This window comes from Canis lupus, chromosome 5 (assembly GCF_003254725.2).
Source record: "Canis lupus dingo isolate Sandy chromosome 5, ASM325472v2, whole genome shotgun sequence".
NCBI lineage: Eukaryota > Metazoa > Chordata > Mammalia > Carnivora > Canidae > Canis > Canis lupus.
This window is the reverse complement of record NC_064247.1, coordinates 41,984,331-42,254,800: the sequence shown is the minus strand read 5'-3', so window position 1 is coordinate 42,254,800 and position 270,470 is coordinate 41,984,331. Positions and strand designations below refer to the sequence as shown.

The 270,470-nt window shown below is 49.2% G+C and overlaps 4 protein-coding genes, 2 long non-coding RNA genes and 1 pseudogene across 11 annotated transcripts; 3 read left to right on the top strand and 4 right to left on the bottom strand.

The window, feature by feature from the left end:
* The first annotated feature begins 22,015 nt into the window (after nt 1-22,015).
* Nucleotides 22,016-61,848, top strand: NT5M (5',3'-nucleotidase, mitochondrial). Of its 5 annotated transcripts, none has more exons than XM_025428128.3 (5): nt 22,046-22,422; nt 25,914-26,014; nt 38,347-38,407; nt 56,628-56,760; nt 58,512-59,236. In XM_025428128.3, the coding sequence occupies exons 1-5, from the start codon at nt 22,153-22,155 to the stop codon at nt 58,652-58,654; spliced, it is 708 nt and encodes a 235-aa protein (XP_025283913.1). In that variant the 5' UTR covers nt 22,046-22,152; the 3' UTR covers nt 58,655-59,236. The 5 variants fall into 5 exon arrangements, with proteins under 5 accessions (XP_048965460.1, XP_048965461.1, XP_025283912.1 ...); XM_025428129.3 differs by having other exon boundaries at nt 22,067-22,422; nt 56,628-56,742; XM_049109503.1 differs by lacking the exons at nt 56,628-56,760; nt 58,512-59,236 and adding an exon at nt 41,303-52,116 and having other exon boundaries at nt 22,016-22,422.
* Nucleotides 61,849-128,001: 66,153 nt separating this feature from the next.
* LOC112647623 (60S ribosomal protein L32-like) lies at nt 128,002-128,435 on the top strand (annotated as a pseudogene).
* Nucleotides 128,436-159,623: 31,188 nt separating this feature from the next.
* Nucleotides 159,624-174,043, top strand: MED9 (mediator complex subunit 9). Its single transcript, XM_025428133.3, has 2 exons — nt 159,624-159,930; nt 172,018-174,043. The coding sequence occupies exons 1-2, from the start codon at nt 159,704-159,706 to the stop codon at nt 172,232-172,234; spliced, it is 444 nt and encodes a 147-aa protein (XP_025283918.1). The 5' UTR covers nt 159,624-159,703; the 3' UTR covers nt 172,235-174,043.
* LOC112647241 (uncharacterized) lies at nt 165,385-169,536 on the bottom strand. Its single transcript, XR_003128210.3, has 3 exons — nt 169,399-169,536; nt 168,259-168,322; nt 165,385-167,702 (listed from the first exon to the last, which is right to left on the bottom strand). It is a non-coding gene; the product is annotated as an uncharacterized LOC112647241 (long non-coding RNA).
* Nucleotides 174,044-175,184: 1,141 nt separating the features above from the next.
* RASD1 (ras related dexamethasone induced 1) lies at nt 175,185-176,940 on the bottom strand. 2 transcript variants are annotated; one of them, XM_025428131.3, is made up of 2 exons: nt 176,569-176,931; nt 175,185-176,417 (listed from the first exon to the last, which is right to left on the bottom strand). In XM_025428131.3, exons 1-2 carry the CDS (start codon nt 176,852-176,854, stop codon nt 175,864-175,866), a joined length of 840 nt encoding a protein of 279 aa, XP_025283916.1. In that variant the 5' UTR covers nt 176,855-176,931; the 3' UTR covers nt 175,185-175,863. The 2 variants fall into 2 exon arrangements, with proteins under 2 accessions (XP_025283916.1, XP_025283917.1); XM_025428132.3 differs by having other exon boundaries at nt 176,261-176,343; nt 176,569-176,940.
* A 4,280-nt stretch (nt 176,941-181,220) lies between these two features.
* PEMT (phosphatidylethanolamine N-methyltransferase) lies at nt 181,221-270,133 on the bottom strand. Its single transcript, XM_025428134.3, is given in 8 exon segments — nt 181,221-181,515; nt 181,770-181,844; nt 184,035-184,104; nt 184,107-184,145; nt 186,269-186,414; nt 198,210-198,325; nt 257,487-257,594; nt 269,973-270,133. Coding segments are annotated over 8 exon segments (675 nt in total). The 5' UTR covers nt 270,036-270,133; the 3' UTR covers nt 181,221-181,457.
* Nucleotides 237,578-249,988, bottom strand: LOC112647243 (uncharacterized). Its single transcript, XR_007410477.1, has 2 exons — nt 249,851-249,988; nt 237,578-237,870 (listed from the first exon to the last, which is right to left on the bottom strand). It is a non-coding gene; the product is annotated as an uncharacterized LOC112647243 (long non-coding RNA).
* Nucleotides 270,134-270,470: the final 337 nt, after the last annotated feature.

The window sequence follows — 270,470 nt, the reverse complement described above, 5'->3', positions numbered from 1 at the left end:
GTAGACAGAGACCACATCAAGTCAGCTGTGTTAAAGATACTGAACTTTTGGGACACCTGGGTGGCTCAGCGATTGAGTGTCTGCCTTTGGCTCAGGGTGTAATCCCCGGGTCCTGGGATTGAGTCCCACATCAGGCTCCCTTCAAGGAGCCTGCTTCTCCCTCTGCCTGTGTCTCTGCCTCTCTCTTGGTGTCTTTAATGAATAAATAAATAAAATATTAAAGAAGATACTGGACTTTTCCTTGAAAAGACTGGAAAACTAATGAGAATTTTTATATAAGCAAGTAGCATCATTGGATTTGCATTTAGTAAAGGTTGCCTGGCTTCACATGGATGACCTTAGAGAACCATTTAGGAAGACATTGTAGTAATCTACATGATTGTATCTTAAAAGTATGGATATAAATAAATTGGTGAATTTGGGACATATTTAGATAATTGACTTTAACACTTGTACTCTAAGATGGAAATGCCCCTGAATGTTCTATGGCAGCATTTGGTCCTGAATCTTTGATCTTTTGCAACACACAGATATTTTGACTTAAAGGATACACTTCTACGGATGTACTTGGATTTTAGTGAAAGCTAAAAATGTTGTGGAGGAGTAAAGCATTACAGTAATTCAAAATAGCCACAGGTACTAAATCCTGCTTTAAAATGTGTTGCCTTGGGCAGCCCTGGTGGCTCAGTAGTTTAGTGCAGCCTTCAGCCCAGGGCGTGATCCTGGAGACCCGGGATCGTTCCTTGTCGGGCTCCCTGCATGGAGCCTGCTTTCTCTCTCTCTCTCTCTCTCTCTCTCTCATAAATAAAAAATAAAATAAAATGTGTTGCCTATTTAAATTGTGACAGCTGTCTCCCAAGCAGTTCTACAACCAGTAGCATCAGCACTATCTGGAAAGTTCTTATAAGTGCAAATTCTTGAACCCCCACTCTAGATTTACTGCATCACCAACTCTGAGGTCGTGCTCTGTAATCTGAGATAAATAAGCAGGTAATTCTGATGCACGCTGAATTGGCACAGAGGAGCCATGAGACAAATTACACTCATTTCAAAACAGCTAAGACTCATTTTACCCTTCTCTCTTCCTCTCGAGGATGAAGTGACTGAAAGAGATAAGTTTACATGGATAACATTGAATATATTCTAATTTGTGTCTTTTTTTGCTAGTCATGTGTAAAATCTGAGAATTACTTGAGACACATCTTACAACAAACAATGGCACAGCAGTTGGTGGAGATGCTACATTTAATCATTTGTTCCTTCTCTCTTTGAATACACATCTACTTTGTGGCCAATATGTGTCAAGTCCTGTGCCAGATCCTGGGGATGTGTCTGAGAACAAGACAGAAAGTCCTTGCCTACTCAGAGTTTTCCTTTGAGGAGCAAGACAATAAGCAAGCAAATGAACAAAATCATTTCAGATAGTTAATACATGTTACAAAGGAAGTCACATGGTGATTGGGTACAGGAAGGTCAGGAAGTATTTCTGAGGTCTGAAGGATGAGAGGAGCCAGTTAAAAAGGATCCAGAGGAATAGAATTCAAGAGAGAGTAGTAAACATGGTATAAAAAGACCTTAAGACCCAAACAAACTTGGCATGCTTCTGGAAAAGAAAAAAATGCCAGTGTGGCTAAAATATGGTGAATGAGGAGGATCCTAATGTGTCTCAGTTGAGTACTGCTTGTCTATAACAATAGAAATAATCTCTTAGATTTGTCCAGCTTTTTCAATTTGCAAAGCATTTTCAGATCCAGTAGATATTTGCAAATTCATCACTGAAATAGCTTTTTAAGAAAGAGATTGTGTTTATTAATTTTTGTATTTATTAATTTGAGAGAGAGAGCAGGAGCAGGGGCAGAGGGGGAGGGAGAAGCAGACTCCCACTGAACAGAGAACCTGATGTGGGGGGCTTGATCCCAGGAACCTGAAATTATGACCTGAGCCAAAGGCAGACACTCTACCTATCGAGCCATCCTGGTGCCCCTGAAATAGCTTTTTTATTTTTATTTTTTATTTTTTAAAAAGATTTTATTATTCATGAGACGCAGAGAGAAAGAGAAGCAGAGACATGGGCAGAGGGAGAAGCAGGCTCCCTGTGGGAAACTCGATGTGGGACTCAATATCAGGACCCCAGGATCATGCCCTGAGCCAAAGGCAAACATTCTTCCACTGAGCCACCTAGGCGCCCAAGATTTTATTTTTTTTAAGTAATCCCTACACCCAACAGGGAGCTTGAACCCACAACTTCAAGATCAAGAATTGCACATTCCACCAACTGAGCCAGCTATCTGCCCCTCACTGAAATAGTTTTACCAAGTGAAGTGACTTAAAGGAATAGTAGAAAAATAATAATGGAAAAAAAAAAAGGAAAGGAATAGTAGATAATATTGAGAAAAAACAATGTTGGGCACTTGTGTAGGCATTATCCACACACTCCACTTCTATTTGGAGATCCATGTGGTTCTGGGGAAACTGACTTGGAGATCTGAGCAAGTGACCCAGGGAATGCCATCACTATTCCCTTCTAGACACGTCGGGCATATGACATAGGCTGAGCCAATTAGTGGAAAGCTCAGGACTCCTACTACCACTCTTCCTGCTGCGTTGATCAGGGAAGCTTATAGCTTCTGGGAATCACTATGGAATGCCGAGGGGCGCAAGGTTTAGGATGAAGCTGACATCTCAAAATATGGAGAAGAGAGTCAAAGAAATCAGTCATATGTATCTTTGAATTACTGAATCCAGTCTTACTTGCAATAATCCTGCCTCTAGACGTTTTGCCAAAAAGTATGAGCCAAAAAGTTCCCTTGATTGTTGCAACTTTTGTTTAAGTTCCCACAGTGTTTTCTCTGATATGTAGCTGCAAGCATCTGGATACAGCACTTTAACGGCTCCCACAAAAATCCTTCAAGGCAGATTTTATTGTGGGAAGTATAGGGACTATTCATAAATATCGCATTTATTTCCTTCCATCCTCTTTTGAAGTTAGGTGCGACTATGTGACTTCATTGGCCAATGAAACACAAGTAAAAGTGGCATGTTTTGCTCTTGGGGTGGGGATGTTAAGAGCCATTGTGCAATTCCTCCTCTGGCAGGGTGATCATGGAAGAGGTAATTGAGATGGAGCCTCTATCAGCATGAGTCCCTGACTTGAGTGGGCCAAGCACTCCTCTTGGACATGCAGCTATGTAACAATTGACTGTTTATTACCTCACAATTTCCATGGATCAGGAATTTTGTCGCAGCAGAACTGGGTAGGTCTACCTCAAGTCTTTCCACAAGACTGTAATCAAGATGTTGTACAGAGCTGTGGTCTCCTCTGAAGGCTTGACAGGCAGACAGTTGGCTTCCAAGCTCATTCATGTGGTTTTTGGAAGGATTCAGGACCTACTCATAGGCTTCAGGACCTCAGCACTTGCTGATTATCGGCTAGAGATCTCCCTCAGTTCCTTGCCATTGGGGCCTCTCCATAAGGCCACTGATACCATGCCAAATGGATTGAGAAAGAGAGAGAGAGAGAGAGAGAGAGAAGAAAAAATACTGAAATCCTAGTTTTTTGTAACCTAGGTCCAGCCCATACCCACAAGCAGGGATTTTCAAAAGTATGACTCCCAGAAGGCAGGGCTTGCTGGGAGCCATTTTAGAGGCTGCCTACCACAATAGTGAGAAATAAACTTTCGTTAGGCCACTGAGATTTGGGGGTTGATTATTGCCACAGCTTAACCTAGCCTACCCTTGTTTGACACAATTTTTATTATCCATTGTTCAGAAGAGGAAATTGATGCTCAGAGAGATGTAGGTGCTTGGCCAAAGATACTCAGCTAGTTATTGGCAGAACTAGGATTGAAATCTTTATCTGTTTGATTCCAGAGCCTGAACTTACATTCACTGTGTACACTGGGCAAGTGGGAAATGTGGGGACCAAAAAAGGCCTTCAATTTCCATCAGAAGGACAGTAACAACCCTCCATAGCAGCTGGGGTGTACTGAGCATGTGGGTGAAAGTGTGAGAAGAAAGAATCCAGACAAAATATACCCTACTACCTTGTAATCTGCTTTCCAACAGTTCTTTATTTCCTACAATATAGTGATCTGAGTTACTGGCTCCAATGCACCTTAGATTCCCAGATTTACCATCCTTCTTCCATCACTTTATCAGGCCCAAGTTTCTACCCATAGTGACATGCAGAATTGATTTGTTTGGTTGTTTGTTTGGAAGATGGACAGAATTTAAGATGATTTGTCTGAGACAATTTTGTCAACCCCTTCCTGTTACTGATGAGTCCATGAAGGCCAGAAAGGAGCTGTAACTTGCCCAAGGTCACATAGCACACTAGTGGCAGAGATAGGAATATGATCTCTATTGCCAGAATCCAGTTCAAGCTTCTTTTGATGCTAGTACATGCCAACATCATAAGAGATCCTACAAAGCAGAATGACCTTTATATGTTAACAGTGCAAGCTCATCCCAACAAGCTTCACATTGTATAGAGCTAGGTCAGTCAAGAGCTTTCCTAGCTGTCTTCTGGAGGATCTACTATCCTTTCCTTCCACTTCTACTTTTAAAGTTCCAAAAGGTTAATTGGTCCCTTTAATTCCTTGCACCCATACTCTATTTCCATTCTAGGGTGCATCTAATTCTTTTTTTTTTTTATTTCGGTTAACATACAATGTTTTATTAGTTTCAGGTGTACAATATAGTAATTCAACAGTACCATATATCACCCTGTGTTCATCATGACAAGTGAACTCCTTAATCCTTATCAACTATTTAGCACATCCCCCACCCTACCCCCTCTGGTAACCATTAGATTGTTCTTTTTTTTTTTTAAGATTTTATTTGTTTATTTATTTATGAGAAACATACAGAGAGGCAGAGACACAGGAGGAGGGAGAAGCAGGCTCCCTTCAAGGAGCCCAATGGGGGACTCAGTCCCAGGACCCCAGGATCACGACTGGAGCCAAAGGCAGATGCTCAACCACTGAGCCACCCAGTAGCCCTGATTGTTCTCTATTATTATGTCTATTTCTTACTTTGCCTCTTCCCGCCCCATCTCTCTCTCACTCACTTTTTCCCCTTTGCTTATCTGTTTTGTTTCTTAAATTCCACATGAGTGAAATCATATAGTATTTGTCTTTCTCTGCTGGCTTACTTTGTTTAGCATTATACTCTCTAGCTCCACCCAGGTCGTTGCAAATGGCAAGATTTCAGTCTTTATAATGGCTGAATAGTATTCATTGTTTATCTTCTTTATCCATTCATCAATCGATGGACACCTGGGTTGCTTCCATATCTTGGCTATTATAAATAATGCTGGGATCCCTGGGTGGCGCAGCAGTTTAGCGCCTGCCTTTGGCCCAGGGCGCGATCCTGGGGACCCGGGATCGAATCCCACGTAGGGCTCCCGGTGCATGGAGCCTGCTTCTCCCTCTGCCTATGTCTCTGCCTCTCTCTCTCTCTCTCTGTGACTATCATAAATAAATAAAAATTTAAAAAAATAATGCTGCTATAGACATCTGGGTGCCTGTATCCCTTTTGAATTAGTGTTCTTGTGTTCTTTGGGTAAATATCCAGCAGTGTGATTGCTGGATTGTAAGGTAGTTCTATTTTTAATTTTTTGAGGAACCTCCATACTGTTTTCTACTATGACTGCACCAGTTTGTATTCCAACCAACAGGGCACAGGTTTACTTTTTCTCTGCATCCTTGCCAACACCTGTTGTTTCTTGTGTTGTTGATTTTAGCCTTTCTGATAGGTATGGTGATATCTTGTTGGAGTTTTGATTTGCATTTCCCTGATGATAAATGATGATGAGCATCTTTTCATATGTCTGTTGGCTTTCTGGATGTCTTCTTGGGAGAAAAGTCTGTTCATGTCCTCTGCCCATTTTTAAATTAGATTATTTGTTTGGGTGTTGAGTTGTATCAGTTGTTTTTTGTTGTTATTGTTGTTTTTTAAAGATTGATTTATTTGGTGGGGGTGGGGATAGAAGGAAAGAGAGAGAGAGAAGCCCTAGCAGACTCCTCACTGAGCTTGGAGCCCATCTTTGGGGCCCAGTCCCATGAACCAAGATCACAACCTGAGCAGAAACTGAGAGCCAGATGCCCAAACAACTGTACCACCCAGCAGTCCCAAGTTGTACCAGTTCTTTACATATTTTGTAGCCCTTTATTGGGTATGTCATTTGCAAATATCTTCTCCCATTCAGTAGGTTGTCTTTTAGTTTTGTTGATTGTTTCCTTGCTGTGCAGAGCTTTTTATTTTGGGGTAGTACCAATAATTTATTTTTGTTTTATTTCCCTTGCCTCAGAAGACATATCTTGAAAGAAGTTGCTACAGCTGATGTCAAAGAAGTTGCTGCCTGTATTCCCTTCTAGGATTTTTATGGTTTCAGGTCTTACATTTAGGTCTTTAATCCATGTTGACTTTATTTTTGTGTATGGTGTAAGAAAGTGGTCCAGTTTGATTCCTTTGCATGTTGCTGTCCAGTTTTCCCAACATCATTTGTTGAAGAGTGTGTTTTTCCCATTGGATATTCATTCTCCCTTTGTTGGAGATTAATTGACCATATAGTTGTGAGTTTATTTCTGGATTTTCTATTCTGTTCTGTTGATCTATGTGTCTATTTTTGTGCCAGTACCATGCTTTTTGATGACTATAGCTTTTAAATATAACTTGAAGTCCAGAACTGTGTTGCCTCCAGCTTTGGTTTTCTTTCTCTTTCTTTTAAAAAATATTTTATTTATTTATTCATGACACACACACACACACACAGAGAGAGAGAGAAAGAGAAAGAGAGAGAGAGAGAGAGAGAGAGAGAGACAGGCAGAGGGAGAAGCAGGCTCCCTGTAAGGAGTCCGATGTGGGACTTGATCCTGGATTCCAGGATCACGCCCTGAGCCAACCACCAACCCACCCAGGCGTCCCAAAACTTTTGTTTTTAAATTGAGATATAATCCACAAAAAAATTCCACAAATTTAAAGTTTGATAGAAATTTGGTAAAACATTTTGACTTATGTACCCACCTATGGAATCATCACCTCAATGAAGAGAGAAAATCTATCAATTACCTTTTGTAATCTCTTTCCCCGCCCCACATCTCCCAATTCCCTGGCAACCACTAATTAGCTTCAATCACAATAGATTAGTTTGTATTTCCTAGAATTTTATATGAACATAATCATGCCATACATATTCTTTTTTGTCGAGTTAATTTTATTCACCATAATTACTTTAAGACTTATCCATGTTTTGGGATGCCTGGGTAGCTCAGCAGTTTAGTGCTTGCCTTGGACCCAGAGCATTGGTCCTGGAGTTCCAGGATCAAGTCCCACATCCGGCTCCTTGCATGGAGAAGCAGGCACCCTCTCCCTCTGCCTGTGTCTCTACCTCTCTCTCTGTGTCTCTCATGAATAAATAAATAAAATCTTAAAAAAAAAAGACTTAATCCATGTTTTATATTTGTCATTAGTTTGCTCATTTTTAATTGCTAAGCAATATTCTATTATATGGATGTACCACAATTTAGGTAGTACACAATGTAGTCACATGTTAGTGGATACATTTGGGTTATTTCCACTTTTGAGCTATTACAAATAAAGTTTTTATGAACATCCATGTGCAAATTTTCATATGAACATATTTCTTTCCTCCTGGTTGTGGAATGAATGGATAGTATGATAGTTGTATGTTTAACTTTTTAAGAAACTGCCAGAATATTTTCTAAAGTGTTTGTACAATTTTTCATCTCTACCAGCAGTGTATGAGAATTCCAGTTCCTCTACATCATGTCAACATTTGCTATGGCCAGTCTTCTTAATTTTAGCCAATTTAGTGGTTATAAAGTGATATCTAATTATGGATTTATTTTCCATCTCCCTGATGACTAATGATGTTTAGCATCTTTTCGTGTGCTTATTACCATCTATATATCTTCATGAATGAAATATCTGTTTCAATAATCACCATTGCTTTAATGGCCCCTGCACATTTTGATACGTTGTATTTCAATTTTCATTCATGTCAGAATATTTCTCATTTTTCTCTTGATTTATTCTTTGATCCATGGATTATTTAGAAGTGTTTTTTGGGGCAGCCCCGGTGGCGCAGCGGTTTAGTGCTGCCTGCAGCCTGGGGTGTGATCCTGGGGACCCGGGATCGAGTCCCACATCGGGCTTCCTGCATGGGGCCTGCTTCTCCCTCTGCCTGTGTCTCTGCCTCTCTCTCACTCTCTGAATGAATAAATAATAATATGTATTAATATTTAATATTATAATATTATTATATATAATATATTATATATAATATATTATATAATTATTTAATATTATAATTAATATTAATGTTTAATAATATTATTAATAATTAATAATAAATAAATCTTAAAAAAAAGAAGTGTCTTTTGGTTACAAACACCTGGAGATTTTTCAGAGTTCTTCCAGTCCTTGATTTCTAATTTAACTCCACTATGGTCAAAAACCATACTTTTTTATGACTTGAATTATTTTAAATGTGTTGAAGTTTATTTTATGGCCCAGAATATGGCCTATCTTGATAAATGTTCCAGGTGCACTGGAGAAGAATGCATACATTACTGCTGGTATGTAGAGTGTTATAAAAATATTAATGAGGTCAACTTGGTTGACAGTATTGTTCAAGTCTTTCATATCCTTAGTGGTTTTCTGTCTACTTATTCTATCAGTTTTTGATAGATATTTAAAAATCTCTGACAATGATTGTGAATTTCTCCTTGAAGCTTTATGTATTATAAATCTGTTTTCTTTTATTCTATTTTTTTAAATTTTATTTATTTATTTATTTATTTATTTATTTATTTATGATAGTCACAGAGAGAGAGAGAGAGGCAGAGACACAGGCAGAGGGAGAAGCAGGCTCCATGCACCGGGAGCCTGATGTGGGATTCGATCCCGGGTCTCCAGGATCGCGCCCCGGGCCAAAGGCAGGCGCCAAACCGCTGCGCCACCCAGGGATCCCTCTTTTATTCTATTTTTACAGTCATTTAAAAAAATACATAATTCATTTAGTGAAATTCACCATTTTAAAGTGTATTTAGTGTATTCAGTGGATTTTAGTATGTTCACTGTGTTGCACAACCATCACCCCTATTTAATTCCAGAGTGTTTCTATCATCCCAAAAAGAAACCCCATATGTATTACCAATTGGTCCTAATTCTACCCTCCCCACAACTCCTGGCAGCCAGTAATTTACATTCTGTCTTTATAAGTTTGCCTATTTTCTGGATATTTCATGTAAATGGAATCTTATATTGAGTGACTTTTTGTGATTGGCTTATTTCACTCAGCATAATGTCTTCAAGATTTATCCATGTTGTAGCAAGTGTTAGAATTTCTTCCTTTTTAAAGGCTGAATAATACTCCATTGTCTGAATATACTACCTTTTGCCTATTCATTCATTCATTGAAGGACTTGTGGATTACTTCTACCTTTGGGCTATTATTAGTAATGCTGCTGAACATAGGTGTACAAATATCTGTTCAAGTCCTTGCTTTCAATTCTTTTGGATATATGCCCAGAAGTAGAATTGCTGGATTATATAGTAGTTCTATTTTTTAATTTTTTGAGGTATTTCTATACTATTTTCCCACTAGCAGTACACAGAATTTTTATTTCTTTATATCCTCACCAACATTTGTTATTTTCTTTTTTTTATTCATTTGTTATTTTCTATTTATTTATTTATTTATTTTTTTTTTAATTATTTATTTATTTATGATAGTCACAGAGAGAGAGAGAGAGAGAGAGAGAGGCAGAGACACAGGCAGAGGGAGAAGCAGGCTCCATGCACCGGGAGCCCGATGTGGGATTCGATCCTGGGTCTCCAGAATCGCGCCCTGGGCCAAAGGCAGGCGCCAAACCACTGCGCCACCCAGGGATCCCTGTTATTTTCTATTTAAAAAAAAAATTTTATAATAGCCTTCCCAATGGGTGTCAGATGGTATCTCATTGTGGTTTTGATTTGCATTTATCTAACAATCAGTGATATTGAGCATCCTTTCATATTCTTATTGGCTATCAATATATATTCTTTGGGAAAATCTATTCAAGTCATTTTTCCATTTTTAAATGTCCCTTACATTGTTTCTGACACAAAGTCTGCTGTCATCCTTATCTTTGTTCCTCTGTAGATAACGTGTCTTTATTTTCCTGAAGGCTTTTAAGATTTTTTCTTTTTTATTGTTTTTGAGCAATTTAGTTATGATGTGTCTTTGTTTTTCCAACCATAGGAACTCCAATCATACATAACATAGAGGCAATAATAGAATTTGCAGCATAGCATTGTGGTCAGGAAGCAGAAAAATATTTGAAGAAATAATGGCTGAAAACCTTCTAAATTTAATGAAAGCCATAATCCCACAGATTCAAGAAACTCAACAAACTCCAAACACAAAGAAATATGAAGTGAACTACACCAAGGCATATACCCGAGATTAGAAAGTATTAAGGAAATCATAGACACCAAAAAAGTGATCCCATAAAGTGGTGTATGAATTCATGATCTCATCTCCAAGTAATGAATGTGTGAATTGGACCCTAAACTGTACATCAAAGTCTTTGGAAACTTAACTATGGGGTAGACCACTTCCCAGGTCTGAGACTGACAACTAGGAGGTGCACATACAGGACAGATCTGAATAGCCCTGCAACAGCTTTGAAAATAGAACTAATGAAGTTGTAGTGCACAGAAGGTTGGTAAAAAATGGTGAATTAGAGCTAACATGATCAATGGCCTGCTAAAACAAAGCAAAACAAACAAACAAAAAAATCAACATTTTCCACAGGATTTAAATAAGACCCAGTGTCTTAAAACACAATATTCAAAATGTTCAAGATACAATCCAAAATTGCTTGACATGTTAAGAACCATAAAAATGTCAAATTCCTTTTTAAAAAAAGATTTTATTTATTTATTTGAGAGAGAGAAAAAAGCATTAGTGGTAAGGAGGGGCAGAGGGAGAGGGAGAGGAAGACTCCCTGGGAGCCTGATGCATAGCTTAATCCCAGGACCTGGAGATCATGACCTGAGCAAAGGCAGACAGACGCTTAACCAACTGAACCACCCAGATACCCCAAAAAAGTCAAATTCTAACAGGAGAAGAGGCAGTCATCATGTCAACTCAGAGATGACACAGACGTTGGAATTATTAGACAGATTTTAATTCATTATAACCATGCTCCAAGAAATAAAGATGAGCACACTTGAAACAAATGGAAAGATAGGCAGTTACAGGAGAGAAATTGAAGATTTGAAAAAGAACCAAAAAGAAACTGTAGAATGGAAGAATAAAATAACTAAAAGAAAAAATGCTGCATGGGATGGATAATAGAATGAAGATGGGAGGGGAAAGGGTTTATGAATATGAAGATAGTTTAAGCTGAACAAAGAGAGAGAAAAGCCACCTAAATAAACAGAGCTACAAGGACCTGTAGAACAATCAGGTGTAACATTTATGTCATTAGAATTCCAGAAAAAGAGTAGGAAGAGTACAATGCAGAAAAAGTATTTGAAGAAATAATGGCCTAAAACTTTCCAGATTTGGCAAAAGATTTAAATTGAGAGATTGAAAAAAATTCATCAAAATCCAAACAAGATGAATTCAAACATCTATCCTCAGACCCGTCATAATTAAATAACTGAAAATAAAATACAAAAATAAATATTCTGGGATCCCTGGGTGGCTCAGCGGTTTAGCGCCTGCCTTTGGCCTAGGGCCTGATACTGGAGTTCCTGGATGGAGTCCCGCGTCGGGCTCCCGGCATGGAGCCTGCTTCTCCCTCCTCCTGTGTCTCTGCCTCTCTCTCTCTCTACGTCTATCATGAATAAATAAATAAATAAATAAATAAATAAATAAATAAATAAATCTTTGAAAAATAATAAATATTCTAAGCAGCCAAAGAGTAACAAAGCACAACATATAGGAAAAAAATGATTAGAGTGATTTCAAATTCCTCATCAAAAAACACAGAGGTCAGAAGACAGTGGTACAACATTTTTTAAGTGCTTAAAGAAAAGAACTGCCAGCACCTAATTCTACATCCCACAAAAATACCCTTCAAAAATGAAGCCAGAAAAAAGACATTCTCAGAAGAAAGAAAATGAAGAATTGGTCACATGCAAACCTGATCTAAAAGAAGTCCAAAGATAATTCTTTAGATGAAAGGGAAGGGTTACCAGAGGGAAACTTGTAACTTTAGGAATGAAGGAAGAGTAACAGAAATGGTGACTATCTAGGTAAAGCCAATAGACTAGTTTTTCCTCTTAAATTCTTTAAAGTATATATAATGCTCGAAAGCCAAATTTGTAATATGGTCTGTAAGTAGCCAAAGCAATTTTGAAAAAGAAAAACAACGCTGGAGGTATCACAACTCCAGACTTAGAGGCAGTGGTAATTAAAACAGTATGCTATAGGCATAAAAATAGACATATATGTCAGTGGAATAAAAAGGAAAACTCAGAGATAAATGCACAACTATTTGGTCAATTAATCTTCAACAAAGGGAGAATGAATATCCAATGGGGAAAATACAGACTCTTCAACAAGTAATGTTTGGAAAATTGGACAGCAACATACAAAAGAATGAAACTGGACCACTTTCTTACACCATACACAAAAATAAAATCAAAATAGATTAAAGACCTAAATGTGAGACCTGAAACCATAAAAATCCTAGAAGGGAACACAGGAATTAATTTCTTTGGCATTGGCCCTAGCAACATTTTTTTAGATATGTATACTGAGGCAAGAGAAACAAAAGCAAAAACAAACTATTGGTACTACATTAAAATAAAAAGCTCTGCACAGCAAGGGAACAACCACAAAACTAAAGGACAATTTACTGAATGGGAGATGATATTTGCAAATGACATATCCAATAAAGGGCTAGTATACAAAATATGTAAATAATGGATACAACTCAACATCCAAAAAACAAGTATTCCAATTAAAAAATGGGCAGAAGACATGAACAGACATTTCTCCAAAGAAGACATCTAAATGGCCAACAGACACATGAAAGGTGCTCAACATCACTCATCATCATCATCATCATTTTGAAATGCAAATCAAAACTCCAATGAGATATTACTGCACACCTATCAGCTGGGTTAAAATCCACAACAGAAGAAACAGCAAGTGTTGGTAAGGATGTGGAGAAAAAAGGAACCCTCTTGCACTGTTGGTTGGAATGCAAACTGGTGCAGCAACTGTGGAAAACAGTATGGGCGTTCCTCAAAAAAAATAGATAAAACTACCCTATGATCCAATTATCTCACTACTGGGTATTTACCCCCCAAATGCAAAAACGCTAATTCAAAGGGTTACATGCACCCCTATGCTTATTGAAGCATTATTTACAATAGCCAAACTATGGAAGTGGCCCAAGAATCCACTGAAAGATGAATGGATAAAGAAATATGTTATAGTTATAAAAAAGAATATTACTCATCCATAAAAAGAATGAAATCTTGCCATTTGCAGCAACACGGATAGAGCTAGAGAGTATAATGCTAAGCTAAGTAAGTCAATCGGAGAAAGACAAATACCATATCATCTCAATCATATGTGGAATTTAAGAAACAAATGAGCAGAGGAAAAAGAGAGAGAGATCAAGAAATAGACTCTTAACTGAGGGGAGATTGGTAGGGAGAGAGGGGAAATAGGTGATGGGGATTAAAGAGTGTACTTATGGTGATGTCAAAACATTTATAATAAGGTCTAATGGGGTTTTCAGTGTTTGTAGATGTAAAATGTAACAATTACAACAGAAAAGTGGAGGGTAAATGGACCTAATAGTGGTAAGGCTTGTATATTCTACTTGAAGTGGTAAAATATTTATTCCTAGTAGCATATGAAAAGTTAAATATATATTGTAATCCTTATGTATTGTAATGACTGATAAGTAAATAAAACACTCAATAGAAACATTAAAAATACTAAACAAATTCAAATACTCCAAAAGAGGGCAGGAAATAAAAAGCAGAGGATGGAAAAACAGAGGAAACAAACAAACAAAAAATGGTAGGCCTAAATCCAATCACATGTATAATTATATTAAATATAAATGGTTTAAACATACCGATGACAGAATTGAGATTTTCAGGATGGATCAACAAGTAGATCCAAGTGACAAGAATCTCACCTAAAAGTTAATGCAAAGATAAAAAGTAAAAGGATGGGAAAAGATATGCCTTGAAAGCACTAATCAAAAGAAATTTGGAGGTGGCTGTATTAATATCAAACATAGTAAAATTATGTACAGAGTTGTTCATAGAATTCTCTTACTGTTCTTACAGTGTTTGTAGATTCTGTAGTGATATATCCTACAAGGAAAATTAACAGAAATAAAAAGATAATACTGAAAGAGTCAATTCATCAAGAGGACCTAACAATCTTATGTATGTTTAAACTAAACCTCAAAATATACGAAGCAAAATTGATTTAAAGAGCTGAAATGGACAAATCCATAATTATAGTTGGAGACTTTATTTAATATTGCTCTATAAGTAATTGATAGAACAAGTAGACATAAAATCAGCAAGGAAATGGGAAAATTGAACAACACCATCAACTGTATCTAATTGATATTTAATACAACACTTCACCTGATAACAACACAATACACATTCTTTTCAAGTGCTCATGGGATATTCACCAAGACATGCCATATAGTGGGTCATAATACAGACCCTATCAAATTTAAAAGAATTGGAGTGATATAAAGCATGTTCTCTAAATAACGGAATTAAAGAAGAAATCAAGAGCAAAAAGATAACTGGAAACTTTCTACATACTTGGACATGGAGGAACATGCTTTTAAACAGTTTATGGGGACAGCCCAGGGTCTCAGCGGTTTAGCGCCGCCTCAGCGCAGGGCGTGATCCTGGAGACCCAGGACAGAGTCCCACGTTGGGCTCCCTGCATGGAGCCTGCTTCTCCCTCTGCCTGTGTCTCTGCCTCTCTCTCTCTCCATGTCTCTCATGAATAAATAAATTAATTAAAAAAACAGTTTATGGGTTGAAGTAGAAGTCTCAAGGGAAAATAGAAAACATTTTTAACTGTATGGAAATTAAAACACAGTATGTCAAAATTTATGAGATACAGCTAAAGCAGTGCTTAGAGGAAATAGTATAGCATTACACATTACATTATAAAAGAAGTTCTTAAGTCAACAATTTAAACTTTTGAGAAAATTACAGACTAGTATCCTTCATGAACATAAGCACGTAAAGCCTCCACAGAATATTATGAAACTGAATTCAGCAATAGATAAAAAAGTCATACCATGACTAAGTAGGGTTTATCTCAGGAATGCATGAGTTGTTCATTGTTTGAAAATCAATGTAATCCATCATATTGACAACTTGAAGAAGAGAAACTATATGATCATATAAACTGATGCATGCAGAGAAAGCATTTATCAATATTCAACATGCATTCATTATTTTAAAAAACTCAGTAGACTAGGCATAGAAAAGAACTTCTTAATCAGATTTTAACAAGTGTCTACAAAAAGTTTACAGCTAACATGATTCTTTTAAAAAAGATTTTGTTTGTTTGTTTGTTTATTTATTTATTAATTTATATATGAGAGACACACAGAGAGAGCCAGAGACACAGGCAGAGGGAGAAGCAGGCCCCAACAGGGAGCCTGATGTGGAACTTCATCGTGGAACTCCGGGACCACTCCCTGAGCCGAAGACAGGTGCTCAGTTGCTGAGCCACCCAGGTGTCTCAACTAAAATGATTCTAAATGGTGAAAAATGAATTCTTTCCCCCAAGATGAGGAAAAAGGCAAAAATAACTTTTAAAATCCTAAAACAAAATATAATCTAATCAACACACTCAAATGTCTTAGTATTTAAAATCTTTGAGACTTTAATTTTTATGTAAAAACAGACTGGACTATAAATTTCATGGTATCTTCTATCTACTTTGTTTCTAAGGAAGTTATGAAACATACATACTCAGGGCATAGTATGCTTTTTCTTCTTTTTGACATATAACTCATATGCCATAATCTCTCACCCTTTTACAATTTAGTTGTATAATTCAGCTATTTCTCATATACACAAGATTGTGCATCCATCATCACTACTTAATTCTAGAACATTTTCTTCACACTAAAAAGAAATCACATTACCATTAACAGTCCCTCTTCATTCCTTCCTGCCTCTTTCTATCCCCTGGCAACCATTAATTTACTTTCTATCTCTATGGGTTTACCTAATCTGCACATTGCATATAAATGAAATTATGCAGTATGTGACTTTTTATGTCTGGCTTCTTTAACTTAGCATGTCTTCAGGGTTCATCTGTATTGTAGCATGTGTTATAATTTCCTTCCTTTTCAAGGCTGAATACTATTCTGTTGCATGGATATACCACATTTTGTTATCTGTTCATCAGTTGATAGATATTTGGGTTGTTACCATGTTTTGGTTATTGTGAATAATTCCCTTATGGATATTCCTGTGTAAGTTCTTATGTGGATATAGTTTTTCAATGTTCTTGGGTTTATACCAAGGAGTGGATATTCTGGGTCATATGGTAACTAAGTTTAACTTTTGAGGAGCTGCCAAACTATTTCCCAAAGCTGTTGCATCATTTTATAAGCCTACTAGTAATGTGTGAGATTTATTGTTGTTTTATGTTCTTGCTGCATACAGAATTTTTAGTCTTTTCAATTTTAGCTGTTCTAGTAGGCATGTTGTGGTATCTGGATTGGTATTAGATAGGGAAGCAGTCAGATACTGGCTCTGGCTTCTTCTCATCCTGAATCAGAAGTCCCAAGGGTCAGGTCAGTTGGAAACCACAGCATTCCCAGAGCCCCCTGGCATCAACAGGGAAGAGATTAAGCCTCCTCTGAGACAGATCATCTTCACTCAGTGCGAGGTCAATGCCGCCCCTCACTGGGAGTCCTGCAATATCTGAGGGAGGTAATTAGCATTAAGTGGACCTGAGGTAGATTCTTGCATAGGCTATGCCGTGACTCATGAATCCCCAGTGCTGCAACCAGAGTGGTCAGAACATGGAGGCTGCAGTGTGGAGACTTTGTGAAGAGGCAAAAGGCCAGCACCACAGTCTTCAACAGTTAGGGCAAGCAGGCCACCGAAAAAGGCTAAGGGGGTCACATGTACCTCAGTGTAGACCAGCACAGGGGTCCGGACAAGTACAAGCAGCTATACCCTGTAGAGAGAGCAAGAACACTGAGTGGATCCAACCTTCTGCCCGCCTACCACTATGGAGATGTTGAGCTTTCTTCTTACGAGCACCAGGTTGGCGGAGAGGAATTGCCAGTAAACACTAGTCTGGGCAGTGGAAGAAGACACAGGCCCAAGTGGTAGGAGTGCCAGTCAAGAGATCCTTATCTATTTCATCTAAAGACAATATTTTTGGCATGTGAGGTCCACAACCAGTAGGGCAAAATAATCCTTTCTATCATAAAAATAAACTTTTGTACACTTTGGGCTATTTTTAATTCCACAAGAACTTTTTGTATGCCTTTTGTGTGCCAAGCATAGGGAGGAACCTGGGGAAATATGTAGTGAATCATTGCTTTGGTCTGTAAGTGAATGAGAGAACATATGGAAAGCCTTTGGCACAGTGCCTGGCACACAGTAAGCCCTCAATAAGTGTGAGTTCTTTTTTTCTCTTTAAAGATTTATTTGTTTATTTTAGTGAGAAAGAAGGTAGCGGTGCCGAGGGAGAGTGAGAAAGAGAATCTCAAGTAGACTCCTTGCTGAGCGTGGAGCCCCATGCAGGGTTTGATTCCATGACCCTGAGATCATGCATGATCTGAGCTGAAACCAAGAGTCAGACACTTAACTGTCTGAACCACCCAGGTGACCCTGGCAGTTCTTTGTCTACCCTAACCAATTAGTGGACAATCTAGGTTAATGCAGAGACTGGAAGATCATATGATGGGAAGGGTTGATTTGAAGTCATATGGGCTTGTCACAGGCCATCTGTGTTAGTTACTAGCTTTGTGACCTGGGAAAAGTTACTTCGCCCCTCTGAGGCTATGTACCTTGTAAAATGTTGATGCCTACCTCATAGGGTCATCGTGAAGATACAACAAGATAAAGTGCTTGCATGCTGTGTGTAGGTCACCATGATTGATAGGAAACAACTATCAGGTAACACAGTATCAACAGCTATCAAGGTAATACAACTGATATACATTGAGTGTCTACTATGTGCAAGACCCATTTCCAAACACTGTAAGTGTAAAAAGTCACATAATTCCACAAGAACACTATGAGGTGGGTGCTACTATTATTCCCATTTTGCAAATGAGGAAATCTAACCTAAGTGATATTTAAAGACATATCAGAGTGTCGTAACTGGTAAGTACCAGAGTCAGGATTAAAATCCAGGTGGTGGGGATCCCTGGGTAGCTCAGCGGTTTGGTGCCTGCCTTTGGCCCAGAGCATGATCCTGGAGTCCTGGGATCGAGTCCCATGTCAGGCTCCCCACAGGGAGTCTGCTTCTCCCTCTGCCTCTCTCCATGTCTCTCATGAATAAATAAATAAAATCTAAAAAAAAAAAAAAGCAACCCAGGTGGTTTGGGCCCCTGGGTGGCTCAGTTGGTTAAGTGTCTGCCTTCAGCTCAGGTCATGACCTTGGGGTCCTGGGATTGAGCCCTACGTCGGGCTCCCTACTCAGTGAGGAGTTTGCTTCTCTCTCTCTCTCTCTGTGCTTTCTCTCTCTCTCCTATCTCAAGTAAATACATTTTAAAAAATCCTTAAAAAATAAATAAATGAAATAAATAAAACCCAAGTAGTTGGACTCCAGAGCCCACACCCCCAGTCGCTGCATTACAGTGCAAAGATCAGGCACCAGACTCTAATCAAAGTTACTAATGCATGGAGACCATTTCACAGAGTCTGGAGCGTGAGAGACACTCATTTACAGATAAATATCATTATGCACATTGTTGCAGTTGGAGTCTAACTGGACAAAACTGAATCTCTGTTCTAACGTTTACTAGTGACTTAGTGTATTTGTGATCTATTTTGTGTGAAATTGCTCCCAAAGGGGGCATTTAGAGGCTTGAAATGACAAACGCTTATCTCACAATTTCTGAGTTACAAATCAGAGAGCAGCTGAGGTGCGAGGTTCTGAGCAGAGTCTCTCATGAGACTGTAGTCAAGATATTACTTGAGGCAGCCTCATCTGAAAGCTTGACTAGGGCAGAAGGGTCTGTTTCTAAGATGGCTCACTCACATGACTATGAGGGGTGTGTGGGGGTGTGGGTGTCTTAGTTCTTTTCTGGATGTTGGCAGGAGGCCTGAGTTCCTTAACATGGGGACCTCTCCATGGGGCTACATGAGTGTCCACAGACATAGCAGGGAGAGTAATAGGAGAGAGAGAAGGAGAGAGAGAGAGAGAGAGAAGCTACAATGCCTTTTATGACCTATTCTTGGAAGTCACAAGTCAGCATTTCCACCATGTTATTGATCAGAAATGCATAAGTAAATCCAGCCTACATCCAAGGGCACAGGAATTCAGCTCCATCTCGTGATGGGAGAAGTATCAAAATCATTTGTTTCAAATGACCACACCAAGGGGCAAGTTATTAATCTCTCAGTGCTTCAGTGCTTTTATCCATTAAGATGGCTTAAATTAGTATTCCTCATGGCAACTTTGTGGGGTTAAGTGAGACAATTCCCACAAAGAGCCTAGATAGTGCCTGACACAGAGTACATAGGCATCCATATATGTTAGCTCTGATTACCATTTATTATCAGCTATGTTGAACCTGGCTGTGCTTCTGGTCTCTTGATGCCAGTCTTCTCACCTGTCAAATGGGTTTAGTAATATCTGCTCTGTTCAAGGCACACAAAAACTATTTGTTGAATACATGCACAAATGAATTTATTGAATACATACTATATGCCAGGCCCTGTTCTAAGCACTAGGGACATATAACTAAACACACCAGATAAGGTTTTACCCCTATGCAACATACATTCCAAAGGGGGAAGGCAAAAAATAAAAACCCACAAATAAACAATAAAGTAAATCATTTTAAAGATTAAAAACAAAACATGGCGATGCATGCAAAATAGAATGCAATGGGATACCACCAACACTCCCATCAGAATAGCTAAAAAGACTGACAACATCAAATGTTGGGGAGTATGTGGAGCAAACAGAACTCTTTCTCTCTCTCTCTTTTTAAAGATTTTATTTATTTATTCATGAGAGACACACACACACAGAGGCAGAGACATAGGTAGAGAAAGAAGCAGGCTCCATGCTGGGAGTCCGATGGGAAACTCGATCCCGGGACTCCAGGATCACTCCCTAGGCTGAAGGCAGACACTCAACTGCTGAGCCACCAGGCGTCCCCAAACAGAACTCTCATATATTGCTTGTGGGTGTTTAAAATGGCACAGTTTGAAAAAATTTGGCTTTCTTTTTTTAAGATTTAAAATTTATTTTTATTTTTTAAATTTAAATTCAATTTGCCAACATATAGTATAATATCCAGTGCTCATCTCCTCAAGTGCCCTCCTCAGTGTCTGATAGTTTCTTATAAAACTAAATACATACCTTTTTCTAGAACTCAGTGATCCCACTTCTAGGTGTTTACTCAAGAGAAAAAAAAAATCCACACAAAGACTTGTATGAGTTCATAGTTGCTTTATTCATAATAGCCCCAAACTAGAAACAGCTCAATGTGCATCAATGGGAGAGTGGACAAACTGACATATATTCATGCAATTAAATAGAATTCAGCAATAAAAGAAACTTCTGATACGCAGTGGGAAGTCTTAGCTAAGGGTCAGAGAATAACCAGAAAACGTTCCTGCAGGGATCCCATTCATTCACTCAGGGCGCTGGGATGAATGAGACCTAGTCTGTTCCCTTGAATCCAGGAGGTGCCAGGAGAGTAACCAGTTCTGCGAGGGTGCTGAGGAGCTACTATGTGTTTCAGCTGGAGCGTGGGTCGGTGGGACGCCACAGCCCAAGTACTTTTCAACTGTGCCACACTGCTTCCTTGTGGCCCTATCTCTCTGGTCTAAGAGTGGACTACCCTACCCTTGCTTCACCATAATTTCAGACAGACCCAAAAATGTCCCTTCTACGAGGGTGGGGACTTTGTTCACTGCTTGATATCTGCCACCAAGCACATAGGAGACGTTCAGCAAGTCCGTGCCAAAGAAATATAAGAATGAAAATTTGTGGCTTCATTGGCCTCTCCACTCTCTGAGGCCTTTGAGCTTGCTGCTGGCTGTCTGGCCCATTTGGTGTCTTTTTTTTTTTTTCCATCTGGTGTCTTTGATTTTCGCACACTCTATTCTCATCATTTCCGGTTCTGCTCCAGCATCACCTCCTGCAAGAGGCCTTCCCTGACCACCCTGTCAGTCTCCCCACCTCTCCATCATCACGTCATCCTGCTTTGTTTTTTTTTTTTATTTTTCCTGTTTTTTATTTTTTAAAGCAATACCAGGGTACAAAGCAATATATATATGTATAGATTTATTTGAAAATCGCCAATATTAAGGCTTTCTGATGTTTGCAAGGTACTTATTTGTCCTACTAACATCAGCTTCTTCCCAGATGTTCACTATAAAGCAGGGAGGCTCTCCATCACCCTGTTTTGGTCTCTTCACACGATTGTCATTCTCTGAATTTTTTTTGGGGGGGGAGGGGTGTGCGTGCCGGTTTTGTACGCTTGTTTGCTTTTCGTCAGTCTCCGCTTCTACAAGGTACATTCCAGGACGGCGGGAACCTTGTCAGGTTTGGTAAGCGCCCAGTGACACCGGCTTGCTCCACCTGCGGGGTGCGCGGCCGCTGCGGCCAGAGAGGTCCGGGGAGCCTGGACTGCGGGTTGGCCCCAAGGCCCCGCCCCCGAGCCCCGCCTCCGCCGCGGCGCGTGCCGCAGCCTCGCTCTGGGGCCGGAGCCTGCGCGCTCGCTCCCCGCGCTCCCCGCGCCCCCCGCGCCGCCCGCGCCGCCCGCGCTCCCCGCGCTCCCCGCGCTCCCGCGCACCCCGGCCGGCAGGGGTTTCTTTCCCGCTTCCCGCGGTCATGTCTCCCGGCCCGGCCCCGCGGGGTGGCGCTGCCCAGGCCCCGGCGCCTGCGGCGAGCGAGCGTCAGGGGCCATGATCCGGCTGGGCGGCTGGTGTGCGCGGCGGCCCCGCGGCGCGGCGTTCCCGGCGGGGAGGCGCTGGCGGTCGGGCGGGCCGGCGGGCCGGGGGGCCGGCCGCGCCCTGCGGGTGCTGGTGGACATGGACGGCGTGTTGGCCGACTTCGAGGGCGGCTTCCTCAGGAAGTTCCGCGCGCGCTTCCCCGACCAGCCCTTCATCGCGCTGGAGGACCGGCGCGGCTTCTGGTTGTCGGAGCAGTACGGCCTCCTGCAGCCCGGCCTGAGCGTGAGCATCCCCCGCCCCGGCCCAGCCGCGGGGCCCCGAGCCCGCCCGAGCCCGCCCGAGCCCCCCCGAGCCCGGCGGGACTGCGGCCCTCCTTCCCCAGCCCTGGGCCGGGAGCCCGCGCGACCTTGGGTGGGTCACCTCCGCGAGCCTCGGGGTGGTCCTCTCCCGAAACAGGGGCCCCGGCGCGCACAGGAACGGTTGTTGGCTGTCACCGAGGGCTTCTCAAAAGTCAGGAGGATGTGATGCGCAAGATACGAACTCTCTCTTTGGCTGACTTTTTAGTTTTTGGTGCATTTGGCTGCAAGTCTTTAAGTTCTTTAAATGAAATAAACGTTGCAAGTAAAGTCCTCTTTGATCCCTGCGACAGGCACATGCTCATTTCTTCATCCTCACGAATTTGATGAGGGTCTGTACCATTCTTTGGTGTCCTTTTCCATGAATGCATAGCTCCCGATGATATTTGAGGCCCAGAGAAGTCGAGTGACTTTCTGGACATCACACGATGAGTCGGTGGTCAAGAAGGGGTGGGATCAGCCCCTTGGTTTATCCCCTTGCTTTGGTGGCCCACTGCATCCCCCTGACTCCTGCAGTGTTTTGGTCTCTGAGTCCATGATGCATGGAGGAGAAATATCCAGGCTTGTTTATAGACAGATGGCTTAGTTTGTCAGTTTAAACTATTTCGTGAAAGGAACAGCAGTTTTTTTTTTGCCTTGCACAAACTTTAAAGAGGCTGGATGTGTCCTGGCATCCCTTGATTGGCCACATAATAAGATCACCACCAGAAGTTTGATGATGATGATATTAGAGCTTAGAGCCTATTTTGATAATTTTTTAAAGATTTTTATTTATTTATGATAGTCATCACACACACACACAGAGAGAGAGGCAGAGACACAGGCAGAGGGAGGAGCAGGCTCCATGCACCGGGAGCCCGACGTGGGATTCGATCCCGGGTCTCCAGGATCGCGCCCTGGGCCAAAGACAGGCGCTAAACCGCTGTGCCACCCAGGGATCCCAGCCTATTTTGTATCTATAGGTTGGCTACCTTGTCTCCCACATGAGGTAGACATTATTATCTTCATTGTGCAGGTGAGGAAGTTTATCCCAAGTCCCATAGCTAGTAAGGGGCTCAGCTAGGATTTAAACTCAAGTCTGTCTGCCTTCCAACCATATTTAGCTTTCCCGACTCCAAAGTCCTCTTCTCTGTCCTGCTCTAACAAGTGACATTTCTTTTGACTAAAAAAAGGTAATTTGACAACGATCCATTTTGAGAGGCAGGTATTAAAAAGAAAATGAAGCACCAGTTCTCTTCATTGATACCATGCCCTCCAGAAGATGACTTTCCCAGAGTTCTGTGTGCTCATTTCTCCCAGCTCTAATATCTGATTGCCAATTTCAAATGGGAGAGAATACCCTAGTTATTTTTGCAGCCTCAGTAACAGACTCCGTAACAGACATTGATGTGGGTGTTCATTTATAGACAGTGCACAGTATTGGCAGTCTGGGTGCCTTATTTCCTCCCAGGAGTGTTTTGGGGTAAGGAAATAAAGCCCACCCCAACTCTGAAAAGGACAGTGGTTCTTGCAAGTCCTTTTGTACTGATGTGCAGACTCTAGATCTAAGGAGGTAATTTTACCATTTTCTAAGGATGAGGCAAAGGAACAGAGCTCCTGGGACGCTAAGAAGGCAGTGCTCTGGAAGTGACTGCTGAATTTTGCTTCTGGGAACATTGCAGGAAATGGGATTTTAATAAATGAACACCTGCCTTGTGTCCCCAGCATAGCTCACAGCAGGACATCCCTGGGTCTCCCCTTGGCTGATCTTGCCCAGCACCTACAGTCAGAAAACAAATGATGAACCAACCCACCTTAATTATGTAGGCATTTTTGCTTTACAAAATACCACTCTATGTGTATCCCCTTTGATCTTTGCAGGACTCTGAGAGGTGATCATGGCAGAGGTGGAAGGCAAAGCTCATTTTAACCGATTTAGAATCCTACACTGTTAGGACAGTTGAGGAACTCAGCCCAGAGAGAGGAAGTACCTTGACCAGAGTTTCAGGGCCAACCTTAGTGAAGGAGGGAGGGGATGCTGGGATGCTTATTACTGAGGTAAGGTGCTTAGTCCAATATCACACAGCCAAGGCCAGGACTTCTTACTCTTCCGTTAAGTGTGGTTTCCACCGGTCCATACTGCCTCTGTGATTCAAGTTCTGGCAATATCACCCATAAGTGGCCTTAAAAAAAAATTCTTTGTAAGCCTGTTTCCTTATCAAACTGGGGATAGTAATTCTTACCCTCGTGGGATGATACTAGCAATCAGTACGCATTTGCTTCATCCCACACAGCGCACAAGAACAATGCCAGTGTGATCTCCGGGTATTCCACCTGTGAGTGTGACATGGTAGTGGCACTGGTTCTGGAGTATGCAGCTTCTAACCTGGCAGAGACACTTCTGTAACAGCGCACATAGGATTTAGGTTCTTGTTCCTTGGAGGGCGGAGTTTGTCTTCCCTCCCTTTGTTCTGGGCCTGGAAAAGTGTGGCATTCTGCAAACTTGATTTTAGCCCAGTGACATAAGGTAAAAACATGTAGCCTTGGAGTTAGGAGATGGTGTTTCGCTGTGTGATATTAAGTAAATCCCTTCCCCATTCAGAGCCTTGATCTTCTTATATGAAAAATGAAGGTCTGGATTTTTGGCTTTCAGACTTTAGAAGCAGGAGAATGCTTTTCAAACCAAGTACTTATTGACACACCAATGCATAAAACAGGTAAAAGAGCTGTCCTAGTTGATACAGGTCAGGAACCTGGAGTTCTATTCAATTGACCTTCCATCTGCCCTTCCTGACCCCCTTATCACACATGGCACAGCAGTACTCAATCACTGAGTTTAGGATGTCGGGATGGCTCAGTGGTTGAGCTTTTGGCTCAGGGTGTGATCCCAAGGTCCTGGGATCAAGTACCACTTGGGCTCCCTGCATGGAACCTGCTTCTCCCTCTGCCTGTGTTTCTTCCTCTCTGTGTCTTTCATGAATAAATAAATAAAATCTTAAAAAAAAAATCTCCGAGTTCCTTCAGCTCTTGAATTTAAATACTCTAGTGCCATGATAAAACCTGATCCAACCTCAGAGCCTCTACGATGCCTCTGGCTGTTAGAATCAAGCAAGCGCATGATTCATGATGACTTGCCTTTGGCCCTGATGGCTCTAGCTGGGCCTCAAGCAGAGCAGGCTTCAAAATCCATTGCCCCTCGCCCCTTAGCTGGTCTCTGCTGGATCCTTGCAGAAGTCAGATCTCCAGGAGAGGAGGGGAACACACGCATGCTCTGTGTGATCCTCTGGCTTCCCCAGGGTATGTCTTTGGGTATGTGAGGGGGGAAGGTGGGAAGCTCACATTCTTTTCAACAGCTCTTCCCACCTGCGCCATCATCCCTGTGGTAAGGCAAGGTGCTGAGTATTCTGGAAGTCACCCACTTCTCTCTCATCTTCTTAGGAGAAGGCCATTAGCATATGGGAATCAGAAAATTTCTTTCTTGACCTGGAGCCTCTACCAGGGGCTGTAGAAGCTGTGAAGCAGATGGCCAACCTAGAAAAGTAAGTTTGTCTTCCCACCTGAGCATTTGTCCTTCCTCCTGCCAGTACCTCTGCTACTCTTTTGCTTCTCTTCCTGCCCTCTGCCTCCCTCCCCTCTCCCTCCTCACCCCTGTACAGCCCGGTGCTTATTTCTTTGACATTCAACCTGGTAACACCCTGAGTGAAACAGACTCAGTTTGTAAGCTACTGATGGTGTTTTGATCTGGTAACAGGAGAAAATGTTGAGTCTACTTGGATCTGGTTGACTGGGTGGTAGACATGCACTTTTTTTTTTTTAAGATTTTATTTATTTATTCATGAGAGACACAGAGAGGCAGAGACACCGGCAGAAGGAGAAGCAGGCTCCCTGCGGGGAGCCCGATGTGGGACTCGATCCCAGGACCAGGATCACGACCTGAGCTGAAGGTAGATGCTCAACCACTGAGCCACCCAAGTGCCCTAGACATATATTTCTTCAGCAGATAGTTGAGAACTGACTCTATTAGGTGCTGCTGGACACCAGTAATACAGAGATGAACAAACATGGTCCTGCCCTCATGGAGCTCACAGCCCAGCCAGAGAGTAGACGTTAAAGAATCTCACAAGCAAAGATACCCCAGATTGTGGTAAGTGCTGAAAAGGAAGAGAGGAAGGAGTACAAAGAGGTCTAACAGGAGACCTAACAAGAAGTGCAGGAAGCAGCAGGAGTACTACTATGTGAGATATTTCTGGTTTGTTTGAGTGAAGTGGTTGCATCTGGGAGCTGAACCTCCGTAACTGTTCACTAAAATCCATTAGCAGTTACAGATGATGTGCTTCCCTGAGAACTTGAAAAACAACAGCCATATTGAGATAGAACTCACATACAGTCCACCCATTTAAAGTGTACAATCTGGTGGGTTTCAGTATGTCTGCAGAAGTGTGCATTCCCTACCATGGTCAATTTCTGAACACTTTCATCCTTCCAAACAGAAACCCTATACCGATTAGCAGTCATTACCCCTCCTTCTCCTTCCCCTGCAGCCTTAGGCAAGCACTGTCTACTTTAGGGCTTTGTAGATTTGCCTGTGCTGGACATTTACTGTTTATTTCATGTACATTTCATGTAGTACACTATGTGGTCTTTTGTGATTGGCTTCTTTTATGCAACATTGTGTTTTCAGGCTCATATCCATCCTAGTACCTCATTGCCTTTCATTGTTGAGTAATATTCCCCAGTATGGATATGCCATATTTTCTTTATCTGTTCATCAGTTGTAGACACTTGGGTTGTTTCAGTTTTTTAGGTATTAAGATTAATATTGCTTATGAGCAAATTTTTTTGTGGCTGTATGTTTTCATATGTAGATTGTATATACCTAGGAGCAGAATCGCTGTCATGTGGTAATAAATCCATGTTTAACATTTTGGGGACCGCCAAGCTGTTTTCCAAAGCAACAGTACCATCTGACATTCTCATTAGCAAGGTATGAGGGTTCCAACTTCACACCCTTGCCAACACTTGTGGTCTTTTGTATTCTAGCCGTCCTAGTGGGTATGAAGGGATGTCTCATCATGATTTTGATTTGCATTTCTCTGATGGCTAATGATTTGAGCATCTTCTTGGGTGCTTTTTAGCCATTTGTCATCTTTTTTTGGAGAAATACTTATTTAAATCCTTTGCTAATTTTTTTCAATTTGGTTATCTTTTTATTGCTAATTTTTAAGAGTTCTTAATATATTTTAGATCATAAGTCTCTTATCAGATACATGATTTCCAAATGTGTTTTGTCATCTTCTGGATTATTGTTTTAGTCTCTTGGTGGTGTCCTTTGAAATCCAATGTTTTAATGTGGATATAGTTCAATTTATCTGTTTTTCTTTTGTCATTTGTGTTTTTGGTGTCATGTCTAAGGATCATTTGCCTAATCTGAGGTCACAAAGACTTGCTCCTGTGTCTTCTATGAGTTTTATAGTTTTAACTCTTAAATTTAGGGCTTTGATCCATCTTGAGCTAATTTTTGAATATAGTATGAGGGGAAGGCATCCCACCTCATTCTTTTGCATATGGACATAGACTTCTCAGAACCATTTGTTGAAGAGTCCCCCCACCATTGAATTGTCTTGGCTTCCTTGGCAAACATCAACAGACCATCAATGTTAGTATTTGTTTCCAGGGTTGTAAATGCTTTTATTGGTCACAGTTTTGCTAGAATCTACCAACCTGAAAGACCAATCAAACATACACTGTGAATTGGTCTTTATTGTGCCATATAAATGCCTCCAAAAATAATCAGCGTTCAAAGTTCTGACATGATAAATAGGCATCAGAGGAATGAAAAATGCTTGAGTTTGAGTTGAATTGTAGACAGACTCGTTTGGTAATTTATGTTTAGACTTGAGTCAGGTTGTACAGAGTAGTGTATTTCATTCTGGTTTATGATTTGAACTTGATTTATAGTGGAGTACTGTTGTATAACTCCTTGCATCTGCAAGAAGAGCCTGGAGAGGCAAAGCATATTTGTTTTTGCACTGCAACTTTTCAAAACTCTATTTGTGTCTGGATCAGTGTTTCTTGGACTACATTCCGCCAACTGTATTCTGGAGTGCTAGATCGCATAGTGGTGAAGATTGGGTCCTAACTGGAGTGAGACTGCCCAGGCTCAAACCCGGGCTTTTCTAGAATCTAACTCTCAGACATTGGACAAGTTATTAAGCTTTCTGGGTCTCAGTATCTTCAACTGTAAAATAAGGATAATGAGAAAGTATAGCGTGTGGCACATAGTAGGTACTCAGTAAATGTTAGCTGCTATTGTTATTATTCTGCAAGATTTAATAGGTATGCAACAGAAAAGCGTTCTTTAACCAAAACAGTGTGAGGAACATTGGATTAAGAAGGACTTTGAAGGGCTTCTGTTTTGCTAATATGCGTGGTGACTCTTCACTGGGGTAGCAGAGGATGAAGCTTTTTTTCATATGTATTCTAGTCTGGAACACTTTTTCCCACAGCTTCCCTGTTAATGCTTTTGTGAAAATGCAAGTCTAGACCATACCGTAGGTCTTTTGCCTCCATTTTGGCTCTTAACGGTGTAGATTCCCAAGGTCAGCCAATGCCCCAGTGTGGACAGAGAGAGGGGTCTAGTCAGTAACTAAGTGGATAGCTTTGTGTTTAGTGCTGAAGCAGACAAAGGCCAAGATTTAAAATGTTACTTAAAGAATATTTGTGAGGCACCTGCTACATGCTAGGCCCTGTACCACATGTTGCAGATACAGAAGCAGATGAGAGATAGCTCTTGCCTTCAAGGAGTTCACTAGGAAACAAATGACTACAATGTCATTCTAAAAGTGACACGGTAGATGTTTGAATGGATCCAGGCAGGGCTAATACTCCCCAGGGAGGCAGTGATACTTGAGCTGTCATCCTGAAAATTGAAAAGGGATCTATGTGCCAGGTGGAGAAGGCAGAGGGGTTTCAGGTAGGAGGGGAACAGTGAGCAAACACCTCATCTGCCCTCTGTCCTGAAGCAGCCTCCCTGGCATGCTGTGTCCTGGCTGCAGTAGCACTGAGCAGGAGACTGTGCCTCCCTGGGAATCACATCACATCCTGAAGAGCCTCCTTGGAATATCTTCAGGGGCGACCACCCCTTATCCAGTAATACACAAGTATATTCTTAATGAAAAACTCTAATGGCGTGTGCACGTAAATGAAGAAATGTGAGTTGCCCATTTTGTCCCTTTGTCCCGATGTACGTCTCCCTCAATCCCACTCTTTGTGTACCAGTTAACAACTTGGGATGCAGGCTTCCAGACCTTTTAAAATACATTTACATACTTATTTGTATATAGTTTTGCAAGTTTATATGTTCTACCTGGCAGCCAGACTAATATTCCTTTTTTTAAAAAAAGATTTTATTTATTTATTCATGACAGAGAGAGAGAGAGAGAGAGACAGGCAGAGGGAGAAGCAGGCTCCGTGCAGGGAGCCCGATGTCTCCAGGATCACACCCCGGGCCGAAGGCGGCACTAAACTGCTGGGCCACTGGAGCTGCCCCAGACTAATGTTCATAAAGCAAATTCTGCTAATGTTGGTCCCCTCCTGAAACTCTCTTTCGGCTTTTTATTGCTCAGAAACAAAACCCCAACTCAGCCAGGCCTGTGAGGTGGTCTGTGACCCAGCCGTGCCACCCTCTGATCTCTTTTCCAAGCACACTGACTTGTCTTCTGCCCTGTGGGTGCACCAAGCTTGCTTCTGATCTTATAGCCTTTGTTTCTTTTCTTTTTTTTTTTTTTTTTAAAGATTTATTTATTTATTTATGAGAGAGAGAGAGAGAGAGAGAGAGAGAGAGAGAGAGAGAGGCAGAGACACAGGAGGGGGGAGAATCAGGCTCCATACCGGGAGCCTGACCTGGGACTCGATCCCGGGACTCCACGATCGCGCCCTGGCCCAAAGGCAGGCGCTAAACCGCTGAGCCACCCAGGGATCCCCTAGCCTTTGTTTCTAATATACACTTTGGAAATGTTTCTCTGCTGGTACCTGGCGTGGCTACACTGTTTTGAGTCCTTCAACTCTGAGCACCTTGCATGTCACCTCCTCAGAGAGGCCATACTGCTGTAGCTAAAGAGGCCACTGTCCCCACCTAGTCATTTGGCCACATTCCTCTGGCTACAAGTCAGCTGAAGTCATGTGTCTGTGTTTGTCCCTTTCTCTTTGAAGTGTCAGCTCCCTGAGGTCAGGGATTGTCTGGGTTCCTACAATGCTGCCTGGCACACAGAACATACTCAGGCATCTGCTGAATAAACATTCACATGATAATTGTTATTTATAAAATAGGATTGTGGGGCAGCCCAGGTGGCTTAGTGGTTTAGCGCCATATTCGGCCCAGGGCCTGATCCTGGAGACCCGGGATCGAGTACCATTTTGGGCTCCCTGCATGGAGCCTGCTTCTCCCTCTGCCTGTGTCTCTGCCTCTCTCTCTCTCTCTATGTCTATCATGAATAAATAAATAAAATCTTAAAAAAAAAGGGTTGTGGTCCTCTATATTCTGCTTTCTCTTTTTTACTTAGCAATATAATATACGTTAGCAATATAATATACGATATAATATACGTTTCCATAACAACACCATCAAACTGTCTTTTATTATTTCTTTCAAACTGTCTTACTTTAACTACTGCATGGTATTTTATTGTATACTGTATACCATCATGTGTGTAATGATTTCCACACAGACACACTGGTTCTTATTTCTTCTTGTATATCCCAGCTAGTGAGTGTGGATGTACATGTGCAAATATTTCTGCACAGTAGTGGGCTAGCTGAATCCAAGCCATATGCATTTTAAAACAATTTTTATTAAGGTATAATTATGTAAGTGTTATGTTAGTTTCAAGTGAACCACATAATTATTCAACATTTTTAAAAATTATTCAACATTTGTATACATTATTTAGGGTCATTATGATAAATGTATTCTTTTGTTTTTTGAAGATTTATCTATTTATTTGAGAGAGCAAGAGAGTGCTTAGGCATAAGTGGGGGAAGGGGCAGAGGGAGAGAGACCCCAAGCTGACTCCCTGCAGAGTGCAGAGCCTGATGCAGGGCTTCACCTGACATCCCTGAAGTCATGACCCTGATCATGATCTGATGGGAAACCAAGAGAGTTGGATGTCCCCCCCCCCATAATTGTATTCTTAATCCCCTTTGTCCATTTCATCCATTCCACCCCCCCCCCATCTGCCTCTCCTCTGGCAAACCCCAGTCTGTTCTCTGTATTTAAATTTGATAGATACTTAGTGATGGATACTTAGATAGTATCCTTTTTGCAGATGTTCCCCCCATAACAACTAGCTCAGTATATTTCATTTACAATACTCTCAGTCGACATGACTTATCCTTGAAAGGGGCATTTGACATGTAAAAATAGCCAAAACTGCTTGGAGTCAATGCCAGCAAATAAATGAGTCCTATCAGAATCTCCCTAGTGCTTAGAATATGATGGATTTTAATGTATGTTGAATAAAAGGAACTCATGATGTCTAAAGCAGTGAGTATTTTCTGATGGGACTGTACTTAGCTTCAGAAATCTGTCCCTAAGAGAAAGCAGAAAAATGCTTGCTTAAAAAAAAATAAAGCTCTTGGTTAATTTTGGAAAATTAAAATATAGGTCATTTATAATCTCATCATTGAAACCACCACTTTCTTATATTTTGGTGTCTTTGCTTGAGTTTTCTTTCATACAGATCTTTCCCCCATAGTTGTTATCTTATGTGTAACTCCAAAACGTGTATTAAGAGGTAGTGCTGTTTGCCAAAACAAGTATTCGACATCATAGGGGGATGACTTAACACCGCTCATTTAGAAGGATGAGTTTATATGTGGTTGCACCTGTGTTTACACATGACTTTCAATACCTACTGTTAGAAGGCGAAGGGGGAACAGTACAGCATCCTCCAAACTGAGAAGGTACTTCGAGACCAAGGACCCTGTACTCTTTACTAAGTTTTATTCAGGTGTCAGGCAGATGATGATGCAGAGCTGCACAGCTATTCTTTGCAAAGTCCCAATCCCAAGCCATAGATTTTTTTAGGCAAGGGGATGTACAGAGGGCACTATGGTAAGGTCAAAGGGTCTAACACTTTACAGACCTCATGGTGCCATCTGAGTGCCAGAAGAGGGGAGGAAACTATGTTATCTCTACTAGTTTTCTAAACAACTTTAGGGAAGCTCAGGACAGGCCTTCTCCCACTCTAGTCAGGGCATGTGTTAATCTCCTAGGGGCCTAGGAAGTGTACTCCCAAAGGGAGTCATTGCGTGGGCATGAACAAGATGGAGGGCCAAAGATGGAGTCAGTGTTGGTAGCATGCCTGTAGTTGAGGGGCCTGACATAGGAGGCAGTGTATCCATTCCTTCATTAAACAGATATGTTATGTGTCACTTCATAGATACCTGGCACTGTGCTAGCACTGGGGATAGTTTTGTAAATAACAAATAAGGTCTCCAGTCTCCAAGAGTTTTTATTATGGTGGAGAGGAGGATCAGTAAAAAGAAAAATGATGTTAGCTTGCAGTGAGTTTGGTGAAGGAAATAACAGGCTATGTGTTTGAGACTAAATGGGGAAAGGGCTCCTTCAGGTGGGGTGGAAACCTTTCTCTGAGGAAAGGTTTCTCTGAGGACATTTGACTTCAGAGCTGCATGTGAAAAACAAACTAGTTAGTAAGAAGCCAGGGTGCAAAGGCCCTGAGGTAGGCAAGGATTTCGCTTAGTTAAGTAACATTTTGAAGGAGACCAGTAGGGCTAGAATTCAGAGAGTGTGATGGGGAAGGGAAAGATGATACTCTGGTGGAGGATCAGATTGAACAGAGAATGATATGATTTAACTTAGGTTTTAAAAACATGGGCTTGGGGTGACAAGTTTGGGCAGGCATTTCTCCAAAAAAAGATATGCAAATGGCCAATGAATGCATGAAAATTTGCTCCAATATCATTAGTCTGTGGTGAAATGCAAATCAAAACCACAATGAGGTACCACTTCACATCCACTAGAATGACTATCATAAAGAAAAAGAAAAAAGGACAAATTGTGTTACTGAGGATGTAGAGCATTTGGAACCCTTGTCACTGCTGGTGGGATTGGAAGATGGTGCAGCTGCTGTGGAAAACACTTGAGAAGACATTTCCTCAAAATGGTAAATGTGGAGTTACGGTATGACCCAGCAATTGCATTCCTGGGTATACTTGAGAGAGATGAAAATAGATGTCCACACAAAAACTTGTGCATGAATGTTCCCAGCAGAATGGTTCATGATAGCCAAAAGGTGGAGACAACCCCTATGTCCATCAGCTGCTAACATGGGCAAACAAATGAGGTCCATCCATCAACATCCAATGGAATATTACTCAGCAATTAAAAGGCATGAAGCATGGATACATTCTACAATGTGGGTGACCCTGGGAAACGCTTTGCTAAGTGAAGGAGGCCAGTAACAATAGACCGTGTGTTACAGGATTCCATTTATGTGAGATATCCAGAACAGGCAAATCCACAGATAGGAAGGAGGTTGGTGGCTTCCTAGGGCCACAGGCAGAATATAGAGTAATTATTGCTCATGGACACAAATTTCCTTTCGGGGGCATGAAAATGTTCTGGTGTTTGTTGTCAACCTCTGTAAATATAGTAACATTCAGTGGATTATAAGCTGAAGATGGGCAGCTGTTAATGGTTTAAGGATTCTATCTCAGTGAAGCTGTTTTTTTAAAAAATCAGCCTGCTCTAAAAAAAAAAAAAATAACATGAGTGAGTACCAGAAATAACTTTACTGGATGAAAGAAGCCAGACAAAAAAGAGTACATACTCTGTTTCCATTTACATAAAATTCTGGAAAATACATTCTAATCTGTGATGACAGAAAGCAGATCAGTGGTTGCCTAGGGCCCAGGGGTGGGGTAGGGACAAGGAGAGGCATGTGGAGAGATGATAGGGTACCAGGAAACTTTTTTGGGGGTAGTTATTAATTGTGATGATCTATGTTTCACATGTAATTTATCACATTGTACTTGTGTAGTTTATTACATATCAATTATACCTCAATGAAGCTGTTGAAAAATAATCAGTGCAGGGGTACCAGGTGGCTCAGTCAGTTAAGTGTCTGACTCCTGGTTCTGCTCAGGTCATGATCTCAGGGTCATGAGATCAAGCCCTGTGTCAGACGTGCTCAGTGCTAAGTCTATTTCAGATTCTCTCTCCTCCTCCCTCCCCCTCTGCCCCTTTCCCTGTTTACTCGGTCTTTCTCTCACTCTCAAGGAAATAAATAAAAATAAAATATTAAAAAAATAGTCTGGATGCTGGGTGCAGAAAGGCTTGGCAGTGGCAGAATTGGAAGTTGAGGAACCATCAGAGGTGGTTGTGGTGACACAGTTAAAAAGTGGAAGTGAGGGCAGCCCCGGTGGCCCAGGGGTTTAGCGCCGCCTTTGGCCCAGGATGTGATCCTGGAGGTCTGGGATTGAGTCGTGCATCGGGCTCCCTGGATGGAGCCTGCTTCTCCCTCTGCCTGTGCCTCTGCCTCTCTTTCTCTGTGTCTTTCATGAGTAAATAAATATAATCTTAAAAAAAAAAAAGTGGCAATGCTTGAGACCAGGGTGATGACTGAGGAGGGAAGTTGATGGAATGAGGCACACTTTGGAGGAAGAACCCATAGGCCTGGGGATGAATTTTGGGGTTTAGGGGAAGGGAAGGGAAATGGGTACCTTTCAGGTTTTTGGCTTGAGTGACTAGAGCTATATAGTAGTGCCATCAACGGGGGAAGGAACAGGTTCAGGGAGTGGAGAGAACCACATGTGCCATTGTGAAAAAACGGAGTTTGAGATGCTGGTGAGATGTCCACATGGAGATATTCAGGCCATGAAGGATGTAAGCTGGGCACTCGGGGGAGAGAGCTGGATGGTGGAGGCAAAGTTGGGGGCAACTGCATAAAGGTGGTGCATCAAACCCTGCATGACAGTCATTGAGCAGGGAGTGTAGGTGAAGAGCCTCTGAGGGTCTGGATCACAAGAGAGGCTGGGCGCTTGTGCTGGGTGGCCGATGACTGGCAGGCATGCCAGGACAGGCACTGTCACAGAGGAGGACAGGCCATTCGGGTGCTGGTGAGCAAGAGGAGGAGAGTGGGCGGTACATTGGACACGGTGACATGAGGGTCCTGGTTGATGACAGGCACTTTTTGGGGAGTGGAATGGATGGACTCCAGGTTGGGGTGGATTGAAGCATGCACAGGAGGTAAGGATGTGGGGTCTGTGGGTGCAGGCCACTTGTTAGATGTAGCGGGAGCAGAGAGATGGGAGGTCGTGGGAGTGGGTGTGAGGTCAAGGCCGTGTGTGTGTGTGTGTGTGTGTGTGTGTTTGTGTTTTAAGATGAGATGGAGCAGAACATGTTTGAATGAGGGTATGGAAGAGGAGTCCAGGAAAAGGGAATGTGGCAGGGTGATACCTCCTTGTGAAGATTAGGAGATGGAATCCGAGGAAAAATGCAGGGCTTGCCTGGAGAGGAGGGCAGGATGCCTGTTCCTCCCATGCATTTGAAACGGAGAAGGCAGTTTGAACACAGGCACCCTTCTAGATTCCATGATGAGAAGACGGAATCTCAGAGCGGAGAAGTCTGAGGACATGAGGTAGTGTGTGACCGCTGTCTCGGGGAGCAGTAACATGAGCATACCCAGGGCCCTGGGGAAAGGCTGCCTGGCAACCGCACCAGTGCCTTGGGGTTGTAGTTCTGAATTTAAGATGAAAATGGCCAAACCAATTATTTGAGTTGTGTTTTTTTTCCTCCAGCATTATCTGGTTGCTTGGGTGCTGGTGGAAGAAGCTGGAGATTCAGGTTCTTTCTGGGCCCAGGTGGAGGGAGAGAGAGACTGGCAGGGAAATGGCAGCAGGGCCAGAGGGGCCTCAGGGAGGAAGGTGGCCAGGGGTGACAAAAGCGTGTGGAGCATGAGGGGGGTAGCTGTCTTGCTGAGGCTGAAGGATTGAGCAAAGGGATGACACACTCCAAGGGTGTTGGAGGTGGGATGGAGGTGAGCTGGTTATAACTGGGACGGTGGGTCTGGGTCCGTATGTGTGTGTGTCTGTGTGTGTGTGTATGTGTTGTGGTCACTGAAGTTGATGATGGGGTGGGATGGAGGCCTGGTGGTGAGCCCTTGGGCTGGGGAGGGCATGAGGGACAGCACCTGGGCAGGCAGAAGGTGACAGCAGCAGAGCAGGACAGTAGGCGGGTGGCTGTCAGCCCCAGCTTCACTGAGTCACAGATTTTGAAGGAGTCGCTGGGTGGACTGGGGAGACCTTGGGCCCTGAGGCCTCCACCTAGCCCGTCCAAATGATCTCTTGGTCTCCTTGAGGAGGAATTCAAGGACAGACACAACACAGCGCATGAGCAGTACACAGGCAGGAAAATTTGTTGAGGTGAAAGTGGACTCGGGAGATGTGAGAGCAGGCGAGCTTGAGGGAGATCTGTGCCCGGTGGGCTGTGGGTTCTGTCCTTTGTTGACAGTTGTTAACAAGGGGGTGGAATATTCACTACTTGAGGAGGGGATTTCTTGGAAGCAGTGTGGTCTCCCCTAGGAATGCGGGTTACGTGCTTTCTCTTCCTCATGTGGTTGGGGGTCTCCTGTCAGTATGGGGATGCGGCACGATGAAGGAGCAGTGCTCTGTCAGCCATCTTGGGCCTGTCTGGATTGATCGGCTTCTGGTGGTTTTGTTGTGGAGTGATGCCCGGACGGCCCTTCTTTCCTCCTAGTTGACCATGACTTCCTCTCTGCCAGCCTCAAGGCATCCTGCTAGGGTCTAACTAACTGCCCCCTGTAACGGAGGAAAGGTCTGGAAGTGACAGTGGAGGGTGAGGAAGACCCTCCTCACCTTTTGTCTCTGTAGCAGGTGGGGTGTGAGGAAAAAACAGCTTTCACTCCCAGGCACACAGGGGAGGTGGAGTTCCCCTGTGAGGCCCTCTGGTGCAGGCAGGAGGCCAGAGGACACGGAGGAGAGGCTGAGGACCTTGGGGACTGACCCTGCACATGGGTGGGAGGGGTGAGGCTGGTGAGGCTGGCAGAGGCCGCGCCCAGAGGGCTGAGACCCGGGGTCACTAGAAGGCATGTGCTTTCTTCCCAGGGACCTGGCAGGTAGGTAGGTAGGACTCTCGGGACTAGTTTGCCAAAGAGCCAAGGAGCCAGGGAGATCTGATCCTCCACAGACTCGGGTTGATGAGGCTCAGAGGGCGGCCCTCTGTGGATGTTTGGGACCAGATAGATGGCTCTGTTGGTGAGGGTCTGGGGCCCCAGACTCTGGGAGGGAGTGGTCCTTGGCCGTTCTGAAGGGCCTCCCTCCCATGGTCAGGGAGCTCAGCCTGGCTGAGAGAACGGGGCTCCCCTCTCCCCCCTCTGCCAGAGGGCTTGGCAGGCTCACTTTACAGAAGGCTTCTCCCTCTGGGGTTCTTTACTTTGCATTGCATGAGGCCCTGATTTTCCCTCAAGTAACTTGCTCTGCACGTTTGAATGCCTCTCTCATTGCCAGTACTTCTTTTTCTCAGTATTTCTGTGTTCAAATTCCGGAGAGGACGAGTGATTTGCCCAGCTAAGCCTTGGGCTCTGGCCATGCAGAGTTGCCATCCGTGGGATGCTCATCCCTGAGCTGGTTGTTGGGCCAGAGGAGAGGTCACACATGGCTGCTCAGGGCTGTGGACAGGGTGGGTGTCTCTGGTTTGGAGAGCAGTGCGGGACAGTGGGTGCAGACTGGTGAAGGCCTGATGCCCGCTGAGCTGAGAGGCGGGGTGGTCAGGGGTGACAAAGGCCATGTGGATGTGAGGGCTCAGGCTGACTCTCCTTCCTCTTTCTCACAGCACCCATGTCTTCATCTGCACGAGCCCCATCAAGATGTACAAGTACTGTCCCTATGAGAAGGTAAGATATGCAGCCGGCCTGCAGCAAGCCTGGTGTTTGGCCCCTTCTCACCTTTATTCCTCATGTCGCGGGTAAGGGATGATGGCGCTCAGCACACCGGGGGGAGGGGCCGGGGATGCATGCGGACTCTCACCAGCAGGCTTTGGCAGCTGGGGTGGCCTTGTTTCAGCCTCTTCTTCCTCCTGCCTGGCTCTCCTCTTCCAAAGACCTTCTCTAGTACCAGTCTGACATTCCAGCACGTTCTCTGCACAGCGCCTGGTGAAGTTCTCTAGAAGGGTGACCACCCCAATGGTAGTGAAGCATCGTTTCTGAAGTGTGAGGCAAGGAGAGAAAATGTGTAGGAGGAGGCTCTGGAGGCAACCCAAGCCCAAATGTTAGGGTGGGTGAATTTATTTATACCAAAGTCTTAGGCAAAACAATTACATTGTGTTTTGCTGCATACTTGTGTCATCATCTTTATTATTTATTTTTTTAATATTTTATTTATTCATGAGAGAGAGAGAGAGAGAGAGGTAGAGACACAGGCAGAGGGAGAAGCAGGCTCCATGCAGGGTGCCGGATGTGGGACTCAATCCCAAGTCTCCAGGATCGCAACCTGGGCCGAAGGTGGCGCTAAACCGCTGAGCCACCCGGGCTGCCCATCTTTATTGATAAGAAATAGAATTACATAAAACAGAGGCTTTTCTGGGATTTGGGAACCTGTGGTTGCCAAACCCATAGGGAAGATGTGCTGCCCAGGATGTGGGCATTCGCACCAGAGGTGGGTTCAGGGGAGGTGGGAGCAGCCTCCCAAGTCCAGGAAGGTGGGATTGGGGACCCAGAACCCCCTGCTTAGGGGTGGGGAGACTCACTCAGCACAGAACTTCAGGTGTGAGTTCTCTCAAGTGTCTTCACATGATCTCTCCCTCTCCAACTCCATATGAGAAACAAAATGTACACAGTTCACCAACATTAAGTGCTTTCGGTGTGCATTAAATGGAACAGTAACTCACGCTGACTGTTTAAGTTAATGATGGTGTTGTATGAGACACTTGGCAGCCACCATTCATAGTATGTCCCTGCACCCATTCCCTGGTTGTCCCAGCTGAACTCAGGGGAGTTACTGACTTACCACCAGTTAGGACTGAAGGCTTGGTCTGCTGTGATCAGGAGAACAGCAATCTGAAGTCGGGTCCCCAGACCAGTGGGATCCACACCCCCAGACACTTGATAGAAGTGGATGTTTTCCAGCCTTCGTGGGACCTGCTGAGTCAGAAACCCAGGGAGCAGCCCAATGTGTTTTAACAAATCCACCAGGTGCACCCCTGAGTGTGAGGGACTATTGAACCAGAGCAGCTGTTTCAGCTATGGTTGTAGTGGGCAGTCAGGGTGACTGTCTAGTGCTTATCGGAGTGAGAGTGATAAGATGGCTGTTGTCCATGCATTCCTGCAAATTCGGGTTCCATCTGATGCCTGCCATCCCACCTGTAGAGGTTCAGCCCGAGACTGCCCTCTGAACTCCAGACAACTCAAACCGATGTGTCTGTCCCTGGGTACTGACATCCCCTCATCCCATGTCTGTCTCACCTCTTTCCGTAAACTGGCACTGTCCACCAGCCTCTGAGGCTGAAAGCCAGCGAGCCATCCTGGTGACACCTGTCACCCTTACACCTGGCACATTAGCAAGTTGTGTGTCCCATTCAGGGTATCTGACATCTGCCTGTTTCTCCCTCCATCATATCCCCAGCATTTCTTCCCAGAATTGCTACAAGAGCCTTCTACATGGCCTGATCATTTCAGTGCCACACAGATCCAGAGAAGGTCTTGTGTCGTGTTGGCCCCTGACTAAAAACCTAACAGTTTCCCACTGCACTTAAAATAGAATTTAAAAATATATACGTAGACACACGTGAACTTCTCATTCTCAGCAAAACCTGCACGCCCCACGATGGCAGCGGCTGTGCCCGTCTTGTTTATTGTTAGTTCCTGTGCCTGGCATGCTGTAAGCACTCAGTATTTGTTGTCGGTTGAATAGATTCGTTTGTTCCACAAAGACTTATCAGCTATATCTCTGTAATAATAATGTTCGCCATTTATTTGATGCTTTTGATGCACTAGACTTTATACTTTTTTTTATATATATACTTTTATTATCAGTACAGCAGCTCCCTGTGAACCGGAGTACACCTCTGGTCTGACAGATGAAGAAGAAGGCAGGGCAGGGGCAGGGGAGGGGGCGCGCGGGGCAGCTTGTCTTCTGGGTCTAGTGATCACATAGGCAGTGGGGCTTGGTCCAGAGCCCTGCCCTGAGCTGTTTCCACAAGCAGCGCATGCTCACTGTTGAGGGTTTAGAGTCCAGTGAACACGTGGGAAGAAGATATTACTTGGGACTTGTCAGTTACAGCAGCATCAACGGTGTCCGGCTAACTTGAACAAAAATTAGGAGGCTGTTGGCTCAGAGAATCACGGGAGAATCTGAAGGAGCAGCCCCTTGAGAAGCCGGGTGGGAGCCAGAGCCGGCAGGCAGTCTCCCCAAACATCTGTGCTCACAGGAGACCACAGCCCCATTCATACTCCATCCATGGGTGTCTTTGCCAAGGATTCACATTCCCACGAGGGAGGCTTACCAGCGGAGCTCAGGTCACATTCTTGGCCCTTGGTCAGGGGAGGGTGAGCATCCTGGCTGACATCCCATTAAGAACAGAGGTCTTGGCACAGAAAAATCGAAGTGCCGATATCAGATGAAGGGGTGCAGAGATAGTGGATAGTGGATACCCTGACCAAACCAAACAGCAACAAAATCCTGGCTACGAACCTGCCACCTAGTGATAGAAATGCTGTTAACATTTTGTGGTTTCTAGTTTTTCTTTAATGCATATTAAATATAATAGGTGTATTTTTAATAAATTTTTTAAGATTTATTTATTTATTCAGAGAGAGAGAGAGAGAGAGGAAGAGACACAGGCAGAGGGAGAAGCAGGCTCCACGCAGGAAGCCCGACGTGGGACTCGATCCCGGGTCTCCAGGATCACACCCTGGGCTGCAGGAGGCGCCAAACTGCTGCACCACCGGGGCTGCCCTAATAGGTGTATTTTTAACAAAACTTGAATCTCATGTGGTTTAGTATCCTTTTTCTCCTTAATGTAGTTCTAGCATTTTTTCTGTCACCAAATATTCTTCAAAAATATGATTGCGAATAGCTGACGTCATCTTGTATATAAATCTTTGTATGATTACATCTGTAGGATAGATTCCAGGAGATGGAATTCCTGGCTTCCACGAGGAGGGTGCACTGTGACACACACTGCAGGGAAGAGCATACTGTCACTGCTGTTCTGGCAGCAGGCCCTCCCCACCCAGGGTCCAGGCTCGGCTGTGTAGGTTCGGTCAGTGGAGGAAGTGGGACACTGAACGAATACATGAAGACAACAAAATGGCATAGTATGTGTGAGGAACTTTAGATGAATTGTGATGGCTCGTGGACCTAGAGCCTGTGGGGTTGGGATCAGCCTCGGGTGCAAGCTTATCTCCCAGCCATATTGTCACCTTCTCTGCCATCCCCCAGAACAAGTCATTAGGGAAGGCAGACATGATATCTTGTGAAGAGATGAAAATAGCCCCAACCACCTCCTATCCTTCCATCCATGTGCCCTCCTATCCCTAGTAGCCAGACCTTATGTCCATGACTAGTTGAGGCCGGGGGCAGGCGAGTGCTGATGATTCTTCTGCCTAGTGCCTATGGTGAGGGAGTGCTGGGGCTGGTCTTGGAACATCAACTGAGGATGGATGTTTTGCCCTCACGGTCTCAGTGGGTGCTTAAGACCTAGAACTCTCAGAGAGCTCTTCCCTCTGCTCCCGCCCCCAGAGCAGCATCAGCCTTGGGCAAAGTGGGAGCTTTCTCTTTAGTTCATTCCTCTTTAGGCCCAGTCAAAGGAGGGAAATGTAATTGCTTAAGAGATCAACTTCTTTATCATACCTAGGGAGTCAGACTTAGGTGTCATTCAGGTTATTAGAGCCTTTCTGGCTGGAGCTTTCTGACGCGCTCAGTAGTAGCTAACTCATGAGTTAGTAGTATATGCAGGCAAGAGCTTCACCTGTAATGATCCATTAACCTTCATAAATAGCCCTTTGAAGTAGGTACTGTTATGATCCCCATTCTGCAGATGAGGGAACTGAGGCGCAGGGAGGTTAAGTCTCTGCTCAAGGTTGGCAGCAAGAACTGGTGAGTCAGGCTTGGGCAGTCTGACTCCATACTGTGCTATTTTGACCCCTTCTCTAATTCCAGACTCAGAACTTAGCATGATATAACTAGTTTTTTTTTTTCCCAAAGAGATTTTTTAAATCCATGGTAAATTCATGCTCAAGCATGACATTTTACTGTTACTTTTCCTCATTCAACAAGGTGAGTGATCACAAGTGGGATTAAGTGAGAAGCTTGGATGACACAGTGGGACATGTCCTTTTCATTTGAAGTCTGGTCCCCGGATAATAGGTCTACCAGATTCTGTTTGATTTTAAGAATAAATGTTAAACATTTCCACCCCATCATTGAGCCTCTTCATGAAACTCATTAAAAAATGTAGATAATGAATTAAATTTCTTTGTACATTTCACCCATATTGTCCGACTGCTCCCAGAACTTGAACCTCTTGTAAGACTTACATTAAAAGGTGCATCACTTTCTGTTGCCACCAAAATAAACTATAGGTTCTTTTAGAAGCAGTGAGAGCCATACTCCAGCATTTCAGGAACTTTCTCTGGTGGTACCTCCCATTTTGTTTGCTACCCAGTAGTCTAAAACTAGGGCTTATGGTATGTTTTGGCCCAAACTATTACTTATAAAACAGTTGGATGCTCTTGGTAATTGTCATAGGGATTTTGGGAGGATGATGTAAACTTTTGGGAATTAGATAGGCACTGGTTGTGCAAACATAGTGAATTATTTAAAAAACCACCAAAATGTATACTCTAAATGGCCATTTTATGGTATGTAAATTATATATAAAAATGACTATAAAGGGGAATAAAAGGGAACAGCCTTTTATGGTATAAAAAAGTGATACACCAAGAAAAAAAGAGAGGTCTTAAATAAAACAAAAGAAAGAGCTGGTACAACTGTGATTGATAGAAATACAAAAGATTGTAAGACTAGAAAAAATAATTATATGCCAACAAATTGGACGATGCAGAAGAAATGGATAAATTCCTAGAAACATAACCTTCCAAGACCATATCATGGTGAAATAGAAAATTTGAATAGGCTAGTTACTACCAAGGAGATGGAACCAGTAATCAAAAACTTTGCAACGAACAAAAGCCCACAACCAACCAACCTATTTCAAACTCTTCCAAAAAATAGAAGGGGGCTAGAGGGATTCTTCCAAACACATTTATGATGCTGGCATTACCCTGACACCCAAAGCAGACAAGAATGCCACAAAAAAGAAAAACTCAAGGCCAATATCCTTGATGAACATAGATGCAAAATTCCTGAACAAAATATTAGCAAACTGAATTCAACCATACGAAACGGATCATATACCATGGTCAAGTGAGATTTATTCCAAGAATGCAAGGATGACTCAACAATCTGCAAGTCAATTAAACTTTAGAAAAAAAAATTAATAGAACTTCAAAGGGAAATAGACAAATTCACAATTCTTATCAGAGGCTTTAATATCCCTGTTTTAATAGCTGATAGAGTAAGTAGACACTCTCCCCTGCCAAAATCAGGATATAGAAGCCTTGAACAAGCATTGCCAACCAGCTTGACCAAGTTGACATTTTTAAAAAATGTTTTATTTATTTATTCATGAGAGACACAGAGGGAGAGAGAGAGGCAGAGGGAGAAGCAGGCTCCATGCAGGGAGCTCAACATGGGACTTGATACCGGGTCTCCAGGGTCACACCCTGGGCCGAAGGCGGCACTAAACCGCTGAGCCACCTGGGCTGTCCCCAAGTTGACATTTATATAACACCTCACACAACAGCAGGTACCCGTTCTAGTCCAGTGCACATTTAGTAACATAGGCTGTGTTTTGGTATGGCAGATATACTAAAAGTCACTGAATTGTGTACTTTAAATTGGTAGATTTTACAGTATTGAATTATATCTAAATATATTAAATTATATCTAAAAAACTTGGCTATTCAGATGGCTGATCCAAAACCAATTCTATTTTTCTACTTTGTTGTGGTTATTTTATCCTCTTAATTGGGTTTATGGACAGAAGTGCATGAAATTTGTACAGGGTCTTGGTTCAAGCCACTGTCCCTGAAAATTTTGGGCTTTATAGCACCATTTTTCACATCTTTCAGTAAATGAAGTAGATCAGTAATGATGACACTTGTCATTGGGTAATGGTATGTCCCCACCATCTCCTAGCACTTGCATCCCCTCCTTGATTTGAGATTTGTCCGAGGATCTGCTTGGCTGAGCAGACCAGGGCTTTTAGGGGGATTCCACCCCACATTTAAATAGCAAAGACCATGTCTAGCTCACAGATCTTCATTTCTGAGTGGTGTCTTTGCTTGTGGACCTACATATCTCTCAGGGCTGTGAGGAGGTGTCAGGGAGCTGCTCCAGGCCGTGTCACTTCCTTGGATGTGCTGCCCCCTGTCCTTTCTCAGCACCATCCTCATCAGCACCCCCTCCCCATTCATCATCCTCACACTGACATCGTCCTACAGTGACTGGCTTTATGAACTTGCTGCTCATACCCTAGGTCTTGGGAAATCACCTCCCTTGAAAGTCCTTCTGGTGATTCTTTTGCTACATATAGCTTGGATTCAGTTTTAGTCATTTTGACAGATTCTGGTTTACGAATGGTAAGACCATTTTACACTTGGATAGCTCTACATTCATCTGGGCTGAATTATTTTATCCTCAAGTATTTTTAGGAACTGAAATTATAATCAGGTGAATAATGAGCAATGCCTCTCTTCCAAAACAGCAGTTAATAAAGGTATTGAAAGATGCTTGTCCAAGCCCTGACTTTTCCTTAGAGGTGTCTTTTCCTTAGAGGTGTCCCTCAGACACCTAACCCTGCTGAGCCCTGGCTAAACCTGAGAGCCACAGTTTCACCTTTGGATCTGCGACCCCACCTGTGAGCTTCTTTCTCTCTTTTTTTTTTAAGGATTTATTTATTTATTTATTTATTTATTTATTTATTTATGAGAGAGAGAGAGAGAGGCAGAGAGAGGCAGAGACTAGAAAAAAGTAGGAGCTAGTAAATAATCTGGAATCAACAACTTTTTCAACAAAGCAGGGATGTGATGACCAGAATGTGGTAGGGAGAGTCAAAGTGGGCTTAGGGAACAGACTGCCCGGTTCCCTATCTTAGCTGGGTAACCTCAGGCAAGTTAGCAGACTTTTCTGTGTCCTAGTTTCTGTAGTGTGGTAATGGTAAAGGAAAAGTCCCATATCTTAGTTTTTTTTTCTTTTTTTTTCTTTTATTTATTCATTCATGAGAGACACACAGAGAGAGAGGCAGAGACACAGGAGGAGGGAGAAGCAGGCTCCATGCCAGGAGCCTGACGTGGGACTCGATCCCGGGACTCCAGGATCGTGCCCTGGGCCAAAGGCAGGCGCTAAGCTGCTGAGCCACCCAGGGATCCCCCACCTGTGAGCTTCTTGATTCACCTCTCAGGGACTTGGCTTCTTTATCAGTACAATTGTAGTAATACCTTTCATGGGTGTTATTAAAGAAAATTGACTAGTAATCATATTGCTGTATATAAATGTAGCAAGTCAATGCATTCATTATACACCTTGAACTCATACAGTGTTACATGTCAATTGTATCTCAGGAAATATAAATTAAAAAAATAAGGTTGAAGGAGAACTTTACATAAACCACCTAGCACTATACTTGCTAGCAGTAAGTGTCATCCTCTTGTTTCTATCTGTCCCCAAATTCTCTTGCCCAGCAGCAAAGAATGAACTTCATCAAACCTTTCTGAAACCAGAAAGCCTGGACAATTCTATGGTTGGTTAGTTTTTCTGCATTTTTAAATCCCAGAAAAAATAAGTTTTGTGTAAAGTTGCCTGTTGCCTACATACAGTTTGATTACAACCATGTTTAAAAAATAATATATAAAAAAGGGAAGGAAATACAGCCAACTCAGATATTTCTAATGTTCCTCAATTTTCCAAATTTTCTTTGATAAGCTATTACTTTTGCATTAAAAATGAAAATGCTTTTTGCTTAGCATTCAGTAAACATTTACAGAGCAATCTGCTACAAGCTTACAAAATGCCCCACCTCTATTTTCAGGAGCTGATGACAATGTGTAGAAAGATAGATGGTTGGTTATCACTTTGTCCCAGGCCTCTGTGGTCACACAGGAGGAAGCCAGGGTCAACTTCTTGGGGAAAGTAAGAATTGAGTTGAGACATTGGAGATGAGAAGGTAAAGAAATGGGAGAGCAAGTTCTGAGTGTAGGAATAGCATGGACAAAGGCAAAGAGGAATTCCAGGGTTCTCAGTTGGGTATGGGGTGTGTGTAGGGGGGGTAAGGACAGAGAAGCATGGGAAGGAGGTGGTGGTTGGCAGGTTGGGGTGAGATGGGAGAGGCAGGTGATCCTTTGGTGATCAGGAGTTTGTACTTCAGGCTATAGGCACTGAGAGGCTTTTGAAGGATTTTTAAGCAAGGCTGTCATAAATCCCATTGGTATTTTTTAATGCTCCCTGCAGCAGTATAGGGGATTCAGTGGAGGCCACACACAGCCTGCTTCAGTGATCTGGGTGGGCTATAAGGAACACCTAAACCAAGATGGTGACAGAAACCCAAATGGGCTTAACTGTTGCCATAGGGGTGACTTGAAAGACTTCTTACACCCGTGGGAAACAGTGAAGACCCTATGAAGCAGTACAGTGTTTATTTGAAAGTAGACTTGGGCTAGCTATAAATGTATATTGCAAATTCTGGAGCAACCACTTAGAAAAGGAAAAAAAAAGGTATATGCTTCTTGATATGGTAAGAAAATACAGAAAGTGGAATCATATAAAATGCTCAATTAAAATGATAAGAGGTAGAAAAGTGTGGAAGACAGAAAAGAAATAGAACAGGGAACAAGGGCAGAGTTGAAAATGATAATGAATACAGCATATATTTATCCAACTATGTCAATAATCAATTTAAACATTAGTGGTCTAAGTGATCCAAATTAAAAGATTACTGTAGTGATTCAGAAAAACGAGACCCACATGTATGCTGTTTACAAGAAACACAGTTTAAATATAAAGACATAGATGGATGGAAAGTAAAGGGAAAGAGAAAGATATATCATGCTAGCACTGTGAAAGGAAAGTGAGAGTACCTATATTAACTTGAGACCGCAGATTTTAAGCCAAAGAAAGTTATCATGGATGAATAAAGGCATTATATAATAATAAAAGAGTTAGTTCTCCAAGAAGATATACTAATTCTTAACATGTATGCACCTAACAACAGTGTTAAAATAAGTAAGGCAAAAACTGATAGAACTTCAAGGAGAATTAGATGAATCCACTATTACAGTTGGAACCATCAGCATACCTCTATCAGAAATGGACAGATCTAGATGGCAGAAAATCAATAAAGATACAGTTGCATTCAACAGTACCATCAATCAACTAGATATAATTGACATTTATAGACTACTTTAACAACAGCATAATACGTATTCTTCTCAAGCTCACATGGAGCATTCATCAAAGCTGACCACATTCTGAGCTACAAAACACACCTTACAAATTTAAAGTAATAGAAATCATACATGTTCTCAAACTAGACACCAGTAAAGAAAGATAACTGGAAAATCCAAAATTTTTTGGAGATTAAACAAAACACTTCTAAATAACACATGATTCAAAGAAGGATCTCAATGGAAAATAAAAAAATAGAACTAAGTGAAAATGAAAACACAACTTTTCAAAATTTGTAGGATGCAGTAAAAGCAGTGCTTAGAGGACCATTTATAGCATGAATGCATACATTAGAAAAGAGTAAAGATTTCAAATTAATGATCTAAGCTTGTACCTTAGGAAACTAGAAAAAGAAGAGCAAATTAAATCCAATGTGAGCAGAAGAAAATTAATAATAAAAATTTAAACAAAACTCAATGAAATAAACAGGAAATCAATAGAGATAATCAATGAAACCAATAGCTGGTCCTTTGAAAAATGCAATAAAATCAATGAACACTAGGCAGGTTAACTAAGGAAAAAAAGAAAAATTACTAATATTAGAAATGAAAGAGGGGACAACATTCCAGATTGTATGGATATTAAAAGAATAATGAAGGAATACTATGGGGTTGGTGGGGGCTCAGGGAGGCAAATGTGTTATGTTATTGTGTCAATTAACTCATTTAAAGTTAAAAAAAATACTACAATTTTATGTCCATAACTTTGATAACCTAGATGTGAGAACAGTTCCTTGACACAATCTGCCAAACTATCACAAGAAGAAATAGACAATCTTTAAAAAACAATTAAATTCAATTTGCCAATGTGTAATATAACACCCAGTGCTCGTCTCGTCATGTGCCCTCCTAGAAACAGTCTGAAGAGACATGTACCTATTAGAGAAATTGAATCAATAATTTATAACCTTTCAAAAAGAAAGTACCAGGCCCAAGTGGGTTCACTGGTGAATTTTACCAAATATGTAAGAAAGAAATTTAAAGAAGAAATTATACCAATTTCTTACAGTCTCTCTCAGAAGATAGCAGAAGGAATATGCAGCTCATTCTATGAGGCCGGCATTACTCTAAGGTCAAAATCAGACAAAGACATCATAAGAAAAGAAGACCATAAACCAGTATCTCTGGGACACCTGGGTGGTTCAGGGGTTGAACATCTGCTTTTGGCTCAGGTAATGATCCCGGAGTCCTGGGATTGAGTCCCACATCAGGCTCCCAGCAAGGAGCCTGCCTTTCCCTCTGCCCGTGTCTCTACCTCTCTGTGTGTGTCTCTCATGAATAAATAAATAAAACCTTAAAAAAAAAAAGTATCTCCCATAAACATAGAAGGTAAAATCCTCAACAGAATAGCAAGTCAAATCTTACAGTATCTAAGGAGAATTATACACTAAGATCAAATGAAATTTATCCCAGATGTGCAAGGCTGCACATGTGATCATTCTAAAATCAATTAACATAATCCACCACATCATCTGGCTAAAGATGAAAATCACATGATCATATCAATAAATGCAGAAACAACATTTGATAAAATCTAGTACCCATTCATGATAAAAAAAAAAACAACCCTCAGCAAACTAAGAATAGAGAGCTTAGCCAACTTGTTAAAGAACATCTACCAATAATAACACACAGCTTCCATCATACCTAATGGTGAGTAACTCGAAGGTTTCTCACCAAGATCAGGAACAAGACCGAGATGTCCCCTCTCACTGCTTCTTTTTAACATTGTATTGGAAGTCCCGGCTAATGAAATAAGAAAAGGAAATAAAAGGTATACAGATTGAGAAAGAAGAAATAAAACTGCCTCTGTTCACTGATGACATGATCATCTATGTAGAAAATCTAAAAGAGCAAAACAAAGCAAACAACCCCCCCCACCTCCTAGAATTAATAGACAGTTATAACAAGGTTGCAGGATACAGGTTAATATGCAATACTCCAATCTCTTTTCTATATGCCAGAAATGAACAAATAGAATTGGAAATTTAAAAAATGCCATTTACAGTAACCTCCCTGACAGAAGTACTTAGATATGAACTAACAAAATACATGGAAGGGATCCCTGGGTGGCGCAGTGGTTTGGCGCCTGCCTTTGGCCCAGGGCGCGATCCTGGAGACCCGGGATCGAGTCCCACATCGGGCTCCCGGTGCATGGAGCCTACTTCTCCCTCTGCCTGTGTCTCTGCCTCTCTCTCTCTCTCTCTCTCTGTGACTATCATAAATAATAAATAAATTTAAAAAATACATGGAAGATCTATATGAGGAAAACTACAAATCTCTGATGAAAGAAATCAAAGAACTAAATAAATGGAGAGTTATTTCTATATTCATGGATAGGAGGACTCCATATTGTCAGGATATCAACTTTTCCCAACTTGATCTATAGATTCGATGCAAACTAAATCAGAATCTAAGTCAGTTATTTTGTGGATATTGACAAACTGATTGTAAAGTTTGTATGGAGAGACAAAAGACGTAGAACAGCCAACATAATATTTAAGAAGAATGAAGTTAGTGGACTGATGTTACCCATTTTTAAGACTTACTATAAAGCTATAGGAGTCAAGACAAAATGGTATTGGTGGAAGAATAGATAGATCAATGGAGCAGAATAGAGAGCCCAGAACCAGACCAACATAAATGTAGTCAACTGATTTTTTGTCAGAGGAGCAAAGGCAATGAGATGGTGCTGGAACAACTGGACCTCCACATGCCAGAAAAAAAGAATCTAGACACAGACTTTCCACACTTCACAAAAATTAGAATAAATCAGAGTTCTAAATGTAGAACTTAAAACTATAAAACTCTTAGGATATAAATAATACAGGAGGAAATCTAGATGACCTTAGATATGATGACTTTTTAGATAGAACTCCAAAGGAACAATTCATGAAAGAAATAATTGAGAAGCTGAGCTTCATTAAAATGAAAAACTTCTGCTTTGCAAAATATGATGTCAAGAGAATGAAAAGACAAATCATAGACTGGGAGAAAATATTTGCAAAAGACAACTGATAGGGGACAGTTATATATGATATACAAAGCATCCTGAAAACTCAACAATAAGACAATGGACAGCCTGATGAAAAAATGATCTTAAGACCTAAACAGTCACCTTATCAAAGAGGATTTACAGATGGCAAATAAGCACATGAAAGGGTGTTCAATATCCTGTGTCATTAGGGAATTGAAATTAAAACAACGAGATACTACTCTGCACCTATTAGAATGGCCAAAATCCAATACACTGACAACAGCATATACTGGAGAGGATGTGGAACAATAGGAATTGCTGGTGAGAATATAAAATGGTACACCACTTGGGAAGATAGTTTGGTATATCCCCACAAAACTAAACCTACTCTTAACTGTATGATCTGCTAATCTCACTCCTTGGTATTTATCCAAATGAGTGGAAAATGTATGTCCACTCAAAACCCGGTACACAGATGTGTATAGAAGTGTTATCCATGATAGCCAAGATTTGGAAGCAACCAAGATAGCCTACATAGTTAAATGAACTGTGGTACACCCAGGTAGTGAAAAATTTTCAGTGCTAAAAAAGAACTATCAAGCCATTAAAACATAAAGGAACCTGTTTATTACTAAGTGATAGAAGCCAACCTGAAGAAGGTACAATACTGTATGATTCCAATTTTGTGACATTCTGGAAAAGGCAAAATTATGGAGGTAAAAAGATCAGTGGTTTCCAGAGATTAGTGGGGAGGGAGGGATGAATAAATGGAGAGCAAAGTATTTTCAGGTCCTTGAAGTTATTCATGGTAGATGCATGTCATACATCTGTCCAAACCCATAGAATTTACAATACCAAGAGTGAACCCTCATGTAAATTATGGACTTTGGGTGATTACGATGCGTTGATGTAGGTTCCTTGAGTGTAACAAGTGCCCCACTCTGTTGTTGGATGTCAATGATGGGGAAAGTTGTGCACATTTGGAGACAGGAATTATATGGGAACTCTCTGTACTTTGTTCTCAATTTTGCTGTGAACCTAAAAAATAAAGTAAATTTAAAAAATAGTGTTCCTTTGTGTCCCTTTCAGTCAACCCCTTTCCCTCTCCCCTCCCTCTCTGGGGGTTGTTGGTATCAGTGAACGACTGATGTGTTGTTTATTCCTACACTCTTGCTTTTTACACAATGTCATATAGTATGGTCTCATACAGTTTGTGTCTGGCTTTCATTTAGAGGCGTCATATATTCCTTGCTGAATATAATTCTGTATGGCTGTATCATCATGTTTATTCATTTGCCAGTTGATGGACATTTGGGGAGGTGTTTCCAGCTTTTGCCTTTTGTGAATAAAGTTCCTGTAGACATTCATGTCCACATCTTTGGGTGGACATGTGCTTTCATTTCTCTAGGGCAGATAGCAAGAGTGGGATTGACTGGTTTGTATGATGGGTGTATGTTTAACTTTTAAAGTAACTGTCAAGACGGTTTTTAAGAGTGGCTATCCCATCTTGCATTCCTACCAGCAATGTATGATATGCCCAGTTGCTTCTCAGTCTTTTTTTTTTTTTAAGGATTTTATTTATTTATTCATGAGAGATACACGGAGAGAGGCAGAGACCCAGGCAGAGGGAGAAGCAGGTTCCCTCTGGGGAGCCCAATGTGGGACTTGATCCCGGGACTCTGGGATCACGACCTGAGCCAAAGGCAGACGCTCAACTGCTGAGCCACCCAGGCGTCCCCAGTTGCTTCTCAGTCTTGTGTGCACTCAGTATTGTCAATCTTTTTAATTTCAGCTGTCTTAGTAGGTTCCTCGTGATAACTCATTGTGGTTTTGATTTGTGTTTCCCTAATGACTAATGATGCTGAGCATCTCTTATGTGCTTATTTGTCCTCTGTATGCCTTCTTTGAGAAAGCGTTCATGTTTTTGACTGATTTTTCATTGGGATATTTGTCTTTGAGTTGGGAAAAATCTTTATTCTAGATACAAGTCCGTTATCAGTTAATGCTCATTTTAACATTTTCTCCCAGTCTATGACTTGTCTTTTCATTTTCTTAACTGTAGTTTTTGAAGAGCAGCATTTATAATTTGGGGTTTTATATGTAGGTTATGATCCATTTTGAGTTCATTTTTATATGTGTAGGAGTTAAAAATAGAAGGCTTTTTTCTTTTTTCTTTTTCTTTCTTCTTCTTCTTCTTTTTTTAATCCATGGGTACCCAGATATTCCTCTGTTGAGAAGCCTACCCTTTCTATGTTGAATTACCTTGGTACCTTTGGGTATGTTTCCTAAATATACTCTGTTCCTTTGATCTAAACATCTGTCTTTATGTGAATACCACTCTGTCTCAGTTACTATAGTTGATAGTGCCTCTTGGAAACAGTGTGAATTCTCCAGCTTTATTCTTTATTTAGAAAATTGTCAGGGCACCTGAGTGGCTTAGTTGGCTAAGCATCTGACTTGGTTTCAGCTCAGGTCATGATCTCAGAGTTGTGGGATGGAGCCCCATGTGGGGCTCTGCACTCAAGGAGGATCTGCTGGAGATTATGTCCCTCTTCCTCTCCCTCTTCCTGTCCCTCTGCTCCTCCCCCTGCTCATGCTCTCTTTCTCTCTCTCAAATAAATAAAATCTTTTAAAAATAAATGTTTAATGGTGGTGAAGTGTGAATAACATAGAATTTATCATATGAGCTATTTGTAAATGTATAGCCAACCTGTTTCATATTCTTGGTGCTATTATAAAGCATTTCTTTCATTTCAACATCCAAGTGTATAGAAATGCAAGTGATTTTTATGTATTGACCTTGTATCCTGCTATTTTGCTACATTTATTTGTTCTAGTAGCTTTTTATATATAATTTGGGACCATTAAAGTTTAACTCTAATAACATTTATTGAGTACTTACTATGTGTCAGACATTACTCTGTGCTACATAGATTTAATGTAATCACATGAACAACACCATGAAGACAGTCTTAGAAGGTTGAGTGGTTTGTTTGAGGTCCTGCAGCTTGGACACACAGAGCCATAGGAGAGGAGAGATAAGACAAAGAGCTGGAAGTCTTTGTCCAGCTGTCTGTACTGAGCACTCTCTGTGTGCCAGGCACTGTGCTAAGGCTTTTATGTACATTTTCCCATTTGATCCCCAGAGGAGTCCCATGAGGTAATACTGTCACCCCATTTTACTGTGGATGGCCTGGGTAACTTGCTAAGGACCCTCCCTGAGCAGCGTGGCTTGTTTAGGGAAAGTGGCCACAGCTGGTCACGGCTTGCACTTGGGAGGGCCCATGGCAGCGGGCACAGCGTGTGGGCTCTGGAGGTGCAGACCCAGTGCCACTTGCTGAACCTCTCTGAGCCTCAGTTTGTCTGTTTGTATAGTCTGTTCGCCCCCATGACCCTTTGAAATATGTGCATCTGCAGTCATTTTCCTACATAAAACCCACGTTTGGAGCTGCTCCACTTGTGGTCCACAGAAACACAGAAATTGGATATGAGTGGAAACTGTCATAGCCATTTGACATGGATGCAGCATTCAAACACGTGATTGGATTTTATATCTCTATGAAAGATTTTTAAATTTAAATTCAATTTAATTAGCATATAGTATACTGTTAGTTTCAGAGGTAGAGTTTAGTGATTCATCGGTTGTATATAACACTTAGTGCTCATTACATCATGTGGCCTCCTTAATGCCCGTCACCCAGTCACCCCATCCCCTCACCCTCCTCCCCTCCAGTGACCCTCAGTTCCTTTCCTAGTGTTGAGTCTCTTATGAGTCTGTTTTTGTCTTATTTTATTTTTCCCTCCCATTCCCCCATGTTCATCTGTTTTGTATCTTAAATTCCACATATGAGTGAGATCATCTGGTATTTGTCTTTCTCTCACTGACTTATTTCACTTAGTATAATACCCTCTAGTTCCATCCATGTCGATGCAAATGGCAAGATTTCATTTTTTTGATGGCTGAGTAAAATTCTGTTGTGTGTGTATATATATATATATATATACACACCACATCTTCTTTATCCATTCATGTCGATGGACATCTGGGCTCTTTCCATAGTCTGGCTATTGTGGACATTGCTGCTATAAACATTGGGATGCAGGTGCCCCTTTGAATCACTGTGTTTGTATCCTTTGGATAAATACCTAGTAGTGCAATTGCTGGGTCATAGGGGAGCTCTGTTTTTAGCTTTCTGAGGAAACTTCATACTGTTTTCCCGAGTGGCTGTACCAGTTTGCATTCCCACCAACAGTGCAGGAGGGTTCCTCTTTCTCCGCATCCTTGCCAACATCTCTTGTTTCCTGACTTGTTAATTTTAGCCACTGTGACTGGTGTGACGTGGTATGTCCTTGTAGTTTTCATTTGCATTTCCCTGATGCTGAGTGATATAGAGCATTTTTTTCATGTGTCTTTTGGCCATCTGTATGTCTTCTTTGCAGAAAAGAACTTATCAAACAACACCCCCAAAAAACAAAAATGCGGTCGAGAAATGGATAGAAGATATGGATTTCATATCTTACAGACAAAGGGGTCCACAATAAATTGGAAATTAAGAAAACAACCAGTCCTTTGCCATAGACAGTTTGTGAAACTAAGCTCTCCTGGATGCCTGGAGGACTTAGAACAAATAGAATCTCTCCACCATGGCCTGTGAGGCCCGAGGGGACCTGGCCTGCCCCCTGCCTCTGTCTTTCCTCCTGCTCCCCTCTACTCTGCACTCCAGTCACTCAGATAAACACCAAAGTGTGTTCTTGCCCAACACAGCTTGCATTCATTGTTCCCTCTGTGTGGAGCCTTCTAGACCTTTAATATCCAGGCTCTGTGGTGTCATGTCGGGCCAGTTACAGACATCCCTTCTCAGAGAGGCTTTCCTTCCCTGCCCAATAGCAGAGCTCCTTACTACGGAACCCTTGATCCACCTGAACGTGCTTGTCTCTCTGTGTGCTGTGTCTCCTCCATTTAGAATGTGGATTGCATGAGATTGTCTCTCCTACACATTCCTAGTGGATGATCAGTAGACACTAGTTGAATAACAGACTGAATGCAGAGAATATTGTCTGCTTCATCAGCTGTTTGAGGCTTAGATGAGGCGATGGGTGATGAGTGTCTGTGGAGTAGGTAAGCTGGGAACATTAGCCCCCCACCACTCCTGCCTTTGCACTACACAGCACCGCACAAAGGTCAGGGGCCCTGCAAACTTCTGCTCAGTGGCAGTTTCTCATGTGTCATCTAATTACTTGTTTCAATGCACCTTTGAGCTCTGTCCCCCCTCGCCTCTGTCCCTAGAGCCCAACAGAGTCATGCATGGAGGGGAAACATAGGAGACATTCCTGGCATGACTGTTGGGTTGTGTAGACCAGGCATGGACAAGTGGCGGGCTGTGCAGGATTGGAGCTGTGGGGGACATGGACACAACTGACTGTGTGTCTGACTATGTGTTTTCCCTGCTGCCAGTGGGATCATCACATCTTTTAGATGGCAACCCTTCTTCCTGGAGAAAGCCTGGCTGTGTGCCTGCTGTGTCTGTGCCCAGGTCTGATGGCACTCTCTTCTCCCTCTACCCGTGTGTGTTCCAGTATGCCTGGGTGGAGAAGCACTTTGGTCCTGACTTTCTGGATCAGATTGTACTGTCCACAGACAAGACCGTGGTCTCTGCCGACCTTCTTATAGACGACCGGCCAGACATCACAGGCAAGTGGCCTGCGGCAGGTGAGGAGCGAGTGTGGAGCTGTGAGCCCCCAGGACAAACCGCACATGGGGCTGGCCTCACGTCCCCTGTCCTGAGTGGTCCCCACTCAATCACTAGCAGTGTATTAGGCCTCCTCCAGCCCAGTGCCGAGCCTCTTCCCTACTGGGGAGACAAGGTTATTCTCAGCATCCAGGCTCAGAAGGGGTGCTGCTGGGAGTCAAGAGAACCAGGTCCTAGCTCCTGGGGTAACTCACTGGGTGGCCTAGGATGACTCCTTTTATACCTTGAAGCCTTGCCTTGCTTATGTAAAATGAGGTCCAGACTGGTTTCCAGATGTTTGGTTTGAGCAGCAAAGCCATTTTTTCCCCAAGAGCAATTTGGAGTGAACCTACTATGCAAAACAAAAAAGCAAAGCATCATTTCTTTAGTTGAAGGTGGTTTGGGGACTGTATTTATCCCTTTTCCTTATAGGTGACTCCCTGCCAATAAACCCCAACGAACTTAAACTGGTTTATTTTTCATTTTAAGATGTTATTTTTATCTATTCATGAGAGACCCAGAGAGAGAGAGAGAGAGAGAGGCAGAGACACAGGCAGAGGGAGAAGCAGGCTCCATGCAGGGAGCCTGACATGGGACTTGATCCTAGGTCTCCAGGATCACACCCCAGGCTGAAGGCGGCTCTAAACTGCAGGGCCACCCAGGCTGCCCTTAAACTGGTTTAGAAAGGAGAGGAGAAATTTATTAGCACACCCACCTGGGAAAGTGGGGTAGGAAAGCTTTGGGCACGGTGAGTCTAGGAGCTTGAACATCGGTCTAAATTCAGTTTATCTCCTGGCTCTGCCTTGGATTATCTCTGTTCACAGGCAGGCTCTGTCCTCTTGGTAGCCATCAGTGGTTTCAGGGTCAAATCCTGTTCCTAGGGATCCCCTGGGTGGCTCAGCGGTTTGGCGCCTGCCTTTGGTCCGGGGCGCGATCCTGGAGTCCCAGGATCGAGTCCCAGGTCGGGCTCCCGGCATGGAGCCTGCTTCTCCCTCCTCCTATGTCTCTGCCTCTCTCTCTCTCTCTCTGTGTCTATCATGAATAAATAAATAAATCTTAAAACAAAACAAAACAAAAACCAAATCCTGTTCCTTTGGACACCTCAGTGGGAGAATACAGAATATTGCTTCCCTAATGGCTTTTGGAGCTGCCTCGGGAAGCACACCCATCTCTGCACTAGTCACAGTGTCCACAGGGTAGAATTCGTGGGTGCGCCCACCCCTGACCTCCTAAACCACGTGGTTTCACAAGGAGAATCAGGGCACATGGACGGCCTGGCGCTCCGCTCAGCTCCTCTGACCAACCACGGGGATCAGGGAAGAGGCCTGTGCAGGAGGAGCCAGGGAGTCAGGCCATAAGGTGAGGGGCAGGAGCAGCACCGAGTGTGCGTGTGGACACATGGACAGGAAGGAGTCAAGTTTGGGGGGTTCCCGGGGCCCAGGGCCAACAAGCAGTAAGCTCAGGAAGGCAGAGCACGAGGAGGGGAAGGGACAGGGGGTCAGCAGGCTCAGCCTCTGCTGGTGGTCATGGTGATGATAAGTACAGAAGTCCCCATGTGCTATGCATCCGCCAGGTGCCACCCTGGGTGCTTCCTGTGCGCCATCTGCAGCAAGGTGGCCACCTCCCAGGAGACAGGCCCTTGTGTGGTCACGTCAAGTGAGCCTCTGCCTGAGGACACTCTGGGGCCTTGGGACTCGGGCTCAGGGCTGAAGAGCTGCTTTCCTGCCCACAGGGGCCGAGCCGAACCCCAGCTGGGAGCACATCCTCTTCACAGCCTGCCACAACCGGCACCTGCAGCTGCCGCGCCCCGGCCGCAGGCTGCACTCGTGGGCGGACGACTGGAAGGCCATTCTGGACAGCAAGCGGCCCCGCTGAGCTGGACTGCACTCTGGGCTTCCCCGCGGGGCCCCTGACCTCAGGGTGCCCGGCTCGGGGCCTGGGGGGCGGGGGGCTCCCTCTCAGATGGCCCAGGCCCCCTGCATGTCTCCCTGCTCTCCCAGCCCTGCCAGGCCTTAAACTGGTCTCGGGGCAGGGCTGGCCCGGGGCCCTGGACGAGACACACGGGTGGCCGGGCGGTGCGGGGTTAGGGCTCCAGACCTAAGACGCCGAGGGGCCGGCAGTCCAACTCCATCCCTCAGGGAAGTCCCGCTGTCACCACCGGGTCTGTGACCCCTTGGCCAGGTGCTCCAGGGTGAGGGCTGCGAGCAGGAGCAGGTGGGAGGAGTCCTCACATTCTGGGCTGTGCAGCCCCTTCCCCCCTGCACCCCGAGCGAACACTCCCCGAGCTCCACGGCCCCCCAGGCTCCGTGCAGGGTGCACAGCACACCACCCTGCCTTGGGCCGGCTCGGAGGTGTCTCGTTCTCCTGTCCCTGGGGCCCTGCTCAGGGCCCCACACTTGGCAGCCTTGAACATTCGGTGAAGGCCTGCAAAATAAATGCAGTTCACGTGTCGCCCGAGGATGTGGCCCCTCTAGCCCCTGCCCGAGATCCTCTGGCGTCTGACCTCTGGGCACCCAGCTAGCAGCACATCTTGTAAGTACTTGGGTGGCCCCTGCACTGATGAGGGGGGCTGAGGCGGGTGTGGCCTCACTGCCCACTTCACCAAGGGTGTGGCGTGTCAAAGGAGGACTAGGCTGAGATAGGAGCTGGTGGCCAGGTGGCCCCCCACCACATTGACCGATCCCCCTCACTGCATCCTTCCCACGCATGCCCCCCAGGCCTCCGGCCCCTCCTGCCCTACACAGTTCAGAGCAGGGGCCCCCATTCTCTGCTCCTCTCCCACACCGGGTTCCTAATGAGATCTCGGGAGCTGTGTAAAGGGGGCAGGGTGATATTATTCTCTTGTATTATTTTTGGCTTCTGTTATCTTCAGCCCAGTGGGAAGCGGCAACGTGAACCCATCATTGCCTCCCTAGGTTTTCTTCGAGGCCCTCCCCCTCTCACTTGCTGTTCCCCCATCACTGCCCTGCAGGGAACCTCTAATAGTCCATTTCTGGGGGTGTCCTGGCTGCCTCTGTGACTGGCATGCTTGGGCTGCCCCAGAGGGTAGGGCCAAATGGGAGAAAAGGTGAGGGAAAAGTGCCTGAAGCTCAAGCTGGCTATCCAGATGAGCAAGGAAGGACTGTTTGCTTGGTCAAAGGCAGTTTTCCACGGCGCTGCCTCTGTCAGTTTCTGGATCCCTCCAGGTGGGGCCAGGGCTCTGCGGGTTCGTCCTATGAGGAGTGGATTTGTGGTTGCATCACCTGACCAGGGCAGTGTGGGGGCAAGGGGGGGATCCTGGCCATCCTAGCCTCTGGCTCTGGAGGGAAGTCAGAGCCTGGAGGGCGGGCTCCCCAGCTGCTCCCCAAAGACCCTCAGTCCCTCTATTGCTGCCCAGTCGAGGACACGGCCACTGTCTAAGGGCCAGAAGACCATGTCACCTGCATGGTGTGCTTTTCTTCCTAGGCCTATGTCTTGTGGCCTCCATACCTTGTGGTTGCCAGCCTGGGGTTGCTTGCCCCTGGGCCTTCACACCCTCTCTGAAGAGCCTCCCCTGCCTAGTGGTCATGCATAGATCCCCTAGGATCCCATAGCTTGGGACTGGCACGGCATCGCAGCCTTTGACTTGCTGAGAACCACTCTCCCTGGACTTGACCTTCTGGCTAGGAGCCTCCTCCTGCTGGAGCACCTGCTGCTCTGCTCATGCTGTTGGTGCTAGCTCAAGGCCATGGCAGTGAACCAGACCCAGCCTGGTGCCCTCAAAACAAAAAGCTGCTTCACTCATATCTATTTTGGGGCTTCTTTCTGCTGAGGATGGAAGGTTAATCCCATCAGGTTTTTCTCAGCCACATCTGGTTCCTCCCCAGAGGGTGTCCCAAGCATGGGGTAGGAGGGGGGTGGGGATGTGGGGTGTGTAGATGCAAGGGCGCTCTTCTTCGTGTAGTGATGACAGCGGTGAAGGGATTCCCCCCCTCATCCTCATGCTGGTGTCACTGGACCCATGGGTGCTGGCACCGCTGAGATAGCCTGTTCCCTCAACATTAGCTTTAGGGCCCCACGGATGGTGGACAGGCCACTTCAGCCACAGGAGATAGTTGCTCTGGACAGTGCCCTGCTGGGGGCAGTGAGACTCCTTTGCTCACCTCCTGCAGCCTTTTCCTCCCATGCTCCTGGCCCCTGGTGACCTGCATGGAGCTCTAGGGCCATGGGCATGAGGAGGGGCATGGGAGGGGAGGCCAGGGCACAGAGCACCCTCTCGGGGACTCCCTCCCTCTTGCATCTGCCAGCCCTTGCTGTCTGCTCCCCGCCCGTGGTGGGTCCTGATCCTACACCTGCCCCTCACAGAGCTATGGCAAGGGTGCTGTGCTCCCAGTCTTCCAAAACCTTTCCTTTTAAACTGATGGCCACTGGGAGTTTTAAAGGCCAGTTTAAAAACTCCAAAGCTACAAATTGCTGAATTCATTCTTTATTCATCGAAGATCACTCACCCTGAGGTATAGCACTCACTGCTTCAGCTGCCTAACACGTTTAAAGGAGAAAAAAATAATTGCAGGGGAAAGATTGCTTTAGTCAGTGCTTTGGAATGTGGCCCCACCAGACAAGCCATCCAGAGCTCACTGTAATTACAACCAGCTCTCCAGGATAGGTCTGAGGGCTGCACAAGGGTAAGTGGGGTGGGGCCCTGGCCAGCCTGATGTCCTGGAGAGGTCCCTTCCAGCAGGGGGCATTGACTGAGGTCTGGGTAGAAGAAGGTAGAGCCCTTTCAGCTGAGGGGAGGCAGTGCAAAGGCCCTGGGGCTAGAAGTTCTTGCCAAGAAGCAGCCAGTATAGGAGAGAAGAAGCCCCAGAACTGGAAGCTGAAGAGATGGGGGCGGGGGGAGCTGGGAGGTGGAGCCTGGGCAGGTAACCAGCAAGGAGAGGCTGCCTGCCCGCTGACACTCACTCTGCCGTGGGTGCTGTCAATGCCCTCACTGTGCCAGGAGGGAGGGACACCGCAGCAGCCGATGACAGGACAGCATGGCCTTATGATTTTGTGATGGTGGTGGTCGAAACAGAACACACACAATTGAAATGAAGGTGATTTTCTTCAAAGCCTGAGAAGCATGTTTTGCTTTAGACCCATTGAGTTGAACTACAGGGCAGGAAGTCCCCCTCCCGGTAGGAGAGCCTGCTTGTCCTGCCCTGAGATGAGGTGGCTCTTGGCAAGAGTGGAGATTTACCCCTTTGAAGATACCGGGAATGTTCTGGGTCCTAGGACCAGAACCCCTGGAAGGAGCCATGGGCTCCAGATTAGCTGCGGGTTTCAAGCAAAGAGACTCAGTGTAGTTTCTTTACTCTTTTGAGTCATGGTGTCCCCACTGGGACCCATTCCAATACCACAACCTTAGCAATGATAGTTTCCTTAGTGCTTACCGCATTCCAGGGGCTGATGGGCACGTTCTGTGGCCTCCTAACCACCCTCTTGCGGTCATTCCCACCTGGCTGATGGGGCTGTGGTCTCAGCAGAGTCCGGGGTCCCGACCAAGGCCTTGCCAGGTCAGTGGTGCCACCAGGATTATAGTCCAGGCCACCGTGCTCTGGGGCTTGTGACCAGAGCTCCAATCCAGAGCTTCCTAAGGGCTCAGAGGTCCATGGCTAAAGCTGAGTCAGTGCTCAAGGGATGGGCCTCCACACGAAGGTGAGTGTCCAGGTACTCAGTCTGCGGCACAACTGAGGGCAGGTCAGAAAGGTTCAGGCCAGAACTGTGCATTGCCTAGAAGTCAGAAGAGTTGGCTGAGCCCAAGGAGAGAGAAGGGGGTAGAAGAGGAGGAGGGGGCGACTGGGGGAGGATGAGGAAGCTCATGGACTCCCCTGTGACCAGGAAGAAGGGGGAACGTAGCAGAGAGCATGCACGACACTTGGTACACGAGCTGTTGCTTCTGACTCCTGGCAGACCTGCCATTGAGGCAAAGCCAGGGGTCCTACTGCCCCAGGGAAAGGCAGGCAGGTGTCTAGAATAAGAAGCCCATGGAGGTGATCAAGAAGGAGGCAATGGCCTGTGTAAGTCCCTGCTAGAGAGAAAGTGGCCTGCTGGCGCTGGGATGAGTGACCACAGCTAGAGCGAGGGGAGTGGGGTTCCTGGGAGGGGACCCCTCAAGTGTGTCAGGGGTGAGAGGGATGTTGGAAATTCCAGCAGCAAACCCAGCTGGTTGAGGAGGCCAGTTTCACAAGCAAGGAGCCTCCAAGCAGGTGAGGCCAAGGTGGTCCCCAAGATCCCGACTCTCCCTCTGTGGTCCCCAAGATCCTGACTCTCCCTCTGACAAATAAATGAATGAATTCAGCATCCCTGCATGCCACCTGTGCAGGGGGATGCAGAAGATGGAGGAGGACCCTGGCTAGGAACTCAGGTGGCCACTGAGGAGGGGCAAAGTGGCCCTTGGGCCGAGGGCTGCAGGGGACCACCCCGTCTGGCTGGGCCGAGAACAGAGCCACATTACCCCAAAGCAGGGGCTCGGTAGTACAAGCATGGCCTCAAGTCATGACCTGTGCCCCAAGCAGGAGGCAGCTCCTGGACTCAGATGTCGTCTTGGCAGGGATGGGAACGAGGGAGACCCTCTGAAGAGCAAGAGGTGATATCAGCCCCTCTAGGGAGGGAAGGCTTAGAGTTAAATGCTTCTTGAAAAAGCCTGAGTTGGAGACCAAAGACCATTTTAGGTGGAAAGAGGCTGAGTTAGTTTGTTGACAATTAAAAAAATAGTTATCCGTTAACAAACACATATCTGCATATCTGTAGAGTTTTAGCCTAGTATTTGGTTTTCCACAACCTGCCCAGGAAGTGGGGCTTAGAAAGGTTGACCAGCCCTGGGCCACCCAGTGGGCAGAGATGGGCTCTGAGCTCCGCCCCAGAGCCTGCAGGGAAGAGCCGGAGGGAGGCTGGCCATGCCTGGGAGGGCCTGGGAACCGGGAGTCTGGAGAGTGGCTTTGCCACCAGCTTGTCGTGGGACCTCTGCGAAGCCGCTTCTCTCAGCCTGTTTGCAGAGTGGTCAGCTTCCGTGATTGCAGGAGATAGGGCTGTGGGAAATAAGGACATTTATTCCACGGTGTTGCTGCTCCCTGGAGGAAGCTGACTTGCTCTGTGAAACATGGTGGTGAAATCGGTGGTGGGGCACCCCCACTGGGATCCCACGGGTGGGCTCTGGAGGATCTGATGGGAACCAGGGGCACTTGTCCAGGCCTGGCCACCAGGTGGCAGCACAGCCCACTCTTGAAATTGTGTGTGTGGGGCAGGTGGGGTGCGGGTGGAGTCCGGGATGCAAGTGATGAGTGAGGGTACAGGCAGGCAGTTGCAGGGAAAGAAGAAAGGGCCAAATTCCCTAAGCTCCCTTCTGGCCCTCCTGGACCGGCTTTTCTTGCCCCTTCCTACCAGGTTGTTGTGGACAAGGTGGGGCCCTGAGTGTCTGACAGGCCAAGGACCTGTGTGTGTCCAGCTTGCCCAGTGGGCAGGAAACCCTGTTTCTAGCCACAAACCTCAAACCAGCCACCCTCAACAACTTCAGAGGATCCGAAGGGAAAAGACCTCCTTCCGAGTCAGGAATTTGTGCAGGTCCCAGGGCAGCCTCGGCCTGTACTCAGCATGTCCCAGGCTCCCTGAGGGTAAGGTGGAGGGACTCCAGCCCTCAAGGAAGACCCTTCCTGACCTGCCCCTGCCCACATCCCTCGGATACCCTGGACTTTTTTGTGGCTCCTTGAATGCATCTTACCTGTGTCTTCACACGTTTCCTGCTCTTTTCCAGAGAGCTTTCCTGCCAACCCTGACTGCCAATCTCCTGGTGGGGAGGCAGGCTGCTGTCTTTCCAGGCCTTGCAGCATCTGTGGGAATGAAGGGCTGGTTCAAGGTGGCTGCAGTTGCAGTGTGTGTGTGTGTATGTGTGTGTGTGTGTGTGTGAGAGAGAGAGAGAGAGAGAGAGAGAGAGAGAGAGAGAGAGAAGAAGGTGTGAGCAGGGGACAGAGGGAGAGGGAGAGAGAATTTTAAGCAGGCTCATGCTCAGTGCAGAGCCCAAAGCAGGGCTTGATCCCACAGCCCAGAGACCATGACCTGAGTTGAAGTCAAGAGCCGGATGCTTAACTGAGCCCCTTAGGTGCCCTAAATTTGCAGGTTTTCATCCAGAGTTGCCCATGCCTGGTGGCCAGGCCTCAGAGATGAAGATGCCAGCCCAAGTTCCAGAATTACAACTCTCTAAAGAGTCTGGGGCCTCTGACAAAATGACTCTTATGGATACAAATGCATAGAAGTAGGAACCAAATCACCTGTCCAGCGAACACCTCAGTCTTGTTGGCAATTTGGATGAAATTCTTAAAATCCTGGGTTAGAGTCCATGAAGCTGGTTTGGAAGCAGAGGCGGGGACCTAAAAGAAGACCGAAATGATGTGGGTACTTAAGATGTAGAGGCTGGAAGAGAAGTGGGGCTGAGGAGGTGCAGCCTGTGATGTGAAGGGTGCTCCACTCGATTCTGCAGCATCCTCCCTGGCTGGGATCCTCTTTTGCAAGCGCAGGTAACAGGTGGATACAGGCTGTGGTGTGGGAGCTGCAGTTTACACAGATGACCACGGGATGGCGCCAGAGGACCAGGCCTGGCCGCTCGTGCCTCCCCGCTGCTCCCCGCCCCCACCTCCCCCCCATCGCCCTCCCCACTGGTCTGCCTCCTGGACCAGACATGCCCCATATTCTGGTCCCATACTGGTATTCCCAGCTACCAGCGTCTCTTTCTGACCCCCTGTATGTTCGCAGGTGTGGTCAGTCTCCTTAGAGCCCGGGCTGGGCACAGAGGGGACCTCAGCTACTGATGACTGAGTAGATGGGTGAACAGCGTCAGCTGTGACCCTCACCTGAAGGAGCACAGTGCTGTGGGAGCAGTTCTAGCTCCTGGGAGAGAGTAGGAGGGAGGCCGTGGGCCCTGGTGGCCGGGCTAGGGGAGGATGCAGGCGCTGAAAGACATTATGGGCCGCTGTCCTCATGGAGATGCCATTGCTGTGGAGTCCCCTCTGTGCTTCCTGCCTTCCCTCCTTCACAAGGCACCCCATGCAAGCCAGAGGTGCAAGCTGGAGTCATGAGGCTGTTCCATTCGCTAACAGCATCTTTTCAGGGGAACTTTTACATCTGCCCACTCAAGTGCAGAGCAGAGCTTTTGGATGAACGTGCTCACTCCTGTATGTGCTGGAGGATTTGTCTTCACTCCCTCCACAACCCAGGCCTGTCCACACATTGGAGTTATTTCCTGGCCACTGATGGCACTTGAGCCCTTGGCCTCTGGCTCTGAACATGGTTTATCATTGTTTGCTCATCATTCCCAGCCTTGACCTTGTCCTGTTCTCCCATCCCGCCCCACTCCCACAGCTTGCAATTCCCCCCCTTTCCTGTCTGTTCATTTCAGCCCTGCTCCCCACTGCCATCCCCCAGAAAGTTCTCACAGACTGCCCCAGGCCCCTGGGACACCTCCCTCTTCTGAGCTGCTTGGCACTAATGGCACTAACTGCCTGAACCAGGGCCTTCATGACTAAGCTCTAGGGAGGCCTTTCCCATCTAGTAGTAGTTGAAAGAGTTGGAAGGGGGAAGGATCCAGCACTTGCTGAGTGTATTCCAGACACTTTATCATGTCAGTAATCTTCTCACATGACTATAAAGTAAGACAAGGATAAACTAGTTTTAATTTTGTGAAAATTGAAGCTGAGAAAGTGGAGCCTCAGTTCCATCCAGCTCGGTTCCATCCAGCTCCATGCCATTCCTGCCCCGCAGAGCTGCTGCTCAGAGTTGAAAACTCCCACAGCACACAAACGTGGAGGGTCAAGTGGCAGCTGACTCACAATGAAGCCTCTGTACAATGTCCCAAATCTCAACTACGTGAAAAATAGGAATGGTGCTGCTGATGAACCAGAAACTGCCTAACACCTTAAGGGTGGAGGGTAGCTGGCCTCATGAGAGAGGGGTGGCCAGAGGCCCTGGAGGAGGGGTTCTAGGGACTCAAGAGGGCCTGAGCTTCTGGCAGAGCAACTGCTTATAGAGCACCTCAGTGGGAGCCAGCAGGTGAGCTGAACCCCCATCCCTGCCACCCATGTGTATGTGCCACTCACGCACACACGTGGGTCAAGCAGAGAACACAGGTACCTGTGTTTGGGGGGAGCGGGGAGGAGCAAGTGTGGGCGCTATAGTTGAAGAGGTAGGCAGTGTCCCCGAAAGCTGGCAACACCCAGGAAGAATGGAGAGCCCCGTGCACAGAGCACTAGGGATTGCACAGTGGTACATTCTATTCCCCCAAAATGAGTGAAGGCAGACTGTGGGAAACTGATTTGGTGCCTGTGGCTAGAATGAAACTCAGATACAAGGATGAACCCCATGAATCATGGCCTCAAACTCCAAGGGAGTTATGTCACCAGAACAATTTAGAATAGGTGTGGTCAATATCCTTAGAGAGCTGTAGTAGAATATTAGGCCCTCGAAAACATAAACTAGAGAATTTGGAAAACTAAAATCTAGTCATGGAAAAACAATAAATACGCTGAATAGTAGAGTGGACATAGCTGAAGAGCAAATAGTGAGTTGGAAGATTAAGTTGAGGACTGTTAGATTGCAACGCTAAAAGGATAAAGAGATGGAAGGGACAAGATAAAAGTGAGGAGATACAAAGAATGAAATTTTGCTTCCTAGCCCAAAAGAAGACAAATGTGGGGGAGAAATTGTCCAGGATTGAGGCTGTGTCCTAGAACTCTGAGTAAAATAGGTCACCAGTGCCAGGCAGGATGAATGGAAAGAGATACACTACTGGACAGAGTATTGACATTTTAGAAATTTGATAACAAATTCTAAATTCTAGACAGAAACCAGGCTACTTGCAAACTACATACTGCTAGAAGCAAGAAGAAAATGAAGTAATTGTCTTCAAAATCTAAGGGAAAACAATTTCAAACAATTCTATACCCAGCTAAATGTAAGAATAAAACCACATCCTGAAGACATGTGATTTCTTGTAATGTTTAGTGTTGAAAAAAATTCCCTTTTGAAAATAATGCTAATTGATATACTCTAGCAAGAAGAAAAAATAATCCAAGAAATGAAATACAAGAACCAATAAAATATATTAATTCTAAATAAGTGTTGGTTGTGTAACAATCTGGAGCTAAAATCACAGATATCAACAAGGGAGTTAAGGAGTTATGGAACGGAGGAGAGTAAAAGTATGTTAAAACTTTTGTTTTATATTTATATTTATATGTTATATTTATATATTTTAATATATATTATGTTTATATAAATTTATATTTATTAAAACTATATGTTTGGGGGGAGGGTGGATATAGATTCTGATTAATTCTAGTACTTGTATAATAAGACTTAAGTATGTGCATGAAAATATTGAGGGAAATCTCCACAAAAATAGAAATAGAATATATAACTTGTAAGCTATTAGAAGGAAAAACTGAAATGGAAAAAGTGAAATCCAAAAAATATGTGGAAAAAGGAAAAAACAAAACATAAATAGAATACAGAAGTAATATCAGGAGTAAGTCCAAAGATTTCAATAATTGCAATAGATGTGAATGGGTTAAAATGTGGAGAAAAATCTCCATAGATGAGACCCACAATCCTGTCTTTAAGGAACACACATAAATGGTAACGACTCAGGAAGGTTCTAAATAGAATAAAGGGACACTTGGGTGGCTCAGCGGTTGAGCATCTGCCTTCAGCTCAGGGTGTGATCCCGGAGTTCCAGGATCAAGTCCCGTATCCGGCTCCCTACATGGAGCCTGCTTATTCCTCTGCTAGTGTCTCTGCCTCTGTCTCTCTCTATGTCTCTCTTGAATAAATAAATAAAATCTTAAGAAAAGAAAAAAGAAAAGAGAAAAAGAGCAATGGCAAAGTTGTTGATTGTTAGACCAAGTTCAAGAGCCTTGCTCCCCAGTGGGAGTAAGGAGAATAGGAAAAAGCAGGATAGCTATGAGAGATGACATTTGGAAGGCAGGGCTAGGGGGCTGGGAGAGTGGTGACAAGATGGCAAAAGGAGGCCTCTTCTGGCTGAGGAGGTGAGAGCTGGGAGGGATTGTCTCCCAAGTGCAGGGAAGGCATGTATGTAGCGGGTGAGTCTGGGCTTGCCGACGGTTACCGAGTGCCAAGCATCTCCCAAGTGGTATATATGAATTATCTAATCCTTGAGGTGTGTGCTATCAATACATCCATTTTGCAGATGGAAAACCCAGGATGTACCCAGGGATAGTGAATCCTAGCAGGGTCGGGATTTGAACTTGGGTCCATCTGATGCCAATTCTGCTCTTAACCTCTAAACCATATGAAGAACATAAATCACCGTAAACAGGTGCTCTTAACCCTGCTCTGGGTGCCCTACTAGGGAGAGGGTCAGTCAGTTTTATCCGACTTTTTAAAAAAGATTTTATCTATTTAATCATGAGAGACACACACAGAGAGAGGCAGAGACACAGGCAGAGGGAGAAGCAGGCTCCACGCAGGGAGCCTGATATGGGACTTGATCCCGGGACTCCAGGATCACACCCTGGACTGAGGGCAGGTGCTAAACCACTGAGCCATCCAGGGATCCCCTTATCTGACTTTTAAAGAAGTCTATGATCCAGGAAATATTAAGAATCCCCGACTCACATTGGGTTACCGTCCTGAATTAGAAAGGAGGGACTCTGAGAGCCTGGCGGGGGTGGGGTGGTGGTGGTGCTGGCCTCACAGCCCCTGGGGCCACCGGCAGCCTGGGCAAGAGGTCCTGGGATATAGACTGTGCCAGCCATTCTGACAGTCCCATGAGTCAGGACAGGAGGACATGTGGTTCCACCCAGGTTCTCAGAGAAAGAAGAGACAGACTCTCTGAGAACACCTCTGTAGTCCAACCCTGCCATCGCAGATAGGGCCTCTGAAGCCCCAGTCACCCATGGCCCTACAGCTGGTTGGTGGCCAATGGTCGCAGCCAGGGAGTGGTCAACACCCTCCCATCTCACTGCCCTGACCTCGATGACCCAGCCTCTCCTCCCACGGTGTGATGTCCAGGACTGAAGGAAGAGCCCAGTTCTACAGGGAACCTGTGAGGTGGCAAAGGGACCAGAAGCTGTCCGCCTGTGGCCAAATGAATTGATTTTTTAAAATTGTGGTAAAGTACATGTAAAACTTACCACTTTAACCATTAAAAATGCACAATTCAGTAGCCAGTAAGTACATTTGCCATGCTGTGCAACCAGCACCACCAGCTAGTTCCAGAACTTTCTCATCAGCCCAAAGCCATTTGCCGCACTCTCCTCCCTCAGTCCCCAGAAACCACCACCAATCTACTTTCGGTCAGTGCATTTGCCAATTCTGGAGATTTCATGTGAATAGAATCCAACAATGGCATTCCATTGTTCCACAGCCAGCTTCTCTCCCTTAACGTGGTTCGTCCACGCGGTAGCATCCGGGTTCATTCCGTTTTATGACCTAATAATATTCCATTGTGTGGACGGATTACATTTTAATGTTTACCATTCAGCTGTTGAAGGACACCTGGGTTGTTTCCATCTTTCGGTGATTGTGAAGAGTGCTGCTATGCACACTGATGTACAAGTTTTTGTTTGAGCACCTGCTCTCAGTTCTTTTGGGTGCATACCTAGGAGTGAAGTTGCTGAGTCATCTGGCAATTCATGCTTAACTTGTAGAGGAACCTCCGAACTAATGTCCACAACAGACTGGATTGTTCCTGGCCTTAGCTTCTCTCAGCACCCTCTTTCTTGGGCAGCTTCCCGCCACCCCCTGCTGCCGCACCTGCTCTCCTGGGTTCCAGACCCATCGCCCGTGCCTGCATGACCCCTCACACCTCCCAATGCCTGTGCTTTGCCCCTGTTTTCTGCCATTCTCTGTCCCTGGAGCATGGGTCCCAGCGGGTGACAAGCCCCAGCCTCAGGCTGGCCCCTGGGCCACAGGTCACAAGGGTAGGGGTGCTACACCTACTGTGTGCTGCTGGTCTAACTATACCTGATGTCCCACTTCATCCACCGCAAGCCCTGAGGCAGATACTGGTATTGTCCCATTTGTGGATGTGGAAACCAAGGCTCAGAGAGGTTCAGCCACTTGCCCAAGACCACACAGCCGGTAAGTGGTGGAGTGTGGGCTTAAAACAGTCTGTCTCCTCAGGGGTTAAGACTTGAGGCTCCTGGGAAGAGCCCACGACCCCTCAGACTTTTGGAAAGGAAGTTCAGAGATGAGGTCATGGGCTCCAGCAGATAGATGTAGGAGAGATGGTGGCTCTGGGGAGAAGTGCCTCTCTCGGGGGGTGAGGTCAGAGTGAGGGTCCTCTCAGGGGGTGGCGGTCATCAGATCCCACATTTCCTGGCTGCTGTGGCCCTCAGGGGCCTGCTGAGTCCTGGGGGAGTTGACAGACAGTCGAGAGATGATGATTTTGCTCCAGTGGGACCAGAACCCAACATGCGGTTTCTCGGTGCCACGGCTTGTATCACCACTGGCAGGCTGCGAGGGAAGGGGACACCCCAAGGCAGAGTATAGTCCTCAGCCCATCAAGGACCCAGGCGGGTGGTCTCCCGGCTCTAGCCATCGGAAGCTCTTCCCCACTGGAGTCTCTGGAAAACAGTTTCTGGATCCAGGAAGCTGAAGATCAGCTCCCCGATGGTGGAGACCTGGATGAGTACCTGTTGCTTTGTGGAGTCCACAAGAGGGAGAGAGGAGGGTGGCGGCGGGGTGTTTAGCCTGGGACAGGAAGGAGGAGCAGGAGTTAGCGAGAAAGGGGAAGGGGAGGGCCCAGGGGGAAGGGATAATGTGTGAAGGCCCCGGGCCGGAGGGGCATCACAGCCTGGGGGGGGTGCTGAAGCCAGCCCACCTGATGGCTAGTGTAGACAGCACCCCAAGCACGTGGGGGAGGAGGCGGAGGCGGGCAGAGACTCTACCCCGCCCCTACCTGGTGGCCTTAGCTTGTTCTGACACCTTCGCCATCAGCCTCCTGTCACAGTGACCTGCCTACACCCTACCCCCTGGGTGACTTTCAATGTCCTCTAGATCAGACTTTCTTAGCCTCATCTGTACCTGCCACAGGGACTGGTTGGCACCTGGTGAGTGTGCACAGGACCCATAAATAAATATATGTTCGAATTAACTGACCCATCTCACAGAGAGAGCAAAAACTAGGGTTAGGTGAGGGTGAGGAACCTGTGTCCCTGCTGAAACCCTGAATCCTGGGGAGGGCCAGGGCAGCCCCCTGGGGGGGCTTCCAGACGGCAAAGGGTGTCTTTAAAGGAGCCAGATGGGGAGGAAGAGAAAACAGGCCTCCACAGCTCTCCTGGGATGTGAAGCACCTTCTTGAAAACTTGGAAGGCTCCCTGGAAAAGTCGATCCCAAGGTAGCTGGCTCCTCTTGCCCCACTGGGCTTGTGACCCACTCTCTCTGGGACCCAGGTCATTCCCGTTCAGGCAGGGGCTCCTCTCCTCCGGTTTGCAGGCCTGGGAGGGAGCAACAGGAAGTGGGAAGAAGGCAGCGGCCTTGCTCAGGGACACTGGTTAATTCATCGGGCTTTGCTGCTTTCCGCAGCTCTGCACCCTCTAGCTGAATATTCAGGCTGGCTCCTGGCTTAGCCCTGCCTGCGTCTGTGCAGCTCTATTTTTACAGCCCTGGTGATGGCTGATGAAAACATTTAAAAAGACACAAAAATTAAAAAATTTAAAAGTCGGGTGCCAGCTGTTCTGTTTAGAAAAGCAGCATGACATCTGCGTTCTGTCTCACGGAAGTGCATGGTATCCTCACCCCCAGCCCACACCCTGAGGCCCAGGGGCTTGGGACAGCTGGCTCAAGCCCCCATGTTTGCCACTCACCCTCTGCATGACCTTAGGCAAGCCCCTTCCTGTCCTGTGCCTCAGTTTCCACTATGTGATAAAGAGAAATCTGGACAAGTTGATCCTGGCTTGAATTTGGGTGATTCAAGAACAGTTTCCCTGCAGGAGCCAGGTGTGATGAGGAGGCAGCTCCTTTTCTGTTCCAACATCCTCTCCTTCTCCATCCCTTTGACTAATTCCCCTGAAAAAGTTCTACTTTTTAACCTGGAGGAAGGGTCCTGCCAGGATCCTTGCAGTGGGTTGGGAGGCTGTAGGAACAGGGGTTCTAGTCTTGACTGTGCAACTCACTTGCAGTGTGACACCTACACATGTAATCTTTTGGGTCTGTTTCCATATATGTCAAAAGGAGGAGGCGGGTAACAATGCCCACCCTGCTTGCCTCACACAGCAGTGGTCGGAATCCAATGTCACAAAAAGTGTATGTAGTTGATGATACTCAGGGTCCCTTCAATGTCACCAATTTTCATGTACTCCAGTCCAGATATTAACTGAGCGCTTCAGGTGCTGGAACATTCATAGTAGTTGACACACGGGGTGGGGGCAGCTACTGGGCGAGGTGATTTCTGAGCTAGCCTGGTGAGGAGCAGTATTGCCTCTCAGTTCCCCTGGGGGCAGAATGGCCAGGATGGGACGAGGATACACCCCCGTGACCTCCTCCCTGGCGGAATGTGGTGGCCACACCAAAATCTCTCTCCTATGTGGTCTCTGCAATGTGACCTCACCTCTCCCCTTGAATCTGGGTGAACGTGAACTCACCTCGGAGCAATAGAACATGCAAAGAAGGCAACCTGAAGCTTAGGATAGCAAGGCAATGTGGTTTCCACTTCCTTCGTGGGAATGCCATGGAATCAGTGCTGCCGTCTGAGGCTCTTGCCATGCGGTGAGGCAGCCCAGCCAGCCCTCTCCCCAAGCTCTGAGCTCACACCAAAAGAGGTGCCCAGGGTGCCCCCAACCCCTCAGGACTGCAACTGCATTCAGACTGCCCAGGAGAGGACTCCCGAAACTCCTCCCAGAAATCATGAGCAACAATAGTGTTGTTGTCTCTCTCATTCACTAACTCTCGGGGGACCATAGTAGCTGGTTCACAGGTGGTGAGTGCAGAGTGGACAGCAAGTTCTCCTTCAGAAATCTCAGGGAAAGACCATGGTCCAGAGCCGGAGTGGTGGCTTTGGCAAAGCATAGCTGTGGACCGTTTGCTGAGCTGGCTTCTCTGGGGGCTCCGAGAGCCTCTTCTGTCAAGTGAGTGATGGCAAGATGATAGCTGTGATCAGCTTTACTCATGCTCACCAGAACTTCCATTCCCCGCCTCCCCCCACCGCCCCAGAGGAGGTGTGGCCTTGTAAATCGCTGTCCAGGGAAACCGAAGCAAAAGTGGTAGCTGAGCACATCCTGGAAGGAAAGCCCATATGTGGTTCTCCATGGTCTCTGACTTGGCCTCATGTCAAGATGGTGATGTCACAAGACACCAACACCTATTACTCTGTGCTCCTAAAGTTCTGTGAAGAGAAAGACCCTTCCTGCTAAGCCCAACCTTTGTGATATGAAGCCACTGAGATGTGGGGGGGGGGGGGGGGAGTTTGTTACCGCAGCGTAAAATAACTTTCTTGACTGATGCAATGATAAAAATAAAAAACAAAGATTTCTCATTTTATGGTTGAGAGTCTGGGTCATCTTGGACATTCAATTAAATGCTAGCTCTTATTGCAGTACCAGTTCTGGTAGCTTAGGTGGGTTTTCCCCAAAGCTCATGCTGAGACAAGATTTGTATGCAAGAAGTGTATCTGGAAAGTAATTCCAAGGAGCATGGATAGGGGAGTGGAAAGGAGGTGGTGAAGAAGAGGGGGTTTAGTCATAAGGTATAGGGACCAGCCAGTTACTGATATTCACAGCTGGGGTTCAGTCTGCCAGAGACCTCTGGGAGACTGCTCAACAGGCATCAGGTTGTCCCCACACAGAGGGGCAGGGAGCTGGGGATTTGCCTGGCTGTGCCCATTGGTCTTAGCTGAGGGTGGCTCCCGGGGGCTCAGGGCCCAGGGGCTCATGTGGAGGAGCAGGACCTGGGTGCGGGGTAGGCATCTGCCTTCACAGCCAGGAAATGGGGCTCAGAGGGCTAGGGCATGCAGACCCAAGTTCGACCCCAGCTCCCTGACTTCCAGGCTGGCCTGGATCACCTGACTGTGACATGTGAGAAGTGCACACTGGGAAGGCCTGCGGGGTCAGACACCCAGCACCGCGTGGGAAGAGACTGCGTGGGTGCTGTGAGCAGCTGCGCTGCACCTGCCAGAGTCACCGTGACCGTGGCCATGACCGAGCGGGCTGCAAGTGAGCCGCGTGCGCACTGGCCAGGCCTCAGCCGCCGAGCCTCACTGCTGCTGGGTGCTCACGCCCACAGCACCGGGCTCAGAGAGGCAGTGACTCCCGTGTGACTGGGGGAAGGGCCACTTCTCATGTCCACCCCACACTTCGCCGTCTCCTTTAGGCTCTTCAACAAACAGGAGATGAGACTGACACTGCTCATATGGGGGAGCATGGGTGCCCAGAAAGGGCTTTGGATCAGGGCTTGGGCAACTTCTAACCCTGGCTCTGCCTTCCTTAGCTGTGTGACCTTGGGAGGACACTTGACCACTAGGGTTTACCTCTCAAGTTCTCTTCTTTAAAAGGAGAGGAGGGATCCCTGGGTGGCGCAGCGGTTTAGCGCCTGCCTTTGGCCCAGGGCGCGATCCTGGAGACCCGGGATCGAATCCCACATCGGGCTCCCGGTGCGTGGAGCCTGCTTCTCCCTCTGCCTGTGTCTCTGCCTCTCTCTCTCTCTCTCACTGTGTGCCTATCATAAATAAAATAAAATAAAAAATTAAAAAAATAAAATAAAATAAAATAAAAGGAGAGGAAAGTGTTGGGCTGCACTGAGGTAGAGGAGTCTTGTGTTAGGGGCTAGCATGGGAGTCAGTAAGACCTGGGTTCAAACCCTGACATTGCTGCTTACTAATTACCTGATCCTGGGCAGGAGACATCCTTTCTGCAAGCCTGGTTTCCTTTTCTGTTGTGAAGAGAGATCATGCATGCTGAAGGACCCAGTGCTGGGCCTGCCGCTCTGCATCACTTGGTATTTTCAGTGTCAGGGATGACTGAGAAGGTCATGGCCCTTCCACCCTTGCTGTATGACCCTGGGAAAAACACAAGACTTCTCTGGTTGTAATATCTGACCCTGCTTTGCCCAGATATGTACATAGATAGATGAGGTGCTGGGTATGATGTGAGGGATTAGCGCCAATGAGGAAAGAACAGGGATCAGCCATGAACATTACAATCCATAGGGAGAACCTGGAGGGGTGGTGGGACACAGTACATACAGACCCCATCCCACTGTGGGGTACACTTTTTTCTGTGTCCTCCGTCCCTAGAGGCACTCACTCCACCACTCCTACCCCTGTCTCTGATTAAAAAAAAAAAAAAATCAACTCCAGGCATCCATTGTTTATCCATCCGTCCTCTAGACACACTTATTTAGTAACTTAGAGGCCTACGGGGGAAGAGGATTCAAAACAAAGGTACACATAATTGAGTTGGTATGAAAAATATATAAACCAATAACCCAAGACCCCGAAGTTTATTTAAATTTCAGAGTGTAATGCCACACTGAGAAATTTATCCTGTGCTGTGTGATGCTGTAAAAGCCTCCCAAGGGAGAGAGGGCAGGTCCCTTGTCCAGAAGGGCCCCTGCCTCACCTGGGACAAGAGTCCGTATCCTTCTGACTCCCAGGTGCAGGAAAAGAGGCTGGAAAAGAACAGGTAAGGCTTCCAGGCATTTGGAGACATCACTGAACATTTGAGAAGGAGCAGGAGTGGAGGGCTGGGGTTTCCAAGACTGAACCAGACAGGGCCATTGGGCAGTTGGAGATGGGGAGAATCGGAGGCCACCAGATATTCAGGGCGATCTGAGCAAGGGGTGATGCCAAGTGTGTGTCCTTTCAACTGAGAGTTAGGATCTGCCCATGTAGTCCTGGAGTAGCTAAGTTCTCGTTTGTTCTGCGGATCTGGGAGGGGAGAGATCCCAACATTAATTGGTTCTGACTTCTCCTCATCTATGGGCATGTGGCTGCTCAAATGGGATTTAAAATAACTTTAAAAAAAAGATTTTATTTGTTCATGAGAGACACAAAGAGAGAGGCAGAGACATAGGCAGAGGGAGAAGCAGGCTCCTTGGAGGGAGCCCGATGTGGGACTCAATCACCGGACTGAGGATCACGACCTGAGCCAAAGGCAGGCTCTCAGCCACTGAGCCACACAGGTGCCCCAGTATTTAAAATGACTTTAAAGAGGTATGAATATAAACAAAAACACAACAGACCAAAACTTGTGGGATGCAGCAAAAGCAGTGTTAATAGGGAAGTTTATAGCTATAAATGACTACATTAAAAAAGAAGGAAGATCTCAAATCATCAACCAAACTTCACAATTTAAGGAACTAGAAAAAGAATAAACTAAGTCCAAAGCTAGCAGAAAGAAGGAAATGAGATTAGAGCAGAGATAAATAAAATAGAAAATAGAAAACATAAAAAAAGAAAGAAATAGGAAACAAGGGAGAAAGCTATAGACCAATATCCTTTATGGGTATTGATGCAAGAATCCACAGAAAAATACTAACAAACTGAATTCAGTAACACAGTGAAAGGCTTATACACCATGACCAAATGGGATTTATCTCAGGAATGCAAGGATGGTTCAATATATAAAAATCTATTAATATAATATACCACATTCACAGAACAAGAGGAAAAAAAAACCCCACAAGGATTGCATGCAAGCACTCAGAAAGGTTTTTGTGCACTCACGTTCACAGAGGCATTATTCACAATCGCCAAAAGGTGGGAATTATGCAAGTGCCCATTGATGGAGAAAGGGATAAACAAAAAAAGGTCTGTACATCCCGTGGAATATTATTCAGCCTTAAAAAGGGAAAGAATTCTGACACCTGCTACAACATGACTGAACCTTGAAGATATTATGCCAAGTGAAAAAAGCCAGTCTCAAAAAGACAAATACTGTGTGATTCCACTTACAGGAGACATCTGCAGTAGTGAAATTCATAAAGACAAATGTAAAACGGTGGTTGCCAGGAGCTGGAGGAAAGGGGATATATTGCATGTTAGTTTTTAATGGTGACAGAGTTTCAGTTTGGGAAAATGAAAAAGTTCTGTGATTAGATGATCAAGGATGGTTGCACAAAATTGTGAATATGCTTCATGCCACTGAACTGTATGCTTAAAAGTGGTTAAGCTACACAGTGCTACACATCTGTAGTCCCAGCAATTTGAAAGGCTTGAGCCCAGAAGCAACAGGTTGTGCAAGGAGAGCTGAATCTGTCCAGGTCAGAAATGGAGCAGGTAGAAAAATGGTTAAAATAGTGAAATTTTTGTTATGTGTATTTTACCATAGTAAAAACGTGTATGTAAAATGTATAAAATAAAAACAACAAGGTGACATATGAGCCCATGGTGTTGTGGAAAAATTTACACCTGTGACAAGTTTATAATATAAGGTATCATTGAATGTGGTCTTAGGAAAGGTTGAACAAGATGCCCTGGGAAGCCCAAGTAAATGCTTGTGTACAGAGGTACTGAAAGCTGCTTTTGAGCCGGACCTCTCAGGAGGGCAGGGTGGAGAGGGGTTTACAGGCAGTGCACTGCATAGGCAAAGCCTGGAGGTGAGTGAGGGATGTCCTGGAGTGATCTACTGTGACTCATGGCAGGATTCAAGAGGGGAACAATCTAGGGGAAGGCAGGTCTCACCTGATGCAATCGGTCCTTAGGCTGCTCTGCTCACTCCTGGGCTTGGGGCCCTGTGAGCCTCTCTGAGCAGCTTGCTGGTGGGGAAGGGTTAATCCAGCCTTCCTATTTCATATGGCAGGAAACAGGAGTCTGGAGTGGGATGAAGGGCTGGGACATAGTCCAATAAGGAAACATAGGTGCTAAAACTCTACTGTGACCATAGCTAGGTATGACAGGTATTTATCCATACCAAAGAGGTTGGTGGAGCTGCTGTGTCTGTTATGTTACTCTTAAGTAACAAGAAAGGGAATTCATTGGCTCAAGTATCTGAAAAGAAAATCCCAAGCAGTGTTGTTTCAGGCAGGACTTGATCCAAGCTCAGTGAGGTCTCGGAGGTCTTGCTCTCCATCTCTCTGCCCTCCCTTCTGCAGGGGAGACTTGTCCTAGGGAGGAGGAGGAGCTCCTCCTGGGCCTATGATGGGTGCTGGCAGTTCCCAGGGATATGTGCTCCATGCTCAGGTTCAGAAGGAGTGTTCCCAGGAAAGAGTGACTCAAAGTGGACCAGCTTGACAGTGGCCAGGGTGGAATGTTCTAATTAGTGTAGACTAAGTCCTGTAATTAGTTTTACCCCAGGATTCAGCTGTGGAACCAGAACCACATGGATCCCAATTGGAATCAGGGAATACTGGGAAGGAAGGGGAGGGAAATGGATGTTGAGATCAATTCTGAGTGCTGAATTTTAAGAACTATCACAATAAATGAAAAAGAATGATGTAGATGTTTGAAGTGCTTTTGGCTGCACTTAACAGAAAATGTAACCAATGGTGAATAAAGCAAATAGAAGCCTGAGGTCCCACAGTGGCTGCCAGGATTAACCTGTCCAGAAACCTTCCCCAAAGGAGCCAGGCTCCATCTGTACTCTTGCTTCTCCACTCTTGGTATCCTCACTTTTATTCTTTCATTTCATGATGACTGCCATAGCCCCAGGAATAATACCCATGTTCAAGGTAGGGGGATGGGGGGCAGATTAAATCTCCAGGCTCCCTTCCCACATCATCCCTCTTACTGGGGTGCAGGATCTTTTCCAGATGCTTTTGAAGGGATTTCCATTCACATAGTCCAGATTTGGGTCATATGGCCACTCATACTTGCAGATAGGTTGAACAACCATCTTGGTTTGTCCGGGACTGAGGAAGATCCAGGGACTTTTGGTACTAAGACTGGACAAGTCTTGGGCAAGACAGATAACCTGGTTACCCTAACTGGAATAAAGACTGGGCAAGTGAATTTTGGGCTCTCAGGCTCTATTGTAGGAAGCTGCAAAGAAGGAAGGGCTGCTGTTGGGGTTTAGCATAACCATCAGCAGTGTCTACCACAAACAACTAGGTTGGGGAAGGAATTCAAAATCAAGACATATCTGAATAGGCAAAGGGACTAAAAAAATAGCTATATGATATATTCTGGATATATGTTGCAGTTTTTGTCCTAGTCCATGGGTCACCTTTTAAACTCTCTGAATAGTACCTTTGATGAACAAACATGCTTAACTTGGCATAATTCAATTTATCACTTTTCTCTTTATGGTTAGCACTTTTATTGTCCTAAGAAACCACTATCGGGCAGCCCAGGTGGCTCAGCGGTTTAGTACTGCTTCAGCCCAGGGCGTGATCCTGGAGACCCGGGATCGAGTCCCATGTCAGGCTCCCTGAATGGAGCCTGCTTCTCCCTCTCTCTCTCTGTGTCTCTCATGAATAAATAAATAAAATCTTTTTTTTAAAAAAGAAACTACTACCTTCTCCAAGATCATGAAAATACTTTCCTTTTTTTAAGAATATGGTTTTATTGAGATATAATTCACATACCATATAATTCATCCGCCTAAAGTGTACAATTCTGGCTTGTAAGATATTCACAGAGTAATGCAACCATCACCACAGTTAATTTAAGATTTGTATCACCTCAAAAACATCTGCATCACCTCAAAAAGGAATCCTATATGAATTAGCTATCACACCCTTATCCTCATCCCTCCCTCACTCTCAGGACTAAGTGACCATTCTACATTCTGTCTCAATAGATCTCGCTATTTTGCGTGCTTCATATAAATGGAATCATACACTATATGGGTTTTTGCATCTGGCTTCTTTCACTTAGTATAATGTTTTCAAGGTTCATCCAGGTTGTAGCATGAGTCAGAATTTCATTCATTTTTATTGCCAAATAGTATTCCATTGCATGGCTTTGCCATATTTGGTTTATTCATTTATCCTTTAATGGACACTTGGGTTGCTTCTACCTTTTGTCTACTACAAATAGTGCTGCTATGGACATTTATGTAAAAATGTCTGCATGGACATATGTTTCCCATGGTTTCCTTTTAAAGCTTTAATGTTTTACTCTCTGTCTGTATCTACAGTCCATCTGGAAGCTGCATTTTGGATCTGGTATGAGGTCAGTCAAGATAGTATCTCTTCCATAAGGATAACCAAACGAGGGCAGCCTGAGGGCTTAGCGGTTTAGCGCCGCCTTCAGCCCATGGTGTGATCCTGGAGACTGCAGATTGGGTCCCGCGTCAGGCTCCCTGCATGGAGCCTGCTTCTCCCTCTGCCTGTGTCTTTGCCTCTCTGCTTCTCACTCTCTGTGTCTCTCATGAATACATAAAATCTTAAAAAAAAATAACCAAATGACTTAGCACCATGTACTTAAAAGACCTTCTTTTCCCATTGCACTTTATCATAAATTAAGTAACCTATATGTGTGCTTGTTTCTGGTTCAATTCTTCTTTTTGTTTGTTTTGGTTTGGGGGGGTGTTTCTGGTTTTTGTTTTTTTGGACTCAATTCTATTCTTTCAGTCTATTTGGCCATCCTGTGTCAACCCCACACCATCTCACTGAATAGAAATTTACAGCAAGTCTTGACTGATATTGGCTTACATAAGTCCTCCTGTTCTGTTCTTCCTTTTAATATTGCCTTGATTGTTCTTGGCTCTTTGTATTTTTATAAAAATGTATAATTGCCTTTCAATTTCTTTTTTTTCTTTTTTTTTAAAGATTTTATTTATTTATTCATGCGAGACACAGAAGGAGAGAGAGGCAGAGACACAGGCAAAGGGAGAAGCAGACTCCATGCAGGGAGCCCGATGTGGGACTTGATCCCAGGTCTCCAGGATCACACCCCGGCTGAAGGCAGAGCTAAACCACTGAGCCACTAGGGCTCCCTGCCTTTCAATTTCTTTTTTTTTTTTTTTAATTTTTATTTATTTATGATAGTCAGAGAGAGAGAGGCAGAGACACAGGCAGAGGGAGAAGCAGACTCCATGCAGGGAGCCCGATGTGGGACTCGATCCCCGGTCTCCAGGATCACACCCCGGCTGAAGGCGGAGCTAAACCACTGAGCCACCAGGGCTCCCTGCCTTTCAATTTCTAAAAGAAAAAAACCCCAAAAACTTGTTGAGGTTTTGATTTGGTTTATGTTGAGATTACAAATCAATTTGAGTAGATCTGACATCTTTACAACATTGAATCTTCCATTCCAAGAATATAGTATGTTTCTCTATTTATTTAAAAAATTTCTCTCAATAGGGGCACCTGGGTGGCTCGGTGGTTGAGCATCTGCCTTTGGCTCAGGTCATGACCCCAGGATCCTGGGATCGAGTCCCATATTGGGCTCCTCACAGGGAGTCTGCTTCTCTCTCTGCCTATGTCTCTGCCTCTCTCTGTGTCTCTCATGGATAAATAAATAACTAAAGTCTTTTAAAATATTTCTCTCAATGATGTTTCATAATTTTTAGTGTAGAGGTCTTACATGTCTTTCATTAGATTTATTCACACAGGGTTTTGTTTTGTTTTTGATACTATTACAAATGATATAATTAAAATTTTTTCATTTGGATAATTGTCTTCAAATACCTGAAGGGCATTTATATGGAGCAGAGGGCTGGTCACTGATTTTTGCCTGGTATGTGCAGGTAGGCCCTGAGCCAGGTACTGTCTCTATTTTCCCATTTACTTCTCAGCATCCCTTGGATACAGGACTCATCCCCATTTTATACTGAACCTCAGAGGTGGAGGCCAGCTCTGAGGCTGGGGCTGATTGAGAACTGAGCTATGCCTCCTTTTGTGTTGATCCTGACTTGATGTGGGCAGACCTGTGCCTATTGGTGCAACCCTCTGAGGTTCTTTCCAGATGAGGAATTCTATGACTTGCAAATTCAGATTCAAGATTCAAATTTGCCAGCCCAATCTAAATGCAAATATTAGTGAATCTTGACATTTTTAAAAGTAAACAAGTTAATATATCAATTGGGGCACAATTGAAAACACAATTTTTTAAACCCGTAGAACCTGAGTATCAACAATATTTTTAAAACATAATCTGAATGAGGGTTAAAATTCATCACACATGGGGATCCCTGGGTGGCACAGCGGTTTAGCGCCTGCCTTTGGCCCAGGGCGCGATCCTGGAGACCCGGGGTCGAATCCCATATTGGGCTCCCGGTGCATGGAGCCTGCTTCTCCCTCTGCCTGTGTCTCTGCCTCTCTCGCGCTCTCTCTCTCTCTCTCTGATGACTATCATAAATAAATAAATTAATTTTAAAAATTAAAAAAACCTCATCACATAATTTATAAACAACACTTCAAGTTTGCTTAAAATCTCTAAGAGGAAAATAGTTTAAATGACATGGGAAAGACTGCTCCATGAGTTCCAGCCAGTATTTTTACCCAGAACTACCGATACCTCCGCTGCAGGTTTCACACGACCCAAAGAGAACTCATATCTGCCCGTGTCTGGTCAACACTGGTCATACTTTTTGGCTGACTAGCGCATTTGATATCCTTCCTAGGCTGGGGGAATTTCCCATGGTAAGACAGGAGCATGCTTCCCAGAGTACCCTTGCAAACAGATATCTACACATGATCTGGGTTTGGCCAGTCAGCTGACCCTCTGTGGGCACTACAGAAACTCCAGGAACCACTCTGGTGAGGGTGCCACCAGGATGCCCAGGGTCCAACTGTACCATCTGTAACATCCAGTACAAGCAATCCAGCTTTGGGCACTGGTGGTGTGTTCTGGGCCACAATCTGGACAGAGTTTCTGGCCCCTTTTGAAGAGCCTGTGAACTGGCTTTACCCTTTAATAAATCCATCCCTTTATAATCTTTAATAAACTACCTGGTGTGGATTTTATTGTTTGTAACTAAGAACCTTGCCTGGTGTGTACCCCTCCTCCAGCTTGCTCCCTGCCCTCCCTCTTTAATAGAAGGCAACAAGTTTTCACCACTTGTCCAAGCCTTGAATCCAAGAGCCATCCTGGTCTCCTCCTTCCTCCTCTGTCTCAGGGCCTGGGTCTTACTGATAATTCCAGTTCCCGCACCGCTGAGTTTGTCCAGTTCACCACTTCTGTGGCCAGCCTTCAAGCCCAGGCCACCAGCCTCCTCGCCTGTAGACCATTCCTCAAGTTCCCACCCTCACCCTGGAGTGATCTTCCTGGAATGCAGATTAGGTCAGGTGGCCCCTCACTGAAGCTCCCCGGTGCCTGTCCACCAAGTTCATGAATTTTGCTGGAGAGGCCTTTGCTGTGTGGCCTCCCTGAGCCATCCCACCTCAGTGCTGGCTCTGCCCCTCTCCTTCTCTTAGCAACCATCATTTCTCCCACCCCAGGGTTCTTGCACGTGCACTTCTTCTACGTGTAGCTTTATTCCACCCTTTTCTTCCCCCTACCCCTAGTTTGCCTTTAGCTCTCAGCTCCTGGGTAAGTCATTTTTGACCTTTTTTTTTCTCAGGGAGAGAGAGCCATCTCTTTCTTGGACCTTTACAGGCCCCTGTGCTTCTGGAGGCTCTGCATGGTGGTTACTTGGTCAGTCTTTGCCACTTAAGAGCTGTGTGACCTCAGGCACTTTACTGAATCTATCTGGGCCTTAGTTTGTCTGTTTCTTCATCTGCAAAATAAGGTTAATGATGTTTACTTCTCTCGGTTCAGCTTTTACCCTTCTCTGCTCTGTCTGTGGCCCTGGATGCTGACCCTTGAGGTAGTATTTCTGTGTCCTCTGGCTTCAGTGGGAGATGTCATCAGAGATCAGAGGGAGGGAGCGGTCAGAGGGGTCACTTCCTAGCCCCTTTCTTGCCTTGGGCCATGTGTCTCACAGGGTGGCAACAGCTTCTCACTGTGGTTGCCCTTTGGGGGCCTCTTGATTTCCCTTTAACTCTGTCTAAGACACTGTAGTCACCATGTCAATATGTGCCTTGGAGCCACAGTAAATGGTGAATTCTGGTTCTACAGCCCAAAGCTGTTGAGAGGATTAAATGAGAGTACTCATGATAATACCCTTAGCGCAGCGCCTGGCTGGCCTCGTTTTAACTCATTACTTTTCCCAAGCATTGCACTATCACCTTGTTTCGCAAGGGATGATTTTTTAGTCCATTTCTGTCAACAGACTGGATCTGAAACGCAAAGACCTTTCTCAACTGTAGCCCCAGAGCTTAGCACAGAGCTCAGCACATTTAATGAGGATTTGATGAGTTAATGGTCCCATTTGCCTGTGTGCAGTACTGTCCTGGGGCCAAGGGGAGAAGAGGCAGGAGTACCCACAGCTTCCCTTGTGCAGTTGTTTAGGTTGTGCACTAAAAAAGTGGCCTAGCTCAGGAAACAAGGGTCAGATTTCCTGTGCTCCTCCCACCATGCTGGCTCCAATGTAGAGAGGTGTTTTTCCTAATTTGCTCCAAGGGGCTTGGGTCTCTACCCCTAAACCTGTTTTTTATTCATTCACACAGGAGACTCCACTCTTGCCTATGTCCTGCCTCCCAGCTCCCTGAGTACCTATCTCCCTTTTCATTAGTTCTTCTCTGCCTTCCAGGAAGCCAGCAGCAACCCCAAGAAAGTGGCCTAGCTTGAGAGAGGCCTGAAGAAACCAGCAGGGACAGAGCTTCCAAGAGTCTCTGGTAAGCCTGAGCACCAGACACACTGATCTTCCCAATAGATGGGGGGCAGGGAATGGCAAGCCAGTGGTCAGGCCCGGGGAGAAACCAGTCGTGGGCGGCTGCAGAAATAATGACCAAGAAATAATGACTCCAAGCGCATGAATAGGCAATTAGCACCGCAGTGCCTCCATCCAGCCCCCAGCCCACGAAACACAGGATGACTCTAACCAAATCCTGCCTTAAAGAGCTCTATTTAGAGGCAGCTTAATATAAATTGTTGCACTCAGAGGGGGAAAAACAAATCCCAATGATCCAGGCAAGGGAACAGTTCTTATTGAGAGTTTCTAATAAGTGGGTTGGAGAGGCAGCTAGGCCGTTGAAAAGCTCGGCAGGTAAGAGCCGCGGAGGCTGTCAGCTTCCAGTTCAGCCTGTGCACAGCACAGTTCCGCTCTGCGGGGGCCTCTGCCCCCTGCTCCCCGCCCCCCACCCCCGGCTCCTTCATGTCCGAAACCAGGAAGGCTGCCCTGGGCGTGAGCGGCACCTCGGCCTGTGCATAGGAGTCAGACCTGCTCACCCCTTGTCACTGGAAGTGGGCCGCCCAGGGTCCGGGCCTGGATGGAGCAGGAGTGTGACACCCTGGTCATGCCCCTGTGCCTTGGGGCCCTTTCCCTTTGCTCCCCCTCTGCAGTGGGGAGAGGGTACTGGTAATAGGGCCTCCCCTCCAGGCAGCACCTGAACAGTTCACCTCTGGCCGCCCCCAGGAACTGCCAGGTGAGTTTTCCAAATGCCGATACCCTGGCCACACCTTGAGACTCTGCTGTTCGTCTGGAGTGGCACCCCAGTGTGGGTAAGCCTCCCCAGGTGCCTCTGTATTCAGGGTGAGACCCACTGGTCCCTGAAGCCTGTCCCATACCTCCTGCTTGCATGGTTAGCCGCCCATATGGGGCTGGAAGACACGCAGGTACACCTTCCTAAACCCCAGAGCCGTGGTTTTCAAAGTGGGTTCCTTGAACCAGCAGCCTTGGTATCACTTGGCAATATGTTAGAAACTCATATTAGAGGCACCTGGGTGGCTCAGTCGGTTGGGTGTCTGCCTTCAGCTCAGGTCATGATCCTGGGGTCCTGGGATGGAGCCCTGTGTCAGGCTCCCTGCTCAGTGGGGAGTCTGCTTCTCTTTCTCCTCCCCACTCATGCCCTCTGTCACCATCTGGCTCTCTCTCAAATATATAAATAACATATTTGAAGAAGGAGAAAGAGAAGGAGAAGGAGAAAAGAAAAAAGAAGAAAGAAAGAAAGGAAGGAAGAAAGAAAGAAAGAAAGAAAGAAAGAAAGAAAGAAAGAAAGAAAGAAAGAAAGAAAGAAAGAAAGAAAAACTTGTATTCTCAGGCCCAGCCCTTGAGCTCTGAAATCAGAAACTCCTGGTGGGGCCCAGCAATCTGTGTTTTAACAAGCCCTCCGGGGGATGCTGGTGTGCTCTCAAATTTCAGAATCCCTGCCCTAGAATAATGATAGGATTATCCTTGCAGTTCAGTGCTCCTCAAACTTCACCGTGCACAGGACTCAAATTAAAATGTGAATTCTGAGGCAGCCGAGGGAGGGCCGAGGTTCTGCGTTTTGGACACGGGCAGGTGGAGCAGCTAGCTTTGTAGATACATTGGCTGAGTGCTGACTGTGTGCCAGGCACTGTGCTGGGCTCCATTTTTGTGTCATCTTATTTCATCTTCCCGGAAATACTAAGAGGTAGATACTAATGATTGTTTCCTAGCAGCTCTATTGAGAGATAATTCACATTCCATAGAATTCATCCACTGGAAATGTACAAAGGCTTTTCGAGTTTTCAGAGTTGCTCCCCTATCACCACAGTCAATTTCAGAATATTCTCCTCCTCAAAGGAGATGGGGCTCCTAGCCATCACTCGCCCTTCCCTTGGCAACCTACCTTCTCTATAGATTTTCCCCTTTTGGACATTTCTTTCTTTTTTTGAAAATTTTTTGTTTAAATTCAAGTAATTTAAACAAATTTATCCTGTATTACTAGTTTCAGAGGTAGAGTTCAGGTATTTATCGGTTGTATGTAACACCCAGTGCTCATCCCATCATGTGCCCTCCTTCATGCTCATCACCTGGTTACCCCATCACCCCAACCCCCTGCCCCTCCAGCGACCCTCAGTTTGTTTCCTATGACTAAGAGTCTCTTATGGTTTGCCTCCCTTTCTGATTTTGTCTTGTTTTTTTTTCTCTCTTCCCCTATGATCCTGTTTTATTTCTTAAATTCCACATATGAGTGAGATCATATGATAGCTGTCTTTCTTTATTGACTTATTTCACTTAGCGTAATACCCTCTAGTTCCATTTACATCATTGCAAATGGCGAGATTTCATTTTTTTCATGGCTGAGTAGTAGTCCATTGTACATACATACCACATCTTTTTTACTCATTCATCTGTCAGTGGACATCTGGGGTTTTTCCATAGTTTGCTATTGTGGACATTGCTGCTATAAATATTGGTGCAGGTGCCCCTTTGAATCACTGTATCCTTTGGGTAAATACCAAGTAGTGCAATTGCCTACACCAGCAGTGTAAGAGGGTTCCTCTTTCTCTGCATCCTTGGCAACATCTTGGACACTACATTTAAAAGGATTCATACACCATGTAGCCTTCTGTGACTGGTTCCTTTCAGTCAGCGTAATGTTTTCAAGGTTGATCCTTGTCATAGTGTGTGTCACAACTTCAGGCCTTTCTTTGGCTGAATATATTCCATTGTTGGGTAGATCACATTTTGTGGATCCATTCAACTGTTGATGGACACTTGGGTTGTTTGGATTTAGGGGAGATCATGGTTTGTGCTGCTGTGGACACTGCTACACAAACAGTTCCATTTTACAGATGAAGACACCAAGGCTGATAGCCAGTGGGCGAGATCACTGACCTTTGAGTGGGCACTTTCTGCCTCCTCGCCTGCCATCTGTCTCAGAGGCTCGGATGGCAGCATTGCTCTAGGTGAGTGGGGGCGCATTTGTTTCTGGAGAAGGGGCAAGAGGCTTGAAGGCAGGGCTCCTGGGTCTGAATCTTGGCTTGAGTCCTTCCTGGAAGACCTTGGGCAACTTGTTTAAGCCTGAGCCTCAGTCTCCCCAGGAGACAAATGATGAATCTGCTGCTGTGAACCGTGTATGGAGGAGGGGATGAGGATGGGAAAAGCATTCCTGGTGTGGATGTGGGTCTCTGCAGTGCTGGCCAGGGTGGAGTTCCTAGATCAGGGGCCAGAGGGGCCTGTAGTGCCTCTTACTGAAGCCTGTAATGTAGGATCCAGGGAGGGGGGAACTGAGAGAGACAGAGAGAGAGAGAGGCAGGCAGCGAGGATGCCTGGTGGGGCGGGGTGGGACGGGCTGCCTGAGTCAGGGCAATGAAGCTTTTCACCTCCTCCCACAGCCATTTACCCAGCCCTGGGGGTAATTGCCATCATTTCAAGGCTGGGTAATGCCAGGCAGATTAGAGAGGGAAAGGCTCCCTTGGGTTGAGCAGGAACATTAGGCACAGTTATAAATGTCAGCTGCTGACAAGAGCCCAAGCTGGAGGGCCCAGGCTATCTGTTGGCCAGTCACATCCCTTCTCCCCATTTTGGGGCCAGGCCGAACCAGGCCCCTGGAGCTGCTGGGCCATTGCACACCCCACACCTTACCCACCACCCCTTCTGCCCTTCGGATCCCTTCAGCCTTTGTCACGGCCATGCCCTATTTTATCCTCCTGGCAGCACTGTGAGGGCAACACTTCCATTACCACTGTGTATCAGAAGAGGACACAGAGATGGGGCCCCACCGTGGGGCTCAGTTTCCCCATCTGCAGAACGTGCACGTTCTGCTGGTGCTCTCAGGCCTCACAGTTTCTGATTGTCCTGAGGATGGGGACAGAAATTCTGGGTATGAAGCAGGGCATCGGGAGGGATTGGGAGCAAGGCTGAGGGAAGGCCTTCTCCAACGTCAGTGGTCGTGCTTCCAGCTCGGAGCCCATGCTGCTTGAAGCCTGGGGTGGAGGAAGCCGGGTGACTGGGCTCCCAGAGCTGTGGCACCATCCTGGGTGATGGCGAGGAAGATGGGAGGCAAGGCACACGATAAGCAGGGAGGCCAGACGGGAGTAGGAAGCTCTCACTGGCGGCCGCAGCCTCCTCAGAGGTGGGGGACCGTGCTCACTGTCGCCGGTGAGACCAGCCGTGCGCTGCCGGGAGCATGTGTCAGGCCTATTTGTAGGCATGGTGGTGCCAGCACAGCTGAGGCCAGGGCCAAGAGGGTCACGTTTGGAAAGGGGAGAGACAGATGGAGGGGAAGAGGGAGAGGGGAACAGGGGTAGGTTTGGCAGTGGTGGTTTCTTCCCACTGGAAAAGCTCATGGGATCCCTTCCTCGAGGCCTCTGTCCCGATCAGGGAGGTGAAGTCAGTCCCGTCTGAGGCTCTAGGGCCGATGATTCCCAGGAACACAGGGGATCCTCTATGTGGGTGTGACAGAAGGTTTGGGGACCCTGGGGGGGGAACCAGACACAGGTCACCACCCTTCCTTCTCCCCACACTATTATATTTCAAACCTATAAAAATCTGGAAGAATTTCAGAGAACAGCCGTATCCCCACCAGCTGTAATTTTTGATGCTCTACTGCCCTCGTTCTATTATACACCAGTGTGTCTTTCCATCCCTCCAGCTGCTCATCTTATTTTTTGATGTATTTCTAGGGAAGCTGCAGACATTAAGATACTTCACCTCTGGACACTTTACACACCTGTCATTAACTAGAAGTCAATATTTGTTAACAGTTCTTTTATATTTTTATTTTTAAAAGATTTTATTAATTTATTTGAGAGAGCAAGAGATAGCACGAGCAGTGGGGAGGAGCAGAGGGAGCAGGAGACTCTCCGCTGGACTGACTCAAGGCTCGATCCCAGGACCCCGGGATCATGACCTGAGCTGAAGCAGATGCTTCACCGACCGAGCCACCCGGGCACCCCCAATAGTTCTTTACTATTATTATTTTTAATATATATGTATTTTTTAAAAAGGCTTTATTTATTCATGAGACTCAGTGAGCGAGGCAGAGACACAGACACAGGCAGAGGGAGACGCAGGCTCCCCACAGGGAGCCCAATGTGAGACTTGATCCTGGATCCTGGGATCACGTCCTGAGCCAAAGGCAGATGCTCAACCACTGAGCCACCCAGGGGTCCCAATAGTTCTTTTTTATTTTTATTTTTTATTTTTTTAAAAGATTTTATTTATTTATTTATGAGAGACAGAGAGAGAGAGATAGAGAGAGAGGCAGAGACACAGGCAGAGGGAGAAGCAGGCTCCACACAGAAGCCCGACATGGGACTCGATCCTGGAACTCCAGGATCATGCTCTGGACCAAAGGCAGGCACTAAGCCACTGAGCCACCCAGGGATTCCCTTTAAAGGTGACATTTACATACAGTGAAATGGACAAAGTTACAATTTACCTGTAAAGGGTATCCGTGAGGCTTGACAAATGCACACCCTCGCGTTGCTCGAACTCCTTCAGGGCCTTCCAATTGCCTGGAAAGTCTGCCCTCCTTTCTTCCCGTTTCCCTCCCGCTTAGAAAACAGCCACCATTCTGGTCTTTCCCACCATTGCCTAGTTTTATCTGTTCTAGAACTTCATGTCAGTGGAGTCATACAGCATGTGTCTTTTTTGTTGTTTTTGGGGGAGGGAGCTGCCTTCTTTTGCTGAGCACGTTTATTTTGAGATCCATGCATGTTGTTGCGTATATTCAGGGGTCATTCTTTTTATTGCTGAATAGTATGCCATTGTGCGAGATCCTCCATTTGCTGCTTACCCATTCATCTGTTGTTCCTTTGAGATGTTCTCAGTTTGGGGCGATTCTGAATAAAACTGCCGTGAACACTTGTGCACGAGTCTTTGTGTGGACATATGTTTGCATTTTCTCTTGAGTAAATATGAGTGGAATCACTGGTCATCTGTCTTTCAATCAAATAAAAAAGAAAAAGGAAGTGTGGGTAACTGAATCGCAGAAACTTTGCTCAATCACTATCCCCTTGTCAAAGAAGCTGCCTCCCTAGGACAGTCCTCTGTGGGCTGCCGACGAATGCTTGACATTAAATTAGACTTGGTTCCAATCCTGGCTCTGCCACTTGTAAGCTGTGTGACCTTAGGCAAGTTTTTAACCTTCGTTCCACCTCTGCAAACTGGGTACAATGATAGCAGTCTCCGGATGGATGTTGGGTGGCCCTACACCCCAAGACAAGAGCTATAAAATGCCCAGCCCAGGACTTAGTCCCACCATAGGTGACAGGTGACATGAGTCTCTTCTCTCCATCTATTTGTTCATTTATTTGTCTTTTTCAGAGACAGAGGGAGAGTAGAACTACGGGTAGTAGGGGTTGGGGGAGGGGCAGAAGAAGAAGGAGAGAGAGAATCCTAAGCAGACTCCATGCCCAGCACAAAGCCCGATGCAGGGCTCCATCTCCCAACCCTGAGATCATGATCTGAGCTGAAATCAAGAGTGGGATCCTTAACCCACTAAGCCACTCAGGTGCCCAACTCTCCCCACCTATTTAATTCCATTTGTCTTTCAAGATCCAGTGTCCTGTCTTTGAAGCCTTTCCTGAGAGTCTGTATAAAATGAAACACTCAGAGAACACTTTCCATGAGCCACATGACTCTACACGCGGTGCAAATACTAGGTCATTACATTTTCTCCATCACACCATCATGCAGTTCAGCATCACGCCCATTTATAGGCACAGAGAGATTTCATGATTTGCCCAAAGTCACAGGGCAAGTGGATGGTCCAGGCAGAGCAACAGATCTCTATGGGTTTCCCTATTTTGGATATTTCGATATAAATGGACTCACAGTATGTGGCCTTTTGTGTCTGGCTTCTTCTTCATTGTGATGCTTTCTAGGTCTATGCACATTGCGGCATGCTTGTTCTTTATCACTTTTCAAGGTCGGGTCACAGTCCATTGCATGGATGGTCCACATTGTGTCCGTCCATGCATCTACCAATGCACATCTGGCTTGTTGCCACCTTTTCGCTCTGGCGATTAGCACCACTGTGAACATCTGTGTACAAGCTCTTCCCGGAACACCTGGTTTGAATTCTTTTGGATGTATACCTAGGAATGGAATTGCTGGCCATGTGGTAACTCTGCATCTCACTTCTTGAGGACCTGCCAAACTGTGAGCTCTTGTTGAGTGGCTCTGGGGTTGTAGTTGGAGACCCAGATGATGGAATAGAGGATGGTTTTGCAATGCTGTGGGCATCTTACTGAATGAGACATGGTAAAACCACGTCACTGGACTTTCACAATCATGCCTGTGCCCTGCCAAGTCCCTTCCCACACTGAGCATCTTGTCAGAGCCAGCTTGGGAAACCAAGCCTCCCTCCCCTTCCACTCCTGAGCCCCAGGACGAATCTTCCTCTCAGCAGGACTGTACCCTGGCTCTGCGGGGGGTTCCCTCCAGAGCCGGGTTGAGGAAGGCAGTACCCCTCTGGCTGACTCCCACACACAGCCAGGCCATGGTGTTTGGAAGTTGGTGAGGGTCCTCCTTGGTCCTGGGGCACTACTTTCCCTCGCACACTAAGGGTGTCAGGGTGCCCCCCACAGGTCTACACACACCCCACCTCCCTTCCACTGTCAGACCTGGGAATGCACTGAAGACTGCAGACTGTGCTCAGTAGAACTGGAGGAAAGAAGGCTGGGAGGTTTCTCACACGGGGAGCCTGAAGGTTCAGTCGTTCACTCAACCAACAGGGCATGTTTACTGCATGCAAGCATCCCGCACGTCAGGGAGACAGTGTTGGGCAAAACAGATTCAGTCCCTGTGTCAGTCCCTGGGGCCCAGGGCACAATGACCTGTGGGGTCCCTTGCTCAAGATGAGGGTGGCAGAGGCCCTTCTGATTGTACACAGGTCACAGGCCCTTTAGGCTGGCACTGGTCCCTGCCCCCACCACTGCCAGCAGGTGCATGTCTGCGGCCCCATAGCTACCCAGTGCACGGGGAGTAGGGGCATGAGGCCTGAATCAGGACTGCCCCTGGGAAGGGCAGCGAGAATGTGGGGCAAGAATAGACTTAGAGGGAAGCCTGGGTGGCTCGGAGGTTGAGTATCTGCCTTTGGCTCAGGGAGTGATCCCGGGGTCCTGGGATCAAATCCCACATCCAGCTTCCTGCAGGGAGTCTGCTTCTCCCTCTGCCTGTGTCTCTGCCTCTCTCTGTGTGTCTCTCATGAATAAATAAACAAAATCTTAAAAAAAAAAAAAAGGGAATAAAAGGAATTTCTGACACATGCTACCCAGTGGCTGAGCCTTGAATTTGTTATGCTCAGTGAAAGGAGTCGGCCACAGAAACCCAAGTACTGTATGATCCCATTCATATGAAATGTGCAGAATAGGCGAATCTGTAGAGACAGGAAATAGATTAGCGTTGCCAGCGGGTGGGGGACCGAGGCACGGGGCAGGGGCCGGGGCTTGGTGATTACTAATGTGAGCAAGGTTTCTTTCTGGGGTGATGAAAATGTTACAAGAGTGATGGTTGCACAACTCTGTGGATATCCTACAAATCACTAAATAGTACGCGTTAGGTGGGTGAATTGTATGGTATATGAATTATATCTTAATGCTGCTGTTTAGAAAATAAATCAAAGACTTGCTAATGACTCCGCCTCCCCACCCGCTCTATTCTCCACAGTGGGCTAGTTTACAGCCATCCCTTTGCCTTCCTCAATTACCCCCTTTGCCTATTGGCTCCACATAGACTTTCTTAGATGCCGGACCCTTGGTTGAGAGACCCCCACTAAGCACCATGCCCTCGCAAGGGTCCTGCACCCAGGCCACCCACCATACATGGCACTGGGTGACTTCCCACAGGCCTGGGTGGCAGTGTCCCAAGGATCCTGCCCAGTGGCCTGGCTGGTTCAGAGAAAGGGCTTTCACTCTGAGGCTTGTGTCCCAAACAATACAAGCAGACCCACATAAGAGCTCAAAGGGGTCTGACAACCCCATTTTACAGATGGAAAAGGCCAAGTGGTGCGGTGCCTGCAGTCACCCGGTAGCAGAGCTGGGCAAGTGGTGCCCGTTGACTCCAGAAGCGGACAGCCTCAGGGGGCTCCAGTCCGCCTTCCACCTCCCTCCACACCCCCACATCTCTGCTCCAGCTCTGAGCGGGATTCAATTCAAGAGTTAACTATTTACCCCTTTCTGGGGAGCAAAGTAGCGCTGCCACTCTTGTCCATTTCCTCCACTCAGTTAAAGAATCACCTCTCTTTGTGGCCATTTGTTTTTTTTTTAATAGGGAACACAAAGTGTTCTCTAAGAGTAGAGTTTTAGAATCTGACTAGCAGGGGGTCTAGCAAAGGTTGTGCATTGCAAGCACAATTACCTATAGCCACTTCTCCCAAATAAACAGTCATTTGATCGGGAAGGTGGGGAGATTATATTAAAATCCTCTGCAGGTCTGCCTCAAATACTAAACTCACAGCCCCAAAACTAAGCTCCCCAAGGGATCTTTTGTTCCCAGAGCTCATGGCAGCTGGAGAAAAGGAACATTACCAGGTCCTCGGGGATCTTGGCCAAATGCCTTGTGGTGTCCTGGATGCAGAGGCGGTTTCTAGCCCAAGGATGTGGTGGTGGGTGGAGGGGCGGGCGGCTGGCACAGGTGTCAAAACCGCAGCAGGGTGGGGAGTCTGTGGCTGAGCTGGGACCGAGTTCCGCTCAGGAGACTCGATGGCAAGTAGTGTGGGAGGGTCTTGAGAGCCGGGTGCCTCACTGTTGGAGGACAGAGTTAGGAATATGGAAAGGGAGAAACCCAGACGAATCCCGGGATGCGGGCTCGTGAAGGGTAGCACAACATGCCACCCCCAACATGCCACTTTGGCAGAAGGATTATTTTGAATCAAAGGCAGTTGAAAAGAAGCAGATATAAAAAAGCCCTCTGCCATCCATCCCTCTACTTGCTTAAAAGTAGTACACACATTTCTTAGGGTGCCCCCCCCGCCCCCTCTATAAGGAAGGACAGAAGTTAATCACCAGAGACAACTCTAGATCCTTATCAGTCCAGAGAAGGCACCAGAGGAATCTACATAATAAACTTTACTATCTAGGCCTTATCTTCTGTTTGTTCCCCCAAATATTTACCTTCTCACAATTCACTGTCCTAGAAGTTTAAAGTCCTCCTCCTTTGTCTAGTCGCTTCTCTGAAAATTTATTGTCCTCTTGCTCACATGCCACATGAGCCCGAGTTCCACCCTTCTGTTTACTCATCTCGAGATGCTCCGTGTGTGCCGGACGTACCTGCTAATAAACTCCTGCTTTACATTTGTCTTTTCCCAGTCTAATTGATAGGGCCCCCCGCTGGAAAACCTGGAAGGGTAGAGGGGTAAAACGTTGATTTTTTTTTTCCTCCCCTACACTTGAAAGGAAGGCTTCCGTGTAAACTCATGGTTTCCAATGTATCTCGGTAGTGATGGGAATAACAGAATAACTATACACGTGTTACTGACAAAGAAGCAACAGACTCAAAATGGAGCCACTTGTGCTAAGCCCCACATTGGAAAACCATGTCTTAATATCTAACTTAAATGTACTTTCAGTCTAGACCAGGAATGTAACTTTGAACCAATCCATCTGGAATTACTTATTGTGTTTGTGGGTCTATTTCTGGGCTCTCTAATCTGCTGAGTATTGTATGAAGCCACCAGGTTGGGACCATTGGTTATACAGCCGTAGATCAATGTGAGACTCATTAGTTCATTCTTCCCACGGCCTCAGCAGCTTCCGAGAGCACCTCCCACGCCAGAGGCCTGCCCCCAGCCCTCGACTCCTCTCCACCTTCGGAGGAAGCTCCAGCCAAGACAAACTGCTCAGCCAGCACTTCGGGACAACCCAACTGCTGTTGGGCAACATGGCAACATGGTCATCCCACCGAACCCAACACGACAGCGAACGTGAAGAGCTATGACCGCCTCAGCCAACCCGGAGAGATGCCCCGCACCCAACGTGAACTGGAAGCAGCTACAGAAGGATAAATCCAGGGGGAAGCTCTTCATTAGATGTACGGAAGCACACAAAACGATACGAGGTAATGTTCATGGGCGTATAGACACGTAGCGGAGAAGCAGGAAAGCACTCAGGGGAGTAGCAAATGCTAGAATCCCAGCAGCAGTCACGTCCAGGTACAGAGGGAGGACGGATGAGGGCGGGAGGGCCCAGAGGGGCCGCCGCTGGACTTCACTTCTTTATGAAAATTGAAGCAAATATGAAAATAACACTTGTCGGTGAGTATGCGGGTGTTCATCACATTCTTTTCTGTCCTGAGCTGCGTGTTTGTTGTATATAAGGATAAAAATAAATGATTAATGTAACATGCAGAGGGACTGGGGCGTTCTGATACCATTTGAGGCACTGATTCTGGGGCCTTCCAGGGGGAGGCCTGACCTCATTCCTGCCCTTGTGTTCAGAACCACAAGACCTCTTGCATCTGAAAACGTCCCGTTTTGCTTCAACCACAGTGAATGGCTAACCCCCGGCTGAGCACAGAGCAGTACGGGGGTGGGGGTGTGGGGGGGGGGTGGGGGACTGACGCATTTGAGTCACTTTCCCCAGAAATGCTCCCAAGGCCTTTGACCAAGACACAGGAAACGAGACAAGAGGCTTCCAAGCACACATGCGATTGCTCTCTGCCCAGAGTCTAGTGCATCCCACTCGACACTTGCTATTTTTGCAGCCCTCCAAAGCCATTAGTTACAATGGCTCCCCTAAGTAGGTCACAGTGATTATCCCCCTTTTAGGGGAAATAACAATAATAATAACAATAATTGTGCTGCCACAGGTTAGTATTTAGTGTTCTGCTGTTCTCCGAACTGCTTGAACACTTGACAGACCCATGTTGGTATGAAGCTGTTGAGAGAGGCAGGGGGTTGGTGTTCCACTTACTAATTTTCTAGAAGGATCAGAGGTTCAAAGAGGATAAGTGAATCCACCATTCTGCCTCAAAGTCACACTGGACTTCTGTGGGAGACACAGGTAGGGCACCCAGTGTGCCTCAGAGATAGAGGCCTCCCTTACCCTCCACCCTCATCCCCTACTCAACAGACTGTGAGGTGGGCTTCAGGTAGGGGGCGAGTTTCACTCAATGTTGTGTGGGCTGGTGTGTAGTTGTAGAAAGGCTTCCAGGCACGGCTCACCTGCTGCAGAGGTGAGCAGCCCATCGAAAGGGGAACAAAAGACACATTTCCCAAAAACCACATTAGAAGTTGTAAATTAAAAAAAAAAAAAATCAAAAAAAAAAAAAAGTTGTAAATCCAAAACAAAACAAAACAAAAAGTTGTAAATCCAGCCTGCAATTAGGAGCAGAAAAAAATCTGAGTGTCACAGTGGACCACAAGACCAACTTAAAGTCAGCAAGTACGCAGGCTCAAGTCAGGAACATAATGTTTGGGGACAAAGCTATTCAGATTATATTCCCCACAGCTGCAGGAGAGGGGCACTCATCACGAAGAGCCATGAAAGTGCCTGAGCCCTCGAAGGAAGATCTAGAGGAATTGTTAAGAGGTCAAAGGCTTGTGACCACGAGCAGAGAAAACCAGAGCCTCTGCCCAACCTGGACCTGCCCAGCCCTGAGAGTGAGCGCCTCGTTGCCCACCCACATCTGGCCCAGACTCCCCTCACCTTAAATTAGAATCAAACTTATGTACGTGAAATCGTCATGACGTATCCTGTAAACATCTCACAATGTTGTCAATCATACCTCAGTAATGCTGCGGACAGAATCAGAATCAGACCCACAGATGTCTGCCCACCAGCTTCTGGGGAGGGCCGATACCGTGTCTTAGCGAACATTATTTACTTTTATGGGAACGGGAAGATAGAGACCCAGAAAGATACACAAGCTTGCCTACAGGTCTCACAGCTGGCTTGGGGACCTCATGGCAGTTGAACCCAGCGGGCTGATGCTGTGATGTGGACCCTGTGTCCCTCCCACCGCTCACCCTTTGCACCCTGCCTGCACTTCCTCGGGACCCTGAAATCTGGGTCCTGAAGCTGTGGGCACTGGATCTTAAAGCTGATAAGGCCTAAGTGGTCTCTCTGCTCGCACCCCTGCCCTGTCCCTGCAGCCTGCTCCCACGGCCAGAAGAGGACAGGGTCCAGATAAAAGCGAGTCCTTCCTCCCCTGCACAAATCCCTCCCAGAGTTCCTACCTCCTGCAGGATAGCCAGAGTCCTCACACGGACCGGATGCGCTGAGGGGCCCTGGCCCCATGCCTGTTCTGACTCACAGCCCCCTGGCCTGCGAGCTCACCGTCCTGCCTCAGGGCTTTTGCACTGGCTGTTCCCTTCTCCACCATGCGGTTCCACCAGATGTCCGCAGAGCTTGCCCCTCACCTCCTGCAGGAAGGGAGGCAGCCAGCGTGGGGACTGCCATCAGGAGCCCTGTTCTCATCCTCCTTCCATGTGTGCACGGTCGGGGTATCCCCACAGGGGCCCTCAGCCCCTGGAAGACCACCCAGCATAACCTCCTCACAGGAGACCGTGAACACCATGGTACCGAGAGGTGAGCAGGAAACATTTCTTTGCCTTTCCCATGAAATCAGGCCAGAGGAGCTTCCAGGGGACTCTCTGCCCAAGCTTTTCTTCCTTCCCTGGTCTCCTGACTCACCATTGAGTTTCCCCCACCTTCCCTGAAACCCAGAGTTACTGAGCCCCTGGCCTCAACCTGTCATGCTCAAGGGGACCCTAAGAGGCTCACAGTTTCTGGAACGCAGTGTCCACAAGGCAGATGCACCTGTGTTGCTGGGCCTCCCGGCTTGGTTGAGGTGTGTAATTATGCTCAGGGGTCTGTCTCGTAGTCAGATTTAACCACAGACAGCCCCCAGGCAGGTGCGAAGGGAAGGAAAGACTAGGCCCACGCGTGTGTATGTAATCTATGCACTGTGAGCATGTGGGTGTGTGTGTGTGTGAGGTCCAGATGGAGAGTGTTTACACAGGAACCTCCGCCCCGTGACAGGGCACACGTGTGTGTACTGAGCGTGGTAGGGAGGCTGCAGGGGCCCATCCCAGGTAAACAGGACCCTGGGCGGAGCAGGGGTGGAGGTGGGAAGGGGCCTGGTGGGGTGTCTGAACTCCTAATCCTGGGTCTGGTGGGGAGAGGGGAGTTCTCAAGAGCCGGTGGAAGGTGTTGGTCCTCCAGAGAAGCTTGAGCAAAGAGGCTGGAACTCCTGAGGGCAGGGCAGGCTGGGTAAGGCCAGAAGCCGCGAGGTGGGGGGTCGAGTTGCTTACAGTGGGCTGCGACCCCTGGCAGGCAGGGGGGCGACTCATGATCACCGGCCGTGTTCCTGACTTTTGGAGCCTAGGTCAGAGGGGTAAGATCCACAGGGAGAAGGAAGGTCCAGGCGAATGTGGAAGAATGGCAGAGCTGATCTGTACCAGGGGAGTGAGTGTGGGCCACTCGGCGCCAGTGCCAGAGGCTGCTATTAACTCAGGTGCCCTCGTGCGAAGTAGGAAATGCATCCCCTGAAGGCAGATGCCATCCCTTGGGTGCAGGGCCTGGACAACAGCGAGCTCGATTTCAGCCACCACTGCCGTTGTTGGGCAAGGCACAACCTGCACAGCTGTACATGGCAGCACTGGGGGAGGCAGGACTCACGGAGGCACACAGTCCCAGATCAGCTCCGGGGGATGTGGGGGCACCTTGGAGAGGCCTGGAGACGCGCAGTCTGCTTCATCACAGTGGTCACACGTGCCTGGCAAGGCCCCAGATCGATACCCCTGCACTTGGTGGGGGAGGTTCCCATGCTCACTCTCACGGGGCCACCACAGCTCAGGAGCCTCTGGTCTGCATCCTGAGCTGGGAACGTGGTGTAACCACGCAACGGAACGTTAGTGGGCCGTGAAAAGAAGGGAGCCCTGAAGACCTTATACTAAGTGAGAAACAAGAACAAAGTCACAGAACAAGAAATATTGTGTAATTCTGTTTCCACAGGATGTTCCTAATAGAGAAATCTGCAGAACTAGATGGAGGAGCTGGTCACCCAACATTGAATGTGTGAAAAGTCACTGAGTTGTACACTTTCAAATGGCTAGTTTTATCTCTATTTCTTTAAGATGTATTTATTTATTGGAGAGAGAGCATGAGAGAGAGCACACAAGTGGAAGAGAGGGAGAAGCAGGCTCCCTACCGAGCAGGGATCCTGATGTGGGGCTTGTTCCCAGGACCCTGGAATCATGGCCTGAGCCCAAGGCAGACACTTGCCCAACTGAGCCACCCAGGGGCACCAATTTTATCTCAATTTTACAAAATGATCAAGAAAGCAAATGACCAGTGACCCCAACAGGCTACAGAGCTAGTGACAGACTAGGGCAGGGGCGATGTTCAGATGATTTCTGGGCTGGCGCTGCAAGAACACTGTCCACGCAGATCATTCCCTGATGGCTTGTGGCAAGCCCTGTGGCTCTGGATTCAGTTTGGGCTACGGATTCCTAAGTATGAATGTATTCCAGGGTTTACTCCCTGCTGAGCATCAGCCCTGGGTAAGGCCATGTGGGTGAGTCGAGGCAGGCTCCGGGAGGGGCTCTGGCAGCAGGAAAGCCTGGGAGCCTCAGGGTTCTGCAGGTCAAACCAGCAAGCAACGTGGGGTGGACACGTGACGAGCTGTGGTTCCAGCCAGGCCGACGATTTAGGCTCAGCTCCCCCACCTGTGGGCTGAATGAACGGATCTTCCAAGCTTCCCGCATGTCCATTCCCCCAGCAGCCAAAGGGAGCCAAGGATTCCCCCTCAGCAGAGGGCAAGTGAGGAAAGCATTCAGAACCCAGGCCCCGAGAGGCAGGCCGTGGAGGGCAGGTGTCTAGCTGGTGTGCCTGCCTTTGATTATTTAGCAGAAGCAGCCGGAAAAGAGGCTCCAGTGCCTAGAATAGCAACAGGCCATCCAAACAGAGGTTTTAAAAATATGCCCGGGAAAAATCAACTTCCTTGTGTCCACACTTAACTGCAGATGTATTCACGGGGAGACATCAGAAGCCTGGTCCAGGGAGGCCTGGGGGATGTTTGCAGCTGGTGAGCTGGCCCCCAGGCCCCAGGCTCCCGCCCACCCTGCGCTAAGTGGCCTCTCTGCACGCTCCCGCTCCCGCTCCCTCGGCCGCCCCCCAGCAGTGCACAAATTTTCTCCTCCTCTCTGCACTCTGAGGGCAATTTGGCAGCTGCTGCCTTTCAATTAACACTGCAGATTCGAAATAGGAGTTTAGGGGAAAGAGGCGGGTGGAGTGAGAAGAAAAACAAGCGGCACATTGGCAGCGGGATGAAGCCACCTGCTTCACTGGGGCGGTGAAATGAAAGGAGCCTGGGGCCAGGAGTGGGGTGGGGGCATGCTCTCCCTGTCCCCACCTCACCCCCTGTGTCCATCCGTGCGCGGTCCCCCTCCCTGCCCCAGGAGGGTGGCCTGCACAGACCCTCTGTGCTCTGGGTGCCCACGGGGTCTGACCAGTGAAAGAAAAGAGCGCAGGATGCACAGAGTTTGGAGTGCTTATCCACCCTCTCCCTGCCAGGCCGGGAGCTGGTAGGGGAGGCTGCATCATCTGCTGCTCTTTCTAGGTGCCAGGATCTGCTCCCTCTTCTTACCCTTCAGGCCTACGGGTGGTGGCAGCCCCCACTTTTACTGGCCCTGGGGCACAGTGGTTTCCTCTGGTGGTGCTTACCAGCACAGTCACATTAGACTCTCTGTGGTCACCTGTTGCGAGTGTGAGCTCCCCTGTTTCCTGCCAGGGCCCTGCCTGCTGGCCCAGTGGGTGCTGGAGTGGATAAGGATTGGCTCCCTAAGAAGAGTGGCTGCCCCTGGGCCCTACTGCCAGTGTCAGCAGGCTGTGCCTAGCCAACCCTCACCAGGCTGTCTTTCAGGAGGGTAACCAATGACCAAGGACTCTAAACCATCCAACAGCACAGGCCGGGCTGAAGTGTGTCCATGTAACCTGTTATGTATTTGGGCTTAATTTGCCCAACTACCTGAGAAGTGGGTACACTGTCATTCCCGTTTTCTAGATGAAGAAAGAGACTGAGGGTCTGAGAGACTGTAGAACTTGTGCAAGGTCTGGAAGGTGGGCAGCGTCAAAACTGGGCTTGGAGCCACATCTCCATCTCCTAACCCCAGACCTCTCTGGTTGTCTCCCCTTCTGCCCTGGAGGAAATCCAGAGTCGGGGAGGAAGTGTTGGTGTTGGCATCATGCAAACTCTGTCCCACTCATCCACGGCAGCATGGTGAGTTGTGTCCCCTCTTTGGGCCTCAGCCAGGAAACAGAACATGTAGAGCCCCTCAGGGGTTATCGTGAGGGTAAAACAGAGGTAGCTGGTGCAGAACTGAATGTCTGGGACAAACTGAGCATTCAGTAAAGGGTAGTCTCTATCCCCTTCCCTCTCTCCCTCCTGCCTCCTGCTTGTTTTAAGGACCCATGAGACTGGACAGGGGGTGGGCTCCGGGACTCAGCTGGCAGCATCCAGGAAATGAGAAGTATTATAACACTTATGTCCGAGTTGGCAGGAGATTAAGGTTCAACACTGGAAGGGCTAGGGGTGCAGCTGCAGGACCCCTCTTACCTGTGTGGTGAAGTCAGCAGACGCAGCAGAAGCAGGGGCGCTTGCTCTGTTCTGGATATTTCTCCAGAACATGCAGGGAGGGGTGAATTAGGAAGCAGGTGTTCTGGATCTGGAAAGACAAGACTGGCAGTGCCGGGGAAGAGGAGGCCAGGTCTGCTGCTGCGGTGGCCCCGAGAAGTACTCCTGGACTCCCACAGACACTAGATGTTTCTGTCTGGCCCTCCCCATGACCTGGTTTCGGTTCTTGATGAGAGATGGTGCACAAAGTATAAGTGGCTTTAAACCACAGTCAGTCCTGACAAGCCAGCCAGGAGCGAGATGAGCCTGGTGGGTCATCCCCACGTGTATCTGCTCTTGGTGGGAGGAGAGTGTACGTGGGGGGCAGAAAGCCTACCTCCCCATGACCTTAGGCTACGCTGCCCCGTCTCTGAGCTGCCTCCTATCCTATCCCAAGGAGCAATTCAATGGAGCCTGGATGGGTGGCCCCCCTCGCCTTAGAACTGTCTCTTCAAACAGGACATACGCAGACGCTCATAAGAGCTAGGAAAGCAGAGAGGCATGCTGGAGGCAGAGATGAGGTGTGCGGAGCCACAGCCTCCTCTGTGGGGGCACCTGGGACTCCCCAAAGTGTAGCAAATCCCCAGCAGTGGTGGATTTCCTGAGTACCTCCCAGGCATGGTGCTGTCTTGGGGGCACCTGCCTGTCCCAGTGATGTCACTCCAGACGGTGTCATGGGAGGTCTCATGTCCAGCCAGCTCAGAGCTAACCCCACCCCACGTTTGTCTGGCGACCTTTGGCGTCCTAAGGGACATGCTGTGCTGAGACAGGGCTGGAGGGAGGATTATGGGGCTCATACACTGTTGCCAAACACATCTTGGGAAAAAGGAGACAAAAAGCAAAACAAACAGAGCTGCATTCACTCCCCACTGCTCTGATGTAGAAGCCTCTCCTAAAATAGCCGGTCACAGGTTCTGGTGGAAAATCCCCAAGGTGTGAAGGGGACACACTTAAACGTCTCCCAGGGAGAAAGTGCACTCCCTGCCTCCCACCCCCACTCCAGATCTCTGCAGGCATATAGGGAAATAACCAACTTGGCAGTAGATCCTCTGCCCCTCTGGGAATTGGGAGGGAGTTGGGTACAGACGAAAATGAGAGGGAGTTAGCCAACCTGGACGCACTGTCGTGAGAAAACCATGAAGGATATTGGCCATCAGCTCTACACCTTACTTCCTGCCTGAATTTGGGGACTATCTCTTCAACTTGCCAGACTTGGTTTCGTCATCTTTAAAATGGACACACGATCTGCCTCACAGGGTTCCAATGAGGACAGATCTGTTACTCTCCGAGCGTGGTGTCTGACACACAGAAGAATGCCTGAACATCTTTCTCTCTCCTATAGGTGATATCACAAGCAAACAGCTTAGTGAGCCTCAATTTCCTCATCTGTAATTAGAGATGCAAGCCTTGTGGCCACCAAGGCCCCACTGCGAGCTCATGAGAGTCTCTGGGACCAAGTAGCCCTCAGTCGCTAATGAAGCATCAAGCATATCAGAGCTTAGAAGGGGCTGTAGGCCTCAAGTCTGGCTGGCTGGGAGGTGCAGAATGGTCAAGGCTGTGCCCGTGGTCAGAGCTAGAAATTGGGTCTCCTGCTCTCTGGATCCTTCCCTTGTAGCTCCTGGAAGCCAGATCTCTTAGCTCCTCATTTGTACCCATCCCTCATGTTCTGGAGAAATGTCCAGAACATAATCAGCATCCCCCATGCAGCTGCCCCTGCTGTCCATGCCATGCTTCACCATGGTTAAAGGAATAACCGGGCCACACCCATGTTTATCTCTACATTCGGCAACTATTAGTTGACATATATGCTCCTTCAGGGGACAGCAGAGCTGCTCAGGGACTCAAACACATGAGACCCCACATGAGGGGCAGTAGAGGAGGTGGTAGCCACCCCCACACCTGTGTCCTTCAGCCTACCTGAGGGCACCTGCTGCGCCAATACCTAGCATGTGGTCAGCTGCCCACCTGTGATGCTCACACCTTCACAACGGCCACACCTTGTTTCCCATTCGACATGCTCGCCTCACAAGGAGTCTTCACTACTCACCCCGCAAAGAGGCAGGCTCTCTGTCCTCCCTTGAATCTGCGTGCCCTGGGACAGGAGCAGAAATGATGTCGTGTGGCTTCTGGGGCCAGGTCACAAGGCAGCTCTGTCTGGCTCTCCTGGGACACTTGCTGTCGGATCCCAGCTACCCTGCTGTGAGGAACCCAAGCCTCAGCTAACAGCCGGCACCAACCACCAGACATGTTAGTAAGGAAGCCTTCAAGAGGCTCCAAGCCCCAGCCTCCACCTAACTATAACTGTAAGAGAGACCCCGAGCAAGACTGCCCAGCTGAGCCTACACAACCTCGAGTTATAAGAGATTATAGCAAAATAACTTGCCATTTTACACACTATTTTGGGAGATGCGTACTTTGTTGGCAGCAATAGAGAGAGCCAGAACCCTGAGCCAAGTGCTTGAGTCGCACTTCATTTCAGGAAACTCTCCCCCACCCCCACCCCCACCCCCAATTTCTGAAAATCAAGACAATTAACACCCCTGGGAGCCACCCTCAGCATTAGGAATCAGTGTTGGTGAACCAGTGTCCCAGCCTCCCCACTGTGCAGAGACACAGTTCCCGGAGTGTCCTTAGCTGGAATGCACCCCAGTTGTTCGCAGCTGCTACTCTCTCATTAACACCGCTGTTATTGTCTTATCCCACTTCCCCATTCCCTTCCTTTCTTTCAAATAAACTCCTTGCACCCAGGGCCCTGTTGCAGGCTCTGCATTTGGAGAAACCTAAACAAAGATATGGTAAAGGGGTCGCATAGATATTGGAGGACAATGTATAATTTTGCACAAAGTGTTGGGAGAAAATGGTGTTCTTTATAGGCAAATAGTTATCAAGCAGTAATTACTGGGGCCAAACAACAAATAAGATGGTCTGTACCCTCACGTCACACATAGTCTAAGGGAGTTTTTTTCTAAAACAGAAAATCTCCTTACTTATTATCTGTGGCTGCACACACACATGCATAGGCATACACACACACACACACACACACACACACACACACACAGAACGCATACTCATTAAGCCAGAGACTGTGGAAGTATGTAAAGCTGAGTTCGAATTCGGTCACAAAGCATCTTTAGTAAGGAGATTGAATCAGTAATCAAAAATCTCCCAACAACAACAACAAGAAGAAGCCTGGATCCAATGGCTTTACTGGGAATTCTACCCAACATTCAGAGAACACCGATCCTTCTCAAACTCTTGCAAAAACTTGAAGAGGAGAGAAGATTTCCTTATGCATTCTAAGAGGGCAAGTATTATCCTGATACCAAAGCCAGGCAAAGACACCACAAGAAAAGAAAGCTATCGCTCAATCTCCCCTGTGAACTTTGATGCAAAAACCCTCAACAAAATCCACTAGCAAACCAAATTCACCACCATATTAAAAGGATTATAAGGGTGCCTAGCTGGCTCAGTTAGTTAAGCATCTGGCTCTTGATTTTGGCTCAGGTCGTGATCTCAGGGTAGTGAGATTGAGCCCCATGTTGGAGCCCCATATCTCTGTCTCTATGAATAAATAAAATCTTTTTCTTTTAAGATTTTATTTGTTTATTCATGAGAGAGAGAGAGAGAGAGGCAGAGACACAGGCAGAGGGAGAAGCAGGCTCCATGCAGGAAGCCCGATGTGGAACTCGATCCCAGAACTCCAGGATCACACCCTGGGCTGAAGGCAGGTGCTAAACTGCTGAGCCACCCAGGGATCCGAATAAATAAAATCTTAAAAAAAAAAAAAAGAATTTTATTTACTTATTCATGAGAGACACAGAGAGTGGGACAGAAACACAAGGCAGAGGGAGAAGCAGGCTCCCTGTGGAGAGCCCAATGTGGGACTGTATCCCAGGACCCTGGGATCACGACCTGAGCCAAAGGCAGATGCTTAACTGCTGAGCCACCCAGGCGTCCCCAGATGTTTGTTGTCTCAAGCCACCAAGCGTGTGGTAGTTTGCTCTGGAGACTAATGTGATCGTTGAGCATCTGTTTTCTCCTCCCCGCTCCCTCTGATGGATCCTCTGTGGCATGGAAATGATCGATCCAGCCACAGGTAATGTTGGCCAGGCCAACCCTGAGGTATTGTCTGCCTTAATAATCCCCCTCCAAGGCCCAGGCCTCAGTGGTCAGGCTATATCCCATGACCCTGGCCCCAGTCACCATGGCTGGGCCAGGGATGAACTCTGGCCTGGGATGGGCATCCAGATCTCGTCTCTGGGAGATGTCAAGTTGCGCCCAGTGGTGCCACTGGGGCATCATCTCTGTGGCTCCACCCTTCCCCAGGTTGACATGTGCAGTGTGTGGAGGGAGGGGTCCTGGGGGCGTCCAGAGGGAGGCAGAGGGATGAGGAGCCTCATGAAACAGGAGAGACACAGCAGACTTGGAAAGACACAGAGTAATGGAGTAATGGGGAGTACAGGACAACAATAGGGAGACACACAAGATGACATGTGAGGAGGCAGAGGGATTAGGGAGAGCCAGAGGCATAGGGACATACAGAGACACAGAGAAGATGGGACACACAGGAAGGCCGGGAGAAAGGCACCGATGCATACAGAGACCAGAAAAGTGGAAAAGTGAATGAAGAGACAAGGAGAGACCCAGAGAACCTGGAGAGACCTCGAAATACAGAGACACAAAGAAGGACACTCAAAGTATGGGCACACACACACACACACACACACACACAGGCTCTCACACTGGTACACACCACATGCAACCACATATCCCACACGGACCAGACTCTCAGTACCACACATACTCTCACACGGTGGCCATCCTGGTTCCAGGCTCCGGTGAAGCATAGCTCTACACCTGTGCCTTTATTTTATTTAAGATTTTATTTATTTATTCATAAGTGACACACAGAGACAGGCAGTGACACAGGCAGAGGGAGAAGCAGGCTCCTTGAGGGGAGCCTGATGTGGGGCCTGATCCCAGGATCCCAGGATCATGACTTGAGCCAAAGGCAGACGCTCAACCACTGAGCCACCCAGGTGCCCTACACCTGAGCCTTTAACTTCGAATGACATCCGCCTGTGCCACTTGCAACCCAAGCAAGTGACATAAGTCCCTCTTCCAACACCCACAGTGGCTCCCCAGAGCCGGCTTTGAGCCTGGCCTCCTTCACTCATGTATCTCTCCTGCCCAAGCATCTAGGCTATTTACTTTTCATAACAATTTTTTAATTTCTGAAATAATTTTAGATTTACAGAAGAGTTTCAAGGATAGTAGAGTTTCCGCATATTTTCATCCAGTTTTGCCTAACACACAATTCTCAAAACTAAGAAATCAACATGGTTAACATACTATTAACTAAACTATAGACCTTATTTGGATTTCATCAGCTTTTCCTCTAATGCAAGAGTCAGCTAACACTTTCAATAAGGACCAGATAGTTTTTTTCAGCTTTGTGAGCCCTGTGGTCTTTGTTGAGATCCCTCAGTGCTGCTGTTATAGAGTAAAAGTGGCCATAGACCACACAGATATGAATGGGATTGTCTGTGTGCCAATAAAACTTTATTTACAAGAGCAGGCAGGGGGCCACATTCAGCCTGTAGACTGTGGTTTGCTGACTCCTACATACTATGTTCTTTTCCTGTTCCAGATCCACACCACCTTTAGTTGTCATGTCTCCTTGGTCTCTTCCAATCTGTAACAGTTCCTCAGTCTTTCCTTGTGTGTCATGACCTTGACATTTTTAAAGACTTCTGGTCAGGTATTTCGTAAAATGTGGCTCAGGTTGTCTAATACTTTCTCATGATTAGATTGAGACTGTGCAATATTAGAAAAAGTGTCGCAGACACTATGATGTAGCTTTGGTGTGTCACATGAGGAATTACATGATATCAGGGTGTCCCCTTGCTGAGAATGTTAACCTTGACCACTTGGTTAAACTTGTGTCTGCCAAGACTTTCCCATTATAAAGTTATTATTCTTTTCCTTTGTAATTAATAAATATTTCAGAGGGACATACTTTCCAACTTTGCAAGTCTTGTTTCTCCTTAAACATTCTCCCACTAATTTTAGCATACACGAATGGAGCTCCTTCTTGGCCATTAATACTGCAAAATTCTCATGGTGAGAATTTTGCTGCTTCCTTCATTCCTTCTGCATTTATTAAGTAGAACTATTTTTGAAAGGAAAAATTATCCCTTCTTCCCCATTTCTTTATGTAGTCATCCATTTATATCAGTATGGACTCACGGATATTTATTTTATTTGATGAGTTAAAATCCAATGTTACTATTGATTTATTGCTCAAGTCTCAGAGCCAGAGTTGCTAAGGACCATTCATCTATTGGTGCCTGCTTGCATGGAAATCAACCAAACCTGTGTTCATTCATTCATTCATTCATTCATTCATTCAGCAGGCATCTACTGTGCATCTTCTCTGTGCTGGCACATAGCCATGACTATAACAGATAGAAATTACCACCTCTTCTGAGAAAAGGCAAACAAAAAATAAAGTATGTGTGGTGATGTGGGTGGATGAGTGGTGGTGGGGGGAGCTGCTATTTCAAGCTGGTGATGGTGAGGGCCTAGATTTTTTTTTTTAAATCAAAACAGCATTCACCAAACTGACAGCGTTGCCCACACAAAAGCTTTATACAGAGGGCAATGCTTCCATCTATTTGTTGAGGCTAAATCGGGGCAACTTGACATTTACTCTTTATTTAAAGCACAATGACTCCTCACTTGATTTTGAATGACCCAGTAACACATTTTTATCTACCCTTTCAATCCCTTTCAGTGGAAGCAGTATTATTAGAATCCCAGGGGTGTGTCGAGAGAGAGAGAGAGAGAGAGAGAGAGAGAGAGGACTTCCCAGTCACCTAGCTTAGTGATTTTCAAAATGGGTCCTAGGAATCCTCCTGGGTCCTGGGAAGGGATGCGCCGCGAAGGAAGGGACCAGAGAGAGCAGAATGGCTTCTCAGGCTCAGGTCTTTACCAGAGCAGTCCCCTCTCATCTGTTTAACAAACTGGGCTTCCCATCAGGACTTTATTTGAAGAAAGGGGTTCTGGTGTTAACAGTCAAAGTGGGGTGACCTCTCATTTGTCTTTGGTGAGGCAAAGTAGCATCATGGTTGAGAGTCTGAGACCTGGGTTCAGGCCACTGGGTTCATCTTGGCTCTGCAACTTGGGGTTTCTGAGACTTTCTGGCTTTCAATTTCCGCTTCTGGAAAATGGGGCAGTGGTAATTCCTACTTCAGTAGGGCTTTGGGGACGACTGGGGAGTGGAATCTGTAGTAAAGGTCTTAGCAGGCACTAACTTACTTCTATCTTAAATTTCTAAATTCAAAAAAAATGGCAAAAGTGACCCATGTTCCTAAAAAAATTCAAACAGATACTACAAAAGAACCCAAAAACTATCTAGAAAATTGTCAGTCTTATTCTAAGAGTAACTACTGTTAAAACAGCTTAGTATATCTTCTTCTAGGTCATGCCCCACGCACTTGCTAACACATAATATTTATATTTGGAAATACTTTTTATAAACATGGAATTGCAATGTATACCCTGTTTGCAATTGGCTTTTTTCACTTGCTGGTATGTCATGGGTGAGTTTTATCTACCAGGACCCAGAACCTGACCATGTTCTTCCTTTTTTTTTTTTAATATTTATTTATTTATGATAGTCACAGAGAGAGAGAGAGAGAGAGAGAGAGAGAGGCAGAGACACAGGCAGAGGGAGAAGCAGGCTCCATGCACCGGGAGCCCGACGTGGGATTCAATCCCGGGTCTCCAGGATCGCGCCCTGGCCAAAGGCAGGCGCTAAACTGCTGTGCCACCCAGGGATCCCGACCACGTTCTTCCTAATGGCAGTCTAGTGTCCCATCTCAGCAGTATTCTGCTGTTTTTATTTTATTTATTTATTTATTTATTTATTTATTTATTTATTTATTTATTTATTTTAGAGAAAGAGCATGTGAAAGCAAGGTGGTGGGAGGGACAGGCAACAGGCAGAGAGGGAGAGAGAGAATCTTAAGCAGGCTCCACATGGGGCTTGATCTCATGACCTTGAGGTCATGACCTGAGCCATAATCAGGGGTCGGCCACTCAACCGACTGAGCCCCCCAGGCGCCCCTGTTCTGTCATTTTTAACCAAACCCCCAACGGAAGGCCATTTAGGTTGTTCACAAGTTGCTGGTATCACAGTACTGAAGTTACATACTTGTACACATTTCTTTGCATTTTTGTGCAAATATTGCTGCAGGATAAATTCATAGAAGTGGAATTTCTGGGTCAAAGGGTTTTCCCATTTAACTTTTTTGTTTTTGTTTTGTTTTTTTTTAAAGAGGCACCACACTCAGCATGGAGCCTGACAAGGGGCTTGAACCCACAACCTCGAGATCAAGACCTGACCTGAGGTCAAGTGTCAGATGTTTAACCAACTGAGCCACCCAGGTGCCCCCATCACGTAACATTTTTATAGATACTGCCCAACCACATTCCCAAAATATTACACCCATTAATACTTCTATCTGTAGAGTAGGGCCCCCCTCTGCACACCCTGCCTAAATGGGCGAGAACACCCACTCTGATCCCTGCCTCTGACAGATGAAAAATGTTTTAATTTCTTGGATTATGACACTGTGCAATGTCCACGTGTTTCCTGGACATTGACAATAATTCCTTCTATAAACTGCTGGATTATGTCTTCTGGTTGTAATTGATGAAGCGAAGTCGAGAGAGGCTGGGGGTTCCTCCAAGTTTATAAAATCAAGTTCTCGCCACTATTCCTCTTGTCCCCTGTTGTGTTTCTGGCTCAGTCTCTGTTCACTCCTCTTCTGATAAGGTAGCCCCTGGACTCCGCCGGACACAGAGGCCGAGTGAAAGATGCGAAGGCTCCTAGGAGACACCTGGCCACAGAGTGAAAGAAGGGGAGGAAACCGAGGGTAAGATCTGGGGGGGAGTCCCTGCCTCAGCCCTACTCTGTGGCAGCTCTCAGGTGCAAATCACAGCCCCCACTTTGTCCTGCCCCAAAGCAAGGAGGCTGGGGTTCCCCTTACCTCACCAAGGGTGAGGCCACAGGCTCCCCTGGGAAGGGGTGCAGGGACGGCTCTTCCTCAGGGCAGGAGGTGCTCCAGGAGCCCAAGTGGAGCCCTAGAGCACACAGCAGCTGGGGCAGGGGTGCAAAAGCTTGTTACCAGTCTGTGGTGGGAGCGTGGAGGGGCATCAATACTGCCCTCTATGGTGTCCCCCTCCTGGTTTCCTCTGGGGACCCACTGCTCCCCCACCCCCACCCCCCCACCCTCAGCCCAGCCTTTGAGTTTGGATGGGGCCTCAGAAGGGAGTCCTGCCTACCTTAAGCAATTAGCATATACTACCCCCACACCCCATCCCACCCCATCCATCCCCTCCCCTCCACCAAAATGATTGATTTAGGGTTGGGCCCACGTGCCCAGGATCTGTTTGGGGAGAGAAGTCCAGGCTCATTTCCTTGCTGCATTGGGTTCCAGGTGTGAGTAAACCTCCTCCCAGTGAACATGTGTGGTGTTTCCAGTGTCTACTATGGTGATTGGCGCTGCTGAGAACATTCTCGAGTGGGTTGCCTGAAGCACGTGAACACCCGGGAGTGGAATTGCTGGCTTAGGGGGAATGTGAACGTTCCACTTGACAACACATGCTACATTGCTCTTCAATGCGGCCCTAACAATTTACACCCACTGACTGTGGGTGAGCATTCCTGTTGTCCCAAAACTTCGCCAAACCATGGTATTGTCAGATTTCTGTCTTTGCCAATTTAGTGGGTGTAAGAAGATAGCTTCTAGCTTCCTCTGGTCTGCATTTGCATTTCCCTGATTCATGTGTTTATTCACCACTCATGTTTTCCAAGTAGTTATTTTCCTGGTTTCTCTCCCATGGCCATTTCTTTTTTTTTTTTTTATGATAGTCACAGAGAGAGAGAGAGAGAGATAGAGAGAGAGAGAGGCAGAGACATAGGCAGAGGGAGAAGCAGGCTCCACGCACCGGGAGCCCGACGTGGGATTCGATCCCGGGTCTCCAGGATCGTGCCCTGGGCCAAAGGCAGGCGCTAAACAGCTGTGCCACCCAGAGATCCCTCCCATGGCCATTTCTTAAGTGGAAGTTAGCCACTTGCTCCGGTCTAGGCTCTTTCCTCCTGCAATGCCCCTTGTGGAAACCTTCCTCACACCCTTCCAGACCACAACAGGGTGGCACCTCCTCCAGGAAGCCTTCCCACATTCCACTATAAGGGACAACACCACCTCCTTAGCATTCTGGGGGTCCTCCCAGAGAGCCATATTTCCCAGCATCGGCACTGCAAGATCACGGGCCGTGGTGGGGGATGGGGAGGTACCACTAAGTCCTAGCCATCTTCTCTCTCTCCTTCCCATCCCTGCCTTGTGGACCAGGAATATGCTTCTCACAGAATAAGCTCAAAATGGGTTCTTTTCTCCTGTCTCCCACTTTGGATTTGTGCCATGCCAGGGACAAGAAGAAAGGGAACCATAATGAATTAAGCTAGCAGTAGGAATCCACGGCCCCACACCACCCTGACAGTGACCTTCCAGGGAAATCCTCAGCTAGAGCTTTTCACCTCCAAAAGAAAGGACAAAGCAGCAGTCTGGGCTGATTGTAAGGAATGATGGAAATGCACATCCCACCGGTTTGTCTCAGGAGCATCCCAATAGGAGGACTATCTTGGCTTTTGTGCCTGCCTCTCTCCACCCCAACCCTGGCCCACCAAGGAGTGGGTGATTGTTCTTGGGCTCTGACTCAGTGCTGGTGTTTATCTGCCTGTGAAAAACCAGGAGTTAGGAAAAGGCAGAGAAGGCTGTACCTCTGCCAATTAAAGACAGTTCCATCATAAGGCACAGCAGTCCCTGGGGGCCCTCGGGGGGGAGGGGGGTACTGCTTCCATGTTCCAAAGGTTTCAAGGGAACTGAACACCCTAGAACAATGCATGCTAATTTGCCAACCTCAGACTGAACCAAGAGTTTCGTTTTGTTCCCCCCACGAACTACAAAGCAAGTCCAAATTCTCTGCACGGCTCCCAGATGGACCAGAATGAACTGGAACGTAGGGAGTTACCTTCAGGGGGCCTGCACCAGCACTCGCCTCACTTGGTCGTCTCTGCGTGCCGGTCATGTGGATGGTGGAGGGGAGGGCAGTGCTCAGCTGCCTCAGCAGGAATAGAAGATTACGCGGAAGTCCCTTTTTTTGCCACTCTGTCACTGATCTAGAAGTCCCTAGACCCCAAAGATTTTGATGAAATGGTAATTTCCAATGACTATGCAAGACATTTCAGAGACAGCAAAGTGGGGAGATGGGGGTGTTGAGGACTCACCAGGGACCTCAGGCAGATTATTCACTCGAATGGAGCCTGTCATTTGTAAAGTGGAGAGGTAGACATCCACTCTCTGTATTTTACAGTTTTCTTCTGAGTATCAAAATTAGACAGGCTTAAAGCACTCTGTGGTATGGGGTGATCCCCATTTTGGGGTTTTCTGGAATCACAAAGATAAAGAAACAAAAAAAAACATTTTGGGGACTGCCTTAAGGCTGCCAACTCTTTGCATCATCAAGTAAGGTGATTAAAAATCAAATTAGTACCTATCATGGTTCTCACTATAGGCTGGGAGAAAAAGGCTCTTTTTTTAAACAACCCCACCCCCCAAAAAAGCCCCAACTGTAGGATATAGTCTCAGACTGTAATGACATAGGTAAACAGCCATGCACAGTGCAGATCCTGTTGCCTTAACTGCGAGTCCCAGTGAGCCCTCATAAGGGACGACTCTAGGGAAGAACTGGACCGGAGTCCTAGTCCACCATGCTCCCCTCCATGAAAAGGATTCTCTGTAGAATCTGGTGTTCCAAACCTGGGGGCTGCTTCAAGAACCAAATGAAGTTCTGGGCACATGCTCCAGAGTGGGTGGCTGGGCCCTTCTCACTCCTAGCTGATGGAGAGGGAAGGGAAGCCCCCAAACAGTGGCCCCATTGCCTCCTTCCTGGGAAGAGCTTGGAATGTGCCTGCCCTCTTCTCCCATGGGCCCTGGGCCGCCTCAACCTACCACCATCTCCTTCCCTGAACACCTTCTCTCCCTCCTGCCTTTTTTTTCACCTTCCTGCTTTATAAGAGGAGCTTTGGCCAGCTGAGGAGTACTCAGAGAGGGAGCTAGACATGTCCCTTGTGTCTTTTTTTTTTTAGATTTTTTTAAAATTAGGGAGTGGAGGAGGGCCAGCAAGGAGGGAAAGAGAGAGACAGAGAGAGCGATAGAAAGAGAGAGAGAAACCCAAGTAGACTCCATGCTGAGGGTGGAGCCCGACCCAGGGCTGGATTTCATGACCCTGAGATCACGACCTGAGCCAAAACCAAGTGTTGGATGATTAACTGACTTAGCCACCCAGGTGCCCCTAATGTCTTTTTTTAAAAATGATGAGCTTAACCAGACTGGGAGCTGCAATTACAAAAGGCCACAGGTTCTGGGTGGGTACCTTATGGATGGAACTGGCTGGCTGGTTGGAAGAAAAGTACATGACTGTTGGCCTTTTGTTCAGATTTTATTAGACACCTGGATTCCAAAAAATACTCTTCTATAAGAAAACAGATGTGCAAGAGTGATGATAAATGCCCACTCACAGTCTCATGAGGGGAGACAGCTGGAAGGACTGGGAAGCTGCACCCCAGCTGTAGGGGGCGGGCTGATTCAACTCCCATCCAGTGAGCAACTGCCCATCAGGAGTGTCGGTCACTTGAATGGATCAACACAGTGTGGTACACCTGTTACTGGACCCCAAGACCAGGTTCTTGAGTCTCAATGACATAGGAATGAATACTGAACTTGAGAAAAAGGAAGCAGGCAGTGTTTATCAGAGATAGCTTGGATACAAGGGACCCAACCAGAAAAAGGAATGTCGCCCTCCAAAGGGGTGGTATGCAAGGCTTATCAAGGCACTTCTCTAAAGAGTGAAGAGCTGGGAGTAAGGAAGTATCCTTCAGTCCCACGGTCATTATCTTGTGGTCAAGGGGACACAAGACAATCACAGGATTCCCTCCTTTGTGGTCAACATTCTCAGGGCTCTGGAAAAATAGAAAGACTTGTGCAAACGGGCTTAAAATTGTTATTTCTAATTTTGCTCAGACAACCTTTACTCCCTAATGGTTGTTATCTCTCATTCATTGACTTTCCTTAAGGAGGTATTTGTCTCTAAGCTTATGGAAACTTTTAACCCCAGCCTCAGACCAGTGGCTTTATAGGAGTTAAGTCCCTCCCACTTCCCCTACACTGTCTCATCCTCATGAGGTGGAATATTATCCAACTATCAAAAGGAATGAAATCCTGGCACATGCTATATGACACTGATGAGCCTTGAAAACACCATGCTCAGTGAAAGAAGTCATACGAACCACATATTGTATGACTCCATTTACATGAAATGTCCAGATAGACAAATCCACAAAGACAGAAGGTAGATTGATGGTGTGGGACTACGGTGGGGGTTAGAGGCATGATTGCTAGTGAGTATAGATTTTTGTTTTGCAATGATGAAAATGTTTTCGGGGTGATAAAAAGTAGATGGTGATGGATGGATGCATAACTCTGAATATTCTAGGAATCAGTGAATTGTACACTATGAGTAGGTGAATGGTTTGGTGTGTGAACTACATTTCAATGATGCTGTTATAGAGTATATATATCCAGATTACTAGATATTTTGATTTTTCAAGAGAAGCACTGTCTCAGGATTAGGTTGGCTTACAGAAAATCCACAATTAATTACAGTGCCTTATACAAGAAAGGTTTTGCTTGGTTTTTTTTGTTTTTTTTTTTTTGTTGTTGTTGTTGTTGTTGTTGTTGTTTTTACTCATTAAAAAGAAGTCAGGAGGCAGATAGTTTAAGGCTATTTTCTGGCTACTGAGAGTCACCAAAGAGACTCAAGACCTTTCTTTCTTCCTCCCCCAGTGTTCCAGCATATGGTTTCTATCCTCGAGGTCAATTCACAGTTCAAGATGGCTGCTGGAGTGCCAGCCACTCATCCCTCTTCCAGACAGCAGGAAAAAAGAAGAGAAGTGCAAAAGGAACCCACCACTTCCACCTTATTGGTTAAAACTGAGTCGCATGAAAAAAAAAAAAAGTGTCACACGATCTTGTCTTGCCACAAGGGAGGCTGGGAAATGTAGTCTTTCCTCTGGGCACATTGTTGCCCTGTTAAAATCAGGATTCATAGCCAAAGAAACAGGGAAAACAGATACTGGGTAGGTAAACATTAGTATCTGCTATCATTTTTTGGTGAAATTCTAACTTTTAAATAGTGACTCATTTTTTTAGAAAACACCTTACAGAACAAACTGAACATACCTGTGGGTTAGACCCACTGCCAATGGCTGCCCCTTTGCTGAGAATCCTAGTAAGAAATCTTGTGCAAGACAGCTTTTTAGGTGTCATTGGTTTGAAAACAGTGTTAAACTAAGGGCAGTACTGAGTCATGGTGAGGCAGTGAAGAGAAAGAACAAACACACAAATGATTTGCAAACATGGGAAGCAGAAACCACACGGAGGGGTCACAACGTGGCTCGACCACCACAGAGCTTCAGATAAAAGGGCTGGGTTCGGCACAAAGTCCCCCACATTCAGGCTGTGGGACAGATACACTAGGAGCACAGGCCACCTGAGTCATGGCACACTTCCTGTTGTGTTCTGTGTTTACATTTTCTTTGAATATAAAACCAAATGAATTATAAACTATGGATGAAATTTGGACACGAAGGAACAAGGATAAAAGCCAGTAATTAGTCACCGCAGTCATGACCGAGCCGCCTCCTCACCTTTACTTCAGCTCTGCATGAGCTATTCATGCTATTAATGACATCTCCAGGGAAAACTTGATAATAAGCCTTGGGCAGAAACTGCATTTTTTTGAGGCAGGAAACCCACAGAGCTTTAGTGCAATCTGCTCCAAAGACAGATCTGAGCTGGGTGAGAGAAGCAGGCCATTATGCAAGGTGTCAGTTGGTGTCTGATGCCTGGTGCCACACACATGGACAGGAAAGCTCAGGTGTGCACCCAGGGGAGTGGGGAGCAGGGAGCAGGCGGGGGCACTCGGCCCTGTGACAGGCCATCAAGGTAAGTGCCAGCACTGCCATGGGCGTTCTGATTTTTTAAAAGATGTGGCTGTTGCAAAGCTTCCTTTGGAGAGCCATCTTCCTCACTGTCAAACTGAACGTCTCAGCTCTGGGGAGTCAGGTTCTTGGTGGTCTTAGGACTTGGAATTAAATGAGCCAGGTCCAACTCCTGCTTTGGGCATGTACTATATCCCAAACACAGTGGCTTTAATCACTATTTGATTAGCTCTCATAATTTTGTGAGTCAGGAATTCAGACAGGGCTTCATTGGGTGACACTTGTGATGCCCATGGCTTTGGCTGGGGGTCATTCAGGAGTATTTAGCTAACCACTGGCATGGCCTAGAGGGTCCAGGAGAACTTTCCTCCCACACCTGGTGGCTTGAGAGAAGTGGCTGGATGGCTTGGCTCATCTGGATCTCTCCACCTGGGCTGTAGCCAGGTAGCTAGATTTCTGACCCACAGCTCAAAGCTCCAGGAAAGGAAATGGGCCCAGAAACTGGTCATGGGATTTATCTATGTATTTATTTACTTATTATTTGTCTCCTCTGTCTTCTCCTTAATGTAAATGGTAGATTGGAAACAGTGCAAACGATTGATACCAAAAATTGACCATATTTCTCTACCCTCCCAGTATCGACGTCTTTCGACAGTGACTTTGTAATTCCTCCCATCAGAAGTTGGAATCCACCCACCTTCTGACTCAGTTTGTCTTGTAGCCACAGGGTATTAATTCCCGGCTTGTCTTCTGGAGGCCTCGCAGTGTCCCTGGGCTAGCCTGCTGGGGGAGGAGTCGGGGGGGATGTGTGTGAATTTGGGGTGGTTTGTTGTACAGAACTATTGTGCCTGGTAGGAGCAGCCTTTACTGTCTTTGGGGACTGGAGTGCTGACATTGGAATATTTCTATTTGGAAGGAGAAGCACAGGGAGTGCGTTAAATCCCCAAGAGAGGGAGCTTCAGTGGAATTGGAAGCCTCAAGGCAACTGAATAAGAAGATATTTTAGAGGCAAGGGGCACCTCTCTGCCTCCAACTCCAAATGGCCCATTGCTGTGCTGGCTCCTCTCCGCTCTGCTCCATAAACCCCAGGCTGGGTCCAGCCAGAGGTTTCCCAGCCGGAAGTGATATCCAAATATTTAAGTAACTGGTGTGGCATGGGCCTCGAGTGTTCAGAGTGGATTGCCACCAGGCCCTCATGGAGCACCTACTGAATGCCAAGCTCTGTTTCATGTGCTGAGCATATGCCCGTGAGAAAAGTCCAAATCCTTGCCATGTGAGCTCTGGCTCTAGTGGGAAGGAGTAGACAAAAAGGAGCTAAGTCAGTAAGATAGCTCTGTGGCAGATGGTGGTGAGAGCTCTGGAGGAAGCCAAAGCTGGGTAAGGGGACAGTGAGTACTGGGTTGATGGTGGTTGTATCTTGGAAAGTTCACAGAGAAGGGGACATTTAGGCTAAGAGATGGAGAGAGTGGAGCCACCAAATATCTGGAGGAACAATGTTCTGAGCCAAGGGAACTGCAAGGGCAAAGGCCCTGAGGCAGGAGAATGCCAAGCTTGTTCAAAGAATAGCAAGGAGGCTAGTGTGGTTAAAGTGGAGCAAGAGAGAGGGACAGGGGGAGGAGGTAGAGAGAAAAACGGGTGCAGGCAGGAATTTTTGGGGACTACAGGGACTTGGGCTTTGCTCCAGAGGACCCAGGATGTCACTGGGGGGCTCTGGGCCGAGGGACATGATCTGATCGCCCTGGCTGCCGTGTGCAGTGTGGCCTGTGGGGGCAAAGGAGGGGGCAAGGGGACCGGTGACGGTTCAGGGAGTGATGGTGGTGGCTTGTAGCAGGCTGGACAGGGTGAGACATGCCCAGATTCTGGATAGAGCCAAGGAGATTTGAGTGATGTGTCTGAAGTCCTGTGATCCTCACAACAGCCCCATAGGAAGGCACATTTATTAGATGGGAAAACAGGCTCAGAGAGGTGATGTAGCTTGCCCTAGGACTGCCAGCAGCAGAGCATGGCAGAAGGGGACGTGAGCCCAGCCCCCAGCATCCTGCTCATCACAGTGGAGCCAAATAGCCTGTTGTAGTGAGTCAGGGAAGGCTCCGAGAAGGTGAGGTTCACGCTGAAACTGACGGACCTAGAGACACAGACCCGGCTGTCCCCGACCCTCTAGAGATCACAATCTTCTAGAAATTCTTAGGCCCCTGCTCTTTCCACATGGTTTAGCCAGACATATGGCCAAAACATGACAAACATTACCTCGGTGAACAGGAAAGCATCTTCACTCAAGGGCTGAGGTGTAGGAACAGGGGAAGTGGAGGGGTCTGGAGGGGCCCGTCTTTGCCCACGCAGTCCCTGAAAGTAGAGGTGGCTGAGACAGAAGTCTGGAGCTTCCTTCCTAGGGGTTAGGCCCAGGAGGGCCCTGCAGGATGTGTAGGAGCCCGCCAGTCAGTCCACGCTGTGTCCTAGACCCGCGCTCTGCCACGGTCCATCCTGCCAGCTTCCCGAGCGCTTGTACCGATCCTGCGGGGGGCTCTAGTCAGATTTGCAGTTTGGAAGCAGGTGTCTTCGCTATTTCAACACCTGCAGGCCTCATCTGCTCTGCCCCTCAAAGTCACCCTCCCCAGACTGGGTGAGTGCCCCGGTGCATGGCTCTTGGTCGTCAGGGTGCCTCATAAACATGACCTTTCTGTTTTTGCCTCTATGCTCCCCGCCAAGGGATACCACTCTCTCCCGCAGCTCCTGTCGGGAGCTGGTCTGGAGGCCTCCGCACCTGCCCGTGGGCTGCTCAGGCCATCACTGGCCCGCGAAGTAACCTCTCTTCAGTGTCCTCGAGAAGACTTCCTCTTCTCTCCTCCCCGCAGCCACTACCTCAGGCTGGACCCAGAGGGCTCTCCCCTGCCTCCTCCCCCAAATCGTGAGGACGAGGTCAGGTGCGAGCTGTCCATAGCGTAGCCATGGGGAACCTTCAAAGTCCAGATCTGCCTGTGGCTCTCCTCTGTCTGGAACCTGCGGGCGCCGGGGTCTCAAAGGCTCACTGGTCTCAGCGCCGTGAAGAGGCAGCTGCACCGCGCACCCAGCAGGGCCGGGGCGTGCCCAGCACCAGCTCTGAAGTCATCTTGCAAAAGTAAAAAATTGGGGTGGTGGGGAAGGGAGATCTGGATTTTTTTTTTTTTTGTTAAAGATTTTAATTTATTTATTCACAAAAGACACACAGAGAGAGGCAGAGACACAGGCAGAGGGAGAAGCAGGCTCCATGTAGGGAGCCCTATGTGGGACTCGATCCCGGTATCCTGGGATCACACCCTGAGCCAAAGGCAGATGCTCAACCGCCGAGCCATCCAGGTGTCCCTTCTTCTCTTTCTTTATATTTTTTTTTGATTTTCTGATAGGTGACATTTCCACGGTTCAAGGACACAGTGCCACACGGCAACAGTTTACCCTCCTTTGCTCTGCCCCATGCATATCAAGGTTTCAGTTTCTTGTTTCTCCTTCCAGACTTTATGCATATACCGTGTGCAGAAACAGACACTCCTCATCTGCTTTTTACACCAAAAGTAGCAACAATAACATGTTCTGCACTTTGTCTTTTCACTTACCCCATTCTGGAGAGGCTTTCTGACCAGTACATCTTCATTTCTCAACACAGCCTCGTGACATCCCATTGTGTGACGCACTGTACTTAACCTGGCTGTGGTTGAGGACAGGTGGATTATAGCCAATCTCCTGCTCTTGCAAATAGCCCTGCAGCGAAGAAGCACATGCGTACATTAGTTCCAGCACTTTCTCTTGCCCTGCCTGCTGCCCTATGCCCCCTCCACCACAAATACCCCTCCCCACCTGCCTCGTCTCCCCCAGACTTTTGCCTGTCCAACTCCTACTCATCCCTCAACTCTGGGGTTAGATATCACCTTATCTGAGAAATGTTCTCAGAGGAGAGATAAATACGTGTTTATGAAGAACAAATAGTCCAGAGTCAGATTGGTTGGAGTTTGAATCGCCCCTCCTTCACTTAAGAGGAAAGTTACTTAACTTCTCTGTAGCTCTTTGATTTCTGCAAAATACACATGGTAATAATCTGTCTCTTAGTAGTTTGCTGGGAGGATTACATGAGATGATACATTACACCTGGTATTCATTCTTTCTGATGGCTGGGTAATATTCCATCTTGTGGATATATCATATCTTCTCTATCCATTCATCTGTCGAAGGACATCGTGGTCCTTCCAGAGTTTGGCTATTGTGGACATTACTGCTATGAATATTGAGGTGCAGGTGTCCCATTGTTTCACTGCATCTGTATCTTTGGGGTAAACACCCAGTAGTACAGTTCCTGGGTTGTAGGGTAGCTCTATTTTTAATTTCTTGAGGAACCTCCACACTGTTTTCCAGAATGGCTGTACCAGTTCACATTCCCACCAACAGTGCAAGAAGGTTCCCCTTTCTCCACATCCTCTCCAACATTTGTTGTTTTCTGTCTTGTTAATTTTAGCCATTCTCACGCCATTCTCACCGGTGTAAAGTGGTATCTCATTGTGATTTTGGTTTGTATTTCCCTGATGGCGAGTGATGTGGAGCATTTTTTTCATGTGTATGTCTTGTTTGGAGAAATGTCTGTTCATGTCTTCTGCCTATTTGTTGACTGGGTTGTTTGCTTCTTGGGTGTTGAGTTTGATAAGTTCTTTATAGATCTTGGATACTAGCCCTTTATCTGAGATGTCATCTGCAAATATCTTCTCCCATTCTGTAGGTTGCCTTTTAGTTTTACTGTTTTCTTTGCTGTGCAGAAGCTTTTTATCTTGATGAAATCCCAATAGTTCATTATTGTTTTTGTTTCCCTCGCCTTCATAGATGTGTCTTGCAAGACGTTGCTGTGGCCAAGTTCAAAAAGGTTGTCACCTGTGTTCTCCTCTAGAATTTTGATGGATTCTTGTCTCACATTTAGATCCTTTGACCATTTTGACAATGGTCATATGGTTTCACCCATATGTAGAATATAAGAAAGGGACCGTAACGGAAGGGGGGAAACTGAATGGGGAAAAATTAAAGAGGAAGACAAACCATGACAGACTCCTAATTCTGGGAAACAAACAAAGGGCTATGGAAAGGGAGGTGAGTGGGAGGATGGGGTAACTGGGTGATGGGCATTAACGAGGGCACTTGATGGGATGAGCGCTGGGTGTTATACTATGTGTTGGCAAAGTGAATTTAAATAAAATTAAAAAAAAATAGAATACCTCCTGGACCTTAGTAGAAACTAAATAAATGACACCATTATCAGATGTTTTTCTTCCAGCATGCCCTTTCTCCCGCCTCCCACATACAAATCATATTGTGAAGGCCTAAGTTACATGCCTTTCAACATTTTCCCCTGATCCATTCAACTGGAAATTAATCTCTCTTTCTTCCATACTCCCCCAGTATCCAAATGTACCAGTCAGGAATGCTTGCAGCTGCCAGGAACAGGAAACCCATCCAACAATGGTCTTGTAAAATATCTGGAGGTTACTATTCCCACACCTTGAGAAGTTGAGAAGTTGGCAACTACTTGGTGGAGTCATTAAAGATTCAGGCAAATCTCTTCTTCTTTCTTATTCATCATCCCCATAGTGTCACCTGTTAGTCTTAAAGTTGCCTCCTGGTTGCAGGATAGCCGCTGTGGCTTCAGCCCTCATACCACCTTCAAAGCCAGGAGGCAAGGATGGCTATAGTGATTCTTTCCCAGAATCCTTTGGGCACATTTCCATCATGCAGAACTGCGTCACGTGCCCACCTCCAGACAGGCACCACATTCTCTGAAATCTAGATACCTCTACTCCATCCCTGAACAAGATCAGGTTTCCATCAGTAGGAAGGGAAGAATGCTGGGAAGGTAACCATAGGGTCTGCCACACTTAGTAGGCACCTCTCTTTAGACAAGATCATTTTCTTCTTTTAGTGTGGTTCTACCTCTCTTGTTAGACCGTGGGCTTGCTAAAGGAGGATTCATTGCCAAGCCCCTTCATGTCCTCCATAGCGCCGTGCACAGCACCTGTGTGTAGTAAGAGCTCAGTCACCATCCATGGCTGAGGGATGGATGGAGCCCTGCCGAGCCACTGCCTGGTGATAGCCGACAAGGATTCTGATTTGAGAACCTCCCTGATTCAAGAACATTCTGCAAGACCTTTCTTATGCTGTTCCCTCATGCTCTCCTTAAGAACCCGAGGATTTATCACTCTGTTCCTGTGTGTGTTTGGGTTAACCTGGGTCATGAAGAATGAGTCACCCTGTCTGACATACTTGGAGAAAAGGAAATTTTGCCTGCAAAGGGCTGATGGTATCATAAGCATTCTGCCCAAGGAGGGGAGAGGCCGGGCTGTTTATTGCTTCTGGGAGGAATGGAGTCTCCAATCTGCGTGTGAGTGAGTCACTTTTTACCGGCTGGATCGGGGGCTGCTCCCTGATCCAGGCTGAGGACAAGCTCATCCCTCCCACCCCCGTCCCCACAGAGTGCAGCTGAGCTGTGAGCCAGTGGCCAAGTGACTGAAGGAGCCTCCAAAGCCAAGCTGGTTACCAAGTCTTTACCACATCAAATAATGCTTCTTCCCTTTGAGGTGGTAAAGGAGGCAGCCCTCGCTCTGTGTCTGTGTGTGAATTGGAAAGGACATGGTCCACAGAACAATGAAAGGAAGATATTGGATGGGTCCCACGCTTGGCTGTGGCTCATTTCCCCTTTGGCTGCAATTCTCTTAACTCCTTAGGTTCTGTCCCCCATGCCGCCCTCCTTCGTTCGTAAGAATCAGGAGATGGGGCGCTTTGGTGATGACACATCTGGAGGAGTGAAGTATCAGCTTACACACCACATTATAGGATGCCAGAATTCAAAAATTAAAAATACAATAAAATACAATAAGCCCTGGAAGTAAACTGGAGGTAATTTTATTTTTTCCTGATGTTTCAGAGGGCACATCTTGAGTTTCTGGTGAGTCCTGAAGCTCATCAGGATGAGTCCCCAGCAGCCAGGGAGGCACATGCCTCCAGGGGCTCTGGTTATTGGAGATTGGTGATCTGAAGTCTGAATAACCAGAGGTTAGGTCAAGAAGTAGGTCTTCTCTTAATTTTAAAAAATTAGCCCCACAGGATGGTATTTCTAAATGCCATGCTGGTTTGCTGCTGCTTTATCTAGAGTGTTCAACATACTTAAAACGTGACTGGTAAAGAAGATGTATCTTTGTGAACATTTAATTACACAGTAGCCTCGCAGATTTGGTGTCATCCCAAGTGTCTTGGTCCTCCTGCTGGCCAGATGCCCTAATTGCAAGCAAAATGGTAGGATTTCTTCTAAAGCCATAGGGTGAAAAAAAAAATAAAAAAATAAAAAAATAAAGCCATAGGGTGGGAATTTGGTGGGCCTAATTATACAGGCTGTGAAAGAATGCACAAGTATCTCATGGCAGGTGCATGACATGGGGCTGCCACTTGTTGGTCAGCCTCAGTGGGTCCTGTGAAGTGAAGGAAATCTTTGCCTTGGCTCAGCTCAATTCCCAGCCCCTCCTCCCCCCTCCCCAGAGAAAGGGACTAGACCAGTTTCCACTACTTCTACAAAGCCCAGAAAAATCTGCTCCCCAAACCCACCGAGAGCCATATATTCTCTTTCGCTTCTGTCTGCAGGAGCAAAATAAACAGAAGCTTGGAGAAAATAAACACAAAAAGCGGGAAGGAGGTGGGGGTTGACTTGGACACTGATTTGCTTCTCGGCAAGAGGCCCATTTAGAGACAAAAATCGTCACCCTGCACTTTTCTCACTGGTCCTGAAATCACAAACAACCCCTTGGCTGGGGTCCTAACGAGCTTCTGACGAGTGTAGCCCGCCCTCTTGACACAGAAAACACAATTAGACATGCACAAATGGCCTCTGAAATACCAGGCGGGGCACTGAGCACTGGAGCTCTTCGAGAATTCCACCCTAGGCTTTCTCAGGAAAACATTGCTTGGGCTCGTTAGGGGTGATAATGGCTAATAACACCGAAAGAACATTGTGTTTTGGTTTCAAGCCCTTGGCCAGAGCCAGACCACCATGACAGTAAGAGAAGAGTGAGTGTGAGTGTGTGTGTCGATGTTTCAGAGGGAAGAAAGTGGAGTAAAACACATTAGTGTTAAGATCAAGTTTCCACCTCTAGCAGCCTGTGACATTGGGAAAGTTACTAATTCCTGGGCCCTCAGTCTTGGCGCCTGTAAAATGAGGATAATAATAGAAACTTCCCTCCCTCTGACGTGGTGATTAAATGAGATAGTGCAGGTAAAACACTTGGCGCAATGCCTGGAGCCTAGTTAGGACTCATTCAACATTGAGTATTATTAAAAGAACATGCTTTATGTGTTTTAGTCCATTTAAGAAACCATTTTCAAGGGTTTGTTTGTAAATGACCATGCAGAGCTGGCTGGGAACCCAGAAAGCACAGCCTTTGCCCTCGAAGAGCTTGAGAACAGCTGGGATGCCGAGAAAACCATTCTGGGCTGGGTTGGTTTGATGCTGGAGTGTTTGGTACAAACCAGGTGGCAGGTGTGGCTCGCTTGCAGGTGTTTATGCTCCTTCTAATTTTTGCTTGTTTCTTTCCTTAGGTGGTGGAGGATGGGCTGATGTGTTTGTGGGCTACAGACAGCAGGGGATGGGTCGTTGGCTCACTTAAGGTCCTATTAAAGAAATGAAATCTGCTGCATTTGCTTGTTATCTCTTCAAAACCCACTATTGTCTAGTTGTGATTTTGGAATTCCACACCATGTGAACTTGAGAAATTTTATCGTGTCACGTAATTGGAGAGAACAGAGATGGATCTCATCAGTTTCAGTCATAGCTGGATCCAAGTGCTCAAATAAAAAATCTCCTCTCTCTTTTTCTTCTTCCCTCTCTGGCAGTTTGCAGCTTACCCAGTAAGCCCTTAGCTCATGACTCAGATTAAGAGAGAGCTTCTCTCTCTTCCAGAATCCACATACTGAATTTTTTTTGGGGGGTGGATTCTGGTGGCCTTGCTTGGTCATTTGCCCTGTCCTTGGACCAATAACTCTGGGCAGGGAAATGGGGCACCACAGTTAGCCAGACCAGGGTCCCATGCTCATTCCTGCAGCCAGAGGATGATGGCCCAGTGGCCCCATGGGATGAACATGGACAGATGAGGATGTGTGGCAGACAAAACCACCTACACCAGTGACACTCTGTGGCTAGGAAGTGTAACAGATTCCAAGCACTTGGGGTGAGCAATTGGTATAAACTGTAAATTGGCCTTTCACCCAATTGTGTTTAAAATGGCTGGCCTGGGATCTGTGGGTGGCTCAGCGGTTTAGCGCCTGCCTTCGGCTGGGGGCATGATCCTGGAGTCCTGGGACTGAGTCCCACATCGGGCACCCTGCGTGGAGCCTGCTTCTCCCTCTGCCTGTGTCTCTGCCTCTCTCTCTCTCTCTCTCTCTCTCTCTCTCTGTGTGTGTGTGTGTGTGTTTGTATGTGTCTCTCATGAATAAGTGAATAAAATCTTTTTTAAAAAATAAAATAACAAATAAAATGGCTGGCCTGGCATGTGTTTGAAGAGTCAGCCCACTTCCCTGCATTCAAAAGTTGAGAAGTTTCTAACTATTCTTGAATCAAACCAGGTGAGTGAGGACCAAGTGTTCCCAACTGGGGACAAATGTACAATGCTGTGGTAGCCATTCCAAGACAGTGCCCTTGTACCCTGACTGATTTTATATCCTGGTGGAGTCCCCTTCCCATCAAGTAGAACTAACCTGGGAACCAATAAGATATTGCAGAAGTGAGTCCAAGGCTAGATCTTAAAAGGCATTGTGGCTTTGGCCCTGTTTCCGTTGGATCATTCTCTGGAGCAGTCAGCTCTATGGAGGAGTTCATGTGGCAAGAAACTGAGGAATCGCTCTTCCTCGGCGCCGCCTGTGGAGGTGGCAGCCATCGATTGCTGGGCATCATGGCTGCCCTCAGACCTCAGGTGAAGCCCAAGATCGTTTAAAAGAGGACCAAGAAGTTCATCCGGCACCAGTCAGACCGATATGTCAAAATTAAGTGCAACTGGCGGAAACCCAGAGGCTTGACAATAGGGTATGCAGAGGATTCAAGGGCCAGATCTTGATGCCCAACATTGGTTACAGGAGCAACAAGAAAACAAAGCACATGCTGCCCAGTGGCTTCCGGAAGTTCCTAGTTCACAATGTCAAGGAGCTTGAAGTGCCGCTGATGTGCAACAAATCTTATTGTGCAGAGATTGCTCACAATGTATCCTCCAAGAACTGCAAAGCCATTGTGGAAAGAGCAGCCCAGCTGGCCATCAGAGTCACCAATCCCAATGGCAGGCTGTGTAGCGAAGAAAATGAATAGACAGCTTATGTGCATGTCATGTTTATGTTAATAAAATCATAAAACTAAAAAACAAAAAAGAAACTGAGGAATCCCACCAATAACCAGCACCAACTAGCCAGGCACGTGCGCAAGCCACCTTGGAAGTGGCTCCTCCAGCCCCAGTCGAGCCTTCAGATGATGGAGCCCTGGCTAACACCCTGACTGCAGCCTCTTGAGGGACCCCAAGCCGGAACCACCCTGCTAAGCCTCTCCTGAATCCCTGACCCACAGAAACTGTATGAGATGGTAACTGTTTTTTTTTTTAAAGATTTTATTTATTTATTCATGAGAGACACAGAGAGAGAGAGAGGCCAGAGACACAGGCAGAGGGAGAAGCAGGCTCCATGCAAGGAGCCTGATGTGGGACTTGATCCTGGGTCTCCAGGATCACACCCCGGGCTGCAGGCGGCGCTAAACCGCTGCGCCACCGGGGCTGCCCCGAGATGGTAACTGTTAGTTATTGTTTTGAACCACTAAGTTTTAGGGTAATTTGTTACAGAGCAGAGGATAACAGATACAGGCAATGTTATGATATCCTCATCTCAATAGGAACAGAGTCATTTAGACAGTTTCCTCGGGTCATTTTCAAAGGACTTCTCAATGACCCTATTAGGGATTGCTACAAAATTGAAATTTCACAAGTGGAATTGTGCTGATAATACAGGGCTTCTCTGTCTCAACACTGTGAATTTGTGGGTTTAAAACATCAGGTTTATGCTTGTACTTCCCCCTCCAGTACTAGATAGTGCTGGGAAGGAGCCAAGTCTGAACAGCAAGGATGCCGTCAAAGATTTGCCAGGTGCCTTCTACGTTAAGAGCAGTTGTGGCTATCATGGAGCAATTGTGCGATTCCACTAGTGATGTGTAGCAGGAGTCCTTGGCTTCGGAACCCCAGTGGAATCCCCCCAGTGGGCTTCTGGCCGAAGCATCACCTGCCTCTCCTGGCAAGCAAGCTAGAATTCAAGGAAGCCTGACTGTGGGCCATTTGAATCAAGGGAGGTGAATCAAAAGTACATCCTGACCAGGCTCCTCAAAGCCCCACTCCACCGTGATGACTTAAGTATCTCCAGACTCAACTCCTCACCAGGTCCCTCAGTGTGGTTCTCCAAGTCTAGTCACCTCCACCGAGCTCTGCTTTTCCAAGTGAGTCTCTACTACTGTCCTACAAGCCCTCAACCCTCAATCACTTAGGTGCCAGGGCCCGGGCCCCATCCACAGAGAACCTTGCATCTGATCTCTTGTGTGCCCATTTCCTTTCCCTGATGATCCAGATGTTACCATTCATCATGGGCTTTTCTGGAAAACTTTCCAAAAGATTCCATTTCCCTCTCCCCCATTGCAGAACCCCAATAATTGAGAGAAATGACAATATTTAGTACTTCACCAGTGTGCAAGCCAGGACCCTGCAAGGCAATGGAATGCTTCCTCACACAGGGTCACACGACCTCCCCGGCTCTGGACTCAAGCAACTCATTTGGCTCTGGTTTCCTTGGAGCATCCCCCAGCAGCCCTGTGAGATGGGGCAGTCCCCCAGAGCCACATGGGCGATGAGAGACACTTTCCCAAAGGACATAGGGCTGCTGGAAAATCATTTGAAAACCAGCAAGTCCACTTGCTCAGCACATCCTTGATATTCACCCCCTTGTCAGGTCTCATTCTGCCTGTCTAGGGAGACGCTTCAGCTCCCCAGGCTCCGTTTCTTATGCTCTCATAGCAGAGAATAACTAAAAAGGATCCCTTCTTCGTGTCTCTGCTTGCATACTTTCTGTGGCAGGGAGCTCATCACTTCCAGAAATAATTCCTTTTATGGGATTGGTTTCCTCTCTGTGACTCTTACCCATTGGACCAGTTTGCCTAATATCAAAAGACACAAATCACCAATCACCATGTTCCTCCTCCCTCCCTTCCTTTCCTTTGACCATAAGTCACCAACAGATGGACTGGATACAAGGGTACTGCTGAGGGGAGATGCTGTGTTCTATCCTCCTAGCAAGGGGCAGAGCTTCTTCACCGTGAATCGGGCACAGCTGCCATTGGGGAAAATCCCGTCATCTCATTTTCCCTTAGCCTAAAATAGCCACTTCCTTATTGGGAGATGCAGGGTGGTGGGGAGCAGAGAAAGAGACGTAGAAAGCCACCCAGACATGCCTGGTTTGCAAACATTCCTGGAAAGGTCAACTTCGTCAACATCAGCCAAACACATCAGGCAAGGCACTTCCGGCTGGCCATTAACCCAGCGTAAACAGAACGGTGAGGAAAGTCTAAACAGGGTCCCTGAGCCACAAATAAATGTCATGAATGAATGTATCCTCTGTGGTGTATGACTTTCTCCTAAAGGAGTTTGGAGTTGTTTGCAGATAATATCAATGCCCACCTTCGTGTTTCGCATCAGGTTAAGGTGATGGACAGCTGGACGCTGTCAGGGTCACGGGGTCATATTAAGTGAGATGTTTGGCTCTTTTAAGATAATTAAGTAAGTCTTCCTGTGACGGTTGCAGGGGTGATCTCAAAGTTCAAAGAAAAGCAGTGGAGTTTTGAGGTGAGCGTCCTAATTTTCGGTTGTGTCATGGGGCTCCGGGCCTGGCCAGTCCGATATGTCCATGTCTGCCAGGTGGGACACTGCTGCCACCATCGGCAAGGCCACATCCTCCTTTAAACAAGGGGATGGCCGTCACACCTGCTCAGGTCACCCTGCTCTGGGCCACCTGCCCCACCCCCAGAAGGGAATCCAGGGCACAGTGGCCTCCTCTCCCCTGGGGGTTCTCTGCATTACTCTGCTCTGATGCTGCCCACCCGGAAGGGCAGCTCACATTGACCACACTGTGGAGGGCTCTCCGCTTGCTTCCTCAGCCAGGGAAATGACATAACTTTCTGGGAGCTCCTTAAAACACCCACCGATCTCTTCCCAGTCCTGTTGGTCTTGCTGTCCCTGTGCTTATCGCCCCGCTGCACCTCAGCTGGCTGGAGGGAGAGAGGCCATATATGCCGTTCCCTGGACCGTCCCTGCTGTGTGGGTGAGGGGGTAAGGGGGAGGGTATGGGTTTGTCTGAGCGCCCTTACTCAGAGGGTAGAAGAGAGAGAGGTTGGAAGGCAGGGGGTCAGAGGGTGGAGTTGGGAAAGGGCAGATTCTCCATGCAAGGCCACTGACTCTATTGGAATTCCTAACCAAGGTAGGAGCGCCCCTCCAGGATTCCGAAGGCCTCTTGGGAAGAGCAGACTGGTGGCTGGGCTCAGTCTGGGCCTTGTTCCTGAGCACGGAGGGGAGGATGCTGGACCAGTTTCCCCTGAACAGGATCAGAAGGCTGCCTGCATCCTTGTCGTCTAGACAGAATGGCTTCCTGTATCAGGTCTGTTGGAGGTGGCTGCTCAGTGTTGGCCCTGGGCCCTGGGCACCAACCTGGGAGCTTGTTAGAAATACACGCAGTCAGGCACCACCCTAGGCCTGCTCAACTGGAATCTGCATTTTAAATGACTTTAAATGGCACTTCCCTCCATCCTCCGATTTCAACCTTCCAGAAGCAGAGCACTATCCCTGGCTCAGTGGAGGCCATCTCTAAGAATGGCCATTTGGAAGCAGATAGATTGCCCAAACCTAGCATCCAGAGCTGGGTCATAACATACTTTTGGAGTCAGAAGCCTGAACCAATCTACGTTCACTGTAGAAAGGAACTTTGAACAAAGGCAGTGTAGTGAGTCCCCCAAAGATATGGGTGAGACCTATATGAGGTCCATCCCAGACCTATGAAGGTGGCTGCTGTATTTGGAAACAGGATCTTTGCAGATGAAAGGAAGGATCGTGGGTCATTGTGGATGACCCATGTGGATCCCAAGTTCAAAGATGGTATCCTTACGGGAGACAAGGGGGTGAGGCACACAGAAGCCATGCAGATGAAGGCAGAGACTAGAGGAGTACTGCCACATGCCAAGGACACCCAGAGCCACTGGAAGAGGCAAGGAAGAATCCTCACCTAGCGCTTCCAGAGGGAGTGCAGCCCTGCTGACACTTTGATTTCAGACTTCTGACCTCTAGAACAGTGAGAGAATACTTTAGTGTCGTTGTTATGGATTTATTATGGTGGCCTTGGGAACTAATACAGGTGGCATTTCCTGACTGTGGAAAGGAAAAAAATAGCCAAAAGTGACTCAAGAAAGGAGCAGTGACCTGGCCAATCCCCAGTTACAGCGATCTTAGCTTTGTTCCCAGAATTAGCCGACTTTTCTCCTCATTTCCTTATTTCTTTTTAATGCTCCATGAAACCCAAGTACAGTCGAGACCCAGGGCACCCAGTCTTGCATGGCCAGCTGATCACCAGACCATCAAAGTCTCCAGAACAGGTCCTTCATGCTCCCAAATGCAGAAATCTTATTTGTTCTTAACTCAACTTTGTTTAGAAATTATCTCCAGCAGTTATGACACAGCAAAATGGAGTCATATCTTAACTACCTAAGTACCACTTGAAAAATAGACTTTACCTAACAAGTCCTTTGGCAAATGATCCCCAGGGCTGGGTTTGCTAAGCTTCGATGATCACATAGTAGGTGAATTTAAAGTGAGGTATGCTAGTATGTGATTTGAGTGGACAGAAATTCTGGAGGCTCCGGGGCTATTAGACAATTCCGTCATTCCCCTTTAAAAAGTTTTGGGGGTGTCCCCGGGTAGCTCAGTCAGTTCAGCGTCTGACTCTTTTTTTTTTTTTTTTTTGACTCTTGATTTTGGCTCAGGGTCATCATTGCAGGGTCTTGAGGGAGGTCCTGTGCTCAGTGGGAGTCTGCTTGAGATGTTCTCCCCCCATCCCCTAGTCACTTTTGTGCTCTCTCTCTCTCTCTCAAAAAAATGTTTTTGGAATTCAAAGATTCAAGGCAGTATTTCTCAACTCTGACTCACATTGGAATCATCGGCGGGGAGTTTAAAAATAATAATGGCCATGTTTCAGCCTCTCCCCAGATCAGTGAATCAGAATCTTGGGGGGGGGGGCATTAGAGAGTCACCCAACTTATTGAGTAGAGCCCACTTTCTGGGGCTCTGTGGAAGGCCCCTGTGCCAGGCCCAGCTCCCAGGCTTCCCGTGCAGCCTGGGCATGGGCTTGTGCCAGGGCTAGCCAAGCAGACATGCTGACCCTGGCCTCTGAGTTGGAGGCTGTGATGTCAAGTAGTGAGATCCATTCAACAATGAGTGGCCAGGCTCCCAGGGCAGAGTCCAGTGTCGACAGTGATGCAGAGCAAGCTGAGGATCCTCACGCTCAGAGGCGTACAGTGACTTGTCCAGGGCCCCAGGACTAAGGACAAGCAGCCAGGATTTGAAGGTGGCCTGTCTGGCTCCAGAAGTTCACAGATCCTAACTCAATGCAACTCAGTGAATTCAGATAAAGTGAACACCCCGGAGAACCAGAACCCAGATGAAGAAACAGAACATGGCCAGTGCCCTAGAGGCTCCTCAGTTCCCCTCCTCCCAAACACAGTCATCATGGGATTTCTGGATTGACTCCACTTGTCTCTGAGCTTTACAAATGGAAGCATATGGGTTGCACTCTTTTCGTGTCTGATTTCTTCCACTCAGCATCATGTTGGTGAGATTCATTCATGCTGCTGTACATAGTTGGGGTTTCTGCATTCTTTTCACTGTATGGCGTTGACTGTACCACAGCGGGTTTACCCACACTACTGTGGGTGGGCACTTGGCGTTTCCAGTTTGGGACTATGACAGACAAACAGCACTGCCAGCAATAGTCTTGTGCCTGTCCTTTTGCTCCCAGGCACACATCAGTATCCTCTTAAGAATTACTTTTTCTGGGGGGATCCCTGGGTGGCTCAGCAGTTTAGTGCCTGCCTTCAGCCCAGGGCGTGATCCTGGAGACCCAGGATCAAGTCCCACATCAGGCTCCCTGCGTGAAGCCTGCTTTTCCCTCTGCCTGTGTCTCTGCCTCTCTCTGTGTGTGTCTCTCATGAATAAATAAATAAAATCTTAAAAAAATGAATGACCTTTTCTGCTTATATTATCAGGGTTGGTTCATGGGGCTTACAACAAGCACCTTGGCTGGTGCAGTGTAGAGACACTATTATTACCCCATTTTACAGAGGAGGAAAGTGAGGCTCAGAGAGGTTCAGCCCCTGCCTGAGGTTATGTGACTAATAGGCAGCAGAGTCGGGATTTGGACCAGCCTCGGCCCTCCAAACCACTGGTTCAGGGATGCGCGTGTACATCTCCAGCCCTCTTGCTACTGTCTCCTGCTGAGCAGCTATTTAATAGTTAACACTCATTCCTTTGATGAAGCTGCTGAGCCCCACTGTCCCAGGCTCGGTGGTGATGTCGCTAGTGCCCCAGCTTCTTGAGCAGAGGATCAGTCTGCTCCTGGAGGGATGCCTGGGGGAGGACAAGGCTTGCCCTCGCACAAGAGAACAGGCACTTCTGCCAAGAAGAGCAGCGCTGAAGTGGCCTGAGGAGAAAGGACATCCCAGACTGGAGATGAAACCCCTACCTCTCACGTGACTCCTAAGTATGGGAATGACATTTCCACGGCAGGTGCACATGTCTGGAGTGCCTGCCAGTTCTGTTCTCCATCTGGCAGCTCTGGACCAGGAGCTGTCCCCACCTACTTGCCGCTGCAAATAGCAGGACAACATATGTGGTGGCACAAGAGAGAGCCGAGAGGATACTGATTGCTGCCCAGTGACTGAAGTGATGGGCCACCCTGGGACTCATTGGAGCGGGGTCACTTCTTGCAGGTGGAGTATGCCAGAGGCCAGGCTCTTACAGAGGTCCTTCCTGGGGACAGGTCACAGGCCCTCCACTGCAGTGCTCTGTAAATAGCATTTGAATCAGGTTCGCCCCTCCAGGAATCGGGGGTCAGAGCCCCAGAGGCTCAGGGCAGACATAGAGGTGAGCGGTCACTGGTGGCATGTCTGACAGGATACTAAGACCAGATGTGCTGTCCTGGGGTGTGCAGTCTAGACCTCCCTTGTGTCCCTTCCTCGGGGGCTGCACAGATGGTGCTGTTGTTACAAAGTGCGATGTCTAGGCAGCAGCAGAAGCATCTGAAAATTTGCTAGAAATGCAAATTTTTGAGTTCTTACCGAGTCAGAAGCTTTGCAGGTAAGGCATGGCCCTTTTTTAATAACCTCCAGGTGATTCTGACGCACGCTCTAATTTGAAAGCCACTGACATGCAACTGTAGGAAGTAGGGAGACTCAGAAGGTTGGAGCCAGTTGTCCAAAGTTACATGGTTAGTAAGAGGCACTATATTAGTTAAGATTAGGGCAGCCCGGGTGGCTCAACGGTTTAGCGCTGCCTTCAGCCCAGGGCGTGATCCTGGAGTCCCGGGATCGAGTCCCACATCGGGCTCCCTGCATGGAGCCTGCTTCTCCCTCTCCCTCTCCCTCTGCCTGTGTCTCTGCCTCTCTCTCGCTCACTCTCTCTCTCTCTGTCGCTCTCTCTCTCTCTCTCTCTCTGTCGGTCATGAATAAATAAAGTAAAAAATATATATATAAGATTAGATTCAGCTGCAGGGCACCTGGGTGGCTCAGTGGTTGAGTGACTGTCTTTGGCTCAGGTCATGATCTCGGGGTCCTGGGATTGAGTCCCACATCAGGAGCCCCATAGGGAGCCTGCTTCTCCCTCTGCCTATGTGTCTGCCTCTCTCTCTGTGTCTCTCATGAATAAATAAACAAAATCTTGAAAAAAAAAGATTAGATTCAGCTGCAAATAGCAGAAATAAAAACCCTAAAAATCCAAGGCTTACCAAAATAGTTTCTTTTTCCTTCATGGTCTAAGGTAGCTGCTGGAGCTCCAGTCATTACATCCACATTCCGGGCAGCATAAAGGAGGCAAGGGAGGAAGGTCATGCCCTGTGCCTTTAAGGATACTTCCTAAAACTTTATTTTTTTAAAAAGATTTATTTATGATAGACAGAGAGAGAGAGGCAGAGAGAGAAGCAGGCTCCATGCTGGGAGCCCAACACGGGACTCTATCCCAGGACTCCAGGATTGTGCCCTGGGCCAAAGGCAGGCACCAAACCACTGAGCCACCCAGGGATCCCCTACTTCCTAAAACTTTATACGTGACTTCCGCTTACATCCAATTGGCCACAGCTTAGTCAATTGCTTCACCCAGGAGAAAGAGGGCCTGGACAAAGCCTCTGTTCCGAGTGGCCACACAGGCAGGTAAAAAGTGGGGCTCCACTGCTGTGGAGTAACAGACACTGGCGCCAACTAGGCAGTCTCCACCCCACGTGCAGCTGGGATTGAAAGCTAGAGCAGATAGTTTCACCATCTAAAGTTATGTCATGTTTTTGTTTCTATGTTGTTTTTGTCTTCCCCTTTTAAAAGTCCCACGAAGACTGAGGCTTTTTTTTTTTTAAGGATTTTATTTATTTATTTGAGAGACAGAGAGCACAGCAGGGAAGTGGGGCAGAGGGAGAGGGAGAAGCAGACTCCCTGCTGAGCAGGGAGCCTGATGCAGGACTCCATCCCAGGACTGTGAGATCATGACCTGCGCCGAAAGCAGATACTCAACCGACTGAGCCACCCAGGTGCCCAAGACCAAGCCTTCTTGAAAGTTACTCCTGGTTGCTCCCCACTCCCTAGCACCCAGAACAATGTGTGGCAGATAGAGTAGAACAAAATTTGTCACCCCCTGCCTACATGAGGGACTCACAGCAGCAAGTGCCACTCCCTGACCTGGGCCCATCCTTGGGCTTTCAAGGTCATGGGCGCTGTTCAATAGGGTCTAGAGAACTCTCCAGCCAGCCACAGCCCAGCTGAGCTGGATCAGTAGAGAAAGAAGATTCACGTCGCCATTCCCTATCCAAACCTGAAACCTTGAGAACCAAGCCAGGCCCTAGCTGCGGTAGGTGGGATGGGTATCCCCACCCAGGTTGAGAGCAGGCTTCAGCCTCTCCCCTCTCTCCTTGGGGCTTTTGTTTGTTGGTGCAGGTTCCAGGAACTTTGGCGACCCTACTTAACGGCACCCTGGGCGCCTGCCCTGTGGTCCCGTGTCCAGGTTTGCAATTGCCCCGATTTTGGCTAAGTGGGTCAGGCTGGATGCAGCACAGGAGGGCTGTGTTCCCTGGCTGCTTCCTCTTGGTAAATGGCACACACAACGCAGCCTCAAAAATCCAATTTAACAGAAATCTTGACATTTGCACCAAGGCAAATGGGCCTTATTCAAACACGAACAATCTATTGCTGAAGCTGCAGAGCAGACAATAGCCCGTATCGCGTTGTTCAGTTATAACTGTCCTAATTACCAAAACCCACTAATTTCATGGAATATTTCAGAGTGAAGCAAATCTTTAGAAAGAACTGTCCTCATTTTTTTCCCCTCTGCGACCAGGAGGGCTCATCGTATTCATTGATAATGCCAACCTCATCAATTCTAGAATCTTGTGTGCCCCACCTACTTGCTTCCCAGAGCTATTGTGAGGAGCCGATGAAGATGAGGTGTTTGTGGAAGCTTTTTGACAGCAAAGCAACCAACCTGCCAGGGCACAGTGTTCCCGGGCATTCCATACTCTGCGCCCCTCAGTGGAGTGACTGCTGGGGAGTTTGGTTTGGGGAACAAAGGAGAAATTGGTTGGTTCACAAGTTGATTAGTGTGCTCAGCAGCTGGAGCAGGTGTTGTGGAGGAGGACCAGCAGCATTTAAGTACCCGGAGCAGAGTCCTGTGAGTCTTTGGCACTCAGAGAGCTTACAGATTAGTATGAGGGAGACTATTTTGCCAGCATCAAATAACTGCCTCCAAGGGGCAGGGTGTTGAGCCAACAATGGCTCTCCTCGGGGGCAGGGCACAGGGTGGACCATCCCTCTTCAGCAGCCTCCTCTGTCACCTCCAGCCACACACAGGTCTGCTGTGTCATTCCAGCTCCAATAAGTCCACTCCCGTACCTTCCTGGGTGCCTGTTGTGCCTAGTGGCAGCTGTCCATCACCACCTGGCTCCCAGCTCCTGGCCCCTGGCCTCCCCACCCCCACCCCCAGCTCCTGGCCTCCCCAACCCCACTCCCACCCGCAACTGTGAAGCAGCCCTAGCTGCAATGCCAAGTGCTCTACCAAGTGCTCTGCAAGGTCTGCCCGGGATGGGGGTGCTCCCAGCGCTCAGAGGTGACATTTGGACTGCACCTTTCTTTTAGGAGTTTTAAAACCCTCTTTGATACTTTTTTCTCCGTCTTTTCTCTTTCCATTCTCACCAACAGAATCATCATCACAGCCCTCCAGGGGACTGGCTCCAGGGATAGTAGTCTGGCTAATAAAACCTTGAGTATTCCATCTTCAAGGGATGCCTTGACCCCCATGTTCAAAGGAATACTAAACAACGCATAAAAAAGGACCTGCCAGGCCACACCCAATGAGAAGCTCATTAAAATGTATTTAGGGTTGAGACCTATTTTTTTTTCATAGCTCCATTATTAGGGGAAAAAATGGATTTGGAGAGTGAGGAAGACTTCTTGCACAGAGAGGGTGTCAAGTACATTTAGTTTTACAATCATTCTGCTTGCATAGGCTGCTTACACCCAGCAGGGCAGGGTTGTACTTAGTCTGAGGAAAGGCCAAGCAGGAATCGGGATGCTTTGGGGTAGTCTTTCTTCTTTCTTTCTTTCTTTCTTTCTTTCTTTCTTTCTTTCTTTCTTTCTTTCTTTCTTTCTTTCTCTTTCTTTTTTAAAGATTTTATTTATTTATTCATGAGAAACAAAGAGAGAGAGAGAGGCAGAGACACAGGCAAAGGGAGAAACAGGTTCCCTGTGGGGAGCCCAACGTGAGACTTGATCCCAGGACCCCGGGATCACAACCTGAGAAGGTAGACACTCAACCACTGAGCCACTTAGGTGCCCCAGGGTAGTTTTTTTTTTTTTTTTTTCTTTTAACTGCCTCCAAAAGCAGAATCTATGCTCTTCTCATGTAATCCCCTTGGGCCTAATCCCAGGCACATCCATCTCTGAGATTCCTGTGCAAGGAACAGACAAGAGAAGAAAAGAACTTTCTAAAGACAGCCAAACAGTAATCACCCCATAATGAAGTGAGGATGTCATAGCTTAAGGAGGGACCCTGCTAAGAATTGAGGTCAGTGATTCACAGCTTTGCCCAGGAAACCTGCTTCTCTTTACCTCAGATATGCTCTCCCTATCTCAGTCTTTGGCTGCCCCATCAGCTGAACCCATACCCCTTTCTGCAAGACTGTGGTGGGGATAAGTCCAAAGCCAGGGCATCCAAAGCCAGAAGAATGGCTTCCAGTGGCCTTCCCTTCCCAAGCGCCCCCATGATGTATGTGGCTGTGAGTGTGGCTCAGCCCTGCTGTACGTCTCTTCTGCCTTCAGGAAAATGCAGTCATCAACGTGGTCAGAAATAAAAAATGAAGACAGAGCAGTGCATTCACATTCCTCTCCCAGAAATAGGCTAGGTGAGGGTGGTGCTCAGCAAATGCTAGCTATCATGGGGCTATAGGGGGTCATCGCTGCTCAGGTAATGAAACCATCCCTAGCTTTGCAGTGCCACCATGACAATCACAAGGATAAAGTTATAGACCAGCACAAGTGTTATTATACAAATGGTTCCAGGTCTTGTGGGGGAAGAATGAGGAACTAGAAGTTCTGCTATATGGCTGCAAACTTGTAAAATTCACCGACCGTAAAACAGACAGGGTTCAGGCCTTCTGGGACTCAACCTGCTGATTCACCAGGTACATGTGGGGAGGTGGAGTTTTGGCCATGAATGTACAGGGAATATCGATTCTTTCTCTGGAGAGATGGAAGAGTTCATAGGTCACTGTTCCCTAAATTCCTACCCCAGAAGGGAAGGTGGATATGTCAGATGATACAAAGCAACACAGTTCAATATGTAGGACTGCACATCGTTATAGAAATCAGGCCTGGACTGCTTCTTCTATGGTCTAAGTGAGCCACAAAGGCTAAACTCAGACTGAAGAGGGGACCCCAGTGCCCTGCTGACATGTGGTCTGGCTGCCAATATCTTTGGATTGGTTCTATGGATAATAGAATATTCCACAGAAGACCCCCTGGAAAGGGCCTTAGAGAGTGATTAGTCAATCCACTCCCTCCAACCAGTAGGCTGAAAGATATTACTAATAACCATCACCATCACTGTAGTCTAAGTGCCTGACAATACACCGTTTTGATTATAGTGTAAGTCCCCAACACTAAGCTTTTGATTGCTGAGGCATCTGTTTCAAAAACACCCACGTCAAATAAACACATTGCCAGTTGTGTGACATGGTTACGAGCTATACAACTGGATAAAGAGCCAGGCTGTGCTACCCATGAAGATCTCCTTTTAGAAAGCCCTAGGTGACCTAGATCATGGACCACTTAAGTCTCTCTGCTTTTCCCCTTTGGCACCCTAATTCCTGCTCCCATATTTTAAATTTGTCAATAAAGAGTGAAACTGAAAAACCCTAGGCTCCCTACCCTTGAACCCAAAAATGGCAGAGCTCTAGGTCTGTTCTTTGTTCTCTCTCTCTCTCTCTGACCTTGCTGGGTGGCTCTGGGTGTGTGGGGTACCTTCCAGGACTTATGAGTAATAAACCCTGTTTTTTCAAAGCTCCCAGATGGTTATTGCTGAGGTGTGTCTTGCAAACATAAGAACCACAAGGGCTGGTCCGGCCACAATATTGGCTGTGGTCAGGGAAATATCTGTGGAGGCTCACCACAAGTAATACAGGCCCAGATAAATACCCCAGACAGTCCTTGCTGATAGCACCACTGTTGATAGGCTGACACCAACACAGAACAATCCCTATAACCATCATCATCAATCACCATCACCATCATCATCACTAACACTATCAATACCATCATCACTAGCGCATTATTAACATCATGATCATTATCACTACCATCATCACCATCATCATCATCACCATCATCACTAACACCATCATTATCAGCACCATTGTCAACATCACCATCATCACTAATCCCATCATTACATCATCATTATCACTTATCACTAATACCACCACCACCACCACCACCACCATAATCCTTAATATCACTAATACCATCATCACCATGAACATCATTATCATTGTCACCATGATCATCACCAACATCCCCATCCCCATCACTATCGTCATCATCCACTTCATCACCATCACCATTGCTAACACTTACTGAGCACTTATTGTGTACCAGGAACAGTGCTAAACCCTTTCCATGGATTAATTCAGTTAATCTTCACAAGCCTAGGTGTGTTTATTATTATCCCAAGTTTACTCATGAGCAAATGGAGGTTACATACACACCCAGGGCACATAGCTAGTAAGTGGTGCTGTTGGAATTTTAAGCCAGTCCATCCAGCTGCAGAACTGTGGGCATTTGGCCAAGACCTTACAATAGAGGCAGCTGGAGGATTAGAGGAAATACCTCTTGACTAAGTTTTCAGAATGATTTTCTGTTGCTCTGCACTTGTTATCTCATAGCATGGCTTAAAGAAGTCAGGGCAGGGAGGGAGGGATAGAGGTAGAGAGGCTGCCATTTGCTAGCTGGTGGATCAGGATGAAAGACTTTGGTAAATCAGACAAGGAGCAGACTTACTCATTCAGCTTGGTCCAGTCCTGCAACAGCTCCATGCATAGGACTTCCACATTTCTCTCAAAGGGTAGCTTGCTTAGGCTCCAGAAATAAAGTGGAAAATGGGTCACAAGTCAGCCACGGATACTCACCTCTCAGTAATCCTCAGGCTCAGACTGTTAAATCCAGTTTTCCCAATTCTTTTTTCTGCAGCCAGAACCCAGAATGCTATACTGTACCTTACCTTTTGTAGTGCAGACACCCTCCCCCCCACACCCTTCTTTATGAAAAAGTCCATCTAACAATACTAAAGAACTTTTAAAAATAAAGAGTACCTATAATCCCACCACCAAATAACTATTTTGGGGGTTTAAATATTTATTACCTTCCAGTTTACTATTCCTTTTAAAACCCCAGAGACTCATAGACATAGGATCTTATAGCCAGAAATCTAATCTAGCTCTCTCCCTTTACTAATGAAGAAGGTGATGTTCCCAGAGTTCTGTGATAGGATTTTACCCTTGTAAAGGGTAAACACCCTCAGCAGAGTTTCCCTAATGGGCCTCTCACCACTGCTCACACTTGCCAGGCATACTCCAGTCTCAGGGAGAATGTGTAGCTTGGGCAAACCATTCTTTTTTTTTTTAAGATTTTATTTATTTATTCATGAGAGAGAGAAAGAGAGAGAGAGAGGCAGAGACACAGGCAGAGGGAGAAGCAGGTTCCACATAGGGAGCCAACTCTGGGATCATGCCCTGAGCCAAAGGCAGATGCTCAACCACGGAGCCACCCAGCTGTCCCTAAACCATTCTTCCTTTACCCAGTCACCAATGGATAGAATTTTGGTCATTTTCAATCTCAAAGTCTGTCTATTGACTGAAGTTAAATTTACCAGTGAATGAAGTTTTTTGGGAAAATTGTGAACACGTTAATTACTAAAAGAAATGGAAATGTTGTTAACTTACAATTTTTACCCAAAACCTACAGCAAATATCACATTTCACAGGATAATACTTGCCATATTCCCAATGAGTCAAGAACCAGACAACAGCTAAAGAAACTGTCACCCACCATTGTTCAGGGGGTCCCAGCCAACCCCAGAACAAGAAAAGGAAGTAAGCAATAAAAAGATTAGAAAATAGGGCAGCCCCGGTGGCCCAACGGTTTAGTGCCGCCTTCAGCCCAGGGCGTGATCCTGGAGACCCAGGGTGGAGTCCCATGTCAGGCCCCCTGCGTGGAACCTGCTTCTCCCTCTGCCTGTGTCTCTGCCTCTCTCTCTCTCTCTCTCTCTCTCTCTCTTTCTCTGTGTGTCGCTCATGAATAAATAAATAAAATCTTTAATAAATAAATAAAAATAAAATAAATAAAAAGATTAGAAAATAAGAGGTAAAATGATCATCAGTTGTTGGTAATATAGCTATCTAGAAAGTTCCAAAGAATCAACTACAGATTCATAGAAAATTGGACTTAAAAGGAAACATTTACAAAGACGTACTGACAATAACCAATTTTAAAAGTGTAAGGGAAAAAGATCAATGATTAAGCGGCGGGAGTAGATATCTGAGTACTTGGTTCTTGTTGGTTGGTGTGTCTGTCTTCTGGGCTAAGCCTTGCAGAGCTGCAGGGCTGCAGAGCTGGGCAAGCATTCGAGCATTTGCTGAATGAATGAGCTGGTACTTGGCTTCCTTCCCTCCATGTCCCTGCGATGTTTGAGATCCAGATGTCAGCTGTGTGATCTCCCTTAGCAGCCACCCCTGGCCCCTCTCCCTCCTGCACCTGCTCCCACCAAACAAAGAAACCCAGACAGCCTCCTCCCTCCTTAGAAGGGCTGAAAGAAAATGCTAAGAACTACCAGACACACTCAGGGCCACAAAGCATGAGTGGGTTATTGTGCTGGTGGCATCCTCCTGTCCTAGAGAACTCGAAAATACCCTGGGACAAAGTCGATGTCTCAGTGTCACCAGGGGAAAAGCCTCAGAGGGCTGTCTGGACCAGGAGGAACAAAGCTGAGGCATGTGACCCAGGACTTGTCTTCAGAAACTGACTGTAAAGAAGCAGAAGGGAATGAGGCTTGGTCTTTCGTAACCTGCCAGGGCTGCCCTTCAAATTCCCTTTCAGAAAACCCTGCCCAGAATTAGGGAAAAGCAATTTCTAAGACACCTGTTCCAGCTACTGTTGCTGGAAACAAACACCACAAAGTTTAGTGGCCTAAAATAATCCTTTTGTTGTGCTCATGGATTCTGCAGGTCAGGCACTGAAATAGGTATGGAGGATTGGCTCATCTCTGCTCCACCATGTTGGGGCCTCAGCCGGGGAGCCTGGAAGTCAGGGCCGACTTACTGTTGCCTTAACTCACAGTCCGGTGGTTGGCACTGGTCAGTGGCCGGGACCTCAGTGGTCTGTGGACCGAAACCCACATCTGGGGTCTTTCCATGTGGTCTCTTTGCCAGCACTAGTCTAAACTTCCTCATGACATCACTGCAGGATTTTGAGAGTTAGGGCCCCAAGAGAATGAGGCAGAAGCTATATCACCTTTTTAAATTGTAGTTTAAAAAAACCCACATAACATAAAATTGCCTACTATAACCATCTTTAAGTGTATAGTTCAATAGTGTTAAGGATATTCAGTTTGCTGTGGGACAGATCTCCAGAAGCTCTACATCTTGCAAATTTAAAACTATACCTGTTGAATAACAGCTTCCCTTTGCCTCCTACTTTCCATCCCCTGGTGACCACCATTTATTTCCTATTTCTATGAATTAGACTTCTCTAGATACTACTGCATGTAAGTGGAACCACACAGTATTTATCTTTTGTGACTAGTTAATTTTACTTAGCAAAATGTCTTCAATATTCATACATGGTGTAGCATGTGACAGAGTTTATTTCTTCTTAATGAAGATTTTTAGGGGGAGCCATTTTAGGCACAGAGCAACGTTGAGTGGAAGGTACAGAGATTTCCCCAAAACCCCCTGCCCCTTCACACATGCACAGCCTCCCCAACTATCACCATCCCCCAGCAGAGAGGTACATTTGTTACAATTCACAACCCTACCTTGACACATCATAATCTCCCCAAATAGACTTTATATTAGAGTTCACTATTGGTGTTGTATATTCTTTGGGTTTGGACAAATGTATAATGACATGTAGCCATCATTATGGTATCACAAGGAGTAGTTTCACTGCCCTAAAGATCCTCCATGTTCCATCTAGTCATCCCTCCCTCTCTCCCTTGCCAGCCCCGCCAACCACTGGTCTTCTTACTGTCTCTATAGTTTTGTCTTTTTCCATAATGTTATACAGTTGGAATCATACAGCGTGTAAGCGTGTAGTGCTTTCAGATTGGTTTCTTTCACTTAATAATATGTATGTGAAGTTCCTCCATGTGGTTTCTTTCCTTTTTAAGGCTAAATAATATTCCGTTGCTTGCATAGTTTTGTTTATCCATTCATCCATAGATGGACATTTGGGTTGCTTCTGCCTCTTGACTATTTTGAATAATGCTGCTATAATAATAATAATAATAATAATAATAATAATAATAATAACAATAATAATAAAAACCAGAGGTGGGCAAATACTTCTTCAAGACTCTGTTTTTAAATATTTTGGATATATACCCAGAAGTGGAATTGTTGGATGATATGGTAGTTCAATTTTTTATTTTTTTTTTCAAGGAGCCTCACACAGTACTGTTTTCCATAATGGCTGCACCATTTTAGAATCCCACCAACAGTGCACAGGGGTTCCAATTTCTCTACATCCTTGTCAGAACTTATTTTCAAGTTTTTTTTTAGGCTTTATTTATTCATTTGAGAGAGCAAGAGAGCACAAGTCAAGGGAAGGACAGATGGAGAGGAAGTAGGCTCACCACTGAGCAGGGAGCCCAACGTGGGGCTCAATCCCAGGATGCTGAGATCATGACCTTAGTCGAAGACAGACACTTAACCAACTGAGCCACCCAGGTGTCCCTCAAGTTTTTTTAAAAGCAATAGTCATCCTAGTGATTGTTTTAATTTGCATTTCTCTGATGACTAGAGATGTCTTTTTTTTTTAAGATTTTATTTATTTATTCATGAGAGACAGAGAGAGAGAAGCAGAGACACAGGCAGAGGGAGAGGCAGAATCCTCACTGGGAGCCTGATGTGGGACTCGATCCCAGGACCCCAGGATCATGCCCCGAGTCGAAGGCAGATGCTCAACCACTGAGCCACCCAGGTGTCCCATGACTAGTGATGTTGAACATGATTTCATATGCTTGTTGGCCATTTGCATATCATCTTTGGAGAAATGTGTATTTGATCCCTTGTCCATTTTTTAATCAAGTTAGTTGTTGTTGAATTATACAAGCTCTTTATATATTCTAAATATTAAACCTTAATCAGACATATGATATGCAAATATTTTTTCCTTTTTTATAGATATCTTTAATTCTGTTGATTGAGTCCCTTGTACAAATGCATAAAACCAATGCATGAAAATTTAAGTTTGGTATAGTCCTATTTGTCTATTTTTGCTTTTGTTGCCTGTGCATATGGTGTCATATTCAAGAAATTATGCCAAATTCAATATCATGAAGATTTCCTATATGTTTTCTTCCAACTTCCTTCCATAGCTGTAGGCCTTATGTGTAGGCCTTACTCCATTTGGAGTTCTTTTTTGTATTTGATATAAAATGAGGGTCCAACTTCACACTTTTGCATGTGAACATCCAGTTTTCCTAACACAAAGTGCTAAAGAGATCCTCCTTTTCCATTTGAATGGTCTTGTCACCCTGTCCAAGATCATGTGACCATAAACATGAGGGCTTATTTCTGGAGTTGTATCACATTTATGACAGCCTCAGAAGCTACATAGTGTCATGTAGCCCATAACCCTGAGGCCACCCAGATTTACGGGAGAGAGCACAGATCTCATCTCTTGATAAGAGGAGAGTCAAAGTCACAATAAAGACTCTATGGGACAAGAGAGAGTGTGGCAGCCATTCTTGGAAATCACAGACTGCTCTAACACCTTTCTCTTGTTACCCAATTTGTCTTATAAAAGGTTGTGGACGGCAATGCAAATACATACCCCCATAATGGCTAAAGTAAAAAGACAGACAATGTCAAGTGCTGGTGAGGATGTCAAGTGACTGGAACTGTCATCCTCTGCTGACATGAGTGTAAGTCAGAAGAATCCGTTTGGAAAGTTGTCTGGCATCTACTAAAGCTGAATACATGCAAATCAGTGGCCTGGTGATCATGTTCTCAGGCCTACAAATGGGCACCCAAACCACATATAAGAATGTTTATAGTAGCACTATCTAGCCCCAAATCTCAAAACCTCCTAATGTCCATCCACAGTAGAATGGATACACATAAAAGATTATATCAATGAAAATTACAAACACTTGTCCCAATATGGGTTAACCTCACAAACTGTAGTCAAAGGAGCTAGAAAAAAGTACCTGCTGTAGGATTCCATTTATTTAAAGTTCAGAAGAAGAAAAAACTAATCTATGAAGGTGTCAAAAGTCAGGAGAGCGGTTACTCTTGGGGACAAGAGTGACCGGAAGGAGACACAAGAGTGGCTTCGGAGATACTTGTCAAGTTCTTTTTTTTTTTTTTTTTAAGATTTTATTTATTTATTTGTGAGAGACACAGAGAAAGAGAGGAGGCAGAGACACAGGCAGAGGGAGAAGCAAGCTCCATGCAGAGAGCCCGACATGGGATTCGATCCCGAGTCTCCAGGATCACGCCGTGGGTGGAAGGCAGTGCTAAACCACTGAGCCAACCAGGCTCCCCATCAAGTTCTATTTCTTGATCTAGGTGACAGGTACATGGGTGTGTTTGCCAAGCGCAAAGTCATCAGGCTGCACACTTCATGTCCTATGCACCTATCTGTATGCGTGTGATGCTTCAAAATAAAAAAATAAAAATTTTGTGGGAGAGCCTGGCCGCCCTACAAGGAGATGGTATCATGTTGGAAGATCAAAGGACATCATGTGTTCAATGAATGCGAATCGGCCCCCCTGCCCACCCTGTGTGCAAGCCTGTGCTCGGGACTATGGGGCAGAACGGAGTGTCTGGGCAGGACATAAATTATTGTCAGAGACAGATGCGGAGGAGTCAAAGGAAGGTACACGTGGGCCGTGGGGCTTTAGCAGAACTATCAAATGATACACAAATATATTATTGGGATGATTTCCAAATTGGTCATTCCCACTTACACTCATAAAGTCCAAAGACTGACTCTAAACATTTCTATATTCCCTTACCGCATGGAACAAGCAAACAGGACTTTTACCTAAATCGCTTATGAATTAGAAATAATTTTTCCTCTTGCGCCAGCCCTTGGCATAAATTAGTTTAAGGAATTTCCTGTTGTCTCAGTTAAATCACATTTGTTTGGGGGTTCTTCTAGTGATTTTTATCTAGATTTCAGCTAGCAAGAGTGTTTACCAACGAAATCTCTTTTTCACTTCTTTTGAAACTTGATGGTTTGATGTTTTTGATATTTGAAAATGAAAAAAAACACTTGCTGCTTTAAAGTTGTCCCTCCCACCCCTCACAGTCATTCTCTTCCTTCTTGTTTTATTCATTTATTTTTTAATTGTACAAGTCAAGTAACACCTGTGGGGCTTCCCTCAGTCTTGGTCCTTGGAATACCCTCCTCAATTGGCCTTCATCACGCATCCCACCATCGTCATTCCAGCCTTGTCGCTGACTAGAAGGACAGCCTCCTTGCGTCTGACAGGGCAAAGCTGCAGCCTCTACCCCACAATCCCCATCCACCCCAGGGAGCCCAGCTTCACGGCAGCAGCTCACCTTGTCAGCTCCAGCTTACAGAGGACAGCTGCCACTGCGTTTCTCAAAGATGCAGGTGCCCCTTACCCTTTTGCATTAGTGAACATGGTGTCCCCTGGGACCTCCTGAGGACCATAGTCAGGAAAGGGTGGCTCCAGTCTCACTTGATATATCTATGTTCATATACCCACTCCCCTGACCTTCGAGAGTGTTTCCTCCATACTGTGCTAAGGTGGTTCTGGAATGTCTGCTTTACTTACTGGAGCCTATTACAAGGGACATCCGGGCAGGGTACGAGAACCGGCTCCAAAGGACTTTCTCGTAACAGGGATCTACAGTCACAGATGTGTATCTCTGTGTCACTAAACCTCTCCTCACTGGCTTCCTATTTTTACTCCACCGCCACCTCTGCTCTCCATGCACCTGCTGGTCATGCTGCTCGGTTCGCAATCCCATCAGACCGTACTGGCACCTGGCCCCAGTTGTGGCCAGATGCATCCCCGCTGCTGTTACTTGGCTTGCACTTGGGCTTGCCTGGGTGTGCTTGCAGAGTGGACGCCCACATGCCCTGCACTGAGATATGGGTGAGGTCCTAGTGCCGGGCCAGGGCACCAGGAGGACCTGGGTGACCCGCAGGCATGGGCACACCTGATCACCACGGCGGAGTGGGGCCGAGAGGACTGGCGGGTGTGCCCAAGTGGAGCCTGACATGGACACCTGGACATTGCCGTTCTTCCAAAGCTTCTTCCAATCTAGTGGCCAGGACGAGATGCGTACATTCACACGGCTCTCATGTGGCGGTGCAGGGAGGCCTAAACTCCCCTGTCCTGGGGTACCTGACTAAAGCAGCAGGCAAAGAGAACACACACATGGGCGTGGACTGGGCGCCTGAGATGTGGGCAGCCCTCACCCCTCTAAACAAGGCAGCTGCTTCCTATTCTAGTCTACCGTTGCCACGTGGAATACGGGGCTAGTGTTGATGCCTTGGGATTTTTCAAGAGAGGCTGAAAATATGGAAGTTTTTTCCATTAAAACCTGTTGATTTTTAAATGGTGACTTTTTTTTTTAATAATGGGAGCCAAGTAGAATGTGTCTTTGGCCTAGCACAAATGATGCATGAGAGCAGGGGCTTTGTCCTGTTTACTGTTGCATCCTGGCATCTAGGGACACTCAGGAGCTATCTGTCAAATTCATGGGATGGGTATCTCCCATCCTTCTCTCCCTCTCCATTCCCTCCCTCCCTCCCTCTCTCCCTCCCTCCTTCCCTCTCTGCTGGACCTCATTTTCACATTTCAAAACAGAGTTTTATCTAGTAACCCTGGTAACTGACCTCTTGGAAACGTATTTGGGAATTCCAATGCCTTGTTTTTTAATTCCAGGGGGAAAAAACAAGCACCATAAATCCTGCCCTTGGGTGTAATTTCTAATCTCTCCTTGTCATATGTGGGTGTTTATTTAGATTACAAACTCACCTGGTAGGAGCTGTGTTTATAGTTCTGTTTTGAGAGGTGGATGGAGATGTGACAAAGATGCCTTTCAAAGTACCCCCCTCCCCCAAAGAAAGGCTTGTATTTTGCTGCTTGTGCATCGGGGGCTTCATAAGGTGCCCGTGGTGGTGAAGTAAACACCAATTGTAGCCAGGCAGTGGGTGGAGGGTGGAGCTGCATCCCTTTCCAACGCCTTTTCAAGGTAAAGCTCCATGGCCTACTGTTTGAACGTGGATGAAGCCATGGTGTAGGAAGAGGTGAAAGCAAGGACTGGTCCATACTCAGTGGAAACACCAGTAATCAGAAGGGGGCCATGAGGCCAGCCTGCCAAAGGGACCGACCTGCTCAGAGACCTGCTGGGGGTCTGTAAGCCAGCCACATCTCTGACAGAGAACTATGTGCAACACGTTGGTTTGTATGCAAGCATGTGTACATAAATATAATGAATTTTTAAGATCTAATACATTTGCCCTTTGGCAGAAAGATGTAATAAGGAATCAATAATAAACAAGTTCCCTTTTTAAAAATTTTAAGAGACTAAAATGAGATTCCAGGACAACTTTAAAAATAGGAATCTCAGAGGAACTGCAAATTGTTTCATTTCAATAAAAATGGTCCCCAAGATCACCTGCATCACTATGAGTCCCAAAATCTTGCAAGTCTGCTCAGGGTGCCTGGTGCCACAAACAATTCTGAGTCATATTGGCTTTTTGTAGGACTTTGCTGTTTTTTTCTCCTGGGTTTAGTTTTTTGTTTTTGGTTTTTAATGCATCCCTTTATTGAAAACCATGTTGTAAATAGATGTTAGCTGACATGGGAAGCCATTCGTGGAAAATCATTAAGAGGAAAAAAAATTAGGGTTAGGGTTAAGGTTAGGGTTAGGGTTAGGGGTTAGGGTTAGGGTTAGGGTTAGGGTTAGGAAAAAAAAAATTAAAAAAAAAATTAAAAAAAAAAGAGGAAAAAAAAAACAGATCATAAAGCAATATGATCCCAAATTTGTTTTATTTCTATTTTTTTTACAATTTTATTTATTTATTCATGAGAGACAGAGAGAGAGAGAGGCAGAGACACAGGCAGAGGGAGAAGCAGCCTCCATGCAGGGAGCCCGATGTGGGACTTGATCCCTGGTCTCCAGGATCATGCCCTGGGCCAAAGGCAAGTGCTAAACTACTGAGCCGCCACGGATCCCCCCAAATTTGTTTTAAAACCACACATAATACATTTATAATGTAGGAAAAGGTAGACAACAAAATGTTCATCATGGATATCTTTAGGTGTTTGAAGAAAGTTTTTATTTTCTTTTGTATTTTTTGCATTTTCCAACAGTTCCTCCATTGAATGCACTTTTTGTTAGTAGATTTAAAAATAATAAATAGTTTTTAAGTTAAAAAACTACTTAAGGAAATTATCATTACAGATGAATTCAGGAGCTTGTAACAGAATGGCCCCTTTTTCACACCTACGAAGCCTGGAGGTTGGCACTTGCAATGCCACAATGATGCTGTCGGAGACCCAAACTCTTTCGCTATACACATTCTGCCACTCTTGCATGCTGTGGCCTCATGATCTCAAAATGGCTACACATGCAATGCTGTGGCATTGCATACACATTCTATCAAGAAAGAAGAAAAGAACTAGCAGCCCCAGTCATGTTTATTTATCCCTTTTTCTTTTCTTTTTTTTTAAAAGATTTTATTTATCCATTAATGAGAGAGAGAGAGAGAGAGAGAGAGAGAGACAGAGACACAGGCAGAGGGAGAAGCAGGTTCCACGCTAGGAGCCTGACGTGGGACTCAATCCTGGGTCTCCAGGATCATGCCATGGGCCGAAGGTGGCGCTAAACCGCTGAGCCACCGGGGCTGCCCATTTATCCCTTTTCACACAAAAAATGAAGTTTTTCTGGAGACCCCACTTAACAGATTTCTGCTGATATATCAATAATCAGAACTAGGTCACATGGCCACCTCCAGACCAGTCACTGATAAGGGGAGTGAGATGACCATTTCCTTAGACTAGTTCAGCTCCATCATGTTGTATCTCTCAGGGCTAGAGTGAAGGCTGGATAGAGCATGTGTATGCAACAGATGATAGACCCCCCCCCCCAAATTTTTTTGCAAGAAATGTTCACCTTGCATTGTAGATTATTTCAAATCTCTCTTCTCCACCTGCTAACACCCCTGCCCCTGCCCCCGGCCCACTGCAAGATCTCCAGGAGCAGTAACCAGGTCTCATTCATGAACACCGAAGGCAGCAGATTCTTCGGAAATGATTAGCTGGGTGCATGATGGACAGGCTGACGTGTCAGTGGCTGGCTGAAGTGCCAAATACGGCTTCAGAGACAAATGGCAAGTTTTAAAAAGAGAGAGAGCCCTTATGTGCCAAGTGTCCAGCAAGGATTTGGGGGAGGGAAGGAATGGCATGTTGAAGAATGTGCTCCTCTCTCTGGTGGTACTAGTTTTTCTCAGAGATTTCTTTACCACTGTGGATATAGCTTCCTTAACTCACAGGTTTTCTCATTTGGATTTGATTTGCTTTTTAGAAGGTTAGCTATGGGGGATAGGTTGGGGGTTGCTGAACCAGTTGGGATTTCAACGTTAGCTTCTGGAAGATTTACTTTTGTCATCCATGTGCTTTTAGCTTCTCAAAATGAGCTGTGCCAATCCCCAAATCTGCTTGCACTGCATCCTGCCATCTGGCTTGGCCTCCTTTTTCCTTAGAAAACAATCTGCGGTTGTCTTCCTGTCTATCTTCCCACCAAGACCATTTTAAGAGTGCTTTCTGTGCACATTTGTCTTCCTCGCCCCTGGAGCAGGAAGCCGAGCTCCTTGGCAGGGCCCCCATCACTCGGAGGAGGCTCGGCAGCATCTGCCAGTCAGAGGAGCTAATGGAAGGTGAGCAAACATCTCTGCCGGGAAATTCATTCTTGGCTAACACCAGAGAGCCCGGTCGCCTGTGCAATATTGTTTCTCTCACATGATTAAAAAGCTTCCTGAGTCCCACATTGCTCCTTACAGCCCTCACTTCCTCACAGCACCTAGTGGATGGCCTGGCACAGAGCAGGGCATCGGTCGATACTGACACCTAACCATCATCAGAGCATTATTCTACTGATTATGATGCTGTGAGCCTGGTTGTGTGGGTCACTGAAACCGGATGAAATGAAAAGGTGCTGTGGGGAAAAGGATGCACCAACATGACTTCTATGTGCTCTGATTTTCAATTTTCTTTTCCTGTACTCCTGGATAATTCAGAGCTATGTGTAGATAGCTCCTGAGATGTGGAAACCACAGACATAAGAGGAAAGAATAGGAAGCCACCCAAAGAAATGGGTAGAATCACACCTTTGACTTGGTTCCTTGGAGCCCCCTGAGCTCCAGGCACAGCACCTGACACGGGACCAGGATGAGTTCTCATCCCTGGATGCCCAGGGCGGGAGGTGTTACCACGGAGACGCCTAAGCACAAGGTCGATGACTGACTGGCCTGTGGTCACGGAGCTAGTGCTTGGCAGATCTGTCCTTGGGCACAGCATGAGACCACACGATGAGGGGCTGCTGTTACTGATGATCACTGCTTGGCTCCTGGCCTCCTCTCTGCTTCATAAATTAATTTTGCACCTTTATTTCTTCTGCACTGAATCACACTGCAAGAAAACCCAGCTTTGAGCCAGAAAACTAGCGTGGCTCCAGCACATAGTCTGGGGCTGACCTGGAGAATATTGCTGCCTCCTGGGAGCACTCAGACTGCTGCTGGCTTTTTCACAGGCTTCACAGCCAAGGAATTTTCACAAGCTACCAGTGAACTTCACCTATAGGAGGCTCCTTGGCTCCCTGGGTTGGGGTTGGCTCTTCCCACACTTGCTTCTCTCCCTGAGGTTGCCGCAATCCCTAGTCAGGCGGTTACATAAGCAGTCCCCCTTGCCAACTGTCACCAAGGCCACCTGGAAAAATCAAGACTTACGCAAACCAGCAATGGCTTGCCAGAGGCGCAACATCCTCATGCGTTTGTTGCTGTCTCCTTGGAAGCTACGTTCAAGCCTTCTTACTACCAGCCCTGGATTTTTCCAAAGCTGCAACAACAATGTGCATTTTCTGTAGACTTAAAGCCTGTTAAGATGCTGAGGGAGTTTCTAGCATAAATAGGCTGAAACTCCTATCGTTATATCCATCCTCTGGTTCCTAATGTCAGTATAACATACTCATTCCCATGTTTATGTCTCAGCTCTTCCACCAACTGGCTACATAGCCTGAAGTGAGTCATTCTGTCTCCCCAGGCTCCTGCTTCCTCATCTGCCAAAAGAGAGTTCACGGGAGACAAGCACCAGGATCCTTCCAGCTCTGAATTGACATGTCCGTTCTCCCATGGTTTGGCCTGGAGTCTCCTCTTCCCTCCTTCTGTCTCATGCATCCTGGCATGGTGCTAGGCACCCAAAACATAGTGCATGAACAGGCCATGACTATATCCTGACAGCTCTTAGGATCACACAGTTTGTTAGAGCCAAAGAACCAGAAGGAAATGTTCACAGCTCACAGAACCATGTATTCAAAGTCATGTTGTAAGGAGAGGCTGAAGGACAATGGGACCAATGTTGCTCTTCCCTCTGAATGTTTCTTCCATTTTTCAGCTTGGAACGTGTTGGATTCTGTAGTTTGGGGATGTTCTGAATGACTGTGGTTACAGACAATCTCTTCCTGTGCCAGGAGGTCTGAAAGCCCAGCCATGGGACCAGCCACACATCCTATCCTCCTCAGCATTCCAGTTGCATAATAATTTTTAACTACAATTTTGCAATTAGGGTTAGTAACCAAAAGGCAAAAGACTTACAGAAAATCCAATAAAGGAAACAAAGTAACTTCTAGAAAAAGAAAAAAAAAGGAGAATGATAAAAACCAGAAAGGCATCATGAGAAAAAGGACATTGTTTTTTTAAAAAAATGGATTAACAGAAGGGGTTAAAATTGAGCCTGTGGAGAAGCAGCTGGCAGATTGGGGAAGAAACAAACAAACAAACAAACAAAAACCCCTTGGCTAATAAATAATTTAAAAATGGCTTAGTAAAGAGATCGGAAAAGATATGGTGTCAGAACAGTAATGACCATTTTAAACAAAAACTGGTTCTGGGAATGGATTGCCTCTCATTTTCATTATCTCAAAACCCGGTGGAAGTCTGACGAAAAATAAGAAGAAGGAATAAGGACTAAAAGGAAAAGTCTTAAAGAGAAAGCAATTCTGAGTCTGAACGAAACACAGTCGATTTGTGTGCTGAAATGCTCCAAAATGAGTGCTTCTGAGAAATGAAAGCACTAACATAAGTGATTTGACAAACTGGGCATCACAGAGCATCTCAGATTAAGGAGAGGATGGTTGGAAAGAATACAAAGAAAGAATCAAATCCAGCTCAGAGAGAGAAGAAAGGCCATCTGCAGGACGAACCCAAGGAAAAGGCTTTTGTCCTGATATTTAAGCAGTAAATTGTGGCTTGAGGGAGCCTCCTCCTGCTGTATGTTGCACTACATTTAGCCTGAGCAAGATTGCTGCCTATTTTTTTTTAACTTACAAAATCAAAGTATCATGTAGCTTTTCCAACCTGCCTGAGGCTCCAGGCAATGAGAAAATAGGATGAATCACATGTAAGAATATAGCTTTGATGAAAAAGCCCTCAATCACTCAATGGCATGATCGGTTTAACAATCCCCATGATGTCCGTCTGACAAAGAAATAACTATTTTTGGACTTCACGTAGAAGAAATGTATCACAAGCACATTCATAGGTATTTGTGGCGTAGTCCACTTAGAGCATCTCAAAGTCCCTTTCTTAGATGCAGCCTGGTTTTGTATTTGTTCTTGTGGTAAAAAAATAATTATAAGAGTTTTTCTTTTTTAAGGATTAAAAAACAGTAGAAGTAGTAGCTAAAACTTAATAGTACCTACTGTGTGCCACTTCAAACATCTCTTTACATACATTCATTCCTGTAATCCTTATAGTAGCCCTATTAAGTAGGTGCTGTTATGAATCCATTTTGCAGATAAGGAAAATGAGCCATGAGGAGGTGAAACGACTTGTCCAAGTTCATAAAGCCAGAAAGAAGCAAAGCCGGGATTCTAGTGTACCAAACTCCCATGTGCCATATTTGGCAATCGTTCATATTTCTCCTATATGCTTCAAGTTCTCCTGTAATATATAAAGGGAATATAACAGTACAAAGAAAGCTGCTGTTATGGGTCTATCCCCCGTCCCATGAATGTGAGGTATAGCCTCCTTTTAAAAGGCTTTACACATGTATCTTGTTTCTATAGACAACACATAGTGCTCAATTGCATGTTTCAAACATTTATAAATAGTAATATACTATTTCTTTTTTTTTTTTTAATCTTATCTATTCAAAGAGACAGAGAGAGAGGGGCAGAGACACAGGAAGAGGGAGAAGCAGGCTCCATACAGGAAGCCCAACGTGGGACTCGATCCCAGGTCTCCAGGATCACATCCCAGGCTGCAGGAGGCGCTAAACCACTGCACCACAGGGGCTGCCCATAATATACTATTTCTTTTGGGCAACTTCCTGTTTTCCTTTCACCATTATGATTACAAGCCGTCTATGTTGATATGTATTGATCTCTTGGGCAGCACCATCCAGTTCTGCACCTCCTGGCCGCCTTTGGTAATGAGCATTTGAAATGTGGCTATTCAAATTGAGATGTGCTCTCAGCGTAAAATACATGGTGGACCTCAAAAACAGTACGAAAAACAGTAAAATACTTCTTAATAATTTTTAAGATGGATTACATGTTGAAATGATAATATTAGGGAGATAGTGAAATAAAATATATTACTGAAATTAATTTCGCCTGTTTCTTTTTATATATTTATTTTTTTAATGTGGCTTCTAGAAAATTGAAAATAGTGTATGTGGCTTGCATTTATGGCTCATGTTATATTTTGCATTGGGGAGTTTTCATCTACCTCATTCCTCTGAACCACCATAAGTCTGGGTTTTTTGTTCACTGGGGAAAAAGCAAGCCCTAAATCTGAATAATAAGAACTAATATTTACTGTTCACAGATACTTTTCTTACTGACTCCTATGTAATAACCATTCAATCCTCCTGGGAGGTTGCACGGCTGCACAAAGTGAGGTATTACAGCTCACCAAAGTCACAAAGTTATAAATCTGCCCAAGAAAGCAATCACCTGATGGCTTAACTTGATGACGTCTCTAACAATATACAATCTTTATATATCAGTGGAGCATCTGCTTTTTTTGACTCTGAACAGAGCAGTTATGACCAGGCACTTTTGTTGTGGCAATTTCAGCTTTAATGAAGCCCGCACAGGCAGATTTCTTTGATATCTGCCCACAATGTTATGAAGTCAGCTTTATCCTTTGCCACTAAGTGTATTAACTATTTTTAGGGCAAACTGTCAATGCACCCTACTCATTCATGCTTCCTATGCTAAGTTTGTTTTCTTAAGCCATATCTATTTATACCTGAAGTGTTTTTCCATTTTTTAAAAAGATATGTCATTATTCTGCCAACGATGAAGTTGAGACTTGTAATTAAGTTATAAAACACACCAGGAGGGAAAAGATGATGTGCGATTGCCATGGGGATATTTTTGATGAGTATCAGTTTCATTTTGAATTCTGAATAAAGATCTCACTTAATATTTTGAATCATAAAGTTACAGAACCAGCAGAGATCTGAGGTCTCCTAGGTGTTGTTCAGGACTATAGATTTGGTGTCAGACAAGCTGGGTGACCCTGGGGCCAGTATCTTAATCATCATAAGCCTAGGTTTCCTCATCCAAGAAATTAAGACACTAGCATCTCTGCCTTCTAAGGCTCTTTTGTGTATTAAACGTGATAAGACTGTGACTCTTCCTTGTACCTACTTTTATTCCATGGCGGTTGTGGTAATTACTATTAATTATTGCACCATCAACATTTCCCCAGGTAGCTCAAAGGGGATAGCCTCTTCAAGCACACCTGGTCTGATCCCAACAGGCCTTTCTCCTCTAGGAAAGTTCTCTACCAGGACTCCTAAAACTCTTCCCTAAAGTGGATAAGTCCATGGGTAGCAATAAGAAAGCCCTGCAGACTCTCCTTCTCCCTGCTTTCCCCCCTGGGGGTACTCTAGGCAGTTCTTGCTGAAGAAAGCTGTGCTAAGGCCCATCACTAAAGAGCCTTTAGTGCTCCAAAGAGTTGGAGCACACTCTCCAACTCCTATTTCCTTCTACAGTCTGCCTTCCCTAGGGTCTGCCTCCATCAACCTTTCCTGATGCATCTGAAAAGAGTAGCGTCAATGCTTTCCCTGGAATCAGCCCCCTTGCTCTTAAGTGCTCCAGCTCATCTTGCCACCTGAATATGGGCCTCCTTGCCTCTCTTTAAGACCCTTGATGGTAGACTTTGAAAGGTTGGGGCTTTCCTAGCTCATGTCCTCTCCCACTGACTAGCTGAGCTTAGGATGGGTGTCCCATTGCCCAGAAATCTATTATACAGCCCCCATATCACACTTGTTTTGAGAAATATAATTACATCACCACCATGTTTTTGACCTAGGATCCTGGGGACAAACCAGACCTTTGGAGGTCAGCCATGTACCTGAAGTTAGAAAACAATTTAGGCTTTGCTATGACCCTGGAGTAAGCATTTTACAGTTAAGGAAACAGACCTAGGAGCTCAAGGAACTGGCCTGCCCGTATGGAGAATACCCGAGGTGGACTTTCCTGTAGGATGCATTTATTCTTGGCACTAGTCAATCCCCTTCTGCCTTGTTTTGAAGTCAGGACAGCCTTCCTACCCACTACTTCACATTTAATACTGCATCTGCCATCCAGAAAATGCAATGTTGAATTATGAGTTCCTCCCTATCTAGGCTTGGGGAGCTTTTAGAGACTCACTTTACTTTGTCTCTGCCCCTTTGGGCTAACACAGTCTCACACTTCAGCTGGGTCAGGGTTTGCTGCCTGTCCTCCTGGAGGCATCTGCGAGGTGTAGGAGGTGTAGGCCCTCCATCTCTGGATTCTCAATGCCCGTAGGGCCCAATGCTTTACACAAAGCAGGAAGTTGTTTACTCTGCATGTGGTTCAAGGTGGTCGGGAGGCCTTCTCCGAGGGCGGGGCCCTGCGGAGTCATGCATCTCAGCTTTCCTGTACTAGTTGCTTTTGGACCCTTTTTGTCGTGTGAATAAGAATGTTATGTCTCAAATGGATCTGTTTCTGACTATTTAATAATCTAGCTGCCTCTACTTACAACCAAATCCGTCAATCGCCCGTTGCCTAGTAACATCAGCCACGCCCCCAGGATATTGCCCCGCCCACACCCTAGTACGCACGCGCACAACCTTTTTCCAGGGCCCGCCCACCGCGGGCGCAGAGCGGTGACGTCTGAGGTCCGCGACGCTTTTGAGAAGCTGACCGTTGGGGTCCTGCTGCCCGAGCGGCGCGGTTCCGAGCGCTATGGCCTCCGCCGGGGTGGCCGCCGGGCGACAGGCCGAGGATGCGTTACCGCCGCCGGCCGAGCCGTCGCTGCCCGAGACGAAGCCGCTGCCGCCTTCGCAGCCGCCGCCTCCGGTCGCCGTGCCTCAGCCGCAGCAGTCGCCGGCAACCAGGCCCCAGTCACCGGCCGGCGTGAAGGAGGAGGAGAATTACTCCTTTTTACCTTTGGTTCACAACATCATCAAATGGTAAGAGCCCAAGAGAGGACCAGCCACGACACGCCCTCCCGCTTCTCGTCTCGTGTTTCCGAGCGGCAAAGGCCTAGGTGCTCTCGGGCACAGCCCCATTTTACCGCTGGGGAAACAGAGCCAGGGGCAGGAGGCCTTTCCCACGACCACACCTGGTCACAGCGTCAGTTCGGCAAACGTTTGAACCCTGAGAGAGTTGCCAGACCTCACGATGGCCAGGCGATAGTCTTAAAAATGAAGGCTCTGCAGTCAGACGACTCAAGTTTGCATCTTAGTGACCTGGAGCAAGTCAAGCGTCTCTGAGCCTCGGTTTTCGCACCTGTAATAGAGGAGTAACACTTGGGTGTTGTCTTTTCAACACATCCAGCAGATATGGATCATCTTCCTTGTGTGGCACACTGCTAAGTCCGTGGAATGTACACAGTAAAGAGGGCCAACTTCTCCTCCCCCCTCCCCCAACATTGCTTATCAGTTTGAAGGAAAAAAAGACAGGGATGGAAATGACCCCTATTTCAGAGAGTTTGGAGGGTTGATGATAGTGAACTTAGAAGAAACAAAGATAGAAGTTGGCCCTGTAGGACTGTTCTTACATCGTGCCAAAAAGGGTGATTTTCATTTTTTTTTCCCCAAGATTGATTTATTCATTTTAGAGAGCTTGAGCACAAGCGTTGGTGGAGCAGAGGGAGAGAGAATCTCATGCCCACTCCCTGCTGAGCAGGCAGGGCTGGATCCCTCCACCCTGAGATCATGACCTGAGCGGAAATCAAGAGTCCCACACTCAGCCAGCTGAGCTCCCCAGGCTGGCCGACTTGTCTTTCTTTTGGCCAGTCTTTAGATTATAGCCTGAATTTTCAAACTGACTCTGTAAAAGAAAAAAAGTAGTGCAGCCAAAAGGCTCCGTGATCCCCATGCTTTCCTAAATTATTTCTGCTGATACCTTATTTATATCCACATGATACAAGGGTAAACCAGGCTCATAACTTATTCAGCCATTAAAAACCAAAACAAAGTAAATGAAAGCAAAGTCACTGTTACCGTGACATTCAAGTGAGCATTAATGCGCTCTTGGGTGTCTTGCTGAAATGGACTTGCTACCTACAACATGAAAGTCTTGTTTGTTACTGGCCTAGCTTTTGAGCTTAGCCGGACTAGATTCACTTGCTGTGGGATGACCTCATGCTTCCACCCCTTTTTAAACAGCTGGAAAGCCTTTGTTCTCACATTAGACCCTGCCTTCATTTGGTTTCACTTGGTGTGAACATACCGTTTATAGGGTAAAACAGACTCTGTTCTGTTCTCATTAGCCTGTGATCATCAAGTGGCACTTCTAGGGAGCAGTGCGATGGCAAAAAAAAAAAAAAAAAAAAAAAATCACACATGGAGACCCCCAAATCTCAGGGCAATGCTGGATTATAAGTGGGCCTTGTAATCTTATTAAAACATAACCTTTCTAGGCCTTATTTTCTTATCTCTCATACGTGAATAATAACAGTGGACTTGAAACATTTAAATTACAGCTTTATTGTGTAGGGCCTAGGTCATCTTGGTCAAATGACTTAGCTTCTCTGAGTCTCTTTGGCGAAATGGAATAACAGTACTTAAATTTTAAGATTGCTGTAAGGTATACTCAAGAGCAGCCTTCTGTGAAAGATGGCAGGTTGATCACATGTGTTTATCTCTATACTCTCTGAAAGGACAGTGAGGAGTGTTTTGTTTTTTTTTTAAGCATAAAACCAAAAAGAACAGCTGTTGTCACAAAGCTGATGGCTAAAGGCTAATCCATCTATGAGCCCCCAGAACCATCCAGACACAGCTGCCTTTGACCATGGCTTCTCCCCAAAGCTCAGGAATTGGCAGTGTCAGGGACTCCTGGAAATAGAGGTGAAAGTGAGACTAGAACAGGAGGATTACTTAAAGTCTGTGTAAGAATCAGATCCCATAGCCTTCTTCCCCACTCTAAGCAGATGGTGACTGCCCATCTTCCATCTTGGCAGACCAAGGATTACTCTCCCCCCAAAATTTATTTTTAAAAATAAGCCAGAGTGTCTCTGGACTGGGGAACACCAGGCACATGGCAGGAGTTGGAGAAAGAGAGCCATACTGAAAAGAGGGATTAAGAGAAACTTCACAAACTTAATACTGAGACCCAAACCTAGTCTTGGGTTGGCTTTTAGACTGGCAGCCAAAGAGACAGAGATACCTTCTCTGGGGTATCTCATCAGCCCAAAAGAAAGACTTTGGGAGCTCTCCAAGGAAGAACTTAGTTCATTTTAAGAAAGTGAAGAAGTATCACTAAGAGTTTCCACTAAGTCAGGGCACCTGGATGGCTCAGTTGGTTAAGTGTCTGACTCTTGGTTTCAGCTCAGGTCATGATCTCAGGCTTGTGAGATTGGGCTCCACAACTCAGCACGGAGTCTGCTTGGGATTTTCTCTCCCTCTCCCTCTGGCCGTGCCCTCACTCTCATTTTCTCTCAAATGAATAATAAAATCTTTAAAAAAAAAAAAAAGAGTTTCCATTAAGCTTTTTAGTGTTTTATTCTTTTTTTTTTCAATATTCTCCATTATTTCTTTATACTATGCTTTTTACTAAAAGAATATAATTATGTTTTCTGTGGGCATTCAGCTTCCCCCTCCACATCTGATCCAAGTCAAAGTAATCTACATTTTCTTTATCATAGGATCACATCTTTTTCTTCTTTGATTTAGTATGGTGAAAGCAGTAAATTATACACATAATCCAAATAGTATTTTACTCTTAACCTTATGACTTGGCATCCAGGGTCACTAAGTATGTGAAGAAAAACCCTAGCAAAATATAGGACAAAACAGAAGAGCAAAAATCCAGAGAAATGGTCATTGAGAGAAAGATGCTTTCATCATGAAAAAAAAGCTAGGATGTGATTTTAGAATATGTGTAGGGATGCCGATGTACTCTTAAATTGTGAAAGGGAGGAGAAGTGGTATAGGAAGATCATGGGCAAGGGGCTGAGGCCAAGAAGCAAGATGGAACTTGTGTGGCTAGCTCGCAGTTTGGTGGGGCTGGGGGCCTCAATCAGTTAAGTGTCTGCCTTCAGCTCAGGTCGTGATCCCAGGGTCCTAGGACTGAGCCCCACGAAGGGCTCCCTGCTCAGCAGGGAATCTGCTTCTCCCTCTCCCTCTGACCCTCTCCTTGTTTGTGCTTTCTCTCTCAAATAAATAAAATATTTAAAATTAATAGATAAATGCAGGCTAGTAAGGGAGATCTGCTCTGAGAGCAAGAGCCAGCATACAGAGGACAGCACATCCCCCACAAGGAAGGAGATTTTTGTCCTCTGAGGACTGGGGAGCTGGTGAGACCTTCCAACCACTGGGCCTTAGTCGGATTCGTGTTCCAGATGGAGGTAGCATCTCTGCCCAAGGTGGGAAAGCCAGTGAGGACGCTGTCCTGGCAGGCCTGGCCTGAAGGAATGAGGGCCAGGACCTGCTGGGTCATGCACGTCCTCTATCTCATCCTTTACTATAGCTTCCCCAGGCGCCCTTTTATTATTTGTTTACTCCTTGCCCAGGGGATAATAAGAAAGAAGCTGAAGTGAGTTTAGCATTTTTTGTTGCCAAAAAGAATTCAGACTACAACATCATTAGGTTTGTAGAAAATTTTTATTAAAAAAAAGAAAAAGTAACAGACGCCTGGTGGCTGTCGGTGAAGTGTCTGCCTTTGGCTCAGGTCATGATCCCAGGGTCCTGGGATGGAGCCCCGCTTGGGGCTCTCAGCTCAATGAGGGGCCTGCTTCTCCGTCTCCCTCTGTTCCCTGCTCTGCTTCGTCTGCTCCTGCGCTCTTTCTCTCACTCTCTCTCTCAAATAAATAAAATCTTAAAAAGAAAAAAGTAACAGTTGCAAATTCAGAATCCTGTAAAGTGAAGTTCCCTCACCAATCCTAACTGCTGTTAATTTTTTTTTTAAGATTTTATTTATTTATTCATGAGAAACACAGAGCGAGAGAGAGAGAGAGAGAGAGAGAGAGAGAGAGAGGCAGAGACAAAGGCAGAGGGAGAAGCAGGCTCCATGCAGGGAACCTGACATGGATCTCGATCCTGGGTCTCCAGGATCACAGCCTGGGCCAAAAGGCAGTGCCCAACCGCTGAGCCACCCAGGCATCCCTGTTAATATTTTAAATATCCTTTCAGGAGCAACGTATATATGCATGTCTTTTAAAACATTTATAGAATTTGTGATCATACTATACTTTGCTGTTTTCACGTAGTAATCTGTTTTGGGCACTTTTCCATTCTCACACACAAAGGCCGTCTTCAGTGAGGTGGCCTCACCCTCAGCTATGTAACCAGTCTTCTGTTTGTGGACATTTACGTGTTTTTCTAATTTTTGCTATTGCCAGCAGTGCTGGGGTACAAGCATCCTTGTATTGGAGTACGTTTATGATGAGGTAAATCCTCAGCAGTGGAATTGCTGGAGTGGAGGGTACAGGCGTTTTTCATTTTCATAGCTGTTGCTAAATGTAGAGAGCTTCATCATTGTAGCCCTTTCTCCAGAACACAATGCTGTGGCCTGGACGGCTTTGATTAACCCAAAATGGCCCAGAAATCTGCCACCCAGAAAGTATTACTTAAAAATTGCTGTTGTAAAAAAAAATAAAATAAAATAAAATGAGACATTGCAGTTGCAGATATAATAGAAGAGCCCCCATCGATGCAAAACAGCAATTGAGCCTCTCCCCCACTCCTTCCAGCTCCCTCCCTGGTCCCCTGACTGCGTCATACTCCATTTCCTGATTATGCCATTATTTCTTTCAACAGTTCCTGCTCAAGGACACTTTCAGTGTTTTTGGCATTTTGCCACTGCAGTCAGCACTGCAGTGACCCTCTTTGTAAATGCCATCTTGTAAACTCTGAGAGTCTATAGAGTAAATTTCTAGCCAAGGAATATGTGAATTTAAAATTTTGGTCACTGTTAGCAAATTCAGAAAGAAGGCACTGTGTGCTTTACCAGCAGTGTATGTATGTCTTTTTCCCCATACCCTGCTGTCACCATTGAACTTTTTAACTGAGGCTAATCTGATAGATCAGAGATGATATGTTGTATTGATCTGTGTCTCATCAGATAAAGCATCTTTTCACATGCAACTTTTTATGTCCTTTGTATTTTTCCTCTGTAAACTGCCCATTATTTTTTACTCCTCTTTTAATGACCTCTTTGTACAGGAAGAAAAGTATGCCTTTGGCTGGCTAGTATATTATAAATATTCCCCCCAAGTTATGGCTTTTTTTTCAACTTTGTTCCTGAGTTTTTTTGTTTTTGTTTTTGTTATTTGGAAGTATATCACTTTATGGAGGCAGGTTTGTTAAGCTTCTCCTTTATGACTTCTGGCTTTTAGTCCTAGTTAGCAAGGCCTTCCCACTATAATAAAATGATAAATATCAATCCCTTTTCCCTAGAACTTTTATGATTTCATTTTTCACTTTCAATTCTTTTTTTTAAAAAGATGTATGTATGTATTTATTTGAGAGAGAGCCCATGCACATGAGGAAGGCAGGGTGGAAGGAGAGAGAGAGAATCTCAAGCAGGCTCCATGCTTAGTGTGGAGCCTGATGTGGGACTCAATCCCAGGACCCTGAGGTGATGATCTGAGACACAACCAAGAGTCCAATGCTTAACCAACTGAGCCAACCAGGCACCCCTTTCACTTTCATTTCTTTGATGCTTCTGGAGTGTATTTTGATGGAAAAGGGAAGGGGGCCTTCACTTTTCCTCCATGAGCCTCATCATCCCCCTGTTCATACTGAATATTCATTATTTTCTCTGCTGGAGCCACTGCCTTCACCATATACAAGGAGTCCCTGTATGTTTTCTGAGCTACTTGTGGACATTCTGTTCTCTAGCATCAAACTGTTTTACTTCTTAAATCTTCCTGGCACAATTCATGATCTCTTCCTTCTTTCCTCTTTCTTGGCAGCATTTACCATAGCACCTTGACCTTTCCTGGCCTGTTTCCTGTAGCCTGGCTGAGATGCTAGAAAATGAAGTGCTAAGTTTGGGTCAGTGGAACATTTAGGCTTTAGTCTGCCTCTTTTACTTCCAAGCCTGTTGGTAAATAACAGTCACGATCCAGGTCATCTGACCTCATTTGGGGATCTTATAGTCATTTCTTAATTAGTTTCTTTGCCTTTATCCTCTCTTATTAGTCTTGTGCATGTTATCAGTTGAATTTCTCTCTGCGCAGAAATCTCTAGGGCTCCCTATTCTTCCCATATCGTTCTCCACTTAGGGATCTGTGCAGACCATCTTCAGAGGCCTCCCTGGATCACACAACAGAAAGCCTAGAGGCCCAGAGCAAGTTGTTCTGACGCCAGTACCTTTGGGGGCATGGAGTCCCCCAAGCCCCTCTTCAGGAGTGCTGCCCCCCCACCACCACCACCATCTCTGTCCAGAGAAGGGCCACATATGCTTATGGACCTGCTCAGAGGCTGCCTCCTATACCGGAGAGCTCCTGGTTCTTGTCATCCTGGCTGAGATGCACCCTTCCTGGTGCTAGAGGGAAGCTCCACAGCACCCCCCTTCCTCCTACTGTCTGTCCCTTAGTTGAACAATGATCAAAATAACATATTGGTGTTATTTTAAATTGATGTTAATGAGGAAAACGGGAAAGAAAAATGTCATTTTTATGCCTGTAAGGAATGTTAGAGCTCCCAACTCTTTGAGACATTTCCTGTTAACGTATAGAAATCACATTAGAGAAGTACATGTAGAACCAAGGAGAAAGGACACCTGGGTGACTCAGTGGTTGAGTGTCTGCCTTTGGCTCAGGTCGTGATCCTGGGGCCCTGGGCTCGAGTCCCACATCGGGCTCCCCAAAGGGAGCCTACTTCTCCTTCTGCCTGTGTCTCTGCCTCTCTCCATGTATCTCTTCATGAATAAATTTTTTAAAATATTAAAAAAATAAAAGAGAACCAAAGAGGAATGATGAGATTTGTTGGACCAGAGAGAGTTAAAACTTTTTTCCCCTCTCAGACTTGCCAAATCTAATCTGAGTCTGGAACTAAGTGTCCTGGCCTAGGAATTCTGAGTTGCTGTTGTCCCTGCCTTACCTGGTGATTGTGGCTCACCCAGTAAAAGTATTCTGTCAACATGGGTTCTTAAACTTTTTTTTTTTAGTTAAATTTTCTAGTTCCTTAAAATGTTCTAGGTTGCTGTGTAGGTAAAGGGGAGCCATCTGTGACACCACAGAGGGTAGTTCAAATGATGGGTACACAGCATCCTTCACCTCTCAAGCAGAGGCTGTATCACTGAAAATGAGCCCCTTTGTTGTCCAGACAGGTCAGCAAGACCTGAGAGCCCAGGCAAAACCACTTTTGTGGAAACGGGGTGTTACTGACCTGCTTCTTCCTTCACAAGGCCTATTTTAATCTGACCACCCATCCACGCCAGCTGAGGCCTGTCCTCGGGCAGAGCAAGAAGCAGCCCCCATATCAGTGGAGAAGTCTGTGAAAGAACCCCCTGGCTCCATGCGGCTTGTGTGCACTCGTTTGACTGTAGTCCTCTCTGCCCTTCATTTCTCCTTCAACCAAATCTCAGTGAAAAGAATGAGCACCCAAACAGGGAGTATTTATAGACTGTTTGGAAGCATTATTTCTGGGCCAGCTTACAAGCCTGTTCGCTCCTCTGCCACTTCATCTCGGTTCATTCCGCATAACTTACTAAGCACCTGCTGGAACACGGGCCCCCAGGTCAGCAGTTAGTGCAGCGTGAGGAGGGCCACAGTGGAGCATTTCCGCTGAGTCTGGGGGAGAATGGGAAGGTGAGCCTGGAAGGGTCACAGGCTGCTTGTGGCCGGCCCTAAGGGGCCCCCTTCCAGTATGAACTGGTCCAGCAGGTGTCTGGGAGTATTGGAGCTCAGACTTGGGTTTTGTAAAGGTGTGTGGGGCAGAGGGTTTCAGGAGAAAGAGAGGACCCAGCTCTGGAAAGAGGTGCGGTGGGAGGGGGAGGCAGGGGAGGAAGGAAATGGAGTCGGTGGGAGGAGGAGGCAGGGGCAGGCAGGAGGAGTGGGCAGGACTGGCGGCTGGGTGTACATCGAGTATGAGGAATGGGGCACTCAGCATATGTGGGGGCACAGTGTTCCAGTTCAGCTCAGTCATGTGGATGGGGGTGCCCTCCATCTGAACTACGGTATCCTGAAGAGGCAGTGAGTCCACTTTGGACGTTTGCAGGTGTCTCCAGACTCCCAAGGAGAAAGTACATGGGAACTATTGGCACGAGGGTCTGGAAATTCAGGAAGGGGGGCAGGCTGGGGAGTTGTTGGCCTCTGAAGAGCTAGAAGTAGATGAACACGTTCTAACCTATTCTGTAGAGCAGTGTTGTCTTCAAATTTCTTTTAGCAGAAGAACCTTTCATTGCCCTTCCCTGAAAGGAATATTTTTCACATGTAAGCCTTGCAGATTAAAAGCAAGGGTCTGGGGCAGCCCAGGTGGCTCAGCGGTTTAGCGCCGCCTTCAGCCCAGGGCGTGATCCTGGAGACCCAGGGTCGAGTCCCACATCAGGCTCCTGCATGGAGCCTGCTTCTCCCTCTGCCTGGGTCTCTGCCTCTCTCGGTCTCGCTCTGTGTCTCTCATGAATAAATAAATAAAATCTTAAAAAAATAAAAATAAAAGCAAGGGTCTGAGGTTCAGAGCCCCGGTCCCAAAGACATATTAGGTGCTGGCAGAACTGGAGCAGAGAAGCACACATGGCTGCTAGCTCAGCAACAGCCAGTGTTGTCAAGGGTGTGTGGGATAAGCATTGTGTCCACCTGTCACAGTGCAGGTTTTTTGGAGGGCGTTTCGGCAGTCTGTTAAAAATTTTAATGTATATCACCTTCAATCTAGAAATTCACTTCTGAGAAATCATCTTACCAAAATACTTGCACAAGTACTTACAGGTACAAAATGTTCGTTGCCACTCCAATTACAAGTGATAAGTTGCAAACATCCAAATACCCATCAATAGCCAAATAATTTAGCTGTGTAAGTGTATGTGTGTTAACATGGAAAGACAACCAAGTGCAACTTGAGTGAAAAAAGCAAGAATGGTCAAAGAAATAACAAAAAGGTACGTGTGTGTTTGTAACCCTGTATTTCGAAGCGGTCTGAAGTAATATATACCACATGTTAACAGAAGTTTCTCTGGGACACGGATTAGAGGGACCTTCCTTTTCTAAGCCTTGGTGTCTGTTATTTCTAAATGTTTTTCCCTCAAGCTATTACAATCATAGATAAAACAGCAACAGCCCCACACCCCTCCCCCACCATTATTTTACAAAGATGCCAGCCCCTGCAGTTAGCACTGAAGGAGGAGAGATTGGGAAGGACTGGTCCCAGCGTGGTCAGCTAGGACAGTGGGGGCATTGGGACTGAAGGTTACAGAAATTTTGAGGAGGAAGAAATGGGAAACAGTCATACTACTGCATGGGCTCAAGTTTGGGAAGAAGTTGGCTTCAGTACCTTTCTGGGTTCCTTTTGCTTCTAAGTTTCCAGTGGACACACTTGCCCCATTGAGGCCAGTTGGCATTTTTCACGTCCCGAGGCACCTCTACTAAAAATGAAAGCTGTGCTTTCCTTAGTACCTATGCGAAGCATCACTCTTCAACACAGCCACCTAATAAAATAAGCCTATGATGTTTGCCCTGAGTCTGGTGACACGAATACAGGATGTCTGTGTGCCCATAATGCTGAGTATGACCCAGGAGGTGCACAAAAGATGGAGAAGTGGCCCATCAATCTAGCCATAGCAGTAGCATTTTTGTCCATATTTTAGAAAACTAATATAAACAGGACCAAAGTGCCCCAACCAAGCCCTATGTGTACAATTTTCATGCTTCTCGACCTGGCCTAGTCTCCTTTTTTTTTTTCTTCTAAAGTTGGCTGATGACTAATGTTGAACACAAGGGCAGGTCCCTTTGGAGCTTTCTGCTTTTATTCACTCAATATTTTGGCGTCTCATTTCTTTTGGTTTGAATATTTCGCAGTAAATCTGGCCTAGCAGGTTCCCGCTTGGTTCGAGCCAGTTCTTGAATGAAGTGTTTTCCTCGCCCCAGGAGTTCCACGTTATTTACCTTCCCCAACTAGGGCAGGCTGAGAGGCTTGCAGAGGGGTCCTTTGCTGTGGGCTACATGGCCCGCTTTCCCCGAAGCTTCCCTCCAGGCAAGCTTTTATGTGGCTCCTTTACTGAAAGCTCACCAGTGAGGAATGGATGACCCTTGAGATTTGGGGATTTTCAGAAGTGACTGTCCTAAGCATGGCCCACTTTTTCTTTCAGAATTAAATCTTTGGGACCAGGTTACTTTTGTTTCCAGAGCTGAATGATCCTAACTTCCTTCCAAATTTTTTTCTTTTTTTTAAGATTTTATTTATTTACTCATGAGAGACACAGAGGAGAAGCAGGCTCCATGCAGGAAGCCTGATTGTGGCACTCGATCCCTGGACTCCAGGATCATGCCCTGGACCGAAGGCAGGTGCCAAACTGCGATCCACCCAGGGATCCCCCAAATTCTGATTTTATGTCTTTTCATTTGTTTGTTTTACTGTGTCCTTTCAGATTGGTGATGTGAATCAGTGTTCTTAAAACTATATTTTAATTTCAAAACTCCCTTGGGACTTATATCCGTAACAATGTGTTAGCACATATGTCACCCAAGTATAAGGATTTCAGAAGTCCAGATGGTTTCTATCCAGAGTTGTAGTTTTGAGCTGAGATCTAAAATAATTAAAATAAAAGTTGCCCCCTCTTCCTTCCTTTGAAATAGGAATTCTTCCTTCTAAATATAATTCTCGTAAATACCAATTACTCCTCTCTAGAAACCGGGATAAGGTATATCATTAATTGTATATGTAAAGGGAGGGCATCAGATGACAACAAGAAAGCTTTGGCTGTTTAACATTCCCTAGAGTGAATGATTCTCCAGTCTTGCCTCCAAGTTAGAGCTATTGATAAATAGTGAACAGGGCCCATCTCATTTGCCAGGTGTGAGCGTAACCAATGGATTGCCGGGGAAGATGGAGATATTCTGTGTGCGTAAGCAGAGAAATGATGAATAATAAGCGTGAATTAGCACCATCTGGGTTGAAATTTCCCAACAGAAATGGACATTTATTTAAAAAAAAAAAAAGATCATTGACAGTTCTCCCCCTTCCTACGCCTCAATGGGTGACTTTTAGAACAGCCTACTGAATTGGCTTTCAGTTTTAGTACCAACTGTTTGTTTTCAAAAGCTCATTCACTTACTAACTTTTAAAAAATGTATAGGAACAACTGGCAAGCTGTTTCTTTGATCTTAGGCGAAGGTTTTGTTCTGGTTTTTAATTTAGCAGTGCCAGGGGAGCACGGATCTCTGGACGGCTAATAATAGCCAGCTATGAGATGAAGCAAATGGTCCTGCCTTTAAAATCAGCTTGACCCAAAGGCAAGGAATTTACAAGATAGGGAGGGGAGACTTTGTACCTGCTGAAAAATTTCCAGTAGCTTGCAACTAATATAAAATTTATGACTAGCTCTGTGGAAATGAATGCGTATGTTAACAGGTTCAAGCATCAAAACATCCACTAAACTAAGCTCTTGGTAGCTGATAGAGCCCCCTGATTGGCTTGGAAATGTCCCCAGTTACAAGAAATGTAGTATTTTGGGAAGTTTTGCCTGTTGCTCATCACCTGATGGTGGTAATAGAGTGTTCATTCATTCAGCAAACATTGATGAACTTACTTGCCAAGCATTCATTCTTGCAACAAATGTGACTTGAGTGCCCACAGTGCCCAGGGATGGGGGGTACAGCTCCGAACAAGGCAGACATGGTCTCTGTGCTCTGAGCTAAATGGGGTTTCAGCCTCCAATTGTGTGGGTGTGCTGAGGGGGGCTGCAGTGGCTGAGCTGGGTGCAGGTCCTTCTACCAGGTAGCTGTGACACGCCTACCCTAAGGCTGCATGAGGAAGAAGCAATCCCTACCCTCTGAGGACACAGGCCTAGTAAGGGAACATAGCAAGAGATGGGGGGGGGGGGCACAGAGGTGAGGGGCCAGCTCATCCTCAGTCTGAGCCATGAATGCTAACGACTGCCCTCTGCCCCTGCAGTATGGACAAGGACAGTCCAGACATCCACCAGGACCTGAACGCCCTGAAAACCAAGTTCCAGGAGATGCGGAAGGTCATCAGCTCCATGCCGGGCATCCACCTGAGTCCTGAGCAGCAGCAGCAACAGCTGCAGAGCCTCCGGGAGCAAGTCAGAACCAAGAATGAACTTCTGCAGAAGTACAAGAGCCTCTGCATGTTTGAGATCCCCAAGGAGTAGATGAGGCCACCTTCCAGGAATGCCTGAGAAAGAAAAGGGAGACCACGCGTCCTCACTGTCCGCCCCCCCTCCCCCCACACACACACCACCTCAGAGTGTAGATCTTTCAGACTCCAGCTGTGAACTTTGTAACCGAGAGGCCTGGGGGTGGGGGGCTGCTGCTGTAGCTGCTTCTGTAGCTGAACTTGGCATTGACTATGTGAGGAGCCAGCGTGCAGGCTTGGCTTTGTCAGGGCCTCCTTGTAGTGTATATATCCATATGTCTAGATGCATAATAACTTGAGTGCCTGCTGGTGGAAGGAAGAATGTTCCTGGAGGCTGGGGAGGGGGTAGAGGATTCTGCTCCTGCTTCCGGGGAGGGGGCCATCTGCTGTGTATTCAGGCTCCACTGGCAGATCGGGAGAGCACAGGAGGAAAGAAGGTGGCTCCTCTTTGCTTCCTGCCCTCCCTCTTCTCCCACCCTGGGTATGCTCCGTGTGTACCAGGTACATGTTCTGTTAACAGCAGTGTCATGAAACATTTGCATAGAATTCACTGGACAAATTGGAGCTGCACTCATAGGGCATGGATTTCAAGTATTAGAAGAAAACCAGGAAAGCATGAATATTGTTCTGAAGGACTGCAACAGGGTGACTTCCTCCCTCTCCCGCCCCCACTGAAAAACTTTGTTTCCTTTTTATGTTTGAGCCAGTGAATATAATTGGGTCTTTGGGGGTGTCAACCCAGAGCCCTGCAGGCACCTTCTGTCTTAGGTTCTCTGCCACCTACGTGTCCTGTTACTTTTAGCTCTTGCTCCCTTTGTCTCCTGTGCCCTGCAGTCAGCTCATCCAGCCATGTAATGCTCGAGAACGAACAGACCACTTCAGACCCCATGGTGCTTCCCACGGGCTGGAGAGAACCATTGTCTCCACACAGGCTTCCGGGTGAGCGGGCCCTGCCTCTTTTCATTTCAGATTCCTCTTGTCCTGGTTTAAAAAATTAGTCTCCCGTCTGGCCTTCTCACTGAAGAGTCGACCGAACGTTGACTGAACTGCAGAGGTGACCATGATGCACTGTTCAGAGAAGGGTGGCTGCAGTGACCGTTCTGATCACCCATCAGTTCCGAGTCCCTTCTGAAGGATGAAGGAGGGCGACCACCTACAGCCTGGAGTTCTGCAGCCCCACTCTGGTTTCATTAATATTCAGAACGTCCCTCATTTCTGCCAACAGGACTTTTATTTGCGTGCTCTTCGCTTGACTGTCAAACTGACATGACAGCCTCTTAGCCTCTTAAAGACGAGGTGAGAAGTAGTCACATATTGTTTAGATCTAGAAATGGGCACATAACCTGTGCTGAGAAAGCCAGGGGCTTAACAGATGCCCGCCGATTGACCTCGTTGGCAGAGTACTGGTTGGACATGTTAGCAGGGGTTCCATTTGTGCTGCCCCACAGCCACCTGTCAGAAGGTGGTTAGTGCATGGGGCACTGGGACATGTGAAGGGCGGTATTCGGTTTCAGTGGCTTTGGACAGAAGAGCGGGCTCTGAATTGAAGTGGGTAGCCGCCTAGTCAACCACTCCCACCGTGGGACTGTTATATTTAACTGAATCAGTTATGGCCTTGAAATTTCAGGGTAGTGTGGGCCCGTTTTAAGGCTCTGACCAAATAGGAAACACAAAGCATCTAGAAATATAACCAGCGAGGCTTTTCCGCACGGCTAAAACGGATGAGGGCTCTTCCGAGGGCAGAGGGAGACGGAATCTTCCCTGTGTTCCAGGGTTTTGCCTTGTGACATTTTTCGAGAGTATAATTAAAAGAACTTGTACTCTGCTCTCGGGACACCTTGGTTTTTGTACTGAGAAATTCATTATAGGATGTCTCTTGGATAATTGAGAGGAAGATGTTCACTTTGCTTAAGGGGAGACAGAACGTATGGTGAGAACCTCCTCCCTCTCAGCACGCAAATGGCAAAACCACTGTCAAAACCGAGTAAGTGCCCTGAGGAGAGACATCTGTCCCCAAGGACCCTGTTGGCCTGACGGGTCATCCTTCCCAACTGGGCCTGGCCCTCTGGGCCAGGCCTGGGCTCAGTCCCCAGGGCACAGTCCTCCATGGAGCAGGGTGGAAATCCCTCCTTGGGACTATACTGAATGCCCCTCCCAGGGTTGAGCACCCTGAGCCACCAATTATTTGCTGGGTGGCAGGTACTTGGAATAAGTACTTATCAAACACCTCACTCCTCACAGTATCCCCACCCAGAGGGTGCTCTGTCTTGTGGATGAAGAATTTGAGGCTTGGCAGGTATCACTTGCCCCAAGCTTGCAGTTACAAGTGGCAGAAAGAGCTGGGTCCTGAGTCCGGAAGGGGTGCCCTCAACTCCCAAAGAGAAGGAGACCGTGAGGTAGAGAAGGTATCAGACCTGCCCCCAGGGCAGCAAGTGCTTCTCAAGGCCGGAGGGTATGGGGGGCCTGGGGATTTTGAACTGTCTCCAGACTGCCGTGTGGCGGAGAAGAGTTGGGGGACGTGGGTCCTGCACCGGCCTGACACCAGATCCATTTCTCAAGGCTCCATTTTGTGAACAGGACCCTAGTGACACCTCAAGTGGACCCCGAGTGGTAGGTTCGGAGCCCTTTCATTGCCCTGGGCCTGTAGTGAGTCTAGGACAGAACAGCTGGGGACGCAGCCTGGAGGCCCCTTGTGGCTGCAAATATTCAGCTCTAGGAAGGACCTGAACCCCTCGATTGCCCTGGCTTTCCAAGGAACCCTTCCCAAATAGAAGGGCTCTGGCCCAATCATCTGGAGCTTTTTTTGGAGCCTTTTCTCCGACGGGGGCTGATGCTATTTTCAGAATGGGTCATTTGACAATCTGGGGAGAGTTAGACTCCTCTGATACGCAGAAGTAAAAACCACCCCCTCCCTTCTCACCCTTGTGCCTTCCAGCCATTTCCAAAGGCAAAGCAAGCATATGGGCTTCTGTTTTAAATTATTTTATTTTGTATTATAAAAAAAAAACAATAACTTTAAAGACGGTCTCACACACAGTACAAACAGCTGGGTAAGGGTTTGTTCGTGTCCATGATGACCTCAGAACTATTAAAGTGCAAGTTGTGTGTCAGTGTTTTCCTTCGTGCAACTTCACACACACACATGTAAACAAGTCACTTGGCTATGATCTGACCCGCACCCCCTAGTTTCGGGAGGGCAGAGGCTTCCGATAGCTGTCAACCCAGAATCACAGACAAGCTAATGCCGCATTGTCCCGTCTTGACCCTCGGGGGCGGGGGGAGGGCAGGACAAGTTCCCCAAGGCCTAACGGAGGCTGATTAACTTCTGCCCCCCTCCCCATTCTTGTCTTTGTCCGAATTGCCCCTCTGCCGGGCATGCGCCCCCAAGGCGCGGGGCAGGCAGGCGCCAGCGGGGGACGCGAGAGGGGGGCGCAGTCCCGGCCTGAGCCAGTTCTCCTTCCTTCCAGGGCCGATGACCGTCCCTTCGTCTGCGCCCCCCCGGGGCGCGCGGGCCCGGGCGCGGGGAGGGGAGACGCCGGGCGGCGCGCGCGGGGCGCGGGGCCGGCCCGGACGTCGGACGTGACTCGTACACAAACGGGCCCTCCTCGGGCGGCGGCGCGGGCGCGGGCGCGGGCGCGGGGGCTCCTAGCTGATGACGCAGCGCTCCTTGTCCTTGGCCTGGCCGCCGCCGCTGGCCTTCTCGCGGATGTACATGAGGTCGCTGTGCACGCTCGGCCGGCGCGCGAAGGGCGCCACGATGCCGAAGGCGTCGCCCGGGTCCCCGCCGCCGCTGCCGGCGCGCAGCAGCTTCTTGTTCCGCAGCGCCTTGCCGTGCAGCACGTCGCAGTGCTGCACCGACACCTTGCGGTGCAGGTCCGGGCTCATCTCGCTGGGCAGCTTGGCCATGGCGAAGAGCGCCCGGAACATCTGGTCCAGGCTGCTGTTCTTCTTGGCCGAGATCTCGAAGTAGGCGCAGCGCTGGGGATCGTCGCCCACCAGCCGCTCGATCTCGCGCTGCTCCACCTCGCGGTAGAAGTCCCGGTCACCCTTGTTGCCGCAGATGACCAGCGGCACGTCCACGTTCTCCTTGGTTTTGTTCTTGAGGCAAGACTTGGTGTCGAGGATCTGCTGCTTGAGCCGCTGCACCTCCTCGAAAGAGTCGCGGTTGTCCAGGCTGAACACCAGGATGAAAACGTCTCCTACGGGGGACACGGAGGGCGGAGAAGGGGGCGGTGAGGGCGGCGGCCCGGGGGACAGCTGGAGCGGGGCCGGCTGGGGACCGGGGACCGCCGACCCCCCCCCCCGTGGCGCAGCCCCCCCCGCCCGCCGCCCGCCGGGCCCCGCGCTCACCAGTGAGGATGGAGAGGCGCCGCATGGCCGGGAACGGGTGGTTGCCGGACGTGTCGAGGATGTCCAGCTGGTAGACCTCGCCGCGGATGGAGTAGAACTTGCGGTGGAAGTCCTCGATGGTGGGCGTGTAGGCGTCCTCGAAGCGGCCCGTGAGGAAGCGCGACACGATGGCCGTCTTGCCCACCTTGGACGAGCCGAGGATGACCATGCGGTAGCAGTTCTTGGCCGGGATACTCAGCTCCGAGTCGCTCGGGCACATCTTCTTGATCATCGCGGCCAGTTTCATTGGGCGGAGGGGCGGCGGGGCGGGGCCGAGAGAAGCGCGAAGGGCGGCCGGGGGCGCGGGGCTGGCGCGGGGCTGGCGCGGGGCTGGCGCGGGGCTGGCGCGGGGCTGGCGCGGGGCTGTGTGCGCTCGGGCTCGGCTGGAGCGCGGCTGCGGCTGCGGCTGCGGCTGCGGCTGCGGCTGCGGCTGCCGCTGGGCTGCGGCTCTGGGACGGAGTCGCTCACTCCGGTGCTGCGCGCCCGGAGGCCGCGCTTATATGCAGCCTGCCTGGCCGCCCCGCCCCGCGCCCTCCCCGCCTCCGTGCGTCACGCCCCGCGGGCCCCGCCGCCCCCTCCCGCGACCTCCGCTGGCCGCTGCCCCTACTGCCCGGCCCGCCGCACGCGGGGAGCAACCGAGTCCCGGGTCGCACTGCGGCCGGGGGCGCGGGGACCCCGTTTTTCCCACTGCACGGGGCTCAGCGGCCGCGAAGGAGTCGGGGCTGCAGTCCCGGCTGTGCCTCTGACCCCGTGTGCCTTGGGGCGAGGACCCCACCCGTGGCGCTCACACACCCACACGCACGCCCCTGCTCACACCCACTGTCTTTGGGCCTCAGTTTCCCCAGAGAGTAACAAGAGGCACCCCGCAGCAGCAGCTAATCGCAGGTGCTCCCCAGTGCTGGCACCGTGCACGGGGCCTCGCGTACCTCCCTTCTGTCTTCGGTCCCCGGAGCGAGGTCCCGCGGCCGCCCCTTCCCGTCGGCGGGCGCGCGCTGCCTCCGGGCCGCGGTTAGCGCCGGGTGGGCGCCGCGCGCTCCGGCCGCCAGAGGGCAGCAGAGGCCCCGGCGGCGCGGCCGGGGTGGGGGGCGCCGACTGGCCTCTCCGCGCGGCGGGATGGGGGGCGGGGGCGAGGGCGAGCCGCCAGGCGGGTCTGGGCAGGGGCGGCGCGCGGGCCTCCGCGTGTCCCTGCGCCCAGCCGGGGATGCTCTGAAGCCTGCAGGGCTTTTCAGGCGGGGGCTGGCCCCATCCGCTTCCCGCGGGACCTGGAGGACCAGACACTTGCCCATCCTTGCTCAGGACTGGGCCAACGGGCCCTCCTGCCGCGCCCGTAGCATTTGTGTCTGGAGAGTCTCTGGCGCCAACATTCCCATTCTGGAGCTGGGGGGCTGGGCCTCGAAACCCCAGTGTGAGGCAGCGAGGCAGCCCCGGCCACGGCGGTCTCTTGCCCTCCCTGGGTCTCGGCTCCGCTTCTGGAAGTTGGCATTCTGGTTCTGTGGGGGATGAGGAAGTACCAGCAGTTTGGGGCCAGCACTTGGTAACATTTGCAAGAGTAAATGACCCGGGAGCGCAGCACGGGGCGGGGGGGGGGCGGCAGCAAAGGTGCCACGGGTGGATCTGTAACCAGGAGGGGGCTGATGGGCTGGAGGGTCTGGCACCAGGACAGGCCTCGGCTCCTCACTGCAGCAGGCCAGGCTGTGTAGGATTTGGAAGAGAGCGGGGAGCCCTTAGCTGGTGCCACCCCCCATCTGCACAGGCCTGGGTGCTCCGGGCAGTGTCAGGGCACCAGCCTGCAGCCCTCAACTGTTTGCACAGGGCCCATGGGCTCTCAGGGGCCATCCTCTCCACCCCTCCACCACAGGGATTCCAGCAGAATCTCACGTCCCCTGCGGGGTTGGGGGGGTTGGGGGGGTGGGGGTGGTTATCTGCCCAGTGCACTATCTTAAGTCCATCCTTTAGGCAACCTTGAGGAGGAGGGACTGTTACTCTGTATTTTACAGATGGAGAAACTAAGGCAGGCCTTGCCCAGGGTCTACAGGTAGTACCTGCAGGGCTGAGGCTTGAACCCAGGGGGCTGGCAGTCCTTGCTCTTAACCACCAATGTGCCCCTCCTGTGGCTCTGTCCCGCCACTGTGGGACATCCGGGCCCCATTTCTCAGAGTACACCCCTCAGATCTCCCCTCCACACCTGTCCCCAGACTTTGTGTCTGCTGCTGATGGGGTGTTTCAAAGGCACGCATCATATGAGGAGTGCCCAAGGGCTCACCGCTCGGCTCTGATTCTTGGTGTCATTTATACAGACTTGTGTGACAGGTCAGCTGGGCTGGGCCCCCCACCCCCCTTGACTCTCCTGAGGCTGCTCTGACCCTGCCCTCCCCGTCTGAGATGAGAAAGAAGTGAGCCTGTGGCCCGTGCACAGGGCTGCCGTGGATGGTGGTGCAGGGCGTTCACTGCAAAAAGGGACCAGACACGGATGCAAGCAGGGGCTGGCCGCGGCGTGGACCCCATCATCCCTAGATGGGTACGGGCAGCTGGGCTGACACAGGATGGCTTCTGGCTCCTTCCTGATGGCCCCTGCCAGGGGGTCACCGTAATGAGCAGAGGCTCAAGGGTGGCAGGGTCAAGGATTTGAACCCAGCTCTCCCTTGGGAAATCTTGGGGCAGGAATCCCCTTCCTGCCCACACCCCATCAGACTGAGGCCAGCTCTGGGGGTGGCACCCCCCACACACACAGGGGGACACCTGTGTGGCCGCCCACTACCAAGCTCTTTGCTACCGGAATTACCCTTTTCTGGATCTTTTTTTGGGGAGGGGCCTCATGACTTTACACCAGGCCTGCCCCAGGCTGACCCAATCCAAGTGGCCCGCATTGGGGGACGTATTTTCAACAGGACAGTGGGGACAACTTGCAGCCCCACGTAACTGCCAGGCTTAGTGGTCCCCTGCCCCGGACACTCTGGGCCCCGTGCTGGGGGTAGGGGGACAGGTGCAGCCCCCCTTCCCAGCATGCCCACTACCCACATCCCTCCAGCTGGAGCATTGTTTTCTGTTGTCCAGGTTAACAATAGTTACAGATGATTTCATTTTTCTGTGCGTTTGGGCATAAGGCAGCAACCAGCACCTGCCGGGCCGAGCCTGCTTCCTAAATGCTGTTTCCTTGCAGGGCAGCGATTTTCCTGCTTATGGAGGAAAGGGAACTTGAAAATATTTGACCCAAGTGTTGAGGGCAGATTGGAGGGCAGGAACGGTCTGCCACGGCCCGGTCTGGTGGCAAAAAGCCGTTTAGATGGTTCTGGAAAGCTGTTGGAGAGTGCCGGGTGGGCCCCCTCAGGGGTGGAAGGGAGTGGACACTTTCTGAAACAATGCACGTGTCCGGGTGCTGTGGCCCGGGCCGAGCCCGCCCCCCGCAGCTCCGTGGGGCTCCACAGCCGCTGCCTGAGCGGAACGTGGCTGTAGGGAGCAGGTGCGACAGGCTGGCAGGCTCCCTTCATCGAGCCCTGATCAGAGCGGGGGGGAGGCCTGGGTGCTGGCCCCACGTCCTGGGGGCCCAGCCAGCAAGTCCTACCCCAGGTCCCGGGAGCCGCCAGCTGTCTCCCCTCCTCCCACCTCAGCGGAAGATAGGGAGTGAGCTGGGGCTGGCACAGCCCTGTGCCCCCAGCACAAGTCACCCAGCCTCCGCTGCCAGTTGGAGGTGACCCCAGCCCGTGTGGTAGCGTCAAGACACCAGTGCGGGCAGGGCCCCAGAGCAGGTGCACACCAAATGTCCGCAGTAGCACGGCCGGGCCCTTCCTCTCTGTCCCCTCTGTCCGCGGGCTCAAGCATTGCTAGCACATCTGGGGCGGCACGTTAGCCCTCACTTTCCTCAGCCCCAGCGACATCTGTGTCCAAGCAGCTCATCTAGGCTGGACCTGGTGGCCTGCGGTTGAGAGCATGGATGTCACAGCCTGGCTTTCTATGGATGCGGTAGTGCACTGGGAGGCTCCAGATGGCCCCGACCCATTGATTTGACTCCTGGGAGCCAGGCACCCCATGGCTGATTGCTCCTCACTCGCTGGGTCCTTTAGGGCCTGCTGCTTTGAGCACCCGTGCTTATTCTGACCACAGGGCCTTTGCATTGGCTATTCCAACTGCCTGGAATCTTCCGGTTTGCTTTCTCTGTTCATTTGGGACTTAGCCCAAATGTCACTTCCTCAGAGGGAGCCCGACCACCGTGGTTAATAGGGGCTCTCACTCCCACCAGACACTTTCATGTCACTTTTTATATTTTTGGCATATTTTTCACTCCCTGATCGTGTTCCCTGGAGAGCACCTCACAGAGGCTGGGAGCTCGTCGCCATGTGGGTATTGGGCTGCTGCGTGGTATGACGATACCCCCCACCCTGAGGCTATGCTGGCTCCCCCAAGGAAGGGAACAGAAGGGGTGTGGTACTGGCAGGGGGAGAGGCAGGCAGCACAGGAAACCCAAACACCTGCAAGTCCTCTCCCTGCCAGGTGTGGATGGAGATGAGAAGGAGGGCTGTACCAGCCTGCCTGGAGCCCTCAGGGAAATGCCCCATTCCCTGCAGCCCCAAACTCCCTCCCCTTCCCCACCTGGCCAGACACAGAGCCGGAGGGGATGCTGGCATCGAGGTGCCTTTATTGGTGAGTTGGGACGTGCTGGGGGCAGCAGACAGGGGGGCTCAGTGGCCGGACGACAGCATGTCCAGGGCCCCCAAGGCAGAGGTTTCCAAGGCACTGGAGTGGCCCTCGCTGGGCACGAACCCTGAGCGGTGGCCGGGCACCCTTCTCTGCGCTGCAGGGCCTGGACCTCGGGGCTGGTGGAGGCCCACTCTGAGAGGGGTGGCCCCAGGCGGTCAGCTCCTCTTGTGGGAAGAAGAGGCTTTCTGCTGGTAGATCTGCGCGGTGAAGGGCCTGCGAGGCAGGGGAGGGCTCTGGTCAGCAGGTCTTGGGATGAGGTCACCACCCCAGGCGTGCCCCCCATGGCGCAGACACAGAGGGGGGATCTGCGTGGGACAGGAGGCCCTGGCTGCCTCAACACCACCTGCCTGGCCACCCCCAGGCCCCACTGGGCCGGCTCGAAGCTTCCTGGGGCTGCTCGGGGGGTGACGGGCAGCCCAGCCTGGCTCAGCGGTCACACTCCCCATGTGTGACAAGTGTCTACTCACTCCTCGTACAGGATGGCAACCCTGTAGATGAGGGCCACAACCACGGTCAGCAGCAGGCCGGTGGGGCTGGCGTGCCTGCGGAGGGAGAAGACGCCGTCAGGTCTGGAGCCTGGCCTCCTCTCTCGGACCAAGGCCTTGCAGGGGCCTGACCCGGTGACCACTCGCTGACCGCCCGTCCAGGCTGGCTCGGTCCTCAAAGGGGGGGGCCCACGCTCCCTCTCTCACGTCCCCAGCCCCCGGCTCAGGACACAGCAGGGATGAATCGGGGAAGGAAAGGTCTGGCCCGAGTGGCCAGGTGGGTTCTTTTCCACATACAAGGATGTTCCAGGGCACAGAAACTGCTACACCCGCCCTCCAGTGACAGTGTTCACAGGCTGATTTCTAGAAATGGGGCCAGTGCCCCCAAAGGCACATGAAGTGTCCAGTGGGCCCTCTGTGGGCTCCCTGCTGGTGACTGCTGCCCAAGAGCCTGGGTGCACCTGGTGTCCAGCTGGTCCCACCTTTTCTAGTACCCTCTGATCCCAGAGGCTCCACAAGAGCTGGCCTGCAGCATCTGGGTGGCCGGGAGGAGAGACGGAAACTGGTCTGTGGGGCCACACAGGGTCCAGGAGCTTAGCAGGGACCATGGGCCCCAGGTGCACTCTGTGTCCCCCGCTCTACCTCCTTCACAGGAGCCTCCGGCTGGGGCCCTGCCCACTCCTCTCTGCCCAGGACCTCACACTGTCTCTTTGTCTGTCTGTGTGCCTGTCTGGGCACCCCAGCAGGGACGGCAAAAGCCTCACCCTCCATCCTGTGGACTCTGTTTGCATCATTCCCCAGGGCAGAGTGGGCTCCCAGGTGGAGACCCCAACCCCAGAGACCCTTCTGGGCTGAAATGAAATCTGCCCTCCTGGAGCTTTACTCACTAGCGCTCATTTGGTCTTCTAGAGTGAGCAGAGCCTCCTCACTCATGAATCAGGCACTGCAGGAGCTGGGGGGGAGGCAGGCAGCAGGCTGGACTCCCACCTGGGGAGACCTGCCAGCAGCCAGCTCAGGAGGATGGGCAGGGGCCAAGGCTCTGTAGCCACATCTCACTGCGGGGCACCGGGCACCCCACCAGGGCATAGAGGGGACCCACATGTGAGGTTGGCCTTTGGAGGGCCCATCTGAGCACAGAGGAGGCACCTGTGGGGAGGGGGGTTAGGGTTAGGGCGGGCTTCCTCACTTCCCAACTCAGGTCAGGTTTGGGGGTGGAGATGGGAGAGAACAGTGGGTGTGCAGGCAGGGGGTAGGGAAGGAGCTCTGTGGGCAGAATCAGGAAGCTTCTGGGTGGGACCTGGGGAGATGCTCTGTGGAGCGGGTGAATCTAGGGCTGTGGAACCGCCCCCCTGGGATCCCACTGCCCAAGTCCAGGTCTGGGGCTGGTAAGGAAGACAGGTTGGCACAGTTGGTGGCGGGGAGCACTGTCTGGCCTGGAAGTGGGACTGGGGCAGGGAGAGAGGTCCCGGCCAGACCCACAGATCCCCATCTAACTCCCTGCACTCAGCCTAGTGCTCCCATCTGAGCTACCCAGAAAGATGGGGGTTTCGAGGAAACATCTCGCTCCTGACCTTCCACCATTAGAGATTCATTACTTTATGTCTTCTAACCTTCCTGGTGTCTGGGAGCATCTGTGACATTCTAGGCACATGGTTTCAGGTGTTCATTATAAGAAGGACACTTTCTACAAAAAAAATTTCCGATAGAAGGAGCCCGAAGACAGGAGGTAGACAAACGGAAGTGCTCTGGAGGGGTGCATGGTTTGAGGCCCAGAGCCCACTGCGCTCCCTGTGCTGGCTCCCGGCCTGAAGTCTCTGGACAGCAAGAGCCCAGGGGCCCCTGGGGCTACGAGCCCTAATGTTCTAGTCCATGGTTGGCCACTTATGGTCAGGGATGTCAGGGATGGTTTTTGCATTCTTAAGTGGTCAAAAAAAATAGAATATTACATGACACATGAAAATTACATGAAATTCAAATTTCAGTGTCCAAAACTGGAGTGGGGCTGGAACTCGGCCCCAGTCATTCACTTACCTGCCGTATCACAGCTGTTTCAGAGCTGCAGAGCTCTGCCTGTGGCCTGGGGGGTCACGCCTCTCCCGCCCTCCAAGAGAAAGTTCGCTAACCCCCATTCTAGGATGTCGTTCATTTCCATGGAACAGGAAATCACCAGGAAGGCCTCGGCCCCACAGATGAGAGAAGGCTGCCCCTCTTCCCCAGGCGGCGGCTGGCGGGGAAGCTGGTACTCACATGACAGCCCAGCCCAGGTAATTGGCCGTGCTGCCCCAGTACATGGGGTTGTCCAGGATGTTGAACGGAACGTGGTCACTCTGGCCTCCTTGAGGATGCCGAAGTAATCGCCTGAGGACAAGGCGGGGCAGGATAGGCCGCACCATTACTGACGGAGGCCCCCAGCATGGGCACCCTGAGATCCGCCCTCGGGGCCAGCCAGGGAGCGGGCTGAACCAAGTCAAGGGGCATCCCATCCCCGCAGTGGGTGGGCCCCCTTAGGGCACAGGTCCTAGCGGGCTGAGGCACTGAGGCTTCCTGCCCACCATCTGCTCCTCTCTGCCTTAGCACCTGCTGTTCCCTCTGCTCGGGACACCTTTCCCTGCTCTCTGTCCTGCCCGCAGCTCTCCTCCTTGGCATTTCTCCCTAAGCTCATGCCACCTCCTGAAAGAGACCCCTCCACTATGGAAAGCAGGCCTGCCTGCTCCCCACTTCTGCCCCCAGATCCTCCCTTCTCACCCAAGATGTGGCCGGGGAGCTCCTCCCACCCCGGGGACCCCAGGGGACCTGTTCTGCTCCTCCGCCCAGGGTGCCCACAACGCAGGAGGTCAGCCCTGGTACTACGGCCTGCAAGCAGCCCAGAGGGACCATCAGTCGGCCGACCCCAGACAGGCCTGTCATCCACCCCTCCGAAATGTGCCCACGAGGCTGCCCCACAGAGTCTCTGGCACAGGCCCACATGGAGCCCGCACCGCCACGGGCGCCGCGCTGCTCAGTACAGGGCACCGGCGTGTCCTCCAGCTGCCTCGCCCCAGAAATCCCTCAGAGCTTCATCAGAGCCAGAAGTAGGGCAGCCACAGGCAGCAGGAGTCCGTTGTCTGGGGACAAAGGGTGCAGGGGGCACAGGGGTGGCGCGAAGCTTTCTTCCCAGGAGGCAGGAAGTGGGGCTGCGGGCCTGGAGCCGGATGGCACATAAACCGTCTTTGGCGCTGACTCACAGGAGGGACGTGGCCGCGGTGCCCTCCACGCTGAGCCCAGCGGCCTTCCTCGGCCATTCCTCCTCCGGAGTGCTCCTTCCTCCTGCTCCTTCCCACCAGCCGCCTGCCCTGACTGGCTCCTCCAGGCTACCCTGCCCCAGCCCTGCCTCCTGCACCAGCCTCGGCTCCGCCAGCCCCCTCCCCACCTGCATGCTGCTGGGCTGTGCGCCCCTGGCCTTCAGGGGACCTGAGCGGGACAGGACAGGGCCCTTCCTCCCCCCATGCCCCTGGCCCTGGCTCTGCACAGTCTGCTCCACAATACCCCCTCCTCACCACCAGCCCAACCTCCTCATTGCTGGGAGAACTTTCCAAGCCCTCCTATGGCCCCTATGTCCTCAGGAGTGAAGCCTCAGGCCCTGGGCATGGCCTTCTGGGACACAAGTGATGTGGCCCCCACCTGACCTCCAGCCCCAGCCTGACTGGCCCCCCACACACTGGGCCACCTGCCGTTATGCTGACCTCCCTCCCACCTACCCCAGTGCCCTGCCCCTGCCGCAGACCCAGGAGCTCCCAACTTCTCTTCCCACATCCTGCCTGCTGCCCCTCTCCTGGCGCTGTGCACCCTAAAGCTCAGGCCCAAGCACCAGGTGTGACCCGCCTGTGAGCCCTGTCGCAGCTGTGGTGTGTGACAGGCCCAGCCAAGGCCACCTGCACATGCTGCTCCCGGGGGTCTCCTCTGCCTGTGAAAACAGGCTCCCTGCTGCAGCCTGCAGTACCCTGGGCCACAAGCAACTGTGGACAGATGCCCAGGCAGATGGGGAGGGTGCCCGGGACTGCCCCGGGCACTGGAGGAAACAAGCCCGGTCTGCGAAGCTGGCTGAGGTCTGAGAGCCGAGAGGGCCCAGGAGCCCCCCTGATCTGGCCCATCAGAGGGGTGGGCACCTCCCATGTACCACCTGCCCACTGGGCTCCTTCCACGCCTCTGCTCTTGCAGCCTCCCCCAGCTGCTCCCCTGCTTGGGCTTCCAAATTTGCTAGAAGTTGCTGATGTCATGAGGACCTCCAGCCAGGCCACCATTGGGCCTGCAGCCCAAAAGCACCTGAGCCGTAGGTGGTGGGGAGCACGGAGCAGAGGCAGTGTCCCCCCAGCCCTCAGCAACCCTGGCTGGTGGCCCAAATGCAGCTCCCCCAGGGCTCCCCACGAAGATGTCCCAGATGGCAGGGCAATCAGCCACCTGGCCCCTGCTGCCCCCTGGGCCCCCAGCCCCCGGGGTCTTACCTAGGAAGGTCCCGGTGAAGCCGAGGGCAAAGAAGCTGGAGAGCACAAACGTGCTGCCCACTCCCAGGAGCGCGAGACCCACGCGGTAGGCCATAGGGTTATCCAGGCTCTCCATCTTGGGCTGGCTCAGCATGGCCTGCGTGAAGCTGGGGGGAGAGGTCCAGAGATCACTGCCATGGAGACAGGGTGCCCCACCCTTCCCACTCTCTGTCCCCTGGTGGCCCCCAGAGTAGCCAGTTCAGGGGTCTCGAACTCGGCATCTGCTGGCACCGGGCACGTGATGCAAACAAGTGAGGTCGGCTGGGGGTGGGTTGCAGGGGACCTGGAGAGCATCGTCCTGCCCAAGGGGGGCTCCCTGTGGCCCCAGCCCTCTGCTGCCACCAGGGAGGTGACCCCAATGAGGAGCCGGGGCCCTGCCAAATTTTTTGTTTTTTCAAGAAGCCAGAAATCATGTCTTGTATTTAAAATCCCCTAATTATTAGAAACAGGCAAGGATGACAACCACTTTGGACTCCACGTGGCAGATCCAGCCCAAGGGCCACCAGTTTGCAAACTCTGATTCCTGTCCAGCTAGCAACTGGTACTTCAGAGGAAACTGTGGCTCAAAAAAGAAAAGATGGGGGCACCTGGTGGCTCAGTCGGTTAGACGTCTGTCTGCAGCTCAGGGGATGATCCCGGCGTCCTGAGATACATAGAGCCCTGCTTCAGAGTCCCTGCTCAATGGGGAGTCTGATTCTCCCTCTGCCTCTCCCCCCTCGCTTGTGCACACGTGCTCTCTCTCTCTCTCAAATAAATAAAATCGTTTTAAAAAGAAAAAGAGGGATCCCTGGGTGGCGCAGCGGTTTGGCGCCTGCCTTTGGCCCAGGGCGCGATCCTGGAGACCCGGATCGAATCCCACGTCGGGCTCCCGGTGCATAGAGCCTGCTTCTCCCTCTGCCTGTGTCTCTGCCTCTCTCTCTCTCTCTGTGACTATCATAAATAAATAAAAATTTAAAAAAAAAGAAAAAGAAAAGATGCCTGCCCCCAGCTGTGCCCATGTGTCCCTGCACTTGGCATATGCTGCCCGTGGTCGTGGCATCCCAGGCCCCTAGAGGACACGGTGCCTGGAAGCCTGGGGCACACACTGTCCCTTCTGCGGCCTCCACAGCCCCTGTGTGGGGCTGGCCACATCCCAGGTGGCACCTCAGAAGTCCCATATGTCCTCCCCCACCACTGCAATGGCCCCAGCAAGGTTTTTGGGGGCCAAGCCATTGAAGACTTGGTTAAATAGCAAGTGACAAAAGAGGGGTGACTATGCTCTGGCGTTCAGGTTCTCCTACTGGCTGCTGAAGACTGGAAGGCATGGTGCAGGTGGAGCAAAGTGAAGGGGTTCTTGCTATGCACAGGATCATGGTGGAGCCTCTGCCTCCCTAGCAGGGAGCTGGCACTGGTGGAAGCGGCACACTCAAAGGAAAGGATGTGTGTGGGAGCGAGTGCATGCGTGTACCACTAACATACCCTTCCCATTCCCCCATGACCGTAACACTCAGAAGAGATATGGAGCTCTCCTGCCTTGCGCAGGGCAACTGCTTGCACTCACTCTGTACCACGCACCTCTTAGCAGGGCAGCTCACTGTCTACCTACCCATCCGCAAAGCCATCCTCCTGTCTAGCCTCTATGTATCCACTCTTCCTTCCATCTACCTACCCATCCATGAGTCTATCTTCTATTGAGCCATCCCCATCCCTCCATCATTTACCATCTATCCACCCATCCATGAGTCTATCCTCCATCCATCCACCCATCACCCATCCATGAATCTATCTTCCATCCATCCAACCCTCCATCCATCCACGCTGCCTTCCATCCATCCACCCATCCAACAATCTATCTTAACCATCCATCCACCCACCATCTATCTTCTATCCATCCATCCATCCATCCATCCATCCACTTACCCATCCATTAGTCTATCCTCTACCTATCCACCCTTCCACCCATCTTTCCATTCATCAACCTATCAATCTGTTCAACCACTTATTCATTTGTGCGTCCATTACAAAGTACCTCTATTTGCAAGACTCTTTCAAGTAGAACAAATTCACCACCTCACTCACTCATTCCATTGGCAAATTCAATTGTAAAACTATCCTTATATTGAGCTAAAAACCACCTCCCTGGAACTCTCTTCTCCAACTACTTTCAGCTCTGAGAGAACAGAGGCTGCTTCTCCTTCCCTCAGGTATCTCCCCGGCACCTGGCACACATCAGACAGGATGGGTTATAGTACATACTCATCAGCTGGAGGAAAAGCAGCACCCCCCTGCCCACTGCCTTACCCTCCACCTGCGGGCAGAGGCCTGCATGGTGACCTGTCAAACGGTGGCACATGTATGTCAAGGCACACCTAGGTATCGGTCATGCTGCCCACACCCCCAGCTCTCCACCCACTACTGCCCTCCTTCAGCCTTCCTGCTGCCCGGGCTCAGGGTCACCCTGCAGATCCAGGCTGAGCTGCTGGGATTGGCTCAGGGTCACGCACACCCCACTGTTGTTCCTGCTTACCACACCCATGCCCTACCAGTCTATGCCCTCACCTGACTTTCTGGTAAACCAACAGCCCTCATGCTCTGGGCACCCCTTCAGCCCTGCAGACTCACAGCTCAGGCCTTGGAGCAGGCAGCTTCAGCACTTGGCCTCAGCACCCTCCCCACCTCTGCTGTCTGTAGGAAGGTAGAGGCCATGGCAAGACTCGCTGCCCCACCCAGAGCAGGGCTCCCCTGCAGGCCCCTGGCTCCTTGGCAACCAGGGCACCAGAGACCACCCAGCAGAGGGAGAATGTGTATGTATGTGCTGGGGGCGGGGTGATGCTCAGGCCCCCGTACTCCTGTGGACTGGGGGTAACCCCCTCCCCCAGGCCCTGGGCTCTACCTCCCTAAACATAGCTCTGGCACCTGTTCCTCCCTGCCTGGGCTAACCTCTGGCCCCCAGACCTAGGGAGCTGAGGCCTGGTGGGTACCCTCTGGCCAGCCCAATAAAAGAGCTCCCGGCAGAAGAGTAGCATTGACTTTCAGACAGACGTGGGTTTCGGCCTCTGTATGACAGTGATGGTGACTCCTCGCTGCCCTGCTCAGAGCCACGGCCAACGGCTGTGCACACTTTGGAAAGCACAAAAAATGCCAGGCTCTGCCTGTGGGGCTCGCGGACAGTGGGAAGGACAGAGGTATGAAGGCAGGCGACACCGTGTGATGCAGCACCAGGTGCTGCAGGATGGGCACACTGGACAGGGGGCCCGGAAGGCCAGGGCCAGGCTTACGCTGGGATCTGATGAAGAAATTCACCAGGAGAAGGGGATGGGCAGGGAGAGCATTCCAGAAAGAGGAACAGCCCTGGCAGAGGCTGGGGACCGAGCCCAGCACAGGAGCTCGGTGTGAAAGCAGCCTGTGGCAGAGGCCTCGTCCTGGGGTCGTTTGGCCATGTGCTCTGAGAATGGGAAGTCATTGCTCACTCAGCTCCTGCAGCAGGGAGACCCCGCCGGGACCAGATACGGGGTTTCATGCTCCGTGCTGGGCTGGCTCTGGCTCCCCTGTCAGAATTCACTCGCATCATCCAAGAAACACGCAATTTGCCTGACCCTGACTGCACACAGCACAGCGGCAGATGAAAATGGAAAGTTCTCATTCTGACCTCTGGTGTGCTGGCCGGAAGCAGCTTCCCAGGGGGACAGCCTTGCAGGAAAAGCCATTTCGTATGGAAACAAATGGAGGTTCCTGACAAAGGGCAGGTCTAGGGCCAGCGATGGGGAGGAGAAGGCCCTGAAGTGGCCAGGGGGCCGCCCCAGACTGGACCTGGGCCTCCATCCACCTGTAGCTCCTTTTCTATTCCTTTATCAGTGGGAAAAGAGGAAGAGGGGCTCAAGGGGAAGCACTTCGCCAACTCCCTCTGCACCCACTCCCCACAGGGCTCTCTGGGCCCCCATGTCTGGGGTCAGCAGAAAAAGCAGGCAAAGCCCTCACAAGGGCTCCGTTCAGACGCCCCATGTGCCGCCTGCCCGCGTGTGCTCCAGGCCCACAGGCGTCAGGGTTCCTGGAATGGCAGGGCCCGGCCCCAATCAAGTGATCTGTGGTGTTCTAGCTCCTCCATTAAGCCAGGAAGGCACAGTCCATTCCCCACAGAAAATTAATGGAGGGATGAGTGGCTTTGTGAGCCACGCTCTCTGTAATAGAATGAAGTAATAGGAGGCAATTTCCTTTGGAAAGATTCCTCACTGGGGGTGGGAGCGGAGAGACACATCCATTTGTCTCAGGATCTATTTTTAAAACTTGGATTAAGCTTTCGGTCACCAGTGTGACTTGAGGATGTCTGCGCTCTGCTCCCCTGAAATCCCGGAACCCAGAGCGGAGGCGAGGAGAGGGTGTCACAGCCCATCGTGTCCCGGCCACACACCACACACCCAGCTTGGCCATGCTTGTGGCCTGCAGCCCTGCGATAGGCCTGTCCCCGCGTGTGTCTGCAACTGGCCAGCAGTGACAAAAGCCGGTCCTCCCAGGGCGTCCTCACTGCATCATCCAGGTGAACCTGAACAGCAATTCACTCCATATTCCACACTCAGGCTTAGGTTAGCTCCTGCTGCATGGTGCAACCGTACTAAGCAAAGCTATCCATGAACGTGGGCCTCTGGTGGGCTGACTTATTTTTTCCTAATCCACATTGAAATAGAACTATAAGTACTAAAACAAAGTGAGAATGTTCACCTGTGTACCAGCCTGAAAAATTGCCACGCAACTAGATTTGAGGGCTATGATGCTGTACATTTGATGAACACATCACCTTTGCAAAGTGTTTCCAAAACTCATCACAGCCAAGAGAGGATCTGTCTCATCTTACAAATAAGGAAACAGATGGGGCAGGGGTGAGGCAGGAGAGGAGCCCAGGCTGATAACCAGCCTCTTCATGGGCCTCATGGTGGGGAGGTGAGGGAGAGGTGAGGGGTGGAAGGGGTGGGCAGAGTCCTATTTTTGTCTTTTCAACTGGAATCCTTGGCTCCCCACTGCTCTGAGGGGAAAGCCCCCTCTATCTGGCCCCTGACCCCAACCTCTGGGCTCATCTTGTTGAGATGCAGGGACTACCCCCCTACCTCCTTGAATCCAACAGCCAGGCCCCTTTTGCCTCCAGGTAGCCTAACGCAGATTCCCTGGCTGCCCTCCCGGTCAGGCAGCCAGTTCTCTAGCTGCCCTCACCTCTCCTGCCTGCACTGAGGCAGCTGCTGTCCACAGCTCAGTGGCCCATGCAGAATACAACAGAACTCTAGGCATCAGAGGAGGGGGTGAAAGGTGTCTGGGGAGACCCCTCATTCCCACACCAATCAGTTGCCCAATGTCAGGGTTCTAAGTCTGCATGGACCTCTGGCTGCTTCCTGGCTCTGGCCTCGGTCTCCACCTGCCCCCCGTCCCAGCCTCGTCCTCCTGGGGTGGACAACTCCACTCTAAATCCCACCTCGAACCCTGGTCCTTCCCCAAGGCAAACCCCCCCAATGTCGCGCAGCCCACAGAGTTAAGGCTGACCCCAGCCGCACCTCCTGCTCCTTCAGCCTAGAACTCCCTTCCACGTGGCAGGCAGCCTCCAAGGGGCTCCTGAGAGCAGGCCCCACCGAATCCCTCCCCGTGGGTGTGGACGGCCCTGGGAACCCCGGTGTGGGCATTTCCAGATGGGATTACATTTCATTGCGAAGATTACCCAGCCAGGTGGGAACGAGGCAGAGGAACCTCCCGCTGGCCCCAGAGCAGTGCAGACACAGGGACCTGAGGGCCTATGGGAACAAGGATCAGAGTCCTTCCGAACTCCTTGAGCCTGGGGAAGACCCCACCTCACTTCCGGCCCTGCTCTCACTGCACCTTCTGACAACCTTCCTCTGCTGTACACCCCATGTGCCCCATTTGCTGCCCCAGCAGGCCAGTCCTGACCTCATCCTGTGAGCAGTTCCAGAAGGGACCTGGATGCAGCGATGGCTGGCACACAGATGGTCATGGGGACAGAGAGCCGCAGGTGCCAGCACCCCACCCATTTGGGCCATCTGTGCAGGGGGTGCACCCGCCCCCAGACACCTAGTACACAGGGTGGGATGGGGGGTGGGGATGGTGAAGGTTCGCTCTCCTCACCCCACCACGGCCCCGTTCTGCTGAACGTGGAACCCAGCCTGTGAGCGGAAGCTACCTCCTCCTGTTGGGCCTCCCCGACACTTGCATGCCCCACCCCCATTCCACAAGACCCCGGGCAATTCAGAAGTGTGCTGGACCACAGCTCCACTCAATGACTGGCCAACATGCCAGGGGCTCCCTGATGCCCTGTGCACGTCTGTGCATCTGCCCTGATGCCGTGATGCTGCTGGAAGATGGTGGGGTAGGACCTGGGCCCTGCCTGGCTGTCCACACTGTGCCACGCCGCTCCAGGCCACCAGGCTCCCACCAAGACTGGCTATGCAGGGGATGCAGCCGGTAGGAAGGGGGCTTCAACAGATGCCCCCCCCATCAGGGCTCCCTCTCCTTCACGCTCCATGACCAGAGCACACAGGTCTGTGCTAATGGCCTCCAGATAAGGAGCCTGCATCCTGTGGGAGGCCCCCAGACCACCTCCGGTTGCCTGGGTGGTGCAGACCAGCAGACGCGGATGCCTGGCCCTGCCCCTCTGTACACCTGGCAGACCCACTGCCCAGTGGCCTCTTGATGCCCCTGCCTTGGGCTTTACTAGGCCTGTGATCTTCCCATCACCCAGTGCTACTCACCCCCACCATGGAAGTTGTGGCTTACAGAGAGAGAAGAACAGGCACACTGGAAACGTCCAGAACAGGCAAATCCATAGGGACAGGAAGTAAATTCAGATTCGGCGGTGGGGGGGGTGGGGGGACATATGTGCTTCATTGGTACAGGGTTTTCATCTTGGGTAAAAATGTTCTGTAACTAGACAAAAGGGATTGCACAACATTACGAGTGCTCTAAATGCCACTGACCCGTACACTCTAAAATGGCTAAATGATAAGTTTCATGTTATGTGTATTTTACCACAAAAGAAAAAGAAAACACACCTCTAGGAACCAAATGAGAGCATGTTTGTGAAAGGGAAGGGTGCATGGGTAAAATATAGCAGGGTGGGCAGAAGGCTACAGGCAGGAGTGGTCTTGCCAGGATTCTCACAGCCTCTTCTGGAAGCCCCAGCCCCCTGCTGTCACCAACCTGGCAGAGGGAAGGACATGTGGGAAAAGGCCCGGGAGGAGGGAAAGTCTCTGCTGATCGGGAAGGTGAGCAGAGAAAACAGTGCTGCCTGTGAGAACATTCTCTCTCCTCCCAGAAACTTCCCAAAGTGGCCAGTCCAACCAGGGGAAAAGTCATGGCCCGGAAGGCAGCCACCAGGCCAAGCCAATGCCAATACCGAGATGCCAGTGAGGAAGGAGAGCTGAGGAGCCATCATCTATAAGAGGCTGGACTTGGCGGGATTTCTTCCCAGCTCTCCCCAGGCCCCGGATGCAAGAATAAGCCAGGGGGCTCTTTGCTGGTGTCCCCATGTCTGGAGCTGGGCTGCCAGTGGGCCTGTCACCTTGTCTCCTGAGGACCCACAGTACTGTGCTGGGCATCCAAAGGCAGCAGTGGGACTTTCCTTTCATTGGAGCACAGGAGCTGGCAAACCAGAGCCTGTGGCCAAATCTGGCCCTGCAGGCCGTTCTTGTAAATTAAGTTTTATTGGAACTCAGGCACACTCATTTCTGTATGTGCTGACATGCTGTCTCCAGTACTCACAAGAGACTATGGAGCCCTCAGAGTCAAAAATACTTATTATCTGGCCCTTACAGAAAAAAGTGTGCTGGCACCTGATATGGAAAATCATAAAATTATGAATCTGAATGAGCCAGAAGGGACCTTAGATACCAACTAGTCCAGGGGTGGACAAGCTTTTTCTCAAAAGGCCAGAGAATAAATATTTCTCAGCTTTGTAGGCTGAGAGGAAAAATCTAGGATATCATGTGGAGGCTCAGAGTGCCATTTAAAATGTAACCACATGTACAACTCAACAGCCACAAACAAATCTGATTAAAAAAATGAGCAAAGGAATTGGGATAGACATTTCTCAAAGGAAGACAGACAGATGGCCAATATGCCTGTGGAAAAAAAAATGCTCAGGGGAACGCAAAACAAAATAGTTCACACCCTTAAGGATGGTCGTTATTGAAAAATAGTAACAGAGGACACATGGGTAAGCTGAGTCAGTTAAGGGTCTGACTCTGGATCTCGGCTCAGGTCACTATCTTAGGGCCAGGGAATCGAGCCCTGTGTTGCACTCCATGCTGGCGAGGAGCCTGCTTGGGATTCTCTCTCTCCCTCTCTCTTGGCCCCTCCCCACCTCAAAAAAAAAAAAAAAAAAGAAGATAAGAAAAAATAGTAACAGCAAGCAAGGATGTGGAGAAACTAGGGCCCCTGTGCCCCGCTGGTGGGAAGGTAAACTGTACCCCAAAATATTAAGCACAGAACTACCATCTGATCCAGTAACCCCTCCTCTAGGTATATACCTGAAGAATCACATGCAGGGCTTGCCCATGTTCATAGCGGCTTGATGACAGGAGCCCAACGGTGGGAGCAGCCCAAGAGTCCATCCGCAGATAAATGGATAAACAAAATATGGTATTTGCTTATCAGAGAATATTATTCAGCCTTAAGGAAGGATGTTCTTCAAAAAAGAAAATTCAATTTTTACCCATTTTATTGAGATAAAGTTGATATATAACCTGATGTGAGTTTAAGGCATACAACGTGATGCCCTGATGTATGTATATAAGATGATTAGCACAGTAAGGTTGGTGACTGTGCATCGCCTCACATAGTCAACGTGTGTGTGTGTGTGTGTGTGTGTGTGTGTGTGGTAAGAATTTCTAAGATCTACTCTCGTAGTAACTTTCAAGTTTCTGAGACAGTGTTAACTACAGACCTCATGCTATGCATTCGATCCCCAGAACTTATTCACCTACTACCCAGAAGTTTGTACTTCTGGCCAACATTTCCCTGTTTCCTGTGCGTGCATGAGCACACACACACACACACACACACACACACACACACACACACGGGCCCTGCAACCACAAACCTGCTCCCTGTTTCTATAGGTTAGATTTTTTTAGATCCCACACCTAAGTGGAATCATACAGCATTCATCCTTGTGTCTAGCTTACTTCACTTAGCATTAGGAAGCAAATTCTGAAACGTATTCCATCAGGGATGAGCCCTGAGAACATGATGCTAAATGAAATAAGCCAGGCACAAAAGAACAAATACTGTATAATTCCACTTATATGAGTTTCCTAGAGTAGCTCATGAGACATAAAAAGTCAGGTGGCTAGCAGGAAAAGTAGCTAACATGGCTGGACTGCAGGCCAGGGTGGGGGCTGGGGAAGAAGGAAGGAGTCTGTTGGGGTCTCCCTGCCAGCTGAGTTTTCAGTCCTCGAGGCTGGGACCCCAAGGGGTGGGGGTGGAAAGCTAGTGTGTAGCACCGGTGGCCCAAATGTGCCCAGTAGCCACCCCCAGAATCTGGGCTTTATAACCAGAGCAGACACAGAGGCCCTGGCCGCCACCCACATGGCTTCTCTGCTAGAAGGGCACTTTCCCCACACCCCCGTCCCTCCCCGTCCCTTCCCTCGGCTTTAGCACCCCTCCAAGTGGGAACCCCAAGTGATGATTTCTCTCAGCCACATAACAAGGTGGGTGAGCTCAGGAAGGTGAAGTAGCCCCCACACATTGAAAAAACAACCTGGTACATGAATTCATTGCCCTGGCTCTAAAGCCCTTGTGGCTCCTTCTCTCCTACCACATCCCAGGTGCGGCCTGACCCCGCAGGCCACCCCACCCCAACCTGTGCCCAGCCAGGCCGGGGACACCTCAGGATCACTGAGCGGGGCACAAGCCAGCGAACGAGGCAGCCCCCCTGTGGCACAGGAGCTGTTTGGTGACATGCTGTCAGGGCCAAGCATGGCAGGATCCAGAAACAAAAGAGTGTGAATCTCTGCATGGTGACAAGAATGGGATGGACCCATTCTCTAAAGCAGCCTCCATCCAATAACCGAGGTCCCAAGGGTGGGGGGCAGATTAGGCCCAGGGAGGGAGGGCGTGTGCACCCCCGAGTACCATTTTTATCAGATAGGTTGCATTTAAACAGGACCTATACTCAGCTAAGGGGAGGCCACTGGCCTGCCACACATGTCTTCCACTTAACCTATGTCCCCTCTCACCCAAGACTGGTGCCTTGCTGTCACCAGTGCCCACCTGTGCCGCCCTGCCAGGAGGGGCTTGTCCTGCTGGGCAGCTGAGGATCTCAAGGCAGGGAGGCCACGACACTCTGTGACACTTGGGAGGCTCACAGTGGGTCTATGTGTGGGCCTTACACTGTACCAGCAAATGGCCTTGCTGCTCTGCAGGAGCTGGGCTGGAGCAGGTGGCCCCCCGAGGAGGGGGGGCATTCTGGGAGGGGCCGGGGATGCCAAAGGTGAAGGCAGGAGAGCCCAGACCTGACCAGAAGGGAGGCAGGGGCCTGGGAGGAGGTGACCCAGAGCTGGCTAACATGGCTGGGTCTGTCACTATACACAGACAGCAGGCAGCCTGGCAGGCCAAGAAGCAAAAGCCAGGACTCAAATGTCCACAGGGAAGGCTGCCTCCCCGCCCCCCCGCCCAACCACACTCCCTCTCCCCACTCATGGGAAGGCAGAGCCCCAGATGGAGGGAAGGCAGCAGGGGTATATGGCAGAGGTGTCCTGGGCACAGAGTGGAAAGGCTGGGGCCCTGGCTCTCTCGGGGTGGGAGTGGGAAGGGCCCAGTCAACATGCACACTCCTGCCCTTCCCACATGCCAGGGATGGAGCATCAGGTACACACCTCCCTTTCTCACCTCAGGGCCCAGGGGGGAGGCCGGGGCATGGGGGACATGGAGACCAGCCACCACTAGGCTCCCCAGTCATCACCCCAGTGGGGGGAGCAGAGCTCCCAGAGCTTCTAATCTGTCACAAATCCAGATTGGGATTCTCCTGTCCCATTTCTCATTTTTTTTAAAAAAAGATTTTATTTATTTATTCATGAGAGACACAGAGAGAAACAAAGAGAGAGAGAGAGAGAGAGAGGCAGAGACACAGGCAGAGGGAGAAGCAGGCTCCATGCAGGAAGCCTGATGTGGGACTCGATCCCAGGATTCCAGGATCATGCCCTGGGCCAAAGGCAGGTGCCAAACCGCTGAGCCACCCAGGGATCCCCCATTTCTCATTTTTCTAAAGCACCACATGAGCCATGTTCAGTCCACGAGCTATTGTGCTGCCCACAGAACAGAGGGGGTAGGACCCAAGGCTCGGAGACAGCCAGGTCAGGCTGGGGGGCATCTGACAAAGATGTCACTGCCCTCCCACAGCCTCCAGCCTGCAACGTTGCAGGGCGCTGTGCCTCCCGTCTGAGCACCAGTACTCACCACCAGGCCCAAGGATGGGTGCGTCATCATCTACGAGTTCCCCTCCTCTGTCCTCTTTCTTTGATGGCAGGAGGGTAACATGTCAAGTCCAGAGATGAGCTGAGCAGCTCACTGGTACCAGGCCGAGCCTGGGTGAGGCCCAGTCCCCAAGTGTCACCTGCCTTCTGCCCTGGCACTTCCTGGAGGGGACTGTTGTTTTGTCTACACACTTGAGACTGGGGATGAGAGCCCGGGAACCACCTGGCCTTGTCTACCCCGCTCCTTCGTGCCTGGAGTCCAGGCACGGGGCTCTGTCCCCTTCCTGGTGCCACAAGGACTCTTCTGCTCAGAGAGCAGAACTCACCATGTTCAGACACAGTGCTCCTCACATCTAGATGGACCCCCTAATACTGCCAGCAGCGGCTACCCCTTCCGATGCTGTGGCCGCCTACGCTGAAAATGGACTTTCTCTGGCCGGTCAGCCTGGCAGTCTTACCAGTGTGAGCGCAAGATGTTCAGTAGCAAAATGGCAGCGCCCAAGGAGTAGCAGGCCAGGTAGGGGGATCGGAAGGCCTTGCTCAGCTTGCGAGTTTTCTGTTCCCATCTTGCAACCTAAACAGTGAGAAAGAGAGAATAAGGTAACGTAAGATGTCTGTTAGGGAGAATACGGGGGCGGGGGGAGTGGAAGCGGGGAGAAGGCCCTTCTGTGCTCTAAAGCTCAGATGTCTCCATTCCAAGGGGTGTATGGATCTTGGCCCAGCCCCGCAGGGATTTCCACACCTCTGGTCCTGTGCGAATGGACCGCGACGTCCTTCTGGAAGCACATGACGAACACACAGAGCAACAAAGAGACCTGAACCCACACCCGAACCCACAAGACGCACCTGAGCCAAAGCAGGGCTCTGACAGCCTCTGGGCCTTGCTCCCAAGCCCACGTCCCGCCGCACGCTATCCCCAGCGGCCACGGCAAAGCACAAGGATACAGAGGAGGAGAAGCTGCTGGAAGCAGACAGGAGCAGCCAAACGAAGGACGCCAAGGGAGCGCGCGGACCCAGGGCTGACCTCCCGCCGGCAGGGTGCAATCACCCCCGGGGGCAGGGAGGCCAAGGAGCAACCTGTATCCTCACCCCTGCTTCCCCAGCGACCCCCAAGGCACAGACTTCCAAGTTTTTAACTTCAACCCCAGGATCCTTATTTTAGTTTTTCAAACTAATCGTATCTAGACTCTCAAGCTTCAAGAGCTGAGAGCAGAGCACATGGAACAGATAGCTCTGCTTGCTGCACCATCCCAGCCTCCTGACGCACCTGCTGGCAGACGATGGGGCGGGGGTGTGGGCACTGCAAGAAAGCAAATGCACCGCTGAGGATGCTGGGGGGTGGGCGGCTGGGAGTCCTGGTGGGTCCTGACATGAATATATACGTGTGTGTGATATATGAAGGGTCTTGAAGGCCCCAGCCGGCCCTCTGTGGTCCTGGAATTACTACAGGAGGACTAGGTCCTGGGGCTACTGGGGCCAGCATCTCATTCTGGCCTCAGCAATGATTGTGTTGCTGCCCTGCTCTATTTCCCAAACGAGCCTGCCTTTCCGAGCAATTACATCAGTGAGAGAGTGACTAGTGGCCCCAGGTCCACCTTGATTTGGCCCAAGGCCACCGACTCTCTGACTCTCTCCCTGGAGGAGGCGGCTCCTGGGCCTGTCCTCAGATTTCCTGGGTGCTAGAGGGCTGGGGGGAGAGGGTACGAGCTGGAGTTTACGGGAAGGAGGTGAGTCAGGTGGGGCTCCTGGGCCTTCTCTTCAATTGCGGATCTGCTGTTGCTACCACCGCTCAATTCTCCCAGAAGGTAAACAAGCCCTTTGTCCGGCTCCAGGCAGGCGGCCTCTGCTGACCCCATGGGAAGCTCGAGCCTCACTCAGAAACGGAGGGTAGAACATTGAAGGGGCTCTGAATGTACCACCAGTGGCAGGCAGGTGGCCCGGGGGGAGGCAGGGCCACAGACTGCACACTTTTGTGGCCAATTTGAGTCCTTCAAAAAAACTTTTAGAGATAAAATTCAAAGCATGTTTTTAGTTGCATAGCCATCAGCAAGGGTCTAATTCCACAACACTGCCATCATCCCACCCAGATCCCTGTATGCATTAGCTGTCTCTCTGCCTCCCCCTCTCCAGCCCCTAGCAACCTCTAATCTACTTTCTGCATCTGTGGATTCACCTTCAGAAGAGGTATAAACAGAACCTCATGACCTTCTGTGGCTGGCTTCTTTCACTTAGCATAATGTTTCTGAGGTTCATCCACGTTGTAGCTTGTGCCTTTATGACTGAATGATATTGCATTGTGTGGACAGACCACATTTTGTTTATCCATTCACCAGGTGAGGGACATCTGGGTTGTGTGTGTCCTTCAGCTACTATGCATAACGCTGCTACGAACACCCGTGTCTAAGTTTGTGTGGACATGTGTTTTCACCTCTCTTGGGTGTATATCTAGGAGTAGAATTGCTGGGTCATGGGGTAAATCTACTTTTAACTTATTGAGGAACTTCCAGACTGTCCTCCACAGAAGTGTAAGGGTTCCAATTTCTCTACATCCTTGCCAACACTTGGTATTTTCCATTAAAAAAAAAAAATTGTAGCCATTCTAGTGAGTGTGAGGTGGCAAGTCACCTCATTTGTAATCCCCACAAACTAACCAATGACATTAAACATCTTTTCATGTACCTACTGGCCATCTGTGTGTCTTATTGGGAGAAGAGTCTGTTAGAGTCCTTTGCCATTCTTTCTATTAGGTTGATTATCTTTCTGTTAATGAGCTGTACGAGTTCTTTATATATTCTGGATATTAGACCTTTGTCAGATATCTGATCCACAAATATGCTCTCCCATTCCGTGGACAGTCTTCACTTTCTTTATAATGTCCTTTTGTAAGGAAAAGCTTTTTCTGTTACTGAACCACTTTGCTCGCTCAAAAAAAAAAACAGTAAACCACCAGGCCTGCCCTTGGAGAGCTCAGAGTCTACCAAAATAATAACATAGCATAGATTTTCCATCTGTGCACCTGATCCTATAGCACACAAAACAGCCAAGCAGGCTTGCATTAATTCCGGGGGGTGTCTAGGGTGGTCAGACTTCAAGACAGATTGTGTGGCCTGCACAATGGAAGACGCAGTCAGCCTCCAAACCAGTTGGCCAAGGAGTTCAGGCGAAAGGGTAAAGAGAAGTCCTTGCAGAGTGACTGGTGGGGTCACAGAGTCAGAAAGAGGAGCAGCAGAATGACCCCTGTGGGTTCCTGATGCAGTGCTCCATCCATCCAGGGAAGGCCCCTCTCTCCACCCTTCCAATTAGCCAGTTGTTTTTCAAATAAGCTATCTTTAGCACACCTTGTTCCTTGCATGTGATTTTAAGATATATCTTTAAAGACCATTGATTTTTTTTTCCCCTCCCAGTTGATGGGATAAAGCTCTCAAAAGGACACTGAAATCCATTAGCAATTACATAAGGTGTCACATACTTCTACCCGAGGGGCCTGTGACCATCCCAGCAGGCCCAGTCTGGAAAGTGCTAGATGGGGAATGAGGAGCACTGGATGCTGGAGCCAGACCTGCCCTGTGTATCCTCCATGCTTGAGGAGGCCACTTTCTCTCTCTGAAACTGTTTGTCCAGCTATAAAATGAGATGGAAGTGGGAGCAGGGAGCATTTCTGTGCTCCTGACGACAGGAGAGGCTCTGCCTCTCAGAAACCTGCCACCGACTGTGCAGAATGCAGAGACAAAGTGTGGTCCATCTGTATACACCCCATTGTGTTGTCATCGACTAGATGCTGAGCAAAAGGAGCCAGATGCAAAAGAGTGCCCTCTGCCTATGCCGTTTATATGAGGTTCTACAGCGGGCAGAACCACGACAGGGGCTGCTAGGCTGGGGGCTGGGGGCTGGGGCAGGAAGGAGAGCTGAGCCAGAGGACAGCAGGAACAGAATCGTGGGGAAGGAAACCTTCCATACTTGCTGAGAGGGGTGGTGACACGAGCATATACCTTTATCAAGACTCCAACTGAATCCCCAAAATGTGTGCATTTTAGTCTATGTATACTATACCTCAATAAAGCTGATTTTTAAATCCAATCTTTGTTGAATGTGAGCTTTAGGGGCAAATGAGAATGGCTGCCAATGTCACGTACTCTGGCAGGCTCTTACAAGTGAGAAAGCCTGGAGTCCGGAGTCTGTCCTCTAAGGAGGGGCCTCTCCCCTGTTTCCGTGGGGCTTAGCAATGTGTCCAAGGATACAGACCAGACCCCAGCCCGGAGCTCACGCTCCACTTCACTCAGCCACAGCGCACTCCTGCGCGGCCAGGAGGGAGGCCCATTCTGCAGCCGAGCAAACCGAGGGCTGGGAAGACCTGAGGCCAGCGCTCAGGCCCCTGGACTGCCAGCTGGACCCTTGGCCGGGCCTTGGCTCTTCTGGGGAGAATGGAACATCTTTCCTCCAAGGCCCCTTTGGGGACCACTCTGCCACCCCTGACCCCCAGGTGGCCCCCCGTGCCCCTGCCCATTCACCTGCGGCACAGAGGAGTGACAAAGGTACCTTCTGAGTAATCTAATAACAAAAGGTGGCAGAGCCTGAGACCAGGCTGTGTGGGAAGGAGGAAACGAGGAATCCTGTGAATAACTATGATCTATGTGCCTTTCGGGCAGCCTGTATTCGATTGGGCTGTTATTTCAAGGCAATCAGTAAATCAACAGCCAGTGGCCTTGCCAAGTCCAAGGCTAATCTCCCTCCCTGCCTGGCAGCGCCACCCCAGCCTCAGGCGCCCAGCTGCACACTTCATCCAATTAAGGGGCCGGAAGCAGGTTGTCGAGCCCGTCCGCAGGGGGCTGGATGCCTAGGGCCGAGCTGTGGGATGACGCAGGTCACTGTCCCGCGGGCTGCATGGCGTGGGTGCGGAACACCCGCACGCTCTGCTGTTGCCGCTCCTGCCTTTGCTTGTCTTCTAGATTTCCAGAGTCCCCAACATGGAGATGGGCATTCCAACCCTCCCCTATGCTGTGCCTAGCTCTCTCTCCCTAAACTTGCTGCGTAAGTACAGCCCCGCCCCTGTAAATCTGAATTTCACATCAACAACAAATAATTTTTAGTGTAAGTTGTCCCAAAGGTTGCATTTGTTGTCTACTTAAAACCCAGATTGAACCGGGGCTCTGTATGGTGTTTGCCACATTTGGCCACCCTGCCTACCCCGTACCTCCCGATCAAGGGTCACCCAGCTCAGCTCTGTAATGAGAGGCCTCTTCTTCCAAAATGTTGATTTTTCCCCCCAAATCTCTTCCACAAGCTCTGTGCTGGAGCAGGAGAGACAGGGTGTAAGCTGCTAGAGCCAGAATGGAAGGGGATGGACCTCCAGGGACACAATGCACAACTGCTGACTGCCACCAGCCAGCGGTGTGTCTGCAGGCAAATCACTTCATTGTGTGCCACCTCAACCAACTCAGCTGTCAAATACGAAAAATAAGGTAACAAATCCTTCTTCCAGCTCCCAGTATGGTGGGAAGACCAGGACGGCAATGGATGAAGCATGTCGGCCCTACAGCCCTGTCTGGGGGGAGAAGAATGCCTCTCCTTTGGCTGCCTGGCTCCCAGAGCAGGCTCTGCAATTTCCTCCCACTTGATCATGCTGAGGGTGCTGGGTCTGGTCTTGGAGGAAGTGGCTCCAAAGTCTGTCCCCGGAGGGAAGTGTCCACAGCTCCCAACAGGGTGTACAGTTCTTTCTGGCACTTTCCGGGGGCTCTCTGTTCTTGGTATCCCTTGGAACTACTTCCTTTGGCTCAGCCAGAGATCGTACTGGGAGCCCAGGAAGTGCTTTGGTCAAACTCACAGAACATTAAAAACATTTGACCCTACAAATCAACATTCAGAGTTTTCATATTCAATCCCTAGCATCCTGTTGGAGGGAGAAAATCTGGACAATGAGGCTACAGTGGGCCTGCTGCCCTATATGGCAACCCTCAGCAGAGCCCAGGTCCTGGCAGATGGGGCAGGAGCAGGGGTCCCAGTTGTAGTGGGCTACATGCATGTGAGCCGATGGCTTCTGACAGCTGTGTGTGTATGTAAGAGAGGGCAGAGGGAAATGAGGTGTATGCTAAGGGCTGTGCATGAGCTGCCCACACGCCAGGACTGTTCACATAGTGACTTCAAACTTCAGTCCCCTGGGACGTAAGACCCGCACGCTGTGTGCCCTTGAGATGGATAGCCCCATTAGCTGCAAAGAGAACCCTCATCAGTGTCCCTAGGGAAAGAGAACTGTGCCCTCAGCAAGTCCCCAAACCAGTGTGATGTGTTTCAGCCAGGAGCCACAGCATCACACAGCGACATGTCCCTGCCACTCAGATCCAAGGCCTGCTGAGTTTAAGGCCCAGAGACCAGAGGTGCCAGTGTATAATAGTAACATCAATGAGTCTCGATCTGGAACTCCTGCGTGTAAACCATCAAGGTTGTTGCCTGGCTCAGCAAGCCTGAGAGCCATGGGTCCCGCAAGCTCTGGCTTAAATCCTTGCCCCAGTCTTTACAGATTAGGTGCCCTTGAGCCACTTCCCCTGCTTATAATATGAATAACACCTAGCACAGAGCATTGTGAGATTATGTAAGATCTACCTGATGTGCTCGGCCCAAGGCTAGAGAAGAATAAGGGTGTCCTTGGGAGACTCTTACTTGGGAATGCTGGCAAGCCGGTGGCACCTGTTAGAACCAGGGAGAGCCAGGACCTGCCCAGCATCTTATGACTGTCTGAGTAGCTCACTGGGAACACAGTTAGTGTTCCTTCCCAACTGAGAAGGCGGGAGGCATGTGGCTGTGGCCACAAGTGATAGAGAGATGGACATCTGGGATGTCTTTTCAGATAGACCAGGGAAAGGCTACAGCTCTGGAAAGCTATGAGAAATATCCTTCCGTTCAATCTACCCACCTACCCATCCATCCATCCACCCATCCACCTATCCATCCACCATCTACACATCCACCCACCTACCTACCATCTACCCACCCACCATCCACCAATCCACCTACTGTCCACTCATCTACTCATCCACTCACCATCCACCTACATACCCATCCATCCACCCATTTACCTATCCATCCACCCTTCCACACATCCACCTACCTGCCCACTGATCTACCCACTCCCCCCAACCATCTACCTATTCATCCAACATTTACTGGGAGATCTACTATAGGCCAGATATTGTGTTAGACAGTAGAATGTTTTGAAAAGAAAATGGGGTGAAAACCATACAAAGTCATTCATAACAATGGTGCTTGTTTCATGTAAAATTTGCAATTTAGTAACAATAAGTAAAGCCAAGGTTGCCTCAATCACTGAAAGCACCAGCCCCTTCCTCTGGGTGGGTCCACATGACAAAACAAGGGCTCTGGGAGGGGGCTATCAGAGTCCAGGCAGGGATCTCAAGAGCCATCTCTCCAACCTGATGAGGAATTTTCTGGACACATACTCCTCTTCACCTCTTGAATTTCCTACATGTCTTCAGAATGAGAGTCACCTAGGGTGGATTTTTTTAAATACCCCATCTGAAGTGAGACAGAGGCTTTATCAAGTTCACTAAATGACTAACTGTTGAGCATCTACCCTGGTGGCCAGCAGGACAGTATGCTGGTGAAGAGCATCAGATTCTGTGTTCAAACACAAGCTAGGGTAGATCATGTCTCTCTCTCACTGTCTGTTTCCTGACCTGTAAAACGGAGCTAATAATATACTATCTCATAGCATCGCCTGAGGATTAAGGCAGTTAATGCACACACAATGCTCAGAGCACATGTCTGGAATGTGGCAAACTTTCAGAATGCACGTTTGCATTCTAGTGTGGACAAGTGGCAGGGAGCTGAAAGGTAATGAAGAAGGCCTGGCTGTTAGGCTGAGAGGCCACCGCAATGCAGATGGAGAAAGTCTGTTGTAGACCAGCATCCCTGGGAGAGGATGCACAGGCCCTGTGTCACACTGGGCACGAGGCCCACTCACCTGGCAGTCCCTCTCTGCCCTGGTAAGTCGTCAATGCTCACCCAAGCTACTCCTCTCGTTCTCTGCATGCTTCACTGGCTAAACCCATCCAAGCCCAACTGCAGCCACCAGATCTCTGACAGCCAGAGTCAGGCCCCCACCATCTAGTCTAGGGCTTTCCACCCAGGGACCTGGAGCACCCCAGAGGGCTCAGTGAACATCCCAAAGCTGAAGCAAATGGTGAAGTTGTTTATGCATTTATAACTTTTGCTGAGAAGTAGCCAGAGTTTCCATGAGTTTTCCAAGGGGTTCACAGGCCCAAAAGTTAGAACTACTAATCCTGCCCTTCTTCTCCTTCCATTTAGATTACTGGATCCACTTTCCCAGCCGGACACACCCAGGTGCCTCTGCTACCTGTCTGTCCCCTTGCTGGTACCTCGAGCTCCTCTTGCCTGCAACTGGGTCCCATGTGCGCCCACTCTGATTCTACCCACTACCCCCTTCAACCCCCATGTCCTAGATCATCCCAGCCACAACCAGGACCTTCTCAGTCCTCTGAACTCCTGTCACACACTCACCGATGAATTCTGGACCTGGCTTAACCATTCAAATGGCATCCTGTACTTAACATTATGTCAGCACAGAAAAGATCTCAGTGAACACTGGGCTACACGAATGAGTGAATTGCCCAAATGACCTACAAAAGCTCAGAGACTCAACATAACTGGTGAGTAGCTTCTCTGACTTTCTCTCTTCTGCTTCTGCCTGCCCTACAGGGAGACTCAGTGGGGCCCACCCAGGCGGTTCCATCTAGAAGTGAGCAAGGGCTTGGAGGGGCCAGGGGGGGCAGAGAGTCTCTGACTGGGAGTTGAGGAGCTCCATGAAGAGGGGAGGGGTCCAAAGGCCCTGGAGGAAGGCAAGGTGTACGTCTCTGCTCAGCTAGCCAGGCTGCTGATCCCCAGGGAGCCCTGGGCCACCAAGTGAGTGTGCAGGCTGGCTCACACCCACCCTTCCCTGACACTGAGCTCTGCCATGAGTTCCCTCTCAGTCCTTGGCAACCTGAGCCTAGACCAGCCACCCTTCCTCAACACAGAATGAGTAGCACAGGGCTGTGGCTGAAGACTCCCACAGCCACATGCCACTTCAGTGCTGGACCACTCAGTCATTACTTGCTCACGGGATACTTCCTATCAGCTTGTTGAGTGAATAAATCAATCTCAAGATACATCCAAGGGGATCCCTGGGTGGCTCAGCGGTTTGGCGCCTGCCTTTGGCCCAGGGCGTGATCCTGGAGTCCCGGGGTCGAGTCCTGTGTTGGGCTCCCGGCATGGAGCCTGCTTCTCCCTCTGCCTGTGTCTCTGCCTCTCTCTCTCTCTCTCTCTCTCTCTCTCTCTCTCTGTGTGTCTTTCATAAATAAATGAATAAATCTTTAAAAAAAAAAAAAAGATAACATCGAAGACACCCCCCTCTGCAGTGAATTCACCTCTGCACTTGACTGCCTGGGACAGGGTCCCCAAGTCATACTTTGGAGGCCGGGGCACAAAGTCTTTTGTTAACCTGACACCAGCTGCCCACCCCCAAGCAATCTGCAAGATTCCAGCCCAGCAGCATGACCTCACATCACACCTGAGGGAGCCATGATGCATGCTGGGTCTCTTGCCTGTGCTTGGCTTTCCTGCTTCTTCACTGCCTTTCACCCAACACCCCCCGCCTCACATTTGCAATGGCCATAGAGCAGGAGGAGGAGGTAGGGGGCGGGCCATGCTCTCACTGTTTCCAGATGCAAGGCAGGAGAAAGAGCCATAGGGAATGAGTCCTAGTAAATGTCAGGAGCAGAGGCTCTGGGTTCATATTCTAGCTTCAGCACAACCTATGACATCCTGTGACCCAGGTACCCCCTGCAGTGTCCATGAGCAGGGGACAGGCAGGATAAACTGTGGTCCAGCCTCACCCTGGAGAATGGCCCAGAGGGAAAGAAGATTTCTACCTACTGCTATGGTGTGAGCTGCAGAATATGTCATTAGGTGAAAAAAGTCAAGTGCAGGAGAAGGTGCCCCTTACCTGTTAGGCAAAAAGGGGGTTACAAATACTTGCTTATGTTTTCAAAGACAAAATAAATACCAGAAGAAGAGACCAAAAACTAATTAAAACTATTATCTGTAGGTGAGGAAGGGGGCAGCATAAGGGAAGAGATGCCAGATATTTATGAATGTCTTTGGTTTCATAATGTTGACTGTGAGACCATTTAATGTTTTATAAAAACACTAAAAATCACTAAGATTCCAAAAACTAAATAAAGGAACTTAGCTATATACAACACTGTTTTCAAGTAATTTTAAACATAGTATTTTGGTCAATCCTCCCTCATGCAATAATATCACCTAAGAACCAAAAACAAAAACAAAAAACAAAAAGAAAACAAAAAAAGGAACCTAAAAAGAAATTCTAAACTACATCCAGTAAGTATATTGTTTTTTGTTTTTGCTTTTGTTTTTTTAAGATTTTATTTATTTATTCATGAGAGACACACAGAGAGAGGGAGAGACATAGGCAGAGGGAGAAGCAGGCTCCATGCAGGGAGCCCAAGGCAGGACTCAATCTGGGGACTCCACAATCACACCCTGGGCTGAAGGCAGATGTTCAACTGTTGAGCAACCCAGGCATCCCCTAGTAAGTATATTGTTAGGAATAATACAGGTATTGTTATTTTGACTATACATAAATTATGTTAATGTATTTAGGAGCCACAATTCCATATACAAAAATAAAATCTTTAAAGTTTAGCAAAAACTGAGGTATTTGGGTGGCTCAGTCAGTTAAGCATCTGACTCTTGCTTTCAGCTAGGCCATGATCTCAGGGTGTTGAGATCAAGCCCTGCGTTGGGCTCCACACCGGGTACGGAGTCTTCTTAAGATTCTCTCTTTCCAAGGGATGCCTGGATGGTTCAGCAGTTGAGCATTTGCCTTCAGCTCAGGGCATGATCCTTGGTCCGGGAATCAAGTCTCACTCACATCAGGCTCCCCAAAGGGAGCCTGCTTCTCCCTCTATGTCTCTGCCTCTCTTTCTCTATCATGAATAAGTAAATAAAATCTTTTAAATAAATAAATAAATAAATAAATAAATAAACAAACAAACAAATAAATACAATAAAGTGAAGCAAAAACTTTCAGAATGGAGATATCAGTATGAACTTATGATTTCTTTCTTTCTAAAAAAATTCATTTTTCCTAGCCTGATCCACAAAAGAGGCCTCTCCTGTTGCAATAAGCACTTCTAACATCCAGACTTCGGTCTCTAAGGATCATTTTCCATTAAAAGTCACCAGAGCTCCTTGGTTCAAAGGCCAATTCTAGGTCTAGAATAGGAAATATACAAGACATTGAATTGATTATGGGAATAGAAGCTGTCAAAGACACATGTGGAAATGTCAGAACACTGACGAAAACTTCACATGTCCTCAAGTGGCTAAAAAGGGATGCTGAGCAACAAAAGCAATGACAGCAAATTGAAATATATCAGATGTATGCACATACACACAAATAACACACAGACATACACACAAATCATCAATGTCTTTGGAGGCAGCTAGGACACTCACATAGTATTCTGAAAATTGGTTTTTAAAAAGGGAAAAATTAAGTGTTAATCCTGCCATTGCTATATGAACTGTATCTTGGAGCAACCAAATCACTGATGAGGGAAAATTTCTATTTACAGATGAATCACAGATAATAAATGCAAGAGTAATAGAATGAAAACGTCACCATTTTGCAACTCCTAAATGAGATAAAGATCTAGACAACATGCATCAGTGACCAAAACCACCAGGGAACAGGTGGGGAACTTGACAGTGGAGGGCTAAGCCAACCTCCAGAATCTACTGGCCAATTTCTGTCTCTCAAAGTGGGGCTTCCTGACGTGGTGCAACAGGAAGCAGGAGGTTCAAAGGAGGGAATTGCCACTTAGTAGGGCGAAGAGTCAAATATTGGCAATTTAATGTACTTCAACTGACCATGCAGCACATTCTATGAATATTCTCTATATCTATCAGTTTACAGGAAATATAGCAGAACAGAGGAATGTATTAAAAAGTGTCACAAAGCTATAATCACAGAAATCCAGAAAATTCCACTGGACAAATGACTCAGTTTCTTGAATAAATAAATGACATAGAAAGAAGGGATGGGACACTACTCTGATTAAAAGGGATTTAAAAATGCAACCAAATGCAATATATTTCTTATTTGGATCCTGATTCAAACACACCAAATGTAAAAAGATACTTTTGAGACCATCAAGGACAAGTGAATATGGACTGAATGTTAAACATGGGCTGTCCGTTCCACTTCCAGCCAAGACGGATGGAGTTTAGCCTCTCAAAAACAAATACACAATAGTTTTCCAGATGCCACACATGAAGAAATGATGGACATTGATTTAAACTTAACCACATCAATAATCACACTAGGGGCACCTGGGTGGCTCAGTCAGTTAAATGTCTGCCTTTGGCTCACGTCATGATCTCAGCTTCCGGGCATCAAGCCCCACATCAGGCTCCCCGCTGAGCAGGAGAGCTTCTCCCCCTGCCTCTCCACCTGCTTGTGCTCTCTCTTGCTCTCACTCTCTCTGTCAAATAAATACATAAAATCTTTTTTAAAAACCATACTAAATGTTAATGGCCTAAACATCACAATTAAAAGACAAATTGTCAGATTGGGTTAAAAAATAAAAACGCTCTAAGTATATGCTGGTTACAAAGAAATATACTATACTTATAAGGATACAGATAGGCTAAAATTAAAAGGATAGTACAAGAGACAACAGGCTAACAGGGGTCAAAAGAAATCTCGAGTGTTATATTAGTTTCAAATGTATAGTACAGTGGTTCAACAATTCTACACATTACTCAGTGCCCATCACAATGTGTTAATTATACTGAAATTTTAAAAATAAGTAAATATTTTTAAAGGAAGCTGGCATACTATATTAATATCAGACAAATTAAGTTTTAGGGCAAATATTTTTACCAGGATAAAGAAGATTTCTTCAGAATGAACCAAGAGGACATAATAATCCCAACATCCATGCACCCAGTAACCGAGCTCATGTGAAATAAAAACTGATAAAACTGCAGGAAGAAATAGATAAACCTTCAATTACACTCAGGTATTTCAATACCTCTCTCTCAATATTGGTAGAACAAGTAAAGATAGAGATTTGAATATTATCAACCAACTCAGCCTATTTTGTAAAACACTTTACTCAACAACAGCAGAAAACACCTTAGTTTCAAGTGCATATAAGATAGACCATATTCTGGGGGGGCATCTGGGTGGCTCAGTGGTTGAGCATCTGCCTTTGCCTCAGGTCATGATCCCAGATCCTGGGTCGAGTCCGGGATCGGGCTCCCCTTAGGGAGCCTGCTTCTCCCTCTGTCAATATCTCTGCCTCTCTGTCTCATGAATAAATAAATAAAATCTTGAAAGAAAAAAAAAAGAAAGAGAAGAAAGGTCTGAAATCATTGATCTCAATCGCCTTAAGAAACTAGATACAGGAGAGAAAATGAGCCCATGTCAATAGAAGTTTGCAGTGGAAATCAATGAAATAGAAACTAGAAAAACACCAGAAACAAGTCAATGAAACCAAGCATTGGTTGGTTACCTATGAAGAGGAGTAAAATATCACTCCAGACTGATCAAGAAAAAAAAAAAAAAGATACAAATTTTCGATATCAAGAAAGACAGAGATGATATCACTACAGAGTGTGCAGAAGATGTTAAAAGAGAAGTAAGAGAACACGTGAACAGCTTTACACCAACAAGTTTGATAGAAGAAAATGTATATATCCTTGAAAGAAACAAACTACCAATGCTCACTCAAGGAAAAGAGTACATAACCTGACGAGCCCCAAGTCCATCAAAATATCTTAAAGTATAGTTGAAAACTTTCTCTTTTAACTGTGGAAGGAGCCTCGGTGTCCATCGAAAGATGAATGGATACAGGAGATGTGGTCTATATACACACTGGAATATTACTCCGCCATTTCACATGACGAATACCCACCATTTGCTTCAACGATACAACTGGAGTGTATTATGTTGAGTGAGTAAGTCAATTGGAGAAGAACAAACATTATATGGTCTCATTCCTTTGGGGAATAAAAAAAAAAAAAAAAAAACAGTGAAAGGGAATAAAGGAGAAAGGAGAGAAATGAGTGGGAAGCACAACCTGGAAAGGCTGGGACAGCTTTGGCAGAGAAACCAAAGGTGACAGTTCGCTACCGGCCTGGGTCGGAGGGATTATTTTAGGAGCAAACCACTGGCGAAAGAAATTCTATTTCCAGGCCACATTTGCACCATCCTCGGCCCCCAACAGCTTCTTTGGGAGCAATCACTGCCTGTAGTTCCTGTGCATGGCCCTGATGTGGGCTGGGCCCTGAGTCCCTGAAAGAGCCGATCTCTGGCCCCCATCTGTGCCACCCCTGGGCACAGGGGACAGTAGATGCTAGCCACTTCTCCAAGGAAGGAGCAGAGACTCCCCCAGACTAATATGCAGGTCCAGAGGGGACTGACTCTGGTGGAACACATGTGACCTCCTGATGGGGATGAGCAGCTAGCCGGAAAGGGCAGGGTCTAGATGGCGTCACTGCATCCCTGGGGCTCTCTTCCCTCCTTCCTACCTCTGATATGTGTGTGTGTGTGTGTGTGTGTGTGTCTTTCTCTTCCTACCCCTCCCGGTCTCTCCCCCTCCTCGCCTTGCCCCGCAGAGCTCTCCCTTCTCTGCTTCTGTGTCTGCTTGCTGCCCCATCCTTCCCAACCACCTGCCACTGTGTCCAGGGCAGAAAATATCATCTCTCAGCCCCTGAGTGTACACATCCCAGTGCACCTTTCCTGCACACTGAGGCCAGTGTCCCTAAACCCCAAGTCCTACTTCCTGGGAGAAGGGCAGGAGCAGGCCCCATGGGGGTCGGGGGTCCAGCTCTCCCCATCGGCCACACTCTAAATGGGATGACCCGGGTCAGGGCCACGGCACAAAGAAGAAAGGCTCCTGCACACAGGCCTGATGCGGAGGCTGCCCAGCATGCTCTCCAGCTCACCACCCTTCTCCAGTCAGCTCTAAGATCTACACCACTGAGGGCAGTTTAGGGCCTGAGCTCTAACCAGGCCTTAAAGCCTGTGTGACCCGCTCAGAACAAGGACTCAAGCGGGCAACAGCCTCCCAGCTGGGTGACCTGGTATAGGCGGTTCATCCTCTGCAGGTCTCAGCTTCCCCATTTGCACAACACGGTAGATAAGGCTACCTGCTTCTTTTTTTTTTTTTTTTTTTTTTTTTTTTTTTAATTTTTTTTTTTTATTTATTTATGATAGTCACAGAGAGAGAGAGAGAGGCAGAGACATAGGCAGAGGGAGAAGCAGGCTCCATGCACCGGGAGCCTGACGCGGGATTCGATCCTGGGTCTCCAGGATCGCGCCCTGGGCCAAAGGCAGGCGCCAAACCGCTGCGCCACCCAGGGATCCTACCTGCTTCTTAACGTGGTTGCGAGGACTGGATACAGATTAACATACGTGAACAACGTGGCGCAGTGCCTGGCACAACCAGAGAGTGAGGGCCCATCATCGTCATCATCGTCAGGAGGTAAAGGCCAGGGCCACCCAGGACCACACGTGCAGCTGACAAGCTGGGGTTTCCTACCCGTTTCTGTGGGGACCCACGCAAACCAGAGGACCCCTGGGTGTCTCTGTCACAGGGTGTTAGAAAGAAACTATTTCCTGTTTGGGTTTCAGCGGGTGCTTTGGGTGATGATCCCCGGGTACCCTCAGAAACTAAGGAGAGTTTTGTCAATAGTATCTTTTGCATTGTATCTACCGGGGTGGGGGGTGTGGGTGGCTAGACGGGAGAGCCAACCCTCAGATGAACCCCTGAGTGGTCATGGGGCCAGGTGGACACAAAAAGCACAGCAAGGGCAGGACAAGGTGCTGGGAATGTGTCGCGGACAAAAGGAGACACAGGACGTGCACCCTGAGCTGAACACATGTGTTGCTTGATTAATAAAACAACAGAAAGAGAAAGAGAAACGTTCCTCAGAGCTCGCTAAGAGGGGCCACAGTCTCGCAGCACCATTCAGACGACGGCCCACGCAACCGACGGATTTGGGTCGCATCCAAAGGCACACACAGCACAACACCCAAGGAAGAAGCAAAGGGGAGCACTTCTGAAGGCAAAGACAGTGCCTCCAGCCCTGCAAAGGCCACCTGAAGGCTTAGCAGGTGTGCGGGGATCACGGCAGAGACCCTCAGGGAGGGTCCCCGGGGCCCTGCCGAGGGACAAGGACCCCTGACCGCCGGGCGATTCCCGTGCCTCAGCTCAAGCATCACCGCAGGAGATCTGGGAAAGGCTGAGGGTGGCGGTTGCGGGGCGGCCACACGTCGGCAGGATCATTGCCACGCGGTCCCAGGGCTCGGGGGCCCTCCCGCAGAATCCCTGCGCCCCCGGGGCCTCGTGCCCGTGCCCCACTCTGAGGCGCCCCGGGTTCCAAAGCCGTATCCTGGCGACGGGCCAAACGCTGCTCTGGGCCTTGGGCCGCCACGTTGGCACCTGAAGGAGAGCGCCGGGAGCCCAGCTCTGCACCCACGGCCTCCGCCCGGAGCCAAGCGCTCGATGGGCACCTCCCCGGGCAGGCTGCGCCCCTCAGGCACGGCCCGGCCCCCGCGGGGTCGGCCCCTGGCAGCAGGGCTCGGCCGCCTGCAGCCCGCGCCCGGCGCCCCCCGACCAGCCTTGGCCCGCAGGGGGGCCCGGCGGTCCCCGCGCCGGCGTCAACCCCGAGGCCATCCTCCAAGCGTCCCGCAACCCGGTCTGGGCGCTCGTCCCTGGCTGCCGCCGCAGGGCACTCCGTGATCCTGTGGACCCTGCGCTCTCTTCTGGGGCTCATCGCCTGGGTCCGCAGGCGCGGCGGCCTGCACAGGGCGAAGCTGTCAGCCCCCCAGGCCCAGGCGTCCCTCACCTGCGCGTCCGTCCCGGGCAGACTCCCTGCCTATGTCCGCAGCTGCGGCTTGTCACCCCGGGGCCAACGTCAGCACCCAGCTGTGCCCAAGATGTCTCCGCAGGGAAGACGGCGTGGAGGGCCCGGGAGGAGCAGGAGGACCCCGCACTCACGGGGCCCCCAGACGCCCGGAGAAGGTGCGCTAAAGGCTCCGGGGCAGCACAGCCGGCATTCGGGCCCTTCAGGGTGGACACAAGCCCCCGTTCCTTTGTGCCCAGGCCTGGGCCTCTGCACAGAAGCCTCCCCGCACAGGGATCAGACGACGCAGCTGACAAGGAGTCCCACCCGGCCGGCAGGAGCTCCTGCCGCCACCGAAATGCCATCAGCAGCTCCTACAGCTCCACCAGGGAGGTCCCGTCAGCGCAGAGGAGGAGGGCTCCAGCCACAAGACAGGGCTGGCCGCCCCCCACGCCCCCAGACAAAGTCAGCCCACACAGCCCCTGGCGTCCCGCGGCGCCTTCTGTGCCTTGCCAGATGGAGAACCAGCGCCAGGAGGAGGCGGGTGCCACCACCGGGCAGAAAGAAACCTGCAGGAACCGCTCACCCACGTCTCACTGCTCCAGGCCCCGAAGACGCAAGATGCCTCTGCTGCCACACAGGCCAGGGGATCCTGTGCGGCTGCCGCCAGCCCCTGTGCTCGGCTTTCGAGTCACCGCCCAGGACCTAGACGCGGAGAAGAGAGCCGCCCTCCAGCGCATCGACCGTGCTTTGCGACGAGGGGACATGGAGGGCATCTCGAGGGGCGGCCTCACGTGCCCTTCCAGTGCCTTGCCCTGGCCTGCTGCATGGGCTGTTGTACTGCCAGCTGTCCCCCCAGCCCCTGGCCTAAGTGCACAGCGGGCGGAGCAGGACTCCCCTCGTCCCCTGGCTGTCCTGCCACCTGGTGGAGGGGCTGTCTCTGTGCCGCCTCTGTCTCAGGGGGAGCCCAGCTCCCCTGGCGCCCCCTCCTCCCTGTCACAGCCCCTGCCTGGCACCTCTGCACGGTCCCTGCCCCCAGCCCCACGCACCTTGCTGGCCTCTACTTCCTCCCTGGGATCGGGCAGGGCTGACCTGTCTGCCGAGGGCCGGGACCCGTCCAGGCCTGCTCCCTGCTCTGCATCAGGCCTGGCGTGTGCACTGAGCAGCCCAGCTCCTGGCTGGCCCATTCCCGCAGCTGCTGCAGAGTCCCTGCCTCCCTCCAGGGTGAAGCCCAGTGGGGACAACCCTCGGATGGGAGGCAAGGGAGGGGGCTCTCTGCCAACCAAGGACTGGGTCAGCGGTTTAACCGATGCCAGCTGTGCCTTCCCCACTGCCACCAGCACCTCCAGAATGGAGTGCCCTACCCCCATGTGTATTGACTGTCCAGTGTTCAGCTCCCAGAGCTCCCCTCCCGCCATGGGTCCTCATGCCCCCCCTTCCAGGAGCCTGCCGGTCACTTGCGCCGTCCCTTCCAGCCCCTCGAGCAGCACATCCACAGGCTTGGCTCCCCCTTGCCAGCCTCTGCTCTTGGGGTCTCCCCCTGGCTCTAGTGGGAGCTTCTTTCCATCTGCCCAGGCCCTTCCGATGCCCTCCAGGGACAGCATGGGCTCAGTCAGAGCCACCACTGGCCTGCATGCACTGGGGCTCTGGAGCCCCAACCCATCTGTGAACCATCCCTGTGGGAACCCAGGAACCCCAGCTCAGCCCACATTCGGGGCCACTGATGGGCAGTGTTAGGGAGCCACCACCCTTCGCAGCCCTGTCCCCTGTGGACAACAGGCAGCTCCAGCCTCAACCGCAGCCCGGGCCCTGACCTCTGCTCTAGGCCAGCTCTCCTTGGGCAGCGCCACACAGGTGGCTTTTGGGGGTTCCTCGCCCACGTCCTGCACCTCAGGGACCCATGCTGGCACCCAGCCAGGCTTTGCTGCCACCCCAGCTGTCATGCCCCCTGGCACGGCCACCGCCCCTGGCTCCATGACCAATGCTGGGCCCAACAGCTGGCAGCCCTGCCCAATAGCTGGCGGCACAAGCCCAGCCCCCTTGAGCTTCGGGGTTGCGGCAACCCCCACAGGCTTGGGGAGGCGACAGGCTGCCCCAGATCAGAGGCGCACCTTTGGAGCTCTCAGCGTTACACCACAAACCAGCAGGGCCCCAAGCAGCACACACCGCTCTGGGGACAGCTTGGGCCCGAACACCCAGGGCCACCCTTGTGGGAGCACCCCCATCACCACTGCCCAAGACAGCACTAAACACAACCCTGTGTCTGGAGGCCTGAACACCCCTCCTGTTAGTCCCAGCCCGAGGGACCTAGCCGCTCAGAGGCCCCCGAGGCCCAGCCCAGAGCCCAGCAGCACTGCCAGCGAGGCCACCTGCAGGGTCACGTGGGTCCTGGGCCCTACTCCTCGTGGCGCTGCCTCTGTGCTGAGCACAGCCAGGAGCAGCCCTGCCAGGTCGAGCCCCTCATCAGCTGCCCAGGGCTCGGGGAGTCGCAAAAGAGCTGCGCCGGGCCACAAGTCATTTCCCGACACCTCGCAATCCACTCTTTTGGGGTCTAGGAGGAAAATGCGGGCCTGAGTCCGTAGCTTCCTGGCAAGTCGCCAGCGTGCCCCTTCCCTCTAGGCTACACCTCATGTCCATGGGAAACCCTAATCTAGCCCTGACTTCTGTGGTCCTGGAGGGACACTGGGCATCCCGAAAGCCAGCATCTGGAATATTCCCAAGCCTTGCCCCACAGTTTGGCCCAAAGGTGGCTCGAGGCTGTGTCAGATCCCAGTGGCTACAGGCCCCAGGACGGTGCGCGGAGGCCCGTGTCCCATCTGCCTCCAGTCCTGCAGCACACAGGACTCCTCCTCGACCCACACTGGACTCCTGCCCTCCCCATGTTCTTTCCATGTTCTACGAGTTTCCTCCATAACTTAAAATAAAGCCTTGCTCCACTTCTTTGCCTACATCTCCTGAGTCTGTGCTCTGGGGGTCACGTGAGGAAAAGCTCCAGCCTGGATGGATGCTGGCATGGGGAGCCAGATCACACTGTTTCCAGGTTCCTGTGGCCGGCTGGGGGCAGCAGGGGTGTGTGGGAGGGGGGGGACTTGGGGTGGCGGGAGTGGGGGCAGAAGGGCTGGTAGGGCTGACCCCTGAGGAGGAACAATGTGTTCAGTTTCAGTGACGCAGCCTGGTATACAGCAGGGGCCCGGGGGAGGGATAAACAGGGAGACTCAGCCTTGCCTATGGGAATGGCTGCTTCTCACCCACTTCTCTGGCCTGGACCAGGCTGCATCATCCCGAGTGGACACCAGGTGTCCACACTCTACGTGTTACATCTTTTTCCCAGGTAGTCATTTCTTTTTAGTCTTTTTTTTCCCTTTTGTCTTGGAAGTCCTGGGAAAATACCCTCTTCCACATTTCACCTGGGATGAATGTTGTGTATCAAGGATTCCGAGTGACGGCAAACCAGGGCAGCTTTACCTTGACGATGTGACATATCCCTGAGCGACGGGTGACATCCCACTTCACCGGAGCACAAGGACTTCCTCAATCCATCTCTTCCCTTTGTCAGACATTGGGGTGAGAAGGCCCTTTTTGCAGCAGAAACAAGCTAAAATCCATTCATTGTCATTATAAAAGATGAAAAGAATTGCAGGTTGTGGCACGACATGGATGGACTTTAGGGATCCTCACTCCTGCCATCAGCAGAGAAAAGCTGAACAGGTAAAAAGCACCAGTTCTCTGATCCATCAGAGAAGGAGGTCCTGGGGCACCCTGTCACCACAGAAACTGGGGAGATGGGTGGATCAGAGACTCCGCTTACTACTAGAAGTCCTAGCCTCAGCAATCAGGCAACAAAAAGAAATAAAAGGCATTCAAATTGGCAAAGAAGACGTCAACAAACTCTTCCTCTTTGCAGATGACACGATACTGTACGTAGAAAACCCAAAAGACCCCGCCCCAAGCTTGCGAAAACTCATACAGCAATTCGACAATGTGGCAGGATACAAAATCAATGCCCAAAAATCAGTGGCATTTCTATACACTAACAATGAGACTGAAGAAAGAGAAATTCAGGAGTCAGTCCCATTTACAACTGCACCCAAAAGCAGAAGACACCTAGGAATAAACCTAACCAAAGAGGTAAAGGATCTATACCCTGAACACTACAGAACACTTCTGAAAGAAATTGAGGAAGACACAAAGGCATGGAAAAATATTCCATGCTCATGGATTGCAAGAATTAATATTGTGAAAATGTCAATGCTACCCAGGGCAATTTTCACTTTCAGGGAAATCCCTATCAAAATCCCATGGACGTCCTTCAGAAAGTTGGAACAAATCACCTTAAGATTTGTGTGCAATCAGAAAAGACCCCAAATAGCCAGGGGAATATTGAAAAAGAAAACCAGAGTCAGGGGCATCACAATGCCAGATTTCAAGTTGTACTGCAAAGCTGTGGTCCTCAAGACGGTGTGGTACTGGCACAGAAACAGACACAGAGATCAATGGAACAGAATAGAGAACCCAGAAACAGGCCTTCACCTCTATGGTCCACTAGTATTTGTCAAAGCAGGAAAGACTACCCACTGGAAAAAGGACAGTCTCTTCAATAAACGGTGCTGGGAACATTGGACAGCCACGTGCAGAAGAATGAAACTAGACCATTCTCTTACACCAGACACAAAGAGAAACTCAAAATGGACGAAAGATCTAGATGTGAGACAAGAATCCATCAAAATCCTAGAGGAGAGCACAGGCAACACCCTTTTTGAACCTGGCTACAGCAACTTCTTGAAAGACACATCTCTGAAGGCAAGGGAAGCAAAAGCAAAAATGAACTCTTGGGACTTCATCAAGATAAAATGCTTCTGCACAGCCAAAGAAACAGTCAACAGCGCTAAAAGACAACCTACAGAATAGGAGAAGACATTTGCAAATGACCTATCAGATAAAGGGCTGGTATCCAAGACCTATAAAGAACTTATTAAACTCAACAGCAAAGAAACAAACAATCCAATCATGAAATGGGCAAAAGACAGGAACAGAAATTTCAAAAAGACATAGACATGGCCAACATGCACATGAGAAAATGCTCCGCATCACTTGCCATCAGGGAGATACAAATCCAAACCACAATGAGATACCACCTCACACCAGTGAGGATGGCGGAAATGAACAAGAGGGGAAACAACAAATGTTGGAGAAGCTGTGGAGAAAGGGGAACCCTCTTGCACTGTTGGTGGGAATGGGAACTGGTACGGCCACTCCGGAAAACTATGTGGACGTTTCCTCAAAGAGTTAAGAAAAAGAACTACCCTACGACCCAGCCATTGCACTGCTGGGGATTTACCCCAAAGATACTGATGCAGTGAAACGGCAGGACACCTGCACCCCGATGTTTATAGCAGCAATGTCCACAATAGCCAAACTGTGGAAGGAGCCTCAGTGTCCATCGAAAGATGAGTGGATAAAGAAGATGTGGTCTATGTATACAATGGAATATTACTCCGCCATTAGAAACGATAAAATACCCACCATTTGCTTCAACATGCATAGAACTGGAGCGTATTATGGTGAGTGAAGTAAGTCAGTCAGAGGAGGACAAACATTATATGGTCTCATTCCTTCGGGGAATATAAAAAATAATGAAAGAGATTAAAGGGGAAAGGAGGGATCCCTGGGTGGCGCAGCGGTTTAGTGCCTGCCTTTGGCCCAGGGCGCGATCCTGGAGACCCAGGATCGAATCCCACATCGGGCTCCCGGTGCATGGAGCCTGCTTCTCCCTCTGCCTGTGTCTCTGCCTCCCTCCCTCTCTCTCTCTCTCTCTCTCTCTCTCTCTCTGTGTGACTATCATAAATAAATAAATTTTAAAAAAATAAATAAAGGGGAAAGGAGAGAAAATGAGTGGGAAATATCAGTGAGGGTGACAAAACATGAGATACTCCTCTAACTCTGGGAAAGGAACAAGGGGTAGTGGAAAAGGAGGTGGGCGGGGAGTTGGGGTGACTGGGTGACGGGCACTGGGGGGGGCACTTGACAGGATGAGCACTGGGTGTTATACTATATGTTGGCAAATAGGACTCCAATAAAAAATACACACACACACACACACACAAAGAAAGCTTTCTCTCTCTTTTTTTTTTTTTAAGATTTTATTCATTTATTTGAGAGAGAGAGAGTGAGAGAGAGCACAAGGGGGGGGAGGTGTGCAGTGCAAAGGAAGAGGGAGAAGCAGGCTCCCCGCTGAGCAGGGAGCCTAACACAGGGCTCGATCCCAGGACCCTGAGATCATGACCTGAGCTGAAGGCAGACACTTCACCGACTGAGCCACCCACGCATCCCTTGTTGAAAAGTTTCACACGAAGAAAACTCCAGGTCTGGATGGCTTCCCTAGAGGGTTCTCCCAAACATTTAAGGAAGAAATTATACTGATTATGTATAGACTCTTCACCAAAATTGAAAAGGAGAGGACATTTCTCAATTCATTCAATGAGACCAGCATTACCTGATACCAAAATCAAAGACATCACAAGAAAACCAGGGACAAATATCCCTTCTGAACAAAGTTGCAAACAATTCTAGACAAAGATGTTAGTAAATCAGCAAATGGAATTTCATGATAGATTGAAAGAATAACACATCATGACCAAGTGGGGTTTACCCCAGGAATGAAAAGTTGGTCTAACAACTGAAAACCTATCAATGGAATTCACCACATAAACAAAATGAATAAGAAAAACAAGATGATCACTGTAACACACGAAAGAGCATTGGACAAAATCCAACATACATTCCTGACAAAGACGCAGCACACTTAGGGACATTAAGAAGTTCCTCATCTGAAAGTCTGAAGCTAACTGCATGCCGAAAGCTTTCCTCTTAGATCAGGAACAACACAGCCATCTGCTTTCACCACCTATTCTGACAAGTCTAGCTAGTTCAAACAGACCAGGAAAGGAAATTTAAAAATCACAAAGGAAAGAATAAAACACCTTTCCTGGAGGACCCATGATCACCCATGTGGAAAATCTGAAGGGATCTACAAATAGTTGCAAGACTGATACACTAAACATAGTAAGGCATTGCTGTGGGAATTTAAGGCATAAATAAATGGACAGAGAGAGATACAGTGTCCACAGGTCCAGAGGCTCAGTATTATTAAGATGTCAAATCTCTCGACTGGTCTACAGATTCATCTGTAGACCCGCCCCCCGTCCCAAAATCCCCAACCCCCCCCCCTTTGCAAATTGACAACCTGATTCTAAATCATATAGAAATGCAGAGGCCCAAGAATAGCCAAGACAACTCTAAGAAAGGATAAGAGTTGGACTAACATGACCAGATTTCCAGTTGTATTATAAAGCAACAGTAACCAAGACAGCGTGATGCTAGTGTCAAGGACAAATAGATCACTAGAACAAAACAGAGAGCTCAGAAATAAACCCATGCATAAAAGGTCAATTGATTTGGGACAAAGTGCAAAAGGAAGTCAGTGGAAAAAGGAAAGTTTTTCAACAAATAACTCTGGAGGTTACACGCCAGAGTGAACTTCAACCCATAACTCAGACCATATACAAAAATGACCTCAAAAATGGATTATAAGTCTAACATAAAACCCAAAGCTATAAAACTTTCAGAGGGAAACATGCTACTAGAAAATCTTTATGACCTTGAGTTATGCAATGATTTCTTAGATACGCATGAAAAGCATGATTCATAAGAGGAAAAGTTGCTTCCTGAAGCCCCACAGGTGAAGTTCCTGGTGTGAGCGCCACCCCACCATTCCCTGGGGCTCTGTGGGACCTTGGTGCAGGTCTGGCCCAGTGGGTGGCTGTGGTTCCAGGGACCCTCTCTCCCCACATGACCATGGTCTCCAGGACAGTCCCCTCTGTGGGTCACACACTCACGAGGATGGCTGACACTTGCTTTCATGTGTCCTGCTACTGACTCCATCCCGGGGGCCTATGAGGAGTGTAGGGCTGGATGCCTATCCCCGGGCTGGGGTTGGGGGTTGGTTCTGGCTCCAGTTACAAGTGCATGGGTGTGGCCTCCTGCTCTGGCACGAGGTTCACACCAAGCCTTGCCACCTCCAAAGAGAGTCTGCCGTCCCTCAGCATCTTCTTGACCTCTGTTCACCCATAAAGGTGCCCATGAGGGGCTCGAGGAACACCATCATCAGAACCTTGAGACTGACAAAGCCAGCTGGAGTGTGGGCTGTATCAGGAGCCATGAAGCCAAATCAAACCCAAGAGCCATGTTCATGCCACCCTCGCCCTCGACATGGATCCAAGCCTGTCTTTGGTTTCCCCCAAACACTTAAGCCAAGTCCAAAAGCCTCCTCTACTTGCCCCAGGGATACCTCAGGTAGAGCCACCGCCCCTAGTCCCCACCTGGGGGCCTTTGGCACAGGTGAGGCTTGGCAGCTCACCCCCACACTGGCTGCAAGTGGCAGAGTCAGCTCTTCCCTGAGCCGCTGTCAGTCCCAGGGTTGATGGTCTCCCTGCACCTGAGGGAGATTGCCCAAACCTGTTAGCAATCCACTCTTAGCACAAAACAAGGTTCTTGTGGTCAGAGAGCTGGTACTGTGACTCCACAGCTAAGACCCGCTTCCAAGGCCAAGGGACACGGAGAGAAGAACTTGGCATGGCTCAGGGCTGGATAGGACCCTCTCTGTGGCTGCTTTTCCTGTATCCAAGTTTCAAACCACAGTCTCTAAGCACCTCTTTACAATGATGGCCACATCCTGTACTTTGGGCCAAAATGCTGCCCCTGAAAAAGGAAAGAGCAACGAGAAAAAAACAACTTGATTCAGTAATGGGCAGAGAACTTGAATAGACATTTCTCCAAAGAATGGCCCAAAAAGCACTTGGGAAGATGCTCAACATCCCTAATCATTAGGAAATCAAAACCACAAAGAGATACCAACCACCTCGTACATTAGGGTGCTACTATCAAAAATAAGAACATGACTAGTATCAGCGAGGATATAGGCAAACTGGAACCCTTACGCACTGTTGACTGGAATGTATATTGGTACAGTTGCTATGGAAGATACGAGTGTTTTCCTTTAAAAATTAACGCAATTCCCATACGATCCAGCAATTCCATTTCTAGGTATACACCCAACAGAATTCACAGCAGGGTCTCAAAGAGGTATCTGGTCACCCGTATTCATAATAACATTATTCACAATAGCTAACTCAAGGAAACAACTCAAATCTCCACTGGCTGATGAGTGGATGAGCAAAATTGGTATATCCATACAATGGAATAGTATTCATCCAAACAGAAGGAAATTCTGACCAATGCTACAACACGGATGAACACGCTCTGACGTTATGCTACCTGAATAATAAGCCCAACATATAAGGACAAATACCATACGATCCCACTCATCTCAGGTTCCTAGTGTCGTCAAATGCAGGCAGAAAGCAAAAGAGTGGTTGCCAAGGGCTGGGGCCAGGAGAATGGGAGTTAGTAGGGAATGCGGACAGAGTTTTAGTTTTACAAGACAAAGAGCTCTGGGGATGGGCAGTGCTGCTGGCTGCACAAACGCGAATGTTTTTAATACCATGAATCGTCCACTTAAAAGTGGCTAAAATGGTAAACATTATGTCATGTGCATCTCAACAGAATAAAAAAGAGAAAATAAGCGCCTGTGTGGCTCAGTTGGTTAAGCATCTGACTCTTGATATTGGCTCAGGTCTGATCTCAGGGTCATGAGATCGGGCCCCAGGTCAGGCTGTGGTGCTCTGGGTGTGGAGCCTGCTTTAGATTCTCTCTCCCTTGCCCTCTGTCCCTCCCCAACTCTAAAAAAAAAAGAGAGAGAAAAAAAATGTACGTAGGAAAAAAAGATTTTAAAAAAGAGGGAAGGAGAGAGGGAGTCCCTGGGGCCCAGCTCTGAGGGGAGCACCATGGCTGCCTGTCTCGTTCAGGTGACAAGAACCCCATCCCTGCAGGTCCCCAGACCCCATGCCCATGAGGTAACCATGGCCAGAGGCCACCCAACACACCTGCCCTCACCCACATGGGACCCCACTTGGGAGTCACAAGCCACCCTAGGTACAAAGAGCTATACAGAGCCCTACCCCTGCAGCAGCCCCCAACAGGAACACAGTTCGAACAGCTCATCACCCTCTGCCTCGTGGCCACCTCTCCCTTCCCTCATATTTGTCTTGGGGAAAGACGGAAGTGGGAAGAAAGCCTGGACCACTGTTGGCTGCAGTACCCAGAGGCTCTGCCCCCACAGGAGGCTAACAAGCCTTCTGAAGGGCTCCAGCCCTGGACCAGGCAGTGTGAGGAGGACAGACAACCCGGGTTCAAATCCAGACTCTGCAGAGGGTGCTCATTCCTATTGAGCCTGGGGCATTTAGGACATGGACAGGGCCTGGTACAGGGTCTCCCCCGCCCCCTGTCACCTGCCTGCCAGGCAGCATGGGGAACATCTAATACCTATTTTTAAATTGTACTTAATAAATACACTTAAAAGGGTAGGAGGAGGTAATCGCCTTATCATAAGAGTTGCTATGAGATTCATCTAAATATGTGAGCTTTCCTATGGCACTTGCAATGTTTGATTTATGCACAGCTTTATAAGATCTTTTTAAAAATTTATTTTCAAGAAAATAAGGCCCACCTACAAAGGCCCTGAAAAATAGCCCAGGAGTGAGTGACTCTTCAACTATTAACCAAATATAGTGCAAAATCTAGTCTGCTTTCTTTGGTCAATATTTACATGGACTTCAGCCTGACTCAGAAAGGAAATTTGAAAGTATTTGGTTCAAGGCCAGAGTGGTTGTCTGGATACACAGTGTTTCAATAAGCAGCTGGGGCCTTTCCCGGGCATCCTAGGGGTGGAGGGTGGGGGTGGCAGGTGCAAGATACAATATCCCCTTCACCATCACCATTGGCAGCTATGGTCAGTCAGCTTTTTTCTTCTTTTTTTTCCCCTGAAATATTAGTTTATTTGAGAAGAAAGCCCTTTCTTAGGTTTGACTTAATAGAGGTAAAAATAAAATTCACATTCAATAAAAATGTACCTTTTGGAATTCAGGGTTCTGAATTTTGACAAACATATACACAGCCACAGCCAAATGAAGACAGAGGACAGTTTCGTCACCCTGGGAATTTCCCGTGCCCTTTGCAGCCAGGCTCCTCCCCAACCCCTGCCCCAACAACCCCTGACCTGTTTTCTGCCCCCTAGTCAGCTGTGGCCCCACCCTCTTCAGTGGGAGTCTTTTCAGTTGGCCCCGGGGTGCCACCCTGGTGTGCTGTGCGCATCAGTGCTATGCTCCTTTCCGGGGCTGCAAGGGAGGGATTCTGTGGTGCAGGTGGGTGGACCACGGTTGGTTTATCCACTCCCCAGCAGAGGGACACTTGGATGTCACGAGATTCTGCTACTGTAAATAAAGCTGCCACACACAGCTGCCTATAGGGCTCAGCGGGCATGTGCTTTTGTTTTCATTGCTCCTGTGGCCTGCTGACCTAGCTAGAGGTTAAGTTCAGAGGTCAGAGCCCAGGAGAGCTGAGACCCTCAGGGCACCTGGCCTGTCGGGCTCCGTGCCTCTACCACTGGAGCACCTGTGCCCCCCACCGCTGCCTGGCAAGCCCCCAGGAGGGTGGGCAGGGGACACAGGTGCCACCACTCCCCCACTGCTTGGGAGAGTGCTTCCCACACTGCACAGCCAAGGCCTAGGAGCACAGAGGGATACAAGCACAGAAATGTCAGGGGGATGGTAGCCAGAACAGAGGCACAAGGGAGCGAGGCCTGAAGGCCTGAGGCACTGAGGGGACAGAGACCCCTTCAGTGGAAAAGAATCTGAGCTGAGACTTGAAAGCAACACAAACAGGCCTCAGCAGCAGCAGGGTATGGGCAGGCTTGCACCACCAGGGGCCTGTCCCCGGGGCCAGTGAGCAGGACAGAGGTGACATCTAGCCAGAGGCCACTCACTGGTCTGGAAAAGTCGGCCCCAAGAAAGCAGAATCCGGCACACATTTCTCAAGGCCTCCAGAGATAACTATGTACGGTGTCCATTTTCTAGGTGAGGACTCAGGTTCAGAGTGGGAAAGTGACCGGCCCCAAAGCACACTGTGATGGGCTAGGGCTGGTGCCCAAGGCCACCTGCTTGGCCTGCAACCACACACACATGGGTGTCTTCCAAGCCCCCTGCCCAGAGAAATGGGTTGCCAGCTCTGCCTCTAAGAGCCACCAGATGGGCACTGGCCACCTGGGCCCAGCACCCAGGGACCCACCTGCCAGGCACCACCGTCAAAGAGGTGCTTCAGGGCCAGTGGGGAACCCATTAGTGAATATTAGAATATTAGTGTTGAGCCAGAAAGGTGCAGCTAATCTCCTTATTGTTTAAGGCAAGCGCCAGGCTGAGGAAAATGGTTTGCCTAATTGAACTCCCTTGAAGTTAATCCAGGAAAACGGGCCCAGTCTCCATGGACTGGCATGACACCACCAGCAGAACCCTGGCCTGCTCAGGTGACCACAGCTGAGGGCGCTCACCTCACCCTGGTCCCCGGATTACCTGTCCGGGCCTTACCCAGCACACCTCCAATGACCCACCCAAAGAACTAACGCCTCCCCCGTCTCGGGGCGCCAAGAGCTGGAAAGGGCCTATCTCCAGGCAATCAGCAGCCTTCTCGAGAACAAGCTGAACTGTAGCAAGGACACAGATAGGTCGACAGCAGGGGCCTTGTGTTTTGGTGGGGTTGTCTTTCATGGAAGGAAGGCAAGAGCATGGTTTGAACCTTTTGCCATGTCACCCCCCCAGTCCTGGCATTCACGGCTTCTCTCAGGTTTCTGAGGCTGCTCCATGTCTGTCCAACCCTCAGCAGACCCTCGAAGTGGCAGGGACTGTGAGTGGGATCCAAGGCTGAGCCAAGGCCAGGCCTGTGTGCAGCCGTCAGGGGCATGGGGGGCAGGGCCCGAGGCCACCAGCACTACCACGTAGGTTGATGGGGGGGTGAGGTGGGGGTGCTGCCTCCATTCCTCAGAGATGCTGCATCCTGAGGCCACAGGGGGTTTGCTGCCTTCCCTCAGAGGCGGGCCTCGCCATCTCCCACCTAGTTCCTCAGAACCACAGCAGCGGTGTGGCCATCACTGGGAGCCTGTTGGAAACGCAGACTCCCAGGCACCACCCCAGGCCCACTGAGTCACAGTCTGCAGTTGGACCACATCCCCAGGCATTGCCAAGAAGGGCTATGCTATTCCACCACATTCTGAGGGACCTCACACACCCACTTGGTTATTGACTCAATCCTGGAACTGTTTTCACTGCCAGAAAACTCTCCCGTAACCACCCTGGGCAGCAACTATTTTATACAACTGTCATTACCCCAGAAGTCACAATCTCTCCTTGGATTTCCTTGGAATCACACATCACCGTGTGAGCATTATTTCCAGCTCCTGAACACAGGGAGGTGGCCTCCACTGGGCCCGTGGCACAACGCCCTGCCTCAAGAAGTGGCTGGCTGTCCTTTAAAACAGGCACTGAACGTAAAGACTGCTAACTCTGGGAAACGAACTAGGGGTGGTAGAAGGGGAGAAGGGCGGGGGGTGGGAGTGAATGGGTGACGGGCACTAGGGGTTATTCTGTATGTTAGTAAATTGAACACCAATAAAAAATAAATTTAAAAAAATATAAATAAATAAATAAATAAATAAATAAATAAATAAATAAATAAATAAATAAATAAAACAGGCACTGAGGGTGGTGTACGCCCCCTCCAGCCACAGCACAGCCCCAGCGGCTCTAAGCAATGCCTCCAGGCCAATTCATGTGGCCGAGGGCAAAGTCAAGCACATGCTTTCTTTTGACCTCTGCCTACCACACACAAGATTCACTAGATATGACCCCAGTGACTGTCCGTTCCTTGTAACAACATGAAGCTTTGCCACCACAGTGTTGGAGAGAGCTCAAAGATCCAGCTCCCCACTTTAAGGAACCCAGTGACTCAGCCTGGCTAGAAGTCTTTTTTTTTAAGATTTTATTTATTTATTCATGAGAGACACACAGAGAGAGGAAGAGACATAGGCAGAGGGAGAAGCAGGCTCCCTGCGAGGAGCCTGATGAGGGACTCGATCCCAGGACCCCCGGATCACAACCTGAGCCGAAGGCAGACGCTCAACCACTGAGCCACCCAGGTGCCCCTAGAAGCCTTAATGCCTCTTCTGGGAATCGCCTAGAGGCTGGCGAGGCTGGGGAGAGGACTGGACAGGGTTCAGGAGAAGCAGAGCACCTACTTGGGTGCAGCACGCAGCCCACAGATTGCCTCAGAGAGTCCACACCATTGTCTATGAGCAAGGCACTTGATCTGACCCAGAAGGGAACAGAGGCACAGAGTGGTTTAGTGACTCACCCAAAGCCACACAACTGAGAAGCTATAAAGCTCAATCTTGAACCCAGAAACCCAGTTTCTTGCCACTAAGCTCCCAGGCCTGCTCTCCTGCCTAGGCTCTTCCCCATTTGCTGGGACACATCGTGACCTCAGTTTCGTCGCGTGTAAAGGACAGGGGCTTAGACTCTAACATCCCCACCAGCTGCAATATCCCACAGGTCTGTGAATGACAGCATGAACAGCTGCTTCCCCACTCTGGCAAGCAGGCCTGGGTACCAAGACCATTCTCCCACGGGACCAGGAGCTTCATCCTCACATGAAACTGGGGTACACACTAGCAGTTTGAGCTACCACATTGCGACTGCTGGTGTTTGCAGCCAAGGGAGCTAGAAATGTATGTGCTTTGTGAGGCTGTGTGTAGACCATGAGAGGTGACCACTCCCATGCTGTTCCTTCTGGAGTGAGCCCCCCTTGACCCCGGGCCCTCATTAACCCCATATGGCACTTCCCACTCCAAAGGACCACTTGGTGTCCTCAGCTTGCACAGTGGGGCCATCCGGCCTGCACATCCCGCCCCCCACCCCCCCACAATCCCTTGCCAGACCATATCCCTGGAAAGCCTGACCTCTCCTGGGCATGTTAGGTGGGCCAGATGGGACCTCAGCCATGAGTGCAGGTCATGAGGCTATGGCTTGATCTACATTTTGAGAGACCTCACCAACCCATACGGGTGACCCTCAAAAGGTCAATTCCAACCAGGCCACCACCATGAAGGCCCGCACAGTCCTGGTGCCCCAGCTCACCCCAAGAAGCCTTGTGCCTCCACATGTCCCCAGTATATTCATTCTATGACTCTCTCGTACCATTCCTGCCACCTGGAAGAGCTGTCCATGCCCTTTGCCTGCCAACATCACACCCATGCTGTCGGCCAAGCTGAAGCCCCTCCTCTTGTGACCTCATCCGTGGTGCGTCCAGTCCCCAGGAGCCATTCCCACTGGCCTGGGGAGCAGCCCCGTCAGTCCTGGGTCCTAGGTCCTGGGCTCAGCTCCTCACCTAGACTCTCAACAGGAAGGCCTGGGGGCTGGGCACATCCAATGACTCATTCATTCATTCCATGGAGACTGCTCACTTCCAAAGTTCTGCTCCACACTTTGGAGCAGATGTCCTTAGTTTCAGGAATGCTACACCAAAGGGTTGAGGAGGCACATGTCACCACATCCAGGACTTCAGTAAATAAGGCAAGATGTTTTAGAATCTGGGTGACAGTGTTGGGAGGTTTGTTCTTCCTGTTGTTGTATACATATAAAATTCATCGTTTAAAAGAAAGGCCCCTCTGCCTGAGAAACCTATCCCTCTCCTGTCCTTCTCTTCCTGCTAAAGCATTCCCTTTTCAGGGGGTCCATGCCTTTGGCCTGCTCTGCTCTGTCCCTCCTCTAAGCCCTGGAGCCACCTGCCTGTGCCTTGCTCACAGTGTAGCATCTTCTGGGCCCTGAAATCTGTACGAACCCTACCTCCTCGAGCATCCTCTAAACACTGGGAAGTGTTCCTCTCCAAACCTCCCAGGGGTCTGACTGAATCCCCAACATGCTGGGTGCCCAAGTTTAGTGCCACTTCTGCATCTGCGATGGCCCAGTTGTGGGGAAAGAAAGGACAAGAGCATGTGCCACAGCCATGGTGGGGACAAGAATGTGCTGGACTCCACCACCACCACCACTCTGGCCTGGCCAGCCCACACTCTCCCCCAGGCCCTGGCATTGGCTCGACAGTCCTGAACTCAGCAGATGCACATTCAAATGGTTTGGGTTCCCCCTCCAGGCACAGCAGGCCCTCCCCCAAGACATGTGCAGAAGTAGGCTTCAAGCTGGTGGCAACCTCACTTGGCCAGGCCAGGAGCTGCTGGGCATAATAGGATTGAAACAACCCAGAGCACTTCTAACATTTGCTAAGTCTGCTAAAGTCACAGAGAGAAAAAGACAAAGAAATAGTGTCTGCAGGGCTGTGAACAGCAGCATGGAGCAGCCTTGCCACACACACACACACACACACACACACACACACACACACTGTCCAGCCCCCCCAGGCCCCTCGCTAATGGATGCAGCATAAAGACGCTCCAAAGCCAACCTGCATCCAGTCCCAGAGGGACATCGCTGTCCATCCTGGGGGGTGGAGTAGGGATCAGCAGCTACAATTGCTGCCACTGGGGGGTCCAGGCATAAGAGGGAAGAGTGGCTTCCGTTCAGAGGGGGAGGGCTGAACTGGACTCCCATCAAAGGGGCAGGGTGGCCCTTGCTGGCCTGACAGTTTGCACAATCTAGAGGCAGGCCACGAAATCCCAATTAGTGCCCGATAATTGCCAAGCTTCTATGCTGACCGAGGCCATCCCATTATCCTCACAGTGGGCATCAAAGCGAAGTTAGGATTACTTCATTTGCTGCATGCTGACCCAGACCTCTATCCACAGGGCTAGTTTTTACGTCCCTCTCCTTTTAAAGGGCAGAAATGAGGTGGCGAGGGGGCTGGGCTTATACAAGCCTAAGTGGCCTGCAGGACTAAGCTGGGCGACCAGGTGAAGAGACTCAGGAAGCCTGCGCCTCTCTCAAGGGCCTGAGCTGAATGCCACTCTCTGCTCCAAGTGTGCTTCACAGTAAAGCCCGGCTCCTCCTGGGGTGGGGGCGGGGGGGCACCTAATGTTCCCTATTAAAGCAGCTCTGCTGTTAATCTAAGCAGCATTTGTGGAGACTTGAGATACTTAATTCAGCAGAAAACAATTCAGCAAGCAAGGAGCACCGCTATGCTGTTTCACACCCGCTGATGCCAAGCAAAGTATTTACACACCAGCCCAGACTCCCCCACAAGCAAAGGCCAGCCTTTGCCTTCACACCTGCGGGTCGGTTCTTTGGGCAGCTACGGAGCATCTCTCAGTGCCAGGCACTGGGCAGTAAGAACAGCAAGTGTGGCCTCTGCCCTCGGGAAGGCCTACGGGGTGGGGGAGGTGAGGCACACCGGCCAGCAGTGTGATTGCCAAAGATTAGGTGCTGGCAGACAGAATAACTGGGGGTGGGGGGTGTCAAGGAAGCCTCTCTGGCACAGTGACCTCCATGCCAAGGCCTGAAACATAAAACAGAGACCTACACCCAACACAGAAAGAACGGGCATGTGGGGGGCTCCGTCAGTGAACCGTCTGCCTTCAGCTCAGGTCATGATCTTGGGGTCCTGGGATCAAGCCCTGCATCACATGGGGCCTCCCTGCTCAGTGGGGAAGCCTGCTTCTCCCTCTCCCTCCGCCCCCCACCCACTCATGCTCTCTCTTTTTCACTCTCTCAAATAAACAAAATTTTTTTTTTTTTAAAGAGAAGAAAGAAAGAACATAGAAAGAAGGTTCCTCTGGGCAGGAAAACACGGGCATGGTGCTCTCTTGTCCTGCTGCAATCGGCCTGCTTCTCACGTGGTTCCCCAGACTGCCAGTGTCTCTGGGCCAGGCCAGGCTTGGCCAGAGGGCCTCGCACCCTCCTCACATCCAAATATGTAGCTACCAATACCCCCGTCCCTAGGCTTTGGAAAGGTGGGGGAGTAGAGCAGTCTCAAGGGTTTTGTTTTGTATCTCTGACTTGGTATTTAGCCAGAGAAGATGTCTTCACTATAGAAACCAGAGCCACCAGGGAGGAACACAGCAAATCTAAACCACGCTAGTTGGTGACCGAGCTCAGGGGGAAAGAATGCCAAACACAGTGACAAGGAACACTGGATGAAGGCAGAACAAAGATGCTAAGAGAAAGATGGCTATCTGCTGCTCAAGAGCATTGCAGGATCAGAAGCACCAGCGCATGAGCCTGACCAAAGAAATGCTAAGGGAGACAGGTACAGAGGGTGTCACCGACCCCCACTCCGTCCTCACAAGAATGCTTTGAGGTAGGTCAGGACCCACAGCGCACAGTCGGAAGACTCAGGAGTTGGCCGAACTGCACAGTCCAGGTTTTCTGCAAGGGCCACCGCCGCCTTGGATGGAAGAGCGCTGTGGGCTGGGGTCAGCAGGGCAGGAGGATGATCCCAAAAGCCATTGAAGAGGACTGGGGATCATCTCACTCCTCCCCTCACGGGCCCCAGAGGCTCCATGGTCTGTGTCCAAATCCAAATCTGTCCCAGAGTCCGTGTCAGGCAGTAGAATGCAGAGGTGGCACAGGCCAAACACAGGCCCCAACTCAGGGACATTTGTCCAGAAGGCTCTACTGCTGGGAATGGGACTGCCCTCTGCAGTGACAACAGCCATGGCAGTTTTAAATAACATTTTATTTGTCAATACTTTCAGATTCCTAGTCAAGTTACAAAGCCAGCATAGGGAGCTCTGCTGTGCCTACGCCAGCTCCTCCGAGGTGGCCACCTCCCACACCCATGCTCCATTTGTTATAAATGTAGCGGAGACCGTCCGTCCATTCTTTGGGCAAAAGCAGTTGCCCTGCTGGTATGAGGACTGGTCAGCTTTCCAGCACTGCAGCTGGGAGGGAGGCATGTCCTTGTCACTGCCACGCAGCCACACTGAGCCCCCAGGGCCCCTCGGTCTCCAGGCACCCAAGCCAGGCCCATGCACCCTCCTAGAGGCTGTGAATGGGGTGGGGTGGGGGGCAGTGCAGGCTCAGAGGGCTGAGCTCGCCCCACCCCAGCAGGGAGGAACATAAAAAAAACAACGTCCTGAGGAAACATAATCCCCTTCACAGCTTGGTGTGACTGTCCCTGAAACGGTCTCTGACAGCTGAGAGGACAGAGCACCTGAGCATGAGGACTCTCTCTTCTGGCAGGGTACAGCCTGGGTTCAAAATACTGCGTTCTGTGCTAATCACCCACCCTGCTGGAACATTTCCCGTGATCTCCGAGGATGGGGACATTTATGGTTCTCTGTCACCCAAAGGGAGGATGAGCTAGAACAGCACAATCTCTGTGTGCTACGGGCACGGCTGTGGCCTGGTCTCCCTGGGGACGATCTCGTACAGCCTCCCTGTGCCGCTGATCAGACTGAGCTTCTACAGGAGCCCTTGCTAGTTCTGCAGTTGTGCAGCTGAGATAGGGCTTAGGGACTTCCGTGGCCCTCAGGGCTCAAGGGTCATGTGCACTAGCCCCCCGGGGAAGGGGGGGCCTGCTTTAGGACATGGCGTCTTGGGCCTTCATACACTCGCCTCCCTGCCAATCTCCATCACAGTCATGGCCACACCGGTTCTTTGACTTGGTGATTCCAGATCCAGAAGAAGATCCGACATGTATTTGCACATGTGTGCAAATAAGTAGGATAAGGATGTTTATTGTAGCACCGTTTATGGTGGTGAAAGTCTGAAACAAACTAAATGTCCATGGGTGAGTTGAATAGATGATAGGACATCCATACAATGGGATACATCGTAGCCATTGAAAAGAATAAAGCAGATCTACAGATGGGAAAGCAGACATCTCCCAAGGCCACTAGGAGGTACTTCAAGGGTTACTTAAAACAGGGTCTGGTCGGAGCAAACACTCATGAATGTTAGTTCCCATTATTGTTCTAAGACCAGCCTGCTCTGCTTTTATGAAGGAAAAGAAGTAGGACATCCAGGAGTGGCCATCCATATAGGAGAGAGAATCCATCCATGCAGAGAACACCTCGGGAGGGGGTGCAGGGCAAAGGAGCCCAAGCGAGACATTTTCACCCTATGCCTTTTGGCACTGTCTGACCTGCTATCATGCTCATGTATTACCTACACTCAAAATTTTAAACATCATAACTGTGAAGATGCCAAACACAACAAACTACCATGTCCCCAGGGGTGAGGGGCAGATAGCTGCTACATCAGGTGAGGTAGGGACCCTGGACGGCTGATCTTCAAGGCCAACCAAGGTGATGACGGTTATACAGGGATTCACAGGTGTCCAGCCCCAGGGCCCTCGCCTACCCAAACCAAGGGCTGGGGTAGGGGGAACAGTTACTCCTATCTCCAGTTGACAGGCTTACTTTACACATGATTCTAACCAGCCTGGCTGTGTGGTTGCCCCAAATAGCAGAGAAGTGGCCGACGCGGAGGGAGATGGAACAGGCACATGGCAGGCAGTGAGACCCAGCAGCAGACAAGGGGTCAGAAATACGGGAACAGTGTAGTGTCTAGGGCCACCCAGCAGGAGCAAGGGCCCCACATTCTAGCTCTGGGCCCCACATCATAATGACCTCATACCATGAACTCATCTGTGCTAGTGAGGAGGGAAGGTGAACCCACCCACACATGACTTTAGAAAGCGCATATGCATGATTTGTTTATAAAAAGATAACAACAAACCTTAAGACACTGAAAGTTTCACTAAACACTGGAGAGTTGACTATGTGAAACACATTCCTCCCAAAAAGTACCAGATAAAGGTCACCGCTCAACGTCTAACAACGAAGACCTTGGTCCAAAGGGCAGGGTCCCTTCCTGCATCCCGGTCTGACCTTGGCCCTAGGATGGGGGTCATCGCCTGTGTGTCCCTCATCTGTGCTGCAGCCATGGAGCCACTCATGCCCAGGAGGCTGAGGGTCTGGGTGTCCCCGAGGCCTCCCAGCAGGAGGAAAGCCTGGCAACCCTGCCGGCCAAGGGCTCCTGTGCCAGTGGAAATGTGTTTGCTTCATAATCAACAAGGGGTCAAAGCCGGGCTGTCGTTCTTTTTTCTTTTCTTTTTTCTTTTCTTTTTTCTTTTCTTTCTTTTCTTTCTTTCTTTCTCTCTTTTTCTTTCTCTTTCTCTCTTTCTCTTTCTTTCTTTCTTTCTTTCTTTCTTTCTTTCTTTCTTTCTTTCTTTCTTTTCTTTTCTTTTCTTTTCTTTTCTTTCTTTTTTTAATTATCCTGCTGTGTTTTGACATAGAGACCCAAGGTCTAAAATTAGGCTACTGGATCTCACACCTGACTCTCCAAGCTCCCCAGGAGAGGGGGGCCCTGTCTCAGTGCCGACCGTGGAAGGTGTCAAATCTGTGCTCGGGGAACAGTGTCTTCTGAACACACTGCTCCAGGCAGGCCCAGGCTGGAGGACTGGCTGTTCTGCTGCACGCCTGGGGCAATACTGGAGGTCCCTCATCCGGGAGGCCCCAGGGTCCAGCTCCTCCACTCACCACTTCCAGAAATCCCAATCTCCACCCTTTCTTCAAAGTGACCAGCTGCAGGGTTCCATCCAGGTGTGAAGGCGTGTGGTGGGCTGGGGTTAGAAAGTCTGTGTGGTCCCATCACCAGGGTCTAAGGACCAGGCTCGCAGGGACCCAGAAGCCGGCCTCCAACAGGCCACGGCTCAAATCTACGGCCTGGGCCCCAGTGGCCCCCACAGAGGGAGACCCTGCCCATTCTTTCCGCTTACCATCTGGCAGCTGGGGTGGGAGGGGCGCCCCCAGGTCTCCAACTGGGCTCAAGTGCTCAGCTTCTGTAATGCAGGAGGTGCCTGCACTTTCCATTCTCTTGCTCATAATTACCCCTGTAATTATTCCTGGAGGCCGTGAGGATCAGAGGGAGAGAGAGAGAGAAGGCTGATACACGCAGGACACTGCCATTCCCAGCTGCTACCTGGGCTTCCTGTCAGAGAGATGCCTCAGATGAAATCATGCACCCTTTGGAGCCCCCCTAATAATGCATCTTTCTTTAAGCCCGTGGATGCTTCCAGATCTGAGAAGGGCTCTGCCCCTGCTCAGCTCATCATGTGTGGCCTCCTCCTGGGCCCTCCACAGCATCCATCACCATCAGCAACTCAGCAAGGTGAGGCCCCATGAATCCTTCCAACTCTGTACAACTATTTAGAAAGTCTAGCAAAATCTAGATACCTTCTCCTGTGGATAGCTATCAGTTCCCCTTTATTTCTTTTGCCCGTATTAAAAGATGTCATATGCTAGCTGCAGCAGGGAAAGGGCTGTCATTGGGGAGAGTCGGTTCTTCCTCCCTCTGTCCCTTCCACACAGCACAGACCCTGCCAGGGGGTGGGGGCAACTCTAGACTGGATGGCCAGAGGCTCCTGGGGGAGGGGGCATTAACCTTGAAGCTGAGAGGCCAAACCAAGGGGCTTGTAGCAGGATCCTGCCAGCCACGGCAACCCCAGGTGCCTTCAGCATCTCCCTCTTCTCTCCTCTTGTCTGTTTCTCTCGAAGGTACAGCCTGTGTTCAGCTTTCAGTATAAGGAGAGAACTTCAGGAGACCTGGACCCCTCCACCTCTGCCACAAGCCATGGTGTGAGATCAGACCTCTGTCCTTTGGAAAATCAAGCAAAGCACCTGATGGTCAGTAGAAGAGGGGCCCCGACAGATGTAAACATCCTAGGTATTTACATTCCTCCCCCATCCTGCTTCTGAGCTATTATGGGCTTCAGAGGCATAACTGTGGCACCTTGAGAATGGCTAACGGTGCAGGAGTATGTTCTGGCAAGAAGGGCGCTTTGCCAGCAGGGGTAGGGAGAGCTTGCCTCCAGCTGGGCCCCAGCAAATGGAGCCCTTGCATTGCAGGACAGTATCCCCATCAACCAGTGTGGTGTCAGCAGATTTTTTTTTTAAGAACCCACAGTGCAGAAGTGAAAGGGGGGCATATATCTATGCATTTATTCAACCAACATTTATAGACTGCATGGCGCCTGTGCCATCTGAGGATGGGGCTTAAGAGTGGCCACAGCACATATCTGCATGAGTACTAACAGACAACATTCCAATCTCTGCTTGGGGACCAAGTCACTGACTTCTTACAGAGACATTATAGGCAGGTCCTCTCATTATGCCCATTTCACAGAGGAGGGAACTGAAGCCAGATGGTAAGTGGTAGAGCTAGGATCCATACTGAGAGCACCCATCATCCCTCCAAGAAGGAAAGGTGACATCTAGAAAGAGAAAGCAGAACAGGAAATTGCAGGTGCAGATGGACCAAGCATGTGCCAGAGGGCAGAGCTCTAGCACACTTACCTCTGCCCCCAGAGGAAGCCCATTCAGCGGCTCAGCAAGGGCCTACCTCCTCGAGCTCAGGACAGCCCAGCACTGATGAAGGCCCAGACACCCATCTGTCAGTGGCCAGTGGGATACCCTGAACAAGTACCCTCCACCCAGGACAGTTTCTTCTTCTGACAACAAGGAAGAACTTTCCAGAACCACAACCTTCTAGGCATACATCACAAAAGAGAGTAGGGACCCTGTCTCCAAGTTTAGGAGGTGGAGACATATATTTAGAGCTGAATGTTTTAATCTCCCCTTGCCTTTGAATTTTTTTTTTTTTTTTTTTTTTTTATGATAGTCACACACAGAGAGAGAGAGAGAGAGGCAGAGACACAGGCAGAGGGAGAAGCAGGCTCCATGCACCGGGAGCCTGATGTGGGATTCGATCCCAAGTCTCCAGGATCGCGCCCTGGGCCAAAGGCAGGCGCCAAACCGCTGCGCCACCCAGGGATCCCTCCCCTTGCCTTTGGTTCCTGAATGACCCATACTGGGGTTCCATTCATGGAGCGTTCCCGGCTTCTCTGAAAACTGATTTGGTCACATCAGGCCTGAGGATGGCCTGTCCATGCTGACCACCAATGCCTGTCATGATGCCACCGGGGCCCAGTGAGACCCTAAGCTGCCCTCCAGAAATGTTTGTTCTCCACGGCTAAAGCAAGTGTGTTTTGCTGCCTTGGACTCTGAAAATATTCTCTGGGTAGAGTGTCTACAAGTACCTCCCCTAGACTGCAGAGAGACTGTAATCCAGCCCCATCTGGCTTCCGAGCTGGCAGCCAGGTGCCTTACTCATTTCACAGATGAGGCCTCTAAGTGACGGCCACTTTGGCAGGAACCAGGGCTCAGCGATGAACAAACAACATGCTCCTTCTCAGAGAGAAGACTGGGCACATGGGCATCAATCACATCACACAAGGTGCCCAGGCAAGGGACCAGGGGAATGACAAGGGGAGTGAGAGACAGGTAAGAAGGCTCCCCCAGACCATGATTCCTGACAACAGGGCCAGGTCTGTTTCAAGTTAACAACACAGTCATCTGGCCCCCAGAGTAGCTAGCCACCCAAGCCCCATCACCCAGACGGGAAAGTCTAAAGAGCAGGGCCTGGCTGGGGTGCCAGCCACTGGTGGCTTCCTGCCTGCTGTCTGGAGCCTCCTCCTTCCTTCTGGAGGCCTCACAAGCACTTAAAGCATGAGAATGAAACAGAGAGCCAAAATGTTCTTCATTTGCAGGAAAGGCCCCCTGGCGCAGTTGTTAATGGGGGAAGCCAGTGGCTCTGTAGACCACTGCGGCCCCCAGGGGCCGTGGGCTGCTACCTCTCACAGGGAAAAGGAAAGCCAGGCTCTGTGTCTTCAGCAGGAAGCAAGATGCTGTAAGGATGCCGAAAAGCCCCCGGCCCTAGCAGGTCCCCAGGATCCCACCAGACATAATTTTTCTCTGTGCCTCAAATCTCTCTTGTATCGCTGAGCTGCTACGGGGTCCCCCAGAGAATTCAGTGCTTGTCAGATGACTATCTTGCATCCCTTCCTCCACCTCACTGGACCCCTCATTTCCCCCACAGCCTTTGGCACTCATGACCCCCTCCGATCCCCAGCCTCTGTGCAGCCTGTCAGGGACACATGCAGACACACCATGCAGGGGGCTCGCTTCTCCCGTGGCTGCCCCTCCATGGAGCCCACATCTCGGACTGAGCACCAAACCTAACTGCCCTACACTGGGCTCCACTGGCCTTTGTCTCTTTACCCTATGCTTCATTATGAAAAAGACATGGGGTGCTTACAAAAATGCACACAGCGGACAGGCGGGAAATGAGAAATTATAGAGGTGATAGCTGGGACTAGGGCTGCTGGTGCACACAGGAAGGCCTGGAGGAAGGCAGCCGGGGGTTGGCCCAGAAGTCCTGAAGGCCACAGCCACGGGAAAGGCATTTCTAGGATTCTCGGGTGGCTCATGGCCCATTCCAGTATCATGACAAGGGATGCTCTAGCAGAGCACAGCAGACCACAGGTTCATTACCAGGCTCTAGAGCTGATTTCCTATTCATCTCTAATACCTCCCAGAGCCATGTGGGGCAAGTGCCCTGGGTGTGTTCACAGAATGGAGAAAGGCCTAGAGTAAACCTCAGCAGGGGTGTGGAGGGAGGGCCCAGAGGGCAGAGTGGCACAGAGTGGCGTTGCAGGAACTGGGCACCACGACAGGCCACACTCCCCCATCCAGGCAGAGGCAGCAGTCCAGTACTGGCAGGCTTCCCTTGGGGCAGGGGCCTGGGGAAGGCAGTACTTGGAAAGGTGCCAGCACCCCAGGGCCCCTGGGGTGCCAAGCAGGGCAGTGATGGCCAGTCCTGCCTCTCGGAGGGTTTGCAGGCAGGTGAGGGCCTACTTCACAGGAGAGTATACTGAAGCTCAGAGAGGCTGAGTGATTTGCTTGGGGCAGGCAGGACCAGGTCTGGGCCCAGGCAGCCTATATAGGGCCATGCTTGCCCTGCCAGTGGCACTCCATGGCAGGAAGCTCTTGGGGAGGAGGCAAGCTGGCCAGGAGCCTGGTGGGAGCAAGGCATGGAGACCATTTAGCTGGAGAGCAGTCCAGGGTTGGACTCCTTGCAATGGGCCTCTGAGCCTTCACACGACGGCGGGTTCTCAGAGGCACAGAAGAGCCAGTCTCATGGACGTGAGGGTTAGGCGGGCCATCCAGGTGGATAGGGAGGCAGAAGGGTCATGTATTTGGACCTCTGGATTGGGGTGAACATTCAGGGCTGTTGGGAAGTCACAGCTGGGATTCTCAGGAAACCCATGGCACAGGGTGGAGCTACAGAACAGCCTCAGGTCCATGGAAGCAGAAAAGACCATTGTATACCCTGCTTCCCCTGGTTTCTGCATAGGGATACTGAGACTTGAGCAGATGAAATGGCCTGCCCCGGCTGCCAGTTGGCCAGTGCACAGCTGGACTGGAACCACACGGTGAGGCTCTGTCCCCCACGTTCTCCTGGGGCATGGGCCCTCCTGGATTTTCAGAGCCTCTGGGCCCTGCTGGCCACTTTGACCCACCTGAGGTCTCATAGACTTGCCAAGACCTGGCTTCCTGACCAATCACAGCAAAGACACAGCTGGACTGGGCCAAAAGGCTCCCCAGTGGCCAGGGCAGGGCAATGCCCCTCACACCACTGCCACCAGTCTAAACAGTGACCAGTAGGTATGTGACAGAGGCCAACAAGCAGGCTCGGGGTGCAGCAGGGAAAGGCTGGCACATGGCCTGGCCCTGGCTGGGAGGGGCGAGCCCTGAGTGACAGTCCCCTAACCCCACCACACCCAGAGGTGGACCAGGTGCTGGGCCCTACCCTTGGCACCCATATCTACTTTCACTACCAAACAAAAACCAAGGACACCAAGGAGCAGAGGCAGGTCTATGCAGCCCCATTCTCAATAGCGCTGCACTGACCCGAGGCAGATCTGAGGACTGGGATGAGGATGGTGGTACAGAGCCTCCGGGTGGAGGCGTCAATGCGTTCGTTGTGACCTTGTGACCAAGTCGGCCCTGGCACAAAGCCTCACACAGCAAAGGAACCACACAGGGCCTGGGCTGGGCTCTCTGATGTGCCCACAGGTTCACTCTTCCCTGCCTTCCTTGGCTCCCTGGCACTCCAGGAGGCCCCCGAGCCTACCCACCCAGCCTCAATTCTCACGACCACGTCTGACCTTCCCAAACTTCTGATGAGGTGTGGCCCCCCTCCTCCTAGCTCTCCTCCACTTAAACCGCCCTTCTGTTCCCCCCTCACCCTGGAACCGACCATCTCCCTGGGCCCCGACACCTGGACCCAGCTGGGCACATGCCAGGGACCCAGCGGCCATGAGCAATGTGACCACCAAAGGCCAGAACCCGTGTGCACCCTCTCCCAGCTCCTCCCTTTCTCTACAACCTTCCCTGCCCCTTTCTCCATAACCCCCACCAAGTCCTATCATGTGGTTGACAGGAGCAACATACGGCTCGGTCACCAAACATTTCCCAGGCACCGGTCAGACAGGACCAGGACGACAACAGCTCATACTTATCAAGTTTTGACTGTGCCTGGCACTGCTCTGCATGCTGCATGTGGGTGACTTTATTAACCTCAGCACAACCCTGGGGTAGAACTTCCAGTGAACTTGTTTCACAAATGAAGAAACTGAGGCACGGAGCTTAGGTTGAGGATGTTGCCTGAGGTCATGCAGTCAATAGCTGGCCACGACTTGGGCCCGGCAGTCAGCTCCTAAGCTGGGTGGGAAGGCCCCTGCTGCCCCACCCGAGCCCATCCCAAAGGACTGAGGCCACAGGACAGTTGCACCACAGAAGCCCCAGGGCAGCTAGGCCACAAGCCACTGCCAGGGACAAAGGTGACAGTAAGAAAGGTGAGCCGCTCAGGGTGCTCCAGGTACTGTTTTACCTATCTTCCTGTCCAATCCTCAAGGCCCTCATTACTCTGCCTCTTTCACAGATGACAAAACTGAGCCTCAAAAATCTTGCCCAGGTGCCCCCAGCTGAGAGGTATCGTCAGGGAGACAGAGCCCCCCAACTCCTGCTCTCCAGCCCAGCAAGATGGGCAAGGAGTACTTGGGGGTCTAGGGGGACATGACTGCACTGGGCTCCTAAGGCGGAGCAGCCCAAGGATGGGCCATGAGGACCCCTGCGCCTGCCCTACCCCAGCAGAGGCATCCTTTCTGGGTGGCTGACCTCCATGGCCACCTTGCAGCCTTGCCCACAGGAAGTCCACGTGCAGTCATAATATCACACAGGTAGGATGCACACCAGCCGGAAGCCAAGCTGCAGAGAGGTCCGTGCAGGACAGTCGTGCACCCTGTAGTGGCAGTGGGGGGAGCGGGAGGGGGCCTCAGGGCAAGAGCCCCAGCAGGCCTTCTCAGAGCCTCTTCCCAACATCAGGGCCCCAGGGCTCTGCCTCCTTGGGGCCGGGCCATGCCGCCACTTAGGACTGTGTCTGCACCATGCAGGCCCCTCAAGGGGTGGGAAGGGGGAGTAGGGAAATGCACAGGAGAAGGCCCAGCTGCCGGGCCCAGTTCAGCTCCCACAGCTGTGTGACCAGGGCAGGTCAAGCAACCTCTCTGGTCCCCAGGTGCTGCTTCTGGAGAGTCTGGTGCCCTCCATGGACAGCACTGCTCCTACCTAGGGCTGTCCTGCCTCATCACTGCAGGCCACCATCACTTGGTCCCTACCCTCAAAGACTGGTGGGGAGATACGGAGCAGTGCTACCCCATCCAACCAGCTGGCTGCTGGGGCAGGCTGCCCACACCCAGCTACTTCATCAGTGACCGCATCCAAGATTCCTCCCTACGTGACAAGAGAGTCTATAGGACAGGTGACAGAGGAGTCTGTGCAGGACATGCCACAGTCACCCCTTCCCCGAGCACCCCTTTCTCCAATGTTCTTCATCCCTAATGGAAGAAAGCCTCTAGAAGGCACTAGTGTCTCTGGCGCTTTGTAGGACAACTGAGTGGTCTTTCTCAAAGTAGCGGGGAGAAGCTGAGGGCAGGACCAGGGCAGACTCAGCCTCTAATCTTGCCAGGAGATGGGGTGCATGCTTCAGGGTTCCAGGGGCTTGTCAAGGTCACATCCATCCCCTGCTGGGCACAAGTGCTAGGGAGTGGGGTTCCACACTCCGCTGCAGGGGCAGCACAGATGGTTCCCACCCAGGCCAGAGAACCTAACTCAGATGCGTGCCCTTCCTGGGCCCTGAGCCTACCACACAGTGAGCCCACCTCATCGCAGCTCAGCTGCCTCATCCCGGGGCAGCACTTCCTCGAAGGGCTCCTGGGGCCCTCAGCACAAATCTGACCCTGGTACTGCACCTCCCAAGACACCAACCCACTTCCCCTAGCCTCGTGGTGGACACAGAGCTCCAAAGAGGCCCCTGGGAATCGGTGGCTGGTAACAAGTCACTGTGCCGATGGCATCCAGCCTTGGAGCCGCCCAGGCTAGGGAGAGAGAGGGGAGGGTACTGGGCATTATGGGGGGTCCCTGTGAGTCACTGTTGGTGTGGCCGGCAGGGGGCAAGGGGGCAGGGGGGCCAGCCTCAGAGTGAAGCCCTTCCTGCTGAGCTGGCACTTTACCTCGCCCCCTCACTCCCCTTGCCCCCTCACTCGGGCTGTACTCCCCGCTGTGCCAGCCACCAGGATACATGAGAAGTCCCAGGCTTTGGGAGGGAAAAGCACAGGGCCCCACTCAGGAAGAAGGGGCAAGTTTGGGCCTGAAATAGAGGCCTAGCCGAAAAGGCAATTGAAACTTCATGAGCAGGGGGATCCCTGGGTGGCGCAGCGGTTTGGCGCCTGCCTTTGGCCCAGGGCGCGATCCTGGAGACCCGGGATCGAATCCCACGTCGGGCTCCCGGTGCATGGAGCCTGCTTCTCCCTCTGCCTCTCTCTCTCTCTCTCTCTCTCTCTCTCTCTGTGACTATCATAAATAAATAAAAATTAAAAAAAAAAAAAGAGGGCAGCCCTGGTGGCACAACGGTTTAGCGCCGCCTGCAGCCCGGGGTGTGATCCTGGAGACCCGGGATCGAGTCCCACATCAGGCTCCTTGCATGGAGCCTGCTTCTCCCTCTGCCTGTGTCTCTGCCTCTCTCTCCCTCTCTCTCTCTCTGTGTTTCTCATGAATAAGTAAATAAATAAATCTTTAAAAAAAAAAAAAAAAAGAAAGAAACTTCATGAGCAAATAAAACTAGTCGCTACGATAGCCTCTGATGTGTGTGCTTTCCCTAACAACACGAAGCAATTAGCTCCTCTTGGACGCTATGGTTCTGGAGATGGAGTTAGATCGCACTGTCCCAACCACAGACGCCAACTCCAAGTCTGGGTGGTCACCCTTGTCAGGCCAACAGGTATAAATTCGAGGTTCATGACCGCCCACCTCCAATTCGATTAATTTGCTAGAGCAGCTCACAACACTTCAGAGAAATACTGACTTCGTAGGTCGCCAGCGTATTATACAGACCAGAACTCAGGAACAGCTGGGCTGGAAGAGATACAGAGAGCGAGGTGTGGGGAAAGGGTGCATAGCTCCTGGGAATCTCGAGCCTGTTGCTCTCCCCCAAACTCCACCTGTTCACCAACCTGGGAAAGCTCTCCAAACCCCACTCTTTTGGGGCTTTATGGAGCCTGGATTACACAGGCAAGATGGATGAAATCATTGTTCACTGGCCCCAACTCCATCTCCAGCTCTCTCCCCTCCCGGGAGGCCAGAAATAGAACTGAGAGCTCCAACTGTCTACACATGGGCTGGCTCCACTGATCCCCAGACTTAGGGGACAGAGAGGCTTCCCAAAAGTCACCTCATTAACATAACAAAAGACACTTTTCTGGCTCCCATCACTTAGGAAATTCCGAGGGTTTTAGGAAGCTTGTGCCAGGAACAGATTGAAGACAAAATACGTGTTTATTATAAATCACGTTAACTCCTTCTGCTCATCCTTTGCTTTATTGCTTACAAATCCCCTTGGTGCTTGCTATTCGTGTCATGCCATGACAATTCCACCTGCTGTATGGGTGGACAGATGGGGACTCACGGCAGAGGAGCTGCTGCCTATTACACGCCCAGAGCATGACACCCCCCTCCATGCTGTACTCCCATCTAAGCCACAGAATAACCCTGAAGAGGGATAAATCCATCCAGTCATGAGGCTAAAGGGCTGGCATCCTCACCATCCTCACCACAGGCCCCTCTGCCCAGAGCACAGCCCTGGAAGGCTGAAGAACATCACACCTACTATGTGTGCCATTTCAGGACCAGTTGGGGTCAATTCAAGTATCATGCAGCAGCAGCAGGGAGGATGGGGTGGGCCTTGGGAGCAGAGGTCTCTGTGCACACTATCCCTTACTGCACCGCACATCCAGTCAGCACACGTGGGCCCATCCAGGGCTATTTTCAGCAGGAGCATCAAGACAAAGTGAAAAGCAACAAAGGTGTGTTAGCAGAACCTTGTACCCAACACAGGGGCTGGCCTCTGAGGCTGGGCCAGAGCCTCGGAGAGTAAGCACCACCTGGCTTTGAAAGCTACCTTGAGGAAATCTGTAAAGGCTCCACCTCTCACCTTCTGCTCCACCAATCCCCCTCCAACCCAGGCCAGCCCCTAAATCTCCATTTTCTATCAGGTGGCCAGGATTATCCACTCCCCTCCACCCAGGACCTCCAGGCCAGCTGTTCATCTTTGGTTCCAGCTTCTCTTCACGATCTCTTGCCTCCTGCCCAGTATGTACCCCAGCACTCCCTGGCCAGTCCAGATTCCATGGCCACCAAAACCTCAGGAGTCCAGGGTCCCAGGCCCATGCTGTCCTCTCTTTGAATAAACCCCTGGCATTATTACCCTCTGTCCAGCAAACACGTAAACATGGGGGGCTTTCCTGGAATGCAGTGGGGCATCAGCCCAGATCTTTGGACCTAAGCCCCACATTGATCAGGCTGGCACTTGACCATCTCTCATCTTAGCCCTCTTGAGTCTCACTGTGCCAAGGCAGGGAATGAGGAAGGTGGGAGTCGGAGACAAAGGTGGCAAGAACCAGGCTGCTTCTTGGGCAAGCGGTGGACCAGAACTTCACAGCCTGGCAGTGTCACCCGATGACACTGGAGAGCCTGACAATACTGCCTGGTGATGCGCGGCCCCATGGCACTGGCCAACAATGTGCGCATCCAACATTTCCCGACAGAGTCAAAGCCTCTCCCTGGCTCATTCCTGACTCCTGGGGGCCAGGAAGGTGTCGCCAGCTATGGAAATTATGCTCTAAGATGTATCCATAGGCCATGGAAATTTTCTGGGCAGGAGATTCTGGTATAAGTGAAGGCACTTGGCCTAAAGCTCGGGAAAGTGGCTGGGAGAGGATAAAGGCTCTAGGAGTTTCCACCGATGCAAGTGCTCTTCTGGACGTGCCTGCAACCAGACGGCTCCTGCAGCTGCTCCTCCTTTGAGCCAAATATGACACTGGGCACTTCGTGCTTCCAAACCCTTTTGCACTCATTTCCTCTGCAACAGCCTCGCTGCTCACAGTGAGGAAATTGGGCAAAGGCCGCTCCTCCAGACCTCAGATGAGGCAAGTGAGACCCAGGGAAGGGAAGGGACTGACTCAGGGAGCAAGTGAGCAGTAAAGTGAGATAAGAACTCAAGCCCTGGAACTTGTTCATGGAATCTCGGCTGGCGTCAAAAGCAGGCCCAGGAATGGGGCAAAGCCAACAACTCAACCAGTCTGCCTCCCAGGCTGCTAAACACTCGTGGCTGCATCTCATTAATTCCTGACAGTGCACTCATGGCAGCATCAGCAGGTGAGGGGGAGGACCTGGCATCCTTCTCACAGGAGAAAAAAGGAGGACATGCCTTGCCTGGCCCACTGCTCTCGGGGCTACTCAGTGCTCACGCCTGATATTGGAAGGACAGCTTCCCATCCACCCCTTCTAACACTGGGCTAGGCCTTGTCCTTAGCTCCAAGATGCTGTCCTTAGCTTCTAGGAGCATTCAGTCTGAGGGAGGCAGCCAAACTTGAGCACACGACAGAGTCCACAGAGCTGTGGGTTAGCCAAGCCAGGGTCTGGGAAGTGCAAAGGGGATGCTTGGCCATGTCCACGTGGGCCTGGGGCTCAGGGCAGGCTGGCTAAAGGACAAGCAAAGGTGGAGAGGAAGGGAGGCCCCTCTAGGAAGAGGGAACACACTGCAAAGATCCAAAGAGGTGAGAGATCAGGTCTGCAGAATAGCGGAGAGTAGATGGCCAGAGCTCTGCGAGGGCGTCACAACAGAGGTAGGTGAATGGGTCCAGGTGATGAATGGCCCCTGAGCCGCTCATCTAACCTGAAGGCCAGGGGTTCTACAGAAAGGTTGAAGTAGGAGGTCCCAATCTGCTCAGAGTACCCCGGAAAAGCTAGGGCAAGAAAACTCCGTCCTGGACCCCCTCAATGTGGGAAGGATCCCAAGAGGTCACCTTCACCCAACCACTCAGGGAGGAGCCTTCTCCAACGTGTGCTTTTCAATCCCACAAATCCGCACAATGCCCTGATGTCCTCAAAAGGCCACAGAGGCCAGAACCAAAAATAAGTCATCACAGGAAGAAGTGCTTGGACCCACAATCACCACCACCACCCAGCACGGACTTTCTAAGAAAACTCAGATTGCACCTCCAGAATGTCAGGAAGCTAGGGAAAAGGATGAGGTCACTGAAGAAAGCTGGCCCAGCCAGGGTTTCGCCTAGGCTTTGGAGTGTGGGAGGTGTTGGGGGGGCAGCCTCCTTCCACCTCCCCACCCTTTTGTTCTTAACTGTGTCACTCCAAGGGATCCTGGCAAAGACTGTGAGCTGACCCAGTTCAAGGCGCCGAGTACACTTCATCACCACGTTGCTCAGACACTGAGATTCTAAAGTTAGCCCTGGCCGACAGCACGATGCCCCCCCCCACCACCACCAGGCCAGTGCCAGCAGCCCCACAGAGCGATGCGCTAGCCAGTACAGCTCTCCATTCGGATAGGGATGGGGCTGCAGGGGTGGTCAGGGCTGCTTCCAGCTGAAAACACGTCTACTCCCTGGCTCAGAAAAGAGCACACACACACACACACACACACACACACACACGGAACATCTGGCACTTGAGCCAACACAGAGATGCTAGACAAGCAAGCGAGGGTCCCCAGTGATGAGCAGCTGACTGTCCCCAACCGTGGAGTTGAGACCAGACATGCCATTAATTCCGCATAACCCAGCTCTGAGAGAGCATCTTGGGCAGGGACAGGGAGAGAGCAAGGGCCAGGGGAGGGCTATGGTGTCCTGGAGGACATTAGCCGTAAGAGACAAGCAGCTAGCTAGCCAGAGCTCTGTGCTCTCTTGGCTCTCATGCCCAGCCCACCAGCCAGCTCCGCTCAGTGAAAAACCCTGCTAATGCCACAGGCTATACCCACAAGCCCAGCTCAGGCTTCCCACAGAGGCAAGACGCACTCGTGGCAGAAGAGGATGTTTCCCAATCCGGAAACACTGACTGGGAGCCCAGTGGGTGCCTGGCCATGCTCTGGGAGCCAGATTTCTAAGCCAGATGGGAGCGAGGGTCTCAGACAGTTTGGGTTCACACCCTATCCCAATTCCCTAGCCTGTCTGAATGAGATACACACACACACACACACACACACACACACACACATACACACAGAAGCACATGCATGCTCACATATACTCACATACTCTCACATGCACGGCCACTCACTTACATACTCTCTCTCTCTCTCTCTCTCTCTCTCTCTCTCATTGCTGCCAGCCTGTAGCAGACAATCAGGGTTGCAAGCCAATGTTCAGAGTCCTCTTTCCGGGGCCCCAGGCCCACCAGTCCACCTTCTGTCCATACACATCCCCTTTGCTTTGGCCTTCTTGACTCTTGCCCCCCACCCTCCATGCCTGCTGCTCCTCTAGAAAGCCCAGCCTACCTCCTAGGCCCTGTGCAGCCTGTCTCCTGTCTCCTAGATGTGTTCTCTACTTGTAAGCTTTATTACTAATCATACCCTGACTTTTATTTATTTTTTTTAAGATTTTATTTACTTATTCACGAGAGAGAGAGAGAGAAAGGCAGAGACACAGGCAGAGGGAGAAGCAGGCTCCACACAGGGAGCCTGATGTGGGACTCGATCCCAGGTCTCCAGGATCACGCCCTGGGCAGAAGGCAGCGCTAAACCGCTGAGCCTCCCAGGCTGCCCACACCCTTTTAGATTGCACTCATGATATCCTATCTTACCTTAGTGGCCCAAACACCAGTTCCAGGAGGGCAAGGGACATTCTATTCCCCTGGACCCCACAAAGGGCCATCCCTGGGCAGCCCCTGGTAAAGTGAGTGGGTCACAGTGTTTCAGAGCTCGATGGGACCTGAGCTGGGGGTCTTCACCTCAGAGATGGAGAAACCAAGGCCCAGAGAGGGTGTGAACACAGGGAATGGGACCTGAGCCATCCTCCCAGGTGTCAGGGTGGTTCCCTTGCTTCGGCCCAGCGGCATCTGCAGGGTCAGCTTCCTGGTACCCATAGGGGGTTCCTCTGGGGCACCTGAAATTAGCCAACAGTTGCTAGCTGAGGATCTGAAACCAGAAAATGGGACCACAGAGCAAATACAAAGGTGTCAGCCCACGGGCTCTTGGCTGTCCTTGCCTGACCCACAGCGCCATCTACTGTCCTGCCTTCCCAGCTCCCTCCAAAGCCCAGGGCCACTGGCCCAGGGGCCTCAGGCACTCAGCCAGCAAGACATCCCTAGGCTAAGGGACTATCCTACCCCTACCCCCAGCCAGGTGGTGATTTGCCCTACTTCCTAGAGACGAAGAGCTGCCTCCTCCCAAACTCACCACCCCCTAGGGAGGCTCTGTCTCTCTGCAGATAGGGTGACCAACCCAGGAAGGAGGGGCTCTGGGCGTGCAAGACATCAAGACTAACCCAGAAAGGGGATCCCTGGGTGGCTCAGGGGTTTGGTGCCTGCCTTCGGCTCAAGGCGTGATCCTGGTGACCCGGGATCGAATCCCATGTTGGGCTCCCTGCATGGAGCCTGCTTCTCCCTCTGCCTGTGTCTCTGTCTCTCTGTCTCTCTCTGTCTCATGAATAAATAAATAAAATCTTAAAAAAAAAAAAAAAAGACTAACCCAGAAAGCCCTGGCCAATAGGCAGGTTGGCCATCCTGCCACAGATGAGAGCTGCCCCAGACACAGGCTATAGATCCCACACTTAGAGAGAGGAGTCTGAGACTGGGACCCAGGGGGGGACAGGTGGGCATGGAGGGTTGGGGTGGGGAGTGCTGTACACATGCCCTGGAAGGATGGGTGGTGGGTCTCAGGTGGAAGAAATCACGCAAGCAGGCAAGGGTGTGAGAGAACAGGCACTCCAGGGGGAGCAGAAGGCTGCGCCAGGCAGGGAAGAGCACAGAACTCAGAAGCACACTCTGAGCTGAAGAAACCCGCTGGCTGGGACGGTTCCCACTGACACCTGCTGTCCTGGCCAGATCCCTTTTGCTCTCCCAAGGGGCCCACGTGGAAGATTAACGATATGGTCACTGTCCATAAAGCCATCCCATTTAGCAGGGTGTCCAAACACACTGATAGTCTCCATCAGCTTTGACGTCCTGACCAGCAGTTTGCCTTCGATAATAGTTAAGACACCAAAGCCCGCCAACAATTTTCTTCTATAAACAACGGGAAAGCTCAAGGCTACATCATAATAACCTGGCACTGGCTCGCTGTGTTCTGACACTGGAAGGAGTTCCCGGGGCTGAAATGGCGCAGGGCTGCATCTATCTTATCTTTCCGGAGATGCCACGAATAACTGGGCCGGCTAGGCCTCACCTCCCCACAGATCCTCTCCTTTGCAGAGTCAGAGCATGCACATGCCAATGTCACAGATGGAGGTGGGCTCCCTCCACCCATGCACCCCAGAATACTGGGGAAGAGGTCAGGTCAACTGTTGAGAACCCAGGAAATACTGGCTGCGGGTCCAACAACGCCAACAGCGCAGGGCAGGAGCACAGAGGGGGAGGCAGAAGCTCTGCCCTTCAGAACAGCACACAGTGCTGGGGGTACCAGGACGCAAGGCAGGGGCTGCTCCAGGTGTCTGGGAACACCCAGGCTAAGGGGAAAGCTAAGGGGCAGGCAGTGATGCCCAGGGGGAACACAGGACACATGCAGGGGGCACAAAGGACTGCCTCACTCAGATCAACCTGGGCAGCTATGCCCCTTGGGGATCCTGGCAACATCTGGAAACATTTGAGACTGTCAGGACGCCTAGTGGGCAGAGGCAGGTCACCTGCTTAAACACCCTGCAGGATGGCCCAAAATGGCAACAGTGCCAATGTTGGTGACCTGGGCCTGGAGGGTAGGCTGGGAAGGGGATTTGTGAGAAGTAGGGGTGACTGCCTGAAAGAGGTGGCACAGGTACACAGGAAGCCCTTGGAGAGAGGATGAGTCACAGGGAAAGGTGGGGACCAGGACGTCTGGGCATGCAAGCAACAGAATGGCTGGCAGAGGGGCCTCAGGGACCCGGGAAAGGGCTCACACTTTCTGGTAGAAGGTGTGGGGTGCCTTTTTAAGCAACTGAGGGTACACCGGGGCACTGAGCGCTTTGGCCCTGGCCCGTGTTCACAATGTATGACAGAGTGAAGTATGCAGAGTAAAAGGGTGGAGAGGCACAGAGAGTGCTTGGAAGCCTGGCTAGGAGGCTGCAGTGCACACCAGGTGAACAGGTGACCCCATATTGAGCAGGTGGACTGATGAGGAAGGGCCTGGCAGGGTGGGTGAGAGGGAGGAGTGAGGCTGGCCCCTGGATCTCCATCCTGGGCGTCTGGAAGGAAAGCAGAGCCCACACCCCTGTCTCAGCCAGGGTTCAAACAGCTAGCTCCCTTTTGGGCCTGACATACCCAGGTGGGGCCACAGCACAGACCCAAGGTGCTGGTACCCTGAGAAGATTCTGGGCCAAGGACTGAGACACAGACAAAGGGGAAAGCCCCAATTGGTCCCCTTGTAGCACCTGACCTTTTCACCATTTTATTTACAAATTTATTTGTGATCTCTAAGCATGGAGACCACTGGCTCCTGGGGCTCACATAGTGCCTGGCACACAGTGGGTTCTCGATGAATATTTGTTCTTTTGTTTTCAGAGAGAGTCTGAGCAGTGAGGAGATGGGGCAGAGGGAGAGGGAGAGAGAATCTTAGGCAGGCTCCACATGGAACTCGACACGGGGCTCAATCTCACGATCCTGAGATCCCGATCTGAGCCGAAATCAAGAGTTGATGCCTAACCTACTGCACTACCCAGACACCCTCGATTAACATTTGTTGAATGAACAAATGAATGAATGAGGAAAAGCTGTTTAAAAGGAGAAACACAGTGAGCTAGAAGAGTACATAAGGCAAGGAGAACAGGGTTACAAGAAACTGTGAAGGTCAGCAGTGTTGGTTTGCCCCAAGATCCAACAAGAGGAGGACAGAAGGTGACAAAGAGCTCCTTGAGGCTTTGGGAGCAGGATTCTAACAGAGTGAAGGAGATAAAAACCGGCTGCAGGGATGGTCGGGGAGGGACGAAGAGAGAGATGGGACCAGGGGGAATGTCGGGAGGGGGTGTCAGCGTATCTCCATGCTGGCACTGACAGGTGGGCAGGCCCCTCCAGCCAAGAGCCACAGCCCCCAGGGGGCAGACAGTGGGCCTGGAGCAATCAGAAGGCACTGGTCCAAGGCCAGACTCAGCCTGGGCCTCTCTACGCAGCCTCAGACATCACCATCAACCCCAGCCATTCCACTCCCCTGAATTCCAGACTCGAAAGGCCTCCACTCGGGATCTCCCAGAAGCAGAGAGATCAGAGATCTCTTCCCACACAGGCTTCAGCCCCTATGTGGTCCCACATGGCCTCGCCCCCTACAGTTCTGCACCCTGTCTCCACACATCCAACCAATGCTCTGACACCAGGTGGGTGTCCCAGAATTCAACTCAATTCTGACACTATCTGCCCAACTCACAGAACTCAGGAAACCAGCTTATTTGCTTGATTATCAGCTTGTTATAAAGGATATTAAAGACTAGGAATCATCACCCAGATGAAAAGATGAATAAGGTGAGGGACAGGGATGGGTGCCAAGTGCCCATGCTCTCTGGGCACGCCACTCTTACCCCATCTCCATGTGTTTACGAACCCAGAGCTCTCTGAACCCCATCTTTTTTTAAAGATATTTATTTATTTGAGAGAGAGAGAGCGCAAGCAGGCATAGGAGCAGAAGAAGAGGGAGAAAGAGATGCCCTGCTGAGCAGGGAGCCCAATGATGGGGGGCTCGATCCCAGGACCCTGAGATCATGACGTGAGCTGAAGGCAGAAGCCCAACCAACTGAGGTACCCAGGCACCCCATCTCCAAACCCCATCCTCGGGGTTTTACGGAGCCTGCATTACAGAAGTGACTGAATAAATCATTGGCCCTGGGCTACCGAACTCAACCTCCAGTTCCTCTTCCCTCCCCAACCACGTGGTTGGTTCCTCTGGCAACGTGCTCCTCCCTGTCCTTAGGTGGGGGAGGGGTCTATAGTCACCGCGTTAACATAACAAAAGACACCTTGAGCGCACTCAACAGCTAGGAAATTTCGAGGATTTGCGGAGCTGTGTGCCAGACTGCAAGCAAATCCATATTGCTTATTGTAATTCACTCAGGTCCCAACTGGAGCTGGCCGTGCCTCCTCTCTCTGGCGCTGCTGCACCAAACCACGGTACATCCTGTTGACTCTTCCTGCTTTCAAACTGTGTGCAGAATCTGACCACCTCTCCCACAGCTGCTGGTGCCACCCTGGTCCAAGCCACCATTGGGCCTCCAGCACGGTGCCAGCCTCCAGCCCCGCCCTCACCCCTCATCTGCTCTCAGCAGCCCACGCCAGCCTGGAAAACCCAAGTCAGATCAGGTCACTCATTCCCCAGCTCCCCGCTCAGGATCCGGCACACGTGCTCCCCACGGCCCACAAGGCCTGTACTGTGATGCCAGCCCTCTCTCTGACCTGCCGCCCTCACCCTCCGTTCAGATTCCAGCCAGTGGCTGTTCCTTGAAATCACCCAGGACTTTTGTACTTGTTGTCTCCTCTTCCCCCAGACACCTGGGGGCTCCCTCCCCTGTGGGGGGCAGGTTTCCACTCAAAGGTCACCCTGCCCTGACCAGCTTCCTCCATCCCCTGCTTCACTTGGCCCCACCCCATCCTGCGTTTTGGCGGTATGTGTGTTTAACCACAGCGTCCCCCTCCTAGAATGTGGGCTCCTTTAGAACCAGGGCAGGGCGCCCCCCATGTCTGGCATATGGTAGGCCATCAAGAAGTATCTGAAGACATGAGCGAACCCCTTCGGCCCAGTTTCCAAAGGGGATGATAACAGCCTTTGCTGTGATGATCGACTAAAATTCTGTATGAGACTCACTCAGCACAATGCCCAAGCGTGGCAAGTCCCACCAAGTATCAGCTGTCATGATGATTTAATCAGCTCATTAAGCACTTTTACAGGTGCCACCTTGCTTACTGCTCATGCGCTGGGATCTCCCTCCCCAGGCGCAAGAGCCCGGGCCCAGGCCCACCCAGACCGGTTTTTCCTGCCTCCCAGGGCCTTTCCACTGCCTGGCCAGCAGCAGCCCACTAAACCACCCTAAAGGTCCTCATTCTGAAGCCACTGAAGAGCTCTTCCTCCCACTGATGACCACATACTGTTCCAGCAAATAACTTTTTCAGAAGCAAGGCAAATCAAACACTACGACGAGAGAAAAAAGCCTCATGACAAATGCACAGATTACAAGCTGCCCATCTCCCAAATCTTAAGCGCCTTGACTACGGGCCCGTGGGCCACAGTGTGACTTCAAAATGAACCTACAAAAATACACAGTTGGAAGAACCAGCAGCAAATAGCGGGAGGGGCATTTGCATGAAGAAGTGTCCCCGGGCCCCACTGTGCACTGGGCCAGCCAAGCCCCAGGCGCTGGGAGACCAGCCAGGCCCGCAGGGTGAGGACTGTGGACTGCGGAGAGCACTGCACGCTCCCAGCTGACTGCCAGCTCTTCTACAGACTGACAGCATCTCTGTGCCCTGCACCTGCTTCCTGCAGCTGCTTTAACCAATTCCGCAGACTGGGTGCTTTAGAGTAACAGGAATTTGCTCTCCCAGTTCTGAAGGCCAGAAGTCCAAAATCAGTGTCTCTGGGCCAAATCAAGGTGCTGGCAGGACCATGCTCCCCCACCCCCACCCCCACGCCCCACGCTCTAGGGGAGAATCTGTCCCTCACTTCTTCCAGCTTCTGGTGGCCATGGCCTTCCTTGGCTGGCAGCCACATTACCCCAGTCTTCAAAGCCAGGGTCTTCTTCTTCCCTCTGCCTCCCTTTTATAAGGACACATGACTGCATGAAGGCACACCCCAATAATCCAGAACACCCTCCCCATCCTGAGATCCTTAAACCTGCAAAGCTCCCCTTTTTTGCCATATATGGTAACTTTCACAGTTTCCAAGGATTAGGACATGGACATACGTCTTTGGGGGCCATTTCTCCAGCCTGCCACGTACCCACCATACCCACCGCCGTCTTGTGCCACAGGAGGAAGGGTGAGGGTGGGGACTGGAGATGGGGAGAAGAAATGAGGGTAGAAGGGGACAGGAAGATCAGGTACTGTGGAAGCCCAGCTCTTGCTCAGATGCCTGTGGCAGGTCAGGGTCAGCTCAGACACAGGGGATCCCGGGTGGCCTGTGGCAGGGGTCCCAGGAGGCCTAAAGGATGGTTTTAGACACAGCAAGCTCTGGCCCTTTGGTCCTCTGAGCTCCTCTCTTCCATTAGGCCCTCTCTAGCCGGAGGCCTGAACCGACCATCTCGGGGGTGGGTCCAGCCTGTTCAGGACAGGAGGGACAACACATGGGGAAGGCGGCCTCTTTGAGAGGGGCAGCCCCACCCCTCACCCCCACTCCCACCCACCCCGATCTCCCCAGACAGAGAAAAGACCTAACTCATAAAGCAGATGAAAAACATGTCCCGTTCTGCCTCTGGGACCAAGTGGTCACTCGAAATGAAAACAGTCTGGAACAGTATGTTGCTAATGCTGAGCTTTGCCTCATTCTTTAGGCTACCCTCAAGGGTGATCACAGGACGTTCGTGGCTCTGCATCAGCAAACCCAGGTACAGGCACAGGGCAGGAGCCTCACAACTGCCACCCCATCTCATCCCTCCAGAAAACCCAAGAGCTTCCCCCATATCCTGCGGGGGGAGGAGGCATCACAGAGAAGCTTGTAGCAGGAGTGACTGTCTGCCATTCCCACACCTTCTTCCAAGGACTCGGAGCTCCTTTCCCACACAGCCTGGTCCCCTGGACCCACAGAAGAGCTGGGTGCTCCTCTTTTTCCTTCTATGTTCACTTCTTTTTTTTTAAGATTTTATTTATTATTTGACAGAGAGTAAGAGAGCACAAACAGGGGGTGTGGCAGAGGTAGAGGGAGAAGCAGACTCCTCTCTGAGCAGGGAGCCAAACATGAGGCTCCAACCCAGGACCCTGAGATCATGACCTGAGCTGAAGGCAGACACTTCACCGACTGAGCCACCCAGGTAGCCCCTGTGTTCATTTCTTGCCCTCTCATTCTTGCTCCCCAGCACACTCAGTCCAATGGTGTGCCAATCATTTTGCAGGGAGGCCCATTCAGGAAAAAATGATCATGTTTCTGGAGCACATGTGAGAAGGTGGAGATTCACAAGAAAGCAGCTTTACTGTGCAGCATGGCAGAGAAGGAACAGAGCCCCTATGCTGAGGCCATCTACGACACCCACTGGAAAACTAAAATCCTAGGGCACACATGGGCAGCCCCGCTGTCACTGCCAGGATATTGCAGGATCCCCAGAATGAGGGGCTTCCCTGGTCAGCATCCCCTAACTGGGTTCTGACCTTGACGGGGAAACAGAAAGGATGATTCCACACTGGCCAGAGACAGACACAGGGAGGGAAGAGCCATTTGTCTGTCTGTCCACGCAGCCAATCCAGACAACGCTGGTGCGAGGGCACTTACCACATTCCAGAAGAGTGGATTGAAAGCGATGGTAAGGATGGCAGCCACAAAGCAGGGATCCGAGGGGTCCACGTAGCCCAGCAGCCAGGTCATAACGCAGAGGTCTGCCTGCAGGGACAGAGACAGCATCAGCGGGAGAACCGCCCAGTCCCTGACAGCCCGGCCCCACAAGCTGAACATGGAGTGACAAGCCCCCGGAGCTCAGAAACAAAGTTGCCCTCTGGGAACACTCTGGGAGACTGGGGCACAAGCAAGTCCAGCAAAGGTTACTACAGTGTAATCATAAAACTGAAGATAAAAAGCTGAAACCCAACCACCCGCATCGTGCCCAGTCAGAGGGTGGCCCGGCTGGCAGCAGAAGAGCAGCAAGTAGGGACACTAGACAAGGAAATCACTGGCGCCAAGGATGAGTGGCCAGCACCCTGAAGGGGAAGTGACCACACCAGGACAAAGGTCTGGGTCACCATCACCAGGTGCCATGCCTGACACCATGCATTGCAGAGGGCTTCAGAGGCCCCAGAGCAAACCCAAGGGGCTGGCATTCATGGTAAGGAACACGCAGCCTCCCTAGTAATCAGGTAAATGCAAATTAAAACAACAATAACGTGCCTCCTTCTCACCAGCCCTACCGAGGGATAGCCTTGAGTGCTGGGGAGGGTGTGAACTGAAAGGCGTGCTCCTACTTGTCAGCAATTTCACTTCTGATCGCCTGTCCTGGAGAAACTCATGCGAGCGTGCAAAGCGCGTGTGCAGGCAATGAAAAAGATGAGCAACTTAGCTGTCCATCTATGGAAGAATGGATACAGAGAATGGGGCCCATTCCTAAAGCAGCTAAGCTACACAATTTAAACAAACTAGCCATGTGTCAACCTGGAATATTCTTTTAAAAATGTCAACTGAACAGAGCAAGCTGTAGAATTGCCACAGCATATCTATGTGTATATATATGTATACATAAATATACATATATATATACATTTATATAAAATAACACACAACACATTGTACTAAATGTTCTTTCTGTGTGTATGCACACGACATACCAGCTTCATGCCACGTGGGGCATCTCCAGCAGGTTTCCTGCCCTCTGCAGTCCACACTTGGGCTGGATCACTCCCTGTGGTGGGGGCGTCCCCTGCACCATAGAGTGTTCAGCGACACCCCTGGCCACCACCCACTCAGTGCCAGTGGCACCAAAAATGTCTCCACACATGGCCCCAGTGTCCCTCAGGAACAGAATTGAGACACCCTGCCTGTAGGGACGGTGGGAAGACTCTGGAAAGTCACTGAACATAGAAGATGTGGCCCAGCATGTCCTTCGCGTGTGTAGGCCTCCTGTCCCAAGTCTAGGGCAAACTTCGCCTCTTAGGCACCAAGGGCAGAGCTAAGAATGAACGAGCCAAAAAAGGCACCGCTATGTGAACATGTGGATGACATGGCTGAGGGACAAAGTGGCCATGGGAGCCCACAAGCGCATTATTAATAAACAAATGACAAAGGAGGACTCACTCAGCAAACAAGGAAGAGTGACATTAGAAGCACAGCCTTGCTCCACACTGATCACAGGCTCTGGGCACCCTGTGGGCACTACCGACACCCACCAGGCAGGCAACCCCGCACCCTGTCCTCCAGCCTTCTTCTCTTTTGGTCCCAGGTCAGACTCCCCCACCCACCCAGGCCCCCAGTATCACGCAGAGCAGCGGAGGCTCAGTGGCCCTCGGGGCGGACACCTTGCAAGGCATGAGGCCATGACAGGAAATTCCAAGTTGCCCTGGAGAGCACACCAGGAGAGGTGAGGCCACTCATGAAGGACCAAATGGCTGAATAGGCCTCAAAACAGGTTGTCCACCCTGGAGGAAGACAGGCACACCTCAGCCCCAGAACTGAACCTGAGGGCATTCAATCTTCTGTTGAAAAGAAACATTTATTAAGCACCCGACTGCAAGGCCCATTGAGAGGCTGCGATGGGGCTGACTGGTGGAGCAGGAGCCCTGAGGAGGGATGGAAAGAGAGCTGGGCTGGGGAGCAGCCATCAGAGTGGGGCTCTGGTCCTGCTCGGCCACTTACAGAGCAGGACCTGCCTCACTGCCCCTCCTCCCTGAAGGTCCCCATCTCAACCCTCAATGCCCAGCCAAAGCTTACCCGCCATTGGCCCTTGTCCTCTTTCATCCATGAATCCAATCTGTTTATTGATCCCATTGTTCCCACTGCCCTCAGCCAGCTTCCCATGCCTCACTTCCTGCCATGCTCTGGACCCCAGGCCTCCTCACCTGCACTGAGCTCACCCATCCCAGCGCGCACTGACAAGTGATAAATTCATTGCATCCACTGGATCCACCATCACCTGCCATCCTTCCTGCCCCATCTGTCACTCACACCAAACATCATGCTCTAGACCCTCTTACAATGGGTCTGCACGTTTTTTGGGGTTTTTTTTTGGGGGGGGGGTCTGCACGTTTCTGAAATACTCTTTATCACTCTACACCTCTAGGCGAACTCCTATTCACCCCTCAAGACCCAGCGGGAGCATCTCTTCTACCTTCACCAGTGGCACTCTTTTGTGTCTTTAGTGTACACCCTGTTATGATTATTTGGTTACAGTGCCTATCTCATACTCATCTCTCCAGGCTAGAGGCTACTATTTCCTCCATTTTTGTGTCTTCCACCTGGTACAAAGAGTAAATATTTGCAGAATGAACAGCAACTCTTGTTTCATCATCAGTAAAAAGTAGGGGCTAAAGGTACATCTCTGAAGGGACCTCCAGCTCAGCTGCCTGTGCTCCTGGGACTCTGATTCCCTCCCTTCTGGCTTCAAATTGGAGGCAGAAAATTGCCCATGTGGCCGCAGTGGAGATTCTGCAGGTGGACAGCCGGCAGTGGCCAGCTGATCCCTCTACTTATAAGGCCACAGATTCACCAGGTGCCCAGGCGCTGTGCTTCATAAATATTTTTTTAAGATTTTTTAAATTTTTATTTATTCATGAGAGACACAGAGAGAGAGGCAGAGTCATAGGCAGAGGGAGAAGCAGGCTCTCTGAGGGGAGCTTGATGCAGAACTCGATTCCAGGACACTGGGATCAACCTGGGCCAAAGGCAGACGCTCAACCACTGAGCCACCCAAGTGCCCACCCCTTCATAAATATTTTTATGGCACCTTTTAGGCTGTGTAATCAACTAGTGTTCACCAACACTGCCAGGAGGTGGGATGGCCAGACAAGGGATGGGACAGGGCTTTCTCAGGTTCTTAGAAACCCTGGGATAGGATCTCTTCAAGGCAGGTCAGTCTCCCAGGGTGAGGCCTGCCCATCCCTCAGATGTACAGCTGGGTGGAAGGTGTGTGCAGGGAGGAACACCAGGGAGCTACTAGGAGTCCTGATGCCGTGGCCTTCCCTGAACTCCACTACCCATCATCCCCTCCAGATACTACTCGCCCCTTGCAACAACTCCATAAACTGGGCATCCTCACCAACCATTCATCCGAGGCCGCCCACAAAAGGTCCTCTAAGACCCAGGCTTGCCCTCGATCATCACATCACAGAGTGTAGGGCCAGCACATGAAATGTACTTTTCACCCTGCTAACTTTTACGACACCAGGCACTCCCCGTGGGAATTTATATGGCAACTCGACAGACAAGGATTCGATTGTTAGCCAGATTCCCTTTGAAGGCCACCATTCTTCCAGAGCAGAATTCTCTATTCCTGTTCTCCTACCCTCCCACACAGTAAGGCAGCATATGTTCGTGACAAGGGAAACACCAACAGTCGGGGTCTCTAGTTGGTTGTGGGTCTATTCTCACTAAGCAGAGAGAAGTAAAATATTCTCCACCCCCCCACACACTCCCACCTCCACCCAGAGCCTCCTACCCCTGCCCAGAGCCTCCCACCAACTGTCTCCTCCCACTGTCATCAGCATCCTCATTTTACAGATAGCCAAACTGAGTTACCTGCAGGCCTGATTCTCAAAGCCCTGCTCTGTGCCCACACAGCCTGCACACTCATCACTTTTTGCTACGAGCTGGTGGCTGGCTGAAGGGATGCATGCCTTCTCGAGGATAAGAAACCCCAAATCCCAGGCGAAACCAGTGTGCCCTCAATATTGTGCTGCCTGTCCCACAGGCTGACCCTGCACTGGTGGGACCCAGCCAGAGGAAAGAGGGTAAAGTGTGAGGTCCGCAGCAGGCACCCATCCAGCTAGAGAGTGGGCACAGGTGATGGCCAGAGGGTCGCGGCTGGAAACCCAGGCCTGGGGACACCAAGCAGGTGAGAACCGAACAAATGGTTCAGGGTAGGTTCTGTGAAGCAAGGTAGGGCACTGACGGGGAGGAGCACAGGGCATTTTCTGGGGTGATGGAAATATTCTCCATCTCACTGGAGTCTAGGTAGCCAGGAGCTTGCATGTTAGGCCTTCCAACTGGGCTCTAAGGTCTATGCATTTCTCTGTGTGTAAATGACACCTCCCCAGGGAGGAAGGTTAGGGAGGGCCTCAGCGTTGGGAACGGTGACCTGTGCCCCCTATTTCCCCACCAGCCGGCAGAGGAAACCATATTCTCTGGAAATGCTGAAGATGTTTTTAAGGATTCAACTCAATGTCCTTCCGAGCATCCACTTGGGTGCCCCTATTCTAAGGGGGAGTCTGAGGACAAAGACCTCCTGCAAGAAACTTCCCAGTGCCAGATAACAAGACCAAAGAGTATTTATTTAAAATTCGCATGCCTCATCTTGGAGAGCACTACTGCTAGGCCTACTTTGCAGATAAGAGAGCCAAAAGCTCAGAGAAACCCCCAGATCACAGGCAGAGGGCAGAGCCAGGCCATGGCCAACCCAGCCCTTCCAGATTCCTGATAGAAGCCAGGGCTTTCGGTAAGGACTTAGAAATGCTGCAGCCACTGCTGCAGTGAGGGAAGGAGCAGTCTCGAATACCCGCAAAGAGACAGGGCAAATGAGCAGGAGAAATTAGCTCCTTTCGCCTTTTGTGGCAGCTGAGGGAGGGAAACTGAGGCACTTAAAGGTTAACAAGCTAAGGCCAGCCACAGCTGGCAGCAGGGGACATCCAACAGAAGCTCCCAGTTAGGACTGAACTGGTTAAAACTGGAACCTCAGCCCCCACCAGGTCCCAGTGTCCTCAGGTCAAACTGTCTTGGTGGGAGGAGAGTATCCCGTCACCTGGGTCACCTTGAGAGTGGGGGATCTGCGTTGCCTGGCAGGAAAGAATGACTAATATTCCACAGTGGTACTCCTCCTGGACCCAAACGTCCTCTCCTGATTGTTGTCACTTCCCAAAGCTCACCTGAAAGGGCGGCCCTCCCTCCCGAAACTGGATAGGGAGTATCCCCAGGTGACACTTGAGCAGATCAGGAGGGTCCCAGATCCCGGGTCTCTTGCGTCATTCCTGACACCTGTGGGCTGCCTTGACTATGGGGAAGGTCCCCTGCTCCTCCCCTCCCCTCCCCACCCCAACCTCATTAAAACAGCAAAAATCTTGGCTTCCTCTGCTGGGTAATTCTAAGAATGGAATCCCGCTCCAAGGTCACAGACTGCAGAGCTCTGTGCTTGAAAAGAGAGACACTACCTACCAGAACCAGGAATAATTCCACTCAGGTCACCGATGAATGGGCTCAGCTACTGAAGCCCTACGAGTTGGTAAGGAAGCGGCTCATAGCAATTTCACGTTACTGCAGGCTTTGAGGACACTTCAGGGAATGATTTGCTGCGGGTCAACAGCACCCAGGGTCACATTGTGACATACAAACAAACAGCAGAGGCCCAGAGAGTCAAAGTCACATCGATCACAAGTGGGATCCATACACCACGTACAGCAAAGGGCAGGAGGAACCAGGGGGGATGGGGTCCTCCAGCACCACTCTCCATCACAGCAAAATACGTCTTTGGAACCACAGTCTCTTCTGCCTTTCCCAGGGGACCCTCAAGGGCCCCCTGGCATTCTCTGTGGATTCAGGCAATGTTTATTGGGCAACTTTTGGTTAGAGCCCCTGTTTGACACAGGACACAGACACAAGAATGAACGTGCCAGTGTCTTTTTCTTCAAACTTTTACATGAAGGCAGTCCTCCTTCCTCATTTTATCTACTCTGTATGGGGGAAGGGGGGCATCTGGCTCAGAAGAAGATCTCTGGGCAGCTCACAATCTGAGCTGGAATCGGATCACTCCCACCCTCTGGGAAGGACCACAGGCAGGCCTTCTGTGACCAATCTCAGCCCAGGGTTTCCCTTTGATGAAGCAAGGGCGATGAGACTGCTCCCCCCACCCACCGTCCCCAAGGTGACATTCTGGACAGAGGGGAGAACAAGGTACAGAGGGTGCTTCCAGGGCTGAGGCTGTCCTGTCCCCTCCCTCTGTTTGCTTACAGCTAACTAATACAGACATCTCACCTTGTTCTAGGGGGGCCCTCTAGGAAGGACATGTTCCTTAGGACATGAGTCCTAAGGAAGAGGTAGAAAGTCCTAGGACACTGATCCAAGGAATATAGCCCTCATGCTGAACTCTGAGGGCACACAAGCCCTGCAAGCCATCTTAAGACAGGAGGTTTGCTGGAATGTCACAATGCAACGGTGGTCAGCTACAATTTCTGGAAAAACACTGATGTGAAGCATTCCTAAATCCCACAATAAAAAGAAATGGCCAGCAGCTGTTCTAATTCCCCATATCTATAACTCCTTTCAGGAAAGGGGAAGATGTCCATTCCTCTTCATTCAACTAGTGTGTCCTGGACCAGGTGCAAAAAGGCGCTGGCAGCTGATGTGCAGCCTAATGAGCAGGACCAAGTGAGCCCCTTTCCTGGGAGTGGTATCCATGGATGGGTCCTGTGCTTCTCAAGGCCCTCATCTTCTCCACCTTGGGTCCCCTCTCTTACCACCTTTGTGTGATTGTGACCTGCAGACCCCTGTTCTTTACATTCACCCTCAAGGGTGTCCTCAAGGACACCCCCGCCCCCAGGGTTGATGCTACTCAGTACATATATTTAAATACATGTTACATATTAAAAGCAATAACAATTAGCCAGCTGACCTTCCTTGGGAAGTTACTGGACACCAAGCCCTGGCTTTATTTTTTATTTTTCAAGAAAGGATTTTATTTATTTATTCATGAGAGACACAAAGAGAGGCAGAGACATAGGCAGAGAGAGAAGCAGGCTCCTCACAGGGAGCCCGATGCAGGACTCAATCCCTGGACCCCGGGATCATGACCTGAGCCAAAGGCAGATGCTCAACCACTGAGCCACCCAGGTGCACCTAAGCCCTGGTTTTAATGAGGCAGGGCAGAGCACAGTCCCGAGACAGGGTGTACCCCAGCCTGGTCGGGCTTGACAAACCCCATTCATGCTTGGGCAAGTCACATGCTCTCTGTAAGCTTTGAATGATAGTGGTACTTCCTTCATGGGACTATCAGGTAGATGAAATGAGATCGTGCAAGGAAAGCACTTAGCATAGTGTCTAGCACTTAGCAGCGTTTGATAAAGTTAGTTATTATTATTAATGTGTTATTCAGTCCACACAACACCGTGGGGTGTGTCCATCTTTCAGATTAAAAAACTGAGGCTAACACATGAAGAGAAAGCCGACAGAACTAAAAGATGAAACAGATAAACCCATCACAACAGCTGGCAACCTAACCTCGATAACCCCACTCTCAAAACTGACAGAGTAGGCAGGCAGAAAACCAGTAAGGACGGAGATGACCTGAACAACACCGTCAATTACATGGCTTGACTGATGTTTATAGGCCATTCCATGATTACAGCAAATAACACATCCTTCCCAGGCACACATAAACATCCACCATGACAGACAAGTCTGGGCCATAAAACAAATCTTTTTTTTTCTTCTTTTTTTTTAAGTAGGCTCCACATCCAGTGTGGAGCCCAATACAGGTGGGTCCTGAACTCAGAACCCTGAGATCAAGACCTGACCTGAGATGAAGAGTCGGACGCTCAACCGACTGAGCCACCAGCACCCCAAGCAAATCTTACATTTCAAAGAATCAGAAAACATAAAAATATGTTCTCAGATAATAACAGAATTAAACAAGACATCAACAACAGAAAGCTATTGTTAAAGAGCATGCTTCCAAATGATACATGGGCCAAAGGAAAAATCTAAAGGGAGATTTTAACATACTTTGAACAGAAAGAAAATTAAAATACAGCATATCAGAAGTTGTGGGATGCAGGGCTAAGAGATAAGAGTTATATTAATGAAGAAAAGGCTCAAAACAGTAATATAAGCTTTACCCTTAAGAAATTAGGGAAAGAGAAGTAAATTAAACCCAAACAAGCAGCAGGAAAAAATAAAAGCAAAAATCAGTCAAATTGAAGAGAGAAAAACAGAGGGGGAAAAATTCAAATCTAAAACATGTTCTTTGGGGAAAAGAATTAAAATAGATAAACATCTAGCCACCCTGACCAAGGGAAAAAGTAGATACAAATTGCCAATACTAAGAATGAAAGAGGAGCCTCCCCACTGGCCTCACAAATATTATAGGGTAATAACGGAGCTTATGTCCACAGGTCAACAACTCTGATGAAATGGTCCAATCATGGAAAGACATAAGCTAACAAAATTCACTCAAGATATAGTCCTATATCTATTTTTTTTTAATGAATTCACAGTTAAGAATCTTCCAAAAAGGCAAGCTCCAGGAGCACCCGGGTGGCTCAGTGGTTGAGCATCTGCCTTTGGCTCAGGTCGTGATCCCAGGGTCCTGAGATTGAGTCCCATATCGGGCTCCCCGTATGAAGCCTGCTTCTCCCTCTACCTATATCTCTGCCTCTCTGTGTGTGTCTCATGAATAAATAAATAAAGTCTTTAAAAAAAAGAAAAGGAAAAGGAAAACCCCAGGCCCTGAAGATTTCACTGGATGAATTCTACCAACATTTAAGGAAGAAATGACATCAATTCCACATAATCTCTCCCAGAATACAGAATAGGAGAGACTCGTTTGCAATTCACCCAAAGAGGCCAGCATTACCTTAATACCAAAACCAGACAAAGACACGAGACAACTACAAACCCTATTCCTCATGAGCATAGCCACCAAAATCCTCCACAACAACAACAAAAAGAAGCAAAGCAAATCTAACAAAATATGCAAAGGATAACATCTCAGGATCCTGCATCACCCCATGGCTGGTTTGATAATCAAAACATCAGTGTAACTCACCACATTAACAGACAAAAAAGGAAAACCCACTTGATCATCTCAACAGAAGCAAAAGAAACTGAGGTTCTAGGAATGTCAATGACTTGCCCAAGGTTATAATGAGGGGCAGAGGAAAGCCCCTACCTGAAGACAGTGAAGCTGTCTTCACTTTGACCCAAAATACTGAAGATAAAAATTAGGTCCTTGAGAATGTCACAAAATCCAGTAAAATAGACTGATATTCTAACAAAGTAATAGCATCAAAGGTTTTTAAAGACAATTTGCATAGCAGGCAAATATCTTCCCCTGAAAGGCAGTCAAGACCTCCCACATTGCCACTGGGATTTTGTCTCCAACTCCTATCATAAATGGGAACTGTACAACTAAACAGGCCTATCCCCCATTGTGGCCTTGAAACTTTCTGAATACAGGGGCTTTGCCTTCGGAAGACCACCCTTTGGTGGGCTATGCTTGACAATTTGTAAAGCTCCTCTACACTCTTATCTCATTCTGGTCTTCCCTAGAGCCTCATTTACTATCCCCTCATTTACAGATCAAGAAACTGAAGCACACTTCTTGACACCTACACTAAGTGACATCACCTACCTGCTCACGAGAGCAGGTGTGTCCAAATGGAAAAGGGCATGAAAGTGGCCCCCATGACTACACCCTGCCAGACTGAGTTCTCCAAGACGGCAGCACCCCTAGGCCCCACTGCAGTCATCTTCTGAGTCCTGGAGGTACCCTGCCCGTGGACAGCAAACTGACAGTCCTTGCTGCCACCCACCCACCAGCCAGCTTGCTTCATGCAGCTGACAGGCCAAGGAGCAGGGCTCTAGAATCCCATGATAGCCAAAAAGCTACGAAGGGCCATTGCCAGCGAGGCCATGTCAGGTACGCTCCTCATCAAAGTGGGTGATTTTTTTCTAATTAAAAACAAAACCAAAATTCTGTATCAGCTGGAGCAGGTGCAGAATATAGCTGTCCAAGGCCATTGTATTCAAGGGCTGCACCATTCAGCTGAATATGGTAGCCACCTGCCACATGTGGCTATTGGGAACTTATGGTGCCACAGGATGAAATAATATTTTTGATATAGTAGGTTAAATAAAATAAACTCTTAAAAATAATACCGGAGCACCTGGGTGGCAGTCAGTTGAGCATCCCACTCTTAATTTCAGCTCAGGTTGTGATCTCAGGGTCATGGGATCAAGCCCTGTGTGGGGCTCTGTGCTCAGCAGGGAGTCTGCTTGAAGATTCTCTCTCCTCTGCCCCTGGCCCCACTCGCACACTCTCTAGCTTGCTTTCTCTCTCTGTCTCTGTCTCTGTCTCTGTCTCTCTCTCTCTGGCATAAATAAATCTTTAAAAAGAGAAAAAAGTAATGTCACCAATTTCTTTTTATTTTTCAAAATGTGGCTGCTAGAGAAGTTTAAATGATAAATGGGACATATTACATTCCTATCAGGTAGGGCTAGACTAGCACACTGCGATCCTGCAGCTCAGATGCCCACGGAGTCCAAAGAAACCTTGGTGTTCACGTGGGCCAGGGACTGACTGACATCTTTTAAAGCCAGAGATTCTGACTGAAGAAGGAGGAGAACCACTACAAGACAAATACACAATAACGTGCTTGCTGGTGGTGGTGGTGGTGTTGTTAAGAAAAAAAAAATCTTTGGTGATAGGAAGCTTAGCTGTACCAAAAGAGAGGCAGCAGTGGAAAAACTGCATCTTAGTCAACTAGGGTCACCCTGACCTGTCCCCAGAAGCGTTCCCAGTTCTTTCCAGCTGCACAGCCCCATCAAACCTGTAGAGAAAGGGGAAAACAGAAAAACCCTTCCCACACACACCGAGTGAACCTTCCCCTGCTCGCGGCTGATTTCTCGCTCCCAGTGCTAGGTCTAGAACACAGGCCTCACTCAGATTACCCGGCAGTGCCCTGACACTCCACTGGGCCTGTGCTGGGCCCACTGCCCCCTCACAGTGGGGCTTCTGGCTCAGAGACGTCCCACCTCAAGTTCATGGTGACGTGGCCTTCCACACAGAGTCATTCATCCAGGAAGTACCCACCCCGGAGCCAGGCAATGCGCCCCTGGCACTCTCCAAGTGCCCTCTTCATCTGAAATCTGCTATGGTAGAAAACACAAAAGGTACCACCACTGTCCATGTGGGTCCAGAGATTCTCTAATGACTATTTACAGTTTAGGATTCTAAGGATTCCACAGGATACCCTCATCCTCCTGGGGGAGGTTGTTCTTCCTCTCTTCTGCTTCCCACCAACCAATGTCAACTCCTCCTGCACCCTCTCAGGGTCAGATGCTAGCCTTCTCTTTGTTCCTTGGACAAAACACTGCCCCCGTCTCAGGCCTTTGCCCTGCTGTCCCTGCTGACCAGAGCTTATCACCCTGTCTCAGACAGCAAGTCACCTCCTCACAGATACAGGGATTTCAATTCCCACTTCTCCACCAGCTACATCTCAGAAACATTGACCAATTTTAGCCCCTTCAGAGAATGTTCTATGCTTCCAGGCTTCCTGTTGCAAAGACTGGCTGTTATCAGCGAATGAATAAAGGGAAGAAACGCACTAGATTAAAGAAAGGCTGCTCCAGGCAGAGATGGAGCTCCCAGGCTCCACAGACAGTGGCTGAGGGATGAGAAAGGTGGAAAGGCGAGAAAAGGGAGGCTCTGAGAGAAGGCAGCAGGTGGGAGAGGAACAGCCATTGGAAGGGGAGCCTGGCGCGAGATGCCAGGAAAAAAACTCTCTGGCCGATGACTTTGCACACGGGCTGCTGCCCCAGGCAGCCGGGTCTCCAGCCAGCAGGGCGCGTCCCACGCCATCCTGGCACAAGGCTTGAAGACCGGCAAGTCTTTCCACTCCTCCAGCCTGGAAAGAGGTGATGTCCCGTAGCCAACTCAACCCCAGGGGGTGGAGGAGCCAGGGCGCGCCCTCTGGCCCCGGGAGGGGGACGGGGCTGCGGCAGGACCCCCAGTTCCCACGCACCCACACGCTCCCACCACGCACACTCCCCTCTCAGCCAGGACCCACACTCCCAGGGCAACCCCGACCACACAGTCGCAGAGGCTCGCACACACGCGCACACACTGAAGTACTCTTTCTCGGATACAATCCCTCTCTTCCACTCACACGCGCGCGCGCGCCACGCCCCCGAACAGGCAGCTCCGCCCGCCCCGCCCCTCCCCCGTTGCTTGGCAACAGCGGCCCCGCCCACTGGGCGTTGGCCGCCGCCGCGGCTGCTGAGGCGGGAAGACCCAGCACCCCCGGCCGCGCGGACCCTCTCCCTGCTCCCCCAGCCGCGCGGCCCGGTCCGTACCTGCCTAAAGTCAACATTGCCGAGGCCTCCGCAGCAGTCGGGCCCCGCCACCGAGCTGCTCATCGGCTCTGCTGCGGGCCGCCACGTCGCCCCAGCCGGGCCACCTCCCGGGGGCCGGGGCCGCAGGGCCGCCGACTCGCCCCCCCACCCCCAGAGCCGCCCTGTGGCGCCGGGAAGCTGCGCCGCCCGGGGCGCTTTCCCTGTGACCCCAAGTGCTCCGGGCCTTCTGGGAAATGTAGTTCCCCGTGCCCGCGAGGCGCCACCGTCCCGGAGCTCGCGACGGCAGCTCGAGGAGCCGAGAGCTGCTGGCCCCAGGGTCGCACGCTGCAGGGGCCGCCAGGTGCGGGGCGGCTCTCGCCCGGACCCTTGGGCCCCCGGCTCCCGCTCCCGCTCCCGGCTCGCCGACTGACCTGGCCTCCCTGTGCTTGGGTGGCGGTGGAGCTCGGAGCCGGCGACAGCGGGTCCTAGGTACAAGTAGCTTCCTGCGCAGCCCCCTGC

Bases quoted from the DNA above. Each gene is read 5' to 3' on its own strand.
- RASD1 (XM_025428131.3), bottom strand. From the start codon at position 176,854: ATGAAACTGGCCGCGATGATCAAGAAGATGTGCCCGAGCGACTCGGAG. The intron at 176,418-176,568 runs GTGAGCGCGGGG...TGTCCCCCGTAG, and splicing joins GCGCCTCTCCATCCTCACTG to GAGACGTTTTCATCCTGGTG.
- NT5M (XM_025428127.3), top strand. From the start codon at position 22,153: ATGATCCGGCTGGGCGGCTGGTGTGCGCGGCGGCCCCGCGGCGCGGCG. The intron at 22,423-25,913 runs GTGAGCATCCCC...TCATCTTCTTAG, and splicing joins TCCTGCAGCCCGGCCTGAGC to GAGAAGGCCATTAGCATATG. The intron at 38,408-58,511 runs GTAAGATATGCA...TCCTGCCCACAG, and splicing joins AGTACTGTCCCTATGAGAAG to GGGCCGAGCCGAACCCCAGC.
- MED9 (XM_025428133.3), top strand. From the start codon at position 159,704: ATGGCCTCCGCCGGGGTGGCCGCCGGGCGACAGGCCGAGGATGCGTTA. The intron at 159,931-172,017 runs GTAAGAGCCCAA...CTGCCCCTGCAG, and splicing joins GTTCACAACATCATCAAATG to TATGGACAAGGACAGTCCAG.